This window comes from Macaca fascicularis, chromosome 5 (genome assembly GCF_037993035.2).
Source record: "Macaca fascicularis isolate 582-1 chromosome 5, T2T-MFA8v1.1".
Lineage (NCBI taxonomy): Eukaryota > Metazoa > Chordata > Mammalia > Primates > Cercopithecidae > Macaca > Macaca fascicularis.
In genome coordinates this window covers 117,324,633-117,612,990 of record NC_088379.1, presented here as the reverse complement: position 1 = coordinate 117,612,990, position 288,358 = coordinate 117,324,633, and the positions used below count along the sequence as shown (strand labels likewise).

General features: G+C 36.7%; 1 long non-coding RNA gene and 1 pseudogene across 1 annotated transcript; both read left to right on the top strand.

The window, feature by feature from the left end:
* Positions 1 to 47,166: 47,166 nt before the first annotated feature.
* Positions 47,167 to 246,455, top strand: LOC135970811 (uncharacterized). The gene is made up of 3 exons (XR_010586660.1): positions 47,167 to 47,267; positions 243,605 to 243,728; positions 245,429 to 246,455. It is a non-coding gene; the product is annotated as an uncharacterized lncRNA (long non-coding RNA).
* On the top strand, positions 76,463 to 78,589 carry LOC102130630 (eukaryotic translation initiation factor 2 subunit 3 pseudogene; annotated as a pseudogene).
* Positions 246,456 to 288,358: the final 41,903 nt, after the last annotated feature.

Below are 288,358 nucleotides of genomic sequence, written 5' to 3'. Positions count from 1 at the left end.
CATTTGCATTGGGCTTTGCAAATTATGTGGCTGGTCTTGTCTGCAGAGCTTGTCACTGGGTGGTTGGGGGTCAGTGAGTCTTTTCGGAGGAAAGGTCCTGGAGACTTCTCTGATGGACAAAAGTATCCTGGACTCACATGTAGTGGCAGGTAAGGACCACAGACCTACATAGGAAAACCTGTGAGAAAAGGTGGACCCTGGATTTTTGCTCTTGGACAGCCATCAGGGCCTAGAACAGGCACCATACATTCAATTGGCTGTGGCAGGTAACAGCCAGCATCAGGGAATGTGGAGTTGAGGGCACTGCAGCGAAGTGCTTGCCTTGAGCAATCTGATATGGAGGAGGTGAGAGATGCTACCGCGATTCAGTTCCAGATGGTGTTGCTGTGCCAGATAGGAGCTCAGTATTGCAGTAAGAAAAACTAGAGATCCAGTTTGTTTGTGTGAACAATTTTTATAAATTAAAATAATTTTTTTTAATGAGACAGTCTGGCTCTGTCACCCAGGCTGGGGTGCAGTGGTGTGATCTCAGCTCACTGCCACCTCACTCCTGCCTCAGCCTCCCGAGTAGCTGGGATTACAGGCACACGCCACCACGCCCAACTAAGTTTTTGTATTTTTAGTAGAGAGGAGGTTTCACCATGTTGGTCAGCCTGTTCTCAAACTCCTGACCTCAAGTGATCTTCCCACCATGGCTTCCCAGAGTACTGGGATTACAGGCATGAGCCACTGTGCCCGGCCTGTGTGAAAATTTTTACATGAAATTTCAAACACAGTATGGATAAACAAAACATATCAAGGAGACATATTTGAACTGGTGCCCCTTTGCTTGCAGGTCATGGGGTGAGTTGGTTCTGGCATAATCTATTACTAGGGCTGTATAAACCCTTCTAGACTCAGCCACTGTAGCCTGATATTCATGCTTTGAGAAGAAAACTGGACATCTGAGTAGGAGATTAAAGAGCCCTAATTTACACTCAAGTGTGCAGTTATACAAGGTCTGGGTCTGGAAAGGATTTTGCTGGGGATAGACATGCCACCGCCATCAGATTGTGAATGTATATTAGGTTTCAACAGCGACATCTAGTGGCAATGAAAGAAACAACAGCTGTGCTGAGCCAAGGAAGCTTTTCTCTATCAGCCAGGCGTTTAGAGTGAGTAAGCTACTGGACTCAGAATGGGAAAGGGTAGGTCTCAAGAGACAGATAATGGATTTTCTATTAATACAGGCAAGTGGGGGAAAGAGTGATTCCATGGAAATATACAAGACATGACCAAACATGCATTCCAAGCCAGTTATATGGGCCATTCTAGTTACATTGCCACTGAATTGTTTTGATTGAATGTCACAGATGTTAAAATATCAAACTTTCATTTAAGTTTTCCTCTTATTTATGGAAATTCAATAGGACTCTCTCAGAAAGGCTTAATATTAGTATCAATTTTTGGTAAATGTTTTATGACTTTATAGCCAGATATTGACTAGTAATAATATAATTTAATGTATCTTACACTTGATCTTAGCCAAAAGGCTATATGTGTTCAATATATAATAAGCAATACATAATTACTGAGTCTGGCACAGTGCTGCCTTGTGAAGAAGGTGCTTGCTTCCCCTTCAGCTTCCGCCATGATTATAAGTTTCTGGAGACCTCCGTAGCCATGTGGAACTGTGAGTCAATTAAACCTCTTTCCTTTATAAATTACTCAGTCTCAGATATTTCTTTATAGCAGTGTGAAAATAGACTAATACACATAGGTATGGTAGACTTTTTAGAGAAAGATTCATAGTACATGAAGTAATAGATATTATTACTACTAGTTCTACTAGTACTGATCATGTGCTGAAATTTTATTGTCGATGCTCTCTGCACATCCAACCACACACAAACACATATTTATTTCATTTATTCCTCACAAAAACCCAATGCTGTATGTACTATTATTATGTTCTTTTTAAAGATAAGGAGACTGAAGCACAAATAAGTTAATTACTTTACCAAAAATCACATAGCTTATTGATAATGTAACCAGAATATAAAACAATATTTGATTCTAGAATGACAGTTCATAACTATTATACTATATCACCTTCCAAAATTGAAACTAAAATTTTCAATTATGGAAAAAAAATACATCTCTCCAATAAACATATTACCAAAGTTATCCTTTTCAGGAAAATTAAATAAGTATAGAGTAGTAATCCCAATTGTACAAACTTCAGAAATGTTTATTTGAGCTGTAATAGAATGCCTCCATTTTAAGAAGAATTATTAGGTATACTTTTTTGCAATTACTTTTCCAGAATATTTAAAGTAATTTGATTTACAAGAAACTTTTATGAATGTACTCATTACTTATTGTCAAGAAATGGTGAAATTAAGTAAAAGTTTTCCTCTTGACATTCCTTATTTTTGCTTTCTTTGTTCTACTTTATTCTATTTTCCTTTTTGACCCTTTGAGTATTAAATAATAAAAGAAGAAAGAGAAGGAGGAGGAGGAGGAGAAAGAGAAGGGAAAGGAAACAGGAAAGTGGGTGGGCAAAGAATACAAGTTGGATATACTGCACATAATTTTTAAGTGTATATTTTTTCAAATAAAACTATCTGGTTTTCTGCTTTTTTTCCCACAGTCCACAGAACTGTTGATTTAGTTACAAATTAATTTGTCATTGTTTTTACTTTTTAGGGAAGTGTATAATTACCTTTTTATTATTTGTAAATGTTTGAGGTTAGTGTTTCTCATTTGTAGCCAATCCTTATTTCTCTGATTTTATTTCAATTTTAAACAATCCTTTTGGCAACAATACACATCTTTTAAGATACCTATTTGAAATATAAGAATATGTTTATGATACCAACACATGTATGTAGTATACTAAAAATCATTACCTTAAATATACATTGATTTATCTCATTTTCAAAGAAATGAAATTTCATGTTAATTTCACTACTTTAATTTCTTTTTGGAAACAATATATAGATGCCAGTTTACGATCTCCACCTTTTTCTCTTAAAAATTGTTTATTATAAAATATAAGACACATTCAGAATTGCACTTAAAGCATAAATACACAGCTTAATAAACTGTTTTAAAGCAAATAACCACAGTCCACATTTTAAAAAGTGCTGCTCCAGCTTTCCCAAAGCCCATTTGGGGCTCTCCCAAAGCTCTTTCTTGATTACCAACCTCACTAAAGGTACTCACTGGCTTGACTTTTTCTTTCTTTCTTTTTTTTTTAAAATTATACTTTAAGTTCTAGGGTACATGTGCATAACGTGCAGGTTTGTTACATATGTATACTTGTGCCCTGTTGGTGTGCTGTACCTGTCAACTCGTCATTTACATCAGGTATAACTCCCAGTGCAATCCCTCCCCTCACCTCCCCATAATAGGCCCCGGTGTGTGACGTTCCCCTTCCCGAGTCCAGGTGATCTCATTGTTCAGTTCCCACCTATGAGTGAGAACATGTGATGTTTGGTTTTCTGTTCTTGCGATAGTTTGCTGAGAATGATGGTTTCCAGCTGCATCCATGTGGCTTGATTTTTTCAATAGTATTTTTAAAAATTGACATATACCTTGCACAGTATAAAATTCACCAGTTTAAGGTGTACACTTTATGGTTTTTAGTAGAGTCACCAAGTTGTGCAACTATTACCACTAGTTAATTCTAGAACTTTTCCATCCCCTCCTTCCCCCGGATCCTGTATTTATTAGCAGTTTGTCCCAAATTCTCTCTTTCCATAATTTCCTTTCTGTGTCAGGATTTGCCCATCTGGATATTTCTTTTAAGTTGAATCACATGTGGTCTTTTGTGTCTGGTTTCTTTCACTTAGCATTATATTTTCAAGATTCATCCATGTTGTAGCATATGTCAATACTTTATTCCTTTTTATAGCTGAGTAAGTATTTCATGTTATGAATATACTACATTTTGTTTAACCATTGATCAGTTGATGGATGTTTAGGTTTTTTGCACTATTTGGGTATTATGAATAATAGTGCTATGAACAATTGTTTACAAGTTTTTGTTTGATCACATTTTCAGTTTTCTCAGGTACATTCTTGGGAGTAGAATTGCTGGGTCATGGTAATTATGTTTCACATTTTGAGTAACTGCTCAAGTATTTTCCACACTGGTTGCATCATTTTGCATTCCTTCCAGAAATTTATGAAAGTTACAATTTCTCCACCTCCACACTGACATTCATTATTAATATGTTTTTTAAAAAATATATAGCCATTTTAGTGAATGTGAAGTGGTACTCATTGTGGTTCTGATATGCATTTCCCTAATGACTAAAAATGTTGAGTATTTCTTTTCATGTGGTTATTGACCATTTGTATATCTTCCTTGGAAAAATGTCTATTAGAATCCTTTCACCATTTTAAAATTGAGTTGTCTTTATTGTTGAGTTGTAAAAGTTCTTTGTATATTATGGACACTAGACCTTTATCAGATATATAATCTGCAGCTATTTTCTTCCATTCTGTGTATTGCCTTTTCACTTTCTTGACACACAAAAGTTTTTAACTTTTTCAAAATCCAATTTATCGTTTTTTTTTCTTTGGTTGTGTGCTTATTTTTAATTTTTTTGATATTACAGTGTAATTTTAATACAAGCTAAATACAAACACAATTGTTAGATATTCAGTTATGTATCCTGTGAAACAACATGCCAAGATCAACCTTGAGATATTTATAAAAACTAAAATTTATAAAATGTCTTCCTTAATTAACTCTAGGGACCCCATATATGAATGCAAAAATCAGAACTTACCAATAATCACATCAAATGCTGAGCGCTGATTGAGCAGCAAAAAACCATTTCTAATTTTAAAATTTAATAGCTCCAGCATGCTATTTCCTATATATACTGTCTTTGCATTCTGCATGGAGTTCTAAGGTAAAGATTGTTCTGCTTTTGTTAATTGCCAGAAATGATGTCCTGTGTGGCTGCTTTGTCGTGGATCTTTCATTCTTCTTTCCTGATGGATCCTTAGTTTCTTTGGGAGGGGGTTTATGTATTGGTTTTCATGGGATTGAGTTATAAAAGGCTGAATAGGAATTTCCTCCGTAAAAACCTCTATGTTTTCCTTCGGCATAACCATAGCTCTTTGGAGCGGGATGAGTTTTATTTTTTGCATTTTCCAACCATTCCTTAAACCCTTTTCTTGCTATTTCACTTTGCTGTTGCTTTTCTTCTTTTCACATTCTTTAGCATTTTACAACTATTCTTAATATTTTTCTTTGCTTTTCCTTGCAAATATTCTTTCTCTAAGTCCTTCATATCTTCATTATTTTTCAGGCCTTTTCTCTTTCTTCTTTTTCTGAACTCACTCCTTATGTTTTTCTTAGTAATTTATCTTTCATTTACTACAGGTATGCACCACCATGCCCAGCTAATTTTTTTGTGTTTTTGTATTTTTAGTAGAGACAGGGTTTTGCCATGTTGGCCAGGCTGGTCTTGAACTCCTGACCTCAGGTGATCTGCTCGCCTCAGCCTCCCAAAGTCCTGTAATTACAGGTATGAGCCACCACGCCCAACTTGACATATCAAATTTGATGTACAAAAGACATTTCTGCAACGATGTCTAGAATATGGTTAAAAAATCACTCTTAGACCTCACAAAATAAGTCATGTCTAGATTAGGTGGCCGTTGTCCGTTTTGTCTGCCCTTTTAACATACTCTTTAATTGTTGAATAACCCAAACAAGTAGGCATAAGAATCAAAGTAAAATCTGTCATAGTCTCAACTTCAATAAATCCCCTCAGACTTGTTTCTGATCCATCAGCTATAACATTTCTCAATCATTAGTTCCTCTAAATTGCTCTGCCTTCTACATGAATATAGCTGTCATATTCATCTATAGATTATGCTTCTATTTCAGCCTGCTTATCCTCAGCTTTATGCTTTTCAGATGTCCAGAAAGGGATCTCTACATCATAAACTTTGGTGAAAATATGACTCAACCTCGGCTGAGTATGGTGGCTCATGCCTCTAACCCCAGTACTTTGGGAGGCCGAGGTGGGTGGGTCACCTGAGGTCAGGAGTTCCAGACCAGTCTGGCCAACATGGTGAAACCCCATCTCTACAAAAAATACAAAACTTAGCCGGGCATGGTGGCGGGTGCCTATAATCCCAGCTACTCAGGAGTCTGAGATAGGAGAATCGCTTGAACCCAGGAGGTGGAGGTTGCAGGGAGCCGAGACCACATCACCACACTCCAACCTGGGCAACACAGTGAGAATCCGTTTCAAAGAAATATGTGACTCAACCTCATAACCTACCCAAGCCAAGCTCCCTGAGAATATAATCTGATTGAGTCAGGTCTCCAGAATCCTACGCAAAGGAATAGACAGTTATTTACCCCCAACATGAAGAGATCAGATAGATAAAAGAGAAAAGAGGAAAATAAAGGACAGAAAAAAAGAAGATACCTGACAACAGAACCTTGGGCAACATCCACATTTTAAGGCAGGCACAGAATAAGAAGCAATGAAAGGAGATGAGTAGTAGCATCAGAAACACTAAGTGGAGCATAAGAAGGCAACCCAAATATTAATAACAGAATAATTATCCAATTAATTGTGGCATATTTTTCAAATGTAAATGCCATAGAACAGTAACAACCAATATATACTTAGCTCTCCACAACACCCTAAATGTATCTTAAAATACAATGTCGAGAACAAAGTCAGATGGTGTGTTTTTTAGGTATGATGTAAAAAGCATCATCAATTGGCTGGGCAGGCCAGATGTGGGTGGCAGGGCAGTGGGGAACTGCTTCTCCACCTCCCCACATCTACTTCCCAGCTGATTGAAGGCCCAGGTCTCAGCCCTTCTCAGGAGGCTGCAGTGAACAGATCACCTGAGGTCAGGAGTTCAAGACCAGCCTGGCCAACATGGCAAAACCCTGTCTCTACTAAAAAAAAAAAAAAAAATTAGCTGGGCATGGTGGGTGCATGCCTGTAGTCCCAGCTACTCGGGAGGCCGAGGCAGGAGAATCACTCGAACCCAGGAGACGGAGGTTGCAGTATGCTGAGATTACTCCAGTGCACTCCAACCTGGGCAGCAGAGTGAGACTCCATCTCAAAAAAAAAAAAAAATTGATATGTCAGAAATTGAAATGATCTTCCCTTTCCAATTACTTTTCTTGGGAAAGCATACATAGTGCCACAACCGTTCTCCGTATCACAAAGTCCAGAATCTCTGAACCATCTTTGATTCAATCTTCTTGCTTATCATGTATTTTTTATCAATTGTCAAGTCCCATTGGTTTCCTTTCCAAATATTACTCTTAGACATTCTTTCATAGTTTGGTCTCTCATTTGGACCATTGTAATGACTTTCTTACAGACCTCCCCATGTATAATCTCTGACCCTTCCAATCCATCTTTCACATTGTCACAGAAGAGCACATTGTACCAGTGTACTGTACAGCAGAGAATCTACTAGCTGTATGTCACTATTTAAATGTAAATAAATTACAATTAAATACAGTAAAAAATTTGGTTCCTCAGTTATACTAGCCATATTTTAAGTACTCATGTGGCTAATTAGCGACTATATCAGACAGTGCAAATATACCCCAAGTACACTGTCTCTGAGCCTGGAATAGCCCCAAGACTAGCCCGTGAATTGCAGTCCTTGTGGCCTAAACTGCCTTTCAAGTTTACTTAGAACCCAAGAGCACTTTAGCTCTATGGTGGTGGGGCCAGCTGGAACTCAGGTTCTGACCGCTGGGCTGGACAATTCCCCTCTGGCTAGGGCTGGTCTAAATGCTCCCTCTGTGGGTGCTGGCTGATTTCTGGCTCCTGTTGCTTTCCACTGTGACAGGGCTGTGCTGAGTTTTAATGCAAAGTCCCGTGATCACTGTGCTCTCCTTCCCCGAAATGCACAGATTCTCTCTCCACATTACACAGCTGCGAGGGATGGGGGAGGGATGTTGTAAGTGATTCAAGACTGTCTTTCCTACCCTCTTCAGTGCCTCTTTCCTTGATATCATGTTAAACCAGTTACTGTGATCACTCACCTGATTTTTGGTTCTTATAAAGGTACTTTCTTGTGTGGATAGTTGTTCAATTTCGTGTTCCTGTGAGGGTGGGGGGCAGTGGTAGGCAATTGCTGGAGGGTTCTATTCAGCCATCTTGCTCTGCCTCCCGGATATGTGCATATTTTGGGAGAAAGGGTTTGCTTTTATTAGATTTGCAAAGGTTTTTGTGAACATAGAGTAAAAAAAAAATCACATTTTAAAAATATTCACAATTTTTATTAATTCAATATATATCTATGAGAACATAATGTGGGGCAGACACAGTTTTGAGGCTGGGGTACGATTGCGGAATCAGATAAAGATTCTTCTTCATCAACCTTACATCCTGGTAAGAGTAATATTTCACAAGAAACGTCATGGACATCAGTAAGAGAAAACACAATGAAGCCAAAATACGCAGATTCTAATTTCAGAGATACATGTTACCCAAGTATATACAATGGAAGAGACAGTCTTGGGGTTCTTATTTATGTAGTGTGGAATATCTGAACAGTGGACCACTTTACACTGGATTCCTCACACGTTGTAGACATAACTATGGTGTCTTGAATGATTTGGTTTCCTTATTCTCAATGGTCTTCCAGATTTGAGAGTCTTTGAATACTCTGAGATAATGATGGCACATGTTGGTACAGGTCGGTCCTAGTGCGATTGGGGCCTGATCTTCAAGAAAGCCCCTTCTCCATTGAGTTCTATTATTTGCTCTCTTCTTTGGCTGGAGTTCTGCTAGTCTAGGTCATCATTAGCTGCCACTGGATGGAGCTATAGCTTCAGGCAAATAATCTTTCTATTGATTCCAGCAGTAATTTCCCTGACATTTAGCCCTCAATTTGCTTAGCTGTAATAAGTAAAGATTGTTCAGTTCCTGCAATTTTGGGGTTGTAGTATTTTATTACTTACTTGGCTGTATTCCCTGAGTTCTTTTACAGATTCTTAAGATGTATTTTTTAAAATTAGGTATGTTAATTTTGTTTTGGCAATTTTATGACACCCTGAAATAGAAAAATCCTGGAGTGTTGGAAACCAATACTGGTAATTACTGGAGTAGGTGTATTAAATGCTGCTGACATGTGTTTTCTGCAACCTCAATAAGTAATGACATGACTTAAACTTACCTTACACTGGGGGACCATTCAGTGGTTTCCTGTTGTCTTGAGAGAAATTGCAGAAATTGTAAATTGAAATATTTCTCAAGTTTCACCAGTTTTTATACACTTAAAACTATATCCAGAAAAATTAGTGTTATTTTCAACATCATATCAGAAAAGTTTTAGTTTTTTTGAATTTTTATCTATCTTCTATTATCTGCCTTTCTATTCATGATCTATTTTACTACTAGTACTGTGTAATCACTCTCTACTAATAGAAAATATTTTATGGAAAAACATCTCTCAAATCATCTACTAAATTATTACTTTTTGAATGGCCAATATTGCTCTAGAATCAGACTCTTAACCGAAGGCCAGTATAACACTAAGACCTATGCATGGTGAATTGTCATTATTATTTCATTTATGCCATCAATAATGAAAGACTTGAGTCATTTAAATATAATCTTTCTTACCTGTATTCTTGTCCTCTGTAGGTTCATTGCTCTTCTCCGTAAGCAAGAACGATGTCTCAGATCAGATGTACACTTAAAGATGGACTAGCCAATAGAAATCCATATTTTTATATTCATCTGGTTGAACTGAACTGTAAATTCTGTGACCTTGTATTAGAAATGATTACTACCATTCTATAAAGACATTTTAAAATTTCTAGGCATCCTTTACTTCTCCTTTAATAAATTAGTGATGAATTTCTAATAAAACAGTTCAATTAAAACATTTACTCCTTTATATATAATGTTTATTACTTTGTGATTTAAAGACTTATAAAATAACAAAATTGCTTCATGGAACAAGGCATACAAGTCCACTACTTCTTCAAATTGCTGATTTTTCTAGTTGCTTGCTTTTATTATAGGAGATGAAAAGAAACTTTCTGGGTTAAACATTGCTAAGACACATTAATTATAATGAAACAGAAAATTCCAATTTTAAAAGCACAATTAGAAAATTTAAAAGATGTATCTAAAATTATTTGGCTATAATATTAGTTCCCTGGATTGTAGGGTAAAATAAAAACACATCTGCCCAACTGACTAAGTCCCTTTTGACTGATTTACTCTTTAGATGCCACAGGTAACGTTTGTTGAAAAGACAATAGAATACATGCACAGAACCTGGGTTTTTTGTTGGATATGCCTGACACTGAACCCTAACTCCACCTCTTAGTTAACTACTCTAACACTAGACAAAAAAGATCTGAAAAATCTGGAATACCAGCCCAAGAAATTTGTACTTAACAGGAAATGCCTAAGTAGGCATCACTGATAGATTCTTGAGACAAGATGTCATATGATTAGAATATGTTTCTGTTTGTTCCTCCTTCAGGGATTAAAGCAGAAGCATTTGACTGGCTGGGAACAAGTCATAGGTCTATGTCCAGGCTGCCACAGGGCAGAGAAACCAGTGATTTATCTCCTTTTGCTCTTGTAATAAAAGGTGAGGACTGTACATCTAGTCAATAATACATATCTTGGGGAGCTACCCTGAAGATAAAAGCAGTTTGTATGCTGGCCATTAAAATGATGAGTTAGTTTTTACTTCCTTATGTTCAAGTTCTGTGGCTGATTCATCACACTCCTGTCACATTGTCCAGCATATGTGGTCATTTACATACATCCATTCACTCTTTCATTAATTAATTTATTCATTCATAACTGAATGCCTGATCTATATATACCAAGCACAGTAAGCACAATTCGCAGCTCTCAGGGAGCTTAATTTTATGTTGGAGAAATAAATGACAAACAAATGACACAAAACAAAATAATTTTAGGGAGATATAAATGATAAAAGAACAACGAAATAGGTAGAGATAGAGAGTGATGGGGAGGTGGTCAGAGAATGCCTTTCTGATGTGTGACTTTAACTAAACATTTTAAACAATATTTATTGAACCAATGGATGGGCTGGAGGATTGACTACAGAGGAAAGAGAACCATAAGGAAATTGTAATAATCTAGGCAAGGAATCCAGAGGCTTTGTGCTTTCTGAGTATGATGTGCTGGTGCTTCTCCGTTTGTCCCTAAAGGTCTGTTCTTTGCCCTTTTGAATTCTGTGGGTCACATCACTTGAGTTCCATTGTCTCTGGATTTCAGTTGGGCTTGGTCAATGGAAACAAAACCAGAAGACTGAAGGGTAGGAGAAGAAAGAAGCTGGAGTATTTATTCCTCATGGACTATCACCTACACTCTGGGCCTTGGTTTTGGCAGTGGCTGCCTTCCCTCTTCTTGCAGTCACAGCATCAGTGAGGTGGACCCTCACCCTGGGATCCAACTCTCTTTGGGTTTCAGTAACACAACTGCCTAATCTTGCTCCTTCAGGCCTGTAGGTGGTAATCGCTTCCTGTGGTTGTGACTTCCTGCATGTTCATTATTCCTTACACCTCTGTAGATATTTTTTTCATCCATCTCTTAGCAGTTAATCCTTTAGGTGTGCATCTGTTTTTTGGAACTGTGACTGATACAGATAAGCAGACGGAAAATGAGAGGTAGATGGGAGAGACAGTGCAGTGGTAGCTGTAGGGTTTGGCATCTGGCTTGGTGTGATGGGGTAGGAAAGGGGGAGATGGAGAAAGAATGGCATAGCAAAAGGTAGAGAATCATGTAACTCCAGAGAAATGTTTGAACATTAAATAAAAAACTCATTCTAGACCCTGAAAAATGCATCTTCAGTAGAGTTGTGAGGATAGAAGCTAAACCACTTCTCTTCCAAACTGCTTTCTTAGACTATTGCTGCTTAAACAGATTCTCAACTTTTTGAGTATTTATGATTTAGAGTCAGTGTTAGAGAGGTTAATACTCCCTATTCACCAGTGTTCAGCGTATGTTGGTTTTCTTGCCTAAGACGGAGTGATAGCAACTTGATAATTTGGACCTTATAAGGATCTCAGGCTTCTTTGTCATATCCATTATATTCAGACAGTGCTTAGCAAACAATTCTAAGCAGTTTTTGTTTGAGTGTAGCAGATGTGCAGTGAGTCTTATATCCACTGCATCTCAGACCTACCTCCTTGCGGTGTGATGAGATGGGTAATTATAGTAGCCATTGTAATTATTTATATAAATATCTATTTCCCAACTAGATTATGAAGTTATTTTTTTCAGACAGGATTTCACTCTGTTACCCAGGCTGGAGCTCAGTGGCATGATCATAGCTCTCTGCAGCCTCAAACCTCTGGACTCCAGCGATCCTTCCACCTCGGCCTCCTGAGTAGCTGTGGCTACAGGAACTTGCCATCATGGCCGGCTAATTTTTTTATCTTTTATTTTAGAGATGGGATCTCACTACGTTGCCCAGGCTGGTTTTGAATTCCTGGCCTCAAGCATTCCTCCCTCCTCTGCCTCCTAAAGTACTGGGATTACAGACATGAGCCACCACACCAGGCCAATTATGGAATTTTTGAAGACAAGGATAGTATCTTATTCATCCTCAAACACACAATGCCTCGAATTCTCAGTGTCTCTCATACTCAACTGCATTTGAGTGTTGTCCATCTCATGCTGTCTCCATCTTCCTGAGCCAATGCTCTTTGGCAGGGTTGTGCTTCAGCTGTTGATGTTGGGATGGCTGACTTTGGTCTCCTGTTTTCTCTCTGGGTTTATTTGTGCACAACATATATTAGGGATTCAGCAGTCTTTATTATAATAACAAAGAAACAATGATAGAGAGGCTGCAAGTGTTTTTTCTTCCCTATGGCTATAAATATTAATAAACAGTCACTAAACTGAAAGTGATCCCAAAGAAGGGGGTTATGCTTTTCCCTCCATTGACTATTTAATTTGAAAATTAAGAAATGAATTCTGGGCCAGGCATGGTGGCCTGTAATCCTAGCACTTTGGAAGGCTGAGGTGGGCAGATCAGTGGAGGTCAGGAGTTTGAGACCAGCATGGCCAACAAGGCGAAACTCCATCTCTACCAAAAATACAAGGATTAGCCAGGCGTGGTGGTGCACACCTGTAGTCCCAGCTACTTGGGAGACTGAGGCAGGAGAATCACTTGAACCCAGGAGGTGGAGTTTGCAGTGAGCTGAGATCATGCCACTGTACTCTAGCCTGGGTGACAGAGCATGACTCTGTCTCAAAAACAAGAAAAAAGAAAAGAGAAATGAATTCTGAAAATTTTGTTCAGTAATACAGAATTTCAAGATGGCGATGCCATAATAGTTGATATTAAGGGCTATAATTGATACTATAGTTTAATCTGAAAGAGGCCTTTTAGGAGTTAAGTATGGAATGCTTTCCTTTAAGGATGCTACTTCATAAAGATTCAAAGGATTAAGATTCAAAGATTCAAAACACCTAGATAAGTTATCTATGACTCATACTTTAAAATGTTTCCCATTAGGAAAAAATTGGTTTTGTGGGACTTGGCCATCCCTTCCAGGTTGTATTCTGTGTTTTCAGAAGCTGCTAGGACTCCATTCTATTTTCTTTATGTGTAACTTTGTACTAGCAAACTTAAATATTTATCTACACTTTTTTCAAACGGCTAATATTCACTAAAGTGACATTTTAAAACAAAGAAAAATGGAGAATAATTGCTCCTTAGTTTTTGCTGGTCCTAAATAGCAAAAATGTATTATTAAGTATGAGTGGGGGAAAAGCATTAAAAAAAAAAAAAAAACCTTGACAAAAGCAAAAGAAATAGAATGGAGAACTGACACCTTCATTTAGAAGGAACTGTAACCCTGTAGCACCCAATGCTCTCTAATGCCATCAGCCAATTAGGAGCTGCCCTGAAGCCAACGCCTGAGAAAATGCAGTGGAATTGGTTTAGTTGTGTTAATGGCCTGCAGGTAGCTTAGTTCAAGAAGGTGGAAATTGACTACTCAATTGGGTGTGGTAATTAGGTCCCCAATTGATTTTTCTAAATTTGTCTATTTTTAACTGGAGGCTTTTTGTGCCAGTCTAAAAAAATCAAACAAGATTTAAATAAAATTCTTAAATATGCAAAAAACTGTGTTTTCTTTCTCCCCCATTAAAAAAAAAACCTCCCACTAAAATTAATTTAACTTTATATCTCTGCCTTCTTTGGAAATGCATTTTCCCCAATGTTTCTGTATTTAATTATTTCATAGCATGCAGTTTATCATTAACTTTGCTTCTAAAAAGTCACTTATATTTTTCTTAAGATATTGAGACTTACCAGATCATGAAGATTCATAGAAAGCTGTTTGTCAGCTTTTAAAGTCCTGGCTTTAGTTTTGGGAAATCTGTTTTTTTTCCATTTCTCATTAACAGATTGATAAGGCGGGTATCCTGTGATAACTACGGTGGGAAATTAAAAACATTTTTATAGTTGTTTGAAATTTGCACAGATTATCTTTTAAAAATTTTAACCACCATAGCGTCATCTAGTGGACCAATTACACAGCTGTAGGGATCAAACCTATTAAATGTGATAAACAATATAATTCCTTCTGTCATTTTGGTTGTGATAAAGACCTTAAGGCACCTTCAATACTAGTGTAAAATTAATTTTTATATTCTACTGTCCTACTGAAAAAATGATATTCAACAGTTAATTTTAGGAGTCAATCCAAAGGTTAACCTAATAAATCTGAGGTTATTGTATTAAATAATTCAAACCAAGACGAGCCAGTAGAAACAGATGGTGCTTCTGGAAGAACCTGAAAATTTTCCACTCTTAAATGAACATAAACCTGCTTGGAGCTGTGCAACTCCATGAACTTCTATGCAGGCCTGTAAATCTATGAGGTTACTTTTTCTGTGATCTTGAGTCACATTCTTTTAATTTGATGCTTCTCAAGGTATGGAAAGCAAAGGCTAACTCAAAACACAAGAGAACAAGTTCTGGTTATTCTCACTTTGTATTGCTATCTTTCCTCCTCCTGCGATTGCTTCCTGCTCCTCAGTTTTACATGTCAGAATGTGTATTCCAGTAAGAGGACAAAAGGCATTTTAGCAAGCTTTTATTATACCTAAGCCTGGATTTAAGTCCCTCGATAACTGAATAGGCATATAATCCCATGGATTTCTTAAGGTAGTGAGTTGAGTCTAGATGAATTACAACATTTTTTTTTTTTTTTCCTGAGCCTTTTCAAATGATTAGCAACACTTCTGCGGACAATTGTGTTTGAAGGGTTACAGCTGGCTTTGATGAATAATCTGAAGCAGACAGCAAATAAATATGCAAGAAAAGAAAGAAAATGAAAATGAAAGAAGAGAAAAGAAGAAAGTGAATGCATGTGATAGCACCCTGTTTTTGATCATATATTCATGCTGATAGGCTGAATTCTTTTGACCAAAAAAAGATGTTGATAAAGCTGTAAATTGAAGACGCGGTTGAAGATGAGCTTGTGAAGAGTATCTTGTTTTCACTGAGAGATAAGTCATTGACTCATAAAAATTGTGTTAGAAGTAAATACAAGATATGTAGTTGTCATCTAATTTATTGGTTTGATTTTATTTCTTTCATTTTTTATTGTTAATTTTTTGTAACTGTCTATCTTTTACTTATCTGTAATTGAACATATCATTTCATAAGGAAATGCAATTACTCACACAAATACATTGTCTGAATATTTCTGTACTACCAAGTTGCTGACAATAAAAAATATAAGGATTCACCAAATGCTGTCCAGAATGTGGAGAAACTGGATCATTTGCACATTACTAGTGGGAACGTAAAATGTACAGCAACTTTTGAAAACAATTTGGCAGTTTCTTGAAAACACTAAACATGCAACTACTACATGACCCAGCGATTGTGCTCCTGGGCATTTATCCCAGAGAAATAAAATCTTATGTTCCCAAAAAATCTTTCCATGACTTTATCATAGCTTTATTCGTAATGGCCAAAACTGGAAACAACCTAGATGTCCTTCAACAGGTGAATGGTTGAACTGTGGTACATCTATACCATGGATTATTTCTCAGAGATAAAAAGGAACAGACTACTGATGATATACACAGCAGCTTGGATGAATCTCCAGAGAATTATGCTGAGTGAAAAAAGCCAATCCTAAAAGGTTGCATACAGTATGACTCCATAAAAAATAACATTCTTGAAATGACAAAATTATAGAAATGAAGAATAGATTAGTGGTGGATTTAGAAGGGGGGAAGGGCAAAGGGAAAGTGGGTGTGGCCACGAAAGGGCAACATGAGGGATCCCTGTGATAGAAGTAATCTGTATCTTGGTTATATCAGTGTCATGATCTTGGCTGTGATAGTACCATAGTTTTCCAAAATATTACCATTGGAGAAAATGGGTAAGCTGTATATGATATCTTTGCTTTCTTTTCTTTTTCTTTTTTAAAAATTTTTATTGAGATGGAGTCTTGCTCTGTTGCCCAGGCTGGAGTGCAGTGGTGTGATCTCTGCTCACTGCAACTTCTGCCACCCGGGTTCAAGCGATTCTCGTACCTCAGCCTCCCAGGTAGCTGGGACTACAGGCATGCACCACCACACTTGACTTATTTTTTTGTATTTTTAATAGAGACGGGATTTCGCCATGTTGGCTGGGCTGGTCTCGAACTCCTGATCTCAGGTGATCTGCCGGCCTCGGCCTCCTGAAGTGCTGGGATTACAGATGTGAGCCACCATGTCTGGCCGAGATCTCTGTTTTTTTAAACTGCATGTAATCTATAATTATCTGAAAATAAAAGTTTAATTAAAAATATATAGTAGGGTTTACATAAGATAGCTCAATGCTGAATTGATGAATGTGAACTCAAAATACATTCTAAAATATCCTATTTGAATTAAGTCTAATAACTTAAAAGTTTGGATCATACCATACATAATTCTTACTATGAATTTATTTTTGATTTTTATGAGTACATAGTAGGTATATATATTTAAGGGGTACATGAGATATTTTGAGGCATATAATGCATAATAATTATATCAGGTTAAATGGAGTATTCATGACCCCAAGCATTTATCATTTCCTTGTGTTTCATCTTTAGCATTAAAAATGAATTTTATCACACCACTGCAATATTCCTGTTGTGAAAATGATTGTATTGCTATTAGTAAAGGGAAAGAAATAAAAGAAAATATTCCCTAGTGTAAATAATATAATTCATTAAGAATACAGATGTTGGTAAAGTGACTTTATCTTGTGTTTTCATCACTGCTGTTTAATAATAGAGTTTTAAATTATATAAATAAACTATATAAATAATATAGTTTCAATAAATTCTGATGAAACAGAACTGTTCTCTAACTTTTAGTGAAAGTTTGCAGAACAACCTTTTAATATGTTGACTGATTTCTAATCACCTTGCCTTTGTAAGTGGCATTACCATGTAGAAGGTTCATACCTATCTTTTGTGATTAAAGTTATAGGAGGAATGATTTTCTATATCCATGGATATTTCATATGTTGAAAGAGCTGAGGAGTTCAAATGAGCAGTGTGTCTACACCAAATCCAAATAGATAACTGAAAAGTGAAATATTCAACCAACTCTGAATTAGTTGACCATGCTATTCCATGTATCTAAGGAAATTGATTTTATTTTACCAAATAGTAGACTGGATATTTAAGTTGTCATAAAGTAAACACAAGTCTCCATGAGTTTTTAATCTCAGAATGAAAAAAGAATCAAAATATCTTACTGGGTGACTCAAAGATGCTGTAGTGTCTACATGTTTAGTGGTGTCCTAGATGGTTGAACACATCATTCTGACCATAGAGAATTTGATAGTCATATTTTATTACTACTCTATAAGGTCAGCTTAATTTCACATGGGGTATTAGCTGATATAAGAAAAATTTGTTTTAATAGTACATTGGGATCTTAAAAATTAAAAAGAAATATATTATACTTCCACATGTTAAGGAAAATTCTAAGGCATGTGAAGAGATTCAACATTGGGGTGGATTAATTAGATAATCTGGATTAAAAAAAACTTCTGCTGAATTCACTCATTTATTGACAATGCTTCCTAACTGGCTCCACCCTTAGCTGATGGACAGATACTTGATCTATCTTAAAATGTCTAATCTCTTCTTGATTTATTGGCATAAACCTCCTTGACAGGTGTTTTTGTTTGTTTGTTTTGAACCATGACTTCAGGAAAAGTTGCACCCTTGGAGCAGTGGTGACTATTGCACTCAGTGCTGTTTTCCTTGTGCTTTGTATTTCATCACAAATAGCGTTTCTATGATTCAGATTAGAAGAGGGGATATCTATTCAGATATTTCTGTTCTATATGTTTACAAGACTTATAAGATTAAATGAGTTAATATACGTAAATTGGAATAGTGAATGACACATACTAAGTGCTATAAGTCTTAGCCATTATTATCATGATATTTGCTATTATTACTATTACTTCCTTGTCTCGATTGTTTGGCAAGTATTCTGCAAAGCTAACCCTATAATGACAATATTTTTTCCTCATCTCAAGCACATCATTGCAATCTCAAATAGCTATACATAAGTATTTTGAATTTTAGTTTCAGTTCTAATATAGAAAGTAATTTAAAAATACTTTTAAACTGTAAAATATAACATGTGTATAGAATAGTCCACAAAACAAAAATATAGCTTAATGAGGCTGGGCACAGTGGCTCACACCTGTAATCCCAGCACTTTGGGAGGCAGAGGCGGGTGGATCCCGAGGTCAGGACTTGGAGACCAGCCTGGCCAACATGGTGAAACCCCGTTTCTACTAAAAATACAAAAAAATTAACCAGGCATGGTGGCGGATGCCTCTAACCCCAGCTACTCGGCAGGCTGAGGCAGAGAATTGCTTGAATCTGGGAGGCGTAGGTTGCGGTGAGCTGAAATCGCGCCACTGCCCTCCAGCCTAGGCGACAGAGTGAGACTCAGTCTCAAAAAAAAAAAAAAAAGAAAAAAAAGAAAAGAAAAGAAAAAAAATATATATCTTAATGATTTGTTACAAACTAACCACCCACAGAACCCACTCAAGTCTAGATATAGTATTGTCACCCTCTCGGAAGTGCCCTTCCACACTTCCTCTCAGTCATTGCCCCCTGTATGCTTCCTAAAGTTAACTAATATCCTGACTAATACTGTAATCATATCTTTTCTTTTTTTTTTCTTTTTCTTTTTTTTTAGAAGGAATCTCACTCTGTCACCCAGGCTGGAGTGCAATGTCGAGATCTTGGCTCACTGCAACCTCCACCTCCCGGGTTCAAGCGATTCTTCTGCCTCAGACTCCTGAATAGCTGGATTTACAGGAACGCACCACCAAACCGGGCTAATTTTTGTGTTTTTTGTAGAGATGCAGTTTCACCATGGTGGCCAGGCTGGACCTGACCGGGCGTGGTGGCTCATAGGTGGCCGGGCGTGGTGGCTCACATCTGTAATCTCAGAACTTCGGGAGGCCGAGGCGGGTGGATTCTTTGAGCTCCGGAGTTCAAGACAAGCCTGGGCAACATGACGAAAACCTGTCTCTAAAAAGAAAATAAAAAATTTGAGATTTTCATTGTATGAACATGCTGTAATTTATCATTTTCCATTTACTGGTTGACGTTTGTATTGTTTCCAGTTTTTTTGATATCATGAATAATGTTGACAGAAACACTCTTGAACACGTCTCTTGAACCACATGTGCATACATTATTGTTAGTTATGTAAGTGGAAATAGTGGGTCAAAAAGCATACATATCTTCCATTTTAAAAGATAGTTATATTGTTTTTCATATTATTTCTACTGACATTACTCCTGTTATTAGTGTCAGAGTTCCCACTGTTCCACATTCTTTCATATACTAATAGTATTCGACTTTTTCATTCTGGCCATTCTCATTGGTTACCGTAGTATCTCACGATGGCTTCAATTTCAATTCCCCGTTTACTAATGACATTGAACACCTTTCATATTTTCCAGCCATTTAGATATCCTCTATTGTGAAGCAATTGTTTTAAGTCTGCTGCCCACATCACTGTTGCACTGACTTTCTCTCTTTGCTTTGTTGTGGACCTGAGACTCTTATGGTGTCTTTTAAAGAAAAGGAAGTTTTGAACTTTAATATAGTCCAATAAACCAACTCTTTCTTTCATAATCTTTCATGTAGACTAAATTTAATGTAGTCTGATTTATCAACCCTTTCTTTCATGGCTTTTCTGTTTTGTTTAAGAAGTCTTTCCCTCCCCCAAGGTCAAATATATTTTCTAATATAGTCTTTAAGAAGTTATATAATTTGCCTTTCATATTTTTGTATATGGTGTGAGGTAAAGGCCAAGTTTTATTTTTTTTTCACATGGGCACCCAATTGTCTCAGCACCAGTTGTTGAGATAATAATCCTTTCCGTGCTGTTTAGCAGTGCCATCTTTGTTAAAAATCAGCTGTCCATACTTGAATGTCTCTTGAATCTCTGTTCTATTCCGAAGGTATATTTATCATTCTTGTGTCAATACCATATTGTTTTAATAAGTGTAGTTTTATATATATCTTGATATCAGGATAATTTTGGCCTTCATTATTTCCATATAAATTTAGCATCAGCTTGTTGAATTCCGCAAAACAAAACAAAATAGAGCAAAAGACTGCTAGAATTTTTATTGGGATTTCATTGAATCTGTAAACAGTTTGGGGTACACTGATTAATTTCTAATGTAAAAATTTTTCTACATATTTTAAAATCCACTTTACCTTATTAGCCAGAGAAGATACTGTAGATGTCAGTCTTTCAAAATTTATTAAAACTTGCTTTATGGTCCTGAAGAAAGAAGAAGTAAAATCTAATACTATTAATATTTGAAAGAATGTGGAACAGTGGTAACTCTAATTTTTATGAGGGAATTATATGTGCTCAGAAAGGATGTGAATGATATGTGCTTTAAAATGAATTATATGGCCTGAGAAGAAAATGTTCTGTGTCTGTGAGTTAGGTCAAATTTTATTAATCATATGTTCAAATTATCTAAGTTCTTACTGATATTTTGTCTGTTTGTATTAACATTTACTGAAAGGTCTGTTAGAATTTTCCACTATGGTTGTAGATTTGTCTATTTTTTCTTGGAGTACTATAAATTTTTAATTTAATATTGTGTGGCTATGTGATAATGTGTTTATACATTTAGAAGTAAATTTCCCTGGTAAATTGAACTTTTGTCCTTAAGAAATGGACTATTTTATCTCTAGCAATGCTTTTTTCTTTCATATCTATTGTGTTTTAGATTGATATAATTACACTATTTTTTTGGTTTCATGGCATAACATTTATCATTCTTTTACTTTCAACTTTATGTATTTGCTTTAGGTGTGTCTATTATAGCATAGAATTAAAAAATTCTATTATAATATTTTAATCTAAATTGAAACATTTAAGTCTGCTTTTAAATTTAATGTAAACACTAATTTATTTAGATTTAAATACAAATATGCCATGCAAGCACTAACCAAAAGAAAGCTAGCGCCCCTTGTGGCTAACCCTTGTCCTTCTAGCTCTACAGTACTAGCAAAATCACTGTTCAGCTTCTTAACCTTTCTGCTACCCCTCCGGGATTTTTCAAATCTCCCAGGGAATGAGTAGCTTCAAATGTAATGCTCATCTCCTTGGTTCCCAATCCTTCTCAGATCCTGGTCTCATAATTCTTCACTATTTTTTTTTTTAACCTTTTGTGCTTTGGAGAATATATTTTAAAAAATATTTTTGTTCAGTCTTTCTAGCTGAGCGTTTGTCCAAATTAACTAGTTTGCCGTTACTAGATTCCTGCAATCATGTTTTCTAAAAAGTCTTATGTAGAATGTGCTTAATTTAGTCATTGGAAACTATCTGTATATGAAAACAGAAATGATGCAAAATTGAAATTGGTTTTCAGAATGTAGGTAATCATGAAATACTGCAATTCTTTTGGGATGATCCTATTGTAATCTTAGTGCTATAGTAGCCCTAATCAGAGATCCAAAATAGTGTATACTAGGTCAGCAATACATTTCCAGGTTACAATATGATGACAGATACAGAAATCAATGTCATAATATAATCTCAGAAGCCTAAGGAAAATCCGAGGTGCATTGTACTTATTCTTAGGATAGAACCAACTATAATCCCTTATAAATGAAATGTATACTGTGATGTCATGTGTTTCTTTGTGTGAATTATTACAAGTGGTTCTTTTGTGAGGAAGTGGTGCTTTAATTCAAAACTCCATTTGCCTTACCTGATTATTCTTTTAAAATTGTCTGTACACCAAACCTCTGTGACATGCAGTTTACCTATATAACAAACCTGCACATGTACCCTGGACTTAACGGAAGTTAAACAAATAAAAAACTAAAATTTACATTATGAATTTCCCCAGAAGTTTAGTTTGTATGGATGTTTCATATAATTTAAGTAAGAGACCGATAAATGTTTTGAATTGGATTTATCTATTGCACTTTCCTTTGATATTTAGCAAAATTTACATAGATTTTTTCCCTTTCCTCTCTAGGGTATATTTTTGTTAATATATAGCTTTAAGTTAAATATTAACAATCTTACTCTAAAAAACAGTATTCAACTTATGCTTGGATATTTCCAAAATAGAATAATTGTTTAAAATATTTAGAGTAACAAAAATATAGGCTGAATGTATGTATTTTACATTTTCTTAAAATACCCAACAGTAACTATTATGATTAGATACCTGACACTATTCTAGACAGGTTTATCAAGAACCTCCAGAGTGAAAACCTGCCATAGTCATCTGCTTTACCTGTGATAGGTGCTTATGCTATCAACATTACTTTAAGGGTTCTAGTGAAGGCTGCCTTTTCCATTGATGAGAACAATTCAAAGTTTCTTTTCAGCATGGGCTTTGGAGTCAGGTCAATCTGGGTTTCAATTTGGGTCTGTCACATGCCAGCTTGACTCTAGGTTCCCTAATATTTTTAAAGTTTGTTTCATTATTTGTTAAAATGGAGACAAATGGGGGGTCTAGAAAAAGAAAACACTGAGAAAGGATAACCTTCACAAATTTCAGAACGTCGGTGTGAGACGACCTGGGGCGTATGTTTCTGCTGCTATAAGATTTATATGTAGATATGTATAACTGAGTTTTGGGTTTACCTTGCATTTTACTTGGATTAAAGATTTGAACACATTAATGTATGCTCTTTTTGCCCTCTTAACAAAACACTTTTATATAATTTTATTACTAATTAAATTTTATATGGAATAGTATGGGTAAAGGGGATTTATACAGAAAAAAAATCTGAGATGGCTACTGGTCTAGACCAGGTTGTCTGCAGACTACATCTTGTGGGCCAAATCTTCCGGCAAGCTGTGTTTATAAAGTTTTATTGGAACACAACAACTCTCATGCATTAAACATTATCTCGGGCTGTTTCTGTGCTTTTGTGACAGAGTCGAGTAGTTGTGATAGAGACCATATGCCCTGTAAAGCTTAAAATATTTACTATCTGGTCCTTTGGAGAAAAGGTTTGCCATGCCTGGTCTAGAGGATAAAAATAGAGGAAAATCAAGCGAGGCCTGGTGGTGGGCTCTTTCAGCAGTCCCCTATTGGGTTATTCCTTCTAATGTCTTTCCTTTCTTCTTCCTTTCTTGCGCAAAAAGGAAGTGCTAAACAAGATTGAACTCTTCTGTCCCGTGAGTCTCCATTTTCGTAGAAAGGAGAATCTGACCAGTCATTAATAACACCTTACTATGAGTTAATTTGTGTGTGCCACACCTTTCTTATGAACAATTTTGTTTTTAAAAGGAATTGATACAACGCTAATTTGTCAGTTTGTAACACAAATAAAAAATAAAAATAAACCCAGGAATGAAAATGTGTTGAGGGAAGTTTATTCAGTAGGATAAGTCTTTTAATATTAGAACTTCAGACTTTTTGGAAACTGGGTAGGAACAATGTTTAAGATGTCAACAAGACTTTCTTGGTGTGCTCAGGTTAGGCAGACTGTCACTTCACTTTAGTGGTCAGGTATGTTTCCAGAACATTGCCATTTTTTGGTGTGTATATATCTATGTCTTAAATATATAATATCTGTTTTTCTTTCTATTCTTTCTTTATTTCAGCTCATGCCCCTAGTTATGCATTCCTCAATACTTTATTTCCATGTGTCTGAAGAACAGGCTTAACGGTGCCTTTAGTTATAGATATTTGTTTTATAACCAAATAACTATACACTATAGTGGCCAATAATATATTTAATGTGGTTATGATAATTTTACATTACCATGATTATCTTATCATCAGTGTTTATTCAGATCTCAAATGGGCATTCATTCGAAACATAGATGTACATTATTAAGCAATGTGATAATATGTTTAGTTAACATGTTTAGTACTTAACCATGTACCAGTACTTGCTGCTGCAAAAACTCTCTCTCTCTCTGTATGTGTGTGTGTGTGTATATATATATATACACATACACATATATGTGTATATATATGTATAAAATGTTCATTTTAACTCACTCAATAGCATTGCGGTAGGTCCTATTTTTATCAGTCTCTTATTTTATAAATGAGAAAATTGAGATACAGAGAGGTTAAGTAACTTACTCAATACTACAGAGCTGGTAAGCAGAGGAGTCAGTATTAAATCGTAGGCAGTGTGACTCTAAAGTTCCTGTTGTTAGGCATTGTGCTGTATTGCCACAGACACATATGCCAAACATTAATATTTGCTTATAAAAGATATTCAAAAGGTAATAAAATATTCTTTTGAATAATTAGTTCTGCAAATGAATCTAAAATAAAATTTAATTGACATATGACGTAAAATTGGTAGAAATAATTTGTTTCATAAAGAGTATTGTATTTATAAAATAAATCCTGGTCTCCTTTCCCCAACTAGTTTTCTGTTTGTTTATTTTTGCCAATTTGTACTATTCTTGTATTTTTTGATTTATGCATGCACCATCTTTTAATAAAATCAGAAAAGGGAAACTAATGAAAGTCAATATACCTTTGCCAAGGCTAAACTTAATTGTTCTGGGGTGTTTTCTGTTGAATGACATTTAGGGATTTACTGCTGCCCTCCTGGCTGCTTCCTTGTCTCTCAGTGAGCCTCGTAAGTTGGAAATCTGCACGGGTACCCCAGGGTCATACACTGAATCATATACTGAGCTTTTCTCAGTATTACCTTTCAGACAAAATGATTACCGAGTGTTTTGTAAGGACATAACATGGTGTAGTGGAAAGAACATTGGACTGGACATCTCAAGTCCTGGGTTGAAAATCTGATTCCACTGATGACTAGCTGTATCATTGGGCAAATTACTAAACATCTAAGTTTCAGTCAACTTATTGGAACATGGGGATGATAATATCTATATTGTATGATTGTTTCTGAGGTAGTAAGTGAACATGTGTTCTTAGATGTTAATTAATCTTTAAATTGCACTTTTTTCTCCTTTTGAGATCTTGATGAGGCTAGCACATACGTATCAAATGGATTTGTGTTTGCAAAGTGCAAACTGTATAACTCGTCATTTTTCTTGCATTACTTCACTTAAATACATAAGTCTTACTTGGCAGTATCATGCTATACCTGTCAAAAATGATAGTAATGAGAAAAACATAACCATGTTTAAGAGCAGTTTTGTTCAGGGTAACACTTAGACTTCAGGTTCTGTAACAGCTAGATGGGAACCTGTTACAAATATATTTTCTTTGTTCCTCATCAAAAATGAAGAAACCAGTGACTGCATCAAGATAAAAATGTGTAATGCTGTCTTTATTTCCTTTGGAATTTGTATGACACAAATGGGAGATATTTTTGATAAATAACATGTTGGGTAGTTTTTGTATCCAAAGAGATAAGGCTTTTTAAAAGACTTCTAAGTTCTTAATTTTCATCACAGTGTCATGAGGTAGTCAGAAAAACATAATGTTCCTTTGTGTAATTAAATTAATAAAGCAGAAAATCTTTTTTTCAAACAGATTCTGAATGACTATACAGCTGCTCTCTGTGCTGTTTATGTTCGTGGATATTTGGCTTGGTGAATAGCAGGAGGTTAGGAATGATTTCACTTTCAGCTCCAATTATGAAGACATAGAAAGAAAATCAGTGTCGAATCACTGCATATTCATTCCTAATCAGGAAGGTGGCAAAAAAAAAAAAAAAAAAAAAAAAAAAAAAAAAAAAAAAGCAGGAAAGAAAGGAAAAAAAAAATCACTGTATATTCACAGGCCAAAGATGTCATAAAATATTCGGAAGTGATATTTTCTTTGAAACTGGCAAGCTCTGACATGCACCAGTGAACTCTTGGAGGAATAGATACAAATATACTATACATATATATACAGTAGCCAAAGACTTAAGAAAGGAGGTTTTCTAGTCTGTCAGATAGTCCCCTTAGAGCTTGGATGCTTCATGGAGCTTCTCTTGTTAATTCCTACTGAAGTGCCATAGGAAAAATCATAATGTCTGGTTGTTGATGTAGCAATGCAACTTTACTTCAGGAAATCTTTGTTTTTTGATAGAAATAGATATTTGTCACTAATAATTTTTCTAATGGCTTAATGTACCAGTTGCAAAGTGTTGCAAAGCTAAACTGGCCATATACAGTGCCTTTCAGGGAGGGCTATGGTTGTGTTTGCAGCTAAAATCTCTACAATTAGCAGGTGTATCCCAGAAATGTTAAAACATTAACCTTATGATCTTTTGCTGAGAGTAATAGTAATTCGTAACCATATCTTTTTCAGGAATTTGTTTGCATCAAAAAATGGGGAAAAGGGTTATATGCTGTTGAACCCCAATTAGTCATTACATTCCTTTAATCAGGAGATGAAGAAGTCTGAAATGCCTCCTCTTAGAATTAGCCGAAATAATGAGAGTCTAAAAGATAAAGTTTAGAGCTGTAATCTTTGCCTTAAGGATGGCTCCACATAAAATGAGATCATCTTGGCTCATGCTGGACTTTGTAATTCAATTCCCAGTCTTGGATATTTCAGATATTCTTTGTGTACTCTCTATTTTTATAGTACGATTTTTTCCTAGTGTATATTGCTTTGGCAGGTATTCCTGCCAGGCAGTTTTTTTGCCTTTCCATAAATTTAAAGGGCCCCATATAACAGTTTAACACATTCAATAAACAGACTTTATATGGAAATAATTTTATGACTTGTAGCAAGTTAAAGTTTATCTTAAAAAGTTCTGTTTTAGGTTTGCAAGGCAAACGAATCATTAGGTGATTTAAGAGCCTATGGTAATGATAATTTAAATAAAAACTCTAACGTAAACCTTCTGCTCCAATATTCATTCACGTTTCCGTCAAGCTAAGAGGAAAATCTGGACGATGTACTAGGGCAGTGTTTAATAAGACAAAATATGTCTTTATAAAATTATTTTGCTTACATTTGTAAAAGTGACAGCTTAAGAAGATACTCCTATAACTCTGACAAAAGAATAGAGGTGCAGTAGGTCAAACAGCTTTTAATGGGCCATGCCATCCTCTGAGTTTGCTTTCGTAACTTACAGGTTCACATTTGTTTGGGTCCACCTTTTTTGTATAACTTCTTCTTAAGTTTATTTATATAATTTGTTCCTACCAGTGCCCTGGGTCATTTATTACACCTATTAACTTCTCTCTCTGAAGAGATTCTGCCAGAATTCTTTAACAGCCATCTTTGAGTCTGTTTCTTCTCTCTTTAAATTTGAGATCAAGGATTTTGCTGGCACAGTGTGTGTTGAGCCTGCTTTGCTGCTGTCCTGATTATCTTTTGCTGTGGACAGAGGTACATGTAATTCACCATACGGATACAGTTTGTGTGTGGAAAACACTTTAGAAATGTAAAACTCACACAATTTTTTTGATCTCACATTCAACGCTAGCTGGAGCAGTCTCTTAGTATTACATTAAGATATTTCAATGACTTCTCTTCTAAGGATAGTTTTCCATTTTTTATACTTTACATTTTGCCCATGGGTTGAGATGAACATTCTCTTTGTATCATACTTTTGTTTTTCTCTGGAAAACATAGGCTGGGAAACCTTCACTCTAACCAATCTTTGGCCAGGTGCACCAGAAGCTTAATTATTAGAATCTCTGTTTGTTCAAGTCCCTCTCTTTTCTAACATAATCTCAAAGTTATTTAATCATGTTAATTAGAATGATTTTGTTAAAAAGTAATTTATAGCAGAACACAACTATGCAATAGACTCTGTTAAATGCTGGAGACAATTTTGAAATTACATCTACATGACACCAAATTAGTTGGTTTAAAAGGCAACGTTCTTTAATATTAAGCAACAATTGAAAATTATTTCACTAACTGTAATAGATGCCATTTTAAGAAAATTATGTCAAGGCATTTATTTAATATAGTCAAGACAATAAGTATTTTTATAGATTCAGCCACATGAAACTTTGAAGATTAATTCTAATATGTTGGCCTTTAACACAACAGCATGAAAAGATTCTATTTAAAAGGTCTGTACAGACTTTATTTTAGTCTCTAGGACAGACTGTAAAGGTAATTTATTTGAGTGAACTTAATGAAAATCAACACTCTAATGGTTGAACTTAGTAAAGCAGTTATATGCCAGATATAGCTGGAACTTTCAAAAACAAATATTCTGTGTAATTTGGGGTTATTTGAATTGGATCTTTCCTTATAGAATGAACAGCTAGTTATCAAGATAATCTGTGCTTTTAATTAGTGTTTCTTGATTTTCATATAGGTGTAAAAGGTACTAAAGAGATTTATAATATACCATGCAGCAATTTATTTGATGTCCAAGTTTAGGTTCTGTTATGTGAGGGTGCTTCTTACTGTTCCAGACATTGATTCAGACTTAATCACTCCAATGTCTTACTATCATTCTTCTGACTCGGAAGACAACAAAGCAATTTATTGAGACAAAAACTGCACTTACATTTTGTATTGGATATTACATACGAACTAAAATTACGCAAAGGCTTGGGAATCTTAAACATACCCATGGTGAAATATATTCCTTTCCAAATTTCTAGCTTTTTAGGGTTGGGGATGGGGCACAATCATGGACGTGTGAATAAAAATGAAGATAGCAAACTGCTAGTTGATAGAGACTATTGGTTGCCTACCAAAATTTGTTCCCTCCTTCCTTAATAATAGAATTGTAGCAAAGGTAAACTAAAGACTACGTATTCCAATCTTCCTCAGAGTTAGAAGCGTCCATGTCTAAAATCTTACCAAAGGTATGTGACAAGTTAGCTGTGACACTTCTGGGCTTGGATCTTGGGACTTTTTTTTGAGACCAAGACTCACTCTGTCGCCCAGGCTGGAGTGCAATGGTGCGATCTCAGTTCACTGCAACCTCTGCCTCCCAAGTTCGAGCGATTCTCCTGCCTCAGCCTCCCGAATAGCTGGGACTAGAGGCACCCACCACCACGCCCGACTAATTTTTTGTATTTTAGTAGAGATGGGGTTTCACCATGTTTCCCAGGATGGTCTTGAACTCCTCAGGTCAGGCAATCCGCCTGCCTCGGCCTCCCAAAGTGTTAGGATTATGGACGTGAGCCACCACGCACTTCTGGAACATTTTTAATGAGCTGAAAGCGATGTGTCTGCATCCAGCTTGCAAATGCAAAAGAGGAAAATGCCCTACAGGATAGCAGACTAACAAGGTGGGAGAAACACGGTTCACGAATCATGGGAACTAAAGATCTGCATCAACCTAGAAGACTGTAATTTAGAACTGGTTGTTACATCAGCATAACCTTCATTCTAACTAATCTTTGCCTATCAGTACCAACAGCTTATTGACTAGAATTCCTATTTGTTCAAACCTCTCTCTTTCTTAAGTCAATCTTGGGATGACTCACAAACTCTTCTCAGTAGCCAATGAATTGCTCCTCTGCAGCTGCCGGAACCAAACTTTTCCCTCTGGCTTTAGTTTGGATGTCTTGTCATATCTTCCATTTACATGACCTCAGCATACCTTAAAGCCTGTGGATATTGGTAGTGACTCCTGTCCTATAAGCCCGAGGGATCCTCCTTTCTTCTCTAAGCATGGTTCCTTTAATGCTTGCTAAGTAGGCTCCTTTCCTTCCATAGTTCCAACAATTTTAACAGCTCCCCAACCCTCTTGCCCTCAAAGGGTAGATTTGTTAGAAAACTTACATTTGACTCTCACAATCTTTCTTTTAGTTAACATTCTAGAGGAACTCAGGGCCAAGTCCCTGGGACAAAACTGGTAGATCAGTGTCCTTCCTCACCATCCAATAATATACTGCACCTCGGAGCCTGAGAAGGATAGTTGCGGTGCTACCCTCAGGATTTATGTTATCCTAAGGATTAAATGCACCAAATCATAATGCTGTCTTCTTACTACTTTAATAATAATAATAATAATAATTATTATTATTATTATTATTTTTTGAGATGGAGTATCATTCTTGTTGCCCAGACAGGAGTGCAATGGCGTGATCTTGGCTCAATGCAACCTTGGCCTCTTGGGTTCAAGTGATTCTCCTGCCTCAGCCTCCTGAGTAGCTGGGATTACAGCTACCCCAGCTATTTTTTTGAATTTTTAGTAGAGACAGGGTTTCACCATGTTGGTCAGGCTGGCCTTGAACTCCTGACCTCAGGTGATCCACCTACCTAGGCCTCCTAAAGTTCTGGGATTACAGGCGTGAGCCACCGTGCCCAGCCTACTTTCATAATTAGACTCCCCCCCAAGGCATCAACAACTTCTTATCTAATTAGTAATATTCCAGCCTAGTAATATTATTTCTCTCTTGAAGAAATCGTAAGTTGTGTTCTTAAATATTTTAAAATTAAACAAATAAATCAATCTTTCTCAGCCACCCCGAGGAATAAATTTTTCTTTGTAATATCTAGGAGGAAACATGATACAGCGAAAAGAAAATTAATTAAAAGTCAAGATCTAGGTACTAATTCCAGTCCTTCCATTTACCTACTGTTTGATTTTGAGCAAGTCAATTCACATTTGTTGATCTCAGTTTGATTATCTATAAAATTGCTGCTAATAATACCTACTACCCAGAATAGTCATATATCATGAAATTGCAGCCTCAATTCTGACTTGGATTTAGAGTTAGACCTCTTCGGTCATAAATATTTCTAGATCATTTGTTTTAAAGATGAAATGATTTTTTATGTGTAGAATAAAAGAATGTTAACAAATATTTTATTGCAACAACTCTTGTGTAAATGAGGACAAGTATTTCCTAATATAATTAGCATTTATATTCTTATTGAACCCTATTGAATTATGCATCACTTCCTATAAAGGAGAGCTGTCCTTAATTTTGGAATATTTCACTTCAAAATGTACTTACCATTTTTATTTTGTGTATGTGTGTGTGTGATATACATATTACCACAGAATAGATAAATTTTGACTTTTAAGAAGAACCTGCTCTTCTGCTCTGGGTTTTCTTTGAGTTTACTGTAGTATGATTTGTTTTTATATGCTACATGATTCCTGATTCCTAGTTCCACGTCAGGAACTTAGTAGCATCTATTAGGTCCAGTAGAAGTGGGTGGGTGGCTCAGGCTACACGATTTCCCATTTTGCAACATAGACTTTTTCTCAGTAGCCACTCTGCTGAGCTACTGACCAGAATGAGTTGATTTAGCTTTTTAAACTTGAATCTATCCTGTTGCTGTCTTGGGAGGATATGTCCTAAGAATGTACTATACTAAGAGGTTTAACAGGGAGAGAGCTGCCATTAAACACTCTTCTTAAGATCATGTTGGAATCAATGATCTAATCCCACTAGAAGTGAGTTATTGACTTCTTAATGTATAAGGGAGGCATTGGTTCCTGACGTTTGGTGTGCTCTGCTTCTCCTCCAGGGAACAGGGATCTGCTAAAGCCTTAAGGAATGTGAGGAGTTACCCCATATGGGAGGAGGAAGTTGGCTGTTAGAAAGTCACAAAGGAGGCCAGCATTTCTGCCTTCTATATTTTCACTATTTAGGCCTAAGATTTAAGGGTGTGATTTATAAAGGAAGCATCCATTTTATATATATTGTTCCCTGTTTGAAAGCCTACACGTGTGGCAGGCAGCTAGCAGATGAAATAAGAGAAATTTTGTCATAAGGTGTTTACAAACTTAGACAATCCATGGGGAACAGAAAGAATTGTCTTGCTTAACTTAAGAGTAGCATATCAAAAGCATTAGTTTTTTCAGATAAAAAATAGTTTTAAACTGTTTTCAGATTTGATAGGTATATACAATTGTATTGAAAATGGAAGGAAGATAGAAAATATGAAAAGGAAAATATCATAGTTCTCAATACTATTATTCAGGCAAATATTCATTTTAAAGTTTTGTGACGATCCATTCAGATATATATTTTTTGCAAACTTAAATATACAGAGTTTTGTATATATGTAAATGCATGTAATATATATAATATCTTTATATGTGTTTATCCTCATACTATATGAAAATTATTTTCAACTGGGACTATGCTGCCCACCCACCCACTCAAATATCAATGGCTCAGTGATCCACTTTCAATTGTGAACTCTGTAAAATTTCCTATGATTTATGGCAGCAAACAGTTGAAAAGCATTGTACATATTCTGCTTTATAATTATAATCTATTCTCAGTGATCTTCAGACCTCTCTATGTCAATGAACACCTAAGAACATTTAACATGAGATCTACCCTTGGACAATGTTTTTTTTTTTTTTTTGAGACAGAGTCTCGCTCTGTTGTCCAGGCTGGAGTGCAGTGGTGTGATCTGGGCTCACTGCAACCTCTGCCTCCTGGGTTCAAACAATTCTGTCTCTGTCTCCCGAGTAGCTGGGACTACAGGCATGTGCCACCACACCTGGCTAATTTTTGTATTATTTGTAGAGATGGGGTTTCACCATATTGGCCACGCTGGTCTCAAACTCCTGACCTCGTAATCTGCCCACCTCGGCCTCCCAAAGTGCTGGGATTACAGGCGTGAGCCACCGCACCTGGCCTGGACAAATTTTTAAGTGTAATACTTAATTATTGATTATGGGTACAATGCTATACAGCATTTCTCTAGTGCTTATTCATCGTGCTTGACTGAAACTATATGCCCCTTGATTAGTAACTCCAATTTCCCCCTTCTTCAGTCCCTGGCAAACACCATTCCACTCTTTGATTCTCTGAATTAACTATTTCAGATACTTCACATTTATTTAACAATGATTTCACTGATGAACATTGTGCTTATTTCCATTTCTTTCCTGCTCCTATTATTAATCATGCTTTGAAGGACATTTTTGTTCCTACATTTTGTATGTTTGAGTCTTTATCTCCTTGGGATCTATTTGGGATCTACTGGAGGAAGGATGTCTGAGTCAAAAAGAAGGCATTTAATATTGATGCATATCGTTACACTGACCTCCAAAAAGATTGTATCAATTGACACTCCTATTAACAATTTATGAGTTTCCACATAGCACTGATCTTTAAGATCTTTATCAATTGGCTAGATGGAAAGCAGTAAATCATTGTTTGCATTTGAATTTTGGATTAATAATGAATGTATGCATTTGATTAGGAGCCCAAGCTGTGGAGTGTGACCATTTGAGTTTATATTCCAGCTTTATCACTTACCAGCTTTTTGACTTTGTGCTAATTATTTAACCTCTCTATGTCTCAGATTAGTCATCTGGGAAAAGGTAATAATGATAATACTGACCTCATAGAATTGTGAAAATTAAACTAATTAACACACATAAAGCTCTTACAACATTTCCTGGTAAACTCATTCTCAGTAAATGTTAGCTATTGGTATATTTTAATGTTATTTAATATTTTACTTTTCCTTTCTTCATTTGTATATTCAAGTTCTTTGATCTACTCTGTTATGATGTTCTATCATTTATTTAGTACTTTGATAGTGAAGTTTTAAAATATGACAGATATTAACTACTTATCTGTCCTGCATGCTACAAGTATTTTGGCTTTTTTGTTTGGCATATCTTTATACCATATAAGGTTTTACCACTTAAGTAAAAATATACTTATTTTTAAATATTTCTAACAGATTTCCTTCCCAGGAGCCAAGTTAGTCCCATCGTATCAGGATTTCACATCAAGATAATTGATTTTAAATGTTGCTTTTTTCACAAGATTAAATAGTTCCACATAACAATTCATACTGTGAACACTGTTTAGACTAACACCACTAAAAATAATTGTCAATCAAGATGAATGGATTTTATTGCTGCTTCAAGATCCCTTTGGAATTTTGACTTCTGCTGTGCATTGGCCAGGGTGACAATTATATCATTTAATCAACATACCTAGTAATGTTTATTAAATATAAAAGTATCCATATCAATGAACTTGATATGACCTATTTTGTTATTAATGTAACACAGATAGTATAGTTGCATGTACATGTATTGAATGTTTCTTGTGTAGCACTGCAGATCCACTTGGCCACATCTTTCATTTCAGCCATTGCTGCAGGGAACAGTTATGAACAGATTTTTTTTTTTTTTGTGACAGCGTCTCCCTTTGTTGCCCAGGCTGGAGTGCAGCAGTGCCATCTTGGCGGGCTGCAACCTCCGCCTCCTGGGTTCAAGCATTTCTCCTGCCTCAGCCTCCCGAGCAGCTGGGATTACAGGCATGCACCACCATGCCAGGCTGATTTTTATATTTTTAGTAGTGACGGGGTTTCACCATGTTGGCCAGGCTGTTTTCGAACTCTGGACCTCAGGTCATCTACCTGCTTTGGCCTCCCAAAGCGCTGGGATTACAGGTGCGAGCCACTGTGCCTGGCCTGTGCACAGATTTTGACCTGTTTTGTGTAGGTACAACTGGAAGTGCCTTGCCTCAGTCCATATAAAGCTTCTCTGACACCAGAAGCCTTGGATTCTTGAACACATATGAACAACCTGCCTGTGTGGGTGAGTTTATGACCCATGGGGCAGACCTTGACCAATATGGCATAGAAATGGACAGGAAATGCTCCACCCTTGCATCCTTCCCGAGAGTGATTTGGAGATACAGTATAGTCCATAAGTTTTCTCAGAAGGTCCTGTGGATCCAGGAACCAGTTGCATCCAGGAGTGGCCACTTCTGTATTGCATCGTTGTATTGGCTGCCCCTCCTTCTGTATCCATTCTTGTCTCTCTTGCCCCTTCCTGTCCCCTACTCCTGCAATTATAGCTTTTGTAAACCACGGATGCATTAGTCTTTGTCTCAGGCTGTTATTTTTGGTGTTTCTTAGACTAAAAAATTCATTAGAAAAAGTGTTTAAAAATTATTTCTGATCATTTGTATGTTGTGGTTTCCATGAACTATTTATTTTTGCTTAAACCACAGAAAATCTACTAGAGAATAGACCTTCGGAATTTTAAAAACATCTGCTGAAAACAACTATACTCCGTTCATTTTTAGTTATTTTGCTTTAAAAATTGACTTCGAATCTTCTATTTCTTCCTTTAATAACATTAAATATTTCTTCTTTAGAAAAGAAATCCCATTAACTCAGCAAAAAGATACAGAGAATTGACTTGTATGTCAATTGTTTCACTTTAATTTGAGATAATATAAAATTATTACTCATTTACTTAGACTGTCATTTAAAATGTAAAGTTGATTTAACCATTGATATTGAATTATTGTTACTCTTACAGAAGTAAAGTACAAAGAATCAAATCCTATGACACATTCACATACTCAACTCGGAATAAACCATGGCTTTGGTGTAAATTCATTATGATAAATATTTTAAAATAAGTAATGTAGGAAGGAAATAGCATTTAAGTTCATAAACCAACAATTCATGTAATAGTCGTAAACTTTGAAGCACTGTATTTACCGACAATTTCATTTGCTATGTGAGATTTTCAATATGCTTCTAAATTAGAAATTCTGTACACTTTATGGATAAAGAATAGCTTCCCTAATCTTTGGCCACTAGAGGTCATGGCAGCTCCATATAAGAAGCCTAGGATGGGGGAGGGGTTGACTACCAAATGGTTTGTTTTCAGACTTCAGCTGCTCTGTTGCACAGAAGTGTACGGTTCTGTAGCTTATAAAACCAGCCATTTTACAAAATTCAGGACTACCTCCAGCCAGTGTAAAAATCCAACTAATTTTGGATTTTTTATGTGGTGATGTATATGTTAATAAAGCAAATGGTTGAAAACAATTTAAAACGAATTCTGCTTTTTGACAATGTTGTCATTGCTTTGTACTTACTCTACCTCCTTTATAACAAATAAAACCAACCAACTAAATGACTCAGGGAGCATCGAGAGTGATAGCAAAAGGAAGGTTCTAAAAACCAGCTGGTTTTACATTTTACCATTAGCTGGTAAGACTCATCAGCTAATGAGCAAAGAAAGATAATTTATAGCATTTAAATAGCTGAAAAGAAATCATGATCTTCTTATTAGATGATGAACTTATTTTCCTTATTTTATGTTGAAAAAATGTGGTGAATAACTGGGCATAGCTCTTTGGCAATCCATACCTGAGTGCAAAGGCAAGACAGGGTAAGGTGGTGGTTAAGAACATAGGCTTTGGGGTCCCAAAGCCTAAGGTTTGAGATGTGGATTTTCCCCTACATGTTACGTGATGTTTTATTGCTTCATCTCTAAAGAAGAATAGTCGATAATATTTATCTTTAAGGGTTGTTTTAAGGTTCAAATAGGTTTGTGAATATAAAGTTCTTAGCACAGTGTTCTCAGCATTGTAAGCAATCAATAAATAGCTACTCTCACTATAAAGATGAAATTTCATATCAAACACTTTAAAATGAAAAGCCCAATACTTCAAAATGCAAACAGAGGATAAGCTTTAATTAGTTTTCTAGCAAAATAAAGTTCTGAAATAAAGGATAGCATAAATAACCCTCTAAAGTAAAGCCATCATGGACTTGAGACTGTGTCCATGGAAAGGAGTTGCTTACTGCAGTGATCATTGCTAATATCTACAATGTCAATTCCCCCATTTTTATTATTTTGGTTTCTTATAGTGATAACAGTGTCCAGAAAGGCTGCTGATTTCTGATTTCCTACATTCCACCTGAAGGTTGGCGGTCTCATTTAGATGGCCCTTAATTGTGCTGGGTCCACCCGTTTCCTCTCAGTCTGACAGTTAAGCGTTTAATGTAGAAAGGGCAGCAGGGCATAATCCCAAGACCATGCCTCACATTCCAGAGAGTCTGAACCAGAGACGATTCCATGACACCTTCTTAATATGCATAAAATAATGTGATATTGGAGGTGCCAGGGCAGCAGACATCTGTCTTTAAATGTGCTCTTCCAAAAAATTGATGTATATGATACCCAGAAAAAAAACCTCGTATTTATTTGTGCATATGTGAATAGTAACCTGAAATACTTTCATGTTTTAAAAGTGTTTCAGCACATAATATTAACGTGATTGTATTTTCAGAGGGATGAAAGGGACAAATGAAACAACGGGGTGGATATGGTGTGACTCTGGAGGGAAGGACAAGATCAGGGAAAAGTGGTGGAGAGACTTTGCCATCCATTAGTATGGCTTTGTCAGCTTCAGTAGGATTTAACACGTTGTTCTCCTACTTGCTAGAGTTTTTAGAAAACTTTGGTGTAAAATCTCAACAAAAAGACTGAAGATGGGATATAAAAAAGGAAAGTCTGGTGAGTAAAATGATTTACTTCAGTAAATCCCCAAATCCTACCACAAGTGGAATGATCATTTCAAATACTATAAGGGAGAAAATGAATCAGCCGTGTACTAACAATTACAGAATGAGACAATGATTCATATGAAAGGCAGCATAATTACTGTGAATATCATATTAGGTTTCAAAATGAGGGAAGAACATTTTAGTACTTTCTTGGCTAACGCTAAACATAATTGATTTATGATTAACATGAGGGTCCAGCTTATCTGGCAAATATATTGTATTTCATGTAGAAATGAGCTTAAAGGCATTTTTTTTTTTTTTTTTTTTTTTGCATTTCTGTGTGAAACCTAATATTCGCATACCAGGGAAGCGTGGAGGAACAGTGGCTGGAGCCACTGATGGACAGAAGCTGAGCATTAGGCATGCCAGAGCACAGCCCATCTGCCACACCGCAGTGGCAAGATCCACGCTGTGCCTCAGTTTGAAACAACGATAGGCAATGGCTTATTTATTCATGTATCTATTGATTTAAAATAAAAATTGGATTTATTGGAAAGAATAATATCTTTCCCCAGGCGATGCTGAGAAAATTTCTCAAGTCCTACTTCATAGGGAAACAGTGCATTCCATTCTAGTCCACAGCACACCCCAAACACCCTTCTGAAGTTATGGTTGCACTATGAGCATCAATACTGTGTTTTAAGGTTTGGGAGAAATCATGTTGAGATTTCTCTGAACATAAGAAAAATTACCATGTTCTGTTAGGTTCCTTGAGTCATTGTACTGAAGTGACTATAGTCACTTAGTTAAGCAGAATTTATTTACTACTCTGTTTATTTGAGGTAAGGTAGGGTAGTGTTAAGATCATAAACCCAGTCAAACTTCCAGGGTTTGAATCCAGTTTCAGCAAAGTGTAAGCTGTGTGCTTTGGGAGAGTTGTTTAATCTATTTCTCAGTTTGCTTATCTTTAAAATGGGTGGTACCTGCCTTCTTGGTCGGCTATGATGATTAAATTAATACTTGCAAAGAGCATGGCACAGTGCTATTTGCTAAATAGACATTACACATTTGGGTCTTTTCAATAACTCCATGAAGAAAGCAAGAAATATAAAAGCAGAGGAGTTTTGCAATTGAAAAGACCTTAGAGTTTATCTGGTTCAAATCTCTTATTTTAAAGATGAAAAAGCACTTGAAGTGTTATCACTTAATAAAATAATAAAACTATTTAGAATCAAAATACCCAAAATACCTGAAATGAGATAGAAGTTTATTTCTTTTCTGTACGAGAGAAACACAGATAAGAGAGTCTAGGACTTTTATGGGGACTCTATGGTCAGCAGAGACCTGGGCTCCTTCTGCTGTTCTATTCCGCCATTCTATGAATAGCTTTCATTCTCAGGGTTACCTCTTGGTCCAAAATGGCTGTTGGAAATTCTGTCCTCCTGTCAGCATTCTGGAATGCAGGTAGGAGGAAGGGAGAAATGACAAACAGGTGTTTTTTTTTTGTTGTTTGTTTTATTTTTGTTTTTTAAATGTGAGTTAGTGTTCTTTCAACAATCTTCTAGGATGCCCCATGTCACCTTTGACTTTATCTTATCAGCCAGAACTTGGACACATGTCATGCCTAGCTACAAGGGAGAATGACAAATGCTTTCAACTAATTGGCAATTAAAATTGTGGGTTTTCCCATTGAGAAAAAAGGAGTAATAAATATGGGATGGTAATTGATACTGTTTGTCTGTGTCCGCACCCAAATCTCATCTTGAATCGTAGCTCCCATAATTCCCACATGTTGTGGAAGGGACCCAGTGGGAGATAATTGAATTATGGGGACAGTTTCCCTCATACTGTTCTAGTGAACAAGTCTCAAGAGATCTGATGGTTTTATAAGAGGAAACCCCTTTCACTTGGTTCTCATTCTTTCTCTTGTTTGCCACCATGTAAGATGTGTCTTTTGCCTTCCACCATGATTGCGAGGCTTCCCCAGCCAGGTGGAACTGTGAGTCCATTAAACCTCTTTTACTTTTATTTTTAGTTTTATTTTGTAAATTACCCAGTCTCTCTCAGTGGAGTGAAAACAGACTAATACAGTAATTAACTATTTCTGCTACCAGTAGGAGTTCATTTTTCCATCTTTTTTCCTCTTCACATTTTTTTTTCTCTTGCCATGAATCCAAAAGAGCAGCCTTGGACTAAGACAAACCACACATTCATGTAGGAGAAAAGAAAATTTCTCTTTCTAAAAAGATGTTGCATCATATATTAGGATATTGTTGCAAGAAACAAGTCAATTCACTCTGGACTAGTAGGAAAAAAGAAATCTGTTATAAATTACAATGATGTTTAATTAAAATCAAACAAAAGAATGAAGAAATTCTAAGAAAGGCCAGAAATTGAGAACATACTGGAAATACAGGCAGTGTTTTCTTTCAATTTCTTGTTATTGTTTCTTTCTGCATGTGATTCTTTTTCTTTTAAGATCTGTTTCCTCTGTGCCCAAGGTTAAATTGCCAGTGGGGAACAAATTGAGATTTATACCTAGATCTTCTAACTCACACTGTTATATTCATTATTTTACAGTTCTGTACCTCCTCCATTGACAGATAGCAAGAGGGTCTCTTTTCCTTACCGATTCACTGTCATATGTATCTGACCACAATAACTGCCTGTTTGGATCACAGTCTTCAAATCTGACATTCAGAAATTCTTCAAATTCTGACATTCAGAAATGCTTATAGGGTCCATAATACTGCTTGGCATTGCACACTAAGCAATATTGTTCTTGCTCAGGTTCTTCTCAAGCAATGTATCTTCATTGATATTAAATGTTTCCACTGCCACATCACACTGATGACTCCCAAACATACATTTCCATTTTAGACCTCCCTCCTGAATTCATGGTCCTTATTTTTGTATGATTATTGGTCATTTTTCATTTGAGTGTTTCTTAGTATCCATAGTACCTTCAAATTCAACACATCCATAATCTCATCTTGAATTCTCTGGTTTGAACTGTATCAGTCCAAGCATCCAATAATCTTCCTGCCTCTTTACTTCTGCTGTCAGTTAATTACAGAGTCCTTCAGAATCTGTTACCTAAAGCTCTTATTTCTTATGTGTATTGCCTTAATACCCTTGTAATCTTGTTTTTGTACAATCTCAGCTGCCTTCTAAATCTTCTCCCAGTCTTCAGTCTTGTCTATCCTCTGCATTGTCTCAAGAGTAATCTTTTAACTCTCTATATATGATTATGTCACTTCCCTACTTAAATTTCATCAACATTTTCCATTTACCTGTAGAACAATGGCCAAATGTCTTGCTGGCCATGTAAGGCTATTTATTATCTGATTTCTTCATACCTAGCCAATCTCATATGGGTCTTGTAGAACTATCTGCAGTTCCCTAAATGAAACAACAAAGTTCACACTTCTGTGATATTGCACATGATTTTTATTTCCCTTCACCTTAAACACCCTTACTCTTCTCAGTCCTCTTAGTTAACTTCTACTCACCTTATGAAACTCAGTTCAAACATCAGTTCTTCTCTGAAGGCTTCTCTGATCAGCACGCTGTCTCATCTCTTCATACTTTCCTCTATTTTCCCTTCAGAAGTTAGTTTCTTTCCTTTGCTGGGTCACATAGCATGGATATTTAAAAAGTCAGAGGAACAGACTAAAGCAGATGCTACAGTTTTCTTTCAATGTCTGGTTATTCCTTGAGTAGTAAAAGGATTTAGTCAGGGCATATGGTTGCCCTACTGAGAGCTACACTTTCCAACCTGTCTAAGCAGTATGGCCATGTGACTGAATTCTCTGCCAGTGGTTTGTGCACAGAACAGTGTGAGCAATTTCTGGAACATGTGATTTAAATAAAAGGTATGCACTTGCCTTATCCCTTTCCCCTTCCTGCTGACAGGAATGTGGGTACAATGAGCCTTTCTTGGTGAAATAATTTTATTTTTTCGTGAGCACAGACTATTTTTTTTTCCAATTTTTATTTTAAGTTCAGGGACACATGTGCAGGATATGCAGGTTCATTTCATAGGTAAATGTGTGCCATGGTGGTTTGCTGCACAGATCATCCCATCCCCTAGGTATTAAGCCCAGTATCCACGAACAATTCTTCCTGATGAATGAGTCATTTTTGACAATAAAGATGTATATAACACACCAGGATGGCAGACCAGCAGGGCAGAAGAGGCCTTGGTCCCTGATACTATGGGTTATCGTATGTGCCCTGGACTGCTTACAGTGAGACTGCTGTGTGATAAAGATACTCTTCTTTATTGCTTAAGCCCCTGTTATTATTATTATTTTGTTTTACTTTAAGTTCTGGGATACAGGTGCAGAATGTGCAGGTTTGTTACAAAGGTATACATGTGCCATGGTGGTTTGCTGCACCCATCAACCCATCATGTAGATGCATTACTTATTTGTCCTAATTGCTCTCCCTCCCCTTGCCTCACACCCCCCGACAGGCCTTGGTGTTTGATGTTCCCTTCCCTGTGTCCATGTTTTCTCATTGTTCAACTCCCACTTATGAGTGAGAACATGCAGTATTTTGTTTTCTGTTCCTGTGTTAGTTTGCTGAGAATGATGGTTTCCAGCTTCATCCATGTCCCTACAAAGGACATGAACTCATCCTTTTTTATGGCTACATAGTATTCGGTGGTGTATATGTGCCACATTTTCTTTATCCAGTCTATCGTTGATGGGCATTTGGGTTGGTTCCAAGTCTTTGCTATTGTGAACAGTGCTGCAATAAACATACATGTGCATGTGTCTTTATAATAGAATGATTTATAATCCTTTGGATATATACCCCGTAATGGTATTGCTGGGTCAAATGGTATTTCTGGTTCTGGATCCTTCAGGAATCGCCACACTGTCTTCCACGATGGTTGAACTAATTTATGCTCCCACCAACAGTGTAAAAGTGTGCCTATTTCTCCACATGCTCTCCAGCATCTGTTGTTTCCTGACTTTTTAGTAATTGCCATTCTAACTTGCATGAGATAGTATCTCATTGTGGTTTTGATTTGCATTTCTCTAATGACCAGTGATGATGATAAGCCCCTGTTATTTAAGATATTAGTATCCTAATACAAATATTATGATATAGCAGGTCCTGTAGCCTAGCTAACATACCTGCTCCACTGTGAGACTATAAAAGGAGTTCATATTTATCTTTGTACACCTAACACCTAATGCAGAGCCTAAAACACAGTGCACCATCAGGAAAATGTTTAGAGCAGAGATATGGTTGTAAATGGATACAAGTTACAACTTAACTGTGAAAAAAAAATAACATTCTTTGTTTCCCTATAATTAACATAAGCTTACTCAAGTCCTCATTTTCTGTTGATGAGGACCAACTCATTATTGTCAATTTAAAGTAACTAGCACTTGCAGTTAAACTTTAAGTCTCTTTTGGGTAACAACTTAGTTAATTATGATTCTGCAATCCTGACCATCCTGGCGGGTGGTGATGGTGCTTGTCTTGTGTTTCTTTCTGGCATGGGGAGCCAGCCACCTGTCCTGCTGGGCCTCCTGGCTCCAACCCAGGTGTCACTGATTTCTCCTGGTCTTGGGCATTGGCCTCTGTCCCTGCTGCTGAATCTATACTTTATCTTGGCCTCTAGTTCTTATCCCCACTGCACAGCCTTTTTGGGGTTTTCAATCCCAGTCTTGTCTGACTTCCTCTAAAATTGCGAGGAAACCTGACTGCTGCATCCACATCATCTGGAGTGCTGGGGCTCTCTGACGAAGCTCTCAGGTCCATCTGCCTAGTCACCCCTTTCAGCCACTGCCATTTCAGGCACCATGTGGGATGGAGGACTTCTCTACTCAACTTCTGAGTTATACTCCTAATAGCCAGGCAATTATCCTTCTGGGATCTCTCTCTTCAAACTTATCTGGGATTGATCCCAGAACAGAAAGATCATTGAGAAGGAATCTGAGACGTTATCTCAGATTTTCATCAGTATATCCAGAGATGTCTCCTTCCCTCCAGTAATTCCTCCCAATCATTACTTAGCCCAGAGAGATGGAGCACGAGGCCTTTTTCTCAGGCATAGTCTCTATTTAGACTCTAATAAGTCACCCTCGATTCTTCCTTCCTCACCACTGGCTGACATATAATCTCCTTTGTGTTTGGAGAAATTGCTTGTCTTTCATGATGCAGTTTTCCTTAGTCTAAGGCTTATGGCATACACTTCAGGATATCAGTCTTCCAGACTTCGGCTCTTTATATGCAAAACTAAGCTTTTTGTGATTTGTGATGCCTTTTTCTCTCTTAAAACCCTCTTTCCTGGTTTTTAAGGCAACTGGCTCCAAGACAAACTGAAAAAAAAAATGAGTTCAGAGCCTCAGTTAACTTTGCCATTCTCTTTTCCTTTCCCAAGATAAAGAAGGTCATTGCCAAAGAGAAGTGTTGCTAAAGAAACTTTCTGTTATTACTGCAAAATTCCTCCCACCTTCATTACAGCGGTTGTAACAGATTGATTCATACAAAGAAGTTGGTTTTTATATACAAAACAGCATGATATTATATTTGCATGTGAAAGATAAAAACACTTCCCACAAAACCTTTGTTTTCCCATCTTCCTCAATAGCCCAAACAGGCTGGAAAAGCAAAAGAAGACCAGAAACAATACTATGAGTTCACCAAACTATTTTATTTTTCTCCTGCGCACACAGGAAGACATATATTTCCCAGTAGCTTCTGGAGTGTAGGTGGACTGTGTCACTGAGCTCTACAGATGAAAAGTGAGTGGAAGTGATGTATACCACTTCCAGGTGTGGCCATTAAAAGTCTCTGTGTGATCTTTGCTCCTGCAACCACATGGCAGGAACAGAAGGCCTTCGAGATGGTGGAACACACAATGGAAAGAGTCTGAATCCTGAGTTGATCACTTGGAGGAGTTGTTCAGGAGATCTTTTGGCCAGGAACTTCAGCTCCGGATTTCATATGTTGTATTATTGTATTAAGCCACTCTGACATTGGGGTTGTTTATTACAAGTTAGTGTTGAATAATTTTTCTTCTAACTTAGAAAAATTAGTACTTTTGCTAAAATTACTTTAAAAAGAAAACAAGAATTAAAGGATTAAGAACTGCAATTAGAGAAAAGCTATTGAGAGGAAAGAAAGAGGGAAGTTGGAGTTGGGTAACTCTTAACTGGGATCCATGGCAGGGATGATCAGAAGAGAGAGGTTCTTGGAGGTGTTAAGGGCTATAGAAATTTCAAGAACTAAGATGGCTAATATTTAGTTAAAATGGTTTTAGAATGTAATATTTGATACAGAGAAAAGAATATATAGTGATGTTAACTTTGAAGCATAATAACAAATCAAACACTTGTGAATCATTCCCAGCCTAAGAACCAGTACATTATCATTGTTGTTGAAACTCTAAGTATATGGATACATTTTAGAAACATGATAAAGTAAGGCAAGTCCCAGAAGATTATATACTAAGTGATAACATTTTTTGTGAAGCTCAAAACAGGCAAAATAAAATAATAAGGTATTTTTGGAAGCATACATGTTTAATTTTTAAGTTGCTATTAAACCTTCAGGGAAACTTTATTCGATTTTTGTTGGTATTCTGGGATTAATACCATGGTAGTCTCAGATATAGTAGAGAAAACTTACAACATGCATGAAAGTTAGAAAATTATGACAAAGCAGAAACTGGAGGACAGAGGTTATTATAATCAACATGATCTACCCACTTATCCTGAATCCCTAGAGATACAGAAAGATGGACCCTGAATTTCCTACCATAAGTGAAAGATTCAAATGAATAATTTAGAGGACTTGGGGGCATCCAGGGAGCTGGCACCTGGAATATAGTTGAATAAATTTAGCTCTTTTTTTATTTCATGCCATTGTCACAATTAAAAAAACAGGTTTTTACTTTTGATTTGTTTCCCTTAAGAAGCTACAAAGTTTCTGAGAAGGGTGAAGAAAGAATACTGTTGGTAAAAACAGTCTTTGAAAAACCCATATTTGAAGAAGTTGACAATTTTTAAACTATTGTTTAATGAAGATAACATTCATTGAATGCCTACTATATTGCAGTCACTGTGTAAAAGCTTTTGCTCTTCCTTCTCATTCTTGCCATATGTTTAAGGTCTTAACAGAAGCAATGCTTGACAAACAACTACAGTCATTCTTTTTTTAAATTGACAACGTGCTAATGGAGGACCTGAGATAACGTGGACTATTATCACTGAGTCTTTATCAGAATCTTTAGAACAGAGGGGCAGGCGCTCTTCCCAATGAAGAGTGACTTGGCACATTATAGCCAGGGTGCAAAGATGCAAAGACAGTCTTTCTAAGAAATTGGTTTTGTTGCTGCTCAGGGTTTTTTTTTTTTTTTTTTTTGGCTTACGCTGCCCTTACCTGCAAAGGAGAGAACTTATAATTTAACAGAGAAGGGCCCAGGCTGGCATGAAGGGGTAGCCCACTTCTGTCCATAGCTTGTTGTGTTATCTTGGTCATGTCACTCCATTTTTTGAAGTCTCTGTTTCTTCATCTGTTAAGTGAAGAATACTAATACTGATCATAGTATATTTTGTAAAAATAAAATAAATAGATATGAATAAACTTTATCAACTCTAACATACTCTACAAATATAAGAGCCTCACAATTAGAAAGCTGCAGAAGGATTACACTGAGTGAGACATAAACTGGACTCCAAGGCCTTTGAAGTCATGAAGTCATTTCCAGGTCTAATTTTTGTTCATTCGTTAAACTAATATTTATTGAGCATCTACTAAGCCAAGTGTTGTTCTAGTCACTTCGGATACATCTTTAAGAAAGCAGCCACAGATTCAGTTCGATGAGTCTTTATCTTATAATCTTTGCATAGATTTAATTCTAGAAAATGCTCATGGAATCCTGAAACCTTGATATAAACCTATGAAAATTATGTTGTAAAGAGAAATAGTATAAAATATTTAGCCATTAGAATATGCTCTTAGAAAAATATCTTATTAACTGTGTTGACCTCATATTAATGTAGCTTTCCTGAAGTGCTCTCTTACTGTGAAAAATTTCCAAATCCCTTTGTTTATCAAGAAAGTTATAGGAAAGCTGACCAGGATAAGGTACCCTGTTGAGATAGATGTTGTGTGTATGTCTCTTTAAGGATGAATGAATCAATGACTCCTCTGAACGAGCTTGAGACATGCCGAAGAAAACCCATTTTGGGACCTCACTTTAAATCTAGTTCCATTTTTGGATAATATTTTAACCTGTCCCTTTGTCTTTTTCTGTTTCGTTTCCTTAAGCTATTTCCTGATTGAGAACTTTGATGTGTGCGGCCTGACTTCATAAAACTTTAGCGACGGTTCTTCCATTCTATTATTTTCTGAGAATTTCCTTCAAATCTCACAGAAGATATTCTAGCCTTTGAGGCTGACATTGACTCTCATTCTTTATGAGAATTTGAATTGCATTCTTTATAAATTTGCTTCTGGCCAAATTTTAAATACACTTTGACTTTTCAGATGTTCTGGAAGAGGACGTCTGCAATCCCGCCCTGTGCGGCTCTGCTGGTGATGTGCTACACTCTGTCACACACCAGCCTTTTTCAAACCTAGTTGTATTGGTAAATAGCACTCATGAAATTCTACCGTTTCCAAGACTTTAGGTCCTGTCCTCATTTAGTCCTTTGGGAAAGTCTTTTGAATAGAGGAAAAGGCAGATTAGCCCTACTGATTTTGGTCAGGTATATGGTGTACATCCTAGGAAATTTTTTTTTTCCCTATCCAAACACTACCTATTGATAAAACTACTTAGCATGTTGCAACCTATGTGTACTTCTTACTGGAGTGTGGGCAGATTCCTTAGATGTCTGGAACTAACTTAAAAATCTTGATTTCACATAATCTAAGCATCCTTCACTGATGTAGTAATTTTCACAGACTAGCAGACAGCCTTTTGTGGCTCCTGTGATCCCCATGCCTTTGTGTAGTCCCCTGTCCCCTCTCCTTGAGTGTGGGCAGGAGCTGGGATTTGCCTCTAGCCATGTAGAATATAGCACAGGTGACAAGCTGTCTGTGATTATCTGTATGTGCTCATAAGCATAAGATGTTACATAAGATTGTAATGCTTGTCTGACAAGGAGATTCCCTCTCTTTTGTTAAATTTGATGAAGTAAGCGGCCATGTTGTAAGCTGCCCGTGTAGAGGGTCATGTGTCAGAAACTGAGGTTGACATCTGGCCAACAGGCAGCAGGAAATGAGGAGCCCCTGACCCAAATACCTGTAAGGAACTGAATTTTGCCAGTAACTGTGTGAGCTTGGAAGTGGGTCTTTCCTCAGCCAAGCCTCACATAAGACCACAGCCCTGGCTGAAAATGTTGATTTCCGTCTTGTGAGACCCTGAGCAGAGGATCTAGCTAAGCTGTCTACAGAAACTGCATCTACAGATCTACAGAAACTGTGAGATAATAAGTGTGTGTTGTTTTAAACTGCTAAGTTTATGGTAAATTTTTATGCAGCAATAGATAACTAAGAAAGAGACTAAAGCTTTGAGACTGACAATGATCTGACAGATCTCCAACCACAGGAAAAACAGGATTGGCAGTTGCCTAGGAATCATCTAACTAGGTGGATATTTTATGAGTCAATTAGGAAATCTTGGACAAACAGCCTTAAACTACATAAGAACTACATAGAACTACATAAGAACTACACAGAATGATCTAACATTGCTAAATGTCAGTCTATGTGATAAACACAGGAGAAAATAGTCACTACTTCTCATGGCATTCAGGGAGGTATGAAAACAGGCAAAACTTTACTAGGCCTCAAATAATGGTTAGAAATTGCTTCAGTGGTCAAAGTTGTGGGAGAAAGGTGTCTTTCATTCAGGATAAATAGCATAAACAAAGGTGACAGATGAAGCAATGTATTTGAGAGAAAAATGATCAAAATGTCTGGATGATCCAGAAGTTTCAGGAATGGGATAGTGTGGGATAGTGTGAGGAGCACAGTAGTCAAGGAATAGGGAGATTATCTTGTAGAATACTCTCCCTTCCCTTCCCTTCCTCTTTTCTTTTCTTTTCTTTCCTTTTCTTGAGATGGATTCTCACTCTATCACCCAGGCTGGAGTGCAGTGGTCCGATCTCAGCTCAATGCAGCCTCCACCTCCTGGGTTCAAGTGATTCTCCTGCCTCAGCCTCCCAAGAAGCTGGGATTACAGGCATGTGCCACCATGCTCAGCTAATTTTTTGTATTTTTAGTAGAGATGGGGTTTCACCATGTTGGCCAGGCTGGTCTTGAACTCCTTACCTCAGGTGGTCTGCCCATTTCGGCCTCCCAAAGTGCTAGGATTACAGGCTGGCTGTGGAACACTTTTTTTTTTTTTTTTTTTGAGATGGAGTTTCACTCTGTTGCCAGGCTGGAGTGCAGCAGTGGCACAATCACAGCTCACTACAAGCTCTGCCTCCTAGGTTTAAGTGATTCTCCTGCCTCAGCCTCCTGAGTAGCTGGGACTACAGGCGCGTGCCACCACGCCCAGCTAGTTTTCGTATTTTTAGTAGAGACTGCGTTTCGTCAAGTTGGCCAGGATGGTCTTGGTCTTTTGACCTCGTGATCTGTCCTCCTCGGCCTCCTAAAGTGCTGGGATTACAGGCATGAGCCACCGCACTGGCCTGAACACTTTTAATACAGAATAAGAAGTCTAAAGTCTATCCTTTCAGCCTGTGGTATCTGCTCCCTTTCCTACCCTAACCCAAGTAACTGCTTTCGTCTGTTTTGTGTATTGTGTTATTTTCAATATTTCATTTAAACAAAGGGTTCCACGGCTAAAAACAATATGTGAACTTACTCTGGAAATGTGGAGCCTCTTATTTCTTTTGAGCAGAGTTGTTATTAAATTTCTATTCTACAATTCATCTGGCTATACTTTTCAAGTGGCATTGAAAGAAGGATAAATTGAAGTTATGGGGGACCAATTATAAGGTTATTGCAGTTATTTACTCTCTGAAATGGGTTCGTTGATGTAGGCAAAACAGGATTTTGCAATAGGATTTAGGGATTTAATTGTGCTTAGACCAGAGCCTTGCACACTTGAGACTCTCAATAAATGTACGTTGAATTGTAGAGATTTAACAATAGGACTCAAATCCAGACAAAACAAAAAATTGCTAGAGAAAATATTGTCGATGAACCACATTAAAAAATACCACTCTTGGAGGGGAAAGTTGAATGGAAATATTCCATAAAGATAACAAGAGATAGTATTTTGGTCATTATGTTGAAAACTATCATTAGAAGTTTGATATTATAACATCAGCTTTTGCTAAGAAACAAATTATTTTACTATATGAATTTCCTGAATGAATTTTCTTGCAATAAATAATAAACTCTTTGATCTGCTTTACTGAATAAAATCTGCAAAGTTCTACGTTATATATTGTTATTTTGAAAGTCAAAGGGAACAAAATTATGCTTATTTGAAGTTTCCTAATGCTCATTAAGACTAACAAAGCAAGGCTGAAAAACCAAGAGAAACAGACACATCACCAAATTAATAACCTTCACAAAATGATAGCCATCAATTATTTCTTTGTTTAAGAAAAGGAATGAAGTTTTTAAAGATAGTACCTTAAAAATAAAACATATATTCTAGGAGTATTCAATATGAATAAGGAATATTTTAAACCAGAATCTCTTTAGCCTTCTTAATTAAAGTATTCCAGTTATCTTTTAAAGAGATTTAGAATACATAGGGAATTTTTTTCTTATTTTCATTAGCTCTAATTAGTAACAACACCAAGTTTATAAAGTAAATACATCAATACCAGCTTCTTGAAAATAACTTTGTCTTTCCTGGAACTTGGAATAGTGCTCAGATCCTCATAACACTCAATGCATTTGACTGACTGATGTTTGAAAACACAAATAGATGCCAGTTATGGTTGATACAATTTCTCTTATTTGTGGAGTATGATGGTAATCTCTGCAGTCTAATTCTCAGTTTATTTCCTCTCAAACATTTTATAAAATGCATCTCAGAAATAATTAGAATATGGTTTAAGGAAAAAAAAATCTTAATCTAACTTTTTTTCCTATATTTTCTTTCACAGTGTCTTCAGAAAAAAATCTGTAAATGCATAGGCTTTTTTTCTATTAATTATCCAGCAGTTTTTGAATTTGGGTGACTCCTGGCTTATATCTGCTTAATAGTGATTGCTTTCCCAAGAGGCTAAGAATATGAAAATTTTACAACCCAGTAGAGGAAAAGTGTCAAGGCTATAAAGACATCTTCTGAGTCCTATTATGTGAGAGAAAACAAATATTTCATATAAAATACATGATCTTTTTCCTTTAAAAAACAACGTTTAAAATGTACTTTTTCCTTCCTTTGCTAAAAATACACACTAGCAAAGAGTAGTAAAGGAAAATAATGAAATGCTGGAAAGATCGGTGTATCCTGATGATAAGGAAGATGAGGTATTTGGACCAAAGGACTGTATATCTTACTTTTGATGCCTAAACTTAAATGACTAAAAGTCATTATCTTTCAAAACTTTGAAACATGTATGAAGGCATGCACATATAATTATTGTGGTTGAATGTTATTTTTGTTCTTACTCAACTTTCTTTTTAGTGTAGCCCTCCTATTTTACAAAACTGACAATGTTGACAAGATCATCTTTATGGGTATTTCACTTGATATGTGGGAAATTGATCTGCAATTCAGAAAGTCAGTAGGAAAGTCTGGAAGCCAATAAATCCTTTAGAAATCTCAAGGTGACTGAGTACAAAAAAATATTAGATAAAATCCAGCAATGACGGATAAGAGATCCAGGCTATTTTGGGCTTTACATCAGGCAAGCAGGGACCAGATAGCTCGCATCCATAGGGTGGAGAGACCATAACTGGAGATCACTTTGCAGTTGTGTGAACTCATAGAAAAGAAACATGGAGGAAATCCAGAAAGGAGAAATAACAGTGATAAAGAGAACTAAAGCACTGATTGGTGAGGAGAGTAAAGCCGCTAAATGTCTTCAGTTGAGTGAAGATTAAATGCATATTTGTGAAGCCCAAATGAAGAGAGAACCTGTTTAGCTTAATATGCCCATAGTTAAGAAAGAGATGATTTTCAAGGAAAAGTTTCAAGGAACTTATTAGAAGATACCTCAACATTTTTTAACAGAAATATTAGTTTTGACAAAGCAGTAACTGTAAAAATGACTTATGACAATAAATATAAGAATATTTATTGAATTGCATTTCAATTTATATAAAATTTACATTATTTTATAAATCCTTGCTTTCATCATACTTGTCAGCCATAGACTGTTAGGAACTATTAAACAACATGTAATTATGGGGAAAAAAAGAAAAAGAGTCTTGAAGTTTCATTAGTTCTCAAACTTTTGGTCTCAGGACTTCTTTATACTTTTAAAAAATATCAAGGTTTTCAAAGAGTATTTGTTTTAATAAGTTATAGCCATTGCTATTTATCATATTTAAAATTAAGCCTATGACAATTTTGACATTTATTTATTACTTTATTAAAAATAATGATAATAAGCTCATTACATGTTAACATACAGAACATTTTTTTAAAATTTTACTTTCCGTTCCGGGATCCATGTGCAGGATGTGCCGGTTTGTTACACAGGTTTATGTGTGCTGTAGTGGTTCACTGTACCTACTGACCTTCTCTAGGTTCCCTCCCCTCACCCTTCACCCCACAACTGGCCCCGGTGTGTGTTGTTCCCCTCCCTGTGTCCATGTGTTCTAATTGAATAGAACATGATTTTAATGAAAAGTGACTATAGAGGAGAAGAGTGGCATTGTTTTACATGCTTACAAGTGTCTTTAATGTCTTGCTTAATAGAAGATAGCTGGGGTTCTACATTTACTTTATTGGGATACGTGTTTTTTTGGGTGAAGTATATGTAGAAAGTCCAGCTTCACACAGATGTAAATGGAAAAAGAGAGGAAATTTTTCTAGCTTTTTGGTATAACTGTGGATATTCTTTTTGATATACACTAATACCTAAGAAGTTGTAGTTTTTTATGGGTTGGTTGCACTGTGGAATCTGACACCACCCCAGTAAACTTTTAGGGCTCTGTAACATTAAAATTCATTTGTCTGTCTTGCATTTTTAATGGGTCTTTTATGATTTTGTAATGTTTATGCACTGGTCATTTGAAAAATATTTGTTCTGTGAGTTATTCCGATTTTCCTAAGGTTGACACATTTCATTATACAATATTGAAAATTCACATACATTAATATTACCACTGATCCATACAGAAGTTTTCAAGTTTTAGAAAGCTGTGAAGTTCACGGTTATGAATGAAAGTTTTTCAAACTTTGAAATTCTCCTGAAATTGAGTTTTATCATCGGCCACATATAAAGTCAGTTGTTTTCTTGAAGTGATAAGCTCACTTTGTTCATTTTCAAGAAAAATTTTTCCAACTCTCAATCTGAATAGCTTTAGTTTGTCTTTCAATCTTTTTTTAAAAAAGTAAAAATGGCGAGTTCAGCTTACAACTCAAAGAATTACACAGTGTTTTGTTGTTGTTGTTGTTGTTGTTGTTGTTTTTTCTGAGAGGGAGTCTCGCTCTGTTGCCAAGGCTGGAGTGCAGTGGCACGATCTCGGCTCATTGCAAGCTCTGCCTCCTGGGTTCACGCCATTCTCCTGACTCAGCCTCCCAAGTAGCTGGGACTACAGGCGCCCACCACCACATCTGGCTAATATTTTTGTATTTTTAGTAGAGACGGGGTTTCACTGTGTTAGCCAGGATGGTCTCGATCTCCTGACCTCGTGATCCACCCACCTTGGCCTCACAAAGTGCTGGGATTACAGGCCTAAGCCCCATGCCTGGTCCACACAGTGGTTTTTCTCAAATCATTGTCCTTTGGTGTGCAGCCAAAACACTCTGTGCATCTTTCCCATTTCATCACACAGAATATTAAAAATATTTGTACTCATGGGCCAAGAGTTAGTACAATTAAGTTTGCACTGACTCCTCAGATGCATTCCTGAGTGAAACTGGCTGGATTCTCTGGCTATTGTGAGTACATGGAGGTGAAGAGCATGAGGACTGCTAGTACGGTTTGGATTCATGCTAAAGCACCAACAATTTTACCCACTACAAGTGCAAACGTCAACATAATGTAAAAGTAAAATAATATCTTAGCATAATTGTGAAAATAGTTTGACCTTGTAGACTCCCCAAAAGTTCTCAGAGACTTTTAGTTTTGAGAAGCACAAATGTTGAAAGTGAATCACTAGGAGTTAGAGCAAAGGCTGTCACTCCTATTTTCACCATTTCGTTCCTAACCTAAATCCAAGTATCTTTTCTGTCCTTTTTTTTTCCTTTTCTTTTTTCTTTGTTTTTTTTTTTTTTTTTTGAGAGGGGGTTTTGCTTTGTTGCCCAGGCTGGAGTGCAGTGGCATGATCTCGGCTCACTGCAACCTCCACCTCCTGGGGTTCAAACGATTTTCCCACCTCAGCCTCCCCAGTAGCTGGGACTACAAGTGCACGCCACCATGCCTAGCTAATTTTTGTATTTTTAGTAGAAATGGAATTTCACCATGTTGGCCAGGCTGGTCTCGAATTCCTGACCTCAGTTGATCCACCTGCCTTTCCTGCCTTTGCCTCCCAAAGTGCTGTGATTACAGGCATGAGCCACCACATCTGGCCCCATGTATCTTTTCTGTATGAAAAATAGCATATATGGGCTCCTGGTTCAGAATGCAACCACACTTGAGAGCATACCATACCTTGCAAGGCATATTCTCACAATAGGGGCTGCAGTGGAGTCTTCTATAGCTCATTCTAGCACTAAGCCAGTAAACAAGCCCTGGAATGTGTAAGGAGGTATAAGTTACTCCAATTATTTTAGGAAAAGGCAGAAGGAAGATTTATGACACTAACTCAGGATGCTGTCATAGGCTTCTTCCTGCAGGTGTCCCAGCATCCTGGAAGAGGCTCTGGGTTTGGAAACCGAATTAGAGCTGACAATTGGATGAAAAGCTAAGACTTCTCAATGTGGTCATGCAAGTCAATTTTCTGTTCATTAGGTCAGATTGAGAAAATTTCCCCCAGTCCTAAATTTCCACAGATGTTATTGGACTGTTCATCTATTTCATCCCTAAGGATTCAAGAAGGTTTAGATGTTACTTCTTTAATCATTGTTTAGATACTACTTCTTTCATCATTGAAGGGTATACCAGCATGCTAAAGTACTACAAGTTGAGCATCCCTAATCCAAAAATCTCAAATTCAAAATGCTTCAGAATTTGAATTTTTTTCAGTGTCAACCGATTCCCCAAAGTGCAAAATTCCATATCTGATTTAATGTAATGGGTTGCAGTCAAAATGCAGGCCCACAACACACAGTTTATTCAGCCTCCCCAAAGGAAAAAAGACTCCCCTAGCCCCTTTTAGCTGCAATATATCTTTCCCAGGTACACCCATATTCCCCCATGCAAGCATGCCCACAAAGGGTAATAAAATGGCAGGTGTGTAGGCTGAATGCACCAACAGCAGGTTCTCCACAACACCCCACATGAGGTCAAGACCTACATTCATTACTGACTGTCATTTTCATTTATTCTGTGCTCTGTGGTGTAAATGTATTGTTGAAAATGTCAAAGAGGCCTGAAAAAACCCCTATGGGTAACATTGATAAGAAAAATGGCCAGGCGCAGTGGCTCACGCCTGTAATCCCAGCACTTTGGGAGGCCAAGGCGGGTGGGTCACAAGGTCAGGAGATCAAGACTATCCTGGCCAACATGGCTAAACCCCCGTCTCTACTCAAAATAAAAAAAATTAGCTGGAAGTGGTGGCGGGCGCCTATAATCCCAGCTACTCAGGAGGCTGAGGCAGGAGAATAGCTTGAACCCAGGAGGCAGAGACTGCAATGAGCCGAGATCACGCCACTGCACTCCAGCCTGGTGACAAAGCAAGACTCTGTCCCAAATGAAAAAAAAAGAAAAAGAAAAAGAAAACAGGAAGCATTTGTGTTTTTGTAGCACAAAAAGCCAAACTGCTGGAGAAACTGGATGGTGGTATAAGTGTGAAATGTCTTGCAGTAGAGTATGGTGTTGGAATGACCACCATATATGACCTGAAGCAACTGAGGATAAACTGTTAAGTTCTATCCTGAAAGTGATAAACACAAATTATGCATATGCAAATATTCCCAAACCTGAAAAAAAATCCCAAATCTGAAACACTTCTGGTCCCAAGTATTTTGTATAAAAGATACCCAAATATATGAGTTGTTCTCTCTAGGCTGGAGTTGAACACGGGAAAGGCTGCCATTGAAATGGACTTCTGATTTCACTGAGGATCACAGGATTCAGGAGTGGTGAGGCCCAGTTTTACCACTTAACAGAGGCCGAGTACCTGTGGTTGTCCCAATTAGCTGATAAATAGATGGTTGATAGAACTTTTAACCACAGAGATCTTTGGCAACACTGACTCTTTCCTTAGGTTCCTTCAGACTCTTTCCCTGAACCATCCCTAAAGGCCTGTTCTTTTTCTTCATCCTCCTCAATTGCTTTTGCAGTATATCCTTATTTTTGTTTGGAAGATGTTACAACTCAAATATGCAAAGAAATTTTGTACCTTAGTATTTTTGCAAGAATAGACAAGGGTATACTTTACAAATTAGCCCTATATTAAAAATCTATAGAATAGCATAGACCTCTCCAAATTTGTCACTTCAACCAAATGGTGAAATTGAGATCACTCATATATAGCCTAATACATGAAATAATTCGAGGTATGAACTTGAGGTATGAACTTAATCAGACTTTTTTTTTTCTCATGATGGTTTTTAAAGTCTAAGACAGAAGTTACAAACATTTCTTCCATAAAGTGCCAGATAGTAAATATTTTAAGCTTTGTGGGCCATATGATTTCTACTACAGCTGCTCAACTCTGCTGTCATAGTGGGAAAGCAGCCATAGATAGCCTGCAAAAGAATAGGTGGGCTATGTTTTAATAAAACTTTATTTACAAAGGCAGGCAGCATGCCGTAATTTGCTGATCCCTGCTGTAAGTTCATGCTTTACTTTCAGCATCTAGTAACTTCTATTCCATGTTTTTTTCACAAATCCATTTGGAAGATACACCCATATCCTCTAGTTATTCACTATCTGGTCTTGTATTTATATTCAAACTTTAGATTCCCATCTTTCACTACTGAAACTTTTAAAAAGGATATTATTATTTTTTATATAGTTATTGTTTATTGGTCATATCTAGTAATTTTTTTGCATATTTTCTGCCTTGATGCTCTCGCTATTTTAACAGCGGATATTAGGGCCAGAGTTAAGATTTGAGTAGACCACTTAGCAACACATGCTGGCCTATCAAAAAGAAAGTATGAGACTTGTTAGCAGATGTTCTTCAGAATTGCAAACAGCTGGTGTGATTATATGACATTACTGGTCTCTATCCTCCTACGGTCAACTACTGGGAAATTAGGGTTACCTGGGACCCATAACTAATGGGGCTCAGAGGGTATTCAGGTTACTCTGAGGGTATCCCTGAAGATGCCCAGAAAATATGAGAGGCATTGAACTGGCAAGATGGAATTCTCCATAGAGGGCAGGAAAGCTAGTGGTCCAAGCTAACACTCTCTAGGTGGAGAGTGAGGACTGGGGAAAGGTGGCAAAGTCTGGGAGAATAAACATGTTAATAAATCTCATTCCAATACCACAGTGAAATGCAGCTTACTTAAAGGAAGGCATCAATAAAGTACAACCTTAATTCCTAAGTAAAATTTGACTCCTGATTTAACATAATTTTTAAAGGATAAAATGCTTGTAGGTGTGATAATTTATTGAATTATTGAAAATATAATAATGAGAACTAATACTCCCAACACTGAATGTAATAATAATTTTTGCTAACTTCATTTCCTTTTTTTCATATATTAAATAGTACAGTTTAGTATGACTTGGAGAGCTTATTACAATTTTAAAGGGAAGCAGCTTAATATTTTTTTCTATTTCTCTTTCCTACTTGAATAGTTTTCTCTACCCATGACCCATCTTTAATGTGCACAATCCATGATGTAATAAAACAAACTGTCAAGAACAATTAGATCAAATTAAAACTATTCAGAAGAAAGTATTCATCACATGCTTGGCAAAGTTTGTGGCTTCATCCAAACTAAGTGTAAAACTAAAACAGAAGTCCTTGGTCTTTTACTGTTGATTTTCTACCATGCGACTATACAGATTTCAAAAGCTGTTTTTTTGATTGGAATTCTATCTTTCACACATATTGAATTAATTTTCTTAGCATTTTGCTGATTGTTCCACTACCTTTTAATTTAAAAGAGAAACCCAGAAAAATGTCACTTGCTTTGTTTTTAATTTTCAGAATACATTTTAACATTTCTTCCATTTTGTTATCCACCAGCATCACTGCTATTTTCTATCTAGTCTTCTATTCTCATGCAATTACCCTGGAGATGTTTCCAGGGACAAATCATGGCTGTTATGTATTTATGCATTGGAATTAAAGTATATAGGAAGAGCAAGACCTGAGACAATTCTTTGACTATTAGATTATGGTGTTTAAGTTTCTTTTTTTAAATGTATGCATTCATTTTTTCTTCATTGACAAATATTATTGAATGCTTACTGTAGAAAATCCATTGGGTTGAGATGAAGGTGGGGAAGAGATAAAAAGATATATATGGTACAATTGTCTTTTGAGAATCATAGAATTTTAGAGCTTTGAATGCATTATCTGGATAACTCATTTCAATTTTAAGGGACGATAACATTTTTGGTTTGTTTTCTTCTCCTACTTCAATAGTTTTTTCTACCCACTGCTGCCCATCTTTCACACACAAAATGTATGATGTGGTAAAAGGAAACATTTCAACTAGAAACCGAATTCAACCTTTTCATTAGACATGTGAGAAATCATAGCTCAGAGGTAGTTTTTGCTTTGTTTTGTTTTGTTTTGTTTTTTGAGACCGAGTCTTGCTCTGTTGCCCAGTCTGGAGTGCAGTGGTGCGATCTCGGCTCACTGCAACCTCCGCCTCCCGGGTTCAAGCGATTCTCCTGCCTCAGCCCCGCAAGTAGCTGTGGGACTACAGGTGCCCGCCACCACGCCCAGCTAATTTTTGTATTTTTAGTAGAGACGAGGTTTCGCCATGTTGGCCAGAGTGGTCTCAATCTCTTGAGCTCATTATCCGCCCGCCTCGGCCTCCCAAAGTGCTGGGATTACAGGAGTGAGCCACCTCGCCCGGCCCAGAGGTTTTAAATGGCAATACATAATGTCACATGACTTCAACTGGCTGAATCTGGAAACTCACTCTAATAGAGGAATTTTCAATTTCTCAAAAAATACTTTATAATAACTGGAATTTAATATTGAATATTTATTGCACTAAATCACTTAGTAGGCTCTACAAATGAGATTAAGGACACTTTGAACTTCATTATTTGTTTCCAAAGGCATTGATGAGATATATTTTGCTTTGCACAGAGAGGTAAAGAGTATTCACACTGCATTTGGCAGCCCCTGAATGCCCATTAACTACCGGACATGATAATTGGGCAGCTGCAAACTATTTCCAAAATGCCTGTATAGAATGAATCCTGGCTTGCTCACTGGAGTTAACTTTATCACATAGACTAGCATGTGATCAAGCTAGTCAGGCTCATTTAAGTCTTCCTCTCACTCTGGAACCACATTGATGCCGAATGGTTTTTATTGGTAATTCAGGCTGATTAGAAGCTCTAACTAATAGCTGCTAGTTACTGAATATCTACTGTGTGCTAAGTGCTTTATATACATTCTTTTAAAATAATTACAAAAGGGAGGCATTATTATCCATCTTTTAAGCAGATGAGAACATTGTAGCTCAGAGAGGTTAAGTAGGTTAGAGAGGCTAAGTAACTTGCTCAATGTCACCCACCTAATAAATGTCAAAGCTGGTATTCAACACCAGGTCTGTCTCATTATAAAGCTTGCATGTTTTCTGGTATTCATCCACTCAATCCATTCCTTATTTTGTTTCAGAAAGAATTTATGACAGTTTAATCAGGAGAATATCACAAAACATGGAGTTACTGGGGGAGAATGATAAATGGTGAAAGAGGGTCTTTGGAAACCTCAGTTTTTGTAGCTCCAGAATATTTTAGAGGAATCTCTATGCTTTTAGTGCTTCCAAGTTAACAGGGCTTGCAAACAAGTTCAGTTTGATCTCCGTTCTTGCCAGGTGGATAGGAAAGAATGTTAATTTCCCTTGTTCCTTGTGGCAGTTTCTTTTGTCTCCTAGTGGCATTCAGACTGATAATCTTTATGGTCTGATTTATTTTTGTATTCTTTACAGTCTTGCTCTTGAGTATACTCAAAACATGGAAATATGCAGACAGCTGATCTGAAATAGGCAGGACCAAGATAAAGGGTCAACTAAATAAAGACAGGGTTCCTTTAAAGTGAGTGACATTATAAAAAGTTGACGCACCTCCATGACCGTGAGGGCATGACAAGGTGGTTCCTTGATCAAGCATGAACCTAGGAGAACATGAAGGTTTAATCCAGCTTTGTAACTGACTTGCCCTGTTGTCTCTCTTAATATTGTCAACAGTAGACTCTTAACTGTGAAGAACAATGATACATCTAATCTGTTTTGGTGCCTCAGTTTCCTTATCTGTAAACTGGAAATCATATTAGGAGTAGCTCAACTTAAAAGAATGTTGTGTGCTATTCATAAATATGAAACTCTTAAGAATATACTGTGGTAAAATATAAATGTTTAAGAATTTCTAGATATAGGGAGGATAAATTATGTGCTCCTGCAAATTCTCTTATTTAAGTTAAATATATACATATGGGCAGAGATTTGGTTAATAAAAGCCTTGAAAAAAAGAAGTCAGTCAAAAAGACCTGATTTTTCACCATTAGATGAAATTCGGCCTTGACTGATGTTGCTCAGGTTAGTTAATACTTGGTTTCCCCCGAAAAAGAGTTTTCTCTAGAAAATGGGTCAGAAAAAAATGACTGCCTGCAAGGAAAAAATGTAAGATAAGTAAATATATTCTCTGATAGCAAGTGCCACTGAGCTCCTGTTTCTGCGTATCCTTCATTAGGACATCATGCTCGCACACTTTAGTGTACCTGGTGGGGAGGAGACTAAGAAGCCTGCCAGAATGAAGACGGAAATATGCAAATTTTTTTTTTTTTTTTTTTGAGACAATCTCGCTCTGTCGCCCAGGCTTCAGTGCAGTGGCGCTATCCCGGCTCACCGCAAGCTCTGCCTCCTGGGTTCACGCTATTCTCCTGCCTCAGCCTCCTGACTAGCTGGGACTACAGGCACCTGCCACCATGCCAGGCTAATTTTTGGTATTTTTATTAGAGACGGGGTTTCACCATATTAGCCAGGATGGTCTCCATCTGACCTCATGATTCACCTGCCTCGGCCTCCCAAAGTGCTGGGATTACAGGCGTGAGCCACCGCTCCCAGCAGAAATACTCTAATTTTTAATAGTGTAATTCTAAAATTTTTCTCCATTAAACATGCAAACTGTTCTTTGTTTACAGTATTTTTTTTTTTCATAGTCAGAAAACAGCTTGGATGGGTAAAACTAACTGCAGAGGTAGTTGGAGAGAATGAAAATTAAGATGTGACTCTGTTTACCTTAGTTGCACTCACTTTTTGTGAGAAAAAAATGAGTAGGTGGATAATTTCTTGTCCAAGTTAATAATTATAGGAATTAAACCTCATTGCTGGGACCAGCTGAGTTAGCATGAGAATGTTGCTATTCAGTGAGGCAATAGATGTGCAGCCAGCTAGGGGAGAGCTGATGTGGTCTCTGCCTCCCTGTTTCCTTAAGCTCCAAGGTTGGGTAGTGGATAGTGACCTCACAGTGACCTCTTCACTGCTGAGATTCTTCTCATCACCTTTTAGCCCTCTTTAGGTGTAGTTGTGCCACCTTGTTCCTTGAGGTGGAGGTGATTCAGAGCTGGGGTGACTGGCAGCATCTTAGACATCAGAGGCCCAGTTCACAATAGGTGTTTCTAGGATCCTCCCTCTATTTTTTTTTAATGCCCTGCTAGTGCAGTTAAACTTAAGTCCTTTATTCCACTTCAATTTACTTTCCTGTTTTCTAAAAAGGAGCTTAATAAAACCCATACTTGCAAAGAATTTTAGACATATGGAGCAGGAATGCTACTGAATTACAAAGTACTATGTTCTATGTCTAGGCTTCAGTTAAAATGCTTTCCTCTGTTCTTCCTCCCAGATTTGAGCTGGCATAGTGCCTGGGATGAAAGCACATCTTCAGGGGAATCTTTGGGTTTTTCAAATGCTCAAGTGGAAGAGTGTGGACAGATGGAGGCCAGTGTTTTCTTATAATGAACACTTCTGGGATGGACTGATGCTTTTCTGTGGATTTTTCTCCTGCCAAAAGTGCCTGCAACTCTCATTTTACTTTAAGACTTTCATATTCTTGGTAGAATTGTATCTGCCTACTTCCCAGCCAAATGGGTGGGAATCTGCTTGTGATACATACCCTCCTTGTCTCCACTCATCTTATTTTTGAGAAATGAGCAGAGCAAACAAAATCTCTTGTGGCTTTAGTATCTGTGTTGCTTTGTTATTCCTCAGCATTCTATTCATAGGAGGTGATGCTTGTCCTTTGGACTAGATTTTTTATTTATTTTTATTTTTTCTTATTGGAAGACACATACTTTCCTGGTGACACAATAGAGAGATAAAGGTATAGTAAGGAGAAAAGAGAACTAGTGAAAAGGGGATTGAAGCTCTTGTTTAAGTGAAGTTTTCAGTACCTGCAAAGTGTGGATTTGAGATGCTTCTGTATTGAACTTGAATGAGGAGGTTCATGATTGGGATGGGATATATAACCAGTTACAGAACTCTTATCAGCACTCGGTACTGTGGCAATGATAGGGGTCTGTAATTAGGAAAGCAATCAAGACTGTAAAATTAGACCTTCCACTTTAGGAAAGAAGGGACCCGCTTTTATTTACCCATGAGCTCAGCTTGCAGATAATCATTTTGCTGTGGTTTTTAGAGAAGACCACCATGGGAGAAAGGCATGTAAATCTCATTTCACTGCTAGTTAAACAAATCAGTGAAAGTTGCAGGGGCAAACCCTCTCCAGAGTGAAGCCCTGCAGTAATTACCAACCGTCTCCTGAAAGGAGATGGTGACACACACAGCGAGTATGAGTCCTGGCTTGCTCTTTGGAGTCAAAGAACATTCATTTGAAAAACTGGTTCTCTTGTTATTGTGTCAGAAAGAGGGCTTTCTAACAGAGGATTTGACAGACTAGACAAAAGCCCTGGTTAAGTAATCAAATGTTCATGCAGGTGTTCTAGTTTTCCCTGCAGCACTTGTACATACCAGATGAGCTGTGCTTGGGCCTAATGTACACTCTCCTTGGGTTGAAATTTATGCATACTAACATTTTTCGTGGATGATGCATTTTTATGTAGATATTTTACTACATAGAATATTATCTTTTTTTTTAATTCAGAAAATGAGCAACTGCTTTCCTATTTCAGCAAACAGATCATGAACATTCATTATGGTATGCTGTTCTCATTGGGGCTTATTTGTGGGCTTTCTGAATTTGTCATTGGCAACTGCACTGTTTGGCTTAACTGTTGGGCTGTGGAGCAAGGAATTATCCCTTTTATCTCTCTGCTGTTCTACTTTTTAGCAATATGCTACCTGTATTGTTCCTGCACCATGTGCCTTGCTGTAATCCAAGATGCAGTTTTAATCAGCATTCATTTTGTTGTAAGGGGAAATAAAACCCATTCAAACTAGCTCAAGTAACAAAAAGGCTTTCCAAGAGAAAATGATGGCTTCTTTTTGAAATAAAATATAGGAAATATATATATAGCCCAGCTCAAAGGAACCACACAATTGTCATTCATTTACTTTCATTTCTTGTTCCTATGAGAGTCTCGTCTCTGCTCTGCACAGGATAGCCACATAGTCTGCTCTTCTTTTTATTCTGCAGCATTTCTTTCTGTGTGTGCTTATCAAGCATGCACGTGACCATTCCATCTTTCAGGTAAGTGACTCCTGCCATATATTTATTATTAATTTTAGACTGAATAGAAAAAGGAGAGACAGAAGGAGGGGTGAGAAGAGAGAGAGAGAGAGAGAGAGAAAGAGAGAGAGAGACAGAGAGAGAATATCTGATGGGTTGCTGGCCAGACAATTGTCATTGTTAATTTATTGGTTAAGTTAGGATAGTAACAAATGAACTCACCAATCTAAGAGTAGGTTTTATTTTTTGCTCACATTTCATGTTAATTACGGGTTTTCAGGGAAACTCTGCACATTGTAGTCACTCAGGAACCAAGGCTGAGAGAGTGGCCACTGTTTTGAACATTACTGGTCACTATGCCAGGTGGAAAAGAGAGCTTTGGATGGTCTTGCTTTGCAATTAAATGCCTGGCCCAGATGACACACACTACTTCCTGCTCATAGCACATGGGACAAAAGTAATTTCATGCTTCCCTTCCCCCAGCCATATGTTTAGAAGGCGCCTGATGGAATATTTGGTGAATAGCACTAATTGCTACCACACCTTAGGACAAGGATCTTATGATCATCTAATTATCTCTTGGCATTAATGTGGCCATGATGTATTTAGCACTTTTTCTTCTTTACTGATTTTTTTTTTTAACTCTGAAAATAAGTTTGATAGAAACAGTATTATTCAAGGTTATAGCTGACTATAAGCTACTTTAAAGATAATGGTAATAAAGACAATTATTTTGTACCTACTATATGCCAGGCTGTTCACATAGATTATCTCTATTTGTTGTAAGAGTCCTTTGAAGTTGGCAATATTAACATAATATTGGTTATATTGACTCCAAATTCCATGTTCTTTGTGTTACTCACATTGATGCTAAAGGATAGATTTGGAAAGTAGTATTTCTTCAAACTTGCAATGGAAACATCTCCCATTCCTTTATTATTTTATTATTTTATTTTATCTTATTTTATTTATTTATTTTTGAGACAGAGTCTTACCTGTTGCCTAGGCTGCAGTTTAGTGGAATGATCTCTCTTCACTGCAACCTCCGCCTCCCGGATTCAAGCGATTCACAGGCCTCAGCCTCACAAGTAGCTGGGATTACAGGTGTGCACAACCACACCCTGCTAATAGAGATGGAGTTTCACTATGTTGGCCAGGCCCTCAAACTCCTGACCTCAGGCTCCGTGCGCCTTGGCTTCCCAAAGTGCTGGAATTACAGGAGTGAGCCATCACACCGGGCCTCATTACTTTAATAAGTATCTTGCCTTACAAGTTTCTCAGAATATAATGGAGGAAAGTGTAAATTTTATCACTGATCCTTTAATTTTTTATTTAAAATTTAATGGCTATCATACATACACACATATAACATATTGTATATGTGTCTATAGATTAAGATTTGAAGTCATACTCTCAAGTTTATAACAGCAAGAATTTCCACCAATCTCTACCCAACCCTTCTTCAATTCTCATTCTTCAAAAGCATCTACTTCAAAGTCTTTCAATTGATTGTTCTATTATTTACCTCTGTATTTTAGAATAACATTATTAAACTGCTATTCCTTACTTTGACAATTTTAGAGTAATTACTGTGGAAGATGAAAATTCAGCTTTCTTAACCTGCAGTATACTTTGCTCCCCACCCACCTCATCACACCTCAATCTACGGATACAGCTGTATCACACGTTTTAGTTAATTAGTCAGTGTTACAAATAAGCAAATATTTTTCACAGTTGAGCCATGTTGTTTACTCTAATCACATTATTTTTTAGAGTTAATAATTGCTTCTCTTTCTTTTTTTTTCTTTTTCTTTTTTTGAGACAAGGTCTTGCTCTGTTGCCCAGGCTGAAATACAGTGACACGATCATAGCTCACTGCAGCTTCAACCTCCAGAGCTCAAGTGATCTTCCCTCCTTAGCTTCCTGAGTAGCTGGGACTACAAGCTCGAGATAACCAAACCTGGCGCTTCTCTCTCTCTCGAATACTTTTTAGATACTTTCATGAATCTATTTTCCAATTTTCTGGGAATTACAAGAGTCCTTTCAATGTAATCAAATATATCCTTCCTCTCTCCCTTGTCCCTTCCCTCCCTCCCTCCCTCCCACCCTTCCTTCCTTCCTTCCTTCCTTCCTTCCTTCCTTCCTTCCTTCCTTCCTTCCTTCCTTCCTACCTTCCTTCCTTCCTTCCCTCCTTCTTCCCTTCCCTCCTTCTTCCCTTCCCTCCTTCCCCTCCCTTCCCCTTCCTCCCTCCCTCCCTCCCTCCTTCCTTCCTTCCTTCCTTCCTTCCTTCCTTCCTCCCTCCCTCCCTTCCTTCCTTCCTTCTTTTCCTTGCTTTCTTCCTTTCTTTTTTCCTGTCCTTTCACTATCCTTTCCTCCTTCCTCTTTCTTTCTTCTTGGACACATCCTTTATGGAGCCTTCTCTCCTCCTGCTTGACTCTTGACTAATTGTTTTCTAGATCCTAATTTTTATCAACACCCTAGAGAAGTTTTTGTCTCTCTTCCATGTTGAGTATCCTATTTGCTTGACCTCATATCTGTTTTTCTTAATATTTTGCTCCCATTTTTTGGGTTCACCTCCTCTGGTAGCTTTCTGAAAAAGGTGATAGGAATTAAATTTGTTCTGACATTTTACATAATATTATTTTACCCTCTAAAATGGTCATTAATTTGGCTAGGTTTAGAATTCTAGGTAGAAAAATCTTTTCCTTAGAATTGTGAAGATATTTCTCCATTGCTCAGTTTTGCTGCTGAGAAGATAGCATTTTGATTTCCAAGCATTTTTTTATGTAGCTTGCTTTATTTCTCTGGAAACTTTCATTCTATCACATTTTATTTTTGTGATCATGTTTTCATTTCTAACAGATCCCTTTTGGTGTTAGACTGTTCCTTCTGTTGGAGCATCCTTTTTTTTTATCATTTGTTTCACAGACTCAGTATCTTCTGAAATAACTTTTTTATTCTTTTTTGAGATGGAGTCTCACTCTGTTACCCAGGCTGGAGTGCAGTGGTGCGATCTCGGCTCACTGCAACCTCCACCTCCCAGGTTCAAGCGATTCTTCTGCCTCAGCCTCCCAAGTAGCTGGGACTACAGGTGCATGCCACCATGCCTGACTAATTTTTGTGTTTTCATTAGAGATGATGTTTCCCCATATTGACCAGGCTGGTCTCGAACTCCTGACCTTGTGATCCACCCTCCTCAGCCTCCCAAAGTGCTGAGATTACAGGCGTGAGCCACCACACCCGGCCTCAATATCTTCTTATATCTCTTTGAGGAATTCATTAGAGTTTAAAATATACATATCTTTATTATTTTTAATAGGCAATATATCCAAATGGCAAACCCTTCAAACAGTAACAAGGGTACTCAATGGAAAGTGTATCTTCCTTCCTCCTTGACACTTGCCATTCAATTTCCCTCTTCAAGGTCTTCCCTTTTAGGCCAGTGAGTTCCTTTTCTTTTTTTTTTTTTCTTGAGACAAGGTCTTACTTTGTCACTCAGGCTGGAGTGCAGTGGAATGATCTTGGCTCACTGTAGCCTCAACCTCCCTGGGCTCAGCTGATCTTCCCACCGCAGACTGCCAAGTAGCTGGGATTACAGACACGTGCCACCACACCTGGCTAATTTTTGTATTTCTTGTAGAGATGGGGTTTGGCTATGTTGTCCAGGTTAGTGTTGAATTCCTGGGCTTGAGTGCCCAGATGGAATCTGCCTCCCAAAGTGTGGGATGACAGGCATGAGCCACCATGAGTGGCCCAGTAGGTTGCTTTTATAAGAATCCAAGACACCTGCTAGGACAGCCCAGCTGCCAGTGTTCTGGGATCCAGGTGGGCAAAGAGGTGAAGGGTTCCCAGTCTTAGGGGGGTCAACTGTCACATAATCCCCTCTTTTCATTATGGTGCCTCATTCTCACTCTTAGCTTTGCAATCTTAAAAGCCTCTCTACTCGAGGGAGGGCTATTAGTCAGTCTTTTTTGGGATAGAAGAGGAGTAGTCCCATGACTAGGATAAGAGTTGGGAGAGAAATCTCTGATTGCTTTGATTGCTGTCTATCGAGATTTTCAATACCTCTGCCTGTTTTCTGGCCCACCCTTCAACTTACACTTTAGAAGGACCTGGTTCCTCTAATTAGGAGTCTTTCTGAGGTTTTGCAGCCTTCTGCATAGTCAATACCCGGTGTTTGATCTCAGGCTACTTTTAGGTATTTAGTGGTTTGGTATAATCCAAAAGAAAACTGTTTTCAATCTCTCATCCAAATCGAAGCTTCTCTCTTTCCCTGCCTAGTGACTAAGTGGCCAGCAGTGGGCCAGGGGGATCTGGTGAATTATTGTTCTATTTTTCTTGCTTCTGCCTTTTCTTTCCATATGTCAGGTTCCTTCAAGATGGAAGAAGGAGAGGTGAGTGAAGGATGAGAGAAAAAGCACCTTTAACTTAACAAGGACTGCTAGTTCTCTCTCGGCTCTCCAATACCCATACCAGTGTTCATATGGAAAATAGAACCATAAGTTCTGAATTTGAAATAAGGCTTTGTCATTTATTGAGAATGAACTGCATTATAGGAAGGAACGATGCGAATCCTCAACAGTCAGATGCTAGGAGCAATACCCATAGAGCCTTGCTCTGCTGGTATCTCACAGCCCTGGAAAGCAGTCATTTTGGGCAATGTTTTCCTAGTTGCTTCATGCCCATATATCTTCCTTAGTGTCAACTTAATCTTTGAGCACGTGGCATGTTCTCACTGAACTACTCTCTCTTCACCCAGGTGTCATGGTTTTTCTGGCCAGTTATCTGTTCTCGTCTCTCCAAAAGAGGTCAGACATCAGAATCTATGTCCTAAAACTCCAGAGGAAAAAGGCCAGTAGTGATATAGGGTTGACTATGAGCTTTGTCCTCAGCAAGGATATTGTCTGGGAGTCTGTTTTTCTGGAGAACATCTTTTCTATCTTTTTCAGTAGTTCTCTTTGGAAGACTTATTTGGCTTGAGGAAAGAGGAAATGAGACAGTACTATTTATACATAAATGCGTTACAGAATCCTCACCAGGAGAACTCCCTATGGTTCTCTTCTTTAGACCACCAGGGATAAATATTGTTAAATGATAAACAGTCTAGTGACCTACTAACAAGTCCTACTTGGGTGTGTCTGTAAATTTTTTTCTTTATATATTTTTTTCAATCCGAGATATATTCTTTGCCCTTTTCTATCCTGCATTTTACTCCAGAACACTGATCCCTACAGATTTAATTATCTGGATTCCCCCATAGCTGATTGCTATCCTCCAGTTGGATTTGGTCAATAGGAGATCAGTGGGAGAATAGGAGGATGGGAGGAAAAAGGGGTCAGAGTGTTTACTTCCTTTTCCTCCTATTCCGTCTCCTGTGGCTACAGCTCCCATCATTGGTCCCTCCTTCTCAACCTCAGGTATCTCTGGGTTCCTGGAACAATATTTTCTCCCTTTCTTCCTTCAGTGCCAGTGGTGCTAATTGCTTCCCACTATTGAAGTCTCTGGGTGTCTCACCATTCTTTGTTTGTTTCCTTCATTATGCCTAAAACTAATGTAAGTTCTCACTTCATTGGAGTTTCTTCATTTGGTTGATTTGGAGTGAATCTGTTTCCTACCAGAATCCTGAAGCATACAGTAGGAGTGTTAGTATGGAAAATAGACCCCTAAGTTCTAAATATGAAATAAGGCTTTGTCACTTATTGAGAATGAACTGTGTTGCAGGAAGGAACGATGTGAATACTCAACAGTCAGATGCTAGCAGCAATCACATCCTAGTTCCTTAATGCATCAAAACCAAAGCTTTCTTTACACATACACAAAGCCTAAGAGCCACTTTAAGCATTGCCTTGGTGAGAAGGCAGAATGTGTAAATATAAATTAAGGTGTTCCTAACTATGAAAGGGAAATGGTGACAATATTTATCTGTATTTATCTTTTATTGAGCCTAATTTTTTTCTCTAATGACTTACCATATTATGGAAGAACTGGTATCTTCATAGTTCTCACTCACTTTCCTCAGCTTTGAAGAATGAAAAAACCCCATTCATTTCATGTTCCACAAGCAAAGCTCTTGTTCCATGCAGGTTCAAAATTAGTCTTTTGTTTTAAATTCTGTCTGCTCTTAGGAATGTCTCCACTACTTTGGATATTTGCATAAGAAAAAGGAAAAGAAAAAAGGAATCTAGTATATCATTCTTGGGGTGGAGAAAGTGGGAAGAAGAAACAAGGCTAGCTGCCTGTTAAATGGCTCTCTAATGTTCCTGGTGAATCTTGAGAAAAATGCAGGTGAGAGGGGGCTGATGTAGCCTATTGTCCCCAAAGGACAGAACAGGAGCAACTTCAACAGGTTTACAGAAACTTTTGCCAAAAGGAAAAATAATTAGGTGTTTTGGGGTAAAATTTTAGAGCTTACATACAAATCTTCTTGTCTCTTTGACAGATGTTACGAGCATGAGCACTTGGAGGAATTGGTTTCTTTTCAAAAGATTGAATTAATCATAAAATTGTGATACAGTCTGGCATGCTTAGTTTATCTCAGTTAAAAAGGAAATAAATACACATATTTATGTTTAATAATAGTCTTCCTCAGGTTTAAAACTAAGTAAATAGATATAAATGGTAAATAACTATCCTTTATGAATGAATTTGGTAGGGGGAGGTAGGTGGGTGTAAAAAATTATCGGTTTATATGTCAGCCCATCGAAGGGAAGGGCTGTGTTTCGTTTTTCTTTCATCTGCATGTGTACCTAACATAAGAGGTACTCACAAATGTTTATTAGCTGAATTTTTTCAACGAAGTTCTGATGGTTATTTTCTATCACTCTCCCATAAAAGTAAGTTCTACTCAAGAAGCTACTAAAATAGCTGGGCTCAGAAAAGAAAGATAACTTTTGTAAAAATTTGCTTGAGGGCATGTAATTTAAACTGCTTTCTTCAGTGATGACTTCAAAGATCACATAAATATGTCAGGCTTATTTATTTATTGTCAAGTTACTTCAGTTAGGGGACTTTTGGTAAGTAATCAGTAAATTTAATAGTTCAGTAGTTATGAGATGCTTCTCATTAGTAGATATTTTATGATTTAGCCTAGCACATAGTTTATAAATCTTCTTAACATCTACTTGCTAACTATCTTTTATTTATTCAAAATTATATTTATTAGGGACTTAGTATGTGCCAAGCATACTTTGGCTATACGTTTGTGTTAGAAATGAAGGCCCAGAAGATAGAGTTAGATTTAGGTTTTCATAGAGCTTAAGCTCACGTGTGTGTGTATGTCTGTGTATGATATGAGGAGAATACAGGTCTATAAAATAAACGTGGAATTACAGTGTAATGTGATGACAATAGCATAGGTGAAGAGCAGGTGCTAGGGGTCAATGCCATCCTTCGGGATCAGTGAAGGTTGGGTTCTAGTAAGAAGCCATGTTTTAGCTGAGAGTGGGGGATGAGTGAGACATGGCCAGGCAGGTGGTGGTGGGAGGTGGTGGCAGGGATTTTCCAGGCAGAGGAAATTATACACTGAAAGTCAAGGACCTCAGTGTGTCTGAAATATAGCAACAATGCAAGAAATAATGTTTTCTTAGTAAAATTCCCACTCTCATTGATAGGAATATTGGCAATAATATTGACGATGACATTAACAATAGCAATGATGACATTCAGAACTTGTGGAAGCATTTACTGAATATTTATCATGTGTCAGGTGCTGTGCTAAGGGCTGGATATGTATTATTTTATTTAATTCTCACAATAGCCACGAGGCAGAGACTGCTATCTTTATCTTAAAGATAGGGAGATTCAGGGTCTGAAATGTTATGAAAAAGGCCAGACATGATGATAAATGGTGGGTCCTGGATCCAGGCAGGTCTATCTCACTCCAAAGTTCATTCTCTTGATAACTATGCTTATGGTCTGTCTGAACCTGAAAATTAATAAAGCAATATAAGCCCATAATTCACTCTCGGGTAACAGTTTATGCTTAAAGAATCTTAATTTTAAAAATCAGAAAGTATAGACTATTTTCAAATGTGCTTTTCTTTCAGTCCGACAATTCTATCACATTGTAGTAAATATAGAGTCAATTTAAAATATTAAATGTAAACATATTAACAAATAATACAAGGCATGTATGGACACAGCACATAGTTTTGAAGTCTGCGTTTTCCTTTCTTTGAAGAGGAAAAATTAATAAGACTATATAAATTAAGTATGAGTTACTATTGTCATATCTTACAGCTAAAGAAAAACTAATACATTGTCTTGGGTTTCTTAGGGAAGCCTCTATGAATTGCAGTTATTTGAAATGAGCCTGATACTAAAAGGCCATGCATGGTGTTATTTTCAACTTTACGGGCAAACCTTGGCTTCTGTGTGTTTGACATGTCAAATCCCCTATAAGTTCCTCACTGTGATCCAGCTTGGTCTGTTTACCAAATCTAAATCTCTGGAAAATTTGTTCCTGCAGAAGATCTAGAAAAGGTGATTGATTTTTATGCCGCACATTTGTCATTCTCCTCCACCTTCCCTTCCCTGGGTCTCACCAAAGTTTCCATCATCAGGTCTGACGCTGCTGGGAGTATCCTTTCTCGTCTTGTTCCCTGTTCACTTTCTTTCTGTCCTTTCTAGTAACTCTTTTATCTACATCCATAATTCTAGTTTATCATCTGTCCTTTTATTTACATATCTCTGGCATCTGTCTTTCCATTTCCCTCTCCTCTACCTCACTTTCCTCTTGTCTCTCCTTCATTTCTTTCACTTTGCTCTTCACTTTTGGAAAGTAATGATAAATACAGATTTGCAGCCTTGTGTTATCTAATTCCTTGCCTCTTTTCCTTGCATAGTCTGGTGAAGGCAGACAGATTCACAACTCCTTCCAACCCTATTTTTGCCCCCTCGTCAGCTATATTACTTCTTGCATGGTTTTATTGCTGTGGAGGAGGTTGAAAGATTGCCAAGTGACCCAGAAGACCTGACCGGCAGTCTCTTGTTTCTTAGCACTTGAGAGACAGTATTTAAATTTTATGGGGTGTGAGGTCTTATTTTGGATACTGTACTTGTCTTCTGGCTTAGAAAACCTCTTTGGGAAAGTGGACATTGAGATCTTCAAGCTATGCAGTCCTAAATGTTTCTTCCATAACTTTATGTTCACATATCTTAAATGAATAAGCATTCTTATGCTAAAACAGCAAAATTTTCCTTAACAAAATAATCAATGCCCATTTCAAATAGTAAATTACAAATACTATGTAGACAAGTGTGTATTTTTTTAACCTAGAATGATGGCTAAGTTATTTCTTCACAGTCTACCATAGTCTAACATAGTTTTTAGTCATATTTTTTAAAAAATTGCATAGTATTTCTTGGAGTACCTAGAATATAATTTATTCAGTCATTTATCAATTGTTGGCTACTTCCCTACTTTTTAATGTGTGAGCTTTCATTGTTGTAAGCACTCAGTTTGACAAACTTTATTTCATTCTTCAATGACCTTCCACGTGATCCTCTTAGTTACTGTCTCAGGGTGACTCAGGGAGTACAAGGAATGAAACACTGAAAACAATCTCAGGGCTGTGATGAGCTTCCTTCCCCCAATCTGTTACAACATGGCACTCAGGAACAAACTTTGAGAAAGCCTGGGATTAGTCATAAAGACAAATAGTGAAGGAAGGCTGTTAAGAACACTTCTAGAAATGAAAATACAGACCGACAGGCACAAATCCCAGATAAAAGTTATTGACGTTCCCTCTCAACATGAACATGGAATGTTACATTGGTACCAAGAGAGTGAGTGTTTTGTATGGATGTTTGTTGGAAGGATAGAGTGGTATAAAATCACTAGAGGCAGTCTGATTTTAGGTATATGTGAGTTAGGTCTGTAAGTAACAGAAAACAAAATTAAACTAGCTTAGATAAACAAATAAATATTATTAACTCCCATGCTTGAACATTCAGAGGGGACAAGCTTCAGTCTGACTTAATCCAGTGGCTTTGGCTGGTTCTCTTCAGTTTGCTCAGCTGTAGCCTCCTCTGTGTATTGGCTTCATCTTCAGGCTGGCTTCCTTTGGAAGCAAAAGGACTAGTTACTTTAAGCCTCACAGTTTCATTTCATGATTTTCAGAGGAAGTGAAAACTTTTTTCTGGTTGTTTTTAATTAAGAGTGAGAAAAATTATTTCCCAGGAGTTTCATGTAAACCTTTCTTTGTATTTCACTGGTGTAAATTAGATTACATGTCCATTCCCGCACCAATCCTTGAGGCCACGGCAACGCCATGTGCCGATCGGCTTATGTCTGTTTTCCTGACCCAATCACCGTGACAGATGTGTTGAGATTACCTCTAAACAAATTTCCCAGGAGATAGGGATGTGGTTAGTGCACCTTTATGAATATGGGCTGCATGAGGCAAGAAGTGAATGCATGAAGGAAAACTGGACCATTATTAGGAAAGGGAAAATGAATGCTATACAAATTTAATCCATAATATCTGCCAGTTCCCAGCTGCATCTAGTTTAGGGCTTGCAAACTGTTATAACTTAGAAAATATTCACATAAATGAAATAGATAATAAATTTAATATAAAATATAACAATTAAATATGTTAATAAAATGTGGTATTATTTAATTTTGTAAAGGAGATGGTTAAGGGGGATTTTATAGTATATGGTTCTGAAAATGTTTCCTGGGTTTCCAAATCCCACATCTTTTACTTCCTAGCTCTGTGATTTGAGCAAGTTACTTCATCTCCCTGTAGTTTAGTTTCCTTATCTGTAAAACAGAATTATAAAAGTATCTACTGCATAAGGTTGTTATGAGGACTCAGTGAGTTAAGACATACAAAGCTTTTAAAAATAGAGTCTAATTCATAATAGCACTTGATAAATATTTACTTTTAATACTTTTTAATTTTCTTTTTATTATTTTTTTTTAGAAGCGAGGTCTCACTATATTGCCCAGGCTGGTCTTGAACTTCTGAGCTCAAGTAATTCTTCCACTGCAGCCTCTCAAAGTGCTGGGATTATAGGTGTGATTTTAGGTGTGAGTCACCATGCCCAGCGACTTTTGAAATTTTCATTATACTCTCTGATCAAAATTCCCTCAATGTCCATTTTATCAGTTATTTATAACGTTTTCATAGAAAATTATTTGAAAGCAGTAGTAGTTTAATTTCCTCCATAATTTGATATAATTTTTTTTCAAAATATCCAGGAAATATATATTGAAAAGTGACAGATTTTATCTTGCTCTGTGTGCGTGTGTGTGTTTGTGTGTGCGTGTGTATGTGAGAGAGAGAAAGAGGGGGAGAGAGGTGGTATATGTTGATAAGGGTCATTAATACCTTTTAAACTTTGTTCATTTTTATGTGCTTTTGAAATCATAAAAACAATATATATTGATGGCTATCATTCAGGCCACAGAGGTAGGTGAACCTTCACCCAAAGTCTGATTCTGATGTCAAGACTGATGTAGCTACACATGCACTAAAAAGATATGACAGGGTTTATTACTCACATAATGAGGCTTTCTGCAGAGAGCGGGGTAGCCTCCCAAACAGATCCAGAGACAACTTGAGAGAATAGAGAAAGCAGACTTGTTCAGCTTTTATTGTAGTTAGGGGATGGGTATAGGGTGAGGGTCCTTGCTTACAGACCTAGCATTTTATAGTTCACACTCCCTATTGGCAACAAAGGAGGGATCACCCAAGTTTTCTTATCAGCTTGCCCAGGTAAAGGGAAAGGGTGGTGGGGGCACTTGAAAGCCGACAGCAGTCCAACATCATAATGGAATCAGACAACTGTAGAAAATATGGGAGATATAGAAATCAAAATGCAGAAATTATAATCTTTGGTAATCATCCAATACAGATACATATATATATATGTATATTTTACACTTGTGTTGTCATCTATTTGCATTATTCCTGGTAATTTTAAAGTCCTAGATGTAATAAATTTATTCACTCTTTATTATGAACTACTCTTTATGATGAACCATCCTAAGTCTCACATTGTGTGTGCTGAACCAAAAAAGAAAAAAGGCTATTTCTGTTGTGAATCTTCTGGATAAAATAAAATTGCCTTATAGGCGTTCCTCTTTTAAATTTCAAGCTATGTAAAATTATCCATAGTAATGTTTAACAGATAGCACTAGTTTCAATGTATTAACCAAATGACAATAGAACTTCTGTCCATGTCATCTTAGTCTGGAGCCAGAGAATCAACATCAGTCAGCCAGACAAAACCACATACTACAATGATCTGAAGGGCTTGTATTCTTCTTAGCCTTATTGATTGCCCATTTTAATACAGAGTTATTAATTTTCTTTCATGTTTCAATCTTTTTTTTGTTTCGTATATCACCTTTTTTTTTCTTGCTAGGCTGAATCTGGGTCAAATTGACTCTAGAGGACTCTAAATATAATCCAGCTTTACGAAATGACTTTTTACCTCTTCGTGGAAAAGATTACTCAAAGAGTAGATATTTGAAACTTCCTTTGTCCAGAAAATGAAAATTATTTTTTAAAAAGGATGATTTTTCTGATGACACAAATATAAGCTATATGAATTAAATACTTATTTTTACATTTTAGGGGCAAAATACATTAATTGGACCAGAAAAAATTTTAAACCTATTCTAACTGTATTATAAAGATTTAAAAAGTGAAAATATAAACTTGACATGCACATATTCTAGTATCAACACTAATAGGCTTGCAGCGGGCCAGATAAAGCTCATAGATATGCTATACAATGAAAATGCTGCCATAGCTCTTCTGGCAACATGGCGGGCGGAGAAGCTGGAGTGACTCTGGGGCAGCCGCATCTTTCGCGTCAGGATCTCACCACGTTGGATGTTACCAAGTTGACGCCACTTTCACACGAAGTTATCAGCAGGCAAGCCACAATTAATATAGGTACAATTGGTCATGTAGCTCATGGGAAATCCACAGTTGTCAAAGGTATTTCTGGAGTTCACACCGTCAGGTTCAAAAATGAACTAGAAAGAAATATTACAATCAAGCTTGGATATGCTAATGCTAAGATTTATAAACTTGATGACCCAAGTTGCCCTCGGCCAGAATGTTATAGATCTTGTGGGAGCAGTACACCTGATGAGTTTCCTACAGACATTGCAGGGACCAAAGGGAACTTCAAATTAGTCAGACATGTTTCCTTTGTTGACTGTCCTGGCCATGATATTTTGATGGCTACTATGCTGAATGGTGCAGCAGTGATGGATGCAGCTCTTCTGTTGATAGCTGGTAATGAATCTTGTCCTCAGCCTCAGACGTCTGAACACCTGGCTGCTATAGAGATCATGAAACTGAAGCATATTTTGATTCTACAAAATAAAATTGATTTGGTAAAAGAAAGTCAGGCTAAAGAACAATACGAGCAGATCCTTGCTTTTGTCCAAGGTACAGTAGCAGAGGGAGCTCCCATTATTCCAATTTCAGCTCAGCTGAAATACGATATTGAAGTTGTTTGTGAGTACATAGTAAAGAAAATTCCAGTACCCCCAAGAGACTTTACTTCAGAGCCCTGGCTTATTGTTATTAGATCTTTTGATGTCAACAAACCTGGCTGTGAAGTTGATGACCTTAAGGGAGGTGTAGCTGGTGGTAGTATCCTAAAAGGAGTATTAAAGGTGGGCCAGGAGATAGAAGTAAGACCTGGTATTGTTTCCAAAGATAGTGAAGGAAAACTCATGTGTAAACCAATCTTTTCCAAAATTGTATCACTTTTTGCAGAGCATAATGATCTGCAATATGCTGCTCCAGGCGGTCTTATTGGAGTTGGAACAAAAATTGACCCCACTTTGTGCGGGGCTGACAGAATGGTGGGACAAGTACTTGGTGCAGTCGGAGCTTTACCTGAGATATTCACAGAATTGGAAATTTCCTATTTCCTGCTTAGACGGCTTCTAGGTGTACGCACTGAAGGAGACAAGAAAGCAGCAAAGGTTCAAAAGCTGTCTAAGAATGAAGTGCTCATGGTGAACATAGGATCCCTGTCGACAGGAGGGAGAGTTAGTGCTGTCAAGGCCGATTTGGGTAAAATTGTTTTGACCAATCCAGTGTGCACAGAGGTAGGAGAAAAAATTGCCCTTAGCCGAAGAGTTGAAAAACACTGGCGTTTAATTGGTTGGGGTCAGATAAGAAGAGGAGTGACAATCAAGCCAACAGTAGATGATGACTGAAGAATACCGGTTAAATAATACATTCAGATGGAGTTGGAAGTTGGAATTTCTCTTAACAACCAAGGGGTTTATTTTCAAAGCAATATTGGGGAATTGATTTCACAGTTCGTTACCTTAGTAGGTAACTGTAAGGTTATTCTCTTTTTTTTTGGGTTATGAAAATTTAGGGACTACAGTGAATATAAAAATTGGCATAATATTGGATTGAATCTACATTTTGGCAGAAGTCAAGCATTCCCACATAATGTCAAAATTATACATCATGCAGTTTTGGTTTTTTTGTTTGTTTTATTTTCTTTTGTTTTTGAGTCTGGCTCTGTCACCCAGGCTGGAGTGCAGTGGCGTGATCCGCAACCTCCACCTCCCGGGTTCAAGCGATTCTCCTGCCTCAGCCTCCCGAGGAGCTGAGATTACAGGTGCACGCCACCACACCTAGCTAATTTTTGTATTATTAGTAGAGACGGGGTTTCGGCATGTTGGCCAGGCCAGTCTCTCCTGACCTCAGGGTGATCAGCCCACCTCGGCCTCACAAAGTGCTGCGGTTACAGGCGTGAGCCACCTTGCCCAGCCCACATCATACAGTTTGAAATGAAACTTTGCCACAACCAGCCTTTGCTGTAGTACACACATATATCACTGAACCTGCTTGAAATAAAGTTTTTTTTTCTTTTTCAAAAAAAAAAAAAAAAGAAAATGCTGCCATAAAATTACAGTATTTATGTATGCATTCACTCACAATGTGGCTTGATTGTCTAGAACACAATGATCATAATGCTGAATAATATAGGTCCTGATGCAAGAAGATTTCACTCGAGTGGGGATAACAGACAATTAAGAATTGAATGCAATGTAGTGTGGTAAATATCAGGACAGAACAAACCAGAACTGAACTATTAGGTTTCCCGAAGGAATCATCATTCAGTAGTATTTTTCCTTTAGGGATGTCATGTTGGCTCTTCTTAACCTCTCTGAGCCTCAGTTTTCTAATTTTTTAAAAATATCAGTTTGCTTATACAGATTTTTTTGGTAACGATTAAATTTTAAAATATGTGGAGCACCTAGCACAATGCTATCTGTAGTAAGTACTTGGTGAATAGTAGATATTCTTATTAGTAGTACTTAAAGTCATGATCATTTTACAGCCATGTATCTTTTTAAAAAATTTTATTTTAGGTTTGGGTATACATGTGAAGGTTTGTTACATAGGGAAACGTGTGTCATGGGAGTTTGTTTTACATATTATTACATCACCCAAGTATTAAGCTCAGTACCCAATAGTTGTCTTTTCTGTTTGTCTTCATCCTCCCACCCTCCCACCTCAAGCGCACCCCAGTCTCTGTTGTTTCCTTCTTTGTGCTCGTAAGTTCTTATCATTCAGCTCCCACTTAAAGGTGAGAACATGTGATATTTGGTTTTTTGTTCCTGTGTTAGTTTGCTAAGGATGATAGCCTCCAGCTCCATCCACATTCCTGCAAAAGACATGCTCTTATTTTTTTTTTTGTGTCTGAATAATATTTCATGGTGTATATATACCACATTTAAAAAATCTGATCTGCCATTGATGGGCATTTAGGTTGATTCCATGCCTTTGCTATTGTGAACAGTGTTACCAGCATGCATCTTAAAAAGACTTCAGAAATATTGTCTTAAAATTGGTAAGAGTCAAATACCATTTAATTATGATTTAGTTATGTAACTTACTTTCTTACTCCAAACCTTGAGTGGTTTCCTATTTTTTTGTACAATGAAGGCCATATTACTTTTTCTTATTTTGAGGCCCTCGATAATCTGTCATCTAGCTCCCTTTTTCAATGAGGTCTTCATGGACTTCATCAGCTATTCCTCTTGCATGCCCTGTACTTGTCTGCTTTCATTCCTCCATGCTTATTCTGTAACAATAATAGAGACTAATATTTACTGTGTACTTATATAAAAGGCACTGTGTAACACACTTTACATGAATCATTGTCTTTAATCCCAACAACAAGCCTATGATTTAATCTTTCTAACTGTCATTTACAAATGAGAAACTGGCATAAGTCATACAACTAATGAGACGGTGTTAGAATTCTGACGATCACTTTGCACTGCCAATTCTTAACCTTTGCATTCTTCTGCCTTCACCCAACCAATCTCATGAGATCCTCTCAGCCTTCATGGTGTTCTTGAAACTTTATCTATAGAGATCTTCCCTAGTCATCTGAGCTAAAGTTAACGTTTACTTCCCAAGTATACCTAGACCTTAAATTTAAACCTCTCTTACGGAATGTCTACTACATTCTGCTTTCTATTCCTGTTCTTTATGTGAATATCTCCTGAATGCCATTATAGACAACCTAAGAGTGGGTGTAAAGACCAAACAATGTGCTTTACACTTCAGAGACACTCAATGGATGCTTATGGACTTAAATTGAATTCGACTGAAACTGTTCTGGAAATATTTTGGTATCCATGCTAAAGTGTCTTTGATGAGTGTGGACTTAGCAGACAGAGACTTTGTAGAATCTAAAGGTGATGTGGCACCCTTTATATTAAGGATAACACTTACACTTAATAAGTGAGTTTCTACAATGTAGCTGATGATTCAGTGGTCACAGTGCTCTTAGTAGCACTGTTCTGGTTTCAATCACCCACATACGAACCATTCCATTTTCCTTGCTAACTAGACTACACTGCTAGACTGTGTACACTGCTACACATGCTTGTCTTGACTACCACAAATGCCCAATTCTTAGAACTGTGCCTGAATAGAGTAAATGCTCAACTCATATGGATGTGGTTGACGTTAGTTGAATGTTGAACTACCCTAAAGTTTTTGAGAAGCAAATGGACCATCGGTTAATAAGGCAAAAGCTGAATCAAGCAAAGATGATTAGATATCTAAAATATGCCATTTAATTGGTAACTTTCCCTTTCAAGCTGGCATAGTAGATTACTTTAATTCACAAGATATATATTCAGTTTTGTTTTTGTGCTATTGCCAAATGTAAAAGCAAACCAGAATGGAACGTATTCATTTATTTGCCTGTTTGTAATAACTCTAATTTTATGACTGTAACTTTCTCCTTGCCTGTCTCCTATCTATTATCTTTTGCGTAGTTTCTAGAGCTGGCCTCTCAGTGTAAATCCTTATCTGAAACCCACACTTCACCACCAGCTTCCTTTGGAGTGAGCATGGCAGCACCATTTCTCGTTGTGGAACTGACAGAATCCTAAGAGATAACCAGCTGCATCAGCCACTTCCCATGGTTTATAAAAATAGGCTTTTGACCAGGACTCTGCCAGGAGCCCAAAATTACTTTGTGAGGGCACAACAGTAATAAGTCATTTTAATGTATTTCCTAATAAAAATGAGGAGTTTCTGTTATAAAGAAAATGTCTGTACTGGAAAATCCCTTTCTGAGCTCTAGAAGTAGCATGATTTTCTCTCTGGAAAAACAATAATGCTGCGATTTAAAATTCCATTCTCCTGATGGAGTGATTACTGTTATCTGCTTGTTGGGGAAGGCTTCACCACCTTGTCTTAAGCTTGAGTGGGAGAAGAAACAAGGGAAGGCAAACGGTGAACAGAAAAGAACGAAAGACCCATTTCTGGTCTAAGAATCCTTGTTCTCTTTTTTCTTGTTATCTTAAAGATTTTGTGGATGTTCATAAATAAGCAGAGGTACTAAATATTTCACAAAGTAGATTAATATAATGAATTCACTGGAAATACCAGGAAATGTGAAACAGCGAAAAGATTTCTCTCCTTGCCATTTTAATCTGATATGTGCTTCCCTGGCAGGTGGCTACATACTGCCTGGAGCACATTCCCTTTGAAACCATCCTGTGGGAGCTTGTGGGTCTTCATTTATCAGCTGTTAGACATAGTCACAGGAGTCAGAAGAAGTGAAAATAGAACTCCTTCCAAGTCACTGGAAAACCCTCAGGAGTCCTTGATAACAAATGGGAAACAGCAGTGCTTGAAAGTGGATTTCTTTTTACAGGCAAACACTCCGGGAGTCATTAAAAGTTAGTTTCCATTTTCAACTTCTGTCATAAAGTGACTTTTTTTTTTTTTTCCAGGACAAATATTAACTACCCCTATCACTATCAGGAGTATCACGGTTAAGTTACGTGTTCGCATTTTGTAGCATTTAGGAAAGTCCTTTCTTTTACTCAACGCTCTGAAACAAAAGGCTACTTCCCATGCCAGAGAACATGTAATGGAAAACTGCCCTTCAAGATTTTAAGACTTAATCATTTAATTAAGAAAACTGATATACCTTATATAAGTATATATAGTATGGGGTTGCTAGACTCAGACCTTATAGATTTTCTGATAATATTTTTAATCTTCTTGTTTAGCTCATGTCTGATTTCCCTTTTTTCCATCTGTGCTCACAGAGTACCGACATATCTAGGCTACTTATGGAGTTGCCTAGATTAAGATGACTCCGTGAAAATGATCCTGAACATTAACTTATGTACTACTGCTGTTTCAACATAAACCTTAAAGATCTTCATTTTCCTAGATCTTCATTTTCTTTTTTTTTTCTCTTTTAAATTTTTGGTGTTGTGTTGACTTTTACAGAGAAATGTCCCACTATGTTTGACTTACAGATTCCCCCACCCCCACTTCATCTCTTGCCACCTCCTTCACCCCATGGAGTCTGCTTCCTCTATCATCTTTCTGTGGTGCTGAATGTATACAGCCTCTAAACACTCTGGAATGAAAGGTGATATGAAATTGTAAAGTGTTTTTATCACAGAGGTCTGCCCATATGTCTCAATCCTGACGTGTAACACCTCTTCTATTTCAGTGTTGTGACGGGAGCACAGCTGGTCCTGAAAAGGCACAACACTCAGACAAGCATGTGAGATTGCATTTGTACCTGCTGGGGAGCCCCGAGCTTTTAGAGCATCTGCCGTGTTAGATGACCTGGGCAATGCGTGGAAGAAGGCTAGCGCCTTGCTGCCCAGAGTATGGTCAGTGACATCACCTGGGATCTTGTTAGAAATATAGAACCTCAGGCCCTGCCTAAGGCTTTTTGAATCAAACTCTGCATTTTAGCAAGCTCTTCTGGTGATTTGTGCATACATCACAAGTATAGTCGGCATCTGCTATTTTTGTCTGCCCTGCATTTTTACTCGGGGCCTCCCACCTCTTCTTGAAAGAGCTACTCCTTTCTCCCTACGTTCCTGTGATTCTGATGGGGCGGCCAATTACAGGGCCTTAACTTTTTGGCCACAGAGGTGGGCACATAATTCAGGTCTGAACATTCAGGATACAATGATTAGTTCAGGGTAGCGACAGGGGACCCAAGGGGTCAGGGATTCCTCCCTGTGTTTCTTCACGCTGGGTTCTTCCCCAGGCATCTCTTCCCTCTGGAGTCATGAACCTGGGAAGAGGTAAATGTGGAATTGTCAATGGCTATTTTCCCAGCCAAGTGGGAAATATGTGAGAAAGAGAGTACATATGTGAGAAAGAGAGTATATGTGAGAAAGAGAGTAATGCATGCAAAGAGAAATAGAGATAAGGCATGGAGATCTGGTGTCCTGTTGCTACCTGTGGTTTGGTTATATGAGCTCCGAAAATGTCCTTTCTCCTTAGCCTATTTTGAGTTAGGTTTCTGATCCTTACAAAGGAAGCAAAGATTTAAATGACACAGACAGATGTGAGAAAAGGTAGGTTGCTGTGAGTTCAACCTACCTTTGCAAGTTCAAATACTAACTTATAACACAAGAAAACAATGGCAAATTCTGTCATCTTGCATTTTCCTCACCTCAATTCTCCATCCTTCTTTATACTGTATATAAACAATTTCTCATAAGATTTTTGAAATGTTTACATGAAAAAAACCTAAATATAGAACCCTAACTAACATGGTGGCTGATATATAGCAAATGTTCAATGAATCTTATCTACTATCATTGTTTTTTATTATTATTATAACTGCTACTTCACATAACTCACTTGATAAGGTAAACTCTCTCTAAGCCAGGAATCTGAATGCTACTTTAGCCTTTTGAGTCTCAGTAACTGGTTTGAGTTCTGCAATACAAATTTAACTAGTTGTGTTTTGTTTTTTCCCCGGTAGACCAATTTTCTCCTCAGTAAGAAGAATGACAAAATTATTCAGGCTGGAGAGGGGCTCTAGGTGCATGGAAAGATAAGCATAATTCAGTTTCCCTACCGGAGAAAGCAGAAAGGGCCAGAGTTGTCCATGAAAAGAAATTTCTTTCCTGAGCTGACACTATCTAAACTTCAATGGCAGCCACTATCAAGAGAGGCAACTCCCCTTGGTTGTTCCTCTTCTAGGTCCCGTCCCTTGCTTGGTTGCACTCACTGGCCATGGATATGAGCAGCAATTTCCAGTTATATAATGTATAGAAACCCCTCTCTTGCTGTCTTTGGCCCTTGGGACCATTCTCAAATATTTTCTCTCTGTCTCCGTTGCTGAAAACCTTAGGGCTTTAAAAATTTTTTTCCCTCTGATCTGCTTACAAAGGAATCCTCCTTACCTGTGGGTTCTCAAGCTTTTCAAAGTAACAGCTCCTTTGAGGAAATTGTCCAAAGCTCTCTGTCTTGCCTTAGGCAAATAAACTTATGTTGCACTATATATCCACTAGTCCCTTCAATTTATTTCCATGCTTCCTTGAGGTAGACATAAACAAATGGATGCTTTTGGCTAAGTTAAGCCACTTCTTCCCAGAGATGCCTTCTCAGGCTACGTTGGGGTAGGTGTCATCACTGCCTTCATCTGAAGTCTGAGTTCAGGTATTTCAACACTTGGCAATAGCTCCAAGGCCATTTTTGTCTTTCCGCAGGGCAATGGTGACATCTTGGAAGGTCAAATTAGTAGTTTTCTGGAGAAGAAATTAGGAAGAAAGTGGGATACTTATTTTGCGCTGCACTTCCCTCTGTCAGAATAAAATCTGATTTTAAAATAATGATCTTAAAGAAAGTAGAAAGAGTCTCCAACTCCCAGCGCGAGCGACACAGAAGACCAGTGATTTCTGCATTTTCAACTGAGGTACTGGGTTCATCTCACTGGGGAGTGCCGGACGATCGGTGCTGGTCAGCTCCTGCAGCCCGAGCAGCGAGAGCTGAAGCAGGGCGAGGCATTGCCTCACCTGGGAAGCGCAAGGGGGAAGGGAATCCCTTTTCCTAGCCAGGGGAACTGAGACACACAACACCTGGAAAATCGGGTAACTCCCACCCCAATACTGGGCTTTAAGCAAACAGGCACACCAGGAGATCATATCCCACACCTGGCCGGGAGGGTCCCACACCCACGGAGCCTCCCTCATTGCTAGCACAGCAGTCTGTGATCTACCAGCAAGGCAGTAGCCAGGCTGGGGGAGGGGCGCCCGCCATTGCTGAGGCTTAAGTAGGTAAACAAAGCTGCTGGGAAGCTCGAACTGGGTGGAGCTCACAGCAGCTCAAGGAAACCTGCCTGTCTCTGTAGACTCCACCTCTGGGGACAGGGCACAGCTAAACAACAACAACCAAAAAAAAAAAAAAAAAAAAAAAAAAAAGAGCAGCAGACACCTCTGCAGACGCAAACGACTCTGTCTGACAGCTTTGAAGAGAGCAGTGGATCTCCCAACACGGAGGTTGAGATCTGAGAAGGGACAGACTCCCTGCTCAAGTGGGTCCCTGACCCCTGAGTAGCCTAACTGGGAGACATCCCCCACTAGGGGCAGTCTGACACCCCACACCTCACAGAGAGGAGTACACCCCTGAGAGGAAGCTTCCAAAGCAAGAATCAGACAGGTACACTCGCTGTTCAGAAATATTCTATCTTCTGCAGCCTCTGCTGCTGATACCCAGGCAAACAGGGTCTGGAGTGGACCTCAAGCAATCTCCAACAGACCTACAGCTGAGGGTCCTGACTGTTAGAAGGAAAACTATCAAACAGGAAGGACACCTACACCAAAACCCCATCAGTACATCACCATCATCAAAGACCAGAGGCAGATAAAACCACAAAGATGGGGAAAAAGCAGGGCAGAAAAGCTGGAAATTCAAAAGATAAGAGCGCATCTCCCCCCGCAAAGGAGCGCAGCTCATCGCCAGCAACGGATCAAAGCTGGACGGAGAATGACTTTGACGAGATGAGAGAAGAAGGCTTCAGTCCATCAAATTTCTCAGAGCTAAAGGAGGAATTACGTACCCAGCGCAAAGAAACTAAAAATCTTGAAAAAAAAGTGGAAGAATTGATGGCTAGAGTAATTAATGCAGAGAAGGTCATAAACGAAATGAAAGAGATGAAAACCATGACACGAGAAATACGTGACAAATGCACAAGCTTCAGTAACCGACTCGATCAACTGGAAGAAAGAGTATCAGTGATTGAGGATCAAATGAATGAAATGAAGCGAGAAGAGAAACCAAAAGAACAAAGAAGAAAAAGAAATGAACAAAGCCTGCAAGAAGTATGGGATTATGTAAAAAGACCAAATCTACGTCTGATTGGGGTGCCTGAAAGTGAGGGGGAAAATGGAACCAAGTTGGAAAACACTCTTCAGGATATCATCCAGGAGAACTTCCCCAACCTAGTAGGGCAGGCCAACATTCAAATCCAGGAAATACAGAGAACGCCACAAAGATACTCCTCGAGAAGAGCAACTCCAAGACACATAATTGCCAGATTCACCAAAGTTGAAATGAAGGAAAAAATCTTAAGGGCAGCCAGAGAGAAAGGTCGGGTTACCCACAAAGGGAAGCCCATCAGACTAACAGCAGATCTCTCGGCAGAAACTCTACAAGCCAGAAGAGAGTGGGGGCCAATATTCAACATTCTTAAAGAAAAGAATTTTCAACCCAGAATTTCATATCCAGCCAAACTAAGTTTCATAAGTGAAGGAGAAATAAAATCCTTTACAGATAAGCAAATGCTTAGAGATTTTGTCACCACTAGGCCTGCCTTACAAGAGACCCTGAAGGAAGCACTAAACATGGAAAGGAACAACCGGTACCAGCCATTGCAAAAACATGCCAAAATGTAAAGACCATCGATGCTAGGAAGAAACTGCATCAACTAACGAGCAAAATAACCAGTTAATATCATAATGGCAGGATCAAGTTCACACATAACAATATTAACCTTAAATGTAAATGGACTAAGTCCTCCAATTAAAAGACACAGACTGGCAAACTGGATAAAGAGTCAAGACCCATCAGTTTGCTGTATTCAGGAGACCCATCTCACACGCAGAGACATACATAGGCTTAAAATAAAGGGATGGAGGAAGATTTACCAAGCAAATGGAGAACAAAAAAAAGCAGGGGTTGCAATACTAGTCTCTGATAAAACAGACTTTAAACCATCAAAGATCAAAAGAGACAAAGAAGGCCATTACATAATGGTAACAGGATCAATTCAAAAGGAAGAGCTAACTATCCTAAATATATATGCACCCAATACAGGAGCACCCAGATTCATAAAGCAAGTCCTTAGAGACTTACAAAGAGACTTAGACTCCCATACAATAATAATGGGAGACTTCAACACTCCACTGTCAACATTAGACAGATCAACGAGACAGAAAGTTAACAAGGATATCCAGGAATTGAACTCAGCTCTGCAGCAAGCAGACCTAATAGACATCTATAGAACTCTCCACCCCAAATCAACAGAATATACATTCTTCTCAGCACCACATCGTACTTACTCCAAAATTGACCACATAATTGGAAGTAAAGCACTCCTCAGCAAATGTACAAGAACAGAAATTATAACAAACTGTCTCTCAGACCACAGTGCAATCAAACTAGAACTCAGGACTAAGAAACTCAATCAAAACCACTCAACTACATGGAAACTGAACAACCTGCTCCTGAATGACTACTGGGTACATAACGAAATGAAGGCAGAAATAAAGATGTTCTTTGAAACCAATGAGAACAAAGATACAACATACCAGAATCTCTGGGACACATTTAAAGCAGTGTGTAGAGGGAAATTTATAGCACTAAATGCCCACAAGAGAAAGCAGGAAAGATCTAAAATTGACACTCTAACATCGCAATTAAAAGAACTAGAGAAGCAAGAGCAAACACATTCGAAAGCTAGCAGAAGGCAAGAAATAACTAAGATCAGAGCAGAACTGAAGGAGATAGAGACACAAAAAACCCTCCAAAGAATCAATGAATCCAGGAGTTGGTTTTTTGAAAAGATCAACAAAATTGACAGACCACTAGCAAGACTAATAAAGAAGAAAAGAGAGAAGAATCAAATAGATGCAATAAAAAATGATAAAGGGGATATCACCACCGACCCCACAGAAATACAAACTACCATCAGAGAATACTATAAACACCTCTACGCAAATAAACTGGAAAATCTAGAAGAAATGGATAATTTCCTGGACACTTACACTCTTCCAAGACTAAACCAGGAAGAAGTTGAATCCCTGAATAGACCAATAGCAGGCTCTGAAATTGAGGCAATAATTAATAGCCTACCAACCAAAAAAAGTCCAGGACCAGATGGATTCACAGCTGAATTCTACCAGAGGTACAAGGAGGAGTTGGTACCATTCCTTCTGAAACTATTCCAATCAATAGAAAAAGAGGGAATCCTCCCTAACTCATTTTATGAGGCCAACATCATCCTGATACCAAAGCCTGGCAGAGACACAACAAAAAAAGAGAATTTTAGACCAATATCCCTGATGAACATCGATGCAAAAATCCTCAATAAAATACTGGCAAACCGGATTCAGCAACACATCAAAAAGCTTATCCACCATAATCAAGTGGGCTTCATCCCGGGGATGCAAGGCTGGTTCAACATTCGCAAATCAATAAACATAATCCAGCATATAAACAGAACCAAAGACAAGAACCACATGATTATCTCAATAGATGCAGAAAAGGCTTTTGACAAAATTCAACAGCCCTTCATGCTAAAAACGCTCAATAAATTCGGTATTGATGGAACGTACCTCAAAATAATAAGAGCTATTTATGACAAACCCACAGCCAATATCATACTGAATGGGCAAAAACTGGAAAAATTCCCTTTGAAAACTGGCACAAGACAGGGATGCCCTCTCTCACCACTCCTATTCAACATAGTGTTGGAAGTTCTGGCTAGGGCAATCAGGCAAGAGAAAGAAATCAAGGGTATTCAGTTAGGAAAAGAAGAAGTCAAATTGTCCCTGTTTGCAGATGACATGATTGTATATTTAGAAAACCCCATTTTCTCAGCCCAAAATCTCCTTAAGCTGATAATCAACTTCAGCAAAGTCTCAGGATACAAAATTAATGTGCAAAAATCACAAGCATTCTTATATACACCAGTAACAGACAAACAGAGAGCCAAATCAGGAATGAACTTCCATTCACAATTGCTTCAAAGAGAATAAAACACCTAGGAATCCAACTTACAAGGGATATAAAGGACCTCTTCAAGGAGAACTACAAACCACTGCTCAGTGAAATAAAAGAGGACACAAACAAATGGAAGAACATACCATGCTCATGGATAGGAAGAATCAATATCGTGAAAATGGCCATACTGCCCAAGGTAATTTATAGATTCAATGCCATCCCCATCAAGCTACCAATGAGTTTCTTCACAGAATTGGAAAAAACTGCTTTAAAGTTCATATGGAACCAAAAAAGAGCCTGCATCTCCAAGACAATCCTAAGTCAAAAGAACAAAGCTGGAGGCATCACTCTACCTGACTTCAAACTATACTACAAGGCTACAGTAACCAAAACAGCATGGTACTGGTACCAAAACAGAGATATAGACCAATGGAACAGAAGAGTCCTCAGAAATAATACCACACATCTACAGCCATCTGATCTTTGACAAACCTGAGAGAAACAAGAAATGGGGAAAGGATTCCCTATTTAGTAAATGGTGCTGGGAAAATTGGCTAGCCATAAGTAGAAAGCTGAAACTGGATCCTTTCCTTACTCCTTATACGAAAATTAATTCAAGATGGATTAGAGACTTAAATGTTAGACCTAATACCATAAAAATCCTAGAGGAAAACCTAGGTAGTACCATTCAGGACATAGGCATGGGCAAAGACTTCATGTCTAAAACACCAAAAGCAACAACAGCAAAAGCCAAAATTGACAAATGGGATCTAATTAAACTAAAGAGCTTCTGCACAGCAAAAGAAACTACCATCAGAGTGAACAGGCAACCTACAGAATGGGAGAAAATTTTTGCAATCTACTCATCTGACAAAGGGCTAATATCCAGAACCTACAAAGAACTCAAACAAATTTACAAGAAAAAAACAAACAAACCCATCAAAAAGTGGGCAAAGGATATGAACAGACATTTCTCAAAAGAAGACATTCATACAGCCAACAGACACATGAAAAAATGCTCATCATCACTGGCCATCAGAGAAATGCAAATCAAAACCACAATGAGATACCATCTCACACCAGTTAGAATGGCGATCATTAAAAAGTCAGGAAACAACAGGTGCTGGAGAGGATGTGGAGAAATAGGAACACTTTTCCACTGTTGGTGGGATTGTAAACTAGTTCAACCATTATGGAAAACAGTATGGCGAAAAGAAAATACGATAAAGTAGTTGAAGGAATAACAGTTGTTTTAAATTATTCCAGCATGGAATAAGTTGCTATTAGATAAATAAAAGCAAAGATATATTTTAATAAAATATGACTTTAGAACAGGTAATTCTTCCCTTTGTTGTTACTGATTCAGAATTACCATGAGTAAGCAAGCCCACAGGGGCCACCACCTTTGTGGTATGTGGCATTTCTTTTTGTGAAGGGAAAGGCATATTTTCTAACTTGAGGCGTACCGGAACCTAGAATGTCACAGCTGAGAAACAGGCTTATGATATGATTTTCCTTTCATTCAAAAACATGTCACATGTCACAAAAGACTATAGTTTAATTTCACCTAACTGTCATTGACTAGGTGATGGGCACTTCTCCATCATAATAACAGTGGAAATAAATGCTTGATTTTGTATGTCATAGAAGGCATGTGAAATGATTCTTGGTGTTCCGTGATTTGGCTTCCAGAGTTTCAGGCAGAGATGCTTGTCCACGGATGGGTAATTTAATTTCCTCAATGGGTTGATGCTCTGTCAACACAGGAATGTCAGCAGGACAGGTTACAGAATGGATGTCTAAGATGAGATATGTAGCAGACAAAAATGTCTCCAAGGACACCCTACATAGCCTTCATTACAGATGACATACTTGTCCATATAGGGGGAAAACAGCTTTAATCTTAGACCTGTTAAAATAAATGGACAGAATAAGATAACATAATTTCAGAGATACAAGAATATGTGAGAGATATAAGATATATTTTTGATGAACAGCATATTAGACAAATTATTGTCTGTGACAAAGTAATTCATCATTGAACAAAGGTCTGAGTCTTAAGTAATTAGTTCATATCAGCACCTCCTTTTGATTTTTGATGCCATTTAGAGATTGCTTACAGGTTAGAACTACAGGGGAGCCCTTTGCTGACGGGGCTGACTTGCAGAACTGGTGGAAGAATTGATCAACTGGAGGTCCCAACCATGATACTGCAGAAAGGATCAGAGAGAATGGTAGAAATCATTTTCTATGTGGATTTATTCCACTATCATTCTCTTTCCAGAGAATGACTCATTTCTTAAAAGTGATTTAGCCAAAGTTACTGGCATTAATATAGAAGCATATTTGTAAACCAAATTTTTAAAAAGCCTTAGTAATAATGGTGAGAATTAGTTTGAATAATAAGGAAGTATTTCCAGTACTTGAGAAATTGTGATTTCAGAAAATTAAAGATCCGGTTTTAGTGCATGCACAACAGGCAATTCAAATATATTTCAATTTTCTAACCTTATCAACTCCTGTATATACAAAAGTATAAAAATTTTTATAAAAAAGTATAAAAGAGGCCGGGCGCGGTGGCTCAAGCCTGTAATCCCAACATTTTGGGAGGCCGAGACGGGTGGATCACGAGGTCAGGAGAACGAGACCATCCTGGCTAACACGGTGAAACCCCGTCTCTACTAAAAAATACAAAAAAAAAAAAAAAAAAAAAAAACTAGCCGGGCGAGGTGGCGGGCGCCTGTAGTCCCAGCTACTCGGGAGGCTGAGGCAGGAGAATGGTGTGAACCCGGGAGGCGGAGCTTGCATTGAGCTGAGATCCGGCCACTGCACTCCAGCCTGGGCAACAGAGAAAGACTCCGTATCAAAAAAAAAAAAAAAAAAAAAAATGTATAAAAGATATCAAAAATTTTGAATATAAACTATTCAGTTTTGGTTTAGAGACAAAAACTGACACTAGAAATATAAATCTCTATTATGCTGTCAACTTATCCTGTCTCTACTGGTTTTGAAATTACATCCTTATTTTAATTTATATGTCTAACATTTATATTGAATTTTATACTTGTGTAACTGATTTCTTTTTCATAGTTCTCCTTACTTATCCCATTGCTGCCTTGTGTAATAGTTTTAGCTAATAATATAGTTTAAAATGAATTATATTGTTGTTACTTCTTATGCTATTTGGATAGCTAAAGGCCATGTCATTTGAAATTGATGGAATATTTGCAATTTCTTTATTCTTTTTTTACATTATTTGCAATAAGCAGTTGTTCATTGCCTTTTGTGAATAAAATTTCCTGAAATAGTAGAATGGAGATGCTTGTGCCATTTTATTACACGTGAAAGATGTTGGAACAGAAAGTAACTTGGATCTCTAGCCCAGGAATAGATTATTCTCATCATTTAAAAGTGACATGTATCATCTCTGTTCCATTTTAATCTTATTTTGTTAGGTTAAAAGTAACATTTTTCTAAGGTTAAATAGAATCCTTAATAGCTTATAATCAAAATAAAGTATTAACAGACTAATCTATCAATGAGCCAGATTTTTAAAAACTGAATTCCTTCTACCAAGGAATTAAAACACACCAAATACATTGATACCTTCACGGAAAAGAATAGCACCAATTCAAGCTATCAATGCATTAATTGAAATAAATGGTGTGAATTTTCAGGAAGAGTTGTTGGTGATGCCAGTTCTCTCTTGCTCTTTGATAAGAGTACGAGCTTATCAAAAAGAAGGGCAATTTAGTACATTTAAATTTTATTAAAAAGATTATAGACATTGTTCATTCACTAGTTATTCACTTAACACCTATTCATGAAGTGCCTATTATTTGCCAGCCCCAATTCTGAGATATTCAGCAAATGTCTTTCTTAACTCATTTGTAATAAAACAAATATACACAGACACACCTCAACACAGAAACACATTCATACACATATATTCACACAGAGGTACACACACACCTTTCCTTTTGAGGTGTTCAATAACTAGAGAAAAGAAGGGATCATGTTTAGAAGTAGGGTCTTGAGGAAGTAATGTGGGTTGAATGCTCAGTCTGTGGAAAGGAGATATAACTGTTTGGGGTATAATTTAATTTGAGATGCCATTCTGTTTTCTTGTGTGAATTTTACAGAAAAGTCTCTCCAGTAGGAACAAATACTGAGAATAGAGGAGATAAATGACAGGAAATGCTTTTTTGATAGTCTGGGATACCTAATATTCAGTTACTGAAAACTCTTTCCTTTGCCCCCCAAAAAGGATTTTCTCTGAAGAACAGAAGGTTTTCTAGTGACTCAATAGATGTAGGTCAGCTTAAAGAAGTAATGACAATTGAGAATTTTAGCTCCAGATCGACTACAAGAGCAAACCAGCAATCTCAAGAGGACCCACAGACCCTCTGAAGGAAGAAGACTGCTCCTACAGGACTCGGGAGACCCCCTCCTCCCCCACCAAAACTCTGAGTGTCGCAACTGCAGAATTGGGAAAGGGAGACCCTCCTCTCCTAAACACCCCCCCCCACCACTGGAGAAGCTGAAGATCTGTTTGCAGGAGAAGTTTCTGACTTTACCTGGAGCTGAGTCAATTTGGAGAGCCAAGTGAAATATAGGGGTAGAGGAAGCAGCAGAAAGGCCCCGGGAGCTCGCTGGGTCCCCTAGCAGCCCATTGCTGCCTGGCACCAAAGGGATCCATCGGGCGAGGAGCAGTGGGTAAAACTACACAGGAAGAAGCAAATCCCTAGCTGAACTTTGCAACAATTTGAATGGGGTGAGAAGCCTCCTGGCCAGAACTTGGGAGGGTGCAAATATGGTGTGCAGACCCCACATGCGGGTGGGGGTGGGGTGCCGGGAAGAACCAAGTCCTTTTCTTTTGCAGCCAAACCCCTATTGCTCTTGCCTGGAAACAGACTGGAGGCTGTTGGGTGGGGGGCACGGTGGAAATGAGATCAGCTCTTCAGTTTGCATTGAAGCTGGATGAGGCCTGTGATTGCTGGCTTTTCTCCACTTCCCTGACAACCTGTATGACTCAGCAGAGGCAGCCATAATCCTCCTAGGTACATAACTCCAGTAACCTGGGACTCTTACCCTATCCCTCACAGCAGCTGCAGCAAGACCCACTCAAGGGGAGTATGAGCTCAAACACACCTAGCCCTGCCCCCACCTGATGGTCCTTCCCTATTCACCCTGGTAGCAGAAAACAAAGGGTGTTTCTGCCATCCTGGTTGCAGAAAACAAAGAACTTGGGAGTTCTAGGGCCCTGCCCACTGCTGGTTCCTCCCCATAATACCACAGCTGATGATCTCTGGAAGGCACCACCTCCTAGCAGGAGGCCAACCAGCACACAAATAGAGCATTAAACCACCAAAGCTAAGAACCCTCACGGAGTCCATTGTAAGCCCCCACCACCTCCACCAGAAAAGGCACTAGTATCCGCAGCTGAGAGACCCATAGATAGTTCACATCACAGGAACAGGCAACACCCCAGTACCAGCCCAGAGTTGGGTAGACTTGCCAGCTGGCCAGACTCAGAAAAGAGACAATAATCACTGTAGTTCACCTCACAGGAAACCACATCCATAGGAAAAGGTGGAGAGTACTACATCAAGGGAATGCTACATGGGACAAAAGAATCTGAACAGCCTTCAGTCTTAGACCTTCCCTCTGACAGAGCTTACCCAAATGAGAAGGAACCAGAAGACTAACCCTGGTAATATGACAAAACAAGGCTCTTCAATACCCCCCAAAAATCACACCAGTTCACTAACAAGGAATCCAAACCAAGAAGAAATCCCTGATTTACCTGAAAGAATTCAGGAGGTTAGTTATTAAGCTAATCAGGGAGGGACCAGAGAAAGGCAAAGCCCAAATGCAAGGAAATCCAAAGAATGATACAAGAAGTGAAGGGAGAAATATTTAAGGAAATAGATAGTTTAAAGAAAAAACAATAAAAAATTTCAGAAACTTTGAACACACATTTAGAAATGCAAAATGCTTTGGAAAGTCTCAGCAATAGAATTAAATAAGTAGAAGAAAGAAATTCAGAGCTCAAAGACAAGGTTTTTGAACTAACCCAATCTGACAAAGAGAAAAAAGAATAAGAAAATATGAACAAAACTTCCAAAAAGTCTGTGATTATGTTAAATGACCAAACCTAAGAATAATCAGTGTTCTTGAGGAGGAAGAGAATTCTAAAAGCTTGGAAAACAAATTTGGGGGAATAATGAGGAAAACTTCCCTGGCCTTGCTGGAGACCTAGACATCCAAATACAAGAAGCACAAAGAATACTTGGGAAATTCATTACAAAAAAATCTTTGCGTAGGCACATTGTCATCAGGTTATCCAAAGTTAAGATGAAGGAAAGAATCTTAAGAGTTGTGAGACAGAAGCACTAGGTAACCTATAAAGGAAAACTTATCTGATTAACAGCAGATTTCTCAGCAGAAACCCTACAAGCTAAAAGGGATTGGGGCCCTATCTTCAGCCTCCTTGAATGAAACAATTATCAGCCAAGAATTTTGTATCCAGTGAAACTAAGCATCATATATGGAGGAAAGATACAGTCTTTTTCAGACAAACAGATGCTGAGAGAGTTCACTATTATCGAGCCAGCACTATAAGAACTGCTAAAAGGAGTTCTAAATCTTGAAACAAATCCTAGAAACACATGAAAACAGAACTTCTTTAAAGTATAAATCACACAGGACCTATAAAACAAAAATTCAAGTTGAAAATTAAAAACAAAGAACAAAAAAACTGAAATACCCATGCAACAAAGAGCATGATGAATGCAATGGTACCTCACATTTCAATACTAACATTGAATGTAAATGGCGTAAATGCTCCACTTAAAAGATACAGAACTGCAGAATGGATAAGAACTCTCCAACCAACCATCTGCTGCCTTCAGGAGACTCATCTAGCACATAGGGACTCATAAACTTAAAGTAAAGGCGAGGAAAAAGGCATTTCATGCAAATGGACACCAAAAGCGAGCAGGGGTAGCTATTCTTATATCACACAAAACAAACTTTAAAACAACAGCAGTTGAAAGAGGGATAGTATATGACGGTAAAAGGCCTTGTCCAACAGGAAAATATCACAATCCTAAACATATATTCACCTAACACTGGGGCTCCCAAATTAAAAAAAAAATTACTAATAGATCTAAGAAATGACATAGTGACACAATAATAGTGGGGGACTTCAATACTTCACTGACAGCACTAGACAGGTCATCAAGACAGAAAGTCAATGAAGAAACAATGGTTTTAAACTATACCTTGGAAATGGACTTAACAGATACAGACAGAACACTTCATCCAACAACTGCAGAATACACATTCTATTCAACAGCACATGGAACTTTCTCCAAGATAGACCACATGATAGACCATAAGATGAGCCTCAATAAATTCAGAAAATTGAAATTATATTAAGCACTCTCTCAGATCACAGTGGAATAAAACTGGAAATCAATTCCAAAAGGAACCTTCAAATCTATGGAAATACATAGAAATTAAATAACCTGCTTCTGAATGAGCATTGTGTCAAAAATGAAATCAAGATGGAAATTAAAAAATTATTTGAACTGAATGACAACAATGACACAACCTATCAAAACCTCTGGGATTCAGCAAAGGTGGTGCTAAGAGGAAAGTTCATAGCCCTAAACGCCTACATCAAAGAGACTGAAAGAGCACAAACAGACAATCTAAGGTCACACTTCAAGGAACCAGAGAAACAAGAAGAAACCAAACCCAAATCCAGCAGAAGAAAGGAAATTACTAAGATCAGAGCACAACTAAATGAAATGGAAACAAACAAACAAAAAATACAAAAGATAAATGAAAAAAAAAAGCTGGTTCTTTGGAAAGATAGATAAAGTTGATAGACCATCGGCAAGATTAACCAAGAAAAGAAGAGAGAAGATCCAAATAACCTCACAAAGAAATGAAAGAGGAGATATTACAATTGACACCACTGAAATACAATCATTCAAGGCTACTATGAACACCTTTATGCACATAAACTAGAAAACCTAGAAGAGATGGATAAATTCCCGGAAAAATACAACCCTCCCAGCTTAAATCAGGAAGAATTAGATACCCTGAACAGACCAATAACAAGCAGCAAGATTGAAATGGTAATTAAAAAATTACCACCAACAAAAAAAGTCCAGGACCACACAGATTCACAGCAGAATTCTACCAGATATTCAAAGAAGAATTGGTACCAATCCTTTTCACCCTATTCCACAAGACAGGGAAAGAAGGAACCCTCCCTAATTCATTCTATGAAGCCAGCATCACCCTAATACCAAAACTAGGAAACGATATAACCAGAAAAGAGAGCTACAGACCGATATATTTGATGAACATAGAGGCTAAAATCCTTGACAAAATACTAGCAAACCAAATCCAACATATCAAAAAGATCATCCACCTTGATCAAGTGGGTTTCATATCAGGGATGCAGGGATGGTTTAACATACACAAGTCAATAAATGTGATACACCACATAAACAGAATTTAAAACAAAAATCACATGATCATCTCAATAGATGCAGAAAGAGCATTTGACACAATCCAGCATCCCTTTATGATTAAAACTCTCAGCAAAATTGGCATACAAGGGGCATACCTTGATGTAATGAAAGCCATCTGTGACAAACCCACAGTCAAAATAATACTGGATGGGGAAAAATTGAAAGTATTCCCTCTGAGAACTGAAACAAGACAAGGATGTCCATTCTCACCACTCCTCTTCAACACAGTACTGGAAGTCCTAGCCAGAGCAATCAGACAAGAGAATGAAATAAAGGGCATCCAAATTGGTAAAGAGGAGGTCAAACTGCCACTGTTTGCTGATGATATGATTGTTTACCTTGAAAACTCTAAGGATTCCTCCAGAAAGTGCCTGCAACTGACAAAAAACATTCACCAAAGTTTCTGGTTACAAGATTAATATATACAAATCAGTAGCTCTTCTATACACCAACAGTGACCAAGCAGGGAATCAAATCAAGAACTCAACCCATTTTACAATAGCTGCAAAAAATAAAATAAAATAAAATAAAATAGGAATATACTTAACCCAGAAGTGGAAAGACCTCTACAAAGAAAACTACAAAACACTGCTGAAAGAAATCATAGACAACATAAACAATGGAAACACATCCCATGCTCATGGATGGGTAGAATCAATATTGTGAAAATGACCATACTGCCAAAAGCAATCTACAAATTCAATGCAATTCCCATGAAAATACCACCCTAATTCTTCACAGAATTAGAAAAAACAATTCTAGGCCAGGCACGGTGGCTTATGCCTGTAATCCCAGCACTTTGGGAGGCTGAGGTGGGTGGATCATGATGTCAGGAGTTCATCCTGGCCAAGATTGAGAAACCGTGTCTCTACTAAAAATACAAAAATTAGCTGGGTATGGTGGTGGATGCCTGCAATCCCAGCTACTCAGGAGGCTGAGGCAGAGAATTACTTGAACCTGGGAGGCAGAGGTTGCAGTGAGCCGAGATTGTGCCACTGCACTCCAGTCTGGGTGACAGAGCGAGACTCCGTTGCAAAAAAAAAAAAAAGAAAAAGAAAAAAAGAAAAAGCAATAACATTCAGATGGAATCAAATAAGAGTATGTATAGTCAAAGCAAGACTAAGCAAAAAGAGCAATTCTGGAGGCATCACACTACCTGATTTCAAACTATACTATAAGGCCATAGTCACCAAAACAGCATGGTACTGGTACAAAAATAGGCACATAGTTCAAAAAAGCAGAATGGAGAACCCAGAAATAAACCCAAATACTTACAGTCAACTGATCTTTGACAAAGCAAACAAAAACATAAAACGGGGAAAGGACACCCTTTTCATTTTCTTTTTTTTAAAATTATTATTATTTTTTATTATACTTTAAGTTCTAAGGTACATGTACACAACGTGCAGGTTTGTTACATATGTATACTTGTGCCATGTTGGTGTGCTGCACACATCAACTCGTCAGCACCCATCAACTCATCATTTACATCAGGTATAACTCCCAATGCCATCCCTCCCCCCTCCCCTCTCCCCATAATAGGCCCTGGTGTGTGATGTTCCCCTTCCCGAGTCCAAGTGATCTCATTGTTCAATTCCCACCTATAAGTGAGAACATGCGGTGTTTGGTTTTCTGTTTTTGTGATAGTTTGCTAGAATGATGGTTTCCAGCTGCATCCATGTCCCTACAAATGACACAAACTCGTCCCTTTTTATGGCTGCATAGTATTCCATGGTGTATATGTGCCACATTTTCTTAATCCAGTCTGTCACTGATGGACATTTGGGTTGATTCCAAGACTTTGCTATTGTGAATAGTGCCACAATAAACATACGTGTGCATGTGTCTTTATAGCAGCATGATTTATAATCTTTTGGGTATATACCCAGTAATGGGATGGCTGGGTCATATGGTATTTCTAGTTCTAGATCCTTGAGGAATCGCCATACTGTTTTCCAAAATGGTTGAACTAGTTTACAATCCCACCAACAGTGTAAAAGTGTTCCTATTTCTCCACATCCTCTCCAGCACCTGTTGTTTCCTGACTTTTTAATGATCGCCATTCTAACTGGTGTGAGATGGTATCTCATTGTGGTTTTGATTTGCATTTCTCTGATGACCAGTGATGATGAGCATTTTTTCATGTGTCTGTTGGCTGTATGCATATCTTCTTTTGAGAAATGTCTGTTCATATCCTTTGCCCACTTTTTGATGGGGTTGTTTGTTTTTTTCTTGTAAATTTGTTTGAGTTCTTTGTAGGTTCTGGATATTAGCCCTTTGTCAGATGAGTAGTTTGCAAAAATTTTCTCCCATTCTGTAGGTTTGCTGTTCACTCTGATGGTAGTTTCTTTTGCTGTGCAGAAGCTCTTTAGTTTAATGAGATCCCATTTGTCAATTTTGGCTTTTGTTGCCATTGCTTTTGGTGTTTTAGACATGAAGTCCTTGCCCGTGCCTATGTCCTGAATGGTATTACCTAGGTTTTCTTCTAGGGTTTTTATGGTATTAGGTCTAACATTTAAGTCTCTAATCCATCTTGAATTAATTTTCATATAAGTAGTAAGGAAAGGATCCAGTTTCAGTTTTCTACTTATGGCTAGCCAATTTTCCCAGCACCATTTATTAAATAGGGAATCCTTTCCCCATTTCTTGTATAAATTCGGTATTGATGGAACGAATCTCAAAATAATAAGAGCTATTTATGACAAACCCACAGCCAATATCATACTGAATGGGCAAAAACTAGAAGCATTCCCTTTGAAAACTGGCACAGACAGGGGTGCCCTCTCTCACCACTCCTATTCAGCATAGTGTTGGAAGTTCTGGCTAGGGCAATCAGGCAAAAGAAAGAAATCAAGGGTATTCAGTTAGGAAAAGAAGAAGTCAAATTGTCCCTGTTTGCTGACAACATGATTGTATATTTAGAAAACCCCATCATCTCAACCCAAAATCTCCTTAAGGTGATAAGCAACTTCAGGAAAGTCTCAGGATACAAAATTAATGTGCAAAAATCACAAGCATTCTTATACACCAGTAACAGACAAACAGAGAGCCAAATCAGGAATGAACTTCCATTCACAATTGCTTCAAAGAGAATAAAATACCTAGGAATCCAACTTACAAGGGATATAAAGGACCTCTTCAAGGAGAACTACAAACCACTGCTCAGTGAAATAAAAGAGGATACAAACTAATGGAAGAACATACCATGCTCATGGATAGGAAGACTCAATATCATGAAAATGGCCACACTGCCCAAGGTAATTTATAGATTCAATGCCATCCCCATCAAGCTACCAATGATTTTCTTCACAGAATTGGAAAAAAAATTGCTTTAAAGTTCATATGGAACCAAAAAAGAGCCTGCATCTCCAAGACAATCCTAAGTCAAAAGAACAAAGCTGGAGGCATCACTCTACCTGACTTCAAATTATACTACAAGGCTACAGTAACCAAAACAGCATGGTACTGGTACCAAAATAGAGATATAGACCAATGGAACAGAACAGAGTCCTCAGAAACAATACCACACATCTACAGCTATCTGATCTTTGACAAACCTGAGAAAAACAAGGACACCCTTTTCAACAAATGGTGGTGTGGTAATTGGCTAGCCACATGTAGGAGAAGGAAATGGGATCCTCATCTCTTATCTTATACAAAAATAAACTGAAGATGAATTAAGGACTTAAATCTAAGACTTGAAACTATAAAAATTCTAGAAGATAACATTGGAAAAACCCTTCTAGACATTGGCTTAGGCAAGGTTTCCATGACCAAGAACCCAAAAGCAAATGCAATAAAAACAAAGATAAATAGCTGGGACCTAATTAAATGAAAGAGCTTTTGCATGGCAAAAGGAACTGTCAGCAGAGTAAACAGACAACCCAGAGAGTCGGAGAAAATCTTCAGAATCTATACATCTGACAAAGGACTAATATCCAGATTGTACAAGAAACTCAAACAAATCAGTAAGAAAAAACAAACAAACAAACAGTCCCATTAAAAAGTGGGCTAAGGACATGTATAGACAATTCTCAAAAGAAAATATACAAATGGTCAACAAATATATGAAAAAATGCTCAACATCCCTAATGATCAGGGAAATGCAAATCAAAACTACAATGCGATACTACCTCACTCCTGCAAGAACGGCCGTAATCAAAAATCAAAAAACAATTGATAACAATTGATGTTGGTGTTGATGGGGTGAACAGGGAATACTTCTGCACTACTGGTGGGAATGTAAACTAGAACAGCCGCTATGGAAAACAGTGTGGAGATTCCTTAAAGAATTAAAAGTAGAACTACCATTTGATCCAGCAATCCCACTACTGGGTATCTATCCAAAGGAAAAGAAGTCATTATTTGAAAAAGACACTTGCATATGTGTGTTTATAGCAGCACAACTCTCAATTACAAAATTCTGGAGCCAAACCAAATGCCTATCAATCAATGAGTGGATAAAGACACTGTGGTGTATATGTGATGGAATACTGTGCAGCCATGAAAAGGAATGAATTAACAGCATTTGCAGTGATCTGGATAGAAGTGAAGCGAAGTAACTCAGAAATGGAAAACCAAACATCGTATGTTCTCACTGATATGTGGGAGCTAAGCTATGAGGATGCAAAAGCATAAGAATGATACAATGGACTTTGGGGACTTGGGGGGAAAAGTGGGAGTGGGGCAAAGGATAAAGACTACAAATATGGTGCAATGTATACTGCTTGGGTGATATGGGTGCACCAAAATCTCAGAAATCACCACTAAAGAACTTACTCATGTAACCAAATACCACCTGTACCCCAATGACTTGTGGAAAAATAAAATAAATAAAATATTAAAATAAATGCAGATATATTAAAAAGTGGGAAAAAAGTAATGATAATTGATGTCTTATATGGAAAACAGACATAAACAAACAAACAAAGCATCCCCTCACAACCTCCCCAAAAAAACCCAAGTCTGTGATAAACTCCCTTGGTTCTTTATATTTTTTTAAAAAATTATGTAACTATAGCAAGGGACTTTGTCTCCTAGTACTTGAAGAAGGGTAGTACTGGACTAACCTGTCTTTGTCAATTATTATTTCAAATGAAGATCAAGTCCTTTTCTGTTGTGGCTCTGTTAGGAATAGAATGAAGACTAATAAAAATAATAATATTTTGCCTGATGAAAGAAATGAATCTGTAATAAAAAGGATATTAGGATTAATTCTGAGTATTTTTATTATTTAGGGACAGAATTGTTTTTCCACTAATGATTTAGTTTTGGTGTTTAGATTAAGAATGTAAGTTCTAAAATTCTTCTTCCCTCTCATCAGTTAAGTAATAGAGGTGGTGTAGTTTAGAGCTGTGGATAATGTCTCATTCACCTAAGGTTTATTCAGAAGTTCTTAACAAGAATAACTGACTCTATAGCTGGAAGAAAAGGATGGTGTGGGGGTGTCACTAGAACTCACCTGAGTCAGAAGTGAGGAGGCTTTGGGGAGATGAGACCGTGTAATTAAATTTTTCAAGCATGCACTCGGACCTCATAAACAGAGAGTCACTTTCTGAGCTTATTTTAATAAAACAATGCTTCTTTTCTTGAATGTGTAGGTGGGTAAAGTAAGACAAGCAAGTGTGAGCCAATCTGAATTTACTGAGGTCATTTAGAGTCATTTTAAAATATAAAAACCAATAACTTTTTAAAATGTATTTTTTATTTCAATAGCTGGGACCTAATCAAACTAAAGAGCTTTTCAATAGGTTTTTTGGGAACAGGTGGTGTTTGATTACACGAATAAGTTCTTTAGTGGTGATTTCTGAGATTTTGATGCACCCATCACCCAAGTAGTGTGCACTGTACCCAATATATAGTCTCCTATACTCACCCCCCCTTTCCCCTGAGTCCCCAAAGTTTATTATATTATTCTTATGCCTTTGCATCCTCATAACTTAGCTCCCACTTATGAGTGAGAACATACAATGTTTGGTTTTCCAATCCTGAGTTACTTAGAATAATAGTCAGCAATTCCATCCGGTTGCTGTGAGTGCCATTATTTTGTTCCTTTTTATGGCTCAGTAGTATTCCATGGTATATATATACCACATTTTCTTTATCCACTCGTTGATTGATGGGCATTTGGGCTGGTTCCATATTTTTGCAATTGCAAATTGTGCTGCTATAAACATGCATGTGCAAGTATCTTTTTGGTATAATGACTTCTCTTCCTCTGGGTAGATACCTAGTAATGGGATTGCTGGTTCAAACGGTAGATGTATTTTTAGTTCTTTAAGGAATCTCTACACTGTTTTCCATAATGGTTTTACTAGTTTACATTCCCACCAGCAGTGTAAAAGTGTTCACTTTCACCACATCCACACCAACATCTATTTTTTTATTTTTATTTTTATTATGGCCATTCTTGCAGGAGTGAGGTGGTTTCACATTGTGGTTTTGATTTCCATTTCCCTGATAATTAGTGATTTTAAGTACTTTTCCATATGCTTCTTGGCCATTTGTATCGATTTTTGAGAATTGTCTATTCATGTCCTTAGCCCACTTTTTTTTTTTTTTTTTTTTTTTGAGATGGAGTCTCGCTCTGTCGCCCAGGCTGGAGTTCAGTGGCCGGATCTCAGCTCACTGCAAGCTCCGCCTCCCGGGTTTGCGCCATTCTCCTGCCTCAGCCTCCCGAGTAGCTGGGACTACAGGCCCACTTTTTGATAGGATTGTTTGCTTGTTTGTTTTGCTGATTTGTTTGAGTTCTTTATAGAGTCTAGATGTTAGTTCTTTGATACTGGCATATAGCCTTTCAGTTTTCTTCCTACATATATGTGAGCCCATGTTCATGTATGTATGTATTTTATTTACAAAATGGGATAATACTCTATACAACTGTTTTTGGAGAATATTTTTCTGTTTAAAAGTACACTGTAAATTTTTTTACATTATAGATCTGCCTATAATTAATGACTACATAATAGTCCAATGTATATCTTTCATTAACTGGGATTTTTTACTTAATTTCATGTTTACACATTTGAGTTATACATTCTTTCAAAGATTTGTCTATTTTCTTTTATTTATTGCAAGGATTTTTAGCCTCAGCACCATTGGCATTTTGGGCCAAATAGTTATTGCCGGGGATGTTCTGGGCATTGTAGTTTACTTAGCATTACCTCTGGTTTCTACCTGCTAGAGGCCAGTTCATCCCATGGACAACCAAAATTGTCCCCAGACATTGCCAAAGTCTTCTGGGGTGGGATTAGGGGTGTGGAGAATTGCCCTCAATAGAAAACCATTGTTTTAAAGGAAGAATGTAAAAAACGCATTAATACATTTGTAATATGAAAAAAAAAATGTGAGGTTTGGAAATAGCCAGATTTGGTTTCAAATTTTAGCTCTACCATTTACTAGCTGTGTAAACTTAGTTAAGTGAATGAATGACACAGCTAAGATTTGAAACAATATTTAGTGGAATTTCGGAACCATTCATAATTCTGCGTATATCCAAGTAACTCCTTTGCTGGAATATTAAGATTCAGCAGGCCCTGAAACTCCCCTGCAGTGGAGTAGATTCTCTGGATTCTGGTGTTATATCTCCACAAGTTCCCCCTAACTATCCCCTCTATGGAGAATAGATAACATACTAAGCTGTATTGGCCATTACTCTCTCCACGAATTGTTTAATCAGAGGGAAATATAGCTTGACTGGGTACAGCTAGAAGACTGTGAACAGGTGACGTGTAGGAGGGTTTCTTGGGTTATAAGCATACGAGCTGACTCTGGCCCACCTGAGCAGATAGAAGGAAACTGAGAGGGTTCTCAGAGAGTTGAAGGGAGTCCAACAGGTAGCATGTGGGTAGAGTAGAAGGCAGGGTGGCTGCAGGCCCTTGTCACAGGAGTTTGTGGTCATTCTTCTTAAGGCATTGCCATTAATGTGATTCAGTGCCTCTATGTGTCTTAGTCTAGAATTTCAAATTCTCATGAGAGATTGCTGACTGGCTCAGTTTGAGTCAGATATCCACTTGAGGAACCATCAGCTATTTCCAGGGTGTCAGGGTCATGTAAAGTCACGGCCTGTCATCTCATCCTATGTTGGTGAATATTTCCCAAAAAGGGAAAGTTGTGTGCTGAGGAGTTATCCTTGAAGTTTCATCCACAGAACAGCAAGATAGTACAGGTCACCTTGAAAATGGGAGGCCTGGGCAGAGAGGTGGGCTGAGGGTGCTGGCAGAGTTCAGCGACTTTCCACTTGCCTTTGGGATTCAAGCAAATGGATCCATCTTATCTCTCCACATTAGACTATAAGCTCCCTATCTCAGGCACAATGCTGTCTTCTCAACAGCTGTATGGTGATGCACAGAATTCTTACTGATATTGAGTAGCTCCTCAATAAATATTTGTATAAAGAATAATGCATTAGCTTTTATTCATAGCTTTCTCCAGTTATTCATTTGTGACTCAGTTTTCTTTTCTATGGGCTGATCACACATTGTGTTCACATCTACCATTTTAATTTAACCACATCACACTGAAATTATTTTGTCTGTCATCCCTACTAGACCATTAACTTCTAGAGGGCCAGGGATATGACTATTCGTCTTTATCCCCATAACTGCATTTGACAAAAAGCAGGCTTTCATTCCATATTAGTTGACCCTAATGCATGAGATTTCTGTTTTTGTGATCAATCATACTAGGTCAGTGCTTGTTATCATGTGAGTTACATATGTTGAGAACAAATGAACTAATGAATGAACTAATGAATATTTTGGCTGACTATGAGTATAAGCCTGTGAAGTGCATCAACAGATGTTGGGAACAGAAAACAATTTCAAAAGCATAGTTCTCAAAGTAACCTTGGAGATTGATTACAGGGATTGTTAATACTATTGCCATAATCAATATTAACATGAACTATGTTTTTGGGAAATTTTGTTCTAGTGAAGTGGCATGAAACACTACTACTCAGTCACAGTGCTGTGACACAGGTCAGGAGTGAGGTGTGTCATAAGTGTTTGTTACCAAACACAGTTGAAGTACTGAAGCTTGCAAATAATTTACATTTAAAATATATTTAGAACAGCCTCAAGGTTATCTCTGTGATAACATGATTCTCACTCTCTCCAATGTGATATGCCTTTTAGGAGGAGTGAAGTGCAGTATATCTAGTGTCAGAAGTTGTGTTTGGGAATATGCCTTCCATGTGAGACTCACATGTTGAGAATCATCACCTAGGGTTATGGGTCACAAATAAAGTCTTTTGATGGATCTTATAAATTGTCCCCTCAATTTATACACTCCTTGTTTTTGTAGGCTTTAAAATACAAAGGCCTGATAACATTAGCTTAGGGGCCTGAGTAGAAAATATTTTCTGGAAAGAACAAGGCTAAAGAGGCTGTGGTTGCCATTTCCTCCATTGCCTCCTTGGGGAATGTGGGCATTCCACAGCCATGTAAATGTGGCTCTGTCTTTTCTCATTTTTCCTTATAGTAACAGCAACACATACTCAAGCCCTTTGAGTACCCTTTGAGTATTATTGAGTACAATAATACATCAAACATGACTGATCACAGGTCACCATCACTGATATAACAGTAATGAAAACGTTTGAAATATTAGGAGTATTACCAAAATGTGATGCAGAGGCACCAAGTGAAGGCATGCTGTTAGAAAATGGCACCAACAGACTTGCTGAGTGGAGGAGTTGCCACAAATATTCAGTTCGTAAAATACGCAATATCTGTAAAGCGCAATAAAACAAGGTATGCGCATATGGTAATGCTTACTTCTGGCAATAGGTACTTTATAATGTCAACTAAGGCAATCACATGTGTACTGAATAGATGCAATCCAAGATTTCCTTAACCTTGGAAAGGGTTTAACTGCTGCCTTACTTGATGCAACCACATCTATCCATACTTCCCTAATTGTGGTCTTGATGTCTTTGCTTGAATCCATGCACAGTCTCTATTTCTTAATTAAGGTCACGTCTTGGTGAATAATTAAGAAGTTGATCCTCCTAGTCCTAAGTTTTATCTTTTCACTTTCCTTCTCCTTTTTTTCTGCCCTCCTGACAATCACAGGCTCTGTGCAGTCTGGAAACTTGACCCTTTTTTGTCCTTTAACATCAATTCTTGTCTCCTAATTCTTGCAGAGAGTTGATATGGTGATAGTCACATGGCCCCCATTTAAGGGTTCACACTCAGTTTTGTGAGGTGCCATAGCCTGCACCCTTCATCTCTTCACTTCTCCTCAGCTTGCTTTCTACTTTCTTTCCAAAACAGCGATAAAGTACTAGGAAGGCTTCTGAGGAAAGAATTCTAAGGGGTAGAAAGTTACCTGTGCTTTGTCTTCAGTGAGGGGAAGAAAGAAAGTAAATATTCTATAAGAAGGGTTGGCAAGCTTTTTCTGTAAAGGGCCAGATAGTAGGTATTTAGGTTTTGTGGCCATCTGGTCCCTGCGGAAGCTACTCAACTGTGCTTCCAAAAGTCTCCATAGGTAGTTCATAAACAAGTGAGCATGGCCATGTGCAGTAACTACTTACAGACACTGAAATTTAAATTTTATGTAATTTTTACTTGTGACAAAATATTATTTTCCTTTCAATTTTTCCAGTCATTTAAAGATGGCAAAATCATCCTTTGCTTATGGGTTGTACAAAAACAGGTGTGGGCCAGGTTTAAAGTTGCCAGATTTAGTAGTTCCTATTTGGGACATTTTGACTAAAAAATTATTTGTTGTTTATCTGAAATTCAAGTTTAACTGGGAATTCTGTATTTTATTTGGCAACCCTAGCTGGCTTTCATCTCTGAGCCACAGTCTGAAGACTCCAATTCCATAATCAGTCAGTTTTTACGAAATATTTCTCTGGTTGCATTTGTCAGGGGACGGGGTGGTGGGGATTTAAACCCACACATACTTTGCCCATCTGGTTTTAAATCGTCCTGTGGTCATCTACTCTAATGGAGTTCTCAGATGTGGAAGAATAATATTGAGATATTCAGAAACCAGTTTCCAGAAGAAGAGTCATAACAGGAGAGCTTAGGTTTGCAGCAAAGATGCATAAAGCTAGCGTGAAATGACCTCAGATATTGAACTATGCGAGAAATATTCTCCTTCTTTTTTTTTTCCTGAGTTTTTTTTGTAAGAGTGTTTGTTTCAAGGGTGAATGAACAATAATATATTGAGCTTTCTTTGTCCCAGCTACTATAGTGGCTAATGACTGAAATATCTACAGTGAAATATTTGTGCTAATGGATTTCCAATTCTTTAATATTCATACATTCAGTGAGTTTGTATTGAGTTCCTACTCTATGCTAAGCATATTTTAAAAGCTGGCTATACAATAGTAAACAAAGCAGATAGGTGTCTTTTGACCTCAGAATGTTTACATTCTAGTTGAGGGAAACAAACAAAAAACAAACAAGTAAAAGATTTACTCTCTCAGATATGAAAAGGGATATAGAAAATAAAGGAAGCAAAGGAGAATAGGTATTGCCAGAGAGGGGAGGGACTGCCTTTTGACAGGTGAGTCCTGAGAAGGTTACAGTGGAGCAAAGACCTGAGGAAGCAAGGCAGGGAGCTCTGTGGCTCCCTGGGAGGAAAGCATCTGTGGCTAATGTGAAAGTCCTGAAGTTTGAGAAACGATAAGGAGGCCAAAGTGACTCAAGTGGAATGAACAATGGGGAGACTAGGAGGATATGAGTTAGAGGAGATAACAGGGTGGAGGGTATGGCATAGAGATGTAGGGCCTTGTAGCATTGGCTTTTAGTTTGCTGAAATGAAGTGTCATTTTAGAGCTTTGAAAAGAGGGAAGACTTACTTTACTTAATTGCTTATGTTTTACTTAATGACTCTGAATACTGTGTACCTGGTGGACCTCAGGGAGGAAGATCAGAGGCAGGAGAGCAGCTGGGAGGCTACTGAGTAATCCAGGTGAGAGATAATGGTGATTTGGATAAACACAGTTGCGGTGGAGACATTGTGAAGTCACATTCTGGTTGATGTGGAAAGTTGAAATGGTAGGATTTGGTGATGGATTTGATGTCGGGTGGGAAAGCAAGAGAGGAGTCAAAGATAACTTCCAGATTTTTGGCCTGAACAACTGAGAGGGTGGAACTGCTGTTTACTGAGAAGGGGAAGATGGTGGGAGGAGAAGATTTGAGAGAGAAAATCCAAAGTTTGGGTTAGGACAAGATAAGTGTGAGATGAATGTTAGGACTTTAAATGGAGATGTCAAATCTGCAGCTAGACATATGAGTCTGGAGTTCAGAGATGCCGTCTGGACTCCAGATATAAATTTGGGAATCATCAGTGTATAGATGACATTGAAAGCCAAGTAATTGGATGAGATCATCAAGGGAGTGAGCATACCTAGAGGAAAGATGAAGCTCTAAGATCCATCTTTTATATGAGTCACTGGAAATGGCTTGATAGCTTCTGTATTCATCATAGCCACAAATACAATTACTATTAGGAGTATTCAAATTGTGAAAACATCAAGTGCTTTATGGTAGTAAAGAACTTTCATTTGTAATGCTGAATATTCAGATGCATCTTTTCTGTAAACAAAATAAACACAATTAAAAAACATTTAAACTTCCTTTTGGAATATCAAAAACTAGAGGTGTAAAATTGACCAAATTCATTGCTTGATTCTTTGTAAAGTCTAGAATTACATGTATCTTTAGGTTTGGAAACTGCTGGTAGGTTAAAAAAAATGAAGAGCAATGAAAACAGTTTTTGATTAGTTGATTCTTTTCTAGCTATGTTTTGCAAAATGCTTTTTATTGCTAAGTTAAGAAAAAGATTTTGTTTGGACAAACACCCACATATATATAAACATATATATATAAACATCTATATGTGTGTATCTATCCATATCTGTTTCTATCTGTATGTCCATTTTTCTGTATCTGTATTAATACATACTCTCAATTGTCTTGGTAAGGATCCCTGGGGACATTTCTCCTGTGCCTAGAACCTTCCAACCAAAACCAGAACCAAAACAAAAACACTTTGTAATGAGCTTTTTACCCCCAGGCTTACCAAACTATTTCCTAAAGTAGTGAAAGCCTCTAGGCATAATATATTAAACTGGGGCTGGGTGCAGTGGCTCAGCCTGTAATCCTAGCACTTTGGGAGGCTGAGATGGGCAGATCACGAGGTCAGAAGTTCGAGACCAGCCTGGCCAATATGGTGAAACCCCATCTGTACTAAAAATACAAAAATTAGCCAGGCGTGGTGGTATACACCTGTAGTTCCAGCTCCTTGGGAGGCTGAGGCAGAAGAATTGCTTGAACCTGGGAGGCAGAGGTTGCAGTGAGTCGAGATTGCACCACTGTACTCCAGCCTGGGTGACAGAGAGAGACTCTGTCTCAAAAAGAAAGAAAGAATTTTTTTTTTTTTTCCCAAACAGGATCTCGAATTTAGACCCCAATACTATCTTCAAACGTGAAAGCATCACTGACTTTTAAATTTGTGATGTAAATGTCTTGGTTGGTTATTTTTAACATGAGGCCCTGAATGTCTGACCATCAGTGCTAAGTGGGTGGCCTGTCCCTTAAACACCAAGTCACATTCAGTGTGATGAAGCTGCCTGCTTCTTCTGGCTTTCATGGCCACTCCTAATAAGAATTTGTATAAGTTGGCTGGTTCCATGAGAAGGAGACAGCAGTGGCCTTTTATTCTGGGACAGCATAGGCCACATGATACACATCTGCCCACTCTGTTGCCATTATACCCTCCAGGGACAAGCTGACAAAAATGCTGCTCACCTTTAGGAGAATCAAGAAATGACTTCCTCGAGGCCTCACAGCTCTGTTGGCACTTCTCCTCCTACCCCACTACATGGATAATAGACGCTGGACCCTGCCTGGAAAATGAGCATCCAGAATTGTAAAATTTTCTCAAAGCAAATTTTCTTTCTTTCCCACTGAGTTCAGAAGAATGCAAGATATTTTACCAATACTCTATAGTTCTGTAGAAGGATTCCTTATCATTGTCCCTTATAAACCACATTTGTCTAAAGAAAAAAGTACTGGCTATACCTCCCCTTTTGATACTTGAAAATTAGTACCCTAATTGACTGCTACAGAAGCCTTGCTTAATAAACTGGTGAATACGATGTTGATCTTATGACCTTCCTTTTCATTCATGTATTTATTGTATTAAGCTTATTGCTAAATAGCAAATCACTGTAAAACTTAGTGGATTAAAACAATAAACATTTTGAACTCACAGTTTCTATGGGCCAGGAATGTAGAAGCTACTTAGCTGGGTAGTTCTTTATCAGGGTCTGTACTGAAGTTACATTCAGGCATTGGTCAGGACTATGGATATTTGAAGGCTGGCCTGGAGCTAGAGGATCCCCTTCCAAGATGGCTCACTCAGTTGGTTGACAAGTTGCTGCCGGGTATTATTAGACAGCCTCAGTTTCTTGCCACATGGATTTTTCGGTAGGGCTGCTTGAGTTTCCTCATGACATGATAGCTGTCTTCTCACAGAGCAGTAATCCAAGAGTGCACAGCAGAAGCTGCAGTGTCATTTATGATTTAGCCTTGGAAGTTACCATCATTTCCCCCATATCCTATTGGTTAAACAGACCAGCCCTGCTCAGTAAGGGAGGGTGCTATGAGTGGGTTTCTAGGGTTACTACGGCTAGCTGCCACACTCATTTATTCAGTTGAGATTTATTGAGTGCCTACTATGTGCAGGCACTGTGCTTAGACCCTTTTGACCTAACGTTGACTCAGTTATCTGACTCACTGCCAGTGTCCTCTCCTCCTCTACTGGGTATCGTCACTCCAGCCTCCTCTACAACTCCCTCAAGCTTCCTGTTCACTTAAGAGATTATTCCTTGAAAAAGAAATTGTATTGTCTTTTAAATTAAGGAAAGAGGTCACTAAACTAGGAACATTACTCAGCATCTTTGCTGATAGGCAGTAATTTCACTGCTTGAGAGAACCAGATATTTCTGGCTAAATCTACTGTGAAGAAATGTCCAAAGACTATATCTTATTTTGGGAAGGAGGATCAAAAATCCACTTGAAGTGGGAAGATACTTATTTAGCACTTACTATGTGCATCATTACAACAACCCAGAAAATAATATATTTCTGTCCTCATTTTAAAGATGGGAAAATGTATTTACTCAAAAAAATTTATTGATTATTTACGATGACCAGGAGCTGTTTTAAGTGCTTGGGATACAATAGTGAAAAAAAATGGACAGAAATGTAAACACTCATGGAGCTTATTTTCTAGTGGGTCAGAAAAGAGAATAAATGTAACAAATAGTATGTAAGAAGGCAGTAATAATAGCTGTAGCTATTATTAGCTAATAGGTAGATACATGGTAACAGTGTGTTAGACGATAGTAAGCACTATAGAAAAGGAAACAAGTACTGTAGAGTAAAGTGGTTTTGAGAACCTCAGGTGTGGATGCAGGTTGCAGTATTACATACATGGATAAACTAGACCTGATCGAGAAGGCAGTATATGAGGCAAGATTTGAGGGAGGTGAGGGAGCTAACCATGTGGATGTTTGGAGGGAGAACATCCAGGCATAGGGAACAGCTGGTGCAAGGGTTTCTAAGATGGGACCACTCCTAGTGTGTTTGAAGCATAAACAAAGAGGCCAGTATCTGGGAGAAATGAGCTGATTAGATATACAAATCTAGAGTCTGGGGAAGATATTTGCGCATGGCATTTAAATACAGGAGTTGTTGGCACAGATGTGATATTTTCAACCATGAGGCTTAGTAAGATTACCAAGGTCAAGACAGTTGATAGGTAGAGAAGAGAACTGTGGCCTCAGCCCTGGAATACTTCAACATTAAAAAATACAAGGAGCTGGCAGGGCACGGTGGCTCAAGCCTGTAATCCCAGCACTTTGGGAGGCCGAGACGGGCGGATCACGAGGTCACGAGATCAAGACCCATCCTGGCTAACATGATGAAACCCCGTCTCTACTAAAAATATGAAAAAAATCTAGCTGGGCGAGGTGGCAGGCACCTGTAGTCCCAACTACTCGGGAGGCTGAGGCAGGAGAATGGCGTGAACCCGGGAGGCGGAGCTTGCAGTGAGCTGAGATCCCGGCCACTGCACTCCAGCCTGGGCGACAGAGCTAGACTCCGTCTCCAAAAAAAAAAAAAAAAAAAAAAAAAAAAATACAAGGAGCAGAACAAAAATAAGGAAAGGAATCTGAGATGAAGGAACCAGTGAGCTAAGTGCCAAGTACAATGAGTGGCTTCCTGGAAGCCAAATGAAAAAAAATCCTGTATTTAGAAGGAGGGAGTGGTTAACTGTGTCAGGTGCTTTCTTAGGTCAATTCCTAGTTGGGGATTTAGCAATGCAGAGATCACTAGTGACCATGGAAAAAGAACTCTGGAAACATGGTGGAGGAGGAAACCTGAAAAAAGTTTTTTTTTAAATTTTATTTATTATTATTTTTATTATTTTGAGACAGAGTCTTGCTCTGTCACCCAGGCTGGAGTGCCGTGGCATGATCTTGGCTCAGTGCAAACTCCGCCTCCTGGGTTCAAGCAATTCTCCTGCCTCAGCCTCCCAAGTAGCTGGGATTACAGGGGTGCGCCACCATACTTGGCTAATTTTTTTTTTTATTTTTAGTAGAGATGGGGTTTCACCATATTTGCCAGGCTGGTCTTGAACTCCTGACCTTGTGATCCTCCTGCCTCAGTCTCCCAAAGTGCTGGGATTACAGGTGTGAGCCACCACGCCCGGTCCTAAAAGTGGGAGTAAAAGAGGATGGGGTGGGTGGAATCATTGAAACTAGTGAGATTAGAGAACTCTTTTGAGTTTTGCTGAAAGGGCAGCAAAGATATCAGGTGGATACTAGTGAAAAGTAAGGTCAAGGGGAAAGTTTTCTTTTTTTCTTTTTTAAGATACAAATGCTTTTATGATGGGAATAATTCAGTAGAGAGTAAAAAATGATAATTTAAGACAAATAATTGATGGAATAATGTTTTTGATTGGTGAGAGGGGATAAGATGTAGTGTAGAAATATAGGATTAATTTTTGACAGGAGCATTGGATAATTCAACAGTGGTGATAGGCAGGAAGGCAGTGATGTTTGCGATGCAGGCATGTGGGTGGATGTGTTGATGGGAGTATGTGGAAGTCGTTTTCTTACTGCTTCCATTTTTCTTTCTTCTTTTTTTTCAGTAAAATAGGAAGCAAGGTTTTCAGCTGAGTATAATGGTGGGAAAAGAGGTGTTGGGAACTTGAGTAAAGAGAAAGCATAAAATGGCAGACTAATGAGAGGAAGAGGGTATGAACTGGAGACATGTAGTGTGAATGATGGGCCAACTTGAAGTTAATGGCCAAGTATTTAAAGCAAGACCAGTCATCCTGGCTTGTATTTTTCTCTATCATGCTGCAGTGGAGGCAGATGTACAGTAGGCTGAAATTTGGATTTAAATAGGATTATCATTTTGCAAAGCAAGAGTAACCAAGTTGTAGAGAAGCAAAGGATTTAATAGCTATTGATAATGGAATTTAAACTGGGTAAGGGCTGGGCACGATGGCTTATGCCGGTAATACCAGCATTTTGGGAAGTCAAGGCAGGAGGAATGCTTGAGCCTAGAAGTTTGAGATCAGCCTGGGAAACAAGGCGAGACCCTATCTCAACACAAAAATAAAAAAATTAGCCAGGCTTGGTCGCACACACCTGTAGTTCCAGCTATTCAGGAGGCTGGCATGAGAGGATGGCTTGAGCCTAGGAGGTCAAAGTTGTAGCTAGCTATGATCATGACACTGCACTCCAGCCTGGGTGATAGAGCAAGATTCCTGTCTCAAAAAAGTAAAAAATAAAAAATAAGTAAATTGGGCAAGGAGAGGAATGAGGGCATGAGGGTGACAAACAGTGAAAAGATGATAGGATCAATGGCTTCGCAGAAGCAGTGGGATGGAAGAATTGTGATAGATGTGTTGGTGGGAGTATAATATGGAGAGAATGAGATGAAATGATAGGAAGTGATGACAGAGAGTGGGGTGCGTGTAACCGACACTAAGGAGAAGATGTACTTGTTAATAGTAACAAGGCCTAGGGTGATGACCATGGAGGGAGTGGCTAGGTTGGGTGGGGAAAATAAGGGGGATTTCTGGGGTTTTGGTGATAGGAACAATGAGGAGTCATAGGTGATATAATTTGATGACAAAGATTCAAAATGAGGACTTTTTAGAAATGAGAGAGGATTGGAAAATGGTCTGAAAGTAGCAGTAAGGAGCAAGGAGGATGTGTCCTTTACTTCTAGGCCTTATAGGTATAAAAATCTTGAAAGACAAGGTGAATTCCACTACAGAGGACTGCAGGAGTGGCTGTTCCTTTAGTGGAAAGCCAGGTTTCCCTCAAAGCAGGAAGGAGAAGAGAGCATTCGGATAATGGAGAAGAGACACAGGTGATTTTGTTGATGGCTGACTGAGTTTCAGAGGACAGAGTGGAAGGATTTTCAGAACTTGAGGAGGGGTGAGAAAAGGGGACAGAATAGGTTCAGATTCCTATAGGGACTGTGGGAGTTGAGAGTCATCTTGGGGGCTGGGGGCAGCCTGTCGTGAAGAGGGATAAAGGGCAATATGGGAGGAGTCCTGGTGGTGGGAGCAAGATGGCGGTAGTGAAGCAGTGAGAGTTGCAAGGGGAACAGAGGGTTCTGGCAGAGGGGTGGGCTCTCTCAGGTCCTCACTGCCAGTAACCAATGAGGTCCAATGTCAGCCCAGGTCTCCTCAGCTCCACAGTAAATGCCCTTTCCTATACACCCTTTCTATTCAAAGCGGAGTCTGTGATGAGCTGGTAGGATCACCTGAGAACGCGTTAGGAAGGCAGAAGCTCAGGCCCCACCCCAGACCTACTGACTTTGAATCTGCATTTTAACACGGTCTCCAGGAGCATTGTGAGCATGGGAGAGTTTGGGAAACATTGCTGTACACTGCATATTTTTCAACCTCTTAAAAATTAATTTTTTTGTGTCCAGTCAATAAGACTCCATGGAATAAAAAAGTAGAACTTTTTGTAATGAAGGCTTTCTGAATTTTTCAAGACTTTACAGAAAGTTCTAAAGTAAAAGTGTGCAAAAATTGAAGGGAGATGAGTATGAGACAGTGAAAAAAATGCTTGTCATATTTATTTATCTGGCTGATGATTGATCAAGTAAAGTTTGTTATTTTCCAAAGTCTTAGGGCTATGTGAGGAGAAACCACTCACACATTTGAGGTGAAATTCTTCCAGCTTGGATTATGGTATTGCCACCAGTCTGATTTATAAGCAAACTAGAACTATCAGGAAAAGGAAAGAGGAGGGGTAAAATGAGTGTTTATATTTTCTCCAGCTATTATTAACCTAAGCTCAGGTGCTTGTACTAAAGAAAGGAATTACTTGTATTTATCCTTACGGATAAGTTGCTAGCAATAAATTATGAAAGGAAAAAAATAACCAAGTGAGATAATTGACTGAAAAACAAATGTCAGTAAAAGTAAACAGAATGGATTCCTCTAAACCTATTTGCAAAAATGTCAGAGGAGTTGAGTTGTTTTCCCTCACAATATTTGTGCTGGTATAAAGGGACTGCAGTTTAATTAAATTTCTCCTTAGAGACCGGGTATTCTACTAGATGTCATTTTGAGATTTTGCTGAAGGAGGGACTGCATTCTGATTAAGTGATGCAACATTTTGCCCTAAGCAATAGAGTAGAGATGATTAACATACCTCTTCCCCAAACCTCCTATAGTGACGGAAAATCAGAAACATCTGCCACCGAACCAGGACTCTCTGGAAGCTGGGTTTAGTCCTGATTTGGCCACTAATCACTGTGTGACCTTGAGCAAGTACCTTAGGACCTCCAGCGTTAGAGTATTGGAGACACTGCTTTGTCCTGCGTTATATGTTCAACATCCAGCTCTCGAAGTCCTCCAAGTCTAAAAATTTCTAGTTTTGGTGGATTTTGTTATGGGTTACACAGGTATGCAGTCAGTGAAATCTAGCAAAAATAAGAGGAAATGTGGGAATTTTTAAGACGAATAGATTAATCTCAGTGCTGGAGTCATCAGGTAACTGCATATTATTGTGGAAACAGAAATATAAAAAAAAAATACATTTGTCCACATTTTAAAATCTTAAGGCTTTTCAAATTCTCAATATTTAATTATTTGGCTTATAATGCAAGTAGTTCTGATCTTTCTTGATTTTTGTCTGTTTCCAGTCTATTTGGGAATGAGAGACAAAAGGATAAGCATGTTATGTATGTATTGTGATATTCTTTTTCAGGGGGATCTAAGACTTTGAGGAAAATGTTGAATCTAATTAATTACTTACTACCTTTTTTTTTTCTTGAGATGGAGTCTTGTTCTGTTGCTCAGGCTGGAGTGCAGTAGTGCCATCTTGGTTCACTGCAACCTCCACCTCCCAGGTTCAAGCAATTCTCCTGCCTCAGCCTCCCAAGTAGCTGGGACTACAGGCACGTACCACCATGCCTGACACATTTTTGTATTTTTAGTAGAGGTGGGGTTTCACCATGTTGGCCAGGCTGGTCTCAAACTCCTGACCTCTAAGTGATCCTTCTGCCTCAGCTTCCTGAAGTGCTGGTATTATAGGTGTGAGCCACAATGCCCAGGCTACTTGTTTACTACATTTTACTTAAGGCATCAAATTCAGATAGTCATAGAACTGGAGGGAACAACCAGCATCTAACTGTTCAGAATCATTATTTTTAAACACATTTCTACATTGTTAATACATCAAAGACAAGTTAAGGCAGTTTTTGTTTTTTCTTGTATCTTACATGTTATATAGAGGAAAATCTGAACAGACCTGTACATAAAGAAAGAATTATAAGCTGTTGCTTTTCAATAAAATGATAAAGAAATCCTCCCATGGAAGTAATAACCAAAGTGGTTTTTTCTAAGCAAATATAAAATTGCCTTTTCTTTAGTGGAGAAATACATTAGAAGCAGAAATAATTTTATTTTATTTATTGTTTATTAAGAACTTCTGTGGTATGCCCATTCAGCTTCCATGCCACGTGAGCTAAACAGTTGGGTTTGTGATATTCAGAAAACAAGGACATAAAGAACAGAAGTGCAAAGAAAAGAATGTCTGAACTTTAAATACTTTTTAGCTTTAAGGATTGCCAATGGGTCTTCTAAAACTCCTTCAACCTGCATAATATTTGTGCTGTAAACAATCATGATGTTTGCACCTATGCTCATCTATTTACTAAATTTATGAAAACAATGGAGCACAACTAAAAACAAATTAACCACATGAATACAAAAGGAACATGTACTTATTGATTGAGTATGGTAAATCTAGCTTTACTAAGCTCACATAGGTTGTTTCGAAGATGGCATACTAATTTAGTTTCTACTGCTCTGACGCATAATGGACCATAGATTTAAGTGGGCTAGGGCTGTAGATTAATCATGTAATAAATGAAAACTATTCTAACTGTTCAAGTATAGTGCATGTAGCTAGGAGAGATATGGCTACACAGCCAAATAGCTGCGGTTCCTTGAGTGTTTTTGTGTTGTTTTTCTTTTATCTCTGCAGGAACCCTTACGTGAGGCCAAAATCAAATATTCCTAAAAAGTAGCTTACTTCTGGGTAGATGCTACTCTTAGAAGGGAACATATCTAAATGTTTTCATTTCTGACTCAGACTGGGATGAGGATGGCAGGCATACCAAAGAGCTTGGAAATTTTAGCAGGTCTCTGAAACTAAATTTATTCAGTGTTACCTAATTAATTGGATGTTTTGTTATTATGATACTGTCATATTAACAACTTTGCACCTATTTCTGCTCTTTTGTCTCCTTTTGTTTCCCTTATGGATAATTTATAAATATATGAACATATTTTGACCTGGAGTAAAAATTTAGCAAAGGAGTAGGCCAATGAGGCTATGTCATTGAGTAGGAGTAAACCAATGAGGCTATGTCATTGAGTAGGGGTGGAAACTGTAAAAAAACATTGTAACAATAGCAGGAAACCTTTCTTTGTAGGAAGTTGCTGACTTATAGGGAAACTATTTTACAGACTCACGTATTAAAGAAAGAAAAACCGACAATTTGTTTTTTAATTTTAAAGAGAAGAATTTAAAATTTCTACATAGTTGCTTTAAAGAGTAAGCCTAGGAAAGGAAGTTTTTGGGAGAAGCGAGATAGTGGGAGGAGCTCAGGTGAACGTGGAGGGACAGAACTGACATTGCCTGCTACTGCTGCCCTGTGATGCTGATCAATAATTCCTTCTTTGCTAAGTAATGGTGGATTCTTATTGAAAGTTCAGAGTGTTTCTCTGAAGAAAAAGGAATTTCCTCAAGGAATTCTGGGAGTTTCTCCTATCTGTAAAGAAATAGGTAAAGTCCAGACTAATAAAGAAGAAAAGAGAGAAGAATCAAATAGACACAATAAAAGATGATAAAGGGGATATCGCCACTGATCCCACAGAAATACAAACTACTATCAGAGAATACTATAAACACATCTACGCAAATAAACTAGAAAACCTAGAAGAAATGGATAAATTCCTGGACCCATACACCCTCCCAACTAAACTAGGAAGAAGTCGAATCCGTGAATACACGAATAACAAGTTCTGAAATTGAGGCAGTAATTAATAGCCTAACAAACAAAAGAGCCCAGGGTCAGTTGGATTCACAGCCAAATTCTACCAGAGGTACAAAGAGGAACTAGTACCATACCTTCTGAAACTATTCCAAACAACAGAAAAAGAGGGACCCCTCCCTAACTCATTTTATGAGGCCAACATCATACTGATACCAAACCCTGGCAGAGACACAAAATAAAAAAGAAAATTTCAGGCCAATATCACTGATGAACATTGATGTAAAAATCCTCAATAAAATACTGGCAAACTGAATCCAGCAGCACATCAAAGAGCTTATCCACTACGATCAAGTCAGCTTCATCCCTGGGACACAAGACTGGTTCAACATATGCAAATCAATAAACGTAATCCATCACATAAACAGAACCAATGACAAAAACCACATGATTATCTCAATAGATGCAGAAAAGGCCTTCGATAAAATTCAACACTCCTTTATGCTCTTTATGCTAAAAACTCTCAATAAACTAGGTATCGATGGAACATATCTCAAAATAATTAGAACTATTTATGACAAACCCACAGTCAATATCATACTGAATGGGCAAAAGCTGGAAACATTCGCTTTGAAAATCAGCACAAGACAAGGATGCCCTCTCTCACCACTCCTATTCAACATACTATTGGAAGTTCTGGCCAAGGCAATAAGGCAAGAGAAAAAAATAAAGGGCATTCAAATAGGAAGAGAGAAAGTCAAATTGTCTCTGTCTGTAGATGACATGATTGTGTATTTAGAAAACCCTATCGTCTCAGCTCAAAATCTCTTTAAGCTGATGAGCAACTTCAGCAAAGTCTCTGGATACAAAATCAATGTGCAAAAATCACAAGCATTCCTATACACCAATAATAGACAAACAGAGAGCCAAATCATGAGTGCAGTCCCATTCACAATTGCTACAAAGAGAATAAAATACCTAGGAATTCAACTTACAAGGGATATGAAGGACCTCTTCAAGGAGAACTGCAAACCACTGCTCAAGGAAATAAAAGATGACACAAACAAATGGAAAAACATTCCATGCTCATGGATAGGAAGAATCAATATCATGAAAATGGCCATGCTGTCCAAAGTAATTTATAGATTCAATGCTATCCCCATCAAGCTACCATTGACTTTCTTCACAGAATTAGAAAAAACTACTTTAAATTTCTTATGGAACCAAAAAGGAGCCTATATAGTGAAGACAATCCTAAGCAAAAAGAAGAAAACTGGAGGCATCATGCTACCTGACTTCAAACTATACTACAAGGCTACAGTAACCAAAACAGCATGGTACTGGTACCAAAACAGATAGATAGACCAAAGGAACAGAACAGAGGCCTTAGAAATAACGCCACACATCTACAACCATCTGATCTTTGACAAGTCTGACACAAACAAGCAATGGAGAAAGGATTCCCTATTTAATAAATAGTGTTGGGAAAACTGACTAGCCACTTTTCACATGCAGAAAAGTGAAACTGGATCCCTTCTGTACACCTTATACAAAAATTAACTCAAGATGGATTAAAGACTTAAATGTAAAACCTAAAGCCATAAAAACCCTAGAAGAAAACATAAGCAGTACCATTCAGTACATAGGCATGGGCAAAGACTTCATGACTAAAACACCAAAAGCAATGGCAACAAAAGCCAAAATTGACAAATGGGATCTAATTAAACTAAAGAGCATCTGCACAGGAAAAGAAACTATCATCAGAGTGAACAGGCAACCTACAGAATGGGAGAAAATTTTTGCAATCTATCTATCTGACAAAGTGCTAATATCCAGAATCTACAAGGAACTTAAACAAATTTACAAGAAAAAAACAACCCCATCAAAAAGTGGGCAAAGGATATGAATGACACTTCTTAAAAGAAGACATTTATGCAACTAACAAACGTATGAAAAAAAGCTCATCATCACTGGTCATTAGAGAAATGCAAATCAAAACCACAATGAGATACCATCTCACACCAGTTAGAATGGCAATCATTAAAAAGTCAGGAAACAACAGATGCTGGAGAGGATGTGGAGAAGTAGGAATGCTTTTACACTGTTGGTGGGAGTGTAAATTAGTTCAACCATTGTGGAATACAGTGTGGTGATTCCTCAAGGATCTAGAACCAGAAATACCATTTGACCAAGCAATCCCATTGTTGGGTATATACCCAAAGGATTATAAATCATTCTACTATAAAGACATATGCACACATATGTTTATTGCAGCACTATTCACAATAGCAAAGACTTGGAACCAACTCAAATGCTCATCAATGAAAGCCTGGATTATGAAAATGTGGCACATATACACCATGGAATACTATGCAGTCATAAAAAAGGATGAGTTCATGTCCTTTGCAGGGACATGAATGAAGCTGGAAACTATCACAGGAAGAGAAAACCAAACATAGCATGTTCTCACTTATAAGTGGGAGTTGAACAAAGAGAACACATGGACACGGGGCAGGGGAACATCACACACCATGGCATGTCAGGGAGTTTGGAGCTAGGGGAGAGATAGCATTAGGAGAAATGCCTAATGTAGATGTCAGGTTGATGAGTGCAGGAAACCACCATGGCATGTGTACACCTATGTAACAAACCTGCACGTTCTGCACATGTATTCAAGTACTTTATTATAATAAAGTGTAATATGTATACTAAAGTATAACATGTATGCCAGTACTTTTATTATACTAAAGTATAATAGAAAAATAAAAATATTTTAAAAATCAAAGAAGGAAGAAAAAAGATAATAAAAAAAAGAAATGGCTATAGTCTTAAAGTTTTATTTTGAAAGAAGACAACTATCTTTGTCCATACTTATTTCTTCATTCATTTAACACATGTCAAATTCGTCACTAGATGAGGAATTAAGGATTTAATGATGAGCTAGACCTATCACATGTTTTTGGAAAACTTACAGGACTTGATGATGCAGCAACAATCTGAAAATGTATTGACGTGGGGGAAAAATAGACCTTATTTAAGGCAGTGTTTCTCATTCTTTATCTAATCATGATACAAGAGAATTATAATGTTTGAAATGCATGCTGGGATAATCTCAGGGAATTTATGATGATAATAAGAAAATACAGAGTAGAATAGAAGAAAATCAATATTTAATTGGCATAAAATTTAAATAATTTGAATAAATACCTAGATATAATTCTTTGAGAAATTTTAGTAAGATTTTTAAATGATGATTTCTTCAAATTCTTAGAAATAATAACTGATGAGATATTATTTGCATAAATAGCAGAATATTTAAAATGTATTTTTACCATTTAAAAAATTTAAAGCAGTTGAAAATATTATCTAAGAATTTAAAAGTTTTAATTTTCTTTCTGTGACAGATGTAATATCAAAATATCCTGTGATAATGTAAACAGATGTAGAATTTAATTGGAATTTTTCATATCAAATATTTAAAATAATGAAAATGTAATCTGTAGAAATGCATAAGTAATTACAGGAGTTATCCTGTTACTCACTTCCATACTATTAAAGGACACATAAGTGTCATCAAAGAGAAGTATCCAACAAATGTGAAGGTTGGGGGCCACAGCCTGAGGTGTGCTTGCCAGCCTCCTGCTCAGCATACCAGCCAGCCCTTTGCAGGTATACCTTGAGCTATATATGCTATGCTCTATGGGCACCTGGAACGGGAACGCTACCAGTAGCTCCTTGGGCTTCCACCTATGATGGGCAGCAGTGTGCAGTGTACTTTGTTACTGACCATTAAGTAGTTGTTCAGATAATATGGCATACGTGACTGTATGCAATATGTCCATCACAGAATAGCAAATGGCTGGATGCTCCTCTTAATTTTTGCTGCCCATGGGGACCATGGAACACACCATCAATCTTTAGTTTGCTGGAGCAGCCCTTTGTTGTTGTTGTTGTTGTTTTTGAGATGGAGTCTCACTCTGTCGTCCAGGCTGGAGTGCAGTGGTGCGATCTGAGCTCGCTGCAACCTTCGCCTCCCAGGTTCAAGCAATTCTCTGCCTCAGCCTCCTGAGTAGCTGGGATTACAGTTACCCACCACCACATCCAGCTAATTTTTTTTTTTTTTAGTAGAGGCGGGGCTTCACCATCTTGTCCAGACTGGTATTGAACTCCTGACCTCATGATCCCCCTGCCTCGGCCTCTCAAAGTGCCAGGATTACAGACGTGAGCCACCGTGCCCAGCCTGGAGCAGCCCTTTGAAGAGCACTAGATAAATCTGCTCATGCCTGGAGGTAATTGGCCTAGGTAATCTGGACACTCCAGACTCTCTGCTGACCTAAGAGTTGATGGGAGTGACAGAGTCATTGCACACCCATAATCTATTTGCAGCACATTGGTTGGGTACTTGCAGCCAAATGCATTCTGTATTGATATAGGAAGTTATCTTAAAAAAAAAAAAGTATTGCACCATGAAATTGAAATTTAAGAAGCAACCTCTCTGGTAATTTGGGATTATATGAAAATTTATGTTTTTACAAAATAAAAATTACATTACATCAAGTTTTTCCAGAGTTTCATAGATTTTTTTCAGTGCCTTAAAATCTCATGCTTTACCTGCACCACCTGTACATGTACCCCAGAACTTAAAATTAAAAACACAAAAAACAGAACTCTTACTTTTTGAAAGGAGGCAGAATTAAAGTCTATCTTTTGTGTGTGTGTGTGTGTGTGTGTGTGTGTGTGATTACACTGTTTTTAATGTAAATTCAGCAAACCATTCTCAGTGCTGGGTGAGCTGTCACTTTATGGAGGCCCACGAGCTGGGCCAGTCTCTGCCCTTTTACAAAGACAATTACAAAACATGTATCATCTGATATCCACCCAGAGGAAATGGAGAAAGACATGGGCAACTCACCCTCTGGACCTAGTACATCTAGGTTGTCAATATTTAGTAATGCACTCTCAGAAGCTAGGTGTATTAGGGTTCTCCAGAGAAACAGAACCAACAAGATGTATGTGTATAAAACGTGCATATATACATATATATCTATATACCCATATATAGATTTTTACATATATGGATATGTATACATATCTATATAGATATCTATCTATATTGAAATAAATCTTTATTTTAGGGAGTTGGCTTATGTGATTGTGGAAGCTGGACAGTCCAAAATCTATGAAGTAGGCAGGCAAGCCAGAAGCTCAGGAAAAAGTTGATACTGCAGTTTGAATCCAAAGGCAGTCTACTGACAGAGTTCCCTTTTTCTCAGGGGACATCAGTTTTTTTTTCTGAAAACCTTCAGCTGATTGGATGAGGCCACCACATTATGGAGGGTAATTTGCTTTATTCAAAGTCAGCTGATTTAAATTGCTTCACAGCCATATCCAGATGTGTTTGATCAAGCATGTGGGTCTCTGGCCTAGCCAAGTTGACACATAAAAATAACCACAACCCCAGACCAGGTACTACTCCTTCCTTCCTTCCTTCTTTTTTTTTTTTTTTTTTTGAGATAGAGTCTCACTCTGTCACCCAGGCTGGAGTACAATGGCGCAGTCTCGGCTCACTGCAACCTCTGCTTCCTGGGTTCAAGCGATTCTCCCACCTCAGCCTCCTGAGTAACTGGGACTATAGGTGCGTGCCATCACACCTGGCTAATTTTTGTATTTTTAGTAGAGCTGGGGTTTCACTATGTTGGTCAGACTGGTCTCAAACTCCTGACCTCGTGATCCACCTGCCTCGGCCTCCTAAAGTGCTGGGATTACAGGTGTGAGCCATCATGCCCGGTCAACTGCTTCCTTTAAGTAGTTACTAACCTGAGGGAGCCATGCAGACAAGGCCCAGGTTTAATCCAAAACTTCAGTAGCTTTCTCCTAAATATGAACAAGTAGATCTTACATTTCCCAGGGGAAACAAGCAAGATTTAGTTTTCCTTCACATCCTCCCTATGATTGCTAACAGTAGACACTCTCCATGCTTCAACCAGGAAGTCACTTTCCTAAAAGTCTTCCCAGGGTTCTTGAGTGTAATAATATATATATTTGCCCACCAGTTGCCCACCAGGATTTAATAACATGATCTCACAGCTTTTCTAAAGATGTGATGAGTCAAAATAGAATGAAATTTTATCTTGTAGTTCAGCAGCTAGAGAGAAACAACTTGGAATGGCAACCAAAATTTAATAATGGCCTTTAGGACATAATACAATGATTTAGCCTTGGTTGAGCTTCGTAGCCTCTCAAAACTTGTCCACTTATGTACCAAGTTGGAATTTGCTCATATCTTCTTGATGATGCAACAACGTAGATGAGAAACATCCCCCTCCAGTTAAAGAAATCAGGGCCACCACATGGGTATTGCATTCAGATATTTTCTCTCAAATTAGTTGAATAGTAGTTGTCAAATGTGCAGAATAAAATAGGTAACATTTGTTAAATGCTCAACACATGCCACACTTAGTTCCAAGTGCCTTATGTGAATTAGGTATTTTAATTCTTACAGAACACTAGTAGTAAGATCCAATTATCCCCATTATATAGATGAGGCATCTGGAGCAAAGGAAAGCCCTGTAGATCTCTTAAGGCCATACAGCTAAGTTAGTGACAAAGCAAGGACTCACATCTAAAGAGCTCGGTTTTAGAGTCTGCCCTAAGCCACAGCACTGTCCTGGGTGCTGAATAAAAGAAGTGAGTTACAGTATGCTCAGAGGAGAGCTCTCAGACTGGCAGGTCTGGAGTCATGGAGCCATGTTACCAGAGAGTAAATAGTGGCTGGCATTTTCAGAAAAGAATATATTGGAGTGAACAAGCCCTAGAAGGCATCTACCAAAAATAATTGCAGTAGAAATGAACACTGATCAACTTTGTAAGGAGAGAACTGGTTTACAGTCCTCATATTAAAAACCAGCTTTTTGGTGTTTTCACATGGTATGGAAAGAACTGGAGCACAGAGAAGAGGTTTTAAAAATAAACAAACATGGGCAGTGCAAAGCGACAAGGGAACCTGAATGCACCAGAATAGAAGCCACATTTTTGCTGTGAATTTTTACCCATTTTTATGGAGGAGCTAATTTGAAATTTATATTTGAACCTTACTGTACATGTACTGTAGTTTTAGTATATATATATTATTACACTCAAGTTATCTATGTAATTGTATATAATTATTCATAGATCTCATTCGGTATCATAGTTTGAGTGATTACTCAATAACTCCCTTTATTTTCTTTCTGAAACCTGAATTAAAGAATAGTTTGAGCTATTGTGCCTTGAGCTGCTCATCTGGCTTGAGCAGATGCTGCCTTGACTATCAGGGTCAAGATGCAGATGCTGATTGGGGTTGGTCTGCAAAGCTTTACCTTTCTCATGATACCACCTGGGTGCGCTGCCTGAAGTTGGTGTTCTGCACAGAAATTTCACTGTGGTTGGCTTCCCTCTGATTAATGCAGTTAGTGGCCCTCCACAGGGCCTAGCTCATGGAGCAACAGCAAGAGCTGTTGAGCTGTTTGAATACATCGGCAGAAAAGATTAAAAAAAGAAAAGTTATCTGCAATACCGATTATGTGGATAGTCTTCAGAATGATTTAGACACGTTGGAGTGATCAAGCCGTCACGAGCTTGACTGTGGTGCTCACTCTTTTTTTTTTTTTTTTACATTCCTGGCTAAGGTTCAAAATTTAGAGAGGTGGCAGGCTGAGGCCCCACGCAGCTGTCAGCATCTCTGTGGGCATCTGAGATGGCATGGGGCCCACACATGGCCATGAGTGAGGCACGGGCTCTGGATAAAATGCAGGCAAGGCCGGCCTTGAGACTGCGGCAAGAGGCTGTGTGGAGGGAGTGGCTTGACTTCCACCTAGTGGCAATCGCAAATGGGGCAGCCACTCTTTCCAGGTTAGAAACATTTAAGACTAACAACCTTTCCAAATATGGGGCTCAGAATTTTCCTAACTCTTTCCCCTGGGAACAGGCCAATTCTGACTGCTACCAAATCAAACCAAACAAAAGATAAGCGAAGCAAACCAAACCAAACCTTGTGGGTGCACCTTCAGAGAGAAGTTTTTAATTTCAAAAGCATGATCATTTTATATAGGTATAGAGAGATTCAAAAGTTATAAGCTATGGTTAAATGTTTTTAAACAATGGAAAAACACAAACTTTAATAGTAAAGTTAATTTAAATTAATCTTAAGAGGTAAAACTTCATGTTTTTCAATAATTAGGAAAAGGAAATTCTATGGCTAAATATATCTCTGCTCTCGAAATACTGTTTTATTTAACAGAGTACAATAATGCTAACTCTAGATTTTTTCCGCGTTTTTAAAACACTTACATTTACGTACTTACTACTTCACCTTGAAAAGTAAGAAAAATTAGAGTATTGATTTGTGAAAACTCTTCCTATCTTTCATTATTGTTTTTTCCTGAGGATTAATATGTGAAATACACTGTTTTGCAATAATTAATGACAATTCAGAATATTTTTATTTCATAGACTTTTTTCAACATTCTTTTTTCTGATGTAGAAAGTCCATCTTTTATTCTTTCTTTTGCTCATTTCTTAGCAACCACTTTAATATCCTCAAAGCTTGGCTTCCATTATATAATTTAATTGTCTAATTTTTAATATAATGATTCAGTATGGCATTAAAATACGGTAACATTATTAATGTTGATTAAATTTTGTATGTCTAAAATTCTATTTTGTTATTGTTGATATCAATAAAAATTCCATAAAAATAAAAGTAAGAAGTGTTTCTATATAATGTATAGAAGTATAATGTGTATTATGAGCATAAAAAGGATATAGACCATACAAATTAAATTCAAATTTTTAGAATATATGTCAATATGAGTGTGTAAGCATAGTGTGTGTATGTTTTTTTTTAAAAGTGATGTTTTAAAGGCAGAGAAGCAGGATTGAGGATCAGCTTTGGGTCAGACAGATAGGTGTTGGACCCATCACAAGCAACTTAGCTTTGGCTTTGTCATCTGGAAAATAGATATAATAAAATACATGTATATAATAGTTGTCATGATGATAAACTAACTAATGTTTGTAACGCACATAGTATAATGCTGAGAAAACAGCACTCACAAAGGGTGATAGCAAATAAATATATATCTACTATTTCCATGAAAATTAAAAATACAAAAAAATTTAAAAAGGGTGATAGCTTTTGTCATGATGTTGTAATACTATTTTATTCTTTTAATATTTACTTCTCAGATAACCAGTTTGAGTTTTATACAAAAGAGGAGCATATTGTATATAAGTAGTAGTGTAATAAGCTTTTTAATATATTTAGGTTTGTATTCAGGCACTCCTATGTAGTCATGGTTTTATAGACAAAAAGACTATGACTCTTCTATTTTGTGTTTTTCTTTTCCTGCTTCTTTCCTTTGGAATTTCGCTCATAAGAAAGGTGAATTTTTCTCAAGAGGCATAAAGAAATATTTACGATATGTGCTGTGGTTTGAATGTGCACCCAAAATTCACGTGTTGGAAACTTAATCCCCAGTGCAACAGTGTTGAGAGGTGGAGCCTTTAGAGGTGATTAGGTTATAAGGGCTCTCCCTTGTAAATGGATTAGAGTGGGTTGGTTATCTCAGGAGGGGGTTCCTGATAAAAGGTTGAGTTTGGCCCGCTTCTTCTCCCTCCCCTTTCTCTCTCTCTCTTTCCCTCCCACGCAGACTCCATTGCCCTTCTGCCTTGCACCATAAGATGATGAAGCAAGAAGACCCTTGCCAGGTGTGGCCCCTTGACCTTGGACTTCCCAGCCTCCAGAAATATAAGAAATAAAATTTTTTTCTTTGTAAATTACCCAGTCTGTGGTATTCTGATAGAGGGGCATGGAACAGACTAAGACAATATGCATAGACCAATTCCATTATTTCACTCTGGTCAGGTGTGGATATTTTCTATGAAATGATAATGCCAAATCAACTAGCTGAACACTGTATAACCAATTAAATCTTTAAAATTAGTCTATAGTGTATGAAAATCATTTATTGTTTCATTACCAATTATGAAAAATTATTTCCTTCCCTCAATTTAAATATTCAGTGATTAAATTGAATGTAATAAAACAAAATCCTCAAGTTTTTTTATTGAGAAAGGGTGTTTCGGGTTAGTGAAATTACAATTTATATCATTATTTCCACTGAAAAGCCTTATTGTCTTCCTCTTTTTATTGTCTTATAATTTTTTATATGTTTTAGTTTATTTAAATACCCATTGAATGGGAAAAACAAACTTTTTTTTTTATATACTCACAGTCAACGTGGTATCAAAATTTCTGTGATCAAAAGTATAGATTTCCTCCCCACATACCACGCATTTCTCCAATTCTCTGCAGTCATCAACCTGATGTCCTTCAACTTAACTCAATTTTGACACTATCTACCTGGAGATAGCATCAGGTGTTTCAGGTTAAGGGCTCAGTCCCACAAGGCTGCCTCCCACTTCAGAGGACAGTTGAAGTCTAAATTGTCACCTGTGCTTTTAATGGAACAGCTATCAATTGAAGGTTCTCTTGATCCCCTTCTTGGGTTCAACCATTTGCTAGAATGGTTTACAGAGCTCAGGAAAGCAGTTTACTTACTAGATTACCAGCTTATTATAAATAATTCAACTCAAGAACAGTCAGATGGGAGAGATGCATAGGGCAACAAATGGGAGAAGGTGCTTGGAGCTTCCATGCTCTCTCCAGGCACAACACCATCCCAGCACCTCCATGTGTTTGGGAATCTGGATACTCTTCAAACCTGTCCCTTTGGGTGTTTATGAAGGCCTCACCATATAGGCATGATTGATTAAATGATTAGGCATTGATTATTAAGTCAATCTCTAGTCACTCTCCGTTCTATCAAGGTTGGGAGCTGGGGCTGAATGTTCCAACCCTCCAATCACGTGGTTGGCTCCTCTGGTCATCAGGCTCCCATCTGTAGAGACTTAAGTCCCCTCATTAACATAAACTCAGGTGGGATTGAAGAAGTCTTCTTATGAATAAGAAAAGATGACCCTTTCAGTTTCATTACTGTTATTTAGGAGTTAAAAGTGTTTTAGGAGCTCTGACCATGAATCATGTATATTTCTTGTTATATCATAATATCACAACCATAGTATTGAATCTGGTCAAATAGCTCTTTGACTTATAGCTTTGGTTTAAGCGGGTCCCATAAATTTGAAAAGGATTTTGGCTGCTAATGAAGGAATTTCAGAAGACTAATGCAGAAATCACAGCAACTTGATTCTACTAGTTTAAACAAATACATTTACTTAGTGTTTTCAGACTACATAAAAGACAATATTTACTTATTCTCTGTTTTGGTTTATTTCGTAGGAATTCACAGCAGAGCCCCCATTTAAGTTGCGGAGTTAGTTATTCAGGGAGCTCTGTTCCAGGAGGTAGTGTGCTGTTTCAGCGCTCCTGTCACTCCCCACCTCTTCCCTTTTTCATGAGTCTGAAGTACTGCCCATATAGTATCTGCACTGCACGTGCACTGGAAGGTGGAGGCCCAGAAATTGATCGAGAGGGCTCTGTGGTTCTTTCCGCCACTTAACATTAGGCTCAAATAATTTCAGCTTCTTCAATGATTCCAATGTCAGCAGATGCTGAATGTTCCTCAACCACATCTTGAAGTGATTATAGATATAGATATAGAGATTGGTTTTAACAATAGCAAACTGTGATTTAAACACAGTAAAGAAAAATACTTTGGAGTTCTAGAATGTAAAGTATATAGGGAAAGAAGATAGTGGCTAAGTCTTTCAGCTTTATATTTTGCATTTTGTTTGCATTACAGCCTATTTCTAAAATATTACAGAGAAGTATTTATGTGTATTATATTTATATATATATAAATATTTATATAATATATAATATATTATGTGTATTATAATAGATATAGATCTCCTTTCATCTATATGTACATAATCCATATCTATATATGTATATGATATGTATATGTGTATATATGCACAATGTGTATATGTATGCACAATCTATTTTATTGGCTTTATAGGTTTAATACATGAGTCTCGTTGGATTCAATTTATGCTATCGCTGATAAGAAACAAAGAAACAATTTGGTTGGTTTGGTTTTAATCTTTTTTCTAGCAATAAACAGAGGTACTCTAAGTTATTTCTTCTAGTTTAGTTTTATGGTATTGATATAATTATAAATCAGGTCAACTCCTTCTATTTTAGAAGTTATATTTTACATGTAAATTTTTTAGCAAACACTAATTCTTTCTAGACAAAAGAAATGAGAACATTTTATTATGTTTTTAATAAACCACACCAAAATTTATAAAAATTCCTCATACAGCTTAATAGCTCAGCATAAGAAAAAATATATTTGTTTTTCTAAATAACATATTTATGATTTGATACATTCAGTTTTCTAGAGAGTGTACTTATGACTATAGTTTTCTTTATGCAATCAACAATGGCAGAGAGAGGAATGTAAGAATAGAAAACATCCGCATTTGGTTAGCAAGCAATAACCCCTTGGTGTCCTCCTTGTCCTTTACCCCCTTTTCTGATTAAAATGAATTTAAGTAAAGCTAACTTATATTGATAAAAATATATCATCTACTCTGGAAAAGGTGTTAGATCTCTCCTCCCAGCTCTGCGAAGGTCACTTCTAGAGGACTGTATTCAGTCCTGGGCATCACACTTTCAAAAATGTATCAAAATACTTCCTCCAGAGGAAAGGAGCAAGAAGATGAAGGACTTCAAATCATTAGATATAGAAGGATCACTGAATTGTGACTGGTTCAGATGGAGAAGGAAAAGCTCAGGGGAGTGGTTGGGAGCTATGAACTAGTGGATAACCTGTTAGAAGAGGTCATTAGAAGCGATCTGTCTTTAGAAGTGTGGTTGGGTTAAATTATCTTTAATGGTTTTTCCAAACCTGAGATTCAATCGTTCTTTTTCTGACCTTTTGCTAGAGTTGTTCTGAGGAGCTGAGGCTTGGTGCAGGTATTGTCTTCACATTTCGTTGTAGAAATTTACATACTTACCCTGCCTTGCAATACTGCAATTTCTTAATTGTCTGTATGAGGAGAATACTTAATATTTCATGCCAGATATATTTCTTTTTGTTGAATGAGTGTTTTACTCATGTAATCATGATATGGAAATATCCCCATGGAAACCATTACAATATGTTAAGAGAACTTTATGTGAAATTTTAATGGTCAAAATTTATGGACAGTAGTAGATTTGCATGCTTAACTGTGTAAATATTTCTGCTTGATTGGAGGAGTCTCTTCTTTCTTTTTTTATTTAGATAGTTTTTGTTTTTATTTATTTATTTTTATTTATTTTTTATTATACTTTAAGTTCTAGGGTACATGTGCACAACGTGCAGATTTCTTACATATGTATACATGTGCCATGTTGGTGTACTGCATCCATTAACTAGTAATTTACATTAGGTGTATCTCCTAATGCAATCCCTACCCCCTCCCCCTACCCCACGACAGGCCCCGGTGTGTGATGTTCCCCTTCCTGTGTCCAAGTGTTCTCATTGTTCAATTCCCACCGATGAGTGACAACATGTAGTGTTTGGTTTTCTGTTCTTGTGATAGTTTGCTGAGAATGATGGTTTCCAGCTGCATCCATGTCCCTACAAAGCACATGAACTCATCCTTTTTTATGGCTGCATAGTATTCCATAGTGTATATGTGCCACATTTTCTTAATCCAGTCTGTCATTGATGGACATTTGGGTTGGTTCCAAGTCTTTGCTATTGTGAATAGTGCCGCAATAAACATATGTGTGCATGTGTCTTTATAGCAGCATGATTAAGTCTCGGTCTGTCGCCCAGGCTGAGTGCAGTGGTGCTATCTGGGCTCACTGCAAGCTCCGCCTCCCGGGTTCACGCCATTCTCCTGCCTCAGCCTCTGGAGTAGCTGGGACTACACTACAGGCGCCCGCCACCACGCCTGGCTAATTTTTTTTTGTATTTTTAGTAGAGACAGGGTTTCACCGGGTTAATCAGGATGGTCTCGATCTCCTGACCTCGTGATCCGCCCGCCTCGGCCTACCAAAGTGCTAGGATTACAAGCGTGAGTCACCGCGCCCGGCCTCTTCTTTCTTTTATACCTCTATTCCAGGAGTTGCTTGGCTCAATGAATAAATACGGTAATTTTTAGACGTGTGAGATCAGAAAGCAGGTCTGTCTGAGATGCGTGTCATTCTTTGAGATAAGAGGCCAAATAACTTGCAGCAGAGTCTAAAGATTAGTAAGTCAGGATTTAAAAATATATCAGATTAGTTTGTTCCATATAATTCTTTCCAGATTCTTTTATATGATCACTATCTCTGACATTAATAAGCACGGGGAAACAATTAGAGAAAGAAATAATTATTTAGTAGGAAGAAAATTGCTCAAGTCCCCCTATTTTGCTTTAGTCACAGCTTGTAAATGTTGTATTTAAGAACTTTAATACAAAATTTGAGAAACTGGAAGGTAAAGAAAATATTGGAAGATGAGAAAAATATAATAATGTAGTTGCTTATAAACCTAGAAAATGAAGAGGCCTTTTGCCTTTAGCCCTCCTTCTTTAGAATTAACCTCAGGGAATAACCGTGAAACAAATGCTCTCCCATTGGTGCATTCTCAGGAATAGAAATGTTTGAGCAATAACTTGATTACATAAGACATTTACAGTCTATGAGGGAAGAGAAGAATAGATACCTTTACAACGAAGCTCAGCATATAGTGAAAGACCTGAAGATGGAGCTCTTTGCAAAGTTTTGATAGTGAGTATGATCCCAGCATTTGGATATTGGTGCTTGTTTACAGTCTTAGAACTTTCCTTTTCCCCAAAACTTTGATTTATAATCTGCTTGAAAAGTAAACTTAGGCATCATATTTTTGAATCTGAAAGAATTAAGAAAAGTTACACAAAATCTATGATTTTTTTGGATCATATTTCTGAAAATAATAGCCTAACGTAATCCTCAGCAGTCTTTCTTATTTTGTTTCCCTCTTTAAATCTTGCATAGTGTCATTTTTGGTGACAGTGATGATAGCTGATAATGTAATGTTCATGGTGAACATCTTCCATTAATTGTACTTGAAACCTCCTTTTCCACAGCTACCATATTTACTTTTCTTGCTTACTTTCCTTTTAGATAGGAGATAATACATAAACAAACAAACAGACAAACAGACACGTCTTTCAGATATACCTTAGCAACGTTTTAGAGTTGTTTTGGGATCCCAAAGAAACATTTTCTTTGGCAGTCTGTTGTCTAGTTTTATTTTTTAAATGAATGAGCTTCCAAATCCTTCTCTCATCCCTTTCTCCCTCTTATATTTATTCAAAAGAATTTGCTGTTACTCATTTTTTCTTAGTATATAGTTGTGAAATCTTTTTGGTGTTTTGTATTCCTCTGTTTTTTTCATATTTGTATATGTATACTTTACAAACTGAGGATCAATTTTAGAAATCAGTTTTTGTATTTATCTAATATTTTAGGATGATTAACAATATATTGACTTAAAAAATCTTTTTATTAGGATTCCATGTGAATTCTGTTTATGAGAAATAGTTGTTTTCTATATTTTCTATTTTCTTTGTGTTTCAGTCAATGCTGTGAGCATTGCTTAAGATAACTCAATTAGTTTTAATTATATTTCTAATAAACAAAGGCAATGTTTTTAATTCCAAAATTTTAGGTTACAAAGTTTAGAGTCATTCTAAACCACAGTTGAGATACTCTCCAATGTGCGTAAAACCTATCCTGTCATATATATTTCTTAATTCGTTGTTATGTGATGGTTTAATTAAGATGCTTAATCAAGCTTCAGAGATAAGAATTAATCTTGTCAACCTTTCTGGTTATGAGCAAGCTGCTTGCTCATTTTTTTTGTAGTTTTGAAAGAGCACTGCATAAATACTGGAAAATATCATCTTTGTTCCTTTTAATTACTAAAATGAAATCCCAAAGCGTTACTGTTTCAAACAAAAACGAAAATGCATGCAAATCTCAGAAAGCATATTTTGGTGTAGTGGATAACTACCACTTTGCCATATTTGTATGTTTTAAAGTATATATATTATATATAACATATATATAATATATATAATGATATTTGGTGAGAATATTAGGATGACTTTAAAAAGTAAAATAAAAAATAAAATGAAAAAGTATGCATATTATATATATAATGACATTTGGTGAGAATATTAGAATGTCTTAAAAAATAAAAAATAAAAACAGTATATATATTATATATAATGACATTTGGTGAGAATATTAGAATGACTTTAAAAAATAAAATAAAAAATAAAAAAATAAAAAACAATGAATGTGTGATTAGTGAATAAAATATTAAAAATATCTCATGTATAGCAGTAACTAATTTGTTTTTTCCTTTTTTAATAAATGAAAAACTAATGGTTGCAGATTATATAATAAATATTTTAAAATATGTTTCACAGTTGGTAGTTTTAAATGACCATTTACAAATTATAATAATTATTCATTCTTTGTTACCATAGTGACTTCATCAGATTAATCATTTTAAGTCAAATTTTTAAGGAAGAGTAACTCTCTAACTTTTCTTGAGAGACATGAAAATGCAGCAAACACTGATGACCTTGGTTATAATAGTGCTTTCATTAAATGTGTCAACCTGGCATTGCCAGTTTAGTCCAAATTGAGTCCATTTGATTTAATTTGAAGAGTGAAGGGCAAGAAATGTGAACTTCTCTGTAAGTAACCTCTCTTTCTTCTACCAGGAAGCCTTTCCAGGAAATCTTGTGGAACTTCCAGTCTCTCCCTATCCCTCACTCTTCTTGACCAGGCACTCTTCAATGTGCTCCCACAGTGCCCTGCATTTAACTCTTGCATAACTTCTATAACACTATAGTCCTGTATTGTCATTGCCTGTTTATCACTCTCCCCCTTTTCCTTCCAGTAGATTAAGTGCAAGAGCATGTCTCATATTACTGCAAAAATTAACACAGCAAATAGCACATGTTAGCATCCAATAATTTTTAATGAATACATCAGAAGTCTACAGAATCTGGCTGCATATACACAGTTGTCTTCAAAACAAGCCCACAAATGAGGCTATTACTCTTGTAAGCACCATTTTTATATACTCACATTTATGTATGTAGAAACTTGAATTTTTATATACTCACATTTATATATGTAGAAATTTGAATTTTTTTCCCCTGAAACTAGCAATGTCAGTTGAAAATCTTTTTATTCATAATTTGGTTTTTGATAACTTAAAATGCAGTTATTTTCTTCCACAGTAGTATATTGATACATTTCTTTGACATTCCATTTAGAAATTGATCAAATTTAAAAAATAATATATTTTTTTATAAAGGTAAATAGCTTGTATTATTAATTTGTCAATATAATGGTGCCATGAGTAATCATTTTTATATGAGATTTTGGGAGAGACAATGAGTAGTATTGTCATAGTAGTTTATGAATGAATGGAAATACGCTGTAAAACTATCCATTTGGTTTTATGCTTTCAGTAATGTGGATTATTTTCTCAGCACTGTAATAAAATCATCTGAAATCCATTAAAATCCACCTGGAGCCTGTGAAATTCAGAAACAGAAGTAATTTAATCCCTTCATGGCCTGACAGAGCAGAAGGAAATCTTACATGGTGCCAGCGATTAAAATCCCAACCCACTAGTCTTCTCAGTCCCTTGGTCTCTTCTTCATTTATTCCTATCTTTCTAGATGAGACCCTTGAAACTTAGGTTTAATTCTCACTAGTTTTAACATGACCCCAAAATGCCACAGAAAAATGCCTCATCCACTGCTAAATTGATTTTCTCTTAGTCACTTATTTGTATGTTTAAGAGATTATCCAAGGAACCTACAAGGGTGTTTTTTTTCCTCTTTCAAAATCTGCTATTCACAAGGTCTGTGAACATCTTAAGTTACTTCCTTTACCACCTTGCCACATCCTCTTACAAACTTTTATTGTCTTGGGCTCTGCAGTCAATTATCCTCTTTGAGACTGATGAATAAGAACTATTCATAGATCTCTCACTAACCCAGTGGATTAAGAGTCTCTCTGGGTATTTCCAGTACTAAAACATTAGACTGTATAGAACAACAATTACTTTATATTTTGAGAAAAAAAAATTATTTTTAGTTATATATATACTCAGATAGCTGTGATGTCTTTGAACATTATATTATTTTCTCCCTCATAAAAATATTAAAAATATTGCTTCTTGGAGTAGGGAATTTAAAAATTAAAAAAGAAAAACTATTAAAAATATGAAAAATAGGAATTTTATTTTGCTATGATTTAAGGTAATATAGGAGGAAGACTCATGCAAGCAAACCATGAAATGCAAAGATACACAGTGGAGATGGACTTAGACATTCTTCTGCAGGGAAAAACAATTTGCAATAAATAGTGGGTTATAACTAGTATTTAAGTGAGCACTCTCGTTAGTAGAATGAGCTCTATGATGATCCTAGACTTTAGATACTGAAATGTGGAACCTAAATGATGGGCTTTATATTCATCAATCAAATGTTTATTGAGTGCCTAATAAATGTCAGGCCCTGTAATGTTCTGAGGATATTGTTGTGAACAAACAGTTCCTGCTCTCACAGAGCTCAAATTCTCACAGAAAAGGCCAACATCGCAAGTGTTGAGTATGGAATTATACGTGTAGTTCAAAGATTGGAAGCGAAGTTGGAAATGGCATCCATGGTTTGCAAGAAAAACTACATGATAGCTCATATTTTTGGTATATTTTTTTCCCTTGAAATATGAGTTTTTTTGTTTTTTTTCTTTAAATCCCTTATCAATTAATTTCTATTGACACAAAGTAAAATCTCATTCAATTGGGACGTTGTTTATTTATTCTATTACTATTGTTATTAATATTCTGCAAAAGGTACTTTTTAAACATTTGAATATAAATTATATTTTAAAATTATGCACAGGAAATATTTTGGTATGACTTACTGGTTACATATATTATTTTTCAATTTTTCTCATTGTCCTATTACCCTATATTTATTTTAAAATTTTTTCAAATATCACTAATCTGAAAAATTAGATAAATATTTAATTTTTGTTACGATTTGTCTATTTAAGTGATAATGAGATTTTGAAGACCATAGAAAGAATAAAACAGAGGGATGGCAATGCAAACAAAAAAACCTGTTGTAGAGGAAAATTTGATTTGAATAATCTGGAAACATTTCTTTTTCTTTGAATTAGCATGTTTAAAGAAAAAAAAGAAGGAATGAGACATGTTTGATTCTATTATACATGATTACACAATCTCTGAAGGGTGATATTGGGCATTTATTTGTCCATAAATGCTACAAATAAGAAAAAAATAGATGTTAAAATAAATATGAATAATATTAAATGACCAGTTATGACATCAAACTAATGAGCACCATAATTTCTTGGAATTTATTATAAAGTCTTGTCTTTTGCATAAAGTATTGGAATACATTTGAATCTGCATCTAAGTGGTAATACTTGATTTGTTTTGGCGATTAATACATTGAAATGAAACATAATTATGATTTTATAAAAAATGTTGGTTTAATTGGCCTTTGCAAATTTCTTCTAAGGATAATGCAAAACCATTAATTCTTTATTATTGACATGTATAGAATAAAGCATAGGCAAAGTAAACTTATATTCTTGATTTGCTGGACTACCCCAGTTTACACCTGCTCTAGATCAATTAATGCCAGTTAATTATTTCAGCCCCACTTCACTCTCAACAGTGTCCCAGTTTGGACAGAAATACATCTTCACTTGAGTAATAGGTTCAAGAGTTTAATTTTGCCTAGACAACTAAATTAAAGAAATAAAATCATTATTTTTTTCACAAAAATGTAAACCTAATTTAAAACATTTTGAAAAGTAACAAAGATCACAAAATCTACATATAATTTTCCAGAGCTGGATCTTGAGTAGTAATTAATTCCTGGGACAAAATGAAGATTTTACTTTTAATTCCTTAAGCCATGATATTCGGTTCCAATTTGCTAGGTTTTATAAAGCTTTGAAGGGCCACCTTAGAGTTTCTAAATATGGGTTTAGGAGTAGTCCTACTATTGGTAACAATTAACATTTTAATCAGTGTATCATACCAGACACCATTCTAAGAGCTTTTTATACATGATTTCATCTAATCTGCACAGTAACATGATGAAGGAGGTACTATTATTATCTCTATTCTACAGCTGAGGAGACTGAAGCTTAGAGTAGTTAAGTGATTTGTGTCCTTCCTACCTTCTGCTTTGCTGAACCGTTGACTAGATAGCTGTGTTCCAAGTCAGCAGGATAAAATAGGTCCATCTCTCCTACCAGTGAATGTAATACTAGTATTTGCTTCCTAACTCATGAGATGTTCAGTAACTTCTGAGGTTCCACATTGTTATATGTGGAAAGATTGCCATAGAAGATGTAGTCTATACATTCCTTGAGATAATCTAAATTTTACTCTGGGATCAGGCCACATCATCAGGCATACATACTTGGATAACATTGCTTGGGAGCATTAAAAAATGTGCCTCCTCTGAACTAGGTTCTGGTGGTGTTCTCTGAGTTTTCTTTTAGGGCAATTTGAGTAGGTGCTACATTTTTTGTTTGTTTATTTATTATTATTATTATTAGAATACTCTTTTTTTTTTCTCATAACATCTACCAGATTTTAGAGCTAGGAGAAGCCATGTGTCTTTTGAGTTGTTGATATGCCTTTTATTTTATGGGCACCGTGTATTTTGTTCCTGATAATGTCGTTTTCTTTCTTTGATTTCCAGAAAATGAGAGCCAAATGTCTGATTTACTTTTTGGTATTAGGCAAAATTTTCAATGCACATTTCTCATGCTGACTTTAACCCTGGCTATCTTTTCTTTCTCTGTCATTAATGGCAAGAGCATGGATCTAGACTTAGACCACTGGGGTTCAAATCTCATCCTAGTTGCTCTTCAATTTTATATCTTGGGCAAATTAGTTAGCCTCTCTCAGCTTTCTCACCTGCAATAGAGGAGGGTAACAATAGACAGACCTCATAAGGTCATAGGAAAATTAAATGAAATAATGAAATAATACATGCAGAAATCTTTGAACACTCCCTGGCATATAATGTAGGTGTGTATTACTATTATATAATTACATTGTCATTTGTAAATCTACTCAAATCCTCTTTATATTGAGGCTTAACATAAATAAATGTTAAAATGTTGCCTTGCTCTGTATGTAGTATGAAAACAAAAACATACTTTGGCCAAATTGAAGTATATGTTAAACTGAGACTACAAATCACAAAAGATAGATTTTGTTTACCTCGTTTTGCCTAGTTTCGGAAAATATTTAGAGAATTTAGGCAAAACTCAGAGAACTCGTGTAGATGAATAGTTTTTAATAATATGTAAATGATACTCTGCAAATTTGAGAAACTGATTAAATAAACATAAACTTCTGATTTTGCTAAGATAGAAATAGAAGAATCTATCAAACAGGTAAACGTTAGCCTAAATAAAAGAAAACAAATATATAAAATAAATATGAAATTTTGCCGATACTTTACCTTTTCAGGAAATGAAAGTATTTTCTGTTCCATTGCGTGGGAGGAAGCACTTGAGTTTCAACCACAAAAGCAAGCATGTCCAGGCAACCGAACACATGCAGAGATGGTTGGCCAGGCCTCATTTCTGCAACAAGCTCATGAAAGATGGGTTAACTAGGTTAATACTGTAGCCTACGAAAAGCTCATTGAGGGTAATTAGCTTTTGTGGGGACATTGCATGTATCATTTCCTTTTATTTCTTAATGAAAGAAGTACTGTAGCTTACGAAAAACTGTTAATACTGTAGCCTATGAAGAACTCATTGAGGGTAATTAGCTTTGTGGGGACATGGCATGTATCATTTCCTTGTACTTCTTCGAAGTTTGACGAAGCTATACAATAAGGTGACATTTTCTGTTGAAGCTTGGAACTAACTTTAAATTACAGATAAAAAATTATTTTCATCTTCAATTTATCTGAGTTTTGTTATTAAGACCCTTTGCATTATGCTTAAACTTATTTTACTTAAGCATATAAATAAGTTATTTACTTATTTATTTTAAAAATTTAAAAAAGTTTATTGATGGAATCTCTGTCTGTTGCCCAGGCTAGAGCTCAGTGGTGTGATTGTAGTTCACTGCAGTCTTGAACTCCAGGGCCCAAGCGGTCCTCCTGCCTCAGATTCCCAAGTAGTGGAAATATAGTTGTGTGCCACTGCACCTGGCTTGTTTGTTTTTATATTGTTAAGGTTAATCCTGGCCTGTATTTTTTCATTTGATTATCCATAAATACCAAAATTATTGTCGTCATCATTGCTATTTTGAATACCACCCAGGTTACAACTTGGACCATATAATATGTTAATGAAAAGGTCCAGGGGAAAGGATTTTAAGAGGAGGAGACTTCGAAGTGGAGCCTTTGATTTTACTGAAGTAACAGAAAGAAAAATTCAAATTGTGTAATAAGTGCTTGAAGTTAACTTGTGGGTCGTGAGAGGAGAAGAGAGTGTGTGATTAACAGATTTAGAGGGTTAGGATGCATCTAGCACTATGTCAGAAGGTAAAGTTAGAGTGGAAGGAGAAGGGAACTGGAAAGAAAAAAGGTATCTAATGTGTTATATAAGTGGTAGACAAGATGCAGACTACTCTTGAAACAGGATCAGTCTTCTTCTCAGCAATCCTAGAGTCAAAAACAAGTAATCAGCAGCTATCTAAGGTTTAATTAGTCCAGGTTTAAATGAGGAAAGGTCATCAACATAGCTCCGGCATATAATACTGATAATCTCTAGTTTGGTATCACTTTATGAAACCAAATCCATAATTAAGAGGCTATAAGGTCAATAAATCCTCTGGTCCATATCCCAAGCTCATGCAGGTATGTAAGCACAAGTGAAATTGTTAGATTTACATGGATCTCTGGGTAGTTCTAAGGAAGAAAAAAGAAGACAGCCCAAGAATGTACGTGATTTCAATTCCTGAATTTTTTTTTCTTTTTGAGACGGAGTCTTGCTCTGTCGCCCAGGCTGGAGTGCAGTGGCCGGATCTCAGCTCACTGCAAGCTCCGCCTCCCGGGTTCACGCCATTCTCCTGCCTCAGCCTCCCGAGTAGCTGGGACTACAGGCGCCTGCCACCTCGCCAGGCTATATTTTTGTATCTTTTTTTTTTTTAGTAGAGACGGGGTTTCACCGTGTTAACCAGGATGGTCTCGATCTCCTGACCTCGTGATCCGCCCGTCTCGGCCTCCCAAAGTGCTGGGATTACAGGCTTGAGCCACCGCGCCCGGCCCCAATTCCTGAATTTAAAAGTAATATTATCATGTTACTTTTATTTTTCCCCTGAAATGCTATATTTTGACAGCTATAATAATAAAGGTAAATATTTACTAAAAAACTTATTTTTTAATAGACACTTTAATATTTCATTTATTTTAATCCACATAAAATGCTGTGATTTATTTTCTTCAATGAATGAATAGGAAAGGTGAGAGTCAGAGAAATTACATGACTTTTCCAGGTTCTGTAACCATTAAGCACAAATATATTGTAAGATTTTTTATAAACTGCATTTACAGAATTGAAGACATGGAATAGATTGCAATATAAATCTTATAACTTGATCAAATATTTACTCAACGCTGAATGAGTCCATCAAACCAATACACACTTGCTTTATGAAGCTACTTCACTTAAGGATCCTTCTTAATTCAAATAATTTCAGATAATATAATTGAGATTTTCACATTGAGTAGGTACCTTAAAGCTGTTAGTGATATCTGAATATTGATGGTAAATGGAGAGCTAATCTCTGCTTTTACACTGGACTATCTTACATTAAAGATCTGCTATCAGTGCATATTTGCACATTTATTCATATAGAAATAGGAATGTATGTTTATATTCTTTACTGTTGAAATCAGACGAAACAATGAACAAAATTGTTTTATCTTCAGAAAAACTTTAACACTTTAAAGATGAGCTTTTAATGGGGAAAGGACTCTCTGTTCAATAAATGGGGCTGGCATAACTGACTGGCCATAGGCAGAAAAATGAAATTGAACCCCTACCTTTCACCATATACAAAAATTAACTCAAAAGGTATTAAAGATTTAAATTTAAGACCAAAAACTACAAGAATCCCAGAAGAAAACCTAGAAAATACCGATCTGGACATTGGCATGGGAAAGAATTTATGACTAAGTCCTCCAAAGCAATTGCAACAAAAACAAAAATTGACAAGTGGGATCTAATTAAACATAAGAGCTTCTGCACAGCAAAAAACAAACAAACAGACACATACAAAAAAACTACCAACAGACAACCTATAGAATGGGAGAAAAGGTTTGAGACTATGCATCTGACAAAGGTCTATTATCCAGAATCTATAAGGAACTTGAAAAATTCAGCAAGCAAAAAACAAATAGCCCCATTAAAAAATTGGCAGAGGACACAGACACTTCCCCAAAGAAGACATATGGCCAAGAAACATGAAAAAATGCTCATCATTACTAATCATCAGTAAAATGCAAATCAAAACCATAACGAGATACCATCTCACAGCAGTCAGAATGCCTATTATTAAAAAGTCAAAAAAAAAAAAAAAAAACCATACTGGCAAGGCTGTGGAGAAAAGGTATCGTGTATATACTGTCAGTGGGAATATAAATTAGTTCAGCCACTGTGAAAAACAGTTTGGAGATTTCTCAAACAACTTAAAATGGAACTACCATTTGATCCAGCAGTCCCATTACTGGGTATATACCCAAAGGAAAAAAAGTCATTGTACCAAAAAGACATATGCACTTGTATGTTTATGAACTATTCACAATAGGAAAGACATGGAAACAACCTAGATGCCCACCAAGTGGCTTGGATAAAGAAAACGTGGCACACATACATCATGAAAAACTATGCAGTCATAAAAAAGAATAAAATCATGTCTCTGCAGCAACATGAATGCAGCTGGAGGCCACTATGCTAAGCAAATTAACACAGGAATAGAAAACCAAGTACTACATGTTCTTATTTATAAGTGAGAGCTAGCCACTTAGTTCACATGGACGAAAAGATGGCAACGATAGACAGTGGGGACTACTAGAGGGGAGAGAGGAAGGGAAGGGGCTGAAAAACTACCTGTCGGGTACTATGTTCAGTATTTACATGACAGGACCATTTGTTCCTCATACCTCAGTGTCACACAATACACCCAAGGAACAAACCTGCATGTGTACTCTCTGAATCTAAAATAAAAGTTGAAATTATAAAAGGAACATAAAGATGGGCTCTTACAAACTGTCAAGAGGTAAACAGGGGATAAGTGAACTAATTGGAAAATACTTGTGGTACAACTAGGTATTGATGACTTTTATGTTTTTGCAATATGACATAAGACAACAAAGCAGGTCTTACCCAGTTAGACCAATTATAAATGTGTGTTTTTCACTGTGGATGGTGATAAGATTATTGATTTTAATTGTCCTTTATTTTCTCCATATTTAGAAAACATCAGTGTGGTCTTTTATCATTTTTCCCACATGGATTATTACAGGCATATATGAAGAATGAAAAAAAGTTGTTATTTGAAGGAGGATTAGGCATTGGTAGTATCTTCTGCCTTCCTGTAAAATTTAAATACATATAATTTTAATTATGTTTTAAAGAAAGTTTTTTCTTTTAGTCTAAAATTTTGGATCCAATGGCCTTGTGTACGTGTACCACAGAATAATACAAAAACACTATTTCACAGTTTGTAGCTTAATAAAACTTAATAAAACTAAAATGGTCTCAGCTAGTTCTTATGAAGTATTTATAAACATAAGTTCTATGAAACTATTTCAGATTAATATTTGATCTAGTTTGCTTTTCCTGCCCACAATTTAGAGATATCTTTGACCTTTTGTCTTGAAGTATTTGCTGGACTTGACCATGTCATGTGCAAAAGATGTAGCTCACAGGTAAAACTAGACCTGGCAAAATTAAGTAGTCAGGATTTGTCTCTGGGAACAGGGAGAATTATTATCCCCAACAGAAGCATAAACACTTTCATAAGGATCAAAGTTGTCAACTAGAGGGATAAAATTCTGATAACGAAATTTCAGACAATTGGCTCACAAGTGAGAGAATTTTTGTGCGGGTGGAGCCTCACCTCTTTCCTGAAGCCATGAAATCCCTTCAAGATTTTGACTGGCTCTGCTTATTTAGTTACTATTTTTATAGTTTTTAAAATTCAGTTTATAGAGATTATACCTTAATTCCAGTCTGGGTGGTGATGTGTACTGGGCAAATGAGGACTGCCATTTTTGTCTTTCAGAGAATATAGATCAGCTTGTAAGATCTATCTTATGAACCTCTAAAGAGGAACAGGAAATCACAGCATTTGTCAGAAAACCCATTTTCAATGGAATAAACGCTTCATATTTATCATTTGTTATTGTCTCTGAGTTGCCTACTCATATCTTGGTGGCACTCAGGTTCAGCTATTGCTTTATATTTGGTAGTGTAGGTGCTAGCATATTTCAAGCAGAATGTAAAGATAATAAAGTTAACTCTGGATTATTAAAGCTCACGAAGAAGGGAAATATCACAAAGTGATTTTCTACAGGCAATTCTTTATTTTCATACTCCCATTAACTTCTTTCTTCTGAATCTTTTATTATAGTACCTATTAAATGTTAAAACAAACATTTGAAATCTAAGGCATGCTTGAATCTCTCTTGCTTTTTTAAATGACTAATATCAATGTTGGCTTTCCTTAGAAAAGCAAATGCAGACATTAGTTAAGATCAGTCATACATCATGGGATATAAACTATCAATTTCTATTGGGTAAAAGTTCAGGAACATTCACTCAGGCTATTTGCCACTTCTTTCCTAGCTTTTTCAGAGACCACTGGTGGATCTTAATTGAGAAAACATTTAACTTCATTTATTGAAAGGATATAAAATAAAGCCACCTAAGATAAAAAAGATAAAATTATTGAGCATTCAATGCTACTGGGCTATTCTTATTTAACCAAATTCTGGGTTATTCAATTTTTTATGCTGTGGTTTGTGAGTTAAGCAGTTCGGTCACTTCTATCTCTTCTTTCAGATGCATTTCAGTGATCAATAGCCTAATACATTTTAGGCTATTGCTCTCAATGATGAAATGAGTTATATCTGTTGACTTTGATATTAGTTAATATGGGACTTAAAATGTAGGCCTTTCCAGGCAATACATGAATGAGTATAAAATTGAAGGGATAATTAATCCATATGTATACTTCAAGTTGATAGTAAACATAAAATGCATTTGCTTACTTGGCTAATTATTGACTTCATATGGTTTCATAAGAAAATAAAGCAATGATAGCACTTTTCTTGTGAAAGCATGTGAGAGACTTTGACACTTTTCAGAATTAAAACAAAAAAAAAATAGAATGTTCATGTAAAGTTGGCATCACGGCAAGCTAAAATCACTTTCAGTCAAGCTGAAAGTTTTGGGGGAACAGAGATGCTTTGAAAAAGCAGAGGAAAATGGACCAGAGAATCAGAGCTGAGAGATGTGCCAGATAAGGACCCAGGAAAGGACCGTCGCTTTACTTCCTCACTTTCCAGGTGGAATGGCTGCATGTGGCCAAGCCGTACATTTTTCTTTTCTGTGTTATCTACAAAATTTTGTTTTATCTTTAATGAATCCCATTTTCACTTGAGTTAATTTGAGTGAAAATGATTCCTGATTGAGACCTTGAGGCATCCATATTTAAAATCAAACACATCTTTTACTCCACCAGAACTCCCAGTGCACTCATTCTTACAGTCACTCAGGTCGCAGACCTTTGCATGGTCTTCAACTCATTTCTCACTCTTATTATCTATAGTCAGTCATAAATGTGTGTAGTATACTTCTCGGTTACTATGCACCTCAACCTAAGTGATGGTATTTCTTATGCTTCCCTGACTTACATCCTTCATTCATAAAAAATTTAACGGACGTACAGATATCTCAAATATATTTCTGCCTTTTTGCCTTAGTGACTCTTACTTTCCCTGTTCTTCCTCCTTTTTTGTTTATTTTAGATTTTTCCTTTTTTTCCAGGCCAGTTTAAATATCACTTTCTCTATGATTTTTTTTATTTATAGTGGCTCAAAAACATGTCTTTTCTTTGAATACTCAGTTAACTTGTCTGAAAGCTCTTAATTACCAATGTTTAAGATACGATCTCCTTAGGAATAAAGATAAAATTATTAGTTTGATTCTGTTCCACAAAATTTACTGAGCATCAGCTATTTTCCAGGTACCATGCAAATTGCTAAGACATATTGAACAATAAATTATTCATTTTTCCAAGAAATATAGATTGAATTCCTAAAATATGCTACATCTTGTTTTAGGTAGTAGTCTCTGCTCTCCTGGAGCTGAAATTCCAGTGGAGGTGAAAAATTACACTGATGTTACTTCATGTATGCTAATGATGCCTCCTCAAGTAAATTGTAAACCCCATAAAGGGAAGAAACTGGTCTTCCTTATTTGCTGAATGCCTCCTCATTCTTCTCATGTGTGTTTATTTGTGGAAACTCCATAGCCTAAATTCTCAGTTCTACTCTCTCTTTTTCATATTCTTCACTAGTAAATTCAGATGACTTGTTATTGCACAGTGCCCTGTTTCTAATGGCTATTATTCTGTTCTGAACATGAATTCCACATCCAAGTCCGTACTCAGCAGTTACTAAAATTCAGCATACCTAAACATAAACTCATGCACTCCCACCGCATGTTCTTTCCTCATTTTAACTCTTCGTGGCGCCATCTCTTCAGTCCCCAGACTTGAAACTATCCAGTCATCTTTGACTCATCCTTCGTCCGCTTCAGTCCTTGCATCTAATTAGTTATAAAATTGTGTTGATTCGTTCTTTTGACTCATGATCACATTGACCACTCCAGATTAAGTCTTCATCATTTCTTACTTGAACCATGAAATTAGTTTCCTAACTGTACCCTTATTGTCATCATGTACTCTCTCCAAATCTTCCTGCCATAAAAGAAACATCTTTGAATACTCCCATTTATCATCCTTCTTCCAGTTCAAAAAATCTATAAGGAAGTCTCATTTATTATTATGTCGAATCTAATTTTCCTTGAGTTTCCAGGCACTCTCTAACTTGGTCCCACTCTGTCTGTTGAACTTTGTTTTCCTCCACTCTCAACACGAACTCTTCTTCAGTCAGGCTATCTTCACATATGCCTTGCTAATTCTCATGCCTTTTCTCCAGAAGTACTAGAATAGAGAGGTTAAGAGTGTGGCTTGGGAGCCAAAGAGACCAGGGGTGGAATTCAGCTCCTGCTTTGGTCATTTCCCAGGTCTGTGACCCAGGGCAAAAAAAAAATAATAATAAAGAAAAAAGAAAGTTTTCTAAGCCTGTTTCCTAATAGGAAGTATTTAACTTAGTATATATTGTGAGAAGTAAAACATAATGTAGTTTACATGCTTGTTGTCTGATAAAATCATGTGCTTAAAAATGTCGTCGTTGGTATTTTTAATATAACTATTGTTTTTCCCCTTCTGGCAGGCATTTCTTCCATCCCCTCACCTAGCCTACCTGGTGCTGCTTTTTTTTTTTTTTTTTTTTTTTTGAGATGGAGTCTCACTCCTTCACCCAGGTTGCAGTGCAGTGGCACAATCTTGGCTCACTGCAACCTCTGCCTCCCAGGTTCAAGGGATTCTCCTGCCTCAGCCTCCGGAGTAGCTGGGATTATAGGTATGCACCACCATACTTGGCTAATTTTTGTATTTTTAGTAGAGATGGGGTTTCACCATGTTGGCCAGGCTGGTCTCAAACTCCTGATCTTATGATCTGCCCACCTCAGCCTCCCAAAGTGCTGGGATTACAGGCGTGAACCACCACACACGGCCCCGGTCCCATTTTTAAGGCTTTGCTTAAAGCTCTCTGACCCTGTGAAGTCTTAACCAACTTACCTGTGCTTTCTTTGAATTTCTAAAGCACAAACAAACTACATAAAAAATTGGGGGTGTGAATTACATGTTAAGAGGGGAACATGAAGCGGGATATGGGAATCCAGGAGGCTTGGAATCGAACTCACTCTTTCAATAATTAGCTTGAGGCCACAGACATAATCATTCTGAATCTCAATGTTCTCATCTTTAAAATGGAAAAATTACCAACTTTTCCTACTTTATACGGTTGTTGGAGGATCAAATGAATTTATCTCAGAAATTGTCCAAGATTATTATAAGCCTGGATTTTCACTGCGTATTTAAAGATTGATTGTGAGGATATTTTGGTAAAGAACAGGCATTGATTTGTGGGGTGTTTATAGGTTTTTAGAAAAAATAATTGTATATAAAACCCTACTTATTAAAGGTGTTGTTGAACAAATACATTACTTTAGGACAAAATGAAAATGACTAATTATGAAGAAATACAGTCTTCTAAATTCATTTAGATGTGTAGTGCAATAATCATGTTTTATCTAGTTCCTTGAGAACTATACTTCCAGAAAGGATAGGGGCTTAAAACAAACAAGTCAACTCGCTTTTGTTATTATCAGTGCTCAGTGATAATTCCAGAGTAATTTATTATGTCTTCTTGAGTTATTTTCAGAGTTCTCAAACAGTATGAAGAAGATACTGTGAATAAACACTGATTAGTAATGTTTATGTATTTTTCTATTTTAAAGTCTGACTTTTCCCTATCTTTAAGCTGTCTAACTTTATTTTTAGTTTGGTTCTACAGACCGTTTTCCAAGGGAAAATTGTTACTAAAATGGTCTCGTATGTAAGGTAACCTCTCTGTTAACCCCACCCAGGCTAATTGGCATCATTAAAGGTGGAAAGAAGGAATTCTAGCCACAGGGAGTTGCCCATTTTCTATGATTCATAAGAGCCACTAGGGTGAAATTTAGAGGGAATCCACTCCTATTTAAATGACAGGTTCTCACTCTTAGACAATTATTTTTCAGTACACAAGTTTTTTTTTTTTTTTTTTTTTTAAATCTGGCCACACCTCTTAAGAAAACAACAGCAAAAAAATACGTCAAGCCATCACGGTTGCATCTTCAGTCTTATTCATTCACAGTGTCATTAACCGCAGACACAATGAAGAAATAAGAGTAATTCAAGGCGGTACTTAGCTAAGTTTTTTTTGTTGAGCCTCAAATCTGGGAATTTTGAAGATGTAAATGTGTGTAGTGGAAATCAAGATGACTTTTCCCCAAAGAAACAACTTTAAATTTCCAGGAGTTCACCCCTGCAATCACCTGTGTTTTGAAACTTTTGGAATAGATAGTATTCCAAAGTTAATGTAATCCATGTAGGAATCCTTGGGGGCTGTCACCCTCTCCAAACTGACCATTAATAGTGCATGCACTGCTTTAGCTTCTTTGGTAACTAGAAGAACTAATAATAATAATAGTCCAAATGTACCACTAGAATCTCTGATCAGAATCCTTGGGTAAATAAGTGAAAGCAATGAATGAACATACCAGCAAAAAATAATTTGACTTAAAAGGTGTGGTTTATACAGAATTTTAAGCACATTGGCTGTTACCTTGATATTGAAACTTATCCTCATGCTTCATTTATCTGAATTGTGCAGCTCAGAAAGTCTTCAAATTACTTCTTAAACTTACTAATTTTTTCAGTGAAGACTTGGGTTTAAATGAAATTTGAAATGAAAATGACCTTATAGTAATGTGTTTATAGTCTTGCTTTAAGGTTCACATTTGAAGTTTACTAATGTAAGAATTTCTGAAAAATGAGACTTCCCAAGTTTCTTTTTTTTTTCTGGATAATTCTTCCTCAGTGGGTTTCCAGGCTTATGTTCCAATAACAGAGTGATGGTTATGTCATTTTCTGGTTTGTTTCTTTTTTAATTAGTCCCTGCCCCTCATAGTTTTTCTATCAGTTTATTTCAAAATCAGATTTTAAAATGTATTTGACTATTAATTTTTTCTGAAAATAATTACATTTAATAGTGAAAATTCATTAATTTCAAATTGAATTTAATTATTTAGTAGAAAAAATGGCTTAAATTTTTTATTTAATTGGTAATATTCCCTTGTGAATTGTGGAAAGTCAAGCTATAAAAGAAAAAGCAAACAACCTCTTTGTAAGACTCTCTATCAAACTATTACTTTGACTTAAAATTCTGTTTTTTTTGTTCTGCCTCAACTCAAAATTCATGAGTAAATCTTTTTCATATTCTTTTTTTACAATAAAAAAAGGATGAATACAAGTCTTTTGAAGAATGACAGGTTTAAGAAGGTAGAAGAATTCAGCAGTGAAGGTGGGTCGTGGTGTTAGACATGGGTAATAAAAACAGTATTTTCAACACGACAACTGGGGTGAAGAGTGGCAGTTTTGGGGAGCCAAAGAGGAAAGAATGAAATTGTAGAAATAACATGAATCGAGGCTCACATATATATGTGAATTTGGAAATTTTAGTCACCTCCCAAAGAATATTCCAAAAATTTGTTCTTGCAAGTGGCCCACTGCAGAAAAAATATGAGCATCGTTGATTGAAATCACTGCTATTAAACAAATTGTCTAATTTTCATGCAGCCCCAAATAAAGTTATATGAATAAAAGTGATATTACAACATTTTGTATTGGGCTGGCTCATTCTCATTTTTCATGATAGGTATGATTTCTCTCCCTAGTGCAGATGCCATGCCCACTAATTTTTTCTCTCAAATGTCTATGATTCAGAACTGACAGCTAAGGAGAAAATGGGAGGACAACCCCAATATGAAGGGTGGAAAAGATTAAAACGCAAATGAAAGATATCAATTTTTTTCAGTCTAGGCTGCAAATCTAGATTGTATTTCGCAGATGGGAGAGGAGTTGCAGGAAGGTTTTCCCCTGTTGCTGTGACAGGTCACCATTTCTAATCTGAGGGTCACAGCCAAGTTCCCTGTTTAGTAATTGCTTGATTTGACATCTATCTTGACCTTTATTTATTTTGGCCTTTCTGGCTAGAGGTCACAAAAGCAAAAGAAGATAGAAGTCTTATAAATGCCTTGATGATGAAAAATGAGAATGGTATCACTTTGGCCCTATGTATGAATATATGTATAATGTGTTGAGGTGTTTTAATGCTTGGGTGCAACCTACAGTGGAAACACCTATAAATTTTTATCTGATACTAGAGATGCATTTTATAATGAGTTTGTAGTGAAGATCATAGATAATAAAAGTAGCAAAATCTCGTTCTATCTAAAACTTGACTATAAGAAGTACAGGCAGATTGTCCTGGATTAATTATTTTTGATCTGATCAGAATTCATGAGCACATAATTGTGGAGTCGCACACAGAAAATGTTACTTTCCAAATACTCTAAAACAGGGCCTACTGAGCATTAGATAAGATATGTGCTTTCATTGTATGCTTATCATTTATCATAGGAAATGTGATGCTATGAATAAATTTATCTTTTATATGTTATTAGGTACAGATCAGACATAAGTCTCAGACTTTTCCAAGAACAAGCATTATTTTTTTCCCTAAAATAATGTTAGTGAATAAAATTCACTTTGCTTTTTTAGATAATAAGCCTAGGAATGTGAATTTAAGGTTGAGATGCTGCATTTTGTTTGCCAATTGTTTTGTCCTAACCAGGGGATTTTAGCTAATAATCTTCAAGGCACTGCATTAGAAGAAACTAAGACAGGAACTTAAGACAGAATATGATGATTGACTTTCTATAAAACTGTATATTATCACTTGCTTTAGTTTGTAGGGTCTAATAACAGGAACACTTTATTTTATGCTATTGTAAGTGACCCGTAAGTTTAAAATTTCAGGGATTTTAAGTGTTTATCCTTCTCCATATTTTCTTCATAGTATTCATCACCATTTGTGATTATACATTTATTTCATGATTTATTTGAGGAATATATCTAGTTCTCACTCAAATAAAAATTCCAAGAACAGGAATTAAGTTTGTTTGTATACAATTGCATGCTCTTAATTGGTTCTTCTAGTCCCTAGCTTAGTTCCTGGCACATAGTAGGCCTTCAATACATGTTCTTGAATATCTGTGAAAACAGAATAGTTGCAATAAATGAATTATCCTTTGAGACTCCACCTTACTGAGGTAGAAGTGAGGTTAGTGGAGGGATTAGAAGGTGGAAAAGTGAAGGGTTTTTACTTCTCTCAGTATAAAGAGATGGGGCTTATTGGCCTATAGTCTCTCCAGTTTTGAGCAGGTTGTGTTGCGCCTTCTTACCCAGGGTTTCTCTTCATCGTGGTTCAGATGTGGGTTTATAGACACAGGAAGGAAAATGGTAAGGTCTTGTGCTGGCTCTCAAAACAGTAAGGCTCTGATTTGTAACTTCTGCCAGTTTTTGTGGTGCAGATCCTCTCACCAAGGCTGATTTCAAGACACAAAGCTATGTCACTGAATACAGCATTAGGAAGCAATGTGTATAATTGGCTTTTTCTCCCCCTCGGAAGTGCTAGCATATCACTGTGAGAATGTGTCTTTGGAAAATCTTTCTTTTCAGTCACTTTTTATACCACTCTCCAGATGGATGGACATTTACAGTCTAGTAATACTGGACCTAGATTCACACTTGTGGCAGACACAGAGATGCACCACACTGGACCCCTTCAAGGAAGGACTTGCTGCCTAGCTGCCTCTCAATCAATTCTCTACTAATTGCTTCAGCATGCAGCCCTGTCCAAGGCCACACTTTCTTGGCATATTGCATGCAGTGGCAGAGCCAGGAAGGGATCTAAGGTCTGGCTGCAGTCCCTCCATGGTGCTGCAGACCACTAGTGTCACACTCAACTTCTCTCTCTGCCCAGGCCTGGGCTTCTTCCCATTCACTTCCACAGGTATTATTTCTCATGAGCATCTTGTACTTAGTGTCTACTTCAAAGGGACCAAATTGTGACCACACTTGTGTATTTTACTTCATTTTGTTTCATGGTCTGGGAGAACCTTCCCATCTTCCCCACGGACCAGGCTCATCCATCTTTCCTGAAATTAAGTCAGGCCTATCACTTCCAGGAAATCTATGAACAACTCTTAGGTAAAGCCAAGTGCTTTTTTTTTTTTTTTTTTTTTTTTTTAAATGGAATCTTTCTCTGTAGCCAGGCTGAAGTGCAGTGACATGATTTCGGTTGACTGCACCCTCCACTTCCCTGGTTCAAGCCATTCCCCTGCCCCAGCCTCCTGAGTAGCTGGGACTACAGGCATGCACCACCACACCTGACTAATTTTTTGTGTTTACTTTAGTAGAGACAGGGTTTCATCAAGTTGGCCACGATGGTCTTGATCTCCTGACCTCGTGATCCACCCGCCTTGGCCTCCCAAAGTGGTGGGATTACAGGCATGAGCCACCACATCCGACCCAGCCAAGTGGTTTTGTAGCGCCCTATGCAGATTGTTATCTCTTTCTCACTCTTCCTTTTTTTTTTTTTTGAGCACATTATGTCATATCTGTTTATCTGTCACCATTGTAATTTCCTTAAAAGTTTTCTTTCATCTCTGTTGCCTGATGCTTAGCACATAGTATGCACTCAATAAATACATACTTGTTGAACTGAACCAAATCAAATGATTTGCTTACACTCATCCAGTTCCAACTGTGAACCGATTATGTAATAATTGGGAGACTTCTAAATCCCTGTTCTGCTAAGATGGAATCCTGTGGGAAAGAATGGCTACCTTAGTTCTTGAAGGGTTGGAAAGATGGTCAGTTGGGCTGTAGTGCTGGTCATATTCTCTTAGTGTGAAGGCAATGACATTGACTCCCTTCATGACAGAAGACAACTAAAAACTTGAGAGAGAAGGAATATGTCTCTTAAAAAACACAGCCAACTTCTAAATGATATTTAGAAAGCTGATAGTCCTTGTTCTTTGTTCATGTAATAAGATCTGTTTATGACAAACCCACAGTCAATAGCATACTGAATGGGCAAAAACTGGAAGCATTTCCTTTGAAAACCAGCAGAAGACAAGGATGCCATCTCTCACCACTCCTATTCAACATAGTATTGGAAGTTCTGGCCAGGGCAATCAGGCAAGATAAAGAAATAAAGGCATTCGAGTAGGAAGAGAGGAAGTCAAATAGTCTCAGTATGCAGCTGACATGATTGTATATTTAGAAAACACCATCGTCTCAGCCCCAAATCTCCTTAAGCTGATAAGCAACTTCAGCAAAGTCTCAGGATACAAAATCAATGTGCAGAAATCACAAGCATTCCTATACACCAATGATAGACAAACAGAGAGCCAAATCATGAATGAACTCCCAGTCGCAATTGCTACAAAGAGAATAAAATACGTAGGAATCCAACTTACAACGGATGTGAAGGACCTCTTCAAGGAGAACTACAATCCACTGCTCAAGGAAATAAGCGAGGACATAAACAAATGGAAAAGCATTCCATGCTCATGGATAGGAAGAATCAATATCACGAAAATGGCTACACTGCCCAGAGTAATTTATAGATTCAATGCCATCTCCATCAAGCTACCATTGACTTTCTTCACAGAATTAGAAAAACCTACTTTAAATTTCATTTGGATCCAAAAAAGAGCCCCACAGCCAAGACAATCCTAAGCAAAAAGAACAAAACTGGAAGCTGGAAGTATCACACTACCTAACTTCAAACTAGAATTACAAGGCTACAGTAACCAAAACAGCATGGTACTGGTACCAAAACAGATATATAGACCAATGGAACAGAACAGAGGCCTTAGAAATAACACCATACATCTACAACCATCTGATTTTTGATAAACCTGACACAAACAAGTAATGGGGAAAGGATTCCCTATTTAATAAATGATGTTGGGAAAACTGGCTAGACATATGCAGAAAACTGAAACTGGACCCCTTCCTTATACCTTATACAAAAATTAACTCAAAGTGGATAAAGACTTAAACAGAAAACCTAAAACCATAAAAACCCTAGAAGAAAACCTAGGCAATACCATTCAGGACACAGGCATGGGCAAAGACCTTATGACTAAAACACCAAAAGCAATGACAACAAAAGCTAAAATTGACAATTGGGATCTAATTAAACTAAAGAGCTCTGGCACAGCAAAAGAAACTATCATCAGAGTGAGCAGGCAACCTACAGAATGACAGAAAATTTTTGCAATCTATCCATCTGACAAAGGACTAATATCCAGACTCTACAAGTAACTTAAGCAAATTTAGAAGAAATAAACAGCCCCATCAAAAAGTAAGAAAAGGATATGAACAGACACTTCTTAAAAGAAGACATTTATGCAGCCAACAAACATGTGAAAAAAATCTCATCATCACTGGTCTTTAGAGAAATGCAAATCAAACCCACAATGAGATACCATCTCACGCCAGTTAGAATGGTGATCATTAAAATGTCAGGAAACAACAGATGCTGGAGAGGATGTGGAGAAATAGAAACACTTTCACACTGTTGGTGCGAGTGTAAATTAGTTCAACCATTGTGAAATAGCATTTGACCCAGCAATCCCATTACTGGGTATATACCCAAAGGATTATAAATCATTCTACTATAAAGAAAGATGCACACATATGTTTATTGTGGCACTGTTCACAATAGCAAAGACTCGGAACCAACCCAAATGCCCATCAATGGTAGACTAGATAAAGAAAATGTGACATCTGTACACCATGGAATACTATGTAGCCGTAAAAAAGGATGTTCTTTGTTCTTTGCAGGGACATGGATGAAACTGGAAACCATCATTCTCAGCAAACGAACAGAAGAACAGAAAACCAAACACCACATGTTCTCACTCATAAGTGGGAGTTGAACAATGAGAACACATGGACACAGGGAGGGGAACATCACACACCAGGGCCTGTTGGGGGATGGGGGTCTAGGGGAGGGATAGCATTAGGAGAAATACCTAATGTAGATGACAAGTTGATGGGTGCAGCAAACCACTGTGGCACGTTTATACCTATGGAACAAGCCTTCACGTTCTGCACATGTATCCCAGAATTTAAAGTATAATAAAGAAAATTAAAAAAAGAAAAAAGAAAAAAGAAAAAAAAATGGGCAGGATTGGAAAAATCTTTTTTTTTTTAAATTTATTTATTATTATTATACTTTAAGTTCTAGGGTACATGTGCATAACGTGCAGGTTTGTTACATATGTATACTTGTGCCATGTTGGTGTGCTGCACCCATCGACTCATCAGCACCCATCAACTCGTCATTTACATCAGGTATAACTCCCAAAGCAATCCCTCCCCCCTCCCCCCTCCCCCCTCCCCATGATAGGCCCCGATGTGTGATGTTCCCCTTCCCGAGTCCAAGTGATCTCATTGTTCAGTTCCCACCTATGAGTGAGAACATGCGGTGTTTGGTTTTCTGTTCTTGTGATAGTTTGCTAAGAATGATGGTTTCCAGCTGCATCCATGTCCCTACAAAGGACACAAACTCATCCTTTTTTATGGCTGCATAGTATTCCATGGTGTATATGTGCCACATTTTCTTAATCCAATCTGTCACTGATGGACATTTGGGTTGATTCCAAGTCTTTGCTATTGTGAATAGTGCCACAATAAACATACGTGTGCATGTGTCTTTATAGCAGCATAATTTATAATCCTTTGGGTATATACCCAGTAATGGGATGGCTGGGTCATATGGTACATCTAGTTCTAGATCCTTGAGGAATCGCCATACTGTTTTCCATAATGGTTGAACTAGTTTACAATCCCACCAACAGTGTAAAAGTGTGCCTATTTCTCCACATCCTCTCCAGCACCTGTTGTTTCCTGACTTTTTAATGATCGCCATTCTAACTGGTGTGAGATGGTATCTCGTTGTGGTTTTGATTTGCATTTCTCTGATGGCCAGTGATGATGAGCATTTTTTCATGTGTCTGTTGGCTGTATGAATGTCTTCTTTTGAGAAATGTCTGTTCATATCCTTTGGCCACTTTTTGATGGGGTTGTTTGTTTTTTTCTTGTAAATTTGTTTGAGTTCTTTGTAGGTTCTGGATATTAGCCCTTTGTCAGATGAGTAGATTGCAAAAATTTTCTCCCATTCTGTAGGTTGCCTGTTCACTCTGATGGTAGTTTCTTTTGCTGTGCAGAAGCTCTTTAGTTTAATGAGATCCCATTTGTCAATTTTGGCTTTTGCTGCCGTTGCTTTTGGTGTTTTAGACATGAAGTCTTTGCCCATGCCTATGTCCTGAATGGTACTACCTAGGTTTTCCTCTAGGATTTTTATGGTATTAGGTCTAACATTTAAGTCTCTAATCCATCTTGAATTAATTTTCGTATAAGGAGTAAGGAAAGGATCCAGTTTCAGCTTTCTACTTATGGCTAGCCAATTTTCCCAGCACCATTTATTAAATAGGGAATCCTTTCCCCATTTCTTGTTTCTCTCAGGTTTGTCAAAGATCAGATGGCTGTAGATGTGTGGTATTATTTCTGAGGACTCTGTTCTGTTCCATTGGTCTATATCTCTGTTTTGGTACCAGTACCATGCTGTTTTGGTTACTATAGCCTTGTAGTATAGTTTGAAGTCAGGTAGCGTGATGCCTCCAGCTTTGTTCTTTTGACTTAGGATTGTCTTGGAGATGCGGGCTCTTTTTTGGTTCCATATGAACTTTAAAGCAGTTTTTGATTGGAAACATCTTAAAGCCCAACTGGATAATGGCAACATTTTCCTTGAGTGCTTTGAGCTCAGTGCTGTGGCAAGTAAGAGTTTCGACAGATAGTTTAAGGAGAGGATACTGAAACTGCTTCCTGAAGGAAGAACTGTTACCCAAGTAAAAATTAGGAAAAAGTAGGGAGAAATTTCCAAAGAAGCAGGAGGGAAATCTGTACCAAAGCGTAAAGGCAAGAAATCACCCAGAATGTTTCTACAACTACTGAACATTAAGAGGGGTGGGATGTAGTCTGTGATAGAAAGAGTAGAGAGAGATTAGGATGGAGAGTTAAGCAAGGCACAATTAACAAAGGACCCTAAAAGAGGTAAGAAGGCTTTGAGCTTTATTCTTAAGGCACTAAGGAACTATTTAAGGCTTTTACATTGGGATTGCTATATGACAAGGTGTGTCCTTTCGAAAGCTCATTCTGATTGTGGTGTGGAGAGTAGATTAGAGACAGGTAAGACTGGAGGCCCGAATATCAGTTGAGAACTTTTACAACCATCCAGGAAAGAAATTATGAGAGCAGAACTAAGGTAGAGAAAATGTAGCTGGGGTAAACCTGGATTTGAAAGATACAAAGTAGAAGAGAGGACGTGATGACTTATTGGTTATTGAAAATGAGGAAAAAGGAGTTAAGAATTATCCCTGTTTTCTGGCTTTTGCAGATAAGTGGAAGTAGGGTACCATCCATAGTAGTAGGAAATGTCACAATAGAGACAGATTTGGGGAGTTAGCAGAAAATATATGAATTCAACTTTATATGCCTAGGACTTGGAGTTAGACCTGCGTTTGAATCCCTGTTGAACAAAACTGGGATTCGAACCCTGTGTCTGTTCTTCATAGTCCACGTGTTTTGAACATACAGTTTAACCTCTCTAAGCCTTGAAATTGTAATCTGTAGTATGGGGATGTTATAACCATAACATTTGTCTTACAGGGACTCTGGATCATCAAATGAAAAAACTCAGGTAAAACGTGTACTTGGCACTCAATAACTAGTAATTATTCCAGTCCCCAAACAGAAGAGGACTGGAAACTCTTGACTAGTTATTCTATTTACATGAGTTTGAAAGAAATAGAGTTCTTGCCTCCAAAAGAAATAGTGAGGGCAATCTCAGATATGCTTATCATGTTCACGTTCTAAATCCTATAGCATCTTTGCAAGCCAGGTGTGTGTTCTCAATTCCTGTTCAAAGTTGATAGGATATACTGGTATAACACTTAGAAGTGCTCAAAAATAAACTATACTGCCATTCAATTTTGAAGTCAAAAGTTTGATCATGGAAATGCTAGCAGATTCAAACAATGATGCAAAATGTACTTCTTCGTAAGTCAGTAAAGGAGAGCTGAGCCATGAAATCTACTTCCAAAGCTTAATTTTATGTTTTCCTGAAATGTTGTGCAACTGAGCCTTATTCTCTGAAATAAAACTTGGCACAGAAAAGTGAAAACTTAGGTGTTGTTTAACCACTCCGTGGGGTATTTTTCCTTCTTTACTGTGTCATCTTTTAATTTTACTGTCATATAAAATTAGATAATTTTAATAATAATACTACCTTTCAATGAACAAGGCTTTCTTCTATTTTATCACATCATATAATTAAGAACCATTAACTACTGTTAGAGGATTTGGTTAAATTATCTTTAAATTCATGCAAACAAAATGAATGGCCTTCCATAATCTTAAAAAACAGTCATGACTTTGTCAGCTAGTGAGAAGCTACTGTCAACAATTCTCCTTGGTATTACTGCATTGTGTGATCTTCATCACCGACGTTTTTGAAGACCTTATCTAAGTTTTAATGTAAACTAACTAAAAGGTTTTGGGTTTATGAAGCAGCATTAGCTAATTATAACAAGCTATTTATTCTTAAAGTCACTTTCTAGGGAGATGCTATATTTTTAGTAGTGATACTTTATACATTTTAAGTATGAAGGCAATGCTAAATAAGCAGAAATGAAAATATAGACACAAGTTTTAATGATAGTATTTGGAACTATACTTATTTTTGCTTTTCTTTCTTTACAAAAGTTATAAGGTAGGCTTTGTTGTGAAAGCAGGCTTTATTGTTTCGTGAGTTATGACAAACCTTTTTTCTGTAATTATTAAAAAAAAACTTTAAAAATTTTCTTCTAGTTGTATGGTGTAACTTCCCTAACATCAGTATCTCTTCAACTTTCTTAAAAGAGAAAATTTCTTTCTCATCATACCACAGTGTTGGGATAATACATTTAATTTTAGGTTGTTGAAGATAGCAATTATTGAGATAATGTATTTTGTTCAGCATGACTCAATGGAAAGAAGAATTGGTCAAATATGGAAATAGGCCTGGCGAAATATCTATGATGTCAGACCACTGAGCAAAATTTTGAGGGCACCCAATCATTGTTGTCTCCTCTACTGGTGTTTAAAAATACAAAACAGTTAGGATTACTTCATAGGTCATGGACAAATGTAATCTTGGTGGGAAGCCTAAGTACAGAGATACAAGCTCTCGGTTGGAGGAAGGAGTCAGTCACCAAATAAGGGGGAAATATAGTCATTTGTCGCTTAAAAGAGTGAATCTCATGATCTGCAATGTGAATCCTATCCCGTCCAATGAATTAGAGATTTGTGGCACTTTTCTTCAGTGAAGGAGCAAACGAATCCTATAAGTAGGGATTCAGACATCTTCAATGTGACATTTGTAAAAAGATATTTTGCAAGAATATAGGTAATATTGATGATTCCTTTCAAATTGTCTGTTAGAGGAAAAGAAATTTTTAAACAGAAAAGTTTTAAATCCTGAAAAATGCCATCATCTCTCTAGTAGCTGTTGGGTGTACAACAGTCCCCTTATGAGTAGCAAATCTAAAACTGGGCTCAGAACCTTTAAAAATATCACTTCTCTGAATTCTAAAAATAATCTCCTAATTGATATTTTCCCTCCATGTCAATCTCCTCTAAGGTATACCTCATGTCCCAGCCAAAATTATTTTCTCAAAATTCTTATCTATAACGTAGCTTCTTTCATTAAGACCCTCCCCTGATGCTTCATTGTTTTCATGATAATCTATAACCTTTCTTAAGGCACACGTGGCCCTCCATGAAGTAGTCTCTGTCCATGCCCTTGCAAGACCTAATCATTCTCAGCCTGTGCCCTGGTGGTAGGCATCAATCTGAACTGTTCTAATAGCAGGTTCAAGAATTTACTATGTTGTTTCATGCTTCTATAACTTTGTTGGTGATATTCATTCTGTCTGAAAGGCCTTCTCTCTCTCTTCCCCTCTCCCTTCTCTCTCCTCAGGCCCCATTGCCCATCTGGCAAAATCATATTCATTCCTTCTTTGAAATTCAGACTTTTTTAGGAAGTTTCCCCTGAACTCTGCTTATCCTTGTATTATTAGCACCTACCACAATACCTAGTGCATGGAAATGCTCAACAATTGTTGGATAAAAATGACGGTGATGTCACAAAATACACACTATCAGATCACATATAATTCTGTCTGGTTTGTTGATTTGTCTGTTGATTGAGAGGGGCACAGAAGCTGTCTTTTTTCTACTTGTTGCTCTTCTATCATAACTAAAAGATTCCTTTCTGGTTGTGCCCAAAGAAAGAAGAGATCTATATAACCTGTATTTAACCAAGCCTGGTGTTAAATCCTGAGGTAATCCTAGCATTTGGGCACTGAGAAACTTTGACCCTTGAAGGTCTTTTATTGATTGATTGAGATGTTGAAATTTACAGAGAAAAGCAGAAGGACTGAGGATATTACTTTATTAAGTGTCTAAAACATACCCTGTTACTTAGAACCAGTAAATGTTTGTAGATTAATTGCAATTTATGTATTTATAAACATATGTACTTAATGGAAAATGCTTTGAGGATAATCATTACAATTCTCATAGAACCGGAAGAGAAATAAAATATCCTTAAAATATTTTGTTTTTTTTTTTTTAAATGTAATACGGTTAATGTCCTTTATTTTATATCTGAGGAGACCTGCTTTAAGCAAGTTATGTTCCTTACATAGCTATTGGTTTTCTTTTCTACATTCCTTTTTTTCCATGTAAATAATTTCATGTCAAAAAACTGTCTGTTTATGATGGTGTGTGTTTGCATAAACTTAAATATGCAACATTTAGCTGCAATATCTAATAATTACATAGTCAGTTGTTTTTAGAACAACCAAGATAGCTTCCACAATAGGTCATTTAGACTTGTACAGGCTTGATACATTTGTATTATAGCTAGGTCATAGTCTTTGAGAAATTATCTTTTTTGTTGGTGTGCTTATAATGTGGTGATTTTCTAACCATGTTAGAGATACTATGCTATACCTAATCTTGGAGTTTCTCTAGGATCTGTAGGTATGATATAGAATGCTATAGGTATGACTGTTTCAGATGGTCTTTTCTGGAAGTCATACATAAGTTAAAATGATCTCTCTCTCTATTAACTTTACTCTTGTTATACATTTTTGTGTCAAAATGTCAAGTGAGTAGGAAGAAATAAGGATAAAAACAGAAAGAAAATAGTAAAATCTGAAGATGAAAATGAAAAGTAGTGCAGATTATGTAATTTTTTATTTTTTAAAGGAAAAAGTTGTTAAACAAAAAATTTTATTTAGAGACAATTACATTTTATAAATATAATAACCATGACATTGATGGTATTTTCCAAAAGAACTCAATGCATTTAATAGACACAGCTTCAAATTTTTAATGTAAAAAATAGGCATCTGCTGGGTGAGGTGGCTCACGCCTGTAATCTCCGCACTTTGGGAGGCAGAGGCAGGTGGATCACTTGCGGTCAGGAGGTTGAGACCAGCCTGGCCAACATGGTGAATCCCCACCTCTACTAAAAATACAGAAAAAAAAATTAGCCAGGCATGGTGGTGGGCACCTGTAATCCCAGCTACTCATGAGGCTGAGGCATGAGAATCGCTTGAACCTGGGAGGTGGAAGTTGTGTTGAACTGAGATCATGCCACTGCACTCCAGCCTGGATGACAAAAAAAAAAAAAAAGTGCCGTAGTGTTTACTGTAAAATTAAAGAAGCTTAGAATTAGAAAGCATCTCAATTGTAGAAATAAAATCTTCACACTTGTTATTAGAGTCTACAAAATTTGTTTTTCTTTACCATGTCCTTGTATCTTTAGATACTGATCATTGACTATGTGAACAAAGAAGAAATTTGTGATAGATGGTATGATTGTCAAAATATTTGAGACTTCTTTTTATTGGACCCTTGTTTACTTCATCCTTTTCTACTGGGTCTCTTAAATATCAAGCTTAGCCAAATATTTTGACGAAAGAAATGTGTTACAATGAAGTAAGTATGGCACAAGGGATATGTGCCACTTCCATGCCGAAGCCTTGAGAGTTATTGCCTCATCCATTACCTACTTGTCCTATTAGCATACCTCCTCCTTAATTGCCCAAGAAGCCCAGAAAATCCTTAATGTTAAAGGAGAGGCTAGTCTTGTTTCAAGTACTAGGGCACAGGAGGCACAAGAAAGTTTATTCAACTCATGAATGCCTTTGCCTTCTTCTGCCACATGGTGTCAACGTCAGAGACCTGTCCTGCATTTTCCAGCTGGATGCCCACCCACTCTGTAAGACTGGGCCCTTTGCTTGTATGCTCGGTTACCAGTCACTACAGCACAGCCTTGACAGAGTATCTGAGTGTGAAAGTTACTAGTCACTACAGCACAGCAGCCTTGCAAAAGTGGCTGAGTCTGAAAGGCTTCCAATGTCAATCACACATTGTGCCCAACAACCTGACCCCAAGAATGCCTTCAGTTGGTGTTCAACCCTGAGCTTGTAACAGCCTAAACTTTCCTTTTCCTTTTTCTTTCTTTCTTTCTTTCTTTTTTTTTTTTTTGAGGTGGAGTCTCGCTCTGTCGCCCAGGCTGGAGTGCAGTGGCCGGATCTCAGCTCACTACAAGCTCCGCCTCCTGGGTTCACGCCATTCTCCTGCCTCAGCCTCCCGAGTAGCTGGGACTACAGGCGCCCGCCACCTCGCCAGGCTAGTTTTTTTTTTTTTTTTTTTTTTTTTTTTTTTTTTTTTTTGTATTTTTAGTAGAGACGGGGTTTCACCGTGTTAGCCAGGATGGTCTGGATCTCCTGACCTCGTGATCTGCCCGTCTCGGCCTCCCAAAGTGCTGGGATTACAGGCTTGAGCCACCGCGCCCCGCCAACTTTCCTTTTTCTTAAGGACTCATTGTTCTTTACTCTCATAACCTAGTTTAAGATATCATTGGTTCTGTACTTCCTACGAAAATGATCTGCCATCTCATTCCTTAGTGACAAACTACTTGTAAACGAGTGGGGCATCTTTGGCCCACGTACACTCAAAATGCACACTCTATTTTTATATCAGCCTCCTAGGACTTCACGTGCCTCCTCATCCTATATTCACATCCTGTGTCGTACCCAAACTAGCCATGGTTTGACTACCCAGAAGGCAACTGGATTTTAAATCTATTTAATGGTAGAGGAGAAAGTATTAGGCTCCTGTGGCCCTTGCAGGGATAATGTTGTACCTGTTGACGTTGACATAACATTATCAGAATGTGCTTGGCTTGCTGAGGGGTTATGGGCTGAAATGCCTGGACCCCAGGTATACTGTCCTATCTATATATGGCTTGGCCTAAAGAGGTAAATCCTTTTCTCAAATACACTCCTTGGTTTTCCGCAATTATTTTCTGACCATTTGCATTGATGATACATTTCTGTAAACTTTTAGACCTTTTTCTCTGCCTTTACTCTTTGAGATTTTTAATCCACTAAGGAAATGTAGCCTGGATTATGATTCTTTGATGAAAGATATGGTGATGAGTAGTGTACAAATCTGGTAAGACTAGGCTGGAAACAGTGTCTCACCACTGTAATCTCTGTATTTGGGGAGGCTGAGGCAGGAGGAACACTTGAGGCCAGGAGGTTGAGACCAGCCTGGGCAACATAGCCAGACCCTGTCTCTACAAAAGACAAAACAAAACAAAGAAAAACTGGTAAGACTGACACATTCGAGCACTTTGCTGCTAAAGATCCTGTTTTGCTACTTGACTTCTAAGTGTGGTTCAGAGCAGGCACTTCTGAAACTGTGTAAGAAATGTGATGTTTCTTTTATGACAGTAAAAGAGACCATGACCATTCTGTGGAACTGGAGCTTGGGCTTTCTATCATTTTTTTCCAAAGGTTATTGTCATTTTTTATTCCATTCTCTGCTTTAAGATCTATCTGACCAACATTTATCCTAAAGTCTAAGCATTGTGTGGTGGGAGTGATGGTTCGAGAGAGGGATAGCAAAGTCAATGCAAAAGAGAATAAAATATAGAGGAAAAGAAGGGAGAAAACTCAGTTACAGAGCTCTCTGCTTACATGCTTTACTAAGCAGGTAGTATATGTTATTGACTGTCTTAACTGACATTTTCAAAAACAATAAAAGCATCACCTTTAATATACACTATGGCCCTATGGAGAAAATGTGAACGCTGGGATGTTAAGTAACTTATTCATATGATGTAATAGGTTGAGGATCCAGAACTTAAATTCAGATCAAGCAATTCTCCTGCCTCAGCCTGCCGAGTAGCTAGGACTACAGGTGCGCACCACCCTGCCCAGCTAATTTTTGTATTTTTAGTAGAGATGGGATTTCACTATGTTGGCCAGGATGGTCTTGATCTCTTGACCTCATGATGTGCCCACCTGTAATAGATTCTTTGTGTGTTTATTTTTAGTAATCTGTCTCCCTCCCTTGGTTGCACGCTTAAGAGCTGAGAAAGGATTGTTTTGTTCACTATCTTATATGCAGCATATAAGCAGAATGATTGTCATATAACAAATGTCAGTTAATATTTGTTGAGAGAATGAATGAACAAATGAACCATTGGATTAGTCTGTTGAAGATCAACTTGTAAGCATGCTACACTTGTAGGAGTGGCTCTTTATCATGGGCCATCCTCTCATTCCCTTCTCAGTCTGGAGGAGGAATGTCTACAGTTGAAATTCTTCTCAAATATTTATTAGTCCTTGAGGTTTAAAAACTTGACATATCTGTTTGGAGAAATGCTTCTGAATCCACTTTGGTCTGCATAGATACTAATCTGGAATTATATATTGTTTTTCAGGAGAGTTTTCTTTAATTGTCCAATGTTTTCCACAAGATTTACTGCTTTTTGCAGTTGAGACTCATTGACTTTTTCCTACTGGGCTGTTAGATTCTGTGACTTTATAATTTGCTGGTGTATTTTAGCTGTGATTTTGGTTTGCTATGCTCCAATTTCTTCTGAATTCTAATTCTTACCTCTGTTGCATCATTCTCTTTTTTTTTTCTGGGTCCATGCATATTTGCTGTGTAACTTGGTAGCATTAACAAGTGCACCAATCTTATTTTGAGTCATTACTTTGGGGTGACCAGCTGAGTTTTAGCACCAACTTCTGGCACCTATTTTGAGTACATCGTTGATTAATTTTCTGCCTTTCAGTCACTTGTTACTGGCCAGGGATTCAGGACCGTTTACCCTATTCTGGAGCCTAATCAGATTTTTCCAGGAAGATAGCTGTAGTATTGAGACCCTACCCCTTAGAAAGGAAGAGTTGGTAAAGCCTTATGCATTTCAAGGCCTAAGTATTAACCTAAACCAAATACTGACTATTCAACATCAACCATCTAAAATAAAACCTCATGACATAAATTTGATGATCATATACAAAAAAGCAAAACACAAATAACAGAGCTTAAATGGTGACATTTACTTTAATTTTAATAAAGCTCTATATTTTATGAAAAATGGTAGATTCAGCACACTTTACCAGAGTATTGAAAAAGGAAAAGTGTTTGCAGGGAATTTCCAGCGCACTTTAACTTCATTGTGCTATTTGACCAGGTTAAAAAGTTAGTTATCTGTGGTTTGCCATCCCTTGAAATATTGTATAGCAGACCTTTTGGCCTACAAGTCCCAGAGTCATCCTGGATTAGTTCCTAATTTTAGCAATATCCTGAGGTGACATTTTGACCTGGAGAGCCCTGGGGCCTCCAAAAGCTGATTTGAATCCACTCGCCATCTGTAACTGGCTTACATTTAAACAATTTGTCCCACAAAAAGTAAACTTTGTGTTCATAGTATCATCCAGTAGGAAGGGACCCACTAAAATTATAAAGTTTATTTTGATGGTTATTATACAAGCATTTTAGACAGCTCTTTCCCATTCACTAGTACTTCTGAAAATGCAATGTTATCCAATTTCATTAACCTTCCCTTAAAAATTAGATCCATCATTTTTCTCTGTAATTGTTTATAAACACCAATATTTTCTAATACTAATATATTCAAGTAATATATTAGGCATATACCTAGTTATTATCCTCTTAGAATTATATAAATCTTCCTGACCACTTTTGATTATTCTGATGTTCAGCACAAATATATTGTCAGTGAGAATATAATCAGCAGAGATTTTGTTATCACTAAACCAATTCTGTCCCAATCTAGTGACCCTTAGTTTAAGTAAGAAGAAATGAAGTTAGAGTAAATGACTATTGATTGATATTGGTCTCTAGTTTGTAGAATCCAAAGTAAAGGTAGAGGTTGAAAGAAAAAAATCATTACGTACTAATACCTTTATCCCAAATGGATTTATAAATTAGTATCTAAATATTTATGGGAAAACAGTAGATAGTAAATGGTTGGGTTGCATGGGTATTATACATCAAGTTTTATTCCCTCTCTTTCTATTTCAATTCAGCTTTAAAATCTCTTCACTTAAAAGAGTGATTGCCTAGAGACCTTTGAAGCCAGGGAGGATGATGAGGGGGCAAGAGGTTTATTCCCAGGGTCACACTTCATTTGCATAAGCTAGTAACCATAGGGCACTATGGAATGTCTGTAAATAGATTTCATTACAGAAGTTCAGCTTAAAGGGACTAAAAATAATCCTCAAGCAAACATTTTATATTGCTTCAGGTTCTGTTGTAATAAAAATATTTTAGTAACACAACATTCTATGGAGGCAGGAAATGAAACAGGAGGGTCTTCATATCTTTCTTTTGGTGCACTGTTATGAAATGTTTTAAATAAGACAAACACAATATTCTTACTTTAACAAAACAGTCCTACAAAAACAAGATTATGTCATTCTATATGGCTGTCACTAGGTAGTAAAACAAATACAGATCTTTTTCTCTTCCCTCCTCTCCTCCCTCTTCCTCTCTTTCTCTTCATCTTTTGCTGTCCTCTCTTTCTGTCTTGGCTTTTGTTTCTCTTGAACGCTTACTTTTTCATCCTGCCACTCTTTCAGGTTCACTGCTGCAGGATACATCCAACAATAACATGCCTGGAAATAATGAATATTGCATTCTGTTCTCTAAAGATGTTTTGTCTGCAAAATTTGATTCAAAACCCAAATGTCAGGTTTAAACATTGGCATCTCTAAAAAAAGGAATGTATATGAAATGCACTGTTTTAATTCTGACACAGAAAAAGGGAATGTTCCATTAATCATAATAAAGCTTGAATTGGAGGAAAAACAGTGGAAGACATCAATAAGCCGAATTTCTCAGATTATTATATGTATCTATAGACACACACACACACACACATATATATATATGACCACATATCCTGGTACTTAAAAAGGTGAGTAACTTATATCAATTCTTCAAATAGAAATATACTGCTGTGAAGGTTATTTTAATTACATTTATACCAATGACGTAGACTTTCATGGATTTTGTATTTTGGCTTTAAGAAATTGTGATGGTACATTTCATTTGTGGGTCATGTTCTGTACCCTACCAAGCCTAATATTTTATGTATTTATGCATTTCTTCATTCATCCGTTCAACATTTACTAAGCACCTACTAGATGTTGGACACTGTGCAAGGTGCTGAGCAGGGGATAACGCTTGGGTGCAAGTCTCAGCATTGGATACCAGGAATGTGAGTGGCTAAGTAGTGTACTAGACTGATCATTCACTTTGGATTTGGGTCAACCAGGGCTCAAATACTACTTAAGAAACTAGTTAGCTGAGCTGTTTAGGGTAAGACACTTCACATCTCTGAGCCTCAGTGTCCCCATCTAGAAAAGAGGTCAGCATATCTCTCTTGCAGAATGCTTGTGAGGTTTAGGGAAAATATAGGTAAAATGATAGCTACATTTAGTATACTGATGCTGGAAATATCATAACTAATTTTATTATTAGAAATGGTACTGATTTATTCCTGCTCTAACTCAATTAATAATTTAATACTTTAAAAAGTAATTTTAATAATTTTAAAATATTCATTTGTCATTAATATAGGAACACTTTTAGTGGTTTCTAATTGAATGGTATAGTTTTGTAAGGCAGTTTTATTTGAGTTATTGAGCAATCAAAATAAGGCAGTTTTATTTGAATTGAGTTTATTGAACAAAATAAATTTAATAGATTTAGCCATATTATCAGAATATTAGGATTAGCATCTTTGAAAACCTTATGCTCTGGATGTCTGAAATTGATATTCAAGAAGAACTTCTGTAAAATCATTAACATATTTGTTAGCCTAGAAACTATTAGATCAGTCTCCATACATAAAATGCCATCATATTTCTTTGATTGCACGTGGCCCAAACTTATATTTCTACTTAAAATATCCCCCATCCTCCACGTATGTTTGTTTATAAGAAAGCACAAGTAATAACATAGTCCTATAACAAAAAATGGAGAGAGAAAATGCAGAGCACCTAGATGCATCATTTTTCCATGGAAATACACGTCTTTTTTATAGTAATTTAATCAGATAATTTCAGTTTATGTTACTTTGTGTTTCATCATGTTTACTTTTCTAATAACTACAATTGTTCTCAGACTGACATTACATTTTTCCCTAGAATAGATGTGCTTAGATTGAAAAAATCCAATTGAATAAGAGCATGTAACGAGAAAATGTAATCCATCGTTATTAAAAAAGGCAGCTTACCTTTATCTGGGTGTTAAATAGTACAAATCCATGAGAGCCAGTGAATGTTTTGAAGTCAAAACGAAGGGCATTACCAAGGCTGAAGTGGATTTGTCACAGAATTATCCGTATTACTTCAGAAATAGGTTATTATATCTAGGCGGGGTAAGGGGAAATAGGAAGGAATAAAATGAGAGAAAGACCATTTTATTTTTATATGTCCTCACCAGGGTGAAACACTTCTGATTTAGGTTTTTATGCCAAATGTATCTAAGATAAATAAAATCCAAAGTGGTTAACTGAATAAAGAGCTTTACATCTAATTTATTAAATAGGATATGATTTCCAGAAGGAAGCTTTAGATGAAGATGTCTTTGACTAATGAAACCTCTTATAATAGCATTATGAAGAACATCAGCATAGAGGCCAGATATTATGAGAAACTGTATCTGTTTTGACTGGGAACCCATACACTGAACCTGCAGGAGTCATGACTGGTTTAATGCTGTTACGCATGTTTTTAAAGTATTTGTGAACCATGCCTTTCTTGTTAGAAGATGTGACCATTTACATAGTTTTAAAAAATTTTACAGTGGCAGCAACAAAGTCAACATTACTTTAAGCATGGATTTTTAAATAAAGCATTAAAATGTACTGATTCATATATAGTTGTAGTGCTCTTGAATTTATTTACAATGAAAATAACAAAAAGCAGTGAGAAACAGCATTTCACTGAATAACAGCACCTTAGTATTATAATAAGCAGAGCATGGTTTGGGATAAAATTACCTGAATAATTGAAAGAATTCCATCGTAACATGATTTCACCTATATGTTAGACCCAAGGATTTTATAAACCCACTTAGAGCATTGTACCAATGTTTAAATTACATGCTTTACAGAATCCAATTCAAATGTATTTTTGTATGTTATCAGAACTGCCATGGAAAGTGGTAACTATACATGCAGTGTGATTTTAGGTAAATTTTCTTTTAAAAAGAAGAATTGTATATGTCTTCATAGGAAGTGATCCAGGGAAAGCTTGATTTCTTTTAGTAATTCTTTTCTTAATACTTTTATACTCTTTATCCTACTCTCATTTCTTTACATTCATAAGAAAGAGGCTTTGTTTACCTTTCTGCTCACTCTTCTACATGTCTCTCTCCTGGTACTTTGAAGAAAAACAAGACACACTCATGACCCAAGGTTATTTTGATTATAAGGCGATATTTTCCATCTTTTGGAGTCTGGAATATACTGTGTATAATGATACTGTTGCCACAGAAGTTGGTTAAAGCTGAGTGGTCAACTCTGAGAAATACAGACCCTGTATAAAGTATCTATCATTATTCCCCATGGATTGAAGTTGGGGTCAGCTTCTAAATGGTAGTTATGAAGTGCTTAGTAATTTGGGAATTGACAAGTCACAGGGTCTCTGAACTTTTGAAGGAGATGGCTTAACTAAATAAATAAAAATAATAATAGTAGGTTTTATTTACTGAGCCTTAAATAGAACCCAGTGCTATACTTCACATGCAGTACCCTAACAATAATTCCGAGCGGCCGGTATTATATTTATCACTGCACAGTTGAAATTGGACTTCAGATAATTTAAGTAACTTGCCCAATGCCACATACATAGTGACAGAGCTAAGACTCAAAAAGAGTCTATCTGACTCCATGGGACAAGCCGAGAAGAAAGAATGTCCAGATAGAATGAGAAAGGACAAAGAAGGGAGCAGGGGAAGAGATTCTGTGAGGTGTGAGTATCAAATCCAAATAAACAATTTGGCTGTGTAGTTGGGGTATTGTGAGCTCAAAGGCTAATGTCAGGAAATAAGACTTCTCAAATGTGTTGATGCTCTAGGATTTGCTGATACATTTACATGAGCAGAGTACAGAAGGGATATACTGCCACAGGGAGTGACATGCTCACAGGACTTCAGGGCACTGCCTATATGTAAATCAGTTGACTGGATCTCAGGGTTCCTTAGTTTTTTAGGGATATATATAAACTATATTTTACTTGTGATATATATATATATATATATGTAAGCAATTTAAAATATTCATTTGTCAGTAATATGGAAACACATTTTTAGTGGTTTCAAACTGAGTGGTATAGTTACATAAGGTAGATATATATGTATGTTTTATATATATCACACAAGTAAAATATAGGTTCATTATGCATATTTTTAAAAGATATAATAGAATAAAAATGGGTTGCTCTTATTTGCTCCCTCACAGTAATACTCTCTCTAAAAGGTAATCATTTTAAAAATTATTATTTAATTATTTCATTTTATTTTATTTTTTAGAGACAGAGTCTTGCTGCGTCACCCAGGCTGGAGTGCAATGCTGTGATCATAGATCACCGAAGCCTCGAACTCCTGGGCTCAGTGACCCTCCTGCCTTGGCCTCCCAAACTACTAGAATTACAGGCATGAGCCTTCACACCTAGCAAAGGTAATCATTTCAAATATTTTTATGCATACATGTGTATATATTCAAAAATAGATTTCTACTCATATTATGTATATATACTTCTTTTTTAATATTGTGGTTTCATATAAAGTGTTTAAAGTTTGATTTTTTATTTGTTAGCATGTCTTTGAAATATGTTCTAGTACTAGTGATGCAAGGAAATATAATACAAGCAAATATCTACCAAGCTCTTTTTAACTGCTAAGCGTATACTGGATGGAATCATTCCCTTATTGGTGGGTGTTTAGATTGTTTCATATTTTCACCACTGCAATGAACAAAAAGAATATTATTACTAAAACCTTTTTTGCACAAGTGTAAATATTTCTGTAGAAGATATGCCTTGAAGGAATTCTTGAATTAAAGTATATTCAAATTTAAAATTTGATAAATACTGCTAAATTGAATCTCCAAAATTCTTTACTCTTTTGCTCTACCATATTGAAGTACATGAAAATATTCGCTTTCCCACACTCTCACTGATAATACCTAATATAACTTTTATCAATATGATTGGATAAAAATTATATATCCATACAAGTTTAGTTGTTGAATGTTTGGTGAACATTAAGAAATGATCAGCAAATAATCACACATGTACTTATGCTGACTATATTGTTCTTAACCTGGTTTTTCAATCAATACATTTTAAAAATTGGCCATGGATTATTTTATGAAGTCTTTCAGTACAAATCTACTTCAGATGGTAGCTGATGAATACAGGTTAGCCATAGGTTCAGGTGCTAAAATTTTAGCTATATCAGTAGTAAGGACAAAGTGATTTAATATGTTGAGATTTTCTTTTTAAGATCTATTATAATTTCTCTGTTAAATGAATTGTGGTTAAGTAAGGGTTAACTGTAGAGTGCACATCAGAAATGATGTATCTGTCTGTCTCCTTCTTTCGTGACTTTAATTTAGGTTCACAGCCAAATTGAGAGGAAGGTACAGAGATTTCCCATATCAACCCAGTTCCCACACATGTAAAGCCGTCCTCATTATCAGCATTTCCTATCAGAGTGGAAATTCCTATATTTGTTACAACTGGTGAACCTACATTGACACGTCATGATCATCCAAAAGTCCATAGTTTACATTAAGGTTCACTCTTGCTGTTGTACATTCTATGAGTTAGTATAAATGTATAATGACATATATCCAATATTAAATTATCACAAAATTTTTACTGCCATAAAAACCCTCCGTGCTGTCCCTATTCATCCTTCCCTCTAACCACTCCTTCCCAATCATTGGCAACCAGTGATTTTGTTTTACTTTCTCTAAAGTTTTGCCTTTTCCAGAATGTCCTACAGTTGGAATCATACAGCATGCAACCTTTTCAAATTGGCTTTATTCACTTAGTAGTATGCATTTACGTTTCCTTCATGTATTTTCATAGATTTTTAGCACTTAATATTGTATAGATATACCACAGTTTATAATTCATTCACCTAACAGAGGACATCTTGGTAGCTTCCATGTTTTGGTAATTATGAATAAAGCTGCTCTGAACATCTGGGTGCAAATTTTTATGCAAACATATGTTTTCCAGTCCTTTAAGTAGATGTCAAAGAGCAGGATTTAGTCTTCTACTCATGTCATATGATATGAGTAGAAATGTATGAGTTTCTTTCTTTTGTAAGAAGCTGCTAAACTGTCTTCCAAAGTTGCTGTACCATTTTGCATTCCCACTAACAATGAATGAGAGTTCCTGTTGCTCCATATCCACACCAACATTTGATATTGTCAGCTTTCTGGATTTTGGCCATTCTAATAGGTGTACAGTGGTATCACACTGTTGTTTTAACTTGCATTTCCCAAATGACATATGAGGTAGAGCATATTTTTGTATGCTTATTTGCTATCTGAATATCTTCTTTGGAGAGGCATCAATTAAGGCCTTTGGCACATTTAAAAAATCAGGTTGTGTGCTTTCTTACTGTTGAGTTTTAAGAGTTATTTGTGTATTTTGGATAACAGGCCTTTAGCTAATGTGTCTTTTGAAAATATTTTCTCCCAGTCTTTGGTTTGTCTGATCTTCTTCACATTATCTTTCACAGAGCAGAAGTTTTTTTTTTTTTTTAAATTTTAATGAAGTTCAGCTTATTGATTATTTTTTTCATGGATCATACCCTTGGTATTATATCTAAAATGTCATCATCATACCCAAGGTCATTTGATTTTCACCTACTTCATTTTCTAGGAATTTTATAGTCTTGTATTTTACATATAGCTCTAGTAATAAATTTAAGTTTATTTTTGTGAAGGGAATAATACCTGTGTCTAGATTCAGTGTTTTGCATGTGAGTATCCAGCACCATTTGTTGAAACGACTGTCTTTGCTTTGTTGTACTGCCTTTGCTTCTTTGCCAAAGATCAGTTGACTGTATTTATGTGGTTCTGTATCTGGGTTCTCTATTCTGTTTCACTGATCTATTTGTCTATTCTTTTACCAACACCACAGTGTCTTGACTACTGTAACTATTTTATAGTAAGTCCTGAAGTCAGGTAATATCAGTCATACAACTTTGTTCTTTTTCAGTATTATGTTATCTACTCTAGGTGCCTCTCCATATAAACTTTAGAATCAGTTGGTTGATATCTGCAAAATAACTTACTGGGATTTTGATTGGGATTTCATTGAATCTAAATATCAAAATTTTCATTTCTTATTGTATATAATAAAAATAAATAATTGTTTTCTATTATTGGTTCCTCGTATGGAGTTCTAAAACCCTTGGAATTTATTCTCTTTTGTATGAGATGACCAATGGTGAGGATGAAGGCCGGTCACAAGAAAAACTAACCACATGATTATAGTTAGAACTTTCAGCTTTGTCCCCCTAACTCCAGGGAGGTGAGAGTGGCTGGAGATTGAGTTCAGTCATCAGTGGACCATGATTTCATTTATCATGGCTAAGTAATAAAACTCCCATAGAAATCTTTAAATGGTGGCATTTGGGGGGCTTCTGAATTGGTGAGCATATCCACATGCCAGAAAGGTGGCACACTCAACTCCATGGGGCAGAGGCTCTTGTGCTGGGGACTGTTTGGGAGCTCTGGATGACCAACTGGCATATAGTGAATGCCAACTTGTTGACTTATACTTGTAAGGATTATTTGAGTTTCAAGCAATTGGAAGCTGAATTCCAGCTAACAAAAATGAGATTTATTGACTTATGTAATTGGAAAGATCACAGATAGTACTTGCTTCAAGCAGCACTGGGTCCAGAGACTCAAGTAATGTCATGATTTCCAGTATTTCTACATCTCCACATTTTATTATTTCTTTCTATTGGCTGCATTTTCAGGCAGACTGTTTTCTCATCACAGCAGATCTGAAAACATAACATCCAAAATTCAGAACACAGTGTATGAGTTTAACAGCATATGGTGCACAGCAGAAGATAGGATTGATGAACCATAACACAGGTCAACACACAGTATTAAAATTAAAACACACCAAAAACATAGGAAATATAAAACATAGCCTAAAAGATGTGGCACATAGTAAAGAAATATAATATATGTTTAATGTGAGTAGCAGAAACAGGAGAGAGAAAATTGGGAAGAAGCATATTTCATAATGGCTTGGTGTGTCCCCAAACTGATGAAAGCACAAACATACAGATTCGAAAACCTCAGCAAACCCCCAAAAGGATATAAAAACCAAAAAATCAATACACACACACACACACAGACACATATACACACACACGTACACACACATATACACACATGCACACACACACAGATGAGCACATCATAGTCAAACTGCTGAAAATCCAGAACAGAGAGAAACTTTTTTTTTTAAGTTGGAGAAAAATTATTAACTTTAAATAAATAATTTTAAGACTTGCATCTGTCTTCTTAACAAATAATATAAGCCAGAAGACAATATTGAAAGGGTTAAAAGAAAATAAATACCAGCCTAGAATCCCATGACCAGGGTACATATGCTACAAAAATGAAGTGGTATATAAATATATTTTAAGCAAATAAAAACTGAATTTTTCATAAGCATGCCTGTCTTGAAAGAAATACTCGAGAAAATTCTTAATGAACAGGGAAATGATTCTAGATAAGATAATGAAAATATAAAAAGAAATGTAGGGTACTAGAAAAGTAACTATGTAGATTAATATTGATGATCAAATAATGTCTTATGGAGTATAAAGCACTTGTAAAATATTTGTAGAATTAAATACAAAATTAATTTAAAAGGCAGAAAAAAGGTAAAGTTAAGACCCTTCAAGATTTTAGCATTTTTTAGGAAAGTAGTAATAATTTACATGAGAATATAATAGATGCATGTTGTAGGTTGATAGCTAAAAGAAGGCATATTTAACAATTTAACCAGTCAAGAAATGGAACAATAATTTTAAAAAAATGTTTGATTAGACAAGGATGGTAAGGAAGGATAAAAAACAAATGCACTTAAATTAATGCAACTGGAATAAATATACAAAGAAAAAGACTAAAGTTGTAAATGATGGGGAAAATAAATTATGTAATGCTTACAAGATACATATCTCAAATGTAAGATAATGATTTAAAGTAAAAGGATTAAAAAAGACATGTCATGTATATACTAGCCCAAAATAAATAATGTCAGAGAAATTCTACTTTAATTTAAGAAGCCAAGTTTGTGTCATTATTGGTGATAAACAGGGACTTCAAATGAGAGCCAAACCACTAGGACAATGTCACAATCTTAAAAATACTTGTGTATATAACATGATTTTATTACATTAAAAAATACAAAGGAAAATTAGCTGAAAGAAAAGGAAAAATATACAAATCCATAATCAGAGTTAGGGACTTAAATAGACCTATCCTAAGAGCTGCAAGAACAAGCAGATGAAAATCTTAGGGGGAGTATAGAAAATCTGAACAGTACAATTATCAAATTTGACCTAGCTGACTTATATAGAACAATATGCCCAACAATGACAGAATGCACGTTCCTTTCAAATGCACATGGAATGCTGATCAGACTTACTATAATTGGGACCATAAAAAATCTCACTGCATTTGCAAGGATTGAAATAATTCAGAATATGCTTTCCTAAAGGTAATAAAATAATAATCAAAATGTATCAAAAGTTCCAAAATTGTCTTTAAGTTAAACAAAATACTTATAAAAGTCTGTGGGACAAGGAAGAAATAATAATAAGCTTTTAAAAATTATTTCAAATTAAATTACAATAAAATGTGGCATAGCAAAACCTATGGAATGCAGCTAAAGCTGTATTGCAGTGTAAATTTGTAGCATTAAATGCATATAATAGAAAAGAGGAAAGGCTTAAAATCAGTATTCTAATGCTTTCATCTTAATAAGTTAGAAACAGCCACAGCAAATCAAACTAAACAGAAATATTGAAAGGAAATTATAAAGATAAGAAGCAAAATAAATAAAGGAGAAAATAAATGTAAAGAAAGTTTTGACAATCAAAATTTTCTTCTTTGAAAAAGTCAGTATGATTGGAAACCTTTTTTAAGAGTGATGAAGCAAAAGAGAGAACACAAATTATCAATATTAATAATGAAAAAGGCAACAATGTTGCAGATACTAAAGATATTCAAATGAGAATAAAGGATGTTACAAATAAATTTACACTAATAACTTGGACAGCTTGGAAGAAATGGATAAAGTTTTCCAAAAACACCACCAAAATTGACAGAAGAAAAAAAATATAAAATGCTCCAAATCTTAAAGAGTCAATTACTTTCAGTATAACATACCGGGTTTTTATTATTAACAAATATTTTCTTATGTCATAGTATTTTGCTATCTCTCAGGGATCCCCCCCACCCCTTTTTCTATTTTTGCTTATTCTTCATTGGGTTAACTTCTCATGTGTGAACGCTTGCAATGACTTTCTTACTGTTTTTTTTTTCCTTCCTATTTTAGATCTCTTCTCAACTACAAATATTTTCTGAATATTTATGGCCTCAATAATCTTTGCAAAGCACCATTTTCATGCAAGGCAACTCATAGTCCCTAAACAATTCTTGAACTTCTAATTAGCCTTAAATATTTGCTTAAACTATTTCCCTTTTCTACTTCTACATGATTATTCTCAATGTATGGTCCTAAGATCAGCAACATTAGTATCACTTAGAAATTTGCTAATGCAACTTCTCAAGTCTCATCCAAACTTACTGAATCAGAGACATCTTTATCTTTATTTATTTTTATTTTATTTTATTTTATTTTATTTTATTTTATTTTATTTTAGAGATGGCTCTCACTCTGTCACCTGGGCTGGAGTGCAATGGTGTCATAGCTCACTGCAGCCTCAAACTCCTAGGCTCAAGTGATCCTCCTGCCTCAGCCTTTGGAGTAGTTGGGACTAGAGTTGCACGACACCATGTCTGACTAATTTAAAAAAACAAATTTGTGGAGACAGGGTCTCCCCTTGTTGCCTAGATCTTGAACGCCTGGCTTCAAGTGATTCTTCCACCTAGGCTTCCTAAAGTGCTGGGATTACAGGCCTGAGCCACCATGTCCAGCCCCAGGTGAGATATCTTTAATAAGATCTTCAGAAGATTCCTGGTGATCCTGATATATGCTATAGTTTGAGAAACATTGCCCTATACATAGAAAAAAACCCTACCTTTTATCTAGACTTCCCTAAATGACATTGCTAGGCATTCCTGCTACTCCCTGGATTTACTAATTACATTTTTATATGTTTAATCTTACCTTCCTAACTAGATTGTATGTCATCCAAGGTAAGGAAACATTTACTCTAGCATAGAACTTTACATATGGCATGTCCTGAATTAACGACATTGAGCAGAATACTCAGGCATATTCTTTCTTTTTGTTGCTGCTGTAACGTATTACCAAACCCTTAGCAGCTCCAAACAACACAAATGTATTATCCCCCAGTTTTTGTAGTTTATAATTCCTTGTGGACTTAGCTGGGTCCTCTGCTTAGGGTCTCACGAGACTAAAATCCAGGTTCCCGCTGGGCTGCATTCCTCACTGGAAGCTCTAGGGGGAAGAATCTGCTTCCAAGGTTATTCAGTTTCTTGGCCAAATTTAGTTCCTTATGGTTGTAGGACTGAAGTCCTTGTTCCTTGTTGATTGTTAGCTGGGGCTAGTCTTTGCTTCTAGAGACTGGCTGACTTCTCTCTCATGCTTTCCACAGGTCACCTCTAATCATGGTGAACAAATTCTCTACTGTGTTTCAAATCTCTCTGATTTCTCCTTCTGCAATATCTCTGACTACAGCCGGAGTCATAGCTCATGTGATTACACTGGGCCTACCAGGATCATCCATGATAATTACCCCATTTTAAGGATTGTAATTTTGATTACATCCTCACAATCCTTTTGGCCATGCAAATTAGCATATTCACAGGTTTCAAGAATTAGGGCATGGACATATTTAGGGGGGACATTCTGCCTACCACATCAAGCAATTGATTTAATGGCTATATGGAAAAGAAGCAACTGAAATGATAAATTCTATATTGCATTTGTAATCCAGGTACAGTCAAAAACAAAGAAACAAAATTACAGCACTTTAAATTTTACTAATAGCCAGAAATATTTACATATATAGGTAGAAGTAAATGATATATTTTTAAAAAAACAAACTTGAGAGTCTTTAACATTTTTTAATAGTGAAAAAGAAGCCTTGGATCATATTCTAATACCTAATAGATAAGTATAGACTACATCTATGTTTTTCAGTTTATTCTGGCCAGTGTAGCTTCAAACACTGTTGGCAGTTTCTGGATGATAAAGGCTTCTCCCTTGGAGACTCCCCTGTGACGGCCCTCCCCACTGGACTTGTTGAGCAATTATTATTTTATGTCTCAAGTCAGATCATCACAAGCCAAATTTGGTGAAAATCTGTCCAGCCATTTTCAAGTGATGGTGTAACAGGTAGTTGATAGAAACTTTATTTATATAGATTAGGACATAAATGCTTTGTATGCCAATTATGATACAATAGTCAAGCTTTGAAAAGCTTTGAAATCTCTTAAAACAAATATAAGGTATTATTATCATCAATAATTACAATTATCTTTTATGATTTTCATTGTAAGCACTGTCATTTTATTTATGTCTATAAATAAAGGGATAAGACTTACTATCAGATATCTGTTTAATAGGGCTTAATTATTTATTATGGGACTTTATAGCATATTTAATAAAATTAATGAGATTCTCATTACTTGAGCTTGCTGCTCTCTTTGGCTGGAAAATCTCTTTGATAAGAAGTGAAGCAAGATTGCCAGTTTTCTTATGAGAATTACAGGGTTTGAGGATTAGTCAACTGAGAATTGGTGAGGTCCTTCTCTAATTAATGTCTTCCCACTGATGTTTGCCCTAATCTCCCCTTTTATTACATTTATTACAATGTTTCAGTGGGATGTCTGTGTGGCAGGGAAGATCTATTAAATAAGGTTACTGTTCGGTTAGTGAAGTAGCAATAAAGGTCCTATTTCTATATTTGTTACTTTGTTAATTCCTTTTAATTTAAAGGGTCACCTTGAGGGAGGCATACATTTAAAATAGAAGGAACAATAGAACTGGAAACTAGAAGATCCATTTCCAGTCTTGGCTTTGGAATCTTGGGCAGGTCACTGAATCTCTTTAGTCCTCAATTTCCTAAATCATAAAATATATGGGATTTGAACAAGATAATTTCTAAAATCACCTTATCACTAAAATGAACAATTTGCTGATTTAAAGGAAAAATCTTGCAAAAATTAATTAGCAGAAACATTTTCATAACTTTGTTTACTTCCCACTCGGATTTTTGCAATTGTCTCCTAACTAGTGTTTTCTGCTTCGATTGTTTTGGTGCACTAACTGCTGCAGTCTATTAGAAGATTTAGATTTTAACAAAATGCTATTCATTCCGTGTTCATACATCTTCCACATTTAACCTAGATTTCAAGGATTTCTGAATTTTGATCTTATCTGTCTTTTTAGCTTTCTGTTCTATTATTATTATTATGAAATCCATCTCCCCAATCCCACATTTCAGTTAACTTTCTTGCTATAATTGAATATGTCTGTATTTTATCTTTATTTGTGTTATCCTATCTACCTGATAGCCTTCCTTCCTCATCTCCACTCCCTTGCTCCTCAACATGGAAATACACACTTTTAACCCCAACTACTGAAATTCTAACTCATTCTTCAAGATCAGCTCAAAAGCTATTTTGTTTCCACTGCCTTCTATAATTGCTCCAACTGGAAGCAATCACTTTCTAAAATCCTACAGGACTTAATGATATATACAACTCAATAATACACAGTTAACAAATGATGGTTTAATGTGAATGTTTTCTAGGTACTGCCTTTGGTACTGGGAATAAATCAAGAAGAAAAATAGACATAACCTTTGTCCAATAAGCCTTACAGTCTCATGGATGAGACAGATGCTAATAAAATTATATCTATTAGAATAAATATATGAAAGAGAAAATCCTACTTCATTTTTTTCTTTCCTTTTTGTAACCATTTGAATCTGAGACCCTACGCTAAATTGTAAACCTGAAAAAAAGGTTTTATAAATCTTTATGGTATTTAATTAATTCTAAATAAATATTCTTAGAAGAAATACTTGAGTCTTCAGATAGGAGTTATAAGTTTAAAATGGTTTCTAAGACTGTCCTAGACCAAAGAATAACTTGGCATTTTCTTCTACTTCCTGTTGTTTTCAAAGTTGAGTGGGAAAGAAGTTAGATGGGATTGTATATAGATAAATATCTCTCATTTTTATTTTGGATCTAAGAGATTGGTGGGTCTTATTTTAGGGAAGTCACCTTACCATGATTTTTTTTGACCACCCATATTTTAGGTTTTACATTAAATAATTAAATGCTTTTATTGTTATATTTTGAGTAAGATGTTCATCTTTATTTAATAAAGAAGTCATAACTTTTCCAATATGTATTCACTGAATACCATCTATATACACAGGACTGTGGAACTGGTTATGGATGCTACAAAGTAGTATGAGTTTGTACAATAAGCATTTGTTGAATGCATACTGGAATCTCGCAGTGTAGTGGGCTTTCAGCATGAATGAGACACAATTTATGCTATTTGGAAGATGCAGTCTTGTGGAGGAGGCAAAACAACATTATATCAATATTGTCGTATTGATAATATGAAAATTGTAGATCCAAACATAGATCTTTATCCAGAGGAAGTAAGTTTATATAAATTTCAACAACAATGCTCTTAAGAAGATAAAATAAGGCCTCACAATGTGAACATAATGAACATTCGAAGGAATGCTGTGGTCAGGGAAGTTTTATTCATTCCATTGTCCAGCCTCTTGTTTTTAAGATAATAATACTGATAATCTACATTATTATTGTAGAGGAGGTAGAGACACTTTAATGAAATACTTTGAGCAATCATAAATATTTTCAATTTAATTTAATTTTTTTTTTTTTTTTTGCAAAATCCATTGATCACTCTAATTACAAGCCTTAAAATCTGGTCTTGTAGCTTGACAACTGTTTTTCTATTACTGGAAAGGCAATTCATGATCGTAGTTGAACTTTCAACTCTAGATTCAGACAGGTCTGTGCTAGTATCAAGATCAAGGCTTCATTGCTTACCAGCAGTATGACACTAGAAAAAAGCTGTGTCTATCTAAATCTCACTGTTCTTATCTATAAAACGAAGGTAATAATAGATCTATCTCACAGCAAATGCCAAAGAAATGTAGCTATTCTTTATCTTATTTCAAACCAAAGTTTAATTTGAAAATGGAAAATCTTTATTGTATTTGTTAAATACTTTCAATTGAATGCAGAAATAAGGACACCCTGATTCTGGTAGAGATAGTGAAAATGGAGCTTTGAGTAGAGCATACTATTTGGACCAAAGAAACAAAATTAAACGCACTTGTCTGAAGTTTACTGGGTTCATACATACATGTTCACAGTACGTGCCAAATTGCTTTTTATTGCTCAAGGGAGCATGGATTTTAAAGATGTGTGTTCCTTAATGGTAGTTTTGTGTTCATGTGCTTAATTTTGTTTACAGAATAATCATGTGATGCTTTTTGAAAAGGTCTATAGAGCATCTATTAAACGACAACAAAAGCGTAAACCATTACAGTTCCAGAAATTAGAGATAGTTCCAAAATTTTGAAGATAAAAATAAACTCTTAAATTTAACATTTCAGAGAAATAGACTTAGGAAGCTCACTGGAAAAGAGGTAAAAAAAATAGAGGTAGACAAAAGAAAAATGGGAGAAAGAAGACAAGTAGCCCTTCATCCAATAAATTTTATTATTTTCTCATTGTAATATGCATTTAGGGAAACAACTTACAATCAAGTAGAAGTAATATACTCTTTTCATCATAAATACCTTGGAAAATATTAAAATTATACATTTGGCTGCTAATAGGTTAATGAAATCTGAAAATTAAACTTATACAAATCTCATTGTTGAGGTAAAGTTACACAAATTATAGAAATGAAGTAAATGTTCAATAAGTATTATTTTGGTAATGTTTATTTTATTTTATTTAGTTTGTCTTTTTCTGCTTTATGATGGTATAAGATAGTGGTATTAAAACGAATGTATAAAGAAAATAAAAATAAATATTCTATCATTACTTCATAACTGACAGCAACTTTAATTCACCTCTTGGACATGTAACCCGTAATGTTCAAAATGTCATCTTGTCATCTTGTAATTCTAGGTTTTATTGTAGTCTCCTAAGGGTATGATGACAAAGACTGTGGGCAAATTTCGGATGGAAACAAATGCCAAACAGAGAGAGATACAGACAGGACTGGCAGGGAGAGAGAAAAAGAGAGTGAGAGAGTGAGTGAGAAAGAGAAGAGAGAAGGAAGAAGGGAAGGAAGAAGAGAGAGAATAAAGAAAAAATGAAATTAAAGCTCTAATAATTCCATCAGAAGGCAATAGCAGATCTACAGTAGTATTTCTGCTATCTCGAAAAAGCCTCAGTTTACTAGCTAGTTCAGAAGGGATATCCTAAGTCCAGTTTCTTATTTGGAGGTACATTTTTTTTTTTTGTAACATATAAACTCAGGTAAATCTCAAGCTAACCTAGAAATACATGAGAAACAAACTCTCTCAGTGATTGTACCATTAAATATGTGCAGTTTTATTTATAAGAACTCTTCAGATGCAAGTTAATATTCAGTTAAATGATATAAAGTTTTTACTGATAGAAACAATAACATGGCTAGTTTGCAGTTATTCAAATAAATGCCAGGGAACAAATGCCGCAATATTGGTTTGCTTTGATCATCCTTAGTTCAAACGTATTTAAGCAAAGTAGAAATAGTGCACTTTTAATTATGTGACTTGATTTAGGACAATTAATAAACCACAGAGAGAGACTCCGTCTCAAAAAAAATATTTAAGATATAGATGGAAAGGCTTCCATTTTCATGAGCTATTACTTTTTCTTCTCTTGTAGTCTTATGTTGAAAATGGGAAAGTGGACTCCCTGTGAAATTTCCAGGTTTCTAGATTAAAGGAGTAACTTCTGTGAAAATAGATAGTCATGAAGCAATTTGTTTTGTAATTATATTCCCCAACTTGCTATTTCTGGGAGGGCCAAATTAATGAAGAATGTATTATTTAATACTTATACAACATTTTGAAAACCTAAATCACATTGTTGCAACTAGGCAACTGTTGAAAAGTAAGTACCAGATTTATTAGCAGCTATTTTCACAAAGATTCCATTTAATAATGTTGATGTACCCTCTGTAATTTATTTGATTAATAATATTTGATTTGAACCCAAATGATGACTTCTCACATATATGACAGAACTAATGAACTGTGAAAGAAGAACTGTTCAGATGGTCACCAATAACCACTGCTTAGTTAATCCTTTAAATAAACTGGAGCTCACAATGTGTCCCTTTGAAGTCATAAATAATGTATATTTTTCTTTTGACTTTTAATAAGCCAGTAGGGTTCATCTCACAGTCTCCAAACACATATATTTTATTATGGGCCTCTGCAGTTTACTTTAATTAGTGTGTCTGAGTGCTTTGGGAGACTTAGCCCTACTGAAAACAAACAGAGTCTTACCATCTATAAAACATTAGCTCCCTTTGGTTTATCCTGACACAGCGGGGAGGCTCAGTGAGAAACACATGGTGTAAGTAAACACTCATAATTGCATTAGCATTCTCTGGTGGATTGGTAATTCAAGCTCTGCTCCATGATATTGTAAGAGCAGTTAGAACAGGTTTACCAATCTTGTGGTCTGCTGGGGATTTCATCAAATTCCATGTGAACAGAACTTTAAGTGACAAATCTACTGGAAACAGAGTACGAGAAAGGAAAGACTTTCTGTTAAATGGAAGCTTAGTATAGGCAGTATAATTTGTTTTATTTCTTAGATAGCTGTGAGATTTTTCAGTTCTATTTGCCATTTCTTTTCTCATGTTATTTAATATGAAAGTGGTTCCAATCTACTCTTCGGATACACCCACTTTTTTGACTATGATTGTTCGTTCAACACTGTACAAAACAGCTAGCTGGTTGGTTAAAATGTTCAGTTTTCAGTATCTATTTTGATACCATTATACCCAGACATACTTGCCAATGAAATAATCATGCTACTGATTGTTGATAGGATTAATGTCTTATTTCTAAGGAATTAATATATTACTTAAAAAATAATTGGTAGTTAAAACCCTAGGTTTTGTAAAGATCCTTTGTATATATAAGCCTAATGCCCATTATTACTCTTATGCTTTTGAATGTAATATTCTAGCGATTGCTTGGAATAATATCTGACCGATATATTTGGGACAATAACAAGAATGTAAGATATTCCCTAGTTGGATTTATCTGATTGATTTAGATAAGAAATTGAGTTGTATCACTAAGCACAAATGGTTTAGCTGTTTGAATAATGTGACCAGTAGAAAATTGCTCAATTTATCTATTTTTATATAACTTCCCTGTTTGGTGTTTTTTACTGACTTTGGATTTACCTCGCTTTTATTTTTCTTTTAGCTAATTTTGTCAGTTAGGTTGATCAAAATAAACAAACTTACCTGCTTAAGATATCTTTTAGGCTTTTCAGAAAAAGTAAGTCCCATCAAAATTTTGACTGGAGTCACTAATTATTTATAGTGCAATGAATATGCAGTTTACACTAGTGCTGTTCATTAGAAATAGAATGCAAGAAGTATACTTTTACATTTTCTGGTGAATATATGAAAAAGTAAAAAGAAACAGGTGAAATAAATTTTACTAATATATATTATTTCAATTAACATATCCAAAATATTATCACCTCAACATGTAAGCAATATAAAAAGTTACTAAGGAAATATTTGATATTTTTTATACTAAATTTTTTTATTATACTTTAAGTTCTAGGGCATATGTGCACAACATGCAGGTTCGTTACATATGTATACATGTGCCATGTTGGTGTGCTGCACCCATTAACTCACCATTTACAATAGGTATATCTCCTAATGCTATCCCTCCCCCGTTCCCCCAAATTTTTGAAATCTCAGGTGTATTTTACACTTAAAGAACATCTCAATTTAGACTAGCCACACTTGAAATGCTCGTAGCTACATGTGGCCAGTGTCTACCATGTTGGAGAGTAATATTACACCTTTTCATACAGATTAAATAAATGGATGGTTTAAAAAAGAACTATGTTGAAACTTTAAAAAAATCCATAAAATCCTTATTCCCTATTACATATAAATGTCCTTAAGCATTACTCTTTCTGGAATCTCTGGTCTGATTTGTAAGTTGTAATTTTTCTATTTTATTTTACCCTCTTCCTTCTGACTCTGATGTCATTTCATAGTTTGCTTTCACTGTTTTATATTTTGAAAACTACTTGGCTCATATGTCTAGTTAAGATATATTTCAATGTATAATTTTTCACGTTGATGTCAACAAGAGAAAATTGCAATGTTAATGGTGTGAAACTTATTAATGAGCAATGAGAAAGAGTTGTGTAGAAAATATTATCTTTCAAGTATAGAAAAGAGACTGGTTATATTTTCCAAGCTATAGTATATTATTTTTGCATTGTTTTAATTGGGAGCATGTACTGCCTACTATTGAAATACTGTGAAAGGAAAAATGTTGAAGCTTTAAAATTTCTAAGTGTTACCTAAGTAAATAGTAGCAGAGTACTATAAATTATTTCTCTTTTTCAATTCTCATGTTTTAGAAGTTAATTTAACTTCTACACAGAAGATATTTTTAAAATTTGTCCATGTAATGTGAGCTTTATAGTGTTTATATAATTATTAAGAAAAATTTCCTCAACGTTGTTATTTTGTATTTAGAGGAAAATACCTAAGATTGAGCCTTACTGATGGTAAGGCAAATAAAAAGAAAAACTAAAAAAAAAAAAAGGAAACAAAGAAAGGAACTAAAACAAAGAAAAGAAACTAAAAATAAAGAATAAAAGAAAAATGTATGAGTTTCTCATTCATAATTTGCTATATTTACAAAGATATTCCCATCTTGCTGTAGCTATTCAGTTCTGTATCTATGTGAGTTCAGCTTAAAGAGCACAAATATTTGGATATTTTCAAGTATTTATATTGCTGACATAAAAAACATTTGTCTTCTAATGATTAATTTAAAATAAAAATTGTCAGAAAATGCTATTAAATGAATATTAAGAAATTATAGGATCTTTCAATGCATTAAATGATTTAGTTTGCTGAGCCACTGTTTAGTCAAAATGGGTCTTTTTATTTATCAGCTTTTCACTGGTCACATTTTTCTATAGCTATAATAGATGTCACCTTTAAAAATATCTGAGTGTTTAAAATTCTTTTAATTTGGTTATACTACGTAAATTCAAATGTATATTTTAAAATTTCACATGTAACTGAACACCATAAGATATATAAATATATCTTATACAAATTATGTAGACTATAAACACCTTAGGTATGTAGATAAAATAAAAATGCTATTTATAATGTGAAAGTATAGATTATATTTAACTTGCATCACAGATAAGCTTCTATATGTAAATTTGTTGTGTCAGTGATGTATTTTGAATATTATTTACATAAAATTTGGTGTGAGATTCACTACTTAGGTATTTTACTAGGTCATCATTAATATTCAATTAGCAAATTCTCTAATTTTATATCAACTCCTTGAAATTTCTTTTGCATTTCCAAAGTATATTGATGTGTAGTCTTATTACATGAGATTCAATTTCTTAGACTCAAAAAGTTGATAACATAAATAACACAACAGAACAATAAAACTTTTCTTAAAAATCTAAACTATTAGGATAGGGCATATTGGAGGATTATTTAAATTGAAATTTTCATATATGATGAGTCATGTCAGCATACATTACAATTTTAAAAAGTGGTAGTAACACCACTTTAATTTTGAAAAGACATATTTCAAATGAAGATTTTATTTACAGAACAACCTACTTTATGTTTTTCTATAATTTATGCAGGCTCTTTGTTTAGGCATTATGAGTATTTAAATCTTACGAAGGAAATCATTCCTCTGTCAAAACTTTAAAGATCTGAATTTAGTAACTAAATGAACAACGCTAAATAGTTCTTTGAATTATCTCCATAGACTTGTTCCTAGTGATCTTTTCTAGGAGTAGGAACCAGATTTGCTTTGAAATTGCTCAGTGTTTGCCTCCTGCCAAAGCTGAACTGCTGATAAGCACACCCACCGGCTTAAACAAGGTGCCTGACAGACTAGAATGGTTGGTGAGGAATCAAAAATATGCTTTAATCCAGTGTTCATTCTCATATCACAAAAAGGGGTTACAGAATGACTGCCGTTCGCAAAAGAAAAAGGCAAGCACAATTAAAAGCCAGGTTTCTAATCCCTTCTGCCTGGGTTTAGAATCAGAGCCAAAAGAAATAGTGTTTTAACAGGTACATATGCCCTTAGGGGAAAGCACACCCCGACCACCTAGCTGGTGAGATGAAAAGATAATAGGATTCAGTTATATCAGTGGCCAACAAATTGTGCCTCAACTGCTATGGCTGACAAGAGGCCATAGAACTAGTGGGTGGCCAAGAAAAACTCTATTTTGTGACAATGGGCAGATACATGTTGTGGCCAAATATCATCTTTCCAGCCTAAAGCTTCTGTCTTAGCAGTCAAGACATATATCATCAGTATGTGAGAAAATTTTAGAGCAAGTGCCTGACTTTTTAAATGATTGAAGGGCAGTCTGAGCTGCTAACCACTAATTAGCCTAATTGACACCAAATTGAAAGGGATGACTCAGCTGTTGTAGCAACACTGCCTAATGGCAGTGTTGTGTCTCAGCTGTTTGAATGAGAAATGATTATTAATTGCACCCTGTGGAAACAGAAACTGCTGCATTATATTAATATTGGGGAAGTAGAGGATTAAACCTGTTCTTAATCTGACTATAAGCGTGCCCCACCCTGCTGGCACTCTTATCATCAGGAATAGCTGACACAAGTTGGGTAAAGTGATTTCAGCTCTACTATTGCCACACTGGGGTTTTTGCAGACAGCCCTTGCTAGCCAACCAGTTTTCTAGAGCAACAATAGTACTAAATCTAAAGTTAAAAAGAAAAACAACAAAAAAAAGCCAATAGTAGATACTGAATAAGTGTTTACTATTAAAAACATGAGTTTCTTTGTTTAGTATTTTTTTAACACAACAAAGCATTATTTTTAATTGATAAGTAGAATTTTATTTTCTATTCTAAACATTAATTTTTAATCACTGGATATAACAGTTGTTCAGTTGTGTCTACTGAAAAAGGAAAGGAAGGAAGGAATCTTGAACGTACTGTAAGTTACAGGTTAGTATATGACCAAACACTGGAAAAGTAATTTGACTTTAGTTGGATTTGTCTTCTTATATTGGGAAATTAATTTCTGGGACCAATAGGAAGGCAAATGTTTGAAATACAGCTCTTACTATCTAGGAGGGCAGTAGTTTTTCTCTTTCTCTGTAAATTGTTAGATTCCTTTACTTAAGATGAGATCTTCCCTGCGTAGGTTTGTAGCTACAGGATTGGAAGGACCTCTGCAGGCCTTTTGGTTTTTGGCAAACAAAAGAGTCATACCAACAATTGAGGAACTGTCTTCTCTAGAAGTGTGTTTGAAACTTTTAATTCTAATGGAAATGACTGAATTTTTAAGAAGGCACAGTGATAAAAACAGATTTAATACCAAAATTTTAAAATTTTCTTGGGAAAGCTCATCAGAGAGAACAACATTTGATTCTACTATAACAACTATAGCCACAAAGTTTATAAAGATTTGGCTTGGCAGTTGAAGAATAACATATTTTCAGGTCTCTAACAAGAATGCAGAGTTGAATGAAATATATAAAGTGTGGTCAATTTCCAAGCTAGCAATGAGATGGGTTCTAAGTGAACGCTTTTCAATTAGATTGGACATCAATATGCATTTAGATTCCACAATAGTGATTTTGACCTTAGATCATTAATTCATTCACTCATTTATTCATTAAGACAGCAAACATTCTTGCAACATGTATTTAGGTACCATATAAATCTCTGAATTAAAAGTCAGATTAGCCAATCAGAGACTATAAAGTGGTAATATAGTTTCAATCAGTATATTTCCAAAGATAATAGTGGGAAATAATTATTGTAATGCAGCTTACAAAATAAAAGGATACAACTTGGGATAATTTTGTGTATTTGTAATGAAACATATGAAATTATTGAATTGAGTCTTCCTCAAAAATCCTTGTTTTCCACATCAGCTCAAGGAAGGACAGATCTACATTTATCTGCACACATGAAAATATGGGACTGGTTGCTACTGCTCCCCGGTTGAAGCCAGGTTCCTGATAGAGATTATGACAGTGCTCACTTGTGATTATAGTGCTAGTGAAGGAAAAAGAGCAGGGAAAGCATTGGAAAAGCAGAAAGCTCACACACACACACACACACACACACACACACACACACACACACCCCCACCCCAGTATTTGTTGAATGCAATTCTGAGCCAAGTGCTTTCATTTATTACCATTTTCTAGTTGTTCACTTGGCCTCCTGGGGTACAAGCAGGCTCTCCCCAGTGAATGTGGCCTTTGAAGTTTGGAGGAATAGCTACAGCACAGGTACCAACAATTTTGGACAATTTTAGAAAAGCAGTATTTTCTCGTAACTGCAATTTAGCAAGTTAATTCTTCCACTGCTAAATTCAGAAGTATTTCAACCATATTCCCTTCCATCACTGATCTTTGTATTACTTATACAGTAAAATAACTGAGAATACATTATGGTGGTACAGCTATCTTATATTAATACGTACTTCCTTCTAAGAGCTGTCCATAAAAGGGTACCACAAGAGTGACAGAGGATTGAGAGAGATGAATATTCACGTATTTATTCAACAGACATGTGTCCATCATCTCTCTGTGCCAGGCACTTTGCTGTGCACTTACTATGTGAAGCCATTGGAGGTGATTGTAAAAATGAAGAGGTGGGAAAAAATTTTTGAGGAGGTTCCTAATGCCACAACTTTGCATGTTGAAAATATTCCTTAGGGAGTAATTATAGTTACTTAGCCTCCCTCTTTACTCTAGTCCTGCTGATAGGAAATAAACATCTACTGCTCTAGGCTTAAAAAACAAGCATGGAAGATGCCTTTACATTTCCTTTATTTCTCCTTATTTTTTAAAAAAACCATGGTATTGCCATGTGCCAAGTGAAGAGGAGACTTTAATTCACAGGTTCAAGGGAAGAGGCTTAAGATCAAAAGTTTAACTGAGCCCTTAGACTCATTAGACTCAGTATTCCAAAAGAGAGAGAGAGAGATGTAATGGGAAGAGGGAAAGGGAAGATATTGACTAGGGTTCTTTTGGTTTTTCAGGTAATCATGAGTGTTGCTCTTGGGAATGAAAGGTTTGGATGTCACTGCATTTCTAAGTTACATTTTTAACATCTCTATGAAGCAATATGCTGGAGGCAACTTGTAGAGGCTCTCAAGAGCTGAAGGTGCACCTCTCTTCCCAACTCTGAAGTCAATGACCTCAGGTTGGTATCTTCAAATTGGCAATGGTAGGGATATTTATTCTATAGGAACTGGAAAATGCTGCAAATCAGGGCTGGCATTCTCCCCATCCCACAGAACTGGTTGTTAACCATTTACCAGCATACCACTGGCTGTAAGGATTTAGGATCTCAGTGAATCATCCTACCACATCCAACCACACTGTGACCAGTTTTAGAAATTAGCACTTGGATGCTGACACAATATAAATCCAATCTAAATCACTCACAGTCACTGGGAAACCCAGTGACTGCAGTTGCTGTATCAATGACACACAGACAGCTAATATGGGAATTGTTAATTTTCATCACACTCAGGTTATTGGTATAAATGAAAGAAAAATCACAAATACTTTAGAACTTAGTAGCATTAAATGATGCACTTTATTGTACATAAGAGCACTGACATTAAAGGAAGTCTTTTTTAATTAAAGTGTTAAGAAGTTAAGGGACATTTTTAAAACCAGAAGCAAAAGAAAAAAAGTCGGTAGAATGTATGCTGGAATTGGTAATGCTCTTGGGATAAGCTGCAAATATGGATATTTCTGGCAATGTTTCTGAAAATTTTACCTTTTAAGCTTATCTGAGTCCTTACTGAATAGAGATATTGTATACTGTCTCTTCCTTGCCTATTTTTTTTTTTTTAAAGGTTGTCTGGCTTAGTAGTTTCCATGGTTCTTACTGTGATTGTTTTTACCTGGCAAGTTATGCTAATCTTATTTCCACAAAAATTGCCTGGAAGAATGCAGAATTGTACTTGGCTTCTATTCATCTTGGATCGGAGTTACTGAACAGTTATTCATTTTGGAGCAAAAAATATTTCATCTCTTTGGTGCTGTGACTTTCTTACAGTATTTTGATTACGTTGAAAATACTTGAAAGTTAGGGTAAATGAATATTTAATTACATATGCATTCTATAGTTACGTATACTGTATATGCATAGAAAACACAAAGGATATGTATTAACATTAAGAGAATGGGATAGAGGAAGAATGGGGCCTTTATTTTCTGATGTATACATATGTGTTGTCTGAATTTGTTTCAATAAATATATATTAATTAAAAATAATACTTGCAGGCTGGGCACAATGGTTCACACCTATAATCCTAGCACTTTGGGAAGCTGAGGCAGGCAGCTTCAGATGGCTTGAGTCTAGGAGTTCGAGACAAGTCTGGACAACATGGCAAAAACCATCTCTACAAAAAATACAAAAAAACTGAGCATGGTGGTGCACACCTGTAATCCCAGCTACTTGGGAGGCTGAGGTGGGAGGATTACTTGAGTCTGAGAAATGGAGGTTGCGGTAAGCTGTGATTGTGCCACTGTACTCCAGCCTAGTTGACAGAGTAAGACTCTGTCTTAAAAACAAAAAAACAAACAAAACACCACTTTGGGAGGCCGAGGCAGGTGGATCACTTGAGGCCAGGGGATCAAGACCAACCTGGTCAACACGGTGAAACACTGTCTCTACTAAAATTACAAAAAGGCTGAGGGTAGTGGTGCATGCCTGTAGTCCCAGCTACTTGGGAGACTGAGGCGGGAGGATTGCCTGAGCCCAGGGAGGTTGAGGCTGCAGTGAGCCAAGATCATGCCACTGCACTCCAGCCTGGGTGACAGAGAGAGACTCTGTCTCAAAACAGTCAAACACCACCACCCCCCATTCAAAACCCCCAAACAAGCAAAACAAAAAACAAACAACTTACAAACAAACAGAATAAAAAACCCAAAAAACTTGCCAGTTTCGTTTTTACAATGCTTCCCTTACTCCCTAACTGCAGAAAAAGGTGAAATAAAAGGAAGATGAGAAGGGATTACAGTATATAAATGGCTCTGTGGTTTTTGCCTTTGTTTTCAAAAGAAACATACATAAGATTTGTTATGCTTCTAAAAAACCAGTGTACAGCCACAATAGGGTGTCTATAATTAAGGACGATTTATTGTATATTTAAAAATAACTAAAAGAGTGGAATTGAAATGTTTCTAACACAAAGAAATGATAAATGGTTCAGGTGATGGATACCCGAATTACCCCAATTGGATTACTACACATTGTACGCTCTTACCAAAATATCACATGTACTCTGAAAATATGTATAACTATTATGCATCCATAAAAATTAAAAACAAAAGTTTTATAAACTGAAAAAATAAAAATCTAAATTATCTATTTTCTATTGCTGTTTCTATTTTTATACCAAGAAAATCATCATTACATCTATTTCCCAAATGGAATTTTGGCAAAGGTGTTTGTTTACTGCTCTGCTGATGTTTTGACATTTACAAGGTAATTTTTATTAGTTCAGTTCTCAGAAAACCAAAAACCATGTGTTCTCACTTGTAAGTGGGAGCTAAATATTGAATACACATGGACACAAATATGGGAGCAATAGACAGTGGGGACCGCTTGAGGTGGGAGGTTGGGAAGGGGTGGGTATTTGAAAGGCTACCTATTGGGTACTGTGCTCACTGCCTTGGTGATGGGATCATTAATATACCGAGCCTCAGTGACACTCCATTTACCCACGTAACAAACCTGCACATATGCTCCCGAAAGTAAAATAAAAGTTTAAAAAAAACCAGTCCCATTTTGAACTGAAATTTATTATTCTGTTGAGGTTTCTTGCCTTGAAATCTTGATGATACAGGCCAGTATGTCTAACCGGAATAGCACACACAGTCTCACAGTTTTCTGTCTTCTGGTAAAGCAAAGGAAAATGCAGCTAAAATGGATTCATTTATAATTTCAGGAGATTACTGTAGTTTTTATGTTGTCACAGCTTGCATCGTGGAAGTAATTTTTTCTATTACAATAAAAAACTTCTAATAATTCAAGCTACAATGAAGGAAGACTCCAAACCTCGCTGTTCTTTATGTACCTTTTAAGGAGATGAAAGTAACATCTTAAAGTCTCAGGCAGTCAGAAGAAGAGTTTGAGGTGTGCTGTCACCACATCACCTCAGCTTTTTTCAGTCAAGAGCTGTTTCAGATCTCTTCGCGGTATGTTTGGCAATACACTTAAAGGATTACTACTTAAGCTACTGATAATCTGGCTTCAAGCGATTGTCTGTCTGTCCATCCAGTGGCTTATTCTTTCTTTGGTTTTCAAAAACCCAAAAATGAGTGGCCAGAAACACAACAACAATGAAAAAGGAAGAACCATAATCTCGTTTAGAGTTTTCCTCCCAACTTTCAGACAGCTATGGCATTAAGAGAAAGCTAATGTACTCTGGTTCAGTTTCGCAACACTAATTTTTAAGGTTTTTTTTTCCAGGGGGATGAGGTGGGGTGAGATAGAGTGAGTGACAGGAGGTAATATGGAATGGAGTAATTTTTTTTTTTTTTCTTTTTTAAGTATCACTCTGTCACCTAGGCTTGGGTGCAATGGCATGATCTCAGCTCACTGCAACCTCTGCCTCCCTGGTTAAAGCGATTCTTCTGCCTCAGTCTCCTGAGTAGCTGGAATTGCAGGAAACTGCCACCATGCCCAGCTAATTTTTTGTATTTTTAGTAGAGATGGGGTTTCTCATGTTGGCTAGGCTGGTCTCGAACGCCTGACCTCGTGATCCGCCTGCCTCGGCCTCCCAAAGTGCTGGGGTTACAGGTGTGGGCCACCGTGCCTGGCCAGAATGCAATAATTTTGAAATCTCCATACCCTCTTTCATGTTTTAATCTGTTCCTTTCAGTGTTTTATTTTAGGAAAGATAAATCTCTTTTTTCCAAACTTCACTTTTGAAGTTTGGTTTTTGGTGGATTATCTTGATGGAACATTTCTCTCATGAGTCCAGCTAAAGACAAAACTAATTTGGATTTCTGTAAAGGTAGAGGTAATTCAAAGTAACAAACATCTTGTTGCCTTTGACTTCTTCTTCCCAAATTTCATATTTTATCTAGAATCTTATATTCTGAGGACTCGGACATTATTTTATATATATACACACAGTTTATATATAAAGTTCAGTTGACATTTATTTGAAAGTTATTTGGTCTTAAAAAAGAACTATAACATTCATTACAAATTTTAAAAATAGAAAATAAAAACAAAGAATAATTGTTCAATTCTATCATATCTAAATTTCGTTTATATAGGCAGTGATACAAATATTTATTTTTCCTATTAATACTGTTAACAATTATTAAATATGTCAATACCCTAGAATTTTCTGATGCATGTTAAAATATTCTTATATTGCTATTTATACTTATATCTAATGGAGTTTTCCTATTTTTGTTTTTATAGCATTTTTGGTTGCTCTTAAGTGACTATGCACTGTATATCATATAGTTAATACATAGAACTAAATATATATGTGTATATGTTTATATATTATTAATGGCTATACATATTTTTCAATCCTAAATATTAAATATGTAAGGCAGATTCTTTATATTAGTCACTTTTTCTCCCTTTCTCAGTGCCTTAAACACAGAAGAGACTTTCAGTTATATTTGATTGATTGATTGAGCTTTTGTCTCCAGTGAGCTGTGTGGCCTTGAGTAAGTCAAGTTTCTTTTGCAGTAAAATGAAGCCAGGTCTAAAGAATTCCTAGGATTCTTTCTTGTTATTGGATTTTCTGTGGTCTGCCCTCAATTAAGGACTCAAAGTAATATAAGCCAGTTTCTGAAAAATGTATATAAATGAAATATTTCCCTAGCTAAAGATGTGGTATTTAGAAACTATAGAATATGATCCATACAGCAAAAGACAGTAGAATACAGTCTAGACCGTCAAGAAAGACTATGGAGTGTGGTGGGTTTTTTTGCACTTCAGTCACTTCCTTTCTCATTGTCCTGTATCCCCTGATAGATGTTCCCCCTAAGGTAATGACTTTTCTCCTGCTCTGCTCTGGCTCATAGGAATTGCGCATTTCCGAGCTCCTTTCAGGTGGGCCAACCCTGAGAGTGAGAGCGTCCCTCCTTTGCCACATACCTGGCCATCTGCTACTGTGTTTCATTGTGGACCTGTTCTTTGTCATGAAGCTGGGGATTTGATAGGTGATAATCAGAGGCGTGTCTGGGTTTTGTGGCACTGGAAGTTTATACAATTTGAGAGGCTCTCATTTAGAAAAATAATACAAAATTGGGTACAAAGGAAAACATTTATTGAAAATGAAAAAAATCTTAAATCACAAATTTTCAAAAGTTAACAAATATGGCAAACATTACAAAATCTAGAAAAATAATATAATTATTTTAATTGACTGTCACACATTTTAAATATCTTTTCCCTATACATTTGTCAGCATATTTGTTGATTGCCTCTTCATTATGATGGCAATATTATGTAGAGAAAATGTAAAGATATTTTCTTTAGAGAAAATGAAAATGTAGAGAAAATGAAAAGATAATTTTGTCTTTCCTCTTGCATAATGAATCAAATTTTCTACTACTGATATTTTAGAAAAGTTTCTTTTTCACTTCACTATTTGTAATTGCTCTTATGTAAACTTATGTAAATGTTTATGGTTATGATAAACTTTTAAGCTTTTGAAATTTTCTTGTGTAGGGAGCAATCTTAAATCTCTTTGGATTGACTTTTTTTTTGGACAGGGTCTCTCTCTGTTACCCAGGCTAGAGTGCAGTAGGACAATCACGATTCACTGCAGCCTCAACCTCATGGTGATCTTCCCACCTCAGCCTACAGAGTAACTGGGACTACAAGTGTGCATCATGACGCCCAGCTGATTTTCTGTTGAGATGGGATTTCCCTATGTTGCCTAGGCTGGTCTTGAGCTCCTGGGCTCAAGCAATCCCAGGCTGCCCACCTCAGCCTCTCAAAGGCTGACATTACAGGAATGAGACAGCCTTATGTCATTCTTTATCCACATTGCTTAGAACCTCCTAAGGTAATGGGGAGGATCTCATGTGGTTAAGGGGTCCTGAAGCTTAAGCATTGTTTAGTTGTGGCAAATCCATACCTAGTGGTAACTGGCCAAGAAAAGTCTTTAGAGTTAGTTCTATGCTCAAGTTTGAACTTCACTACATTTTAGCTATATGACTTTAGAAAAATCATTTGGTTCTCTGAGCTTCAGTTTCCCCAATTCTAAAATGAGACTATTAATAGCATTAACCTTATTGGATTGTTTTGAGGATTAAAAATAATAGTGTGGGCCGGGCGCGGTGGCTCAAGCCTGTAATCCCAGCACTTTGGGAGGCCGACACGGGCAGATCACGAGGTCAGGAGATCGAGACCATCCTGGCTAACACAGTGAAACCCCGTCTCTACTAAAAATACAAAAACTTAGCCGGGCGAGGTGGCAGGCGCCTGTAGTCCCAGCTACTCGGGAGGCTGAGGCAGGAGAATGGCGTGAACCCGGGAGGTGGAGCTTGCAGTGAGCTGAGATCCGGCCACTGCACTCCAGCCTGGGTGACAGAGCGAGACTCCGTCTCAAAAAAAAAAAAAAAAAAAAAAAAAAAAAATAGTGTGTTTTCCCAAACGATTAGTTTCTTCCATCATTTTCTTCACAGTATTTTCTAATCTGAATTTTAAAAAGGCTTTTTTGGAACCAGGTCTTCATGTCAAAATTAGATGGTGATTTTTAAAAGAATTATCTCATGTAGCTATTTGTGAAAAAATTTGGGGACAAAATTGAGAAGATAAAATACATATGTTTTGCATTCCTAATATGTTCCTATAGCTTTCTCATGTATTACTTCAGCTGAAATATCGTGAGTCTCCTTGTCTACTCAATCGTAGATACACAAATGAATCACTCTCAAATGATCCTATCTTTTCTTCTCACAACCAAGGTCTAACACCAACTTTAAACCTAGTTAAAGCTCAGTAAGAATTCATGAACAAATGAATGAATTGTCTCCTACAATCCTGCAATAACTCTGATAGGGAGACTGACCTTGCTTTACAAGAAAGGGCTCTGATAGATCAATTCACCTGTCAATGGTAGCACAGCCAATAAGACCCAATCCAACCAAAGTCTAAGTTCATCTTCTTTCTTTTACACTTTGCATTCTTCACATTTCTTGACGCTCCTCAAGTCACTCCTTGTAGGTAGATACCTAATCCACACACTTTGGATTGGTGACTTTGAAATGCTTTTTAAATCTTTAAGGATCTCTGTCTGATATATTTCATTTATTTACAAGTCAATTATAACATAACCATAACATAAGAAAAAAACATGCATTTATATTGTGAAGATTTAGTGTGGTTTTTATAAAAACATTATCACCATTAATTTTCATTGTTAAACTGTTTTTTTTAAATATCTTTCTATATATATTACTCTGCAAATTTATTTACATGAGAATTTTAATTTCTCACTTACCTCTATTGATTGAGGAATGGGCATTTTTGTTAATTGAGTATTTTGTTAATGTAGGAGTTATAATTCTACAGTTCATGCATTGCTACTTTTCTTAAAAGTATAAAGCACATTGCAATTATAGTGAATGTAAATTTGCTTTGATAATTCAGATGACTCATTGAGTTCTCTTGTATCACAGAATTTTCAGGATGAACATTGAATGCTATTGTTCTTCATATACAGAAGGTGTAGGAGATAGAGCTGACAGGAATCAAGATTGAGTTTGTGATCCAGCCTGGATTTTTTTTTTAATCACTCATGTCAGCTTGTTTATTTTTCGTTTACATCCTTATCCATTAGAGAGAGAGGAGAGTAAAATTACATTTTATATATCCCTTTGGATTTTGGATAAATATGAATTACATCATTATTTTATAATTAATCTTGGTACATTCATAGGTATCTGAGAAAGTCATTAAGAAACCCAGATGCATGGAGAGTATGAGCTCCTCTGTCTCCTCGTTTCCATATATCACAGTGTCTTCGAGGGTTGCCACTCACTCCCCAACCTCCAAACATTAGGTTGCCTCTTACTTCTTCCCTTTTCTATGTACACATACTGCCCAGGTAGGCTCTTTTAATATTAACTGTGCTCTGACAAAGCTCAACTTTATCTCTTTATCTCTTTAGCTATACCCTCTCCTTGAAATGCAAACTCAATATCAAACCGTCTACTCTAGAAATCAAGTTTGGAGGTGTATCTTAAGCATTTGAAACTTAAACTGAACCCCTGATTTCTCACCTCTACTCTCCCACCCCTAATCCTCTAGAGGTCTTTCCTGTTTCAGCAAATAACAACTGCAAATATTCAGTTGCTCAAGCCCCAAATTATCTTTTGGTTTTCTTTTTCTTTCATAACCCAAATCTAGTCCACCTCTTATCCTGTGGGGCCACTTTTTGCTACAGACACCATTACCGCACTGGTCCACATGACCACCATCTGTGCCAAGATGATTGTGGTTGTCTCTCTTTTTATTTATTTTCTATTTTATTTTTTTGAGAGTCTTGCTCTGTCACCCAGACTGGCGTGCAGTGGTGCGATCATGGCTCACTGGACCCTCTACCTCCTGGGCTCAAAAGATCCTCCCACCTCAGCCTCCCAAAGTGTTGGGATTATAGTCATGAGCCACAGTTCCTGATCAGTCTCACATTTTAAAGTGTAAATCAGGTCATGCCACTCTTCTTCTCCAAACCCTCCAGAGGTTCTACCACTTGGCTCCATCTCTCATTATGCTCCAGGAATGCTGGCCCCTTACTGTTCTTTCAGTCTGTCAAGCACACTTCCTACGGGCACTTATGGTTTCCTCCGTCTGAAATTGTCTTTCCTCAGATAATAACATGGTAGGCTGGGTGCGGTGGCTCACGCCTGTAATCTCAACACTTTGGGAGGCTGAGGCGGGCAGATCGCGAGGTCAGGAGTTCTAGACCAACCTAACCAACATGGTGAAACCCCGTCTCTACTAAAAATACAAAAATTAGCCGGGTGTGGTGGTGCGCGTCTGTAATCCCAGCTACTCAGGAGGCTGAGGCAGGAGAATAGCTTGAACCCGGGAGGCGGAGGTTGTGGTGAGTCAAGATCGCACCACTGCACTCCAGCCTGAGTGACAGAGCAAGACATCACCTCAAAGAAAAAAAATAAAAAAGATAATAACATGGTGTGCTTCCTTCTTTCCTTCACTTCTCTGTTCAAATGTCACTTTATCAAGGAGGACTTAATTATCTTATACAAAACAGCAACTCCCCCAGCCTCCCAGCGAATTGTCTATGCTCCTTTCTTGTTTTGCTGTCCTTTCCACTCATCAGTATCTGACATATCTATGCTTTAATTCTTTGTTTATCATTTGACTTCCCTAAGTAGAATATAAGTGGCATAAGGACAGGGACTTTATCTGCTTCTTTAGCTATAAGCTCTATCGCAAACAGTTCCAGCTATAAAGTAGACACTCAATAAACATTTATTGAATAATGGCCATCTCCCTGAATGAATTAGTAGTAAGTGACTATAAATTATGTTTTCATACTAGCATGGATATATGGGTTTTATATATTTGACTCATATAGGATCCCATAATTTAAGTTAAAATTAAAGTACAATTTAATAAGATATGAAATTATAAAGGCTATAAACTTATAAAAGCCATAATTTTAAAGTTTAGTTATGGAAATTAAAATCATTTTATTTTATTACCATTATTTGAAGAGTTGTATTTAAATATCTCTTTCTGAATAAAATACCTAGGAATCCAACTTACAAGGGATGTAAAGGACCTCTTCAAGGAGAACTACAAGCCACTGCTCAATGAAATAAAAGAGGACACAAACAAATGGAATGAATGGAAGAACATTCTATGCTCATGGATAGGAAAAATCAATATCATGAAAATGGCCATACTGCCCAAGGTAGTTTCTAGATTCAATGCTATCCCCATCAAGCTACCAATGACTTTCTTCACAGAATTGGAAAAAACTACTTTAAATTTCATATGGAACCAAAAAAGAGCCCGCAGAGCCAAGACAATCTTAGGCAAAAAAACCAAAAAAACCAAAAAAACCAAAAAAACAAAAAAAACAAAACAAAAAAAAACAAAAACGAAGCTGGAGACATCACGCTACCTGACTTCAAACTATTCTACAATGCTACAGTAATCAAAACATCATGATACTGGGACCAAAACTGAAGTATAGACCAATGGAACAGAACAGAGGCCTCAGAAATAATACCACACATCTGCAACCATCTGATCTTTGACAAACGTGACACAAACAAGAAATGGGGGAAGGATTTCCTATTTAATAAATGGTGCTGGGAAAACTGGCTAGCCACATGTAAAGCTGAAACTGGATCCCTTCCTTAGACCTTATACAAAAATTAACTCAAGATATATTAAAGACTTAAATGTAAGACCTAAAACCATAAAAACCCTAGAAGAAAACCTAGGCAATACTATTCAGGACATAGGCATGGGCAAAGACTTCATGTCTAAAACACTAAAAGCAATGGCAACAAAAGACAAAATTGACAAATGGAATCTAATTAAAGAGCTTCTGCACAGCAAAAGAAACTATCATCAGAGTGAACAGGCAACCTACAGAATGGCAGAAAATTTTGCAATCTATCCATCTGATAAAGAGCTAATATCCAGAATCTACAAGGGAGTTAAACAAATTTACAAGAAAAACAAACAACTCCATCAAAAAGTGGGTGAAGGATATGAACAGACACTTCTCAAAATAAGACATTTATGCAACCACTGTACATATGAAAAAATGCTCATCATCACTGGTCATCAGAGAAATGCTAATCAAACCCACAATGAGATACCATCTCACACCAATAAGAATGGAGATCATTAAAAAGTCAGGAAACAACAGATGCTGGAGAGGATATGGAGAAACAGGAACACCTTCACACTGTTGATGGGAGTGTAAATTAGTTTAACCATTGTGGAAGACAGTGTGGTGGTCCCTCAAGGATCTAGAACTAGAAATATCATTTCACCCAGCCATCCCATTACTGCATATATACCCAAAGGATTATAAATCATGCTACTATAAAGACACATGCACACGTATATTTATTGAGGGACTATTCACAATAGCAAAGACTTGGAACTAACCCAAATGTCCATCAATAATAGACTGGATTAAGAAAATGTGGCACATATATGCCATGGAATACTATGCAACCATAAAAAAGGATAAGTTCATGTCCTTTGCAGGGACATGGATGAAGCTGAAAACCATAATTCTCAGCAAAATATCACAAGGACAGAAAACCAAACACCACATGTTCTCACTCGCAAGTGGGAGTTGAACAATGAGAACACATGGACACAGGGAGGGGAACATCACACACCGGGGCCTGTTGGGGGGTGGGGGTCTGGGGGAGGGATAGCGTTAGTAGAAATACCTAATGTAAATGACGAGTTGATGGGTGCAGCAAATCAACATGGTACATGTATACATATGTAACAAATCTGCACGTACCTTAGAACCTAAAGTATAATAATTAAAAAAAGTAAATTAATTCCTTCCTTCCTCCCTTCCTTCCTTCCTTCCCTCCCTCCCTCCCTCCCTCCCTCCCTCCCTCCCTCCCTCCTTTCCTTCCTTCCTTCCTTCCTTCCTTCCTTCCTTCCTTCCTTCCTTCCTTCCTTCCTTCCTTCCTTCCTTCCTTCCTTCCTTCCTTCTCTTCCTTTCTCTCTCTCTTTCTCTCTCTTTCTCTCTCTCTCTCTTTCTTTCTCTTTCTCTCTTTCTCTTTCTCTCTCTCTCTCTCTCTTTCTCTCTTTCTCTCTTTCTCTCTTTCTGTCTGTCTGTCTGTCTGTCTTTCTTTCTTTCTTTCTGTCTGTCTGTCTTTCGAGTTTCGCTCTTGTTGCCTAGGCTAGAGTGCAGAGGCGTGATCTCAGCTCACCCAAACCTCTGCCTCCCGGGTTCAAGCGATTCTCCTGCCTCAGCCTCTTTAGTAGCTGGGATTACAGGCATGCGCCAGTACGTCCGGCTAATTTTTGTATTTTTAGTAGAGATGGAGTTTCCCCTTGTTGGCCAGGCTTGTGTTGAACTTCTGACCTCAGGTGATCCGCCCACCTTGGCCTCCCAAAGTGCTGGGATTACAGGTGTGAGCCACCTTGCCTGGCCTTAAATATGTCTTTCTATATATTTCTCCCTGCAAGGTTAGTTAAATTAAAATTGCCATTTCCTGTTTACCTGAAATGGCTGAGGATTAGTTGTTTTTGTTCATTGAATATCTCTTTGATGTAAGAATTACAATCAATCAATTCGCAGACTGCTACTTTTCTTAAGTGTATATTTGCACGTCACAGTTACAGCAAATGAAAATTTAATTTGATAATTTGGAAAATAACTTGAGCCCTCCTATTCTTCTCAATATTCATCTTAAACATGAAATGTTATTTACTTTAGGTACAACAGTAGATTGTTGAAGTAACAACATCAGTAAATAAAGTAAATAATAAAAGTAAGTTTTTTATTTAATTTTTTTTCATGCCACTTTCTGGTACAGAAAGTCCTCTTCCTTGGCCACCTCACTAAACTGATCTTTCTCCATTAAACTCTTGTGGTGTCACATTACAACTACGGTATATGATTCAATACCTCATTCTTTGGATATGTTAAAGCTCAAATTACAAATGCAATGCCTTTGTTTCTGCAAAGTTTGAATATTGAATATAGCAATATGTAGCACAAGAGAGTGGTTATGTTAAACTGGAACAAGAAACATGACAATATTTTAAAAATTTAATTAACCTTCCAAGTGTTTTTTTGGTAAATGTGTGTAGCATTATACTTCTGAAGTTTTTAAAGTTTAAACCTATACAAAGGGCCGGGAACAGTGGCTCACGCCTGTAATCCCAGCACTTTGGGAGGCAAGGCAGGCGGATCACCTGAGGTCATGAGTTCGAGACCAGCCTGGCCAGGGTGGTGAAACCTCGTCTCTACTAAAAATATAAAAATTAGCTGGGCGTTGTGGTGGGTGCCTGTAATCTTGGGAGGTGGGTGTCTCCCAGCTACTCGGGAGGCTGAGGCAGGAGAATCACTTGAACCTAGGAAGTGGAGGTTGCAGTGAGCAGAGATCGCACCACTGCACTCCAGCCTAGGCGACAAGAGTGAAACTCCATCTCAAAAAAGAAAAACAAAACAAAAACCTATACAAAGACCTTTGGGACTTTCATACCAGATAATAATGTTGTATGCTTCAGTTAAGTCTTGCATGATACCCAAATTTGGTCAATTAACAAAATTACCTGAAAAGTTTACTAAAAACACAAATTTCTGGGCTTCCCATAATGTCCTCCTCATCTCCACCAGAAATTCTGAGTCTGTCAGTCTTAATGGAGCCTACAGTCTATCTCTATATATTTCTATCTCTATCTGTACTAGGAGATATCTCTGTGTGATTTTGATGATAAACCAGATATGGTAACTCCTGACGTGGAAGAGCATTTCTGGAAGTGTGTATGAAAGAACATTAGTCTCCCAAAGAGCTTTGCAGTGAATGGAGTCTGTAGTGAGATAAGATCAAGAAATGCTGTGTCCTACACATCTGGAATATTCATAGTGCATACTAACATAGCATAGGCTCTGACAAGTCCTGTAGTTTATGACACACAAGCTTTTGCTTAACCCATAGTTTATGAAACTATGTGAACAGGGAATCCCATTTCCCCCCACAGCAGCTGTTACCCTCCTTGAAACGGAGGAGCTGGCATGCTGCTTTCAAACTTCGTTTGTTAGACAACTGACATTCATCAGGCTGTTCCCAAATAAAAGATAAATGTTTTCTATTCTTTATAGGAAATAGAAGTTTTTGAAATATTTTCATTTCTCATACAAGCCCAAGTTTATTTGTATACTCTCTAAGGTAAAGTTCAATCATTATTATTTTCTTAAAGATTTTCAGATAATTTTTATACTTAAAAAAGGTAAGAATATTGCACTAAAGTGATCAAAATATATTTGTAATACTATATCTAGGGAATTGGCATTTTATAAGATTTTGGGGGTGCAATCCTTTCCTAGTATTTCCACTATTGGATTTACTATGAGCTCTGCAGCCTTACTCATTGTAACTTTGTTTGCTAACAGCACACGGGGCCTTACTCTATAGTCTGTTTTACGTTTGTCAGCTATTCCAATAGCTTCTATGTCTTGTCTGCTGATTGCCACAAGTGTGGCAAGATGAATCCTAGGAGTATGATCCAAACCCTTCCCTGTCACTATCCTTATATTTCAAAGAAAACTGGTTTCTTTCTCTGTAGAAGAATGTTTCCAGTTTATCTGAAAGTCTGCTACTTTCACAACAAAGAGTCCAGAGATAACAAGAAGGCAATACTTAATTATTTTGGTTATTTCCTAAAGGGAGCACTCTTTCTCTCTTTCTGTTTTTCTTCCTTAGCCCCTTGGTTTTCCATTTTGGTCTTTGGCCTGGTTTCCTTTTTGGTCTGTCTTACCATCATTGTTCCTCCAAAGCCACTCTCTTGTTTTGTTTATTTACTCTTATTTCCATTTCCATTTTACATTCCCCCTTTTTTATGGGCAATCATTCTAGTATATTTAATGTATATCCTTCTGAACATATGTATTCTTTTAAATGTATTTTGTGGTTAATGCGTATATTTTTAAAAATTTACATAAGTGGCATTGTACTATAGTCATTCTTCTTTGCAGATGTTTTTCAGCACTCTATTTGGTGTGTCTCTTTTAGCTTCATAATGGTCACCATATTGTATGTGTTCACTCCCCCAAAGAAATACATCCACTCCCCATCATTATCAGCAACACCGTAATAAACATCCTCATGCTTTCCCACCTAGATATCTGTTGGAATTTCGGTGTGACACATACCCAAGAAAATACGTAACTCCATTGGATACTGCCAGTGCACTCTACTCCAGGCTGGCTGATGATCTCCCACCAGTAGTGCCCACCATGCATAGCCTATATCATCACATTCCTATCAACATTTGGCTTTTTATTGCTTTATGGCTTTTGCTAGTCTATAGAGTATAGATTGAAATTTCAGTGTGGTTTTAATTTGTACTTCTGATTAATAATGAGCTTGAACATCTCTTCATTTTCTTATTAGCCTTTTGGGTTTCCTCTTCTCTAAATTGCCCATGCACTGATAGCTCTTTATCCTTTTTCTATGGGATGCAGTTGATTAAATTTGAAGACTTATCTGTAGCAAAAATTAATTTCTTTATGTTGTTTATTTTTTTTCAGATTGTTGATCTTATCACTGCATTTTGCCCATTTTTATGTCAGTTTTTTTTTGTTGCAACATCAATTTTTTTGCCTTAAATTTTAAAATGCCTATTTTTGTTGTCTCTTTATCTATAAATGATAATGACACAGATCTTTCCTTTTTCCCTAGTCCATAATGAAAATATCTATAGTACAACAAAAATTCTCTGTAGACACAGCAATATAAGTGAAAATATCAATGGAGATATGTTGTAGAGATCTTACGCTCTCTTTACTCTCTGCCGATCAATGGTATTAATACTAACATTTGTCCTAAAAGGAAAATAATGTAATAGAAAACCAAGGCAAGTTTTGCCTGCTCTTGCAGTGTCCATAGTGGGCATTCCATATGCGCTTGTTGAAACGGAGACCGTATAATAGTTATTTCTCTAGAAAGGTTCAGAAAGAAGAGTTGATATTCTCCCCTAAGGGAGCTGAGAGGCACCTGTGATTAGGCTCTAAGGATAACTCCTTCACCTCTCCTAAGCCATTGTGATGTATGACTGAGCAAGGCTCACAGAAATGGGATTCAAAGATGGAGAAGAAAGAAAATCAGTAATACCAGGAGCCAGCCCGCTATGATCCCATGTCTGCTTTTCTGATGTGGCAGTGCTGAAGGGAAGCATGTTCAGAGGGATTCTTCAACACTGAATCTTTCACTTCACACATGTTATTAAATTTTTGTAGAGACAGCATTTCACATAAAGTCTGTCTGGTTAGACCACACATCTACACAGAACAACTCTGAACAATCTTTAGCATTTGAGCGTCTGTGAGGATTTCTGGGGCTCATGGTATTAGCACTAATTGTTTTGTTGTTTGTTTGCTCTTAATTGTGTGAAAGATTAAGTATACAGCTTCTGTTATTCAAGGTGTTTATATATAATTGTTAGGGAAATTGAGAGGCAGAAAGATGAAGTATTTGGCAAGATTAAAAGGTGTTCATCACAAACATATCAAAGAGTAAAGGCCACAATTCCTGAACCTCACCTCTTGTTCTATTAACTAGAGGCTGCTTTCTCAGTAAGGATGAGAAGTCAGCAAGACCTTGTCGTGTTATTAAAGTATCAAACATGAAACAAGATGGAAGGTTATGAAGGTGAAATTTTCATATTTGTTCATCTTCTTTGGCTTCTTTGAGTTTCCATACTTGACTCTACAAAAACACTTGCTACCACGTAAAAGATCATTACCTTAATTTACTGCTCATAGTTTTTGTTCTGAAATTCTTTCCTTTAGCAACTTTTAAGGCCTGATTTTCTCCTGATCCTCCTGACCACTAATTCTGTTGCTTTTTTCTTGTTTTCTGCCTCAGCTTCTTTTTGGGTCCAGTTTTCAATATTTCTCTTGCTTTTCCGTGCTGTGTCCCATTGTGTAGCATTACATTTAATGAAACTAAGATATTAAATACTAGTTAAATTTGACTCAGCAGCTTCTTTTGACCCTGAAAACACCAGCAAGGGAAATAATCCACAGGTATTGTCCCAGATATTCAGAAGAAATCAGATAATTTTAAAATTTCAATTCAACGTTTAAAGGGCTGACAACAAATGTCAGTAGACACCTCAAAAAAGAATCATTAGTTATAGGAAAATATGGAATTAAAACTACAATGAGAAACCCTTTTATATCTATTATAGAATGGCTAAATAAAAGGACAGACAATACCAAGTGTTGATGAGGATGAAAGCAAATAGAACTTTCATACATTGCTGGTGAAAAGATAACACAATACAATCACTTGAAAAACAGTTTGAAAGTTTCATATCAAGTTTAATGTATAATTACTACAAGACCCATAATTCTGCTCCTAGTTATTTACCCAAAGCAAAAAGAAAACATATGATCACACAAAGATCTTTATAATAGCCTAAAACTTTATTCATTATAAGATTAAAAGCTGAACTTCACTCAGCTTTATTCATAGTTTAAAACTAGAAGCAGCCCAGATGTTATTAACAGGAGAATGAGTAAATACATTGTGGTTTATCCATATAATAAAATATCACTTGGCAGAAAAAAAATGAACAAACTTACTAATACAATACGGATGAATCTTAAAAATATTATCCTGAACAAAAGAAACCAGACACAAAAATGTACATACTGTATAATTCAATTTATATGAAATTTGTGAACAAACTACTCCATGGTGATAGGAAGTAGAGCAATGATGGGAGGGGACCAGTTGCAGGGGAATTGACTTCCAAGGGTAACAGAAAACTTTTGGGGCGAAATGGCGATATTGATATTTTGACTGTGGTGGTGGTTATGTGGATGCACATGCTGACCAAAACTGATTCAAATTTAGATTTTTAAATGGGCATATTTTATGGCATGTAAATTGTGTCTCATAAAGTTATATCATATCTTATATCTCGTAAAAAATCAAATAAACTCAGTGGCCAAAGGGAAAAGAAAAACCCTTAATTAAGGGTTTGTAGGGATTTGGGGTTGCTTACAAAAGATGTCATATAAAATGTGCAGTAAATTCGACTGTTTTGTGACCAAAGTATGTTGTCTTTGAAAAGTGGAATCAATGTGATGCGTTATATGTCATTTTGTATTAGAAATTATTCAAGGCATTCTGTGAGCATAGTCTCATTTAATGTCAAAACACTCCTATGAGGTGGATATTATTAGCCTTATTTTAAAGATGGTACATTTAAAGGTAAACAGATATTTTGAGGGGGACTTATTAAATGTAGAATGTAATCAGAACATAGACAGCCCATTATATGATATTATATGTCCATATATTAACCAGTACATTCTCTTGTTTTTCCTATAAGTAGAAAAAAAGATAGATGAATCAGGTGGAACAAACCATTTATATTCTTCAGCAATATCATTTATATCTGATTATAAGAGTAACAATATTGAAAATATTTAAAACACTGTTATTATAGTTTGACATTTTTTACAGAGAATTTAGTACATTCATTATATTTTATAATATTAACCAAAGTGAATAAATATACAATAAATGGAACCTCAGGGTTACAGTAGTAATTCAAAAGTTAATTGAAAACAATTTAAGGATATCATACCACTTAGACAAAAAGTAAAATCCTATAAAATTGTTACTTTTTTTTTATCAGACCATGAAAGACTTGAGATTTCTTAACTCAGCAATGTCATCTTCTCGTCATCGATTTATCTGTGTTCTTGACAGTAACTGCTGAACAGATTTTTAAAATAACTTTTCTATTTCTTGAATTCTTGTTACAAAGAATTGTTTATTTAAAAAGAAGTTTAATGTAATAAAGATCAAGTTAATAGGCAATACAGAGGCAGTAAATTTGCATAGAACCCCAATATTGCAATATTTTGAATGCTATTCCTTACTCTCAGGGCAGCTGATATGGGAAATGTCTTTGATCTAATTTCCCATGTGGAGTCTTTGGAATCTTTGGGTTCAGTGTTCTTCTCTGGGCTGTGTACCTCACGGTCAGGCCCTTGGGGAATCACTCAAAACTGTACCGTGATAAAATAATTCTTAGTTTTTTGCTTAGCTCCTGCATTACTCTGCTATTTACTTATCACCTCAAACCAGGGACAGAAGAATGCTAACCTTTCTACAACTTTTAATGTGTATTTCCTTTACAATTCACAGTCTCAATTTCTCTGTCTCTTTATTAGAATATGTTGAACTCACCTTCAGTTTATGTGCTCTTAAAAAGATCTCCCACCTATCCACATACAGATTCTTCCTCTCTTATTTTTTACCTTCCCATAATCTGAATAATACAAGTGTAATTTGGTCCAGTGACTTGAGAGCTAAATGAGAGACTTAGTTTGAAATAAGTATGCATAAAAAGCAGTCCTCATTTTAGTTTAAGGTTGATTATTTCTAGCTTTTTTTTTTTTTTTTGCCTATAAGTCTCCATTCATAATGGTAGTAGAATGCGAAAGGATACGATGAAAATGAAATATTTCATGAAATATGAGCTAATGATTTGGGCATTGTCTTAAAAAGATGAGCTATGTGTGGCTGTTCCATAGCTACCAAGAAAGAGCCCAGTCCATATATCACTGCCACTCACCTGTTATGTGCAGAGATCAGTGTACCAGCTGCTTTACTGGGTAGATGAGATGATAGAACTGTCCTCTCAATCAGAGGAAACAAGACATAGACGGCATTCTAGAGATGTTTGTTTCCAGTTACTGTTTCTTTGTGGAGGATAAGACTCATTAGATGAGACACATGACTTTCTTATTTGTATAGTGTGATTTCTTGCTTATCAATTTGTACCACCTGAGTGAATTGAATTTGCTGTACTGAAAAAACACAGATTGCAACAGGATTTTGCTTGTTTGTTTGTTTTAGCCAGGTTTATCAGAGCTAAAATAATAATGCATCTCATGGGTAAGCAATTCCCGTCTTTCCGATCAGGTTCAGCTGGGAGCAAACTGCAGTAGTGTGCTTGACTAGTCATTCCGCAGGTAAGCAGGCAGGATCCAAACACTAGAATTTCAGGCATCTTGTAGTTTAGAGTTTCTCATTAGGTGCTTTTTTCCCCTTGTATTCTGACTAATTAACTAGTTTTGATGTCTGACAATGTCCTTTGTGGTCAATGGGACCTATATTTTGGGAGATAGAGCTAAAACCATGCCACAAAAAGCACTTACGTATCAGCACCTAACAGTCCTATAGTGACAAACCCATTGATTTCTCTGCTTATAGCTTGTACTTCCAAATGGAGAGTCGAAAAAATAAAAAATATATATATTTTTGAGTCATTCTTGTTCCCCAGTTTGGAGTGCAATGTCATGATCTCGGCTCACTGAAACCTCCACCTCCCGAGTTCAAGCGATTCTCCTGCCTCAGTCTCCCGAGTAGCTGAGATTACAGGCGCCCGCCACCATGCCCACTAATTTTTGTATTTTTGGTAGAGACAGGATTTCGCCATGTTGGTCAGGCCAGTCTGGAACTCCTGATCTCAAGTGATCTGCCCGCCTCGGCCTCCCAAAGTGCTGGGATTATAGGCGTGAGCCACCATGCTTGGCCAAAAAATAAAATCTTAAATAAAACTACAAAAAGTTTATGAGCATACTATTTGGGGCAAAATATGTAATGATGGCTACATTAATGTGTATTCATGTGAACAATGACTGGAAAGTTAAAGCAAAAATTAAAAATATTTTATTAAGATGGTGAGATGGTAATGATTAAAGAATTTTAAATTTTATTGCTATATCTTTTTTTCCCATAGAGATAGTAACCTGTAAAGCCAGACTTGCAGTGACAGCCCTTTTATTTTCAGAAGTTACAATTTGATTTGATACTTGTTAACCACAATAAACAGACAAGCATTTGGTTTTATAACTGCTGATTGTTCGGCCATAGAACACTAAAGTCATGGTAGCTGGCATTTGTGTCACTGTAGCTTGTATTTGTGTTGCTATTTCAATGCTTTAGTAAAATTTCTAGCAATTTTCTGTTTACTTCAATAGCTAAATATTTTCAAGCGACTCCGATCTTCCTGATGTGACAGACTAGTTTATATATCTCTATATCTTTATGTTTTTTGATAGCCATATTTGTGTTTTTCTGTTTTAAAAAGTCAATGGTTTAAAAAAGGGAAGTATCACGAGGTCAGGAGATCGAGACCATCCTGGCTAACACCGTGAAACCCCGTCTTTACTAAAAAATACAAAAAACTAGCCGGGCGAGGTGGCAGGCGCCTGTAGTCCCAGCTACTCGGGAGGCTGAGGCAGGAGAATGGCGTGAACCCGGGAGGCGGAGCTTGCAGTGAGCCGAGATCTGGCCACTGCACTCCAGCCTGGGTGACAGAGCAAGACTCCGTCTCAAAAAAAAAAAAAAAAAAAAAGGGAAGTATACTAGATATGTAAGAAACACATATTATGTAATTTTTAAACACATATTATGTAATTTCTCCCTAATAGAAAGAATGCACAGTTTTTACTTTGCTTTGAATGTTCTCTGTCCTAAGATCAAGTTCTAATTTCAATTTCTCAAAGTGTTAGTCTATGACAAAATAAATTGTAGGTGACAGATTCACATATCACTTACACTCCTAATTCACCAATGAAGACCTAATATCATTGCAGACATTTAAGAGCTGTTTTAAGGAGGTAGGGAGGAGGGACACTGTTCATTAGTGTTTCCATGTTATCATCTCAGTCAGGAAGGAGAACTTGTGATCCAAAAGTGATGTTGAAAACAAGGCCCAGCCTCTTCCATGGCTTTAAGAGAGTCCAGTCTTACTAAAGTCAAAAGCTGGGTTTACTGCTGTAACCTGTGAAGGCAATAGGAGCAAAGGGCCTAGATCTAATTGGTATTTATTGCTGTCATTGTTTTGGATTCCAGACCTTTGATAAACCTTTCCCAGTGAAGCAAACCCATGGTTAACTCCGCAGCAGTGAGGAAGCTATGGAAGCAGGACTGCAATTAACCTTCACTGGGAAAACAAAACATAAAAAAACTAAAAGGAAGGCTTGGTTTTTGCAGATGCAATTTTAAATGACAGGTGGCAGGTGAAAACATTACCCTTAAAATGAGAACGTATTTTGTATTCGTACACAATAACCAGGGAAAAGACATCATCAAAAAAGGGGTAATTATTTATATTGAAGTGAAGAAAAAAAGGTATAATGTAAAAGACAAAGTAGTTATAATTAAAAAGTAGATTGCTGTAATACTGACATTCAAATATGTGTTGTCAGGTGGATTTTATTTGGGCGACAATACTTGAAGTGTACCAAAAACCTAACCCTTTCCTCAAAACTTTTTCTGGATTGTTATCTTTTAGAGGTACTGTTAAATAATAGGAAATACTATGTCCTAAGAAGCAGCAAGTTCTATGTAATCGTCAGTTGGCAAGACACTTGCTTTAAGCCTCAATTTCAGTATCTGAAAAATTCAAAGACATCTTAACAGTCTGCCAGCTGAGAGGTATGTCGCATTATATAGTGACACCATGTGGGGCTGTAAGCTTTTCAACTTGAATGCTTTTTAGCAGAGTGTCTTTGGTAATATCCTTTAAGAGACCCTGCTTAACATGTTAGTCATAACAGATGGCTGAAGAAAGTTCATTAGATGGCTGAAGAAATTTCATTAGAGGATGATTAAGGGAAATAAAAGACAAGAGAGAGGAATCAAGCTCTTAACCTAGAAAAAACAGGATTTGGAGGTGGGGTTGATGTGACTTGGACAAGGTGGTTGTATTAGAGAGAGAGTCCAGGTTAAAGTAAAGAATGGAGGAAGGAAAAAATCAGAAAGGGAGCAAAGGTAAGAAGAGGGTTATGCATGAATTAGTTAGGGAGGGATATTTAAGAGGTGGGATGAGGTATCAGAATTGATGAGTCAGCTCTGTTGGTAGGAGTGGGATTGGCCAAGCCTCCCTCCCATCTCTTACTCGTGCAGTTACCAGTGTCTGTGAGTTATTGTGCATAGTGCTTATGGCCTGGCTAGTTCCGATAAATATAGAGGTTTATAAATTTGGAAGGCAGATCTATCTTCCCATCTTTGTTCCAAAGCATTTTCCTTTCTCAGAAGTTATGCTTTGAATTTAGTAGCTGCTATGAAGGTTGAACTCTCAAGGGAACCAAGGCAATGTTGTATGTGGGACATGGTTGAAACCTGGGCCAAGGCCCAGAAATTCTGATGCTGTGAATCTCTCAGTGCCTGCCTAGAACCTTTGGGAGTTGCTGGTATTGAAGACTCTCAGCTGGAATATATTCTGCACATAAACATTTTTCATTGTGTCTGTTTCCATCAAATTACTTGTCAGGTTGGGAATATTCTGTTATTAGCCTATCCCCTGGTGTTGTAGTATTTATTCTACTTTTCTAAACCTGAAGCTATTTGTGAAATGGTATAGGGAGTGAAGCTTTGCTTCTATCTTCTCCCTTAAGTCGAGCCATGTTTTTTAAGCTTCGGAAGTTCTCGGAAACTTACCTTGGGACATTCGTTACTTGAAATTGATTTTCTATACAAGGAAAGTCCTCCTGGATCCGACCTCTATCTGTTTTTTGTCTCATTTTTACATATATACCAGCTGTTGCCAGGTGGTGAAGAAGACAGACAATGAGCTTTTGCTGGAGATAATTCAAAGCATCACTTTTCTCAACTTTTATTTCTGAACTATGTTGATATTCTCGGTGGCCACTAAGGGGAGCCACATACCCATATTCTCTCAGCCTTAACAGCTTCCTTTTATGAGAAAGGTGAGACCATATTCAGCTTGTGGCCAATACAAAATGTAAATTGCCAAATGTCCTTGGAAATAAAGCAGCAATTTAAATTGACAAATTCATGGGTTTAAAATTTAAGCAATACTTTTATTCAACTTTTCTTGCTTCTTTCTTCAGAGGATGTGGAAACTCATGCAATAAGACTGCATCTGTCTTTAGGGAGAAATGCATACTTTCAAAGCACTGTTCTAATTTCTTTCTTTTTTGCATGTACCTCTGAGGGTAGTAGCTGTGAGGCAGTTAACACTCCAAACATATTTGTTTTGTTTAAGTCATAAGTACATGTTGTAGACATTAGAACACCCATATTCTCTGGGAAGATTAGACAAACAGCATTCATTAAAAGGCATATTTTAAATTTCATTGTCTTTGTTTTGCACCTCTTGGCTGTCTCCAAATTGAATTTATTTTTAGCTCCATCATCTAAAAACAATCTTAAGTCATAGAGTCAATGGAGTATCAATACCGTGGGAAGCAGAAAGATGAGTAATGGAGAGAAATATCCCAGTCGCTGCTACTCACATCAGTTTATAACACTGGTTATTCTGTGTACTATTTCAACACAGTGATCAAAAAACTGAGAGAGAGTGATGAGATAAGATAAAGAGTGGCATACCACCTCAGGAACTGGGACTTATTTTAAGAGTCTTCTTTTGAAGAATGGGGTCAAATCTATATTTAGAAATATTAGATGTGGGATTTAAGGAGGTTGCAAACCCAGTGACTTGAGACTTTGATTAGTGTGATGCAAACAGAAGGTAAGGGCCTCTGAGACCCTTTTGCGTGATTTGCCTTGAGAAGGAACCCTCATTTGATGAGACTGGTAGTGGTCTCTTCGTTTTCCCACAATGCACTTTACTGAGTTTCATAATCTTGTTCCTGTTTCCATTTAATCATGTTATGATCAAGTATCTCTTTGGGGAATAATAATAAAAAATGCTAGAATTTTAATCAGATTAATGCTGTACTAGATTTATGTAAACTGTGTACATTATATTTGAAGAAATAGAATCTTGGTAATAAAAAAAGTCATATCCATAATGTTTGAAACAAGGTTTAATTTTGCAAGTCAATTTTAATTAAAGAAGTGATTGGCAAACTGTTTATCATAATTATCAAGAGATTATTTTTTTCCTGCAAATCCCCTGAGTTCTAGGGAAAAAAAGCATATTATTTTTGTGAAGAAAGAAACAGGGATGGTGAATCATTTTAGGGAAGTAGTTTGGGAGAAAACTGGCATTTGTTGAAAGTTTGTTGCGCCCCAAGCACTTCATATGCATGCATTTATTTATTCTTCCCAATAATACAATGAAAATCACACACATTTTACAGATTAGGAAACTCAAGTGCAGATGTTAAATAACATACACAAGCTTGTGCAGTGTTGGAGATATAGTTAAAATAGGTCTCTGTTCTACCAACATCTATTATTTTAAGAAAAATTATTTTTAATTTGTACCTTTTAATTTAAAGTTTTATAGTTAATTTATGTAATTTCTTACTAATTCAGAGTGATATGTTAAAGTGTAAAACAAATCCATATTGTCTACTTGTGTCAACTTACACAGGGAAGCTTGCTCTGCTATTCTTCAAAGGCTGCGCTGATTAACTGTTTACCTATCTTCCTTTTCTCCAAGCTCAGAATTTATTAAAATTCTCACTGTGAAGAAATAAGTACAGGTGTCTTTTCCAGGTGTGTGGTACTGCCTTACTGAGCTTCACGTGTATAATTAATACACATGAATATATAATCAGCTGCTTCTTCCAGTGTCAGTGTTGGATACTATTATGATTTAGAGGTGATGGAAATCATACATGAATATCAGAGAAAGAATTAGAGAAAAATGTAATTTTTATTTCTTAAAGAGCTCAAATATTCCATTGAAGCAGGTATTTACCAGATAATAGGGAGAAGAAGGTCATGGTGGAGAAGGTAGATAGGACAATAAAATCTGTTTTCATTTCAGGTATGGGAGAACTATTTATAGAAGCCAGAATACCATAGCAAATGTAATATTCTTCTTTTATTCCCTTAATGTGTTTCTTGGGTCAGCATCTTACTCTTACTTAACAAAAAGCTGTGTTTTAACTAATGATAGCTTAACAATAAGTAGACAGTAAGAGATATTTTATTAAGGAATACACATTATTATAGTTGAGAAATAATTTTAAATGACAACAAATTTTGTTTGCAACAAATTTTGTTTGCACAGTCTGCTCAATGAAATAGCCAATATGCCAACCATGTATAAAGATATATTTTAAATTAGACACAAGAAGAGGTTCAAAAGGACCTGGATAAGTTTTTCCCATGAGCATATTATTTTCCATGTCCTCCTTTCACTGTTCTAGGAACAAAATAGCCTTGAATAATTTAATCTGGCTTCCAAAGGTCAGTTATTTGCAGCCAACAGTCTAGCCTCTGAGACAGTCTACATTATGTTTTTTTTTAAATAAGAGAAGAATTAGAAAACATATTTTCATAATGTTTGTAAATTTACTTCTACCTTACTCGAGTCAAGACAGTCCTCATTTCTTCCTAACATTTTATTTAAAAGAAAACTCAAAATTTCCTTTTTCTCTCTTGGCATACATTTACTTAAAAAAGAAAAACAAAACGACTATTTGAAAACAAGTTGCAGACATCATGACACTTGACTTCTGGATCCTTCATCATGTACCTTCTAAGAACAAACGGCTTTTTCATACATAACCACAAAATCATTATCAGACTTAAGGAAATGTATATTCAGCAATTATTTACTAGCCAGTTCATTTTTAAATTTCTCCAATTTTTCCCTGATAAGAATTCCGTGATGGTCTTGGGGGTTCTTTTCAAGAGCTTTGCAAAGCACTTCTCAGCAAGTCTAAGTTAGCTCCATGGAATAAGAGGCTAATACCAGCCACTGGACTCCGGAGGTTTCATATTTTTAGTGAGACCATTTCTCAACCTGCGAGCTTCCAGTGTTGAGTGGTTGCATAGATTATCCCCGCCTGGACTATATCCTATAAATATATAGGGCTTAATCAATAAGAAAGGGACTCTTTCTACTGGAACAGGCACTCAGAGGTCCTGTACGTCTAGTCTAAACTGTGAGATTATAAGAGTTACTGGGAATGCATGCACTCTGCTTCAAGTCTTTCACTCAGTAAACCTTATTTTATATCTTAGTACTATGTGTCTGCGATCTCTTTTAATTGCATCCTCCAGAAACGTAAACAATTTTTTTTCCTTGTGCACAATCCAACCAAGACTCACATATTACATTTGTTTTTTATTGGTCTTTAGTCTTATTTAGAACAGTCGTTCATTTAAAAAAATTTTTTTTCCATGACAGAGCATTTTGAAGAGTCTATGACAATTTTCTCTTAGAATTTCATATATTCTAGATTTTTCTGATTACTTCCTCATGACATTATTTAACTTATTCTTCCATCTCCTATATTTCCTGTAAATTGAATGTTGAGAAACCTGATGAGATTAAATGTAAACATTTATGACAAAAAGATTTTACAGGTGATGTATAATTTGTATTACATTATATCAGGGAGCATATAATACAAAGTTATCCAACTATTAGTTATTGGCTGAGTGCTAATTGTCAGAATTGCTATTGAAAAAGGCAAACGTTTTTGCTATTGTTAATTAATATTCAACATTAGATGATATTTTGGCACTATGTGACTATCGCGGTACACACTACCTTTGACCCAATGGTTTTAACTCCTTGTAGTAATCATTGTCTGAATCCTTTATTACTTTTGGGGGTTATAAAATGATGATTCTCTAATTCTATCATTTCTTCTACATTTATTAGCTGGAATTCTTTTATAAATAAGACTGTAATTCTCTCTTTCCCACTTTTAAAAAATCACTATGGACTCATGGCTTTTTAAAATCCATTATATAATAATAAATTATTATATTTACTCTTATAGGTAGTCAAATCTCCCTAAATGGTCAACTCAGTTGGAGCCCATTCAAGCTGTTCCTTTGACCTTTAACATGATCCATGTGATAGGCAGCCTCTAGAATGGTTTTGGATAATCCCTGCTTCTTGGTATTCATGATCTTATATAAATCTTTCCCTTGAGAGTGGGCTGGACCTAGTGACTCATTTCTATCAAAAAAAGACAGGGCAAAAGTGAATAGTATGTAATGTCTAGTGTTAGGTCATAAAAAGTCTGTGGCTTCTGTCTTGCTTACCTTCTCTTACTCTCTTGCTTGCTCTCCATACTGAAAGTGAGATGCCATATTGTAAGCTTCCCTATGAGGAAGTCCACGTGGCTGGAAGACAAAAGAGGCCTTTTATCAATAGCTGGTAAGTAGCTTAAATTTTCAGTCCAACAACCATGAGGAAGCAAATATTGTCCACAGCCGTGAGTGAGCTTATAAGCAGATCCTCTTTCAGTTGAGCCTGTGGAGAGCTTCAGCCTGCCTGACAACTTCATTGCAGTCTTGTTAGAGACTGAGTCTGAGGACCCAGCCAGTTAAGCCACTCTTGTATTTCTGATCCACAGAACTGTGAGATAATGTATGTTTATTGTTTTAAGCTACTAAGTTTGGGAGTAATTTCTTATGTAGCAATAAATCATTAATACAACCTCAATAGTCTTTGAGCACTTCTACTTTTTTCTAGTGCAACAAGATTTCTTGAATTCACTTTGTATTTTCCCAGAATCAAACATGAAATAACTATATTTGTTTTAAGTTCCTGTGGTTTCTTTCAGTGAAAAATGGTGTTTAGAATACAAGATCTGGGCACAAAATGTGCTCATTGCTACAGAGATGCCATTATTTCTATATTCATTAGAAATTAGAGCTAGAAAACACATATAACAAAATTGTGAACTCACACTGAAATTTCCAATTTATGTTTAATATTGCATGGTTCTTCCTGAATTTTTTTTAGTGGTACATCTTTTATCTCTTATAGTAAATATGTTGGTTCCTTAACAGCAGAGGGTTAACATTACAAGGAAGTGGAGTAGCAGATATCATAATGTGGGCAGTGATGGTATATTCTCTAGCTTTCTGGAACATTTTTTTTACATTTCTACCACTTAAGATTTATTTGTTTGATCCTGAAGGGCTTTTTGAATGTTAGAGTTTTCTTATCGAAAAATTTTTTTTTGTATTATTTTCCAACCTAAAAAATGATCCAGAAACAGTAGAATAAAAACATTGGAATAAATATGGAAAAATATAAAAGAAAATAACTCTGAGTGGTGAACTTGTGGGTATGTTTTGTTTATTTTAATAAGAAATAAATATTGAGTCCCTAATTTACAACATTTACTAAGGCACTGAAGGCTCAAAGTTTCTGTCTGGAAGAATTTATATTTTGGAGAAGGAGTTATATAAATATGCCAATATATTTGGTAGGTGATAAAGAGATACCCAGCACTTTCTGAGGTTAAGTGCTGCCTAAAAATAGATACTATTTTAGTAATAAAAACATAATAATTCATTTTAAAGGGAAAAAAATATAAATCTGGAGGTAAGAGGGGCAAGAGGAAATACAAATGGGAGGAAAAGGTTCTTCCTTGAATTGGGGGAGATGTCAAAGGCAAGCTAGTTTATTTCACAATTTTTATCCAATTCTTATTAATTTTAACATGAAAATTTCTCATATAAAGCTTTGCCTTTTAAGCTGTCTGCTTCAAATTAAACTAGATTTCCATTCTGCATTTTGGTGAATGACAGCATACATGTTTCTGGTCAACTGTGATGTTGTTAAGAAACATGAAGAAAAATATTGAACAATATATTCATTTTGTGATTTCCTTAGATGGTTAAGTTCTTCCTTTGTTTATATCTCCTTCTAGAAAATGATTGTTATTTAAAATTTTTTTACATGTATGTTTTAGCTAAGCTTATAGATGAAGCCTTTTACAAATTTGTACAACTGTAATTTATGATCACACTCCCGAGGAGCAAGAGTCAGGGCCTTAGAGCATTAGTCAGTTCAGTATAGTTTATAGAACCCTTTGGGGAAAAGAAAAGGAGAGGGCAGGGACACAAAGGAAAGGCAAATCAACTGGCATTTACATTCTTCATTGTTTTGTTATTGGCACTTTTGTTTAAGCTTATTCGTATCACTTTTCTTTTTTAAAATTTATTTTTCATCATTCATACTGGTTGAACTTATGATAATCCTGATGGAAGCAAAAAAGCATGCATAAAATTGCTTTGATAGAACATAAATTAAAAGTTGACATTTTAAGTCTGTTTGGTAGTCAATATGCACAACTGCAAAACTTTCATTAGTGTCATAGAAATTAATTCCAGGGAAGTGCAGTATATTCACGGCTGATAGCTCCCCATACTTCGTGGAGTTCTTGCTAGGCATTGGCACATCAGGCTTTGCAGAAGTCAGCCACGTATGACTGGATGAGAGAAAGTCACTGAGGATGGATTCTCATGGGCCATTTACTTCATAAAGGACTGTAATAAAAAAAGTTTAATAAAAAAATTTACTAAGCGCTTGATTTTTCCCCCCATTTTAGTTCCATTTCTAGCTCAATCACTGGAGCCATGTCACAGCTTTTAAAGAACATGTTCCTGATTTGAAAGCTGAAATGCGAACCAACAATTTCCATCTACTGGTCACTGTAGGCACTACAGACACAAAGAAGAATAAGACAAAACCCTTGCTTTCAAGCAATTCTCAGCCTAAGCCCATCTGGGTCATTACCATAGACACAGACATCTGTTGTAGGAATGTTTTATAGGGCAGTGTCAACCAGTGAGGGCCATGGGATATCACCGGAAAATATCCATTTAGGAGACTACCTTATGGGCTATTTGGCCTTTTTTGTTCTTTGTAACACTTGAAACAAAATGAATTTATGTACTTACCGTCTTGTCATTGTCTGATAGATAACAGCAAAGTAAAGGCCATGAGGAACTAGCCTAGTTCCAAAGCCTTGTAAACAACAATCAATTTCATGTAGGTGTCCACACAAAGTGGTTGTGAGTCATGGTTAAGTGATTGTGACATGTCTGAAAGGCGAACTTATGTCACAGGAAAGAAGAGCTCTCTGGATAAATGGTTCCCTACAGTTTTGTAAAGACATCTGGAAACTTTGATCTGGGAGACACCACATCACAGAGAAATTGTTATCGTCTGAGAGCACACTGGCGATAAAAACCTTTAAATACTTATCTTAACTAAATCTTATATGTGCTCAAATTGCCACCTGTTTTGTGATCACTGGAGTTAATAGTCTGCCAGACACAAGGATAAGTGGATGTTCTAGCAGGAAAATGCATGCTTCCTCTCTGATATTTGATTTTGTTTCCAACATTCACTGAAAGTATTGTATTAATAAATTTCACTCAGGATTTTTATGTAATCCCATTGTCCTTGCATAGGATTATAGTAATAATGGAGGTCAAAAGAAGGTATTTAAGAAAGTTGTAAGGAAATGTACTCATTTACTTGACAAAGGATACAGCATTCCCCATGGTCTAGCTCCTAAGTCTCCAGTCTGAATTTTTTTGTGTACCAATATACACTTTTTTTTTTTATTCATCCAAACCAACCAGTTGGTGCCAGTTCTCTAATGGTCTCATTCCTCCTGATTGCTATACATGCTGTCACCTCACTGCATGTCTCTTGTGTGCTTCTTATTAAAGCCTGCAACAGCTAACATAACATTTCCAGAAAGAAAATTGTATTACTATTGGCCAAGTTCATCCCATGAGAGGCCAACATTTCTCTTTTTATCTCTGGTTCTGTTTCTTTTCTTTTCTCTTCTCTTCTTTGCCTGCACTTCTCTGGACTTTTTGGACTTACCTTGCCTGTGATCATTGGGTTCTCTGAGAAGCAAATATAGAGACTGAGTAGGAGTGCAAGAGGGAAGAACGCAGAAATGGGTGGGGAAATCATCAGATTGCGATGCCATCTGATGGAGCCCAATAGGGAGGTCAGGAGCCATGACTGCTCTCCAGAGGAGCACACATTGGGTGGAAATAGCTGGCCCTGTGTATCACTGTTCAGTCATTGGCTGGCTCCTGCTTCTGGAAAAGAGTAACTTCTGGAGGATGTCAGTCTCGCATTTCACTCTTTGCAGCTGTGCAGCTTCTCTTTTCTTGAAGAATCTCTCTCTGCCACATCCCCCACCAGGATCGAAATTCCATGCCTGAGACACAGCAGAATCCTCAACACTTTCCACTTCTAGTTCTACCAGGGTGGATCAGGGTGGTATTTCCCCCTCTATGTATCAGGAAGGGGCCTTAGATTTTCAGAGTTCTCAGAGTTGAGATAATAAAAATAAAAAATCCCTTCTCCAGCTGATTTTAACAACCCCTCATAACATGACTTTGTTTCCCTATTTTAAAGGCTCTATCTCTTTAAAACTGTGTCTCCTCTGTCTCTAACCTATTTTGAGAAGAAAAGAAAGAGTGAGGGAGAAGAGAATGAGTCAGATCAAAGGTTACTTTCTCCTTGGAATTTTTTCCAATCATGCACCCTCCTTTCTCTGGGGTGAATTCACTTAAAAAAAAAAACTTATTATTAAGTTCAGGGGTACATGTGCAGGTTTGTTACATAGGTAAACTTGTGTCATGGGGGTTTGTTGTTCAGATTATTTCATCACCCAAGTATTCAGCCTAGTACCCATTAGTTATTTTTCCTGATCCTCTCCTTCCTCCCACCCTCCACTCTCTGACAGGCCCCAGTGAGTGTTGTCCGCTCTTCTATGTGTCCATGTGTTCTCATCATTTAGGTCCCACTTATAAGAAGAACACATGGTATTTGGGGATTTTATTTCTGTATTAGTTTGCTGAGAATAATAGCCTCCGGCTCCATCCATGTCCCTGCAAAGGACATGATCTCACGCTTTCTTATGGCTGCATAGTATTCCATGGTGTATATGTACCACATCAGTCTATCACTGATGGGCATTTAGGTTGATTCCATGTCTTTGCTGTTGAATTAACTGTCTTTTGACTGTACTTCCACCTGAATGTCTTCGTTATCGCATTTAGCAGGTTGTATTCTAGTAGTTGACGTTCTTGTCTGTTTCTTTGCCAGACTGTATGCTTCTCAGGTGCAGGAAAATTCATTGCCCTTCTGCCTGTCTCTAGTCTTGCAATAGATACTGCAGATTTGAACTCTGTGCAGCTGTGCCAGGCTCATTGGGATATATTTTAAGTGTTTCCATGAGATATTTCCAAACTATTAAAAAATATGGTCAGTGTTAAAAGAGCACTTTTAAAACTTTTTATAATACATGTGCATTACAAAATTTAGAAAATATTGAGCCATTTTGAGGAGAAAGTTCAACTTTTGTAACAGTACTACCTAAATATAATTAAGGTAGTTAATTATATTGTTTCATTTTCTTTGTGTTTTTTAGTGTGATTTAGAATTTGTCTGAATTGAAACATAGGAATACATATACTTTTCCACCTAATGCTACATTAAAACACTTGCATGTTAATTTAATCACATGTAAATTCTTCAAAAATTATTTGTTTAATTATTTTTCTATTATTCAAAGTTAGGTTGTATCCAAGATTTGTTTTTCTGTATAACCTAGTACGAAATTCTTTCAATATACATCTTCATTCTTGTTTCTGCCTATTTCCTTTGGGTTAAATTGCAATATATTTGTTAATTTTTGTTCATGTTGTCTAATTATTTTCCAGAGAGTTTATACCAGTTTATCTTCCCACCAGGTGTGTGTGAGCGATTCTTCTCAATACACTCACGGCAGCACTAAATATTATCTTTAAAAAGGGACAACTTAGAAAACATAGTATTGTCTGTTTGTTTTAATTGGTATTTCTATTTATTAATAACTGGAATATTTTATTTCATATCTTAATAATTTATATGCCATCTTCTGTGAATTTTCTATTCATAGCTATTTTCAGTCTAAGTTTTAGTGTCTCCATTATGAGTTTGAGTGAGTTTTTAATATAGAAAATATTATTAAATATCTGTCAGTGTGGATATAAATGATATTCTCAGTTTGAATTGTCTTACAATCTTATGCTGAGGCTTTGCTCTTCAGAGATCTTCAAATTGTACATAGGTAGTTTAGAATTTCCTAATGAGGAATATAATTTTTTCCCCCAGTTTAGAAAGCTCTTATTTATTCTGAGATCAGTTAAATAGTTGTCAATTTACATTTGGTTTCTGCTTTTATTTTTAAATTAAATTTATTTTCGTGAATGGCATTTTAAAATTGCAATCCAACTTAATCTGTTCCTAGAAGTATAATTTCCTCAGAACATTTGGATAATTCATCTGCATGCATTAGTTTGTAATGATTCATTCATATATATAGATATATATATATAATGGTTTCATTAAGTTTTTGGTCTCTGTTGTTCTGTTGATTTGTTTGTCCATTCTTGAAACAATATTTACAAACATTTTATGGGTGTTTGAAAAGAAGACATATTCTTTGTTGATGCAAGACATACATATATATGCATCTATACATTCAATATTTGTTTCAGGTCAACCCAAACACTTTTAGAAGTCAGGACATTGACATGAAAGTGCTCAACAGCCAGATATAATTCAATAAACAGAGGTGTCAATGAAGTAAGAGGAAGAGCACATATTTGGCCTAAAGACACAAATTCAAAAATTTTTTTAAAAATGATTATACGAGCCGGGCATGGTGGCTCATGCTTGTAATTTCAGCACTTTGGGAGGCTGAGGTGGGTGGATCACGAGCTCAGGAGTTTGAGACCAGCCTGACCAACATGGTGAAACCCCGTCTCTACTAAAAATACAAAAATTAGCCAGGCGTGGTGGTGGGTGTCTGTAATCCCAGCTACTTAGGAGGCTGAGGCAGGAGAATTACTTGAACCCAGGGACCGGAGGTTGCAGTGAGCAGAGATCGCACCACTGCACTCCAGCCTGGGCAACAGAATGAGACTCCTTCTCAAAAAAAAAGAAAAAAAAAAAGGATTATATGGCTATACCTCTTCACCCTTAGCTGTGTTTACTGAGTGAATTTGGCCTATTACTTCTTCATTTGGATCCTCCAATATGCCTACTTATATTGGAGGTGTGGTGGTTATTTAAAACAAAATAAAACAATTGTTAACTCCTTTAGTTTTCTGAGAGAGGGCAAGAATGATGTTATTCATTTTATTGGGAAAAGAGATTGGTGTAGGAGGAGAGAAGAAAGGCTGAACTTTCAAAGTTTCTATCAGTTATTCTATGTTCAACTCAAAATGTTGGGCCATTTGCTTATCAAAACATATTATCCAGACTTTGGACTTGTAGAGAACTAATGCGGTGCAAATAAATAGTGAGGTTTGAGAGTGGCAATTTGAGTGGAGGGAGAGGTTAGAGACCTTGTCTTTGTTGAGAAGTAAAATGATGAAAAGTAAAGTTTGCAATAATATGTATTTAAGTTTAAATAATATTTTAAAAATAAGTAGCCTGCAATTTGAGGGAAACAATTTTTGAGTTAAAATAATAAGAAAAAAAAACCTTACAGGACTGTAAGTACATGGAAAGTGAACAAAAAAAGATAAACCAGTTAGTACCAACTTGTGTTTATTGTAGAAAACAAATGTTTGGTTCTTTGCATTACTGTAGCAGTATATAATATCTTTTGCACAGACTTGGGAGTAAATCAACTAACATTGGATTTATCATCAAGGAATGATTGCATAAGTGACAGATGAGAGCTAGCCTAAGGCACCAAACCACTTATCATATGCTACGGTTTGAATGATGGCGTCCTTCCCCAAATTCATGTTGAAACTTAATTCCCATGGTAGTATTAAAAGGTGGAACCTGTGGGTTGGTGATTAAGTCATGAGGTCTCTGCCCTCATGAATGTGATTAGGTGCTCTTATAAAAGGGGGTGAGTTTGGCCCTTTTCACCCTTTTGCTTTTGGCCATGTGAGGACCAACAAGGAGGACTTCCCCAGATTCCGAATGTCAGTGCTTTGATCTTGAACTTACATCCTCCAAAACTCTGAGAAGCACATTTCTATCTTTTTATAAATTACCCAGTCTCAGGTATTTTGTTATAGCAGCACACATGAACTAAGACACCACAATGACCATTATACAAAGACATGCCAATGAAAGGATCTGGAAGTACTGGCTTGATCTGCCTTGCCAGAGAGCTGAGCCCCAGGCTAGGGTGAAGCACTCACAGGTACCCTTGGCAAGAGATTACCTCTTGCAGTGCCTTTCACAGGAGATGTCACCATCAACAGACTGTCAGTATTAGCTAGAAGAGCAGCATAAGCCAGCATCAACCCATGGGGAGCCATGTCACATTAGATTTCCCTGAAGGAACACTGACAGGGAACTGGGAGGAGAGAAGAAAAGAAACAAAGGAAGCAAGTTTTGTTTGAGTTTCTGTTTTGGGTAAATCCAAATAAGCTGTGTCTTTAAAGAAGTGGATCTCAACTGTGTGGAATATAAACATGAAATTTTTTGTGTTTCTCTAATCACTGCTTTCAATATTTATCAAATCCTCTATTTCTTTCTTTTAAGGACCTTGCAGACGGATTTAGGATCTTTGAACACTCTTAGATTTAAAAACTCAACGCAATCAAGTTTAAAGTTCCCCTCTCATTCTTGATCTAAAGCTTTCCCATATCAAGTCACGACTTAATGCCATGTTTCAAGGGTTTTTGAGTAGGGAGATTAACTTGGCCTGTTCTTGTGCTCCCTTACCTTTACCCCTCATCCAGACTCTAACTTCTGTGTTTGGGGACAACAGGAAGAAAGAAAGTGCCAGAATGCCAATCTGCTTTACCCAGGGTTAGTTGTGCTTCTTCCTTTGTTGGCTCATGCAGGTTTATGTTGCTCTTCTGCTAATAATCTTGACAGGCTTCTCCTGATGGCATCTTCGTGTGCAGGCATTTAAAGAATTGTTCTTATGGAAGGTGTATGTGAGTTTTTTGCCCTGTCCTGTGAGAATTTCCTATGGCTCAGTTTTGTTGCAAGGAGCATCTTCTTTGGCACAAGTGCTTGTAATTCATTCCACTCAGCTCCTATCCACAGTGGTGGATCCTACAGCCTCCCCCTGCTGGAGCCCCTTTGCCTGGAGGATAGTCTCTTGGATGAGGAATTGGCAAAAAGGACTCGAGACTAGCTCCTTTTCTGGTGTCCTTGGACCTATAAGAAACTCACACACTCTTACCATCGCATATGTTAACTTAGCTGCTGTGCTGTCTTCCTCTTTCTTAGTCTGACGTCTTCTCTCTTTAATTCACAGGGAATGGTCAGCAAGTCCTAGGAGATAGATAGTATAGTCTTTCTCCAAATGCAAGGTAGTCGCTCATCTTGAAGGCAGTAAGAAATTCTATTCAGTAATCGTCAAATCCCATTCAGTAATCGTCAAATCCCTTCCTGCCACCTTGGCTTAAGGGCTGGGTAGTACCTTTTTTCCATGAAAACTATAGTCCACACAAACCCAGTGACTATAGCAACCCTTTCCTGTCTCCCTCCAGTCTTCTCCTTATATAGCTGGTTGGGGTGGACATGGATGGGGACAGGCTGGGGGTTACTTTTCACTAGATCGTGTGAGAGATATTAATCCCTAGTGCCTCACTTTAGAATGTGGTATAATAGGCGGGGCATGATGGCTCACACCTATAATCCAAGCACTTTGGGAGGCCAAGGTGGGCGGATCATCTGAGGTCAGGAGTTCAAGACTAGCTTGGCCAACATGGTGAAACCCCGTCTCTACTAAAAATACAAAAATTAGCTGGGTGTGGCGGCAGGTGTCTGTAATCCCAGCTACTTGGGAGGCTGAGGCAGGAGAATGGCTTGAACTTGGGAGGCAGAGGTTGTAGTGAGCTGAGATCGTGCCGTTGCACTCCAGCTCTTGTTGTTGGGCAACAAGAGCGAAACTCCATCTCAGAAAACAACAACAACAACAACAACAAAAGAATGTGGTATAATAGTGTTTCTTTGTCCTCAGGACTGAACTCTGGTCAGTTCAGTGTAATTGATGATTTTAAGTTACTAAATTATACAGTTTCATATCCATGTTGCCTCAAGTGTTTTAATCAATGTTGTTGCATGGACTAGAATAGGCAGAGTGTCATGTTCCTGTGGTCTGTGTGGATCCAAGTGATGGAGTCATCTTTGCTTAGAGTCCTCTCCCTCTTCTTATCACTGCCTTGGAGGGTTTAGCTGGCTCATGTGGGAGGAACATGAGTCAACAGACTTGAATTTCATTTGCACATTAAACACAGTTTTCTTAAGATTTAGGCAGTGTTGTGCTGGTAAGCAGGCTCCTCAAACAAACATCTCACTAAAAACCACAAAGAAACCCTCAATCCCAAACCAAGCCAAAACAAAAAATCACTGAAATTTGGAGTGTTTGCCAGCTTCTATGTTGTAAATACTTTCACTCTGAGGATTTCAAACAACTGATGTGAAGTCACTGCATGGAGAGTAGGGAAGAGATCTTATAATCCACTCTTATGAACAACTATGAGCTGGCTGCAGTGCACTGTTGAGTATATGTTTATTTTGCATGACTCTATGGAGTCTGAGGGGAATTATGGTGATATTATAGCCCCCCGACATGTTTCACTCATGCTGTTTGTTGGAGTTATCTCTAATATTTAAAAAAATAAGCAAAATTTATTTTCTGAGATGATGCAGAATGGGGTAGACCTGAAAACAGATAAACAGGAAAATGTTAAGACAGAATTCATAAGGCAAGCAGGAACCAGGTAACAAGGCAAGAAGCTAGATTTACCAGGAATTTGAGTGAGAAATTTGTGGCAGTGTGGTAGCCAAAGCCTAAAGACTTCTAAGAACAGTCTGGGTATGTTTATAAGCAGTTTGCTTGTCAGCGCTGTAATCCCACTCCTCTGCCCCAAACTTTCAGTTAACTTGACTATAAACAAAAAAGGCCTTTTTGAGCTGTTGTTAGATAGATGAAGAAAAAGGTCTGTGTCCCGCATCTGGGTCTATGCAGAATGTATAAACGGGAATGAGACAGGAGGCAAGAGCTAATGAGATTCGGAGGGCAGGGACGAGGCCAGAGGGAATCTCAAGAATGAAAGACATGGAGATTCCCAGAACTTTTGGGGAGGCCATTGAACCTTTGCCAGACAAGTAATGGGGGCATTTGCCAATTTTATTTTTGACAGAAAGATGACCTTAGCTGCCATCTGGATGTTATTTATTCTACTGTTAAAAATAATTATAGTCTTATTTTTGTTTGATTTGCCAAAGGTTGAGATCTACTACTATAATTGTGTTTCTGCCATTTACACATATACTTAACAGTTTTGCTTTATAAAAATTTATGCTATACTACTTGAGGCATCCAAATTCATGGCTATTAGACCTTTTTTTTTGTGGATTACCAAGGTAAAATCTCTCTTTGCTCACCCAAGAATGTGGTGTGCTTTGTAATTGTTTAGATCTTATTTTGTATCTCCCAGGCAATTTGAAAGTATTTCTTAGTAGATATTACATATTTTTTTTCCTTAAACTTATTCTTACATGTGACAGAGACCGCTAGTTGTCTCCCAGTATCATTTCCCCTTTTCTTTCTCGATAGTGGAAGCTCTGAATTTTAGCTGGCGTATGACCACTCAGAACAAGGGCTACATTTCACAGCCTCTCTTGCAGTTAAGCCTGGCCATATGACTGAATTTTAGACAGTGGAATATGAGTGGAGGTGGTATGAACAATTTTGAGGACTGTTTTCCAAGCAAGGGGCATGCTCTTCTCTTTCTTCTTTCTTGTAGTAAGAATGGGACACCAGGGCCAGAGCAGAAAGCTGGAGGGAGCCTGGGACCCTTGGGATATGTAAAACAGCTATTCCAGTCTTGGATTGGACCATGGGACATTTCGCATTAAACAATAACCACTGTGTGACTAAGTCACTGTTTATTTGTTGTTATTGTTGTTGTTGTATGAAGCTGGATCTAATGCTAAATTACATACTAAGTATTTTTTTAAAATCTCTTTTATTGGTGTTGTAAATGAAGTATTTTTCCCCTTTATATCTTCCAGCTGGCTATTATTGCTATGTATGAAATGTGTTGTTAGGCAATTTTGTCATTGTGAGAATGTCACAGGGTACTTACACACACCTGGATGGTATAGTCTACTATACACTTGGGCTACATAGTATAGCCTATTCCTCCTAGGCTATAAACCTAGACAGCGTGTTACTGTACTAAATATAGGCAATTAATTATAACACAGTGGTATTTGAGAGCCTAAACATAAAAAAATGGTTTAGTAAAAGTATGGTATAAAAGATTAAAAATGGTATACCTGGAGAGGTTACTTACCATGAATGGAGCTTGCAGGAATGCAAGTTATTGCAGGTGAGTCAGTGAGTGAGTGGTGAGGGAATGTGAAGGCCTAGGGCATTACTGTACACTACTGTAGACTTTATCAACCCTGGGGCATTACTGTATACTACTGTAGACTTTATCAACACTGGGGTGTTACTGTATACTACTGTAGACTTTATCAACACTGGGGTGTTACTGTATACTACTGTAGACTTTATCAACACTGGGGTGTTACTGTATACTACTGTAGACTTTATCAACCCTGGGGCATTACTGTATACTACTGTAGACTTTATCAACACTGGGGTGTTACTGTATACTACTGTAGACTTTACCAACACTGTGCCCTTCGGCTATACTAAATCTGTAAAAAATACTCTTCTTTCTTCAATAATAAATTAACCCTAGCTTACTTAACTTTTTAACTTTATAAACTTTTCTTTTTTCAATGTTTTGATTCCTTTGTAATAAGACTTAAAACACAAACACAGGTACAGCTGAACAAAAAATATTTTCCTGCTTTATATAATTTTCTATAAACTTTTTTTGTATTTAAAAATGTTTACTTTTATTTTTACTTTTTACTTTTTAAGCTCTTTCGTTGATAACCAAGACAAAAACACATACACTAGCCTAGGCCTATGCAGGGTCAGGATCATCAATATCACCGTCTCCACCTCCACATCTTGTCCCACTGGAAGGTCTTCAGGTGCAATAACACACACGGAGCTGTCATCTCCTATGGTAACAATGCCTTCTTCTGGATACCTCCTGAAGGACCTGCCTGTTTTACAGTTAAATTTCTTTTTAATAAGTAGAAAGAGTATACTCTAAAATAATGATAAAGGTATAGTAAATATATAAACCAGTAACATTGTTGCTTATTATCAAGAATTATATACTGTTGATAATTATATGTGTTATACTTTTATACAACTGGTAGTACAATAGGTTTGTTTATACCAGCATCACCACAGACACATGAGTAATACGTTGTGCTGTGACGTTAGGACAGCTATGATATCACCAGGCGAAAGGAATTTTTCAGCTACATTATATTTTGGGAAGTCCATCGTTGACTGAAGCATCATTATGGGGTGCATGATTGTACTTCAATAACAAAAAAGTAAAGAAAGAAGAGTTCTTACATATTGGGAGAGCCATCAACTGTCTGGTGATCTAATGAGGCCAAAGCACCGTTGTAGGAGTAGCTGAATAAGCAAGCCGGAAGGAGAAGCAGTTATGGTGAGAAAGCAGGATACGTAAGTGTTTTTGGAGGTGGAGCCTTTGTGGTTGTAACTAAGACTAAGGTATAAATCTAGTTGTGGGTAGTTGAGTTGCATGTGGAAGCAAAGGTGACTTGGAACCAGCAGGCTAAGGAACTGAGAAAGGTGGGTTAGTGATGGGGCACTGAAGTCCTTCCGACAGATGGCAGGGTTTAACATGGAGAGGAAGATTGTGGGCCAGATGGCAAAGGCTGTGATTACTGTAACAGGAAAGCAGTGGAGAGTGTGGTAAAATCGCATGCGTCTCTCAGAGTGATTTTTATGTGACAGAGTAGGGAGTAATAATGGTCTGGAGCAAAGATACAGTCCTAAGAGCTCTGAATCCATGAAGAGACGATGAATAGATAACATTTTTCTTCTTGTATTTTTTCAGGTAGGAAATTATTTTTTATAAGTTAGATTTTTTTTTGTTAGACTTTACAGTTGATAAGTTAGATTAACCTTATCATTTATAGAAATTTCTTCAAAATTGTGGCAATATCATTTCTATCATATAAACACATTTCAAATGGGAAGTTGTGAGAGGATAATTCATGGAGCTGCCAACTCACTGCCATTTCAAATGGCAAGTTTAGGTAAAATCTTTATATCAGTACATTATATAAATGTCAATAGCATGCCATTTTTAGTTTGTGCAAATGTAAGATTTTATAATATTCTCCTTCAGTATTAATGACTTGAGAGAAAGTGATGCTAATTTAATTAGACAAATTAATTATAAAACTCCAAAACCGGCCGGGCGCGGTGGCTCACGCCTGTAATCCCAGCACTTTGGGAGGCCGAGGCGGGCGGATCACGAGGTCAGGAGATCAAGACCGTCCTGGCTAACACGGTGAAATCCCGTCTCTACTAAAAATACGAAAAAAAATTAGCTGGGCGTGATGGCAGGCACCTGTAGTCCCAGCTACTCGGGATGCTGAGGCAGGAGAATGGCGTGAACCCGGGGGCGGAGCTTGCAGTGAGGGGAGATCGTGCCGCTGCACTCCAGCCTGGGCGACAGAGTGAGACTCAGCCTCAAAAAAAAAAAAAAAAAAAAAAAAAAAAAAAAAAAAAATTCCAAAGCCAGTTTTTAGTTTTTATTTTTATTTTATTTTATTTTATTTTTTGAGATGAAGTCTTGCTCTTGTCACTAGGCTGGAGTGCAATGGCATGATCTCAGCTCACTGTAACCTCTGCTTCCCGAATTCAAGCGATTCTCCTGCCTCAGCCTCCTCAGTAGCTGAGATTACAGGCCAGCGCCACCACCCTGGCTAATTTTTGTATTTTTAGTAGAGATGGGTTTTCGCCATGTTGGCCAGGCTGGTCTGGAACTCCTGACCTCGTGATCCACCTGCTTCAGCCTCCCAAAGTGCTGGGATTACAGGCATGAGCCACCTGCACCCGGACACCAGTTTTTAATAAAAAGACAAATCTGGTTATTCAAAATGACTAATGTGTCAATTTCAGTGCTAGTTTAAGAGTGAAATTATTAGCCTTGCAAAGCTTTCCATCACAGCTGTTTTCCTTTATTTGATTCTATTGTTGCCTGTTAGGCCTTAAAAAAACAAGGAACAGAAAATTCTAAGACAGATGGCAACCATGTATTTTACAGTTTATTTTAAAAGTACAACCCACAACATCTGACATAATCTGGAACCAGTGTTCAGAAAATAATTTTGACTTGATGTTTAGTGTAGACCCAGTTGGAAATGATAATGGTATAAATGGAGTCTAGACAAACACTAAGGCGAGCATTGTGCTTTTGTGGCTGCATTTGAAGAGTTTCCTAAGGTTTTATTTTACTTTTTAGTTAAGTTCTTCCTTTGTATCGACACTCTATTATGTTTCAACTTAGTCTTTGTGCTTGCATTTGTTTTCTTTCCATCAGACATCTACACTTGCCCCCATTTCTCATGAGATCATACTTTATTTTATAGGTCTAGCAATACTGCAAGGTCAAGATTTCTGTTATTTCCAAATAAGATATAATGTATTAAAATTTGACATATGTACCTTCTTAAGATAATCAGCAAATATATTAAGATATTTAAATACCTACCTGCTTCAAAGGTTAAATATTAATAAAATGCATGTTTTTACTAGAATTATCATGAGAAATTCAGATATATCCAGACATTCCATAGACTATCATTTTGATATTTTGAGGTTTAAAGCTTTCTATTGATGTTCTAGAAAATGTGGAGATCTTGCACATAAAAGAAGGGCTGAGTTGCTCATTATTCTTAGAAAAAGTAGCAATACTAAAAGGAAGAAATTCAGTTAGAATTTCAGCAAATATGTATGTGTGTTAAATTAACATTGTTCACCTAGCAAATATATATATCACATATTATGTGTATATGTTTTCATATTTTAAATTGTTTTTAGAGAATATGTATTGAATTTTTATTATATTTCAGTTACTACTTAGGCATCAGATGTTAACAAAGCAGACAAAATTCCATATAAGTGAGAGAGATAATAATTTCAAAATAATTTCAAAATAAATGTAAAAATAACTTAATTTTAGAAAAAGATAAAATTCAGGTGAAGACAGACAATAAGCAAATAAATAGATGTCTAAATAGTGTAATTTTAGAAAATCACAAATACTGAGCCAAAGAAATAGTATAGTAATAAAACAGAGGATGACTAATAGAGAGGGTTAGGAACACATTAGATACATTATTTCTTCATTTCAAAATTATAAAATGAAATCTGTGATATTTCCTGCATAAAATTTTAAACTTTAAAGATCTTTTGTCTCTGTGATTGATATAAAAGTACAAGTCCCTTTCATTTTTTCTCTTCTAATTATTATTATTTGTAGTCCTTACCTAGAATTTTACATTTGCAACTTATACACTAATTTTTTTTCTTATGTACCCATCTTGAATTGCTTGGTAGGGGACAGCCAAATCCATATTCACCATTTGATGCATGAGAGGGTATATTAGTCTGTTCTCACGCTGCTAATGGAGACATACCCGAGACTGAGTAATTTACAAAAGAAAGGGGTTTAATTGACTTGCAGTCCCACATTGGTGGGGAGGCCTCACAATCGTGGCGGAAGGTGAAGGAGGAGCAAAGTCATGTCTTACATGACGGCAGGCAACAGAGTGTGTGCAGGGGAACTGCCCTTTATAAAACCATCAGATCTTGTGAGACTTATTCACTGTCATGAGAACAGCATAGGAAAGACCCACCGCCATGATTTAATTACCTCCCACCAGGTCCTTTCCATGACATGTGGAAATGACGGCAGCTACAATTCAAGTTGAGATTTGGGTGGGGACACAGTCAAATCACATCAAATGGTGTAAAGGAAATATAACTAACGTTGAATTTTCAGGTATGTAGAAAACAGTATGGTATATAGACCTGTATGAGATTTGCATTTTAAATTCCCCCTTTTATTTATAAATTTTCATTAAAACTACTTTGGTCTCAGTAGCCTCATCAGCAAAATAAAGACAGAAGACTTTCTAATTTGAAGAATGATTGTTGTATAGTAAAATCAATTCAGGAAGTTCTAGTAATTTTGATTCTGTGAATCAAAATTAATAATTCGTGCTGTAGATAATAATACCTTCTGTGTTGAGATTTCAAAATTTGCAAGTACCACTGTAGCAAATACTCCTTTTTTTTTTTTTTGGTCTGGAAGAATTATTGAATTACTTTAATGAAATTTTTTCTTGTTTCTTTATAGATAACATAGTGAACTTGTTTGTGTCTTGTTTCTAAACTACCGTCAGATTTATTTTTTCACTCTTGCTATTTCCAAACTTTTATTTTCTGGCAAAGAACCATAACCTTCAGCTTTCTTTACTTTTTAAATTAGTACTAGCCTTTTTTTTTTTTTTTTTTTTTTTTTCTGCTGAGAGGAGCTGCATTTCCCAAAGAAATAAACTGCTCTAGTGACATTATAAGCAAAATAAATGAAGAGGAAAAAGGACAAGATGGTGTCCTCTTAGTGATTCCATTTTTCTTCCAGTGACCCTCCTTCACAATGCTCACAAACCGTCCACTGATGGCTTTTTTCACAAACTTTGCCAGGATCAATACTAAGCTTGGTAGCCATCAATTTGTGTTTCTTCTGGTTTTTTTTTAATATTTTTTTTTTCAGAGAAGGCATTTCTTCATCTCTAGCGTTCACTGATAGAGGTATTACAGTCTTATTTGCAAGTTATTTAAGTGTCCTGGGTTGTAATACATTGGGGTCAAGAGCCTAGGAAACAACTAGTCCAGCCAAGTACTTCCTGTTGCAGGGTCACCTTCATTGTTGAAAGTGGGCATATTCCACAGAACAGGGATATGTTTATCCTCTGAGTGTTGTGGTTGTTCTAAGCTAAATTCATCATTCTCTTAGGCTTACATCCCATACATGTGTTCAATCGAATTGAAAATAGCTCTTCTATTGCAGGAGAAAAAAGTGTGAATACAATTGTATTTTAACCATCCTCTAGGCTGTGATCTTTGCTAATGTCAATTGCTATGGAACCCAAAGACCTGGAAACCAAGTAGTACAGAAATGATATCTACTAATTCTACATTCATGAAGCTTCTTTTGTTTACCATCTTAGTGAATACACTAAGGAGTATAACTGAAGGACACTTCTGAGCTGAGGCAGCTCTGAACTATAAATATGATCTTCTGCAAAACCTTTGATAACCCCATCCTACCTCAAATTCATGGCCTAATGGAGTTTATAATTCAGCACAATCCACAAAGTTACTATTTTTTTACTTTGAAAGGTTGTGTTGTGGAAAATATGATGCAAACCCCCTGTTTGTTGATCTCTTGTATTACCACATAGGACAGAATATAGCTTGCTTGTTTAGTACCTTTTCATAGGGTTATCATTTTTCTAATCTTTTAGTAAAGTTAGTTGATTCAATTTACCACATTAATATAAATAAATCAAGAATCTGTCCACCACCAAGGGGGAGGACATTAATAAATTTTTTATGATTAAAATTACCATCAGTGAAGTAAAGTCATCTCTCTCTTTACCAAAATGCCATTGCTTCCATCCTCTCCTTGAGGTAATGCAGTGGCTTTTTGCAATGATTGATTTGGGCCATTAATGACAAGCCCAAGTAGGTTTTAGTTCATCCATCTTCCTTTAGCCCAGACAAAAATGCTACTACAAATAAACATCATGTCTGAGTGATTTTTGACAGAAAGAACAACAGAAAGCCTCCTGGCCTATTATATACTTGTCCCTTCCTCTGTGATAGAGCTCCAAGAAAGGCCTCTGAGCCCATGAATTTGGAATGTCCTAAAAACGTAACTGTGAGATAATTTTTGGGGGTTGCTAACTTGACACTTGGTAATGTTGGTGTAGTTTTAGGAGTGCCTAGGGCTATCTTGGGTATTAGCAAAGAATGGCATAGAAACACAAACCTTAAATACAAACAGTACACACAGGTGCTTGAGTGTATTTCTGCAAGATGTCCTTGCATGTTGACTTGCAAAATGACAAAAATCAGAAAAATTTTGCTGAAGGGATAATACATTTCTGATCACAGTGCTGTTTTCAAGTCTTCCTCATCCTGGCTGTGATTCTTGAAGAAAACTATTGACAAATACATGATAAACACATCTGACAGAAACAACTTAAGCATGTCTTGAAAACAAGCCTGTATGACAGATGCACCTGAATGTGTGTTCCAAGCCAGGGAGTCTGGAAGTGACCAACCTGGCAATACATTCCTTTTCTGTGAGGAACGTCTGAGCCCCGACTCGTCCTGTGGAATACTGGTCACACAGGACATGAAGGCCTTGAATTTAGTGTTGAATGAAGGTTGTCAGGTGGAGGTCGATAGGGAAAGGATGCTCAGTGAAAATGTTATATAAACTGCATGCCTTTGCAAGTGGTTGTGGTTCTCCTGTTCAGCCTGCTGCCACTGGACTCTCTCCCCTGTATGTAAGACACCAGCAAAACCCACGTCTTGTGCACTGGCTCTGGGTCTCTTATTCGGCCTCTTGAACCTGGTACCATACCCATTGGAGTTGATAGGGGTTTAACAGGACAGGAAGATGTAATTTTTTTTAGTTTATATTTTAAAGAAGATGTGGCTTTAAGTGGCAGCTGAGTTGGCATTAGATTCACAGTCAGATTCTCCTGACCACACTGCACTGAACGCTCCATGTTCCTGCTTTTCCTTTAATTATCTTGGTGATTCTGTTCTTGTCTCTGCAGGAAGGTATTAATTATCCCCTACTAGTAATTTCTGAGCTTCTGAAAGCAAAAACACTCAAAGCAGATTTTGGAGTAATTTGAGAAACTCCCTCATGAGAGTGGAAATCCAGTGACTTTATTAGCAGGACTAAAATTATTAGAACAATTCTGTGCAATCTGCTGTACTTCTGTGAGGTAAACATTTTTTCCTCCTAATCCTCTTATTCTTATTGTATAAAGGAATAACAATTTTTCTTTTTAAGTTGAATCAATTTGCTCTTAGTCATATAAAGTTGGAACTAAAGTTGAAGTCTGGCTAGAAATTGCAAGATGTTTCTAACCTGTGAAAAGTCAACGGTGACACTCTTGGTACATTTGAATGTCATGAAACTACTACAAAGAAAGACTGGTTTCTGGATTCATTTTTGGTGCAACATTTCTCAAGCTCTTTCTCTGCTATCACTCCCTGCCTGCATTTTCTGAAGTTTCCAAAAAGAGGCCACTCCTAAGAAGTATGAGTCTTGAATTGCTTGTCATAGAATATAGCATCCTGCTGATATAGATAAGGGCTTTGAAAAGGGAGTAAATAATTATTATTAAAAATCCCAAAGGAAAAAAAAATCAGTTCTGAACTGTCATACATTAAGTATATACTGACAAGCAATGCAGCTATCTTATAAATTACATAAATATAAGACTATTATATTACCTTTAATTCAGGCGTTTACTTCCCCCACTTAAAAGAATCAGTCTGAGGACATGGAATCACTATTTATTAAAATCTTTATTAATTGATTCTTAGAAGGGTGATTGACCACTAAAGTTCTCCTATCTTGTCTCTTCCTGAGAAAACGGATAGGAAATTTTACAAAGAACAGGCTATATAGTCATTAAAATCGTTTCTCCAGCCAGGGCAAGAAAACTTTCCTGTCTCCCAACCTTCAGTTTTTCCTTGGAGAGTAATTGGCATCCACTGTCATTGTTCTAGCTTGATCCCTCCCTGTGTTTTCTGTGGACTTTCATAAGAATATTCTAAATGACTCACTGACTTCAGTTTACCTTCATTTCACTTCATGCCATTCTGCCAGAATGTCTCCCTAAAGGATAACTCCAACCAGGTCACTCTGTTGCTCAATATCTATTATCCAGTGAATCTAAGGCAAACATCGTAAGCTGACTCACAGAGCCTTCTATGATCCAGGCCTATCAGATTGTGATAAATGGTTAATTGCCTTTTCAAGTATATGACATTTCTACCTAAATATTGGAAATTGTTCAGCTACAATCATATCGCTTACTTCCACAGTGTATTATTTCACTAGATCAGTTATGTCTTTCTGTGATATATATACTGGTAAATGTAAATAAAAGTCATTATTTAACTTTTTCAAAATATACCAAAACCTTGGCATGAAACTGCATCAACTAGATTCTGGCACAGTTGATCCATATGGCCAGCAATTCTACTCCATAGGTATGTGTCTGACAAAGTCGAACACTTATACCAACCAAAAGAGATGTATAAGAATATTCGAAGCAGTGTTATTTGTAATACTTTAATGCCAAGGTAATTTCACAGCTACTGATAGAATTCATAGATCCTAAGTTGCTCATAAAAGTAATTGTCTTTCAATAGTAAATGTCTACTAATGGTAAAATAGAAATAAATATATCTTGATATATTTATAAAATGGATTACTATATAGTGATAAAAATGGCTAAATTATTGCACATGCAACAGCATGATTGCATTTTATAAGTATAGCATTGAGTGAAAGAAGCCAGAAATTTTTAAAAATATATGTTTTAATTTATATAAAGTTCAAAAATAGGAAGTAGTGGTAGAAGTTAAGATTGGTGGGTACATTTTGAGGTAGTGAGAGTAGTGATTGGCAGGTAGCAAGAAGGTTGCTTCTGGGTTGCTTGTGATAATTTTCTAATTTTTGTGCTGGGTGATGGTTGCATGGGTTTGTTCATTTTTTAATAAGTGATTGTACTGTTCATTTATATATACTTTTCTAAATCAAGATTGTTTTTTAAATCAAATGTTTTGTTAACATAAACTATTTATTGAAAATGTCCTGATTTCTATCTCTAGGAATCATGTTTTACCCAGGATGTCAAAGATAAACTAGAGTTTCAATCTTGCTATCTTAACAAGAGCAGAGGGAGAACAAAGAATAAAACAAGAAAATAAAGCTGACTATATTAAAAGAACAGAGGTATGTCCTTAAGAGAAAACCTCCATCCTCAAAGACTTAAGAGAAAGTAGAGTGGAAAATAGGATATCAAAATGCAGTACACATTGAAAACAGTGGGAATAAAAGAAACATATCCAGGATTAAGCTCTCTTAAAGAGGGGCCAAAAAAAGTCACAAGAGGAGTATATATTTGAGTTGTTATTGATCAGAAACTATGACTTTTTCCCAGAGAAATTTATCAGAGGAATAGGATGAAGATCATGGAGAGCAAACTAGAATGACTTTCCAGATAGTAAGATCCAGGAGATTAATGTAAAATGGTCCCTTAAATCTGCCAACACATTTCCTAGACCCTGTATTTTCTGTAAATGATATGTCATAAGACTATATGGTTATCGATTTGGGAGAAGATAACTTGAAGGGCCAATGTAAGATTCTGAAAGAATATCCAAATGAGTTCAACAGTACGGCAGATGACTCTGCAGGCTGTGCCTTGTGGGAACATAACTAAAAATTGTGAAATTCAAGGGAATGTGCAACAGTGAAGAGGCTTATCAGTCAGCAACCTGGTAGAATAAGAATAGATGAAGTTGGACTAGATCTTGGTTGGATGAGAGAATGAGCCTGAATGAAATTATCTGACTCTGAAATGATGGTAGATAAAAATTATATGAACAACAGATGCTTTGGGAAGACAGTGATCATTGCTTTCATAATTGCTACAATATGGGATTTCACAAGATGAAATCTAAATTATTAAATTAGAAAAACACAATGTGTTCACCAGAATGCAAAGGAAGATAGGATAGAGGGCTCGTAAAACTAACAAGTAGCATTGGCCTTACTTGTAGAAGGCCAAAAAAGAGTCGACAAAGAAGTCAGAACTGTTATAAACTCAGCTGAAATGTATGGTAGTAGTATTTCAATGGTGGCTGCACATTAGAATCAGTTGGAGAAGTTAAAAAATATTGAGACCTGGGCCTCTCCACAAACCAATTTTGCTAGAATATATGGTGATGGGGTCCTGGAAATAGCCTCGTTGCAGTGCTCCCCAGGTGATTCTAATGTCTATCAGGTGGAGAACCAATAGAGTAAGAGATCAGGAGAGAATAATAATTAAGGCTCTTCTTAGTGGCAAGTGAAAAACAGTTCATGCCTCACAAGGCACTAGGGGTCACAAACTTCAGAGGCATTAGTAAATATTCAGTAGAATCTTCAGATAAAGGTTCTTCTAAGGCTGCTTTTCCACCTGAAAAAAAAAATATAGATATATTGGAGATGGGTGGATGGATTGATTGGATATATGCCTATGGGTTTCACAGGCATATATGGGAAGCTGACCGGGGAAGCTGACAACACAGGCCCAGAGGGTAATTGAAAGGTTCTAAATAAGCTAGATTTGGGCAAAGGGTGGAGGCTCTTCAAATAAGGCATACTGTCTGGGTTTACTACCAATGTAACGTTCTATGCAGAAAGACAAGACTTTCCAATGCTACAATCTGAGAGAGGTGACAAAATCTTAAGAGATAATTTTCCCTTAGAAATAAACCCATTAGGTTGGTGCAAATGTAACTGTGGTTTATGCATTGTTGGAATTTGCTGTTTGATCCTGGAATACATTCTTAAATAAATGTGGTTATATTATACATCATTTTAATGGGCATTTCTCACTTTATTTATTTATTTTTTGCTAATGACTTATTACTTGCTGTTTATTTTAGACTATGGAAATGATGTTAGACAAAAAACAAATTCAAGCAATTTTCTTATTTGAGTTCAAAGTGGGTCGTAAGGCAGTGAAGACAACTGGCCACATCAACAACACATTTGGCCCAGGAACTGCTAACAAATGTACAGTGCAGTGGTGGTTCAAGAAGTTTTGCAATGGAGACAAGATCCTTGAAGATGAGGAGCATAGTGGCTGGCCATCAGAAGTCGACAAAGACCAAATGAAAGCAATTATCAAAGCTGATCCTCTTACAACTACTTAAGAAGTTGCCAAAGAACTCAATGTCGATCGTTTTACAGTAGTTCGGCATTTGAAGCAAACAGGAAAGGTGAAACAGCTCAACTCATAAGTTGAGCGAAAATTAAAAAAAATCATTATTTCAAAGTGTCATCTTCTCTTATTCTACACAACAATGAACCATTTCTTGATTGGTTTGTGATGTGTGACAAAAAGTGGATTTTACATGACCACTGGCGATGACCACCTCAGTGGCTGGACCGAGAAGATCCAAAGCACTTCCCAAACCCAAACGTGGTCACTGTTTGGTGGTCTGTTGCTGGTCCGATCCACTACAGCTTTCTGAATCCTGGTGAAATCATTATATCTGAGAAGTATGCTCAGCAAATCTATGAGGTGCACCGAATACCACAATGTCTGCAACCAGCACTGGTCAATAGAAAGGGCTCAGTTCTTCTCCACAGCAACGTGCTACCACATGTTACACAACCAATGCTTCAAAAGTTGAATGAATTGGGCTACAAAATTTCGCCTCATCCACCATATTCACATGCTCTCTTGCCAACTGACTACCACTTCTTCCAGCATCTCGACAATTTTTTTTTTTTGCAGGGAAAACGCTTCCACAACCAGCAGGATGCAGAAAATGCTTTCCAAGAGTTTGTCAAATCCTCAAGCACAGATTTTTACGCTACAGGAATAAACAAACTTATTTCCCATTAGCAAAAATGTGTTGATTTTAATTGTTCCTATTGTGATTAATAACGATGCATTTGAGCCTAGTTATAATGATTTAAAATACATGGTCTAAAACCGCAATTACTTTTGCACCAACATAATAATTAGCCTCTATGAGCCAGGCATGGTGGCGCACGCTTGTAATCCCAGCTACTCTGGAGGCTGAGGCAGGAGAATTGCTTGAATTCAGGAAGCAGACATTGCAGGGAGCTGAGATCACGTCACTGAACTCCAGCCTGGGTGACGAGGGAGACTGCATCTCAAAGCAAAAACAAAAACATAATAATTAGCCTCTAAAAGGGAAGTTTCTTGCAACTGAAGTTAAGCTTGGGTTTTAATAACGGGCAGAATAGACTGCCATCTGGCTGTGGCTGAAACTAGGGAGCTTGGGGTATTGTAGATACAACAGCCTCTACTTGGGAAGAGTCCCTCAGTGGGTAGGTGGCCCAGTTTTTCTTAGAGCAAGAAAGTAAAATGAACACTCAGAGATGGAGTTGAGGATAGAGAAGTTGTTGCTGATAATAAACAGAAGTTTAAGAGGACACATAAGAAAATGCTATGTTTCTTAACAGATAAATCATTGGCAATTTAAGTGAGATCTTTTTTACAGTGCGGAAGCTCTCCAGGATAAGGAAGGACATTTAGTGTCTCTGGTTTCTGCACCAAAATGCCAGTAGAACCACAAATGGGACCCACTGGGAGAATCAGTTAGGACTGAGGGCTTCAGTCAGATTAGAGGGTCTACATAGCTTAGAGGATAAGATCTGGGAATGAAAGCTGCCTAAGAACGTGGGGTGGCTTGCACTCCCAGTGATGGGATTACGTGAACTAGGGACATAGTGCATGTTGGCATTAGCTTTAATGGTCTTGCAGGAAGAGTAAATGGTCAGATCTAATGACATTCTACTTTGGTGGGTGGTTTCTTAGAAAATTTGCATTGTGGAAGCAGGGAGTTTTATGTGGTAGGAGAGAGGTGGTCTCATTGGGACCGCGTGTTAGTCCGTTCTTATGCTGCTATAAGGACATACCTGAGACTGGGTAATTTATAAAGGGAAGAGGTTTAACTGTCTCACAGTTCCACAGGGCTGAGGAGCCCTCAGGAAATTTACAATTATGGTGGAAGGGGAAGCAAACAATGATAGGGGCAGCAATGAGAGGGAAAAGCCCCTTATAAAACCATGAGATCTCTTAAAAACTCACTATCAGGAGAACAACATGGAGGTAACAACCCCCACAATTTACCTCCCACTGGATCCCTCCCATGGCAACTGAAGATTATGGGAACTACAGTTCAAGATGAGATTTGGGTGGGCATATAGACAAACCATATCAGACCATGTGGCACTCTGCGTTCCCTATCCTTGTGTGGGCAGTGCTGAGGCAAGGGAACAAGATCTTATGTGGAACACTTGGAGCTTTATGGTTTCTCGGCCAAACAAGCCTTCTGCAGATTATTTCAAGGCTAAGAATATGCCTTAGATTCTGTATGAGGGAGTTGAAGCTAGTGGTACCAGGGGGAAATCTAAACCTTATTTCTTATACCAACCAATTAAGTAGAAAACTGTATGACTGTACTCATGGCTGCCACAAAGACATTCGATAAAACCTAAACAATTATTTGTTATATAAAACTCTAACTGAAAGGAAGAGAAGGACAAGTTTATTTATCTGCACCAGGAAGTGAGAAAATAAATGGTACAATGTTAAGCTATTTCCATAAAAATTAGAAAAATATTCTGGAATATCCACTTTTACCCCTGTAAAAAACATTTTAGAGGTGTTAACTAACGCAATAAAAAATAAAACAATGTAAACATTGGATAGATTTGTATCTTTTAGATGACAAAAACCCAAAAGGATTTTCCTTAAAACTCCTAACTTTAAAATGAAAAATCAGAAGATCAGCTGAATTTTAAAAATCCAACTTGTAAAAATCTATAGAAATTCTTGAATTAGAAAAAAAAATAATTTAGGCTGGGAACGCTGACTCATGCCTATAATCCGAGCACTTTGTGAGGCCCAGGGAGAGGATCATTTGAGTTCAGGAGTTTGAGACCAGCCTGGGCAACACAGTAAGTCCCCATTTGTACAAAAATTTAAAAATTAGGCATGGTGGCATGTGCCTGTAGTCCCAGCTACTTGGGAGCCTGAGGTGGGAGGATCACTTGAGTCTTGTAAATTGAGACAGCAGTGAGCTGTGACTATATCACTGCACTCCAGCTTGGCTGACAGAATGAGACCCTGTCTCAGAAAAGAGAAAAAAGCTATTTAAAAATGGAAGCAGAAAAATATCTCATTTGAAGTAGTGATAAAATAAATTTGATAAGCAAGATATTTTCTCTACAAAAATAACAAATTATTGGAGGGCATTATAGAAAGTCTAAACAAACACGCAGGCATGATATCTTTCCCGGGGAAGAGACTTAATATTGTAAAAATATTAAATTTCATTAATATATTATGTCAATTAGTATTCTAGTGGAGTAGCATTTTTATTTATTGGAATGTGATAAAGTCAGATTTCATATTTAAGTATTATCTGAGAATAGGTATGCCAATTTGAAAAAGTATAGAGTCCTTGATTTACCAGGTATTAACTGTTACCATAACTCCATAATTCAACTGGTTGTTCGTCTAATTTTGTAGCCAGCATCCCTGAAATTTCAGCAGCCAAACACAGTTCATACTCATGTAACAGGTGGTAGAAGTGGGAGACCTTTTCTAGCAGTCACTCAGTGATATGCTGTATCAACCAGGATACAGAAACCACATCAGTTATTGGAAGAGGGAAAATGTAATATAAAGATTTATTAAGTAGGGGGGTTAACTACTAAATTGTGGAGAAAATTCTAAAGAATAGAAGAATTGGGGAGCACTCACTCCTTGTAGGACTGAGGCAGAGTACCCAGGGAAAGAATAGACTTGAAGACCCAACCCCACTCAAGACTGACAACTGGAGCTCTTTGTGATGTGTCCCTTGGAGGTGGAAAAGTTTGCTATCACTGGCTGGGACTGATAAGCAGAAAGCTGATCACTGTGGTGCTAGCAAGACTCTCTGAGAAGCTGCCTGCTGGAGGGTGAATGCCACCAGGTGCCACGTGCTCCAAGAATCAACAGGAAGGGCCAGGCACAGTGACTCACACCTGTAAACTCAGCACTTTGGGAGACTGAGGGGGGCAGGTCACTTGTGTTCAGGTGTTCCTGACCAGCCTGGGCAACATGGCAAAACACTCTCTCTACATATATATATTTTATATATATATATATTTATATATATATATATCCGGCGTGGTGACATGCACCTGTAGACCCAGCTACTTGGGAGGTTGAGGTGGGAGGAACACTTGAGCCTGGAAGGTTGAGGATGCAGTGAGCCATGATTGTGCCACTGGACTTCAGCCTGGGTGACAGAGTGAGCTGTTGTCTCCAATCAATCAATCAATCAATCAAACGATTCAAAAGGAAAAATCACCTCAGAAGGAGTAAGAGAAATCCCTTCCCCTTCAAGTGTCCCTCTAACACCTTCCACTGACTAAGGTTAATCTGTTGTTTAATCTTGTGCCACCTGACAAAGGAGAAATGTTTATAGGCTCTAGTTCCAGTGTAATGAAGCAGGGCAAAGAAGGCAGATTTAAGCCGAGAGGCAATACCTTGATAAAGTGGCACAGCTGTGTTCCTTCTGTCTTGGCGCTCTTCCTTCTGAAAGTTTTCTCTAACATAAAGTTTATGGCAAAAAGATGGAGAAGCCTCACTTTTCCTAAACTTCCATGGAAAGTAGACACTAATCATGTGGCCTTCCCTAAATGCAAGAAGAATAAGGAATGTCTTCTAGTGATGTACCCAGGAAAAAGGGGATATTGATGAATATTCAGATATTGATGAATAATCGTCATCTCTACCACACACTATAATCAAAGCTGTGTTACTGGCCCAGGAAAAGATAATCAGATCAGGCAAATAGAATAAAGCATAGACCAATATATGTTAAATAGACCAATTTCGAGATTGAAGATGAACATCCACTGGCTCTTTGACAATCTACCTTATAGTAATAAATAAAAGCTCCATTCTATAAACAAATATATAAAAGGGTATTTATTGCAGATTTTTTTGTAGTAATTAGACAAACACAAACGAAAAAGCCAAGGAGTGTTCATGTATAATTAAATAGTTGGATCAATTATGGTATTTCATATTAGAGAATATATTTTTAAATGAAAATGAATTAGATCTATATCTATGACCAGGAGGAATGTTCATAATATAGGTGAGAAATGCATTGTGGATGGTACAATCCCATTTACATCTAAGAATCTTATGTACCTGTACGCTTGTATGTATTTGTATGCTCAAGAAGAAGAATATTAACACTGGTTATCCAGTGTGGGAGTGAAGGGAAAAGGGGTGAAATCATTAACTCTTCCTACATTTTAGCTTGTTTCCTTGGATGTGATTAGCACGAATTTCTTCTCTAAGACAAAATAATAAAATGTGAGGTGAAAGAGTTCAGCTTTATCTACATTACACAATCAAACAAATGTCTTAGGTCTGGAAATCCTGGTAACAACAAGCTTCCTCCTCGCAATGTTGACTGAAACAAATTTGAACTAAGTAGTTACTTTGGTTTGCTTAAACTTAGTCTTATCTCATCTGTCCACCCTCTTTGAACACTTGCAAAAGAGAACTGCTTTTAATGGTTAGATGGCATTGCAAGCATAGTAGCATTGGAGTGATAACATTTTTGCTGAAAGAATGTGTTGATATATTTATACTGAAGGTATAGGGAGGCAATGTAAGTTTCAGTATGGCTAGTGTGTAATATTCAGCTTATGCTAATATTTAGCAATTATAAACACATGTATAGTTTATATATCTCAAAAATATACAAGAGGTAGAGTCTACTAAATAATTAAAAATATAAAAGTCAATATATAATCCAGTGCCTCTCACACTTTTCCCTTAAAATAACCTCAGAGCAGAATGAACATGTACACATCGTAGTGGGAAAAAATTCAACCTAAAGGGCTCCCTTCCTGTATACAATTTTTTTGAAGTCTCATGTTTTCTCTATTAAAAAATTAATGTGAAGTTTGCATTCTACTTCATATTATATTCAAGTTTGCCTTATAAATTTAAAGTTTTAAATTATGTACAAGTTAAATAACGCATATCTGACTCCACCCCTACCCTACTCCCCCAACAAGTTAAGATATTCCAGGAAAATGCACAATGTTTATAGTGCAGCTTTAGTAGCTCAGAAAAACAATTGCCTGATGGCAAATGTATCTCAGTGCAAAGAGAGAGGCACCTGAAACCAGGTAACTGTAAAGTGGTCCAGGAAGAACTGAGATTTTTTTTTTTTTTTTTTTTTTTTTCTGAGATGGAGTTTTGCTCTTGTCGTCCAGGATGGAGGGCAGTGGAGAGATTTTGGCTTTACTGCAACCTCTGCCTCCTGGGTTCAAGCGATTATCCTGCCTCAGCCTCCCAAGTAGCTGGGATTACAGGCACCCGTCACCATGCCTGGCTAATTTTTTTTTTTTTTTTAGTAGAGATGGGGTTTCACCATGTTGGCCAGGCTGGTCTCGAACTCCTGACTTCAGGTGATCCACCTGCTTCGGCCTCCCAAAGTGCTGGGATTACAGGCATGAGCCACCGCTCTTGGCCAGAAATGAGGTAATCTAATTTCTCACTTTCACTATGTTCTTGGAGATGTTCCTTATGGGACAGGAAACAACTTTCTCTTTGGCATTTGTAGCAGAAACTGACTAGATGCTTATCAATTTCATTTTCTCTTCCGGGGCGAACAGAGGGCTATGTTTACCAGCTTGCTTTGCTGGTGGGTTGGAAGTGTGGGATCAGGTTCTGGCCAGTGAAATGTTCATGGAGGACTTGAACTTTATTTACAGACCTGGTCATAAAATTATCCTGTATGATTTTCCTCACTCTTAATATTTTTGTTGGTTCAATGCAGAGAAGCCTGTGGATTACTCTGAGGAATTTGTGCTAAATAGTGGTACAGTGAGATGAAAACAACCAGGATCCTGAATAACCACGTGGAAGGATGCTAAATGAACACTTGAGATTGCCCCGATTAATATGCATATATACACCCTCTTATAGCAGTCTTTGCAGCAATCCTAAAAGGATAGAGTTTTTACAGGTGGAGAAATTAAGAGATTAAGCACTTGTTCAATTTTCCATAGCTAAGTGGTAGAACTAGAAATTAAAATTAGTTTTCCTAATTCTGAAGTAACTTCCACAATATAGTGGCTTACCTACAGCATTTCAAGTGAGTAAGGACTCTTGATATTTAAATTTGCTATTGGTTATGCTTACTGGGAAACTTGGCTAGTGTACAGGGACAGGCTCTTAAAAGTGTAGTGCTACCAAGCAGGTGTGAACAAATTTTCCCATATGTTGATTAAAACTATCTTCTGGTAGCATGTTGGGGTTTAAATTTTTTTTTCTTACTGTAGTAAAATACACATAACATAAAGTTTACCATGTTAACCATTTTTAAGTGTATGGTTCAGTACCATTAAGTAAATTCACACTGTTCTGCAACTATCACCACCATCCATCTCTAGAATATTTTTCATCTTCCCAAACTGGAAGTCTGTAACATTATAATCCCCATTTTCCCCTCTCTCCAGCTGCTGGCAACCACCATTCTACTTTTTGTCTTTATAATTTGACTTATTCTGGGTACCTCATACATGTGTAATCATAAGCTATGTGTTCTCTTGTGACTGGCTTACCTCACTTAGAATGTCTTCAAATTTTATCCACATTGTATCATGCGGTAGAATTTGACTCCTTATTAAGGCTGAATAATATTCTATAGTATGTATATCTCACATTTAGTCTATTCATTTCTCAATAGACATTTGGGTTGGTTTTGACTATTGCAAATAATGCTGCTATAAACATGGCTGTGCAAATACCTGTTCAAGTGTCTGCTTTAAATTATTTTGGATATGTATTTGGAAATAGATTGCTGAATCATATAGTAATTCAATTTTAAATTTTTTGAGGAACTCCATACTGTTTTCCCTAACAGCTCTTCCATTTTGCATTCTAATCAGCAGTGTACAAGGGTTCCAGTTTCTCTACTTCATATCAACATTACTTACCTTCTGTTTTTCTTTCCTTTATTTTTCTTTTTGAAAAATCAATAGTAGCCATCCTAATGAATGTGAAGTGGTATCTGATTGTGGTTTTGGTTTGCATTTCCGTAATGAGTAGTGATGTTGACCATCTTATTATGTGCTTATTGGCCCTTTGTATATCTTCTTTGGAGAAATATTTACCCATTTTAAAATCAGGTTTCTTTTGTTGTTGTTGAGTTGTAGAAATTCTTTCTAAATTCAGGATATTAACCCCTTATCAGATGTATAATTTGCAAATGTTCAGTGCGCTTATTGCCTTTTCACTTTGTTGATAGTAACCTTTGATACACAAAGTTTAAATTTTGATGTTCAACTTATCTACTATTTTTCTTTTGTTGCTTGTGCTTACTGCCACATCCAGGAAATCATTGCAAAATCTAATGTCATGAAGTCTTTCCTCTGTGTTTTCCTCTAAAAGTGCTTCAGGTCTTACATTTAACTCTTTGCTTCATTTTAAATTAATTTTTGTACTTGGTGTGAGGCAAGGGGCAAACTTCATTATTTCACGTGTGGATATCCCATTTTCCCAGCACCAATTTTTCAAAAGACTATTCTTTCCCTAATGAATGGTCTTGGCACCCTTGTCAAAAATTGTTTGACCACATAAATAAAGGCTTATTTCTGTTTTTTTTTTTTTTTAAATCTTATTCCATTCGTCTATATGTCTGTTGTTATATTAGTACCACACTGATTTGATTATTGTAGCTTTGTAGTATGTTTTGAAATCAGGAAGTGTAAGACCTCCAACTTGTTCTTTTTCAAGATTATTTCACCTATTTGGGATGCATCGAAATTTCATATGAGTAATAACTTAGATTTTAACAGTTATAAATTTAGATCTAATCTAGGTGTTCTTCCAAACACCAGTACTATTCTGAGAAAATAGTATTGAGAAAAATATCTTGACTTTTCATCAGCTTTAATGATAAGCTGTGGGAAAATATCTAAAGATCTAAACTATAGAGACTTAGAACCTGCACACAAGAAATAACCAAGAAACATGAGCTGTTTATTACTCCAGAGTCTCTATTACTATAAATACTGTTTGTAGCACAGCTATTTTTTTTTTTTTTTGAGACGGGGTCTCGCTCTGTCGCCCAGGCTGGAGTGCAGTGGCCAGATCTCAGCTCACTGCAAGCTCCGCCTCCTGGGTTTATGCCATTCGCCTGCCTCAGCCTCACAAGTAGCTGGGACTACAGGCGCCCACCACCTCGCCCAGCTAGTTTTTTGTATTTTTTAGTAGAGAGGGGGTTTCACCGGGTTAGCCAGGATGGTCTCGATCTCCTGACCTCGTGATCCGCCCATCTCGGCCTCCCAAAGTGCCGCTATTATCATCCTTGTTTAAGTGTAAACTAAATTAATTCCTCCCAAAGTTAGCTTGAGCCACTGCGCCTGGCCCTATTTTATTTTTTCCTTTTAAAAAATAGGCCCCTGTTTCACTGCCAACTGATATTTGTTCCGTATAGATCCTTAATAGATAGGCATGCCTTTCCTAACAGATTAGGGCTGAAGGAGTCAATTACTCTTACTTTAATCTCTCTTTGAAGGAATGACTTTTATACTGAATGCTTAATATGAAATGTTGATTTGCTTCTTGTATTAGTTTTCTATGCTGTGTAGCAAATTACCATGAATCAACAGCTTAACGCAACACATACATGTTATCTCAGTTTCCCTGTGTCAGGAATCTGGGCATGGTTACCTGGGTCCTCTGCTCAGAGTCTCACAAATCTGCAGTTAGAATTTTCACCAGACTGCAATCTCCTTTGGAGCTCAGAGTCTTCCAAGACCATGTGGTTATTGGCAGAATCCAGCTCCTTATGTTTGTAGGACAGAGGCCTATGTTTTCTTACTGTCAGCAGCAAGCTGCCCTCAGTTCTAGAGGCCACCTCAGTGCCCTGCCACATGGCTCTCTTACAACACAGCAGCTTCCTTCCGAAGGTCGAGGCTAGTAGGATAATCTCTTTTTCTTCAGTCCACTAAGGCATTGTCTTGTATAATGTAACACATCAGGGAATGACGGTCCCATCACTTTGCTCACAGGACATAATCTCATCAAGACCTATCATTCCATCATATTCATGGCTCCAGACTGCACTTGAGTAGATTATAAACAGTGTGTTCACCAGGAGACAGGAATCTTGCCACCATCTTAAAATTCTGCCCACCAAACTTCTCTTGAGTTGAGCTTATTAAACAAAACCATGCCAGCCCACATAGGGGGGAAGACAGTACTAAAATAATCAGAAATCAAGTCATAGTTAGTAGGGGATTTAAAAACAAAATATTATATTGATTATGTAAAAGTAATCTAAGCTGTTTTTAATTCTAATATTTTATGACTGCTAAATGTAATTACCCAACAGGTTCTTCCAGCCCTCTGCACAGACAAAACAAGTTCACTGAGATCCATAGAGAAAGAGTTTAATTAACTTGAGGCCAGCCACAGGAGAACTGGATTTACTACTCATATCAGTCTCTCTAAAGGCTGGGAGGGTTAGGGTTTTTATGGACAATTTGATGAGCATGGGGCTTGGGAACGGGTGCTGCCGATTGGTTGGGGGTGAAATCGTAAGGGTGCAGAAAATGGTCCTTGTGTGTTGAGTCCTCCTCTGGGTGATGCCACAGGACTGGTTGAGTCATGAGTCACGGTCAGGACAGGGTCCCTTGGTTGCCAGAATGCAAATATCTGAGAAAAATACCTCAATAATACCAATCTCAAGTTCTATAACAGTGATATTATCTATAGAAGCAACTGGGGAAGTCACAGATCTTGTGACCCCTGGCACGTAACTTCTGAGCAGTAGGGATTATAGAAACAACTCCTATATCTTAGCAGAGTGGAGGCCTCCCTCATAATTCTAATCTGTGGCCTTTCATCAGTTTTACAAAGTTGGTTTAGTTTTGGGAAGCGCTATTATCATCCTTGTTTAAGTGTAAACTAAATTAATTCCTCCCAAAGTTAGCTTGGCCTATGCCCAGGAATGACCAAGGACAGCTTGGAAGTCAGAAGCAAGATGGAGTCAACTGTAAGTGATTTGTCTTGTCATAATTTTGCAAAAGTGTTTTCATAGGAAAGAAATAATAATAAGTCACATGTCTAGACACTTATATCTACTTTCTTATTTAATATTCATAAATCTAAGTGGTTAAGATAGAATTTGAACCAGATCTAACTCTAAAATGTCATTCTTCCCGTTATAGCATTTGAGCACTTAAGTACATATATGCGTGTCTGTGTGTGTATACTTTCTATACTCTCTCTCTCTATATATATATCTATATTATATAAAGATATATATTATATATACATAATATATAGATCTATATTATAGTTTATAATAGCTATATATTATATGTTATATTATGTATCCTATATATCTATAGATTATATCTATATTATATATAGATACTATGTATATAGATATATATTATATATAGAGAGAGAGAAAGAGAAGAGAGACAGAGAGAGAGAACAACATACTGTGAAACTTATTTTAATTATGAGGTATATATTTGAAATACTGAAATACTACAAATCAATACCCTTTTGGGCAAGTAGTTATATTACGAGTAGGGAGGCTTGAGGCTAAAAAAGATTGAAGCCATCTTTTCCAAAGGGCTACAATACTTAGAATGTAGAATCTTGTGCCCCTGCTACCCTGCCTCACATTACTTTGTGACCCTCTTTGTATTTCAGTACATAATTAATAATAGGACTGAACTGGAACTAATGGGAGAAAAGGAAGCTAAAATGACAGTGTTCCAAGTTAAAGGTGGATCAATAAAGGCTTTTGCTGAAGCAGTTGATGGAGCTTCAGAAGTGCAGTCTTCAAACCTGACTGCCAAGTGACCTCCTCTCAATGCATCCCTCAGTTTATCTCCAGCTCTTCAGCCCCTGGGCAGTATTTACAGGCAAACCAAAACAAAATGAGTGTTCTTGATTTTTCAAGTATGGATACGTTTAGATGATTCTTTGAAATTTGTTCTTATCGGTTTCTATTGATAAAATTTTTTAAGAGGAAAAGCAACTTAAGTAAAGATTTTGGTATCAATCTTCTTCTGCATGTAACATTTATGTCAGTCTAAAGAGAAGAAATCATTTGGAGGGCTTGTCTTAAAAGGCTAGATAGGAACCCCGTGCCATTTGGTGCTAGGCTCCATTGACAGATTTACTGCCTTCTCAGAGGAGCTGCGACCACAAAGTGATGGCAGTGGCAGGTGAGGGCTGCAGCTAAGAGGATTCCCATGGTCCATGCACGTGTGTAACTTGCGGCATCCAGGGTCACGGAGGGTCAGGTCTGCGTTTACAGTTAGGGTTTGTTGGGGGGTAAAATGTTATTTTTCTTCTATCCCTCAAGGTAAAAAACTCTTCTCTTTGCTCGGTTAGGAGACTTTCCAAAGTAACCAAACCAAGCCAAACATTGGTGTTTTAGAAATAGTACAATGGTTATGCCTTTCTGTAGCATGGAAGGAGGAAAAAAAAAGAATCACAAATGAAAAATGACAAAAAATAAATAAAATAACCTTTTTACCCACCATGTTAAATAAAAAGCACTCAATGCAAGCTAATGTCAGTTAAGGCATGAACATGATGAGAATTGGTAAGCATTTTCCTGTCTCCTGTCTGCAAATAGCACTGATAATAAAACAGAATATAATATGTGGAATTTCAATCTTACCCTGTTTATATGAATCAACCTTGAATTTGAAAAACATGCAGGGTAATTGATCGGGACCTACTGCTAAAGTGCAATAATGCTATCTAAATTTATTAAAGATTGTAAATGTATCCAGTCCAGAGGAAAAAGGACTATTTCAGGAAATAGTCAAGGGAGTCTTGGACAGAGGAATTTTGTATAATATCAGAGAGTCCAATACTGGAACTAATGCCCCAGGACAAAGAGAATTCTGTACGAACAGTACTGGAAAGCCATGAACAGTACTGGAAAGCACTTCCTTCAGTATTTTTGGCATTCTGCAAATTCCCACATTCTACCGACTCTTCCTAGAGAGAAAAACATTTTAACTCAATTAATAAGGGAGTATCCCTCCCCTCATCCACTATTAAAAACATGTCTTCTATATTTAAAATTGGTAGTTGAAGAGCTAACGAAGGAGAAAATTCTTATAAAGATGTATTGTGTACTCAAATTTGCTGGTAACAATTCTGTTACAAACACATGTCTTAAAGCCAGTTTCTTTATTTTAATAACAATTGCTAGAGTACATAATCCTCTACGGCAGCGACCCGGTATCACTCATTTCTGTCCACAATACCCAGCATAGAGCCTGGATCCAGCCCTGTAAGTGCTCAGAGTATATCAGGTCTGTGTTTAAAAGGAAACTATCAGGCATTCGTGCCAATGCTTTTGTTCTTTTGAGTCAAGGACTCTTAATGCCATCCTCATTTTGTGGCCCACTTAAAATGTTTATGTTTTCTTTGATGTATTCTGGAAGAGCAACAGAACTAATTTTGCTCACTGATAGGTGGATGTGTTTGTGGTGGGGATAGTTTTGAAATCACTTGATAATGACATTGAACTGCCACCAGGGATGGGGGTTTACATCCCTGAGTTAAAGCACGCAGTTAACCTTCATGTGTAACAATGGTAGTGTGTAGGCTGGTAGAATAGATGAGGGTGATATCACAAGTTGATGAGTTATGAGGAAACTCCTAGACACAGAAAAAGACCCAGACTTGAAGCTTTTAGGGAAACTCAACTAATGGGTCTCTTGTTTTGTATTTGTACTAAAATGAAAAAAAAAAAAACCAAAAATCTCTAATAAAGCACTTTTCACACTATGTTGTAATTATCTGTGTGAATCTGTCTCCCTTAGTAGTGTGTGAGGTTCACAAAGTTAGGTAACATGTCTAATATTTTTACCCAGTGTGTATTGGAAAAACATATGGGTGTGGTTTTACTTATATAATTTTATAAGCATATATTTTATATAATACACATAGATAATTGTATTTTTTTTGTTTTGTGCTTAGTAGAATAATGTTCAGCATGATGGGCACCTTGAACAATTAAATGAAAATAAATTCAAGATTAACTGTCCAAGAGCTTTAAGAGATTTTGAGACTGAGGTAATGAGCCATAAAGGTTTTTAATCCAGTCTTTTTAGTGTTTTTTGGGATGTCTATGGACCTATATTTGCTTCCACTCTGAAAAAAGAATGGGAAAAATAAACACATTATTCATTGTGAATGACTTCATTAATACAAAGGAGGAATGGACCTTAAAGTCATGTATATATCTTAATGTGATAAGGCTTGAACTATGTTCCATTTTATATATCATGGAAGAAAACAGTTCATGACATCACCACATCAGCTACTTCCCTCCCCACCACACATGCAAAAAGAACTAAAGATTTAGGGCATCGTAGGAGAGTGCAGAAGATCTGACTAGGATACACCTGCTCCTTAACAGCCTTCTTGTTCTTCAATAAGAAGTTAAGCTTGTTTGAGCATATGTCTTTCAGAACCTGAGAATATGGAGTGGAAGTATCAGGAGACTTTGCCTTATCTCACTTAGGACTTGCAGAGAATAGAGTCCCTATTCTTTATTGCACTAAGACAATGGTTCAGTGGCTTTGGTGCTTTATCTTTTTGTTTTGAGCAAATTTGTTAAGTATTTCCCAAGATGTATTTTCTTATCACATTACATTAGGTAGTTTTTCATTATCAAACAGTTTATTTGAGATTTCATCAAGTTACAAGTTGCTTATTTTACCCATGTTAGGGATAAGTTGAATGGAATGTTCATAATATAGATAGTTGGAATCACAACATATACTTTTTGCTAGAATTGTAAATTACTTATGCATTTGCAATAAATGTAAATATTTTATAATAAGCCTGGGTGTATATTAAGTTTGGAAATTCAACAAGATCGCTGTCAGTAATTTACAGTTTTCATGGTTATTAAATATGACAGGCAGCCAAAACTTTAATTATTTTGCATAGGAGGGAGTACTGTGTGAATTTTGTAATCTAGTTCTCTGTAGTTCATAGCTACATAGCACCCCTATCCACTTACCCATGGAAAAACTAGTTTCTGAGTCCATTTATTGTCCCTAATTATGTCAATGGTTTATATCAGTTTTCCAGCAAGACATCAAACAAAGGTAAATGGAGACTCTTCTCTACATCTATTTATTCGAAAGCTTTTGAGAGGGCTATTGAAGGACTTGTTGGAAAAGGTGTTAATGAATTTAAGATATTTATTTTAGGAAGCTCATATGCATTCATATTGTCAGCACAGCAACCTGTAGTATAACTTACATTTTCAATCATGCTAGCTAGTGCTGTCAGAAACAATGCTGTGTAGTTCTCAATACTATCTGATCTATCTTTACTATACACAAATACCTCATAACATTTTTCTAGTAAGCCAGAAGATTAATAAGAAAACTGACTCAGAAGGTGATATCAGGCTCTGGCCGAAAGCATGTCGTACGTTTGGTTTTGACAAGTAGGTCTGCAGTAGAAATATATTAACACAGCACTGCGTCTTAATGGAGGAAGAAAGAAACTTTGGTCTTTTAAAATGTTCTAAGGTTTTCATGTTGTAGAATAATGATTTGTGGTCAAATTGAACAAAGTAGAACGGTCTTTCTTGGATGCCGACTTGAACCCCCAGGATATTTTTAAGACACAAGGGACATCGTGAAAGGATCACTTTAACAGAACTTCTTTGTCAAGGGTCCATTTAAGAAGGTAAAGTGCGCTATTCTGAGTGACACACGAAGAAAAGAGTAAGTTTGGCATTACCATGGAAGATAAGTGTGTTTACATGCTACGAATAATTTTATTTTTAAAGTTCTTTATTTTCTTTCGCTCTTGAAAATAAGCTTATCTCAGAAAGAAAGAAACTTCCAATGTTCTTGAAAGTTTTAAATTAAATTTTAAAATTTTGTCCAAACAGCAGTCTTAACACTATAATTTTTGTGTTTTTATATTTAATAGTAGTGAACTAGCTGGAGGGAATGGAATTACAATTAACCACCACTACCAAAGCTTGCCATCCCTCAATTAACTTTGTGTAAAGGGATACTGCTATTTACCAAATATTTCTATTGGGAATGGAATCCAAATTATCCTTGATCAAAACTTACTTGGTAAGATTTAAAAAGCAAAAACAAGAATAAAGTCAAATTCCCAAATAAAGAATTGATTGCTACTAGAAAGCCAACATTTGGGGACTTTAAAATGAATTGTGTGTCTGAGGCACTCCCCTCTTTGAATTTGTTGAGCACAGCAGTGTCTGGTGGAAAAATTGTCACCACATCACGTCCATGCCTCCTGCGGTAATCGCTGTGGTAGTCTGAGATGTTCTGCGTACTGAGGCCGCATCTATGTTCAGCCTTGCCACAGTCTTAAGCAATGGGTTGTATTTTATTTCAGAAGACTTGTTTCTCCAGTGAACTATTTAATAGCTACCTTGGCACCTAGTACTAAAGTAATGCTATTTATTTATGTTTGTATAGTATTTTAGAGAAGTCATTCTCAAGGTATGGCTCCTGGTCCAGCAGCATCAACATCACCAGGCAACAGGCCGGGCGCGGTGGCTCAAGCCTGTAATCCCAGCACTTTGGGAGGCCGAGACGGGCGGATCACAAGGTCAGGAGATCGAGACCATCCTGGCTAACATGGTGAAACCCCGTCTCTACTAAAAATACAAAAAACTAGCCGGGCGAGGTGGCGGGCGCCTGTAGTCCCAGCTACTCGAGAGGCTGAGGCAGGAGAATGGCGTAAACCCGGGAGGCGGAGCTTGCAGTGAGCTGAGATCCGGCCACTGCACTCCGGCCTGGGCGACAGAGCAAGACTCCGTCTCAAAAAAAAAAAAAAAAAAAAAACATCACCAGGCAACTTGTTATAATGAAAATTTCTAGGCACCACCCAAGACCTACTGAATTAGAAACTCTAAAGGTGGGGCACAGCCATCTGCATTTTAACAAGCCTTCCAGGTGATTCTGAGGCACACTAGAGTTTGACAGTACTGCCTTAGAATTTTCAAAGTGCTTTTGTTTTGGTGTTAGGTAGTAGGGTACTGAGTCTGTTTTTCAGAGGAACCTAAGGTTTACAGAAGTCAATTGATGTGCTCAAGCTCAGTCAGATCTAAGTAACAGAATCTGGACTTGAACCATGTTCTCTTAATTCCAAATCGTCCCATTTTTTCCATCCGATACTTGCCACCCTGTCTTGTCAAAATAACTCAAACTACGAGCACCGGGGTTTGGGGAACAGACCCAGGCTCCCGCCACACAATGTCAGAATGGGGAATATTGTCTGAGTTTTAGCAGTAACTTGCTTAAAGGGGCAAGATTATTTTGCTACTCTTTAGTTGGCAGTCAGGAAAGTGAGTCTTAACATAGCTGTGATTCCTGTCAAGTCCAAGAAATCAAGTCATGTTCCTGTGGACAGTAGCTTTCTAGTGATATGTCTACTACATTGATTGTGTTATCCATGACCACATTCAAGATTTTCTTATTGAGGGATGATGGGGTATTTATAGCTCTATACTGTAAGTGTGAACTTACTTAAACTGGGTTAATAAGCCACAAAGTGCAGATAGTTCAATTGAAACAACTAATTTATGATATATAACATTTATTTGGAAAAACTGGTCACGATTTGCTTTCTATGTTGATGCCACTTTGAAAACAATCTTGACAATTTCTCATTATAGTTAAGTTCCCCTGACTCTTCTTTCCTTTGGATTTTTTCAAGGAAAGAAAGCCTTAAACACTAATGAGAAAGGTAATTAAATCCCTCTGTTTATAAAACATCAATCTGTATAAAAGTGCTTCCAAAAAACCTCTAAATCCCAGCACTTTGGGAGGTTGGGGCGGGTGGATCAAGAGGTCAAGAGATCGAGCCCATCCTGGTCAACATGGTGAAACCCCGTCTCTACTAAAAATACAAACATTAGCCGGGCGTGGTGGCGTACCAGTAGTCCCAGCTACTTGGGAGGCTGAGGCAGGAGAATCGCTTGAACCCGGGAGGCGGAGCTTGCAGTGAGCGGAGATAGTGCCACCGCACTCCAGTCTGGCGAGAGAGCAAGACTCTGTCTCAAAAACAAAACAAAACAACAAAAAAAGAAACAAACCTCTAAATTATGCTCATGTACTAGTCCCTCACTATTTTGCTTCTGTAATATATATGTGTATATATACATATATATGCATATATACATATATATATATTCGAGATGGAGTCTTGGTCTGTCACACAGGCTGGAGTGTAGCGGCATGATCTCTGCTCACGGCAACCTCCACCTCCCAGGTTCAAGTGATTCTCCCACCTCAGCCTCCTGAGTAGCTGAGATTACAGGCATGCAGCACCACACCCAGCTAATTTTTGTATTTTTAGTAGACACGGGGTTTCACCATGTTGGCCAGGCTTGTCTCCAACTCCTGACCTTGTGATCCACCCTCCTCTGTCTCCCAAAGTGTTGGGATTACAGGCATAAGCCACCGCACCTGGCCGATAATAGATATCTTTTGAAATGTGAAATAATTAATTCCTGTGTTGGGGTACTGAGAATCTGTGACTTCTAAAAAATCAGAGAAGCCCTGTAGAAAGTTAGAGAGCCATCCACAAGACCTCTCAGTTCTGACAACAACTCCAGAGTTCAGGGCTTCCTAAGACCACATTCAGGTTTGAGAGTTCACTGGAAGGACTCAGAACTCACTGAAAACAGTTTCACTCACATTTACAGTTTATTACAGGGAAAGGATACAGACACAAATCAGCCAGGGGAAGAGTTGCATGTGGCAGAATCCAAGAAGGTTCCAACCAGGAGCTTTCAGTTACCTTTCCTCATGGAGTCATGGACAGTGTTGCTTTTCTGGCAGTGAAACATGACAATACACAGTGAGTACTGCCAACCAGGGAGTTCACCTGAGCTTTGTGATCATACTTTTTAGTGGGGCCCAATCATGTAGCTGACTGTCTGAGTGTCTGGCCTTAAGTCTTCAGCCTCTTTGGAGGTAGAGTGGTTACTACATGGCAGAAAGCCCCTATCATAAGTCATGTTGTTAGAATGTCTGGTGTGCAAAGTCACTCTTCCTAGAGAACACCTCCCAGGAGACAAGGGCAAAGGCTAGACTTCTCTTTGGGTAAGGTTAGTTCTTTTATACACACTCTGAAATTTAACTAGCTTGAGTGACTGAATATCTCATCCTTTTCTTTCTCTCACTCCCTGGTAAGGAGGGATGTTGCTTCTGATCATTCAGGGAGTATCACAAAATGTGTGTTTATTGCCTCATCTTAAATAGTTATCACATTTTGATGATAATTTGCAATGTTTTATCAGTGAGGAAATGGTGAAGTGTGGCAGCTTAGGTTCAGCTTTTAGGCACATGTTCAAATGCAAGTAAGTGTTCCGGCTCTTATGCAGAAATTGGTGGCCCAACAGTCATTAACCCCAGAGCTTCTCTTTGCCTTCCATATATTACACTGGCTTTGCCCTTAAACATCAACATTGCTTCCTTTTCCCCTCTAATGATTATCTCCCACCTTCTCTGCACTCCCCACCACTGGGTTAATTAACTAATATTGATTAGAAAATAATGCATCCAAATAATTTGTATTTTCTTTTTGGTCAAAATGGGCTTGGTTAACGACTTTACTTGATTTGCTTTTCTGTTTGTTTTTTGAGAGGGAATCTCGCTCTGTCGCCCAGGCTGGAGTGCAGTGGCACTATCTCGGCTCACTGCAAGCTCCGCCTCCCAGGTTCATGCCTTAGCCTCCCCAGCAGCTGGGACTACAGGCACGCGCCACCATGCCTGGCTAATTTTTTGTATTTTTAGTAGAGACGGGGTTTCACCATGCTAGCCATGATGGTCTAGATCTCCTGACCTCCTGATCCGCCTGCCTCGGCCTCCCAAAGTGCTGGGATTACAGGCGTGAACAACTTTACTTGAAATTATTAGTGCCGACTTATCAGAATGGAAAGTTTTTGCTTTACCTGGTTTCACTCACTCATTTATTGAGAATTTATTAATTTCCTGTGATGTACCAGGTACCGATATGCACGCAAATATTCATGCACTATATCTCCTCCTTACAGTAGGGAGCTTTGTAAACTGCACATGACCTCTTTTCATTTTCTGCTGTCCACCTGCTTGTGTTCTGTTCGTCTTCTGCAGTGGGTAGAAGTGCTGGGAAGGTGAACATATAGACACAAAGAGGCCCCTAAATGATCTGTTCGGCTCCTTTTCAATTACCATTGAGAACTGCTGTTAGAAGTTTACAATATAAAGGAACAGACAGAGAAAATAATAACAACCTTGCAGGTGAAATACTAATAGAGGTGTGTTACTAAATACATTACAATGTTTGGCTAACATTGTTGGAGTTAGAGAGGCAAGGTAGAGGAATGGATTCTCTGTTGGATTCCCCAGTAGGTAACAGATTTTCAGGAAAGCTAGTTTAAAAGAGAATGGAAAGTGTGTGTGTAGCGGGGAGATGTATTCGGTTAGTTTTAAAGCTGACTTTTATTTGTTTTTGGTCCTATGAGTTGATGCTTGTCCAACACAAGTCATAGGTCGTATTCATGATTAAATTGATTGATGAGTTACTGATAGGGATGGCTATTCTAACCATGGACTCACATATAGATTCAAAGGAGAATAAAGTTAGATAGCTTTACAATAGTAGAAATTTTAAAAATGCAGTCATTAATTATGTAACGCCACACAAAGGCATTTTACTGTAAGCAAAAAAATAAGCCTTTTCTTTTTCATTAAAAAGAAATCTATATAGATGTAGCCTGGAGAGGATGAAAGTGTCAGTTTTCACATTTAAGGATTTGTACTTTATGAGCCTTGATATGTTAATGCCTCCTCTGGGGTTCTTTCGGATGAGCACATTGCACAGGTGGCCTACTGAATTTATAGACACAATAACTGAACTGGAGAAAAAAGAGGCCAGAGCATTTGTGGCACATTGGACACAGCTGGCTTGGTCCCTTAAGAGCCGACATGAGTTTTATGTGACAGAGCCACTTACTGAGTCAGGAGACACTCCTTTTCCTGGGATCCCGACCTGCTGCTTTTTTCTCTTCCCTCCCTTTAGTAGAGACCAAGGCAAGCTCTGAGAGCTGCTTTGTCAAACTATGAAATGAGGAAATTAATTTATCATAATTTATAATGTTCTGAAGGTCTTTGAAATGAACATCTGTTAAATGCAACTTCTCTTTGTAATATTCTAAAACTCGAGTGACTTAAACAATTAAGGGGCTGGGAAACTTGAAAATATTAAAGTGCCTGTGTCTGAAAGAAGTTTAAATATGCCAGAGAACCGGCTTTTGTAAATTAAAGTGGTTATTTTGTCATCTAAATTATAAACACTGCATATACACTTGCCGTATTTGTCAGGGTGGGTATGAAGTGTTTGACTGGAATTTCCTCAAGATTATTGGCATAGTTATTGCCAAACATTGTTGAAAATAGAAAAGAAAAATGATTTCTCTGTCTCTGTCTCTCTCTGTCTCTGTCTCTGTCTCTCTCTCTCTCTCTCACACACACACACACACACACACACACACACACAATATTAAACTTAAAAGATGCAGAGTTCGTTATTAACAAATACTTCTACAGATTCCCCTGCCAGTTTCAACTAATACTGTAGCAAAAATGGAGGCCCTTTTCAACACCACTATTTCAAGTAAGGGGTATAGGTCCTGGAAAGATAGGAAAAGAGAGAAGAAATCATGAGAGAAATGGTAAAGGTTAGAGAGGGTGTGATTTATAAAGCAAGAGTCAATGAGAAATAGGGCATGATAGAGAGAAAAGAGGAAAAAATATTGTTTTCCTTACCTTTGCATATTACTTATGGGCAATACATTATTTTTTGTTTTTCCTCTATTATTTCCCCCTGGGTTCAAATTTGTAGCCAGACTCTGTGCCCTCAGGGGAAGGTGGCTTAGATAGCAAAAAGTAGAAGCTATTTGTAAGCCGTCTGTGTTTATGGATTTTGTTTTCTAGAAGCTTGAACACTGAGGAGAGAGGCTGCAGTGCAGGCATTACTTGAGGCTGAGGTGGCCCTGGAAGCCATGAGCTCCCCATGGGGAGGTTAAAACTCCTTACAACGGAACGTCCAAGAGGTTGGCCCTGGACACTGGTCCTGAGCCTCAGGTTTCCAGCCTTAGCCAAGACTCCCTTGTGCCACCTGTGGTACACAGCAGGATTTCAGGGCCCGATGTGAGCTTGGACAAAGGTTATCTCTGTATCAAGCCATTCAGAGAGAAGTCCAGAAGAGGCTTCTTAAAGTACTGGCATTACACTATGCTGTATTACCTTTGTAATACCCACATGGAGTAAGGGAAAAAATTCCCTGCCTTCCAATGGCATGGGGCTCCAACAAGGGTTTGTAGTTTCACATTCTTCTCTGCCTGCTACATTTGCTTTGTGGGCTTGAAGTCTCCTTTTTCAATAACTCTTCGGCATTTCCTTGCCCATCTTCCCCAGTTTTGTTGTCTCATTTCTAGCAAAGAAAAATATTCACAGATATTGTTATGTCTGTATGTATATATGTATTCAGTTACTTTTAACTTCATCTATTCCCACAAAGGACTTTAGATAATGTAGGAAATTTGCTTAGGAATATTATCAATATAATAATAGTATCGTTTCCACATTGAAAAATCAAACATAGGTATAAATAATTGTGAACCAATGGATTTGAGACAAGAGCTAAATTTAAATTTATCCATTGTTTAAGACAAAAGGCCTATTAAAATCTTAAGAATATACAAAAGGCTGTGGGTTGGCTATTTGATATTTTCATGAGCCTATATAGTGCAGTAGCTAATGAACTTGGGCTCTGAGGTCAGACATACCTGAGATTCAGTTCCAGCTTTTCTTAATTATAACTGTACGATATTGGGCAATTTTCTTTATTTTTTTTCATCTGCTCTACAGGGTTGTTGTGAGGATTGACTGTAAATGTGGGTAAAGCACTGAAGAGTGGCTGGCACAGACTTGATGTTTAATGTTTAATAATATTGTTTAGTATGCTTGCTACTAAAGAGTCCTGCTTTCAAAAATTTAGGATATGCACATGTGAGGCAAACAATTGTTATGCTCATAGCAAGTCATGATCCTGGGTTCATTTCAGTCAGACTCCTAAGAGAGATTCTCTGCTAAGAATCTCTAGCAGAACACAGTTTAGTATTATTACTGTGTGTACTCAGAAAAATAATCCTATATATACTTCTTTGATATGTTTCTATAATTCAAATTATCTATTATTTCAGATTGATACTTCTCTCACCTGCAATGAAAAATGAGATATTCTTATAGAAGAAAAACACATCAGCATGACATGTTTTGGCTTGCTTTGTCTGAAAGTAGTAGTGAATTGCACTAAATTATTAACATAGTTTTTCTAGTTTTCACTGTTGGTTTTGTGTAGTGTGTGTGTGTGTGTGTGTTTGCCTGTGTACTGTGCACGTGCACCATATACATGCACTTAAAGCAACTTGAAGTTATTTAACCTCAATAGTTTGATTGATGTTGAGGTTATCACATTGGCCTCATAAGCACTGTGCATCATTTAAAGGACTAGGCAATACAGATTAAATGTACAAAATGATACGATAAAGTGTTTTCAAAGCACTGTGTGCAATACATGGCATATGCTGATAGAAATCATTTTTCTTAGGGGGTATTCTATAAAGGATAATGCTTACTTGCTCTGTAATTTTTTTAATTTTTTAAAATAAAGCCTTGATTTGAGTAATAAAATAACTTCTACCTCTTTCAGATGTTTATTTGACATAGATATTTTACTTGGAAATATATTATAGCTCATAAAAAGGATTAGCTAAGAATAATTCAAACTGTACAATGAAGTGAGAAATATATACTATTAATTACTTGTTAATTTAAATGATCATATAGTCCACAAATACATATAACCAATACATTAGTTAGATGGTCCTTCCTCTCTGAAAATGGGTGGAAACCTTGGCCGAATTTATCTGGCAATATTGTCTCTTAATTGACTGGTCGGCGTTGGAATGTTTGTTTACTTACATAATAATTTAATGCAATTTGTAGAGAATTCTGTTTCTCCTTCTGCAAGCAATCAAAGTTCTGTCTTTCAGGTTCTCTTTTTTCATCTTGTTATTTTCCAGATCTGGGCATATACTGGACTGTAAGAAGATTTGCTCTGAGGACACAGGCTGTCTGTGAAACATCTTCTGCTTCACTCTGGGAAGAATGATTGTATTTCTTTAGCCACAGTTTTGTTTTCTGTCTCAAGGAATTCACTGCCGAGGTAGAAGGGACTCAGCATGTTCTAGGTCAGGTTTTTACTGAAAAATATTTTTATGTCTTTCTTGAAAAAGTCATAAAAGGAAAAAGAAAAGAGAATGGATAGTCACAAACTAAATGGTTCAGTTGCAAACGTTGCCTCAAATATTTCCTTAAGGCTCATAAGAGGAGATTATTCGGCAATAGAATGAGTGAGTCAGAAGGTTAATATCTGGTACATTTTTTATAGGGTTTTACTAACCTAGATAATACATTATTCTATTAGTGGAAATATCTAATTGCAAAGAGTAATTCATGGGTCGGCCTTGCTTACAAAAGAGAGTTTAGTTATTGAGCTAGTAATAGGCTTCTATGACTTCTGAGAATTTATTGCAAAACAGTTAAAACTGTATGTATAGACTTGACTAGAAGGGTAGTCATCTTAGTGTTGTGTATATTAATAGTAGACAACAGGCGGGGCATGGTGGCTCATGCCTGTAATCCCAGCACTTTGGGAGACCAAGGTGGGTGGATCACTTGAGTTCAGGAGTTCGAGACCAGTCTGGCCAACATGGTGAAATTCCATCTCTACTAAAAATAAAAATAATAATAAAAAAAAATGGGCTGCGGATGGTAGTGGGTGGCTGTAATCCCAGCTACTTGGGAGGCTGAGGCAGGAGAATTGCTTGAACCCTGGAGGCAGAGGTTGCAGTGAGCCGAGGTTGTGCCATTGCACTCCAGCCTGGGTGACAAGGGCAAGACTCCATCTCAAAAAAAAAAAAAAAATAGTAGACAACAATGAGAAAAACTAGGTATGCATTAATTCAAAGTTGTTTAAATAAATTATTGTAACAAGCATAATGGAACACTCTGAAGTAATTTTAATTGACTTATTTCCATGAAAAGATGTTTTTGATATAGTTTTAATTGGAAAAAATATAGAATAGTATTGTAATTTCTATGTTAAAGTTTTAAAAATGTTCCTTAAGTGCGACAAGATCATGAGTAATTTAAAATTTATTGTATGTGCTTTCTGTATTTTCTAATTATCTGGAATGAACATGTATTGTGATATATCAGAATGTTATGCACATAGTCCAGTCTTATTAATCAAATATTTCAATTAATAGAAAATTATAAGATAAATTTCATATTGATTAACTTGCTTTTTTACTTAACCCCACACTATGAACATTTTTCTATGACAGTAAATATTTATCAAACATTTTTCTAAAGTTGTTTTCTGTTTTATTGCTTAAAGGTACAACAGTTTAACCAAACTTGTATTGATGAACAATATGATTGTTTTAAGGCTGTAATAAAACTACTATTGCATATACCTCTGCTTATTTGTAGGAGTATTTCATAAGAACATTTCTAGTAATGGAATTGCTAGACTAGAGAGAATACGAACGTAAAAACACTGTAAAAATTACTGGTAAAAATATTAGAACTTTTTTCCTCCAAATATTCCTCTTAAATCTATCAGTTTATACTCATACCATCAGAGTATGATTGTTGCTATTTGCCTAGCCCCTTGATATGGTTTGGCTTTGTCTCCACCCAAATTTCACCTTGAATTGTAACAATCCTCACCCGTCAAGGGCAGGACCAGGTGGAGATAATTGAATCACGGAGGCAGTTGCCCCCATGCTGTTCTCGTGATGGTGAATGAGTTCTCACGAGACCTTATGGTTTTATAAGGGGCTATCCCCACCTTGCTCAGCACTTATTCTCTCTCCTGCCGCCCCGTGAATGTGAAGGGATGCCTCCCAGCATGATTGTAAGTTTCCTGAGGCCTCTCCAGCCATGCGGGACTGTAAGTCAATTAAACCTCTTTTGTTTATAAATTACCCAGTCTCAGATATTTCTTCGTAGCAGCATGAGAATGGACTAATACAGCCCTTAAAAACACCATTTATTATCTGTAGCTGTGCTGTTCGAAATGGAGACAGTGCCAATGTGTGACTATTTAAATTTAAACTAATTAAAATTAAATAAAATTTAAAAATTAGTTTCTCAGTCTCATTAGTCATACTTTAGGTTGCACAATAACAACCTGTGGCCAGTGGTTACCATAGTAGGCAACATATACAGACTATTTCTATCATTTCAGAAATTTCTATTGCACCGTGCTACATTGTCTATGCAATAGCACAGTTTTAACCCTTAATAATTTAGCAAATGAAAAACATCTTAATTTTCATTTCTTTAATTTTTTTCAGCTGAGCATCTTTTAAACATAATTGTTAACTATGTTTCTGTTTACTGTGAATTACCTTTTTTTTGTCTTTTGCTGATTTATGTACTGTGTAGACTTTATAAGATCTTTATATTATGGATATTAACCCTTTATAAATATGTTGCACAGTTTCTTGTTTACTGTTTATCTTTCAAGTATATAGTATCTTGCAATATAGAAGTTTAAATATGTGGTCAAATGTGTGAAGCTTTTTCTCTGTGGTCTGATTTTAATTTCTATCTAAATAAACAATCACCACCTGAAGAAGCATAAAAATATTCTCTTATATTCCTTTAGTACTTTTTATTTTTTTATTTATGTAAAATAAACCTATATGATACAAGGTTCTTCTTGTTTCCACAAGTAACCAGTTTTTTATCATAATTATTGAATAAATTCATTTATTCCCTAATGCTTCAAAATGCCAATTATTGTTTATTACATTTGTCTCTAGGACTATTTTTAGATTTATTGATCTGCCTATGTTTGTCCATACCATATCAACTTTATTATTGTAGCTTTATATTATGTTTTACTAACTGATAGAACAAGTTTTCTAATGTCATTTTTCAATATGTCAATTATTGTTATTCATTCATAAAATCTATAACTGTTAGATTCTATCTGTTCCACCATAAAGTATTTTTATTTGAAGTTTATTAAATATACAAATAAATGTGTTGTCATTAGATCTGTACAATTTTGAGATTTTTTCATCTAAGAATATTAAATTATTTTTTAATTTTGAGGAAGTATATCTGATGTTCAATTTCATATTTATAGTTTGCACTCATTTTTATGCCTATCAAGATCATTTTTTATCTTGCTTTGGTCATCTAGTATATAACCCAATTTGCTGTTTTGTGTCATTTAAAATTGTTGATGAGGATTCCTTTACATGTTCAGCAAAATAATTGCTAAAACTGCTATCAGGACAGAGCCAAGCATACAAGACCATACGTGTACTAAATTTAATGCCACAGATCTGTGATTAACTTAGGAGAGTTAAGTAATCTCTAATTCTGTTAAATACGAAAGCTATATTTTTAACATGAAATTACATTATAAAAAACGATTTTAAATCATTCAGAAAGGCTTTGAAGACCTTTATTCTCTGCATATTATTATTTTATGTGCTAATAATTATTTACTACTTGATACAGTTTGGATGTTTGTCCCCTCCAAATCTCATGTTGAATTGAAATCTCCAGTGTTGGAGGTGGGGCCTGGTCGGAGGTGTTTGGATCATGGGGGTGGATTCCTCATAGATGTCTTGGTGCTGTCCTAGTGATCGTGAGTTCTCACGATGTCTGGTTGTTCAAAAGTGTGTGACAACTTCCCCCTCGCTCTCTTGCTCCTGCTCTCACTATGATTGGCTCTGCCATGATTGTAAAGTTCCTGAGGCCCTCATCAGAAGCAGATGCTGGAGCCAGGCTGGTACAGCCTGCAGAACCTGAGCCAATTAAACCTCTTTTCTTTATAAACTACCCAGCCTCAAACATTTCTTTATAGCAATTCAAGAACAGTCTAACACACCGTTCGTATATGCTAGTATTGATTACTGAAGTTGATGATTAGCAGAATGCCTAATAACTAGGCTTTCCATAATAAATAGAACATGAAATATCACTTCCTCCCCAACAAACTCCGTATTTCTCTGCTTTCTTTGCAAGAGCTCGCCCTTCCTCAAAAGCTCAAATCAAATCCTTCCATGTGTTCATTTCTGCTGGAACATTTTGCCTGATATTTGGTATAGTTGCTGAGACAATGAAAGTTAACTCGGACTACCTATAGGGACCTTAAGTCTTGCCACAAAGAAGGGGTAAGAAATCACTCTGCCGCCCTCTTCCTTGAATCTGGTGTTCAGTGGGTGACTCCTGATAGGAAAATAGCTTGTCTTTTTCTCAGCCAACTCCATATGGATCCCATGATTACTAGTTTGAAGTCCAAGTATCATGCAAGATGAAATCTTGCCCTCAACATCAGGCTGATTTGAGTCATACCCTCATTTTCTCTTCCATTTCTGGGAAGTTGAATCCTATATTTACCACCACACTATGACTGAGGCATTCCCTCATCCCATCTTCCACTGCCACACCAGGTCCAAGATTCTACTGTACTATAGACAGGTGTTACCCTGCTCTCCAGATTCACATTATTATGGCCCCACCTCATAGAAAGCAATGCATATAGCATAACAGCTTGAGTGGGGCAGTTCACCATCTCCCGCTTAGGCACTTGGCTGGATTCTTGTTAATTCTGCTTGAGTCCAACTCTGATGTCATTTTAGTTTTCACAGAGACAAAAATTGTTCCTGTTACAAATACAGTTGACCCAGGAGCAACATGGGTTTGAACTGCATGGGTCTACTTGTATGCAGATTTTTTTCAACCAAACACTGACCAAATGTACAGTTTGTAGGATATGGAGGTCTGACTCTACATCTGTGGGTTCCATAGGTCCTACTGTGGGACTTGGTTATGTACCGATTTTGGTATATGTGGAGGTTCTGGAACCAATCCCCTGCCTTTACTGAGGGATGACAGTACTTGTTTTTCCCTGCCAGCCTACTGTTCAGGTAGCTTTAGACAGTTTATCTGAGACTATGAAGATTATGAAGTTTTGATTTCCTTGACAAGTCTAGCTTAATTATGAAATTATTTTAGTAACTCTTTCATGCAGTTTGTAATTTATCCCACACTTCTAAAGTTCAGGAATTATACTTTATTATATCTCTCATTGTTGTAGTAGCCATATTTTCTGGGAAAAAAAATCCAGATACATTATCTGATAAATTCTATACTTACAGGGTCAAAGTATGAATTATTTGAAATAGAACCTGACATTTTTATTCTGGCTATCATTATTGCCTTATTTAAAACATAGTTTTCTTGCAGGTAGTATTCAAAAAGTTTCTTGTTTAATATATGTGAATAGCATATGAAATGCATTAGTTGAAGAAGCATTTTCTTGATTGTAAAAATAATTACTTTGGAATAAATTACTGTGCTAATTTTTTTTTTTTCCTGAAAATTCTTAGCACTTTGTCTTGCATTGGAGAGACCCTTCCCACTCTGTGCATAGAATAGTCTTTTCAGTATAGCACCTGAAGGGGTCACTCACGCACAGGATACTTTCTCTCTATCCTGTAATACTCTCTTGGTGATGCGTACTCTTGATTTGAATAGCAAAATGTCTTTGAGTAGTGGTGGAAACATTTCGTGTTTCTGAGGGACAGAGCAGTTGAATTCTGTCTTGAAATAAAGGTTGTTTTCATAAGAAGTGTGTTCAAACTTAGGAATTTCAGGGATATTCTTTTTGTTATTTCTGAAAAAGTTATTTTCTTGACGTTTTCCTAGAAGTTTGTTTTAAGGATAAGAATGAAACCTAGAACACATATGCATTAGAATGAGTAGATTTTCAAAAGCTTTGTAGGAAATGAGGGCAAAGTATTTTCACACCTTTATGTATTTTTTTTCCCATCGAGACAACATTTTTTTAGCAGAGGAGTGGGAAGGGTTGTAATTGGATAAGCATAGTTTTCTCCCAAATTTAAATTTGCTAGTATTTTTCTAATCCAAAATATAGCTCAAGAAAATGTCCTCATTTTATGGTTTTTTGGCTTTTTTATGTCTTTTGCTTATTTATACTGTGTAGACTTTTATAAGATCTTTATATTATGGATATTAACCCTTTATAAATATGTTGCACAGTTTTTCTTGTTTACTGTTTATCTTTCAAGTGTATAGTGTCTTGCAATATGGAAGTTTAAATATGTGGTCAAATGTGTGAAGCTTTTTCTCTGTGGTCTGATTTTAATTTCTATCTAAATAAACAATCGCCACCTAAAGAAATCTAAAAATATTCTCTTAGATTCCTTTAGTACTTTTAGTTTTTTTGGTTTTATGGTTTATTACTGATTTCACTGTAGGCAAGGATAATGAAAACACCCAGTTAGGTATTGTTATGACAAAATCTTTTTATAATATTAAGACTTTTTTCTCATTACAAAATGGGACTGATGAATTTCACACAAAAGGGGCTACCTTGACAATCCTGACACTTGTATGATTGTTGCATATTATCCTGTTTTTAAAAAACGTGTGTGCCTGAATATCCCAGAGTAATGATTAGATGATAAAATGTCATACTGCTTGTGAAATGCTTTCGGTCCTTTCGTGACAGAAAATTAGGTAGAAAGTCCAATTTTCCACATCTCTGAGTAGGCGTCTTTATTTCTAAATTTAGGTTAGGTAGACATCTTAAAATAGTTTTAAAGAGAAAAGTGTGGTCATATTTTTAGGTTCCTTATGTTTGACACTTGCATTTTTTAAGCAAGCAATACTCATTGATTACCTAGGAAAGTTTCTTTATGCTTTGTTAATTTGATAGTATGGGCAATTTATTAGGTGTTTCCTGTTTTTAACTGCAGTCTGATTCTGAAGGAAATGAGCAGAGTCTGTGGCACAGCAGATGAGTCTGTGTCTGATGAGAGCCATGTGGGCCAAACTCTCATTTTTCATAAGTGCTGTCATTTTACAGATGTATGACCTTTTTCTTCTTTCTTCACAGGAGGAGGGGCTGGGGAAAGAAGATAATGCACAGGGTTCATTTGAGAAACTCTTGTAGGCAGATACACAAATCATGTCATGTAAACCAGAACAGGCTAAGGAAACCTCACATTTCTTTTCCGAAGACAATAACAGATAGGACAGAGAAAGATGGAGTCAAAGATGATTAGGAAAACAGGAATGGTTAATGGATAACAGCAACGTGGCGCCAAGCTGTTCGTTCCATGTCATAAAGATATGAAGCCACACAGAGGCCAGGTAAAAGGTCTCTGAGTGAATATCCAATCAATGCAGATGTATATTTGTGTTTTGAGACTTTTTAATAGAGAATAATGTGATGCATGGAGAAGCTACTTCTAGCAAATTGAGCTATTCCTAACTTACAAGTTGCAGCACACCCGGAGCTGGCTTCCCAGGTGTGTGGTATGACCAGTGTAGTCACACAGGGCCCCAAACCAAAGTTCCAAGCACTTGATTTAATGCTCTGCTGTTGCCCTGAATTTTGATTTTGCATTGGGTGCCACAAAATGGTAACTAGCCCTGAGAGCATGCCTAATAGATTGTGGAGCTGTATTTCTTACGTTTTAAGTACATGGCACTTTTAATTTCTAAAACCATAGGTTCGCATAGTCCTGGAAACCAGTGGTGGTTCAAATGGTCATCATGGCGGCCAGCAAGGAGAGCTGTCTTAGGCTCTTGTCTCACTGAACATCTGACCTACCTTTACTTGCTCTAGGTCCAGGGGATTTATTTGATCAAGGCTAAATTTGAGGGAAAATTGAGATCAGTTCCACATCATAACTCATGTTTAAGGTAGGGTGAAGAAAAAAATTTATTCTGACTTTCTATTCTGTCTTTCTATGAAGAACCAAAGTTATGGTTCTCCAAACTTGATCAACATATACACACACATGAATACGCACACACATGAGCTCATACTCAGAATAAGTTTAGTAATATAAATTATACACTAAAATAATTTATTTCATAATATAAAAACACGCTGAATCAAGTGTAAAATTTTCATACACATGAAGAGATATCACTTCATAGGATCTCCTTGAGAAAATAAATCTTCACTATATCATATCTTCATTTGGAGTAAACATTGTACAATATTATTATTAAAAGGAGTTCATTAAGAAAACAATTATTTTTTACTTCACTCTTGCTAAATAGTTTTCTAATAATGATTCGTTTCTTTTTAACGTGTATTTAAACTAGGTCTGACAATGCTATATTATGAAGTCAGTTTCTCTTTATTTATTTATTTTTTCGTAGCACGTTTTGGTTTAATTCATCTATTTTGCTTTGTCCTGTAATAAACTCTCAGGAGATGTGAGTGTAACTCATGAAAGCCCAGTGAATTATCTCAGCTGGAGCTTATTTGGCCTCATGATTATGGGGAATTTTTGAATCTGAGCTCCTCAGTAGCAGTTTCCTCCTCACATACACGATAAACTGTTCTGGAGCCTTCCCTCAGCCTGCTCTCTCGGATGCAGGAGTTAATGTTTGTTTTGGGAGGAGCTACAAAGGAAGAATCTCTTTCACTTTAGTTGACCTTTTCCAAAAAAAGATAACATGCTAGTCAGCTATGCATAGTGTATCTAATGATAAATGTTAAGAATGACTCTGATATCAATTAGATCAACTTCATGTATTTATCTTAAAGAATAATCAATCAAAATGCTTTCCCGCAGGAACAGTGGACCATTAAATGACAGTTGCCAAGCAATTTCTATTTTACAAATCAATTCCATGCTTAAATTGTGGTATATATTGAAAACATCTAATCTATTATATATGTCTTTAAAAAAAAAAGACCCTCCTCCCAACCCAAACTGTTAATTATTGCACAGTCAAGGCTGCAGTTAAAGGCTGAAGAGATTTGTCTAGCGAGATAACAGAGGGAGGAAAACAGGGGACACTATCTCTATGGGGCAGTTACATCACACTTGATAGCTCTCTCACACTTGATAGCTCATCCCATGGATGCTGTTGTTTGTTCCTTAGCAGAATATCCTAGTCAATAGATAGGTAAAAATAAAGAGCAATTGAGATGTGCATCTGCCTGATATTGGAAAGGAATATACCTCTCCAAAAGGTCTGAAAGATTCTCCTCTATCCAGATGCCTCAAGCTCAATGCTTTCTCTTTAGTTAATTCCTCAGAAAAATGTCACCAATAGCAATATAACTATCCAATCACTTATTTACTCAAAGATAAGGGACTGTATGTAAACTCACTTAAGATAGGCAAAACAATTCTTTAAGACACAAGAATTCTTCATAAGATTTAATTTAAACCAAAAGAATAGAGCTAAGATTAAATAAAGATATTTCAGAACAAAGATAAGTGTCTTATTTTTTTTATTTCCATAACGAAACTTCAAGGCTCTAAACTTGCAGCTACTTCTAAGATTTTAAACACTGATTTATTTTAAGTATTATTTTGAAATCTTTTCTGTTACTTATCAAAATGTGTTCTTTTTAATTTTCATCTTCTCAACTTCAATTTTTAAAGTCACCTATTTCTGAAAATAATGGTTTTTCCTCTCTCTACTTTTTTTTTTTTTTTTTTTTTTTAAAAAGGAAAGTCAAGTTCTTGCCATACTGTCTGAAACCAAGGCATCTGAAACTGGATAAATTCTCTAATTCATTTTTTTTAAACTTTACTTTTGAATTGTCCCTCGTTTCCATAATCTCTTTTAAGAGTCTCCATTGTATACTTAGCTTAGGTATGCTTACATGTATCTTTAAGCAGTACTTTATCCATTTTGATGTAAGAGGCATTGGTTAAAATCTATCTAGAAATTAAGTCTTTTCTTATTTTAATAGAGTTGCTGTATTATAGTTTCTATACCTGACATTAGAAATAAGATATTTTCATCTATTTGTTGAAATTGTCATAAAGGACTGTAATAATAGATTGAGTTATAACAATGGTGATGTTTTGAATTGAGTCTCAAGTTATGCCAAAAAGATGTTTAACCATCTTTTGGATACATATAACTATCATACTTATATAGTCTTAATGACTTGAAGGAAGCCTTTTTCTTTGCCATAAAGATTGAAGATGATTTAAGAAAAAAGTATGTCATAGCCACACAATAAAAGTATGAAGAATTAGGTGTTGGGAGAGTTAGGGCTCATGCTTAACTCTCTGCTTGTACAATTTTACTGATTTAGTTATGCTGAGTTTCTAAATAATGTTTTCCTCTCTACTAGTTCAAAATAAAGACAAATAACTTTTAAAATCAGCCATAGAATTTAATGAAAGGGTTTTATGAGAATCTGAAACCCCTGTGAGTATTACAAAATAAGTGATCCTAAGATTTTAACCTTTTCAATTAGATCTGATGTGCATGCATATAGATTTAAATGAAACCTGAAAACCCTGGGCTCTCCTGATACTCTAGAATCTTCTTGAACCATTTTAATGTGACCCACTTAATCTTTCATTTATATTGAATCTTCAGAAAGGCTTGTAGATCCCAATTTAAGGCTTCAATTGCTACCTACACAGATTCTGAGTATTAAGAAGCTCAATGTTACTGAGACAGAACATATTTCAGCTCTTCCTTCTTAACAAATACAATCACATATCTAACAGGATGTTGAGAATTGACTTCCCATTTTGTGTAATATCTACTAGGCAGCAATTCTGAATTGAAACAACGTAGCAAACTTTCTGCCTTGAGCAGCCATATTTATAGAGTATAATTTTTAGGCTCGTTGTGCAGAATATTGAAAACAAAATATGAAATAGTATGTCTGTTTTGCTGAACTATAGGGTTATTAGTTTTAAAATTCAAGCAACATGCAAATCAGAAATAACATCCTAAGACTGGGTCAATCAAAAAATTCCATGAGCAGGTAATTCATTTAGTAACCATTCATAGGAAGCCCCCTGTATTCTTTTTCTTTTTGGCACAGTTGTTTTCCTTCTTGCCTTCTAAGCCTAAGGCTTCTCATTTGCATTTGATTTGCATTTTGCTCTTAATGGGAAAAAAGAGAAAGCAAGCAAATGAGAGAAGGAAAGAAAAAACAGTTCCAGATATCTAGCAGTAACCAATTCCTTGGTGTTAGCCTGTGCTGTTGAATATTTTATAATTTATAAACTGAAAACACATTATGCTCTGCTTTTCAAACAGGCTTTGTCACATGCCTTTTCTAAACCTTTTAAGACATTAGGCTTGTGACTGGGATAAAAAAATATGCATTCTTTATTTCTACATATCTCTTGTGGTGCTACACTGTGGGAATGGAAGAACAGAGGAGGTTAGAAGGAAGTCTGAAGTGCCTGCTAATCATTTACAGAGGCAAAACTGATTTTAAACTTTTTACTTTTATTGAAAAAATGTACGTTGATACTTTTAAAATATCAAGAGAGTATACGCTAGCTAAAGAATTTCTGGTTTCTTAACCATCATCTGGACACAATATTTTGAGAGATGCTACTGAGAGATTTGTTGAACTCCATTGAATTAAGGTCAACTCATCAATTCTTAACAGGAAAATAAGTTGAAGTTGATTCCTAATAGCTTCTGGAATGCAAAAGAAATGCTGACCTTTAGTCTAGATGTCAATGGAAGCAAAGTCAAGAGCCAGAGAGTTCTGGTTAAAAAATTTATACATCGCTGATAAGAGGTAGAGATTGTCCCTGTGTTTCATATACTGGAATCCAGAGGCAGTGTTTCTAGTCCTGCTCTTGTAAGTTCAGAACCAGTCATTCTACCTCCCTTTTATTTCTTTGCATGAACTAAAATTTATGTTGGCAAATTGTTTTTCTGGAGAGAAAATAAAAACTATGTTAATGTAGCATATTAACTCATTGCTGAATGTACAATACAAATGATTTGAATTTTCTAAGAGAAAAATCTCTAGTTAGCTGAAGACCAGATTTGAAAGCAGGGGGAACACTGAAGAGAAGGGCATAGCCTGGCTGTTCATTGAAAAGCGTTGCCATGGGCCAAGCAGTTTCCAGACAACTGCCCAAGAGCCAGGCAGTGCAGGGATCCTGTAAAACTTCAGCCCTTGAATTCTGTACTGATAAGAGAGGCTGTCTGGATTAACAACCCTGTCAAGGGTAACCCTCTGAAGTGCTTATTTGTTTAGGAAAAGAACCTCATTCATCATCAGGGAGTGATAGAAAAAGGGGCTGTTTGACACCATATCTGAAGGCTACCTGGATGTATGGGCTCTTTGGGTACCTTTTATGAAAAGGAAGAGGAGAAAGGATGCTGTTGCTATTCAGTTTCAATGTATAGTAAAAGGAAATGTATTATACATGTTCACAATGCCGTTTTTTATGATGCAGTTTCATCTCTTTTCATTGTAAAACTCTTTGGGAAAAATTTTATCTCAAATCAGAGATGACATAGTTATGTTGTTAACTAATATAAAAATACACAAAAAGAAAGACAAGTAAAATCTGACATTAGAATTGCAGTTTGCCTTTGTTGATTTTATTATTAGATCCTTTGAAACCTCTTTTATCAATTTGTCTATTTGAACCTGTGAATATTATATTTATTTGCCTCAATAAACCGATTATAGGCCCAAATTTAAAAAATGCTATAGGCTAACTAGTGATTTTAAAAAAGTATTGGGATAATTATAGATTTTTTTTGATCACCTAGAACTATGTTATAAAAATGGAGAAAATTCAAAAGCAAATATTATTATCTGAGGACATGAATGACAATAATTGATGTTAAAATTGAGTGCCCTGAATATAGATAAAAATCAAATTGCTTGCTAGATAGGTGACATTTTAGGTACGATACTTCATCAGTTATGATTGATGACTAAAACTAAATTCTGTGATGTTGACTGTTTGCCTAATGATTAAGAAGATTTCAGCTTTATTTAAAGCAGAAATGTCACATATGTATTGCAGTTACTAATGTGTATTTATATAGTATATAAATCACAACTACTATAGTGATAGGGTCATATGTCATGAGCAAGAATACACATATATAAACTATATAAACTACAAAATTCAAAGCGTATCTATACTCTCTATTATATATAATTTATTGGGAATTATTTGCTTAATTACCTCTTTCTTAAAAAATATCACTCCAAGTAGATATTGTAGTTTTACTGTAGGAAACAGTAGTTTGGAGAGGTTAAATAACATGTACAAGGCCACACAGCTAGTGCATGGTAGAAACAGGACCTTAAGGCAGATTCATTTGGGCCCAAAGCTCTTAACAACCCTTTATTTGTAGCCACATTGCCTCCCTTTAATGAATCCACATGTATCTATCTGCAAATGTCACACTTATTTCTAGTAAAACTGTATGCAATGCCATCTCAAAGATTCTTTCAGGTACCCTAAGGGTATAAAAGGAACAAGAAAACAAAACAAATACAATGGTTGACACTTGCCATCTAAGAATTAAACTCAGTGTGAATGATTAAATGTTGGAAAAGAGCAGGCTGACATCAGAAAAATCACTTATGCTGTAGGCACAGTTTGTTTCTGATATTATGTCACTACTCATTATGCCTGTTCTACTCCCTTCTAGCACCTCCTGGAGTCCTCCCCATTACTGCTTTACTCAGATCTAAATTCCGAGGAACTTCCTTCACTTTGTCTGATTTCTCAAGGTTTTGATGTCTGCTGGGTAACTGTGGGTTAAAATAGAATATCCTAATAATTTGGCTAATGTTATAGCAAGCTAACTTGTTCCTATTCCGAGAAATGTAATAATGATAATAACAATAATAATAATACAGAGAAGAGTAAACAATATCAACCATTTTCCTATATACATGAATTGACACTGGGGACTGAAACTACCTACCACCCCCTTCTACCCCTTTCCCCTACAATTTGCTGTCTACATGTATATGACTGCTATTTCATGAGTCTCTTGCCCAGGCAAATGGTTTGGTTGTTCATTACAGGAACTTCCCTAAAGACCCACCAAATCCTCAAAGGAAAGCATCAAAAGATAGGGCTAAACAATTGTATCCTAATCTTTACTCAGAACTAATCAAGCTTCCTAACTGAAAGCCCACCATAAATCAAATATCCAATTCTCAACACATGTTGTTCTTGCTTCTTTCCCCCTTCAAGACATTGCCAAAGCTCTGTTGAAGTTGGGCTCTCCCTTACCACAGTAAGCAATAAACTTAACTTTCTCTTATCAACAGATTGTGTTAGTAATATGTGGGGAACCTGCATTTGACACTAATAACCACTAATATTTACATAGCACAGTAAATAAATGTGACAAGTAGTGTGTATACATTTGCATACCATACACACACACACACACACACACACCATTTATCTCCATATTACACATGAGGGAACTGAGGCCTAAAGTGGTATTAAGTTGCTTGCTCAGGTGACACAGCTTCTTAAGTGGCCTTCTAAACTGTTTCTTGTAATATATATATGACCACCAAAGAAATATGTCTTCAGGAGGCCTCTACAGGAATGACTGTTAAAGTGAAACTTACGGAACTGTCATTGCAGACTTAGGGAGATAATTGTTACTGGGTATGTGTTTCTAGTTAGACTAGCTGCTATCATTGTCTACAGATGGTACCAGCATTGCACATAAGGCAGTCAGGTTGAGGGAATTAGTATGACATGTTAGTTGAGGCAGGAAAATGGTTTTACTCAGTGTCTGAATGAAGTATGATTGGCAGAGATCACAGTCTCCTGTGGTTGGTTTCCCGCACCGGCTCTATCCACAGTTTTGCACTAGACTTGTATTGCACCAGGCAACCCAGCCCCTGCTGTGCATGCCTCCAGTCAAGGCAGGATATACTCATGGGGAAAGGACTAAAGTCACGGAATAAAAGAAGTTACAGATTAAGAGCTCAGCAACCTTACACTCTTGAGTTATGGAACATATTCAGTGCTGTAACGCTAAGTCATCATTATGATTCCTTAATGGGAAGGATGGCGGGGCAAATTCTTTTCTTGATATTTAGTCAATTTTCTATGAATGGACTTCTAGGTAAATGGGACTGGTTATATTCCCTCCACCGATGCCTGTCCCGTAGCCAGTGTCCTGTACACCTGGCAATCAGAATTCATAGGTTCCTGAATTTGGAGAGGCAGAATATGGACATTAGAGGACACCTGTATGTTTTCTGGTCCTCTTTTTCTGTCAAAATATTCTCTCCCCCATCCCTGCATCCACCCCACTTCTCTCTCTCTCGTAAATTCTCTCCAACTTTCCATCTTCTTGCTTTTCATGATGCTTTTACAATTCTGCATTAGGTTCTTTTAGGTGGTGACTAGGTTGACATATGCTTTGTGACCTCATCATCTGGGGAGTGAGTCTCTGTTAACTGATATTTGATAAAATGTTGCCTCAGGATTACACTCCTGGGACCATTTAGCTTCCTTGAAACTAGGAGCAAGGAGTCCTGATACTCTTTAGGAATTAGTGTAAAGGAAAATACAGGATAAAATATGGCATTTAAATACTCTTTAAATCATTTATCCTACAAGGTGCTCAAATACTCGAAAGGATTTTAATTGTTTTTATAAATTCATATACATATATGTATATATGCATGTAGGTATACACATATTTCCAAATTTTAATACAAACTGTCTTAATGCTTTTTCTAAAATAATTCCCATGCTCAAAATCTTCCTTTGTCCTCCTTCATCTGCAGAATAAAATCTGAAATGTGTTCTGGACCTCATGGACCATATTTCCACTTGTCATGCTTACCTGCCATAGTTTTTTAGAGCAAAGTATCTCAAACTTGAATGTGCATATGAACCAAAGCGGGTTCTAGTTTCAGTGCAGATTCTGATTCCATAGGTGTAGGGTGAGGCCCAAGATACTGCATGTCTCACAAATGATCCGGGCAATGCTGATCCCTGAACCACCCTATAGGGCAGGGAGCCTCTAGATTCCACAGCCTTGCTCCTGTAGCAAACAGCTGTTTGTTCTACTTATTATCACTTTTAGAAATCCTTTGCCTTTCCTACCCATTTGCTTTGCTTCTGCTGTTTCACTTCTGTCTCTCCTTTCTGAGATTGGTAGTATCTACAGGAATGTCCAATGAATCAGATAACTTTCCACAGGCACAGCACACTCTTTCAAAAATCGCACCTCTGTGTCCTTGAAGGAAAATCCTTTGCACTTCCATTTCCTAAACAAATACATTTCTTTGAACCACACCCTTACACTCTTAAACATGCTCTGGAAATGGGGACTCGGCCTCACTGAAGGTGGTCCTGTGACACCAAGTCATTGAAGGGACAGGCTCACATTGACAATACAGTCTTTAGCGTAGAGAAATGACACTTCCCATAAAAACACGAAGAATTTTATCATAAGCTTTCCTTCTCTTTTTCGACTGCAAGGAAAACACTAGTTTCAGGAGTACATTGTGGTATTTAAGAAACAATGCGCAAAGCACAGCACCCTAGCAGCCCTGATACCTGAACGTGCGCCCTTCTTCAACATGATTTTGGAGTGATTATCTCATAATATTCAATGACAAGCTCCCCTAGAAAGTGCTAATTAATACACAGGAGAGTCTCATCTAATATTTATGTTGCTGGTGCGGCAGCTCCGCAGTGTTGGCGGTGGGGGCAGCGGGCTTTAGCGCAGAATTGCCCGAGCAGCGTTAATCCCTCCCTGATGAGCCCAGTCCCATCCGCACCCATTCGGAACGCGCGGCTCTCAGGGGGCCCTAGTAAAGCCCTTCAGCCTCCCAATCCTGACTTCCGGCAGGGCTGCCACTTGCTTTCCCAAGTGAAACCCTCTGCTCACCTGGTTAAACTGGCTAATCCTAAATTGGCTTTTAGATTGTCACTTAATAACTCCGAGGCCCTCCAGCAGGCTCTTGTGTAAATCCCGAGATGAATGAGGCCTAGGCAGAGGGAAAATGAACCCACAAAAATATTTTTTATAAAATGGACAGCAAATTCTGGAAGTTAGGTTTTATTTCTTTTGTCTGAGAATTAAGGTCCGACATCATTTTTAAAGGATGACACATGACCCTAAGACTTTCTGTGACCCTCTGTGACTTTATTTAAAATCGAGTAATAAAGAATAGCTGCATTTTCTATTAAAATTTTTTTCTTTTTAAAATGTACTGGTGACATTTTGCATAGCACTTAAAATTTTGACGTCTGCTAGATGCTGTATACTTTTGGTCTTAATTTATTCTACAAAGCATGTTTTCAAAATGCGTGTGCTTTGTTATGGAAAGAACTGTGTCCTTTGAAGAGTGTTTTCCTCATTCTTGTAATGAGATAGAAATGATAGAAATGATTATTAGGGCCCTTATAAGTTTTCAAATTTAATACATATCCCATATATACCCAGCAATGTTCTGATTCAAAAGTTCTAGAAAGAAGCCAGGAATCTGTATTTTTACCAAGCCCTTCCAGCTATTTTGATGCACATGTACAATATGTTCTATATTTTTTGAGGAAAGTTTTCTTTTTTGTTTATACATTTCTTATCCAAAATACAAAAGAGTAACAGTTGAACAAATGAAGTACCACGTTTGAAAAACATTGTAGTGGTGCCTTATTGACAGAAGGAGACACCAAGATGCCTGGTTACTGGGCTCCACGTTCCGCAATGGGCTCCATAGACACAGAGCTGGGGCCTGGTGGGAGCAAAACAGTGCAGAACGGTTCAAGACAAGGGGGCAATTGGGAGCTCTGATGAGTGATTTTGAAAGGAAGGAATGATTCGAATGGAGGCCACATGGTTTAACTTACAATGAACCTGCAGGTTTTGAAAATTGCATGCTGGATTTCCTCATAAACATACATCAATCTCAGAACAGGCAGCTCTGCTCTTTGGTATGCAATCTTTTGGGAGATTTTTCTCATTCAGTACAAAATCATAGAAAATATACATTGGAGTTGAGAATTTTAAAATACAGAGTTAAAAAAAGTCTTCAATAATTTAATAAAAAGCACGTGGGCAAATGTGAATTCCAGTCACTTTCTATTTAAATTATGAAACCTTTGAATTTGCTTTTGGGAGGATAAGCACAATGTGCTTTGGCATTTTCTCTCTCTCTCTCTCCTATATTTTTTTTAACCTGCACATCATTTCAGAATGAAGTGGTAGCAATTTTTGTCAGGAGCCCAAGCAAGCAGTAGCACTTAATAGGAAAAGAGGGATGACACATGGTACAGAGCAAAATTGGGGTGCCATTTGCCACTAATCATAAGCACTTGTTTTTCCCAATACACAATTATATAGGAATAAGGAAAGAAATGTGAACTCACAGAGATATGAAAGTCTTATTTTCAGTTTTTTTTTTTTGAATTAATAGAATACACAAAATCTCTGGTTTGTCTTGTAGGAAGTTTAGCAAGTTTCTGGGATTAAATGGCTTTCCTTTTCTGTGAAGGGTCTGATGTAAACCCTTGTACCAAGGCTTAAAGTCTTAAGCCTGTTAGAAGTTTCCATCAGTCAGTCTGTATGTCAGTGGATAAAGTCGGTTGCTGATCTAACCTATTCATTGCTTTCTGGAAAAATGCATAAAACTACACAAATATTTTTTAGTGATGTAGGAAAGCTGGGGAAATGAAGGTCCATCCAATGATAAAATACATTTTCTAACTGGCAACATTTTGGAGGAACATACTACCACAGTGCTTTTCTATGTAATTTTAAGTGCTATGTTTGATGAGGTGGTGAAAAAAAGAGATTAGTTGTCTTTG